The 288358-nt window shown below is 35.8% G+C and overlaps 21 protein-coding genes across 29 annotated transcripts; 14 read left to right on the top strand and 7 right to left on the bottom strand.

The window, feature by feature from the left end:
* The first annotated feature begins 11719 nt into the window (after nt 1–11719).
* Nucleotides 11720–37942, top strand: LOC110373593 (homeobox protein XHOX-7.1). 2 transcript variants are annotated; one of them, XM_049849162.2, is made up of 3 exons: nt 11720–12715; nt 34612–34796; nt 35563–37942. In XM_049849162.2, exons 1-3 carry the CDS (start codon nt 12322–12324, stop codon nt 35809–35811), a joined length of 828 nt encoding a protein of 275 aa, XP_049705119.1. In that variant the 5' UTR covers nt 11720–12321; the 3' UTR covers nt 35812–37942. The 2 variants fall into 2 exon arrangements, with proteins under 2 accessions (XP_049705119.1, XP_021186579.1); XM_021330904.3 differs by having other exon boundaries at nt 11723–12715; nt 34609–34796.
* A 24486-nt stretch (nt 37943–62428) lies between these two features.
* On the top strand, nt 62429–66884 carry LOC110373611 (general transcription factor IIH subunit 3). The gene is made up of 9 exons (XM_064040125.1): nt 62429–62590; nt 62943–63123; nt 63446–63544; nt 63729–63825; nt 64278–64394; nt 64788–64916; nt 65347–65482; nt 66437–66473; nt 66743–66884. The coding sequence occupies exons 1-9, from the start codon at nt 62575–62577 to the stop codon at nt 66804–66806; spliced, it is 876 nt and encodes a 291-aa protein (XP_063896195.1). The 5' UTR covers nt 62429–62574; the 3' UTR covers nt 66807–66884.
* Nucleotides 66885–68088: 1204 nt separating this feature from the next.
* On the bottom strand, nt 68089–75192 carry LOC110373579 (uncharacterized). The gene is made up of 3 exons (XM_021330884.3): nt 75033–75192; nt 73475–73680; nt 68089–70095 (listed from the first exon to the last, which is right to left on the bottom strand). Exons 2-3 carry the CDS (start codon nt 73667–73669, stop codon nt 69820–69822), a joined length of 471 nt encoding a protein of 156 aa, XP_021186559.3. The 5' UTR covers nt 73670–73680; nt 75033–75192; the 3' UTR covers nt 68089–69819.
* A 1419-nt stretch (nt 75193–76611) lies between these two features.
* Nucleotides 76612–147644, bottom strand: LOC110373578 (E3 ubiquitin-protein ligase MARCHF5). Its single transcript, XM_064040096.1, has 4 exons — nt 147122–147644; nt 142058–142303; nt 81366–81556; nt 76612–80634 (listed from the first exon to the last, which is right to left on the bottom strand). The coding sequence occupies exons 1-4, from the start codon at nt 147293–147295 to the stop codon at nt 80265–80267; spliced, it is 981 nt and encodes a 326-aa protein (XP_063896166.1). The 5' UTR covers nt 147296–147644; the 3' UTR covers nt 76612–80264.
* Nucleotides 147645–148901: 1257 nt separating this feature from the next.
* On the top strand, nt 148902–174729 carry LOC110383050 (ileal sodium/bile acid cotransporter). 3 transcript variants are annotated; one of them, XM_049849158.2, is made up of 10 exons: nt 148902–149081; nt 165271–165459; nt 166221–166370; nt 167307–167437; nt 168332–168451; nt 169322–169496; nt 169872–170134; nt 170622–170808; nt 171248–171323; nt 173364–174729. In XM_049849158.2, exons 2-10 carry the CDS (start codon nt 165297–165299, stop codon nt 173548–173550), a joined length of 1452 nt encoding a protein of 483 aa, XP_049705115.2. In that variant the 5' UTR covers nt 148902–149081; nt 165271–165296; the 3' UTR covers nt 173551–174729. The 3 variants fall into 3 exon arrangements, with proteins under 3 accessions (XP_049705115.2, XP_049705117.2, XP_021199441.3); XM_049849160.2 differs by lacking the exon at nt 148902–149081 and adding an exon at nt 150143–150293; XM_021343766.3 differs by lacking the exon at nt 148902–149081 and adding an exon at nt 164820–164971.
* Nucleotides 174730–176442: 1713 nt separating this feature from the next.
* On the top strand, nt 176443–178519 carry LOC110383053 (uncharacterized). The gene is made up of 4 exons (XM_021343773.3): nt 176443–176840; nt 177104–177359; nt 177729–177848; nt 178251–178519. The coding sequence occupies exons 1-4, from the start codon at nt 176638–176640 to the stop codon at nt 178332–178334; spliced, it is 663 nt and encodes a 220-aa protein (XP_021199448.1). The 5' UTR covers nt 176443–176637; the 3' UTR covers nt 178335–178519.
* A 249-nt stretch (nt 178520–178768) lies between these two features.
* Nucleotides 178769–180603, top strand: LOC110383052 (uncharacterized). Its single transcript, XM_021343772.3, has 4 exons — nt 178769–179155; nt 179379–179634; nt 179916–180035; nt 180278–180603. Exons 1-4 carry the CDS (start codon nt 178956–178958, stop codon nt 180359–180361), a joined length of 660 nt encoding a protein of 219 aa, XP_021199447.1. The 5' UTR covers nt 178769–178955; the 3' UTR covers nt 180362–180603.
* Nucleotides 180604–180696: 93 nt separating this feature from the next.
* LOC110383051 (isocitrate dehydrogenase [NAD] subunit beta, mitochondrial) lies at nt 180697–189205 on the bottom strand. Of its 2 annotated transcripts, none has more exons than XM_064040100.1 (9): nt 189030–189205; nt 188416–188499; nt 185261–185356; nt 184405–184521; nt 183789–183996; nt 182818–182981; nt 182169–182378; nt 181549–181685; nt 180697–181003 (listed from the first exon to the last, which is right to left on the bottom strand). In XM_064040100.1, exons 1-9 carry the CDS (start codon nt 189069–189071, stop codon nt 180907–180909), a joined length of 1155 nt encoding a protein of 384 aa, XP_063896170.1. In that variant the 5' UTR covers nt 189072–189205; the 3' UTR covers nt 180697–180906. The 2 variants fall into 2 exon arrangements, with proteins under 2 accessions (XP_063896170.1, XP_063896171.1); XM_064040101.1 differs by having other exon boundaries at nt 188452–188499.
* An 836-nt stretch (nt 189206–190041) lies between these two features.
* Nucleotides 190042–201846, top strand: LOC110383054 (sideroflexin-1-3). The gene is made up of 10 exons (XM_064040077.1): nt 190042–190303; nt 191999–192051; nt 192571–192726; nt 193717–193871; nt 194601–194718; nt 195053–195128; nt 197329–197414; nt 197997–198124; nt 198711–198895; nt 199296–201846. The coding sequence occupies exons 3-10, from the start codon at nt 192581–192583 to the stop codon at nt 199353–199355; spliced, it is 954 nt and encodes a 317-aa protein (XP_063896147.1). The 5' UTR covers nt 190042–190303; nt 191999–192051; nt 192571–192580; the 3' UTR covers nt 199356–201846.
* Nucleotides 201847–202179: 333 nt separating this feature from the next.
* LOC110383057 (sideroflexin-3) lies at nt 202180–208149 on the top strand. Its single transcript, XM_064040209.1, has 9 exons — nt 202180–202327; nt 202438–202606; nt 203085–203239; nt 203597–203714; nt 203954–204029; nt 204106–204191; nt 204436–204563; nt 205660–205844; nt 205926–208149. The coding sequence occupies exons 2-9, from the start codon at nt 202449–202451 to the stop codon at nt 205983–205985; spliced, it is 966 nt and encodes a 321-aa protein (XP_063896279.1). The 5' UTR covers nt 202180–202327; nt 202438–202448; the 3' UTR covers nt 205986–208149.
* A 739-nt stretch (nt 208150–208888) lies between these two features.
* LOC126056368 (sideroflexin-1-3-like) lies at nt 208889–215786 on the top strand. 3 transcript variants are annotated; one of them, XR_010277523.1, is made up of 12 exons: nt 208889–209103; nt 209454–209575; nt 209651–209810; nt 210405–210559; nt 211623–211740; nt 211833–211908; nt 211980–212065; nt 212368–212495; nt 212649–212833; nt 212975–213064; nt 214155–214282; nt 214374–215785. XR_010277523.1 is itself a non-coding variant. In XM_064040075.1 (10 exons), the coding sequence occupies exons 3-10, from the start codon at nt 209656–209658 to the stop codon at nt 213032–213034; spliced, it is 963 nt and encodes a 320-aa protein (XP_063896145.1). In that variant the 5' UTR covers nt 208889–209103; nt 209454–209575; nt 209651–209655; the 3' UTR covers nt 213035–213885. The 3 variants fall into 3 exon arrangements, 1 of the variants encoding a protein (XP_063896145.1); XR_010277524.1 differs by lacking the exon at nt 212975–213064 and having other exon boundaries at nt 214374–215786; XM_064040075.1 differs by lacking the exons at nt 214155–214282; nt 214374–215785 and having other exon boundaries at nt 212975–213885.
* A 547-nt stretch (nt 215787–216333) lies between these two features.
* LOC126056400 (sideroflexin-1) lies at nt 216334–219932 on the top strand. Of its 2 annotated transcripts, none has more exons than XM_064040073.1 (10): nt 216334–216476; nt 217123–217246; nt 217325–217484; nt 217751–217905; nt 218173–218290; nt 218382–218457; nt 218528–218613; nt 218917–219044; nt 219184–219368; nt 219492–219932. In XM_064040073.1, the coding sequence occupies exons 3-10, from the start codon at nt 217330–217332 to the stop codon at nt 219549–219551; spliced, it is 963 nt and encodes a 320-aa protein (XP_063896143.1). In that variant the 5' UTR covers nt 216334–216476; nt 217123–217246; nt 217325–217329; the 3' UTR covers nt 219552–219932. The 2 variants fall into 2 exon arrangements, with proteins under 2 accessions (XP_063896143.1, XP_063896144.1); XM_064040074.1 differs by lacking the exon at nt 216334–216476 and adding an exon at nt 216511–216755.
* A 317-nt stretch (nt 219933–220249) lies between these two features.
* LOC110383616 (zinc finger protein 569) lies at nt 220250–233779 on the top strand. Of its 2 annotated transcripts, XM_064040120.1 has the most exons (14): nt 220250–220491; nt 220573–220707; nt 220795–221439; nt 221714–221847; nt 222563–222893; nt 223436–223569; nt 223974–224048; nt 224887–225016; nt 226192–226328; nt 227346–227463; nt 228373–228486; nt 229161–229274; nt 230959–231102; nt 232118–233779. In XM_064040120.1, the coding sequence occupies exons 1-14, from the start codon at nt 220384–220386 to the stop codon at nt 232235–232237; spliced, it is 2439 nt and encodes an 812-aa protein (XP_063896190.1). In that variant the 5' UTR covers nt 220250–220383; the 3' UTR covers nt 232238–233779. The 2 variants fall into 2 exon arrangements, with proteins under 2 accessions (XP_063896190.1, XP_063896191.1); XM_064040121.1 differs by lacking the exons at nt 230959–231102; nt 232118–233779 and adding an exon at nt 230365–230425.
* Nucleotides 233780–233986: 207 nt separating this feature from the next.
* On the bottom strand, nt 233987–242269 carry LOC110380300 (DNA mismatch repair protein Mlh1). The gene is made up of 11 exons (XM_064040122.1): nt 242033–242269; nt 241889–241952; nt 241405–241604; nt 239854–240124; nt 239470–239626; nt 236799–236882; nt 236464–236606; nt 235547–236109; nt 235057–235193; nt 234644–234769; nt 233987–234309 (listed from the first exon to the last, which is right to left on the bottom strand). The coding sequence occupies exons 1-11, from the start codon at nt 242143–242145 to the stop codon at nt 234008–234010; spliced, it is 2160 nt and encodes a 719-aa protein (XP_063896192.1). The 5' UTR covers nt 242146–242269; the 3' UTR covers nt 233987–234007.
* Nucleotides 242270–242668: 399 nt separating this feature from the next.
* LOC110380295 (snRNA-activating protein complex subunit 4) lies at nt 242669–245484 on the top strand. The gene has a single exon (XM_021340238.3). It carries the CDS (start codon nt 242844–242846, stop codon nt 245289–245291), a length of 2448 nt encoding a protein of 815 aa, XP_021195913.3. The 5' UTR covers nt 242669–242843; the 3' UTR covers nt 245292–245484.
* Nucleotides 245485–245868: 384 nt separating this feature from the next.
* On the bottom strand, nt 245869–253728 carry LOC110380296 (DNA replication licensing factor Mcm6). Its single transcript, XM_021340239.3, has 14 exons — nt 253269–253728; nt 252739–253162; nt 252411–252602; nt 251787–251959; nt 251298–251421; nt 250890–251028; nt 250438–250595; nt 249786–249938; nt 249057–249362; nt 248371–248558; nt 247557–247672; nt 247076–247201; nt 246512–246657; nt 245869–246042 (listed from the first exon to the last, which is right to left on the bottom strand). The coding sequence occupies exons 1-14, from the start codon at nt 253358–253360 to the stop codon at nt 245923–245925; spliced, it is 2457 nt and encodes an 818-aa protein (XP_021195914.2). The 5' UTR covers nt 253361–253728; the 3' UTR covers nt 245869–245922.
* A 222-nt stretch (nt 253729–253950) lies between these two features.
* Nucleotides 253951–255061, top strand: LOC110380298 (uncharacterized). The gene is made up of 4 exons (XM_021340242.3): nt 253951–254154; nt 254226–254337; nt 254450–254566; nt 254648–255061. Exons 1-4 carry the CDS (start codon nt 254057–254059, stop codon nt 255059–255061), a joined length of 741 nt encoding a protein of 246 aa, XP_021195917.3. The 5' UTR covers nt 253951–254056.
* Nucleotides 255038–256721, bottom strand: LOC110380297 (glycerate kinase). The gene has a single exon (XM_021340241.3). The coding sequence runs from the start codon at nt 256529–256531 to the stop codon at nt 255092–255094; it is 1440 nt and encodes a 479-aa protein (XP_021195916.3). The 5' UTR covers nt 256532–256721; the 3' UTR covers nt 255038–255091.
* A 422-nt stretch (nt 256722–257143) lies between these two features.
* On the top strand, nt 257144–260608 carry LOC110380293 (telomerase reverse transcriptase). The gene has a single exon (XM_021340236.3). The coding sequence runs from the start codon at nt 258233–258235 to the stop codon at nt 260357–260359; it is 2127 nt and encodes a 708-aa protein (XP_021195911.3). The 5' UTR covers nt 257144–258232; the 3' UTR covers nt 260360–260608.
* Nucleotides 260415–269552, bottom strand: LOC110380292 (transferrin 2). The gene is made up of 16 exons (XM_064040124.1): nt 269370–269552; nt 268938–269137; nt 268560–268682; nt 268128–268289; nt 267865–267998; nt 267395–267561; nt 266842–266986; nt 266230–266436; nt 265775–265883; nt 265272–265454; nt 264640–264810; nt 263266–263435; nt 262778–262921; nt 262306–262493; nt 261336–261495; nt 260415–261116 (listed from the first exon to the last, which is right to left on the bottom strand). The coding sequence occupies exons 1-16, from the start codon at nt 269410–269412 to the stop codon at nt 260846–260848; spliced, it is 2577 nt and encodes an 858-aa protein (XP_063896194.1). The 5' UTR covers nt 269413–269552; the 3' UTR covers nt 260415–260845.
* Nucleotides 269553–269612: 60 nt separating this feature from the next.
* Nucleotides 269613–272088, top strand: LOC110380294 (cell growth-regulating nucleolar protein). Its single transcript, XM_021340237.3, has 3 exons — nt 269613–269749; nt 269857–270043; nt 270523–272088. The coding sequence occupies exons 2-3, from the start codon at nt 269916–269918 to the stop codon at nt 271640–271642; spliced, it is 1248 nt and encodes a 415-aa protein (XP_021195912.3). The 5' UTR covers nt 269613–269749; nt 269857–269915; the 3' UTR covers nt 271643–272088.
* Nucleotides 272089–288358: the final 16270 nt, after the last annotated feature.

Below are 288358 nucleotides of genomic sequence, written 5' to 3'. Positions count from 1 at the left end.
CACAATTAAGAAATACTTCGGTCTTATTATTAAAATATGATCAAACATTTATAATTGATTATACGTATGTACCTAAGTGATATCTGCGTAGACAACTTATAGCACAAACGTCTCTGTAATCAAATTAAAAAGTACAAAAGTAAAAAAAAAATACGTACCTACCTAATTATCTACTCACTAATTAACCCTATCAAAAACAAACAACTTAAAACTTAAACTAAATTCCACTTTAAACAACATCATAAACAACAAAACAAGAGAAACATCGATACACCTACTTATCACCCAATTTCCAAACTTGTATAACATAAAGTCGCTTAACGAGAAACCGGCATTAAATTTGAACAGGCCAGTAATCATACGAACACTTTAAAACACCCCAACTCTAATAATTATCCAATTTAAATAGACCTCTAAAACCATCATTATTAACCCCCCCTTTAAATATATTTTAACCAGCAAAGACGCGGCAGAAAGGTCATTTTAAACCGGTCGAAGGGTAAGCTCCCTCGTTCCTGCCTACCCTATCAAGTGATGGGTAATTTAGGAATACATAAAGTACATAATAGGGTCCTTAACTTCAGCTTAATGAGGTGAAAACGGGACCATTCACCCTGTTGGTGAACGTTAATGTTCGTTCAATCGTTCAATGTGCCAAATATAGAGCATTTGGCAATTCTAGTTGTCTCCAAATCGATTATTCCAATCGATAATGTGGTATCGAGAAGTTGAGTTTAAGGTAATCGAGATGCGAGTCGATTAACGAATTGAGAAGGTTAATTAATGCAAACGGCTTAACAATGGTTTCGAGAACAAAGTAAAATTACATTCCATGAATTCTGGCAAGCTGTTTATTGTGTTACTGTTTCATTATATTAACGTCCAGGTGTTAATTTAATTACGAATGTTCGTTAACAGAGAAACACGAAATTAATAACAATTGACAATCGAACCTCAAGAAACCAAAGGACCATGAGACAAATTGGGCTCATTGTCCAACAGAGTTATAGCATATGCCGTTGTGAAGGTTTTTGTTTGTACTAAAATTGTTACTATGGGCACTACCTTCAATTCCATGGCAAAAAAAAGATATGCACCTAAATAGGTTTTGTAGAAAAAGACGATTGTTAGGAGTCGTAGTGCGCTTAATTCGCAGGATTTATATTATTAACCGACTTCTTAAAAAGGAGGAGGTTCTCAATTCGTCAAGATCTTTTTTTTTCTTTTTTTTTGTATGTTCACCGATTACTCGGAGACTCCTAGACCGATTTGGCTATTAAGAGGAAGGATATAGTCAAGACATGTTCGTGCACGTTCATATTACGTATACATTCTAGTTAACAGAAACGAAATGTGTCGAGATGCCATCGCTCAGTATTACTGCTCGTGTCTAATAGGTAGACGCACAGTAGGAAGTTGTGCTCATATCATTTCAATAATATGATATCTAGGGTTAGGCAGGCACACACAATTTAATCCACCGGCAGGATATTTAGATGACATTATTATTGATATTGATTGAAATGTTAACAAAAATATTTTTAACTGATCCTAGCAGCTGTTTTTTTTTTCATGTATACATTAAACCTGGAATTAAAACTAGTTAAAGGCGTTCAATAACAAAACCTACAATGCCATAACAGCACAACTTTTTGCAGAATATTAGTTTATTTATGGTCGGAGAAAAATATTTATAGCAAAATAACCCCATGGATTCTTCTCAAAAATGAGTTTAAATCTTTATATTTAGTGCTTTACAAGTATATTCAAAGTGGTCTCATCTCTGTTGGTGGGTGAGCCCAGGCTTCATACATTTTTGCCCATGGTCCTTTAGAAACAGCAAAACAGAACAGAGTATATCCTTATGGCGCTCACACGAAGTCAGCATTAAAATATAAGTATTCATACAACATAAGTACCCGTATTACACAAATAACTAAACCATTATGATATTAAACCGTCACTTTATAAAAACACCAACCCTTTATGTGATTTTTTCAAACAAATCTCTAACAAAAGAGTCCAAACATCGTCGTGCAGATGTTCACAACATTTTATTACGATTTAATGCCATAAATAATTTGATTAGTCGCGTATTTATCAACTAAGGATCATCTTCATGGAAAAACGTCAACCATTCAAACTCTGGACCTCTAAAGACTTTTATATGGGACCCCATTGAAATGAACAACCGTTTATAAGCCACTAATGTTATCTAGCCATCTTCACGGCAAAGAAGATGTCATATAAATATATTACAAAGATATTTTTGCGCTTATAAAACTATTGTTAGCACTATTTTCACACTTACTGCTTTAAGAATAAGAGTGATGTTAGAAAATTGTACATCGAAATAAATTGGTGGATCAATGACATTTTTTTTTGTGTAACAAAAGAGTCCGTTTATCAAAAGGTGTAAAGACGTCTTTGATAAAAAAAAAAAAAACAGTTTTTGCGCGCATCTCCGAGCACGCGTTGAAAATTGACTCGATCAATGCGATTTTAAAAACTGTCTGGATTATCTTGTTTTCTATTGTACAAATAAATATGAATCGCTGTTAAAGGAATAGCTTTGTCGGTGTTTTTATTTTATTAAGGCTGTATAAAAAGTGGTATCATAGTCACATTATTTTTTGTACCGCATATATTTATAGTTTTTATTGCTGTACGTGTACTTTACGACGTATACAGAAAGGCATATAAAAACCTACATCAATAAAACATTTTAATTCATAAAACCAACACACAAAAATTACTCAATTGACAGAGCGGTGATTCCGAACGCACTTTACTCAACAATCATAAGACCGGGACCACACACGTCGAAAACCGAAGCTCACAGTAAAAGGTGCTAATGCGAAAACAAAACACGTTCCATTTTCGTAAAAATAAACATGGCGCTTAAAACGCTATAATCTCCTCCACCCGGCGCCCCGCTTTATTTGAAAATCGAACTAGTTACACTTCCCTATTCAAAAATTGTTACACGTTCTTTGTTCGGACAATATTTGTTGGACGTATAATGCGACCAAATTCTAAAGAGCCGCCCTCGTTTTAAAGAGAGGTATTAAATTAAGTAAATGTAAGTGTCTTCTTAAAATGGTTTGTTTAAGTGATGTGGTTAAGTGGAGACTTGATATTTGGTTGTTTTAGGGCCCTGTTTGTTTTCGGGCTTTAAACACGACTCGTCTTAACAAGGTGAGGTTTATTTTTATCTGTTCCACAACAAAGCGACTGTGGTAGCTGACTTTTTTTTAAAATCTTTTTGTTGGGTGCTGTCTACATCCTTTAATGCTAAAGGTACACGTATTACCTTATTCTTAGTGTTGCCATTATTCAGGCTTTGGGATAATCTCTTAGGTTTACTTTGCAGATTTACTAAAGCGAGAGAAACAAGTTTTGTCATAATTTGCAAGCACTGTTTTCTGTAAGATCATAAAGGTACGTTATTCCCTTAAACAGATTCGCACGTTACCCAAAAGCTACCATTGCCAGAGCAAAAAAATCTGAAAATTACAAAAAAAGGACGTTAATAAAATCTGAATGGTACGCAAAGAAACGTAATAAATTAGAAGAGAAACGAATATTGCCGTTATAAAAATGGCACAATAATTCAGTGAGCTGCGACCCTACGAAATTATTGTACACATTCATCTTAATAAAGTTCGCTGTAACAATAATGATTATTTTTAATAGAATCACTCTGTTATTGCGTCACTACTATTTTTAGCTGAGATTGGTTGCTGATATTTGTGCAAGTTTTAAATTCGAAATTGAATTCGTAATTCGAACAGATTTTCATTTTGGGTAATTATTTTAGACTCTTCAATGGTTTTCAGTGAATAACTCATTACCTGTTGATTGAGTGCTGAAAACATATCAATCGATATACTTACTTACCGTACATAGATACAATTTGATTATGCTGAAAGATAATACTTAGTCTTAATACCGGGTGAGGTACCTAAGTAAATAAGCAGTATATTTTTTTAATTTCCACTAGGCAATTATTGCCGGTAACATACAGGTTAGAAAAAATGTTACTTGCGAGATGACGGCGGATAGAAGAGTATCGTACCTATGGAAAAAGAAAACATACTACGCTGACCCTAAATAAAATTGGGATAAGGTCAGAAAGATGATGATGATGATACAGGCAAAACAGGGTTCCACAGCTAGCAAATAAAACAACAATTTCCTACCAATACCATCATCATTATTCACATCAGCATATCTACCGTAGTTTTTGCCACTACTAACACAATACAAAACAAGCAAACAAACAGACAGACAAACGGATATTACCGTCAAAGCTACAGTATTAAGCTTTCGTTAAATGGAGAAACAATGTGTATGTCAGATTCTTCATATTAACGATGGTGAGATAAGATTGTGTGCGATGAAAAACTTGGAGTGGATATGGCCTGTGAAAAGTTGGGGGTAAATATGGGTTGGTTGAAGACATTTTTAGTTTATTTTTGTTTAATTACTTAAATGTTTGTTTTTGTAAATTCTACATTACGATGGCTGCACCATTTAACTATGTAGGTATATGTATACAATAAAGAAAGCATCTTCATCTATCGATTGACTAATGCGATTTAAACTTATTATGGCTGGTAATAGATTGGTTATCGTTATTATGTAGTTAAATGGTGCAAATGGGCCTTAGTAACTTTTCCGTTAAGAAACGTATTTATTAACAACATCTAAACAGACAAAATTATAATTGAGAATTCTACAATCGGACCAAAACCAACATCTACGTATTCCATAACCAAAACTCTTAACAACAGCAGCCAAAATAAAATCCTAATTAAACCTTCTAATTATTCCATCTATTATTTCTAAACCCTTAAGATCTTTTCACATCTAAATAGCACAGTTATTTTCCTATTAAGAGAAACGCCGCAGCATCCGTGAATGTAAGGAGAAGTGGCAATTGCGGAATATTAACGCGAAGGAATGTTTTTACGATGACACTGCACTGTGGGGGTTTTACGGCATTCGTGGACAAAATTATTAGGTTTTCTTTTGAGGTTTGTGATTAGATTAAGATACTGATTTTTTTATCCAGTGAAATCTATTGGATACTGAAATTGGTAATTATTTATGTATTTTATGAATATTTACTTGTATTTACAATTGCACTTTACACTGATCATTACTTTACAGCATTGGTATTGCACTAATCAATTTGCAAGTTTAATCATTAAAACATGATCAAACCAATTAAGTTATAATTTGCTAATGTTCCACATAGTTTTTGTTACCGCGAATGAGATGTGTATTCATTTTAACTGAAAGAAAATCAATCATAATTACCTCTATCCGTTTTAGCTAGGTATAATAAATGGTGTTAAATAGCCACCAATTTTAACATAATATCAGTTAACGATTTTTGGTCAAAATTCTACAAGCCTAGAAACAAAATTTTGTCCACGTAACGCTATAAGAGGAGCACAGTGAGCGGTGCGAGGCGACGCACGTTTTATTACGTTACCGCTTTTCTATGAGTCTGTAGATACAGGCTGTTGTTATTCCCAATTTTTATTCGGAAATTAATGATCTGTTGAAATTATTTTTGGACACTGCCCCAATTAAATAATTTCTAATGGATCGCGTTTACATTTCGCGGTTTGACAGACCTTACAAGGAACTTACTTACTTCGTCGCCAAAAAAGCCTTTATACGACAGATGATAATGGTTTCAAAAAACAATCTTACTTAAATCCTTGAGAAAAATCATGAGCTATTATAATTCGGTACATACTTTTTAATATACCTTAATATTTTTAATATAATTACATGTTTTTCCCATGTATTTATTATATGTCACGTTTTACTTTGAGTATATGTATTATGTAGGTTGAGGTACATTTTGTTAACAATATCCTCATTTGCATTTACACGCTTTATTTTTGAAAATAATTATACCTACTTGCTCTACGTATGAACCACTTTTATGGAAGTTCCGACTTCATAATAAATTACGTGTAATTCCCAAAAAAATATACAATATTTCCTTTTGATTACGCTAATAACTTATTTTTCACTCAGAATTACCTTAAACTAGTTTTTTTACTACATATACAGTAATAGGTTTATAAGTGATTAATTTTTTTTTCACTTATTAATAAAAAAGCGAGGTAAAACTTCTGCACAAACAATAATTATTTTTTCCGATAAGTTCAGGCAAAAAAGTTTTTGACGTCCACTTTCATATACCTCTATTTCATATATCTAAGATTGCAACGGCATGAAGTATATATGTTACCGGCCGAACCCGATTTTAGGACAAACCAGTTTTGCCTAGGCTCAACTAGTTCTTCCTATACACGTTAGGGTTAACTAGTATAGCCTAGTCCAAACTAATTTGTCCTAAGCCCGATAGGACGAACCAGTTTAGGCTAGGCAAAACTAGTTGATCCTAATATCAATACGCACACTCTAGGATAAACTGATATGGGAATATATCTAGAACTGATATATATCTAGAAACAAATGTAGCGAGGTCGGAAAGTAACTGAACAAACATGTCAGGACATGTTCATGCGGGAATGCTGATGAGAATGAGATGCAGCTGCAACAAGAACTGTTCCACAAACAGATGCCAGTGCAAGAAGGCAATGATACTCTGCAATTCTAAGTGCCACCAAAGCAAACCGTGTAAAAATAAATAACAATTTTAATAATTAACATAATACTCGTATGATTATTGCTTCTTAAAAAAAAAACAGTATTATTTGTTACAGTGTGATTGTTTGTATTACCAATTATTATCCATAACTTTTAACGACAACAATTTTAATTTGAGATTTGTTTATTGCTTCTATAAAAAAAAAAATACTTACCTATTATTTGTTAGTTTGCTACATATAATATGTAGTATGATTGTTCGTATTATCAATTTATCCATAACGACGAATCATTATAGTTTAATAAAGATGATTATTTTTCTAAACACGGAGTAGTTTAGTTAGTTCATCTATTTATTTAGACTTTTAGATATGTATATGTTTTGACTAGGCTGTAAAAGTTTATCCTAGAGTGTGCGTACTTATATCAGGATCAACTAGTTTTGCCTAGCCTAAACTGGTCCGTCCTATCGGGCTTAGGACAAATTAGTTTGGACTAGGCTATACTAGTTAATCTTAACGCGTATAGGAAGAACTAGTTGAGCCTAGGCAAAACTGGTTTTTCCTAAAATCGGGTTCGGCCGGTAACATATACATAAGCCTTAATAATTGGAAAACACAGATGATTAATAAGCTATAATAGTCGAGTGTTGTTTTAAGGAAACACTTAGGTATTAGCTAGTTATAGTAAATATAGTATTTAAAATTAAATAAATATTCAGAACACCATTGGGTTATTTTGGGAAACTGGGAATTCAAAATAATTACGCATTATTTTATGATAATAAACATATAATGTAGGAGTAGGAGTATTTAGTATACAGTTTCCGATTTTTTTAAGGAATTGGAAAAAAATAATAATTGACCACAGTGCAATCGAAAAATTACATTCATTTGTAAAGTTTACGCTTCACATACATGGCAACATTAACAGTTGCTAATTATTGAACAATCAAAGATTTTTTCGTTCAATTCGCGAAGCCCACGGGTACAGTCAACAGACGTTAGGTTATATTTAGTACCGTCAATAACGAATTGCGAAAAACAAATATTTTACTGACAGTTATTTTTAAACCCTGTTTAAATTATCTTTGGTATGTTTTTCCTGTTCTTGTTGAAACTTAAGTAGGTATAAATGAAGTAGTAAAATAGTCTTTTGACTTGCAAAATTCGGTGCCCGAAAACGAAGAAACTTTGTTTTCAGATAGGTCATCATCAGCCTTTTATTGGCCACTGCTGGGCATAGGCCTCCTCTCACGCAGAAAGATTGTGCGTCTTCGCATAGGTATTTTGCAAAAGTTGTGCAAGCCAAAGTTGGCAGACGCTATAGGTAAATAAGTACGACTAATACGGAAAATTATCAGTTAAATATTCATTTAAGAATCAATCATGGAATATGAATAGATTATTCGAATCAACTACGAATGTAGGCTTTACATTATTCAAATGATTTATATGCCTTTTAAAATATGTAATAGCACAACTGGATATGAATGAAAACAAAACCAATATTGAATTTCATGGCTACAATTATCTGCAGTCTTAACAACGTTAACTATTTTATTGAATTTCAGAGCTTAGTTTTCGGAAACTGAGCCTTGTGTACGTCAAAAAGAAACCAAAATAGAAATATTTTATGTTAAAAAAATCGTACATCTAAGAAAAATCATCCTGTACGAACGTAGAAAAAAGCAGCAAACTGAAAACTCATTTCGCGGAGTAACGGCCGGTCCCCCACTTACTATCGTTGTCATCGTCGAGTTTTTAATAAAAAAAAAACGCCAAAATCCCTCATCTCTAAATTGTCGCCACTCGGGGGAATATGAAAGTCATTATTTAAAAAGATTGCTACTTTTCTCGTATTATTTTTGCGTAAATTTAACTTAAGCTGCCTTCTTCAGTACGGGAAACTGAATATCTGAAATTTTATTACGCACCCCGATGGTTACTTTTTCAGTATTTATGGTAATAGGGACGTTAATTAAAAACTTCTTGAATTATCGAGTGTTCCTTTTTGTGGTTGCTTGGTAAATGAGAACCAGCTTTTTCGGGGGAGGTAACATTTTATTTTTACAGAATAAAACTGTATGTGTAAGTCGTCATTTGTTTATTTTATGTACTGATACAAAAGCAGTTGATTACATTAGTTAGAGTACCTATATTAGAATTAAGTTGCAAATATAACGGTGAGTTACACCATTTTACTATAACGATAACCAAACCATGACCATCCGTGTACTTCCCGCCCATTGGTCAAATCGGTGATTTGAGTACTGAAAACGGTTTGGTTGTCGTTATTTTAATTACACAAATGGTGCGATCCACCGTAAGATTATTTACACAGATTTAAGGCTAGATACAAAAGAATCTAAACCTAAAATCAACAAAGCTTCTCAAATCAATTCACTGTATAAGTTCAACAAGCACTTTATAATTAAATTTCAGTGATATAAAGAATCTGAGCTATCACCCCAAAATTGTCTGATAAACGGAGATAGGGGACTCTATCCCATTGACTTGTAATGATGGTCAACTAGGGGGATTAACGACTGTGTTTATTTATACAAGAAGATTTATAAAATAATTTAGTTTGTTGTTAGTGAAAATGTGATTACAGTTTTATAAATTTACTGTTTACTGTAACTGTGTCTGTCTGTTGGGCTTTCAGGTCAAAACTACTGACAGCGACAGTGAAGAGCGTGAGAAAAGAAACGTAGTTTAATTTTTTCCTGGTTGCGGAAAGTGGTTCTCCCAGAAGATGGGTAAAACCGCGAGGAACAGCTGGCTCATAAGATGTCTTAAAATGAAAACTCGTAAATACTTACTCGTATTCGTTAGGTACCTAGATAAGTACATAAGAAAATTAATAATTTGAGTTTGAATTAGAGCTTGTTAAATTTTTCAGACACTACGATTTCACAACAAAGAAAATATAAAACAAATCGTCGGTCCCCGGGAAAACTTCGGCCAACTCCCTAAAAAATAAAAGGTATAAGCTTTCACCTATTAAGCATAACTTTTCCATAACAATCGTTACATCTTTATCCTCCATACAAGATATTTATCTTATTATCCCTACTAATATTATAAATGCGAAAGTAACTCTGTCTGTCTGTTACACTTTCACGTCTAAACCACTGAACTGATTTTAATAAAATTTGGTACAGACATAGAGTTGACCTTGAGAAAGAACATAGGATAGTTTTTATCCCGAACTTTTGAAGAATTCTCTTGGAAATGTGGTATAACCGAATTCTACGCGAGCGAAGCTGCGGGCGGAAGCTAGTCTTACTATAAGTTGTTTTTCTAAGATTAAAAACCCTGTATCAGACAAGACAATACTTTGATGTTTACTAAAAAGGTTTTACATTCATTCTTATGGTAAGTAAATAGCTCAAAAATAATCATGTTTTGGACAGTAATGGCGCTAAGCTGCGGATTTGCAGTCCGTCATTATGTCAGAACATACTTATGTTACGCTGTGTCATGTTAGACGTTGTGGTTTTCGTTCATTGTGGAAGTTTTTGGTAGATTTTATGAGAAGGTGATGTTTATAGTTAGTTTACTTAACGTATTTTAGGAAAAAAAAAAATATGTAGGTACCTATCTATTTTTTAAGATACAGAAATGTAGAAAAAATTGCTTCCTTTTTAGGACGAACATTAAAAATAGGTACTTACCTACGTTTTAAATATTAAATACGGTTTTTCCTTTCTTTGAGTTAAGTACTTATCTACAATAGCTAGGTAGGTATGTATTAAATACCTAAGTAAAGGTATATTAATTTGCGTTTACCTCAACATTTGCAAATAATTACTAATTAAAATTAGTTAAGTATCCAGAACTTTTTTTTCACAAAGACGGACAGTCCATTGTAACGTGGCATATGCTAAAAATGTACTGAATGTCTTTCAATTAAGGCGAACCTTAATCTCTCTGTGCTATTAAATTACATTAATTGGATAAGGGGACCGAACTAATTCGTTCAACCACAAATCAACCTTATTTGAACTACATAGAGGCTATTTTTCTTCAGCAAAATTGGCGAATACATCGTCTTTTGTTAATATTTGCGAATTGACAACGTCAATTTGGGATGATAAGCATTTTTCAATCTTATCTCCTTGTGTTAGAGTTGAGATTAGTACTGAAGGGTGAGGGGAAATCTTTTCGGGCGATGCACAATAAGATTGTAGATATCTGTGTAATAGTATTAACTGTTAAGTGACATGGCGCTAATGATTTGATTCGGAATTTCTTTTTTGTTGTGTTTATCGATTTTTTAAGGATGTCATTTGTTAGCCGTCTCTTTTATTTCGGCATTATTAAGGGACTTGAAGAAAATTATGTATTTTATACTTACAACCTGATTATACAGGTGTATTGCAAAAAGTTTTAAATAAAGGTGTGATATCAAACAAATGACCTAAAGTCTAAACTACGTAATACAAATATCAATTCTTGAACAATCCCAAATACAGCCTCCCATATAAAAACATCGTAAACTCGAGCTTCATCGAATAAACCTCACGTATTAAACAAGACATGTTACTAACTAAATTAGCAGAGCCAAGCGACGGCGACTGAATCTCCGCTTCGGAACTCCAACTGTCTCGAACAAAACATTGAGCTCAACGTCTACACACCTTCTACGTCATAAACAAATCAAACATGGTCGGCCCGCCCGAGATATTAATGAGACAATGAGACATTAGCTCGCTACAAAATGCCTCCGCATTTGCGAATAATTAAATCGTAAAGTCCCCTCTACGCCGCCAACAGCACCCGTCTATTTACTCCTTTTTCATTCAACACAATAGCCGCTGCAATCCAACACGCTCGGCTCCGTTACGTCACTTTATTGTTGTAGCTCACACGCTAAACTCAACTTTATATTCACCAGCAATAGAGGTGAGATTTGTGTGCCCAAGCGTTATTCTATAAGGCGTATTCCGTAGAGACTATTAATTTGAGCGCGACGGACCCCGCCTACTCAATATCGCGTTTACACACATGTCGGATTGTATCGTCGTCTCGTTCGCTCCGCGCCGCTTATTAAAATTCCTCGGTGGGTAGCTGCATCTCTGTCGGCCGGAGGAGAGGCGGTCCGCGGCCGCGGCTTGCGCCCCAATGCTGGCGCGATTTTCACCGCGCTTCCACGCGAATCATTACACGGAGATATCGCTCGTTTCCGAACACATTCGCAAGTTTCCGCGCCGCGCTCGCGACCGCTCGTTCTCATTTCAAATCCACGTTCCATATTCAGATTTCATTTTTTTTTTATTAGTGCTGCCAATTGTGCTAATTCGACTGTTGCCACAATAGTGATGTACTGACTCGACTATTGTATCGGAATTCATTAACGTGGATAGTGTAATTGATAAGGCCAGGTGTATTTAAACGAAGATTGAATTACTCAAATTGCAAAACAATAAGCTAACGCTAAATAAATTAACGAACTTTTGGTCCATAACAATGGGCCGGATTACCAGAAATCGAATTACCGGCATGAATAGTAATTTATTATAATCAGACGCATGATGACAAGGGCAGTGCACATTTGAATATTTAAACGGATTCCTAAAACAAACAAAAGTGATTGGATGATAAGCAAGAGAAAATGGCGAGATAAGCCGTCGGGGTTAGCGCGCGAATTTAATTGAAATGTCATCGAGCAGATGAAATGAAGACTTCGCTCGAATGCGAGCGCGCCGAGACCGCCGAAAGCGGCGGGAAAGGCCGTATATCCTTTAGCGTGGACTCCTTGCTGCGGGGGAAGGAAGACGCGCCCGTGAAGGACCCTGTTGGGGATACTAACAGTAATGACGCAGAGAGCACGGACGCCGCTCCAGAGAGCGATGAAAGCGACGTGGACATTGAGGACGTGGAGTCGACGGCGGACGAGCGCGAGGAGAGAGAGCACCATGATGGAGAGGAGATGGAGTCGCGAGGAGGAGTGGTGGTGCCGCAGCCGCTGCTGCCGCGTCTGTACCAGGGCCCGCCGCACCACTCCTGGCCGTTTGGAGCCTTTCCGTGGATGGCGCCCAACCCTATGTTTAGAGGGGGATCTCCTAACAGTAAGTTTTTTAAACTAACGATACCTACCTACAGGTAACTTACCTACTTATCTACAAAGGATTATCCAAGTATCTCATTTATGAAAAATTCAGCTAGCAAGTATTCCTTATCGAACTTAAAATTTGAAATACATTTTGGTTAGCGAGCAATCATTTTTGGGGAAACCTACTATTTACCGTTTTCCTTCCTAGAAGGAAACTGCTCAATGTAATAAAATGTCCTTATATTTTCTTTGATACAGACTACAGTTATCAAAAAACAGCTACCGATTGTGTACCTACACAACACACTAATATTGTCGCACTGGAAATCAAAATCCCATCCTTGCAATTTTGCAAAAAATGATTTCGGATCCTCTAGCTTCTAACGATATCAACGAAGTCAGTTGTTATTTTACACATCGTTATTGTGTTGATTTTTTTTATTGACACAATTTTCCTGTAAATTCAGCCTGATCCTTTTGAATTTGCGAAATAATTATTAGGTACATATTAAAAATCAATCTAAGAGGTTAATTCCAAAGTCGCACAGTGTAGGAGGTTCATCTCAGCCTAATAAACGATTATTAAATAATGCTAGGATATAATGAAAAGGATTCCTAGATTTTTTCTTTATCATATAGTTAAATTATGTTATTATTTGGCACTTGTTGTCATTACAAACTTATCTTGTGTTATTTCAGACGGTAAGCACGAACAATTTCGAATATTTTTAGTTACTCTCATTCGCGACCATGCAAACGATTGGTTTTGGCTTAACATAATTATTCGTGAATCTCTACATAGTCTATCATATTCTTTTTCACATTATTTTGGAAAGATGATAATAATTTATTTTCCAATAAGAATCCTATTTCAAAATCCTAACTAATTTTATCTTTTACTTTTTCGTAATGTATTATTATTTATATTTTGTGTTCTATCTTAGAGCTTTAAAGTTAACAATAGAATACAATAAGACGATCTCTGGTGTGTATCGATTACACAAAAATACATTGTTTGTTCAACTTTTTGACTGTCATCAAAAACTCCAACCGACCGCTGCAAAATGGCTTCTATCAAAAAGCCTGTAGTAATACCAACAACACGTTCTTAATAAAGGTAAGTAAGTATTACCCAAGAGAATGTTACAAAACATTATTTATTTAAACTCGTTTGTACACACATTCATACACAAAGCGAACTTAATGTCGTTTGGCAATCTGTATACCTTACCTTCGACCTTTTGGAGAAATAATTTGAGGACATAAAATTGTATATAGATGTTCAATAAGCTTACTTTAACTGGTCATTATTATAAGATAACAAATTTTCGTGATTTCACCTTCGTTCCACGGGAACTTCTCCGCGCACCCGGATAAAAATACTACCTATGTACCTCTTGTTTGTATTATGTTTGATTAAAAAGCCATATATTTTCCTGAAAATTTGCTTTTTCGAAGCAGGAGAAAATTCTGTCACATTTTAAAGGAGTAGATAAAATCTACAGCCAACATGGTTTATGAGATGAATTTAATACTTAATTGACAAAATTATATCAATAAATAAAGAGAAACAAACAAACATACAATTTCAACATTTGTTTTTACATCGAGGATCATTGGATATTTTTTATTTTCTTGAAAAAAATAGCAACACTGTGCATGGTTATCCCTTACAGTTCAATAACTACAATTTTATTGAATTATTATGAAGCAATTTTTATGAAGTATTTTAAGAAGGTACTTTAGGAAGCACCATGCTTCTTAAAAATGTTTAACGCCTACATTGATTAAAATATTTTTACACATCTATGTAAAAAGTAAGATTTATCATTTACCTAGCCTTTCCCAACTATCCAGTCGGTATGATTAGCTTCCAGTTTTCACCAGATGCAACTGAGCCTATCTGGCCTCCTGAAATCGGTATCACCTGAATGAAAACTCTTTGATCAGCAAAATGTTTCTCTGAAACTATCTACAATCCCCGCATTTGAAAACACTAATTTAATCTTCCCCTATAAAACTAGACATATTGCAGTCTAGCCGTTTTCCCGCGGTTTCATCCGCTTCCCGTGGGAGCTACTGCCCGCACCGGGATAAAATATAGCCTATGTTACTCGCAGATAATATAGCTTTCTAATGGAGAAAGAATATTTAAAATCGGTCCAGTAGTTTTTGAGTTTATCCATTGCACCCAAACAAACAAAGTTTTCCTCTTTATAATATTAGTATAGATACGCGGACGAAATACATCATTGTCGTTCACAGTTTTCAATCTAGGTATATGAAACGTTACTTATTTCAGTGGTTTTACGGTTACCCACAGTTTTACAAATAAACAGCTTGAAATTACTTTCACATTGAAAGGTAATAAGTAATCATTACCTAAGTACAAAGTAACAAAATGTGGTAATAGATGGAATTACCCAATTTCTAAACGTCAGTTAAATTACTAATATGGAACAAAGAAATTCCAAAATTTACTTACCTAAGGTAACCTCGGTAAGCAATTAATAATTTTGTTTATTAAGTCATATGCGGTGAGGAAAACCACCATATTTATATTTTACACGAATATTTTAATATGATCTCATATCCACCTAGAAAAATTTAGGTTTTTGCTGTTATAGGTGTTATAAAATATACTACTTATTAATTAAACCTACTTTATTTTAACCGTACCTACCTAATATTAAATATTAACATGTGCAAAACCAAAAAGTCTAACAGCTCAGCTAGTCTTACCAAGGAGTATCGGGCTACCCGGGTAGGTAACTGTATTGAGGAGGTCAGATAGGCAGTCGCTCCTAGTAAAGCACTGGTACTTCTGCATCCGGTTAAACTGGAAGGCGACCATTACAGAGTTGGCAAAGGCCTAGGGCAGACTAAATAAACTAGATATATCGTTACGAAATTAATTATTTCTGGCTGTCGTTTAACTTTAAAGATAAAACGATCCGATATTTTTGCATGGAGAACGATCGAAATCTGGAAAAAACAAGATTTTTTTTTCTGCAATAGGTAAATGAAGTAGATAAATACTCTCAGAACGCCAGTATGACCATCGCAAGTACCTATATCATCATCCTTCTGCCCTTATCCCAATTTGATTTAGACTCAGTGCTGCATTTTTAGGTAGTTACGTTACACGGGAAAAACCAGTGTTTTTCTCTAAAATCGAATCCCGAAAATGGCCACGTAACACGAAATAGAATAAATAATTGTCTGTTAAACGTTAAATAATGTATTTATTCAACCTTGGAATGGTAATTAGCAATGAATCACAAATAATAGATCAAAGCAATTATATAGAACGATCACTTACATATAAAAAACTAGGTTTAGCCCACGACTCCATCTGCGTTGTCTTCAAACTGAAGAAAACTGCACAATTTGAATTTAATGACAAAAATAGGGTTTCCTTAGAAGAATTCCTTAAATGTAAAAGTTTTGTTTTGGGTCGTGGTATGGAATTTAAAATGCAGCCATTTTTTTAATTGGGATTTTATTCGATATATTATTAAAATTATTAAGTCGTTATAACTTTTTAAAGAAGAGAGATATTCTTAGATCAAGTTCTGGTGAAAACAAGATTTATGAAACCATGCAAGGCAGAGCTGAGGAAGGCTACCTTCAGAATCTTACAATCAGAATAGGTACTTGATTTTATTAAAAACATGAACCATGTAACATTTTATAACACAAACCTACAAAAAACATGTCATCTTCTGCCTGGCATTGAACATCTTTGGCAATTGTTACGTGCGGGTAGTCAGAAGCCAGTAAGTCTCACCAGCAATCTTACCAAGGAGATTTAGGTTGCCCGGGTAACTGGGTTGAGGCGTTTAGATAGTCAGTTGCACCTTGTATTCTGATACTCAGTTTCCAGTCTAACCAGATGCGACTGATCTGAAAAACGTGTTAAGATTTTAAAAATAATTATGTGTAAGAAAACAAAAGAGCCTAATTTACATCTAAATTATATATTTGAACTAATACATTATTTATTTCTTATTATTTCATCGAAATTAATGCATAGAATTCGATGTTCTACACTGTTTTATTCCAATATAAATTCATAACCACCACACCAATTTGTTACACAAATGAAATACAATAAATTATTATAAATAAATAAAATAAGTAAATAAAGAACTCTAAAACCGCAATCGAATGATTGCTAATAGATGCAAAGTGACATAAAATATAACATAAATAATGTATTTGTTATATAAACAATTAACTTAACAGTTCCTTGTTTGAATATAAACTATACCTATCTAGTTATTATTGCAAATTGTTTGCTAATTTTATTGACTTGCGTCAGTAGTACGTATGTAATAAATAAAAAGTAGGTAGGTATTTGAATTTTCTGCCTAATTCTAGACAAATTCAATTAATTGTAATGAAAGATTAAATACAGAAGGTTGTAAAATCTAAATCCATTAATCAATTGAAATGAAAAAATTAGGTTGCGTCACTTACGGTCTGAATAGGGTATTTTAGTTTAGATGAGAAAAAAATTAAAAGTGTATTACAATGATTGTTTAGAGGAAAAGCAATCGGGAAATGTTAGTTTCACTTCGTAAGGTACATAAATATATTTTTTATTGCAGTTTAAAGTTTTTAGGTTTTTTTATCTGTCTTTGAACACTACGAAATGTCGCCGCCATGCTAATGACGTCATTACGGTAGTAAACAACTTTTAACCAAGTGTTTCTCATATTTATATCCACTGGTACTTGAATCCATAATTTGTCTGGTGTTTTTACACTAGTGTTCTTACATTCAGAAACAACACACCAACGATACGGAGCATAATTACTCATTATTAAAATTTTCAATACATATCAAAATATGTATTACTGACAGCTGTAGTTTGATTACTAACGTAATGACGTCATGACCAAAAAACAATCATGGCGTCCGTTGTGTGCCGCGTTTTCGCGAAATACGCGCGAAATTTGAAATTATGATAAAACAATTAATTTATATTCGTACATAACGTGAGAAAAAAAAATATTTTTAATTTTTTAGAGATATATTAAGACTAAAGAATTTATTTAAGATATATTTCAAAAATGCATGTAATACCCTATTCTGAAATCAACTCAAATATGTACTTACCGTGTATCACTATGTTTTATAATAACAAGCAAGTAGAACTTTTGTAAGTCAGCGTGCACAGTCTATGTGCCTTTTTGTCTTTTCAGCGGGGCGCAGGAACTGTCTCAATAGTAAGAAACAAATTTTCGAATAGACTGTCATTCATCTGTGTATACTTACCAACCGCGCAGTGCTCAACCTTTCAAATGACCATATAGGAGCAAATTGTTTAAATATCATCAGTGCTTCTGCCACCGGCTTCACCTACGTCCTGTAGCAACTACTTCGCTCACCCGAAGTCTTTAGCCTTCTTTGATAAATGGACTATCTAACACTGACTATAAACTCTTCAGATTAATAATATTAGTGGCTAATATTAATAGAGTGTTCCATTGAGCAAGCATGGTGATTAATGCTCAATCCTTCTCCGTGTGAGAGGAGACCGCAGCCCAGCAGTGGGACGATAAAAAGGCTGTAACAGTAACAGTATTAATAGAATGTACATGAAATGCGTGCAGAACAGTCCCTCTTCATCATTAATATTTTTGCTGTACCATTAACAAGGAAGCTACCTCTACATAAGTAGCTACGATCCGCTTAGCGTCAGGCTCCTTAGATACATCGCTGGTTATGTCATTCTTTAACTGCTACTATTAGCTTGAAAAGTAACCTGGCGAAAATTGGTTTACATTTCGAAACTAGCTTTTGCCCGCGACCGCAGATTACTATAATAGTTTACACGACTTCGTACGCGGATCCTGTTGCTTATGCCAGCGATAACGGGGTCACCAAAATCAAAGATGGCAGAAGAAGCCTGATGTCGAATTCTAAGAGCCCATTTTCCAAAATAAATTATAGCTTGTATGTTGCCCAGGCTTAATACAATAATATTTCGAAATAAAGGCCTACGAAATTGAAATTAATTTGCCGAGTTACCTTTGTAAGAAAATTTGCACACAATAAATAATTCTAATTTCTATGACGTCCGCCAAATATCAAGGTTTTCGAAAAAGTTTAGTTTTTCAAAAACAAGTTCACGGTCAATTGGTTAAATTAGAACTTGAATTTATAATTAAAATGTTTTGTTTGTTAATCAGTTTTTTTATCGTCTGGCAGACAAAATGACTACCTTGTCTAACCTACATAGATAAAAAATTGGTTCTTTGTATGTAGAATTTCACCAGGATTTTATGCCATCAGGGGTATTCTAGAAGACTGACCCGAGGGAAGGTTAACTAACCATCATTCATGTTGAGAAGAGGACACTAAAAAAATAAAATATTTTACTAAACTAGGCTGAAAATTAGGAACGCTTGAACGTTAAAAAAATACAAAGACAAAAACGACATAAGTATGTCTATTAAGTTTATTTTTTTTTATTCTCTTTATTTTTTTACAAGCCTTTAAATCTAAAGATTATGCCAGGCTTATCATAGCCTAAGAGGAGAGAAATGCTACTACTGCGTTCTTTTTAAACTGCCAACAAATTCATAAATCTCAATAGCATCCACGCTATGCGGTTCCGAAAGAACTGTAAGAAAAGCACCTAATTCTAAATGATTTATATTTAGTTTCGATAGTAGTATGTCTCTTTCTCGTTTATACCGGATGCATTCCACCAACAAGTGGTGCACATCTTCAACAATACCACATACTTCACAGTTAGGGCTTTCTGTTTTTTTCATTAAGAAGCCAAACTTGTTGAGTGGAATGTGTCCAGACCTTAATCTATGCGCAATAACAATGTTTTTCCTACTTATTTTACTATTAGCAAACCAGGGAACGCGAGGAGGTTCACACTGCATTGTTTTATACCAGATACCCTTTTCTAATGAGTTCAGATCAAAATACTCTTTCCACATTTTAAAACACATAATTTTCAATTTTGGTAACATTTCAAAAAAACAAGGTTTTATATTACGAACTGATCCACTAGTACCTGCTGTTTTTGCTAACGTGTCAACCTCCTCGTTTCCCCGTAGGCCAATGTGCGACGGAACCCACTGCAACTTCAGAGTCATGCCATTGCATTGACAATCATGCATAACATTTAATATCTCAAGTCTATTAAAAACCTTTATACCCCTACAATGTCTAACATACAGTTTACACAATACCACATGTATTGTGTATGTAAATTAATTAATATCATTCATTAATTGGAAATGATTCGGACAATCTTTTTTTCATACGAATCAGAGTTCTAGGCTGATATTGAATTATACAAACTGACATCCTTTTTTGGTGGGTGGAAATGGAAATAAAATACCTGTCTCGATTAGATGCAAAAATCTACTGATCGGAGCTCAAACCTTATCTAATTTTTAGGTACTTACATCGTACCATTATAAACAAATTTTTAAAGTAATGAAAATATTATTAAAAAATCAACTTCTGTGAAACAATTTAATTACGGATCCATAAAAAATACTCGGAAAACGTTACAAACGAGTCATGTCGTAGGTTAATCACTATCCAATGACTCTTTGTATTCAAATGTTAACGACTATGTAAACTAACGAAGTGGCAAGTCATTAACTAGGATATGTTTAGTTATTCTAGCTAGACAGGTACTAGGTTTCCTAATAACAGGTCTAAAATAAATCCTTAGATATTAATAAATACCTTCTTAAGTAAGACTAGAAGGACTGGTCAGACCTTTTCACTATTTTTCAGTATACAAATGCACCAGTTTTCAGAATCTGGTTATAAGTGATATGAAAAGTAGGTGATGAATTATGAGTAACGTGATGACTACGTACATACGCTTAGTTTCACGCGCTCCTCAAAGAGAGTCAGCAAACCCCATTGGGCCTCCTGGACCAAAGAGTACATAAAGGGCTTCAGAAGAAAAATGGTGTGTTTTACGTCAGTAAGAGTCCGAGAGTAAGAGCACTCCCCCACGCTGCACCTACCTACAGCACAAAGAGGTGTGTTCTTAACAACATACTGTGTGTGCTGCTCGCGCGCTGAAACCAAAATCAGTCAGCCAGTGTGGTACACAGATATTCTTGAGCATGGGAAAGGACGAAAGAAAATAGGCAACAATTCCCGGGTTCGCGAAGCAGTTTCGTCAGACGCAAATGCAACTGCTAGTTATCAAATAACGAAGAAAATAAGCCAGATTGAGCAGCTAAGCTTATACCAGACTATTTTAGAACGCCGAATACCATAATAGATCTTAAGAAGTCCAAACTCTAAAACGCCACAAAGACTCGAAAAACAAAATACTTTGATGAATGACTCCAACAATGATATTTCGCTTATATTTTTTGCCAAACACCAGGCCCCGACAAGTTTTTCGTACTTCATAACTTTTCATTATATTTTTTTTCAATTGAACATGTCAAAAGCCATCGTTAGCGCACGCATGCGCGAGCGCATCCGATACGTTTGTCAAAATGTAGGGTGACTAACATTGAAGAATAATAAGAGAATAAGAAATAAGACTTTTCTGGTATATTTTCAGTTTACAGAGCCGTAGATAATTACTGTAATCTTTTATCAACTGTTTTTTACTTTTCAAAAATATATAGAAGAAGTTTTTGAAAAATCTAATTGAAATCATTTCGCTACTTATTACAAGAAAATTAAAAATGTACCTATGCCAATTTATTATTTTTATTTAGTAGTTAGCATAAATGTAATAATTATTTTTATCGATTTATATTTTGCCTCAGAAAACTTTTCTTCTGAAGACTGAACTTTTCTTATGTAGTTTTGCCAATATGATTTCTTTTTCGTATTGCTACGACCAACTAGGTCACCCTACTGAAACGTCCTCAATCATTAATACAAACGCCCGCTAGATGGCGTTGACAAGCTCTCGTTTATCAAAACAATAATTAACAAATAGCAACACCTTATTTAGCCACGTTAACAGTTATAATTAATGAACTTGTAGGAATTCTAGATATTTTTCGAAATAGACTATAAAGAAACGTTAGTAAACCATTTTTTTGGACTGTCTACAACGTTTTGATGAATGCACCCAAAATAAACTTAAGAGGTAAACATTTGATACACGTGCATTTTGAAAAAGATACGTTTAAACCACTGTAAGAATGTACCACATGCACAGATTATGAAGTACCTAGTTACCCATAAGAACTTTCAGATTTATTTAATTAGATATTAAGGAACCTTGTTCATGAGTAACTTGTGAAAACCGCATGAAAATTCCTGTTGTGACTTTTTGGGTTTTTGGTAAACAGAGAGAAGAGACACAGGCTTATTTTATATAGGTACTACATAGTGGCCCACATATAAAGTCCCCTATTTTGTTCCAAAACAATGTGATAGGTAAATGAAGACCAGCTCGAGTGATTTTGTCCAAACTTCACATAAACCATCTTAGTACTACCTAAATAGTCCAACCAAAGCCTAAACATTTGGTTAGGATATGTGAGGTTTTTGAGTTACAAAATTATAAAGAAAAGTGTTGTTATTTTTTATAATATACTAGGTATATTGACATGTAGTGTTATATGTATAATTCTCGTTTACCTAAAACCAGCAAAATCAAAAATTACAATAACTTTTAATAATGTGGTATGACGCGTGACGGATTTACGTGGGTTATTTACTTTTAAATTAAACTGAATCTTTTACAGATTTGATAATAAGAATTATATTAAAAGTTTTCTGATGGCCGTAGCATTGTGATTTCGTTTACCTGAATATTACAACGTAATTTTAATATTTTCATAAAACGTAGGTATATTGTTGTTGCATTTTATCGGCTAACTCAAAAAAGTATAAATCGAAAAAAGAACACAGATATATGCCTGCAGCCAAGAATCATGTGGTTTTGGTACGACTGTTGCCCAACCTGAGATTTTTCCTTCATTGTTGTTTTCAAAATGTGTACCACGTAAACACGGTGAGTTGTGTCAAATGCGGGTCTTATTTGTACCAATAAAAAATACATCACAGACTGTCAACCATTTTTCACAAACAGCCAGGTATGGCCAATGTTGGTTTCCATAACCAACTTGTAGGTTGCAAGCTCCTGGCGTAAAGCTATTCATGCATGACGATTCGCCAATTAAATTATTTGAACCAATCAACGTCTCTCATTGCCGTTCGCCATTTGAAATTATAACGTTTATACGCGATAAGAAATTAAGAATAATAGTTTGACCGTTACAAATCGTTCCGTAGAATCATTAAATCTTTGTTATTTAAGAAAAATCGATTGGGTAAGTTTTAATTATTGATTTTGTATTTTTGCACACACATCTACCTATGAATATTTTCATATAGGTACTTACAATATCGCATGCTCTCAAAAATAAATGTGTAAAACATCAACACAATATTCCCAAAAATGGTTCCTTTAATGACCAATTAGAATCTCAACCAGAAAAATTAAAAAAAAAACGCTTTATAAATCATCACACTGTTGTAGTAGCTACCTATCGACTAGCATAATCTTACGTGTAGACAGAAACAATAGGTTTATATACAGAAACAATATAACATGTAGCGTATACAGATGTGACGTAGCATAAAATTAAAAAGCTGCACATTCAAGTCCAGAAAATGTTGCAAATCTTCTGCTGACCAACGGCGGATTTGCCTATATACTTATGGTTTTACAATTAATAGGAATTTTACATTATCTGTAAAAATTCTATCTCTATTAAGCAACAACAGATAGAAAGGTCCGCAGTCTGCAGTAAATCACGGTACAACCATTTCTATCGACCAAAAAAAAAATGCAATTGCGTTACATATTCGCCAAAAGGCACAAAATACATGCATATCGGTGCATGCATCAAATGCACCGTGGCTGTATCGAATGCGATGCGTACGATAGCACTCGAGTGTTTCATTGGGCGCCCACCAATCAAATAATTGTCGCTAATCTGCCCGACACGGTTCAATCGATTTATTTACCGATTATTATTATATCGATTGATTAAGGACACACGTTCCGATTTTTTGTGCGGAGTTTGAGGGTGAAATATTGTTTTTTTTTTTAGAAATGTAGGTATGTAGATTACGTTTTTCAATATACGTAGTGTTATATGCACATGTTTTATAGTTACCCGATTTTTTATGTATTTTTATTTTTATGATTTTTGAGAAACGATGTATGGATTGTGTGAAAGAATGTTACTTGTGGGATGACGACTGATAGAAGAGTCTGAAAGGAGAAAAACTGTTGCGCCGATACCAAATAAAATGGAAAGGGGAATGGAAGGCGATGTTGATGAGTTTTCATAATTTTTACACACCTACATCTATGGGTCTGTGTAGGTACATGCAAAGATAAAGGATTTTCAAAATTATACTATTTTATTGTCCCTGAGTTTTATTTAAAAAAAACGGATCAATTTCTATATGCAGTCATAAACAACCCCACAACACCTAAGGTTTTACAGCAAGTAGGTCCTATATCTTCACCATTTGTTCGTCAGTAAATCATATCAAACGTCAATTTAACAAGCTGGACTGAGAATTTTTATGTTATCGACAAGTTTGGTCAGGCTGTATGTTATGCGTTTTAAATTAGCCATTGATGCGAGTATCGATTATAATTGGAGCTAGTATCGAGTTGTGACAGTCTTAACTATTTATTTATTGATTTAAAATCTATGTTTAAAATACTGTTTATGGTGTCATGTGTCAAAAGAGTATTCAATCAAAGAGGTGAGATATGATGTAGAGCTGACAAGTTTGAAGACATTTTTAATTTCGGAATATTTCATTAAAAAGGAAAATTGTCTTTCGATGCCACAAAACGACATTCTTTTCTGATACATATCGAAATCTACGTAGTAGATACATTTTTTCAGTCAAATATAATGTGTCTAGAATGTACCTAAGTGTGAACTTGTTTTGAATTGTAGTAACTTAAGTATGTAGGCAATTAACCGCCTTCCCGAAAAGGAGGAGGTTCTCAAATCATCGAAATCTTATATTTTTTACAATTTACGGTTAAGGGAAAATGGTACTGCTATAATTCAGCGTTAGCTAACATCCAAACGAATTTAATCAACTCACTTTCACCCCGGCAACGCTAATTGAAATTCCAATACAATTAAAAATATCAACGGCGAAAATTAGCCGCCATTACAAGACATAAAAAATAATACTACCGGTGTTTTTCAAATAACCACAGCACACGTAACTACTGAGAAAAATATAATTATTTTAATAGACAAATTATAACCCCGCTCCGATTTCTAACGTACCATGGAAACTGCAATATTGAGCCTATGCACACACTTCAGAACTAAACAGTCGGTCGACTGTTGGCCCGTGGTTAAAAAAAATATATTTTTTGAAGTGCCGAAATTCAATCAAAGTTTTTATATGATCTGATACCGGACAAAAGCCGGCTTTTGATTATGGGATATAATGTAATATATATCACATCTTGAGATATGTATAATACTTATCGCTCGTCATAAATTTTGAAGCAATATTTATAGTTTGGGATGTAATATACATATATGTTTGGGATGCACATGTATGACGATCAATAAAGGATTACATCTCAGCCTATAGCGAAAAGCCGGCTAAATACCTGATCGCTATTACGAGTGACTGTATTCCCCTTCATCTCCAAACTTATTTATAAGGCCATAGTATCCATCGGTCGACTAAAAGTTGGTAGTGTGTACATACTCTTAAACTTCCCGTATCATATGCACATTGCTAAATAAGTGCAGAAATTAAATAAATTATATCAATTTCTTGTTTGAATCAATTTTTGCTAAATACGGGAGTATTAGGGCCAATTTCTGTAGTGTAAGTGGCTGTCAAGCTGCCTATTAGGTGCATTGGATAGAAATCGGTATGCTGTGGTCGCAATGCAATTATAGATGCCGGCCGGTCGCAGGAATCTGCGGGTTATGTTGAAAAATACGCTAGTTATCCGTGTGAACTGGGCCTAGTTTAGTGTTGTCGCGTGGGAAATCTGTTTAGGACTTATCATGTTTTAGGGTGGCAGGATCAATTTCTGACCTTGAAATTATATAAATATATTTTCAGAAGGCACATAACCATTTCTATTACAATAAACTACAACATCCCTACAATAATAATCCTGAAATTTTCATGCGCTTTAAAGTCGTTTAAATACGTCTATTTCCAACACAACGGCTCACAAGCCATGAAGTAAGTGCATAATTTGAACTTAAACACCGCAAGTGAAAATACCATGAAGAAATGTGAGCCGTCTGCTCTGAAAATGGCAAAAGGTCAGTTAGTATGAACTCCCGTTACGTAGATACGTCTGCAATAATGACTGACACCCAATTAAATGTGGCTGATAACCTCGAGAACTCGAAAACTGAGACCAGTGGCCTTTATCAGTATTTAAATGTTAGAATAAAACCTTTTTGCTAATGCTGTTGCTGGCTGGACCGTTGTGAAAATCGTAAAAGCTCTGTGCCACTTTTCAAATTCCGAACAAAGTCTTTCGTACTTTGAATTGAGAATTCTATATTTTTGTTCTCAAATCTTTGCATCATTGTGATTCTGCTAAGACTCACGTGAGGAAAAGAGGTTAGTCATCAAATAAACAACTTTTCTTTTAAATAAAGAATCAGTTAGTACTTTTTACGATTTAACTGTTAATTTAAAACTCCAACTATAGTAAGGATATAAAATAAGCTTTATTTACACCACAATTATCACAATAATTTTCAAACGCAGCTGCGTAAATCCGTCCGCTTTGCATAAAGAAATTGGCCTTACGATCCGCATACCTAGGCAAACCAAGGTGCCGCGGTATGATGTTATCAGTGTCCAGATGAATGCTACTGTCCACCAGATTTAACACCTTATAGTACCTCTTTTAAAGGGCTGAGAAAAATCGATATTCTTAAGGACCAATCGATTACAGGACACCCCTATTATCCGCATCTCACCTGCACCCGGTCACACAACTTTTATAATAGACCTCCGCGCTTTCATATAATAAATAAAAAATACCAACCGCCCCCCATAGCGAGATATTGAAATTCACCAATTAAATTGAACAGTAAAGCTTAATAAATTTCAACAAAAAGCGTCCGCCATGTTTCCGGATAGGGAGCATCATTACCGTATTTATTAGTTGCAGCATTAAACCGTCCTCAACACTCAACTGTAATGGCAACCGAAAAACGTTTAATGTGGTATGTGAATTGTGCCCAAATGCGTCCACACGCCGACAATATTAAATAAATAATTACACATTTGTCAGATAGTCCTAAAAAGCGAAATGTCCGCGTCGGGCTGGTCGCCATATTTGGTGCGCTGTGGCGGCCAGTGAGCATGTGCAGGTGAGCGCCAATTACCGGGGAGCGCAAAAAGCGCGCGCGGACAAATTGTGAAATTGTAAACGTGTGCGCTTTTGAGCTTAGCCAACCAGCCACCAACCTCTTCGCTCTGACCTATTAACGCAAGATGGACGACGCTTTGTTCACACCAATTTATGTTTGCATTCTGCATTTTGACTAACTGAAATAACTTTGCATACTTTTTGCTGTGACTGCTGGTTATTTTGTTGAAGAACGTTTTATGCTCGGTCTACGGTTTCATTGGTGAGGTTCATTTGTTTTAAGCTGAGCACGCGATTATAAACTTCAAAAAAGTTGTTATGACGTTTTTAGTGTGATTTTTTGTCATCATTTCAGGCTGAAAATGGCTTTATTTTTTGATTAATTTTATATTTCTCGACATATTAGCTTATTTACAAGCTTTGAAGTTGCACTTCTGTTAATAACTTCTGAAATCTTGCATTAATTTTATTTAACAGTTTGATAACGAATACCGGATTAATTCCAAGGTATGTCGACTCACACTTTGTAATCAACAAAATAACTGAAACAAGGTTAAAAGCAAAAAAGGTAAAAAACCCGACATTTTCCATTACAAATAATTAAGTATCTTTATGTTCGGTATTTAATTGTAGTTAATGTCCCGACATACTGATGACAGAATTTAAAAATATACACAATTAACTTTAATCGTGGTAATTAGCCGTTGGAACAATCAGAAGGATGTTAAATGTTGGGTTTGCGTCATTTTCTGTGTTCTGACAACGGTTAGTGAGAACACACCTTTTATTTATTACGAATAACAACCTTCATGGAACTAACAACACGTTTGTTCTGCGTAACGGTGTTAGGTGAAAGGTATATAAAGGTGCATTTCAAATAGAAAGTTCATTCTGTACATCAATTTTCAGCGTTCAGCCGCTTCGAAAGTGATAAAAGTCACATACTTAATAGCTCTATGTCTATTCTAAACGTTTATAGCTCTAGTTCCATCTACAATTGATGATATTTATATTTTATTCTTCCCTTTGTCAAAACATTCAACTCAATTCCTCCAGTGCAGACAATAACACGAGTTTTAATTACAAAAAACACGTTATTTTATTATAACCAATAATCTAGTCAGCAGTAAAATGACAAGAGTAATGAAATTGTTCAATTTCCTCCCACAACGCCACTCAAACCGAAAATTATTGCCAGTAGTTCTGCGAATTCTTTTTATGTCTTAATTATCTTGAACATGGAGGGCTCGTAAAGCAGCGCCACCCCCTTCTGTAGCATCAGCCTGTGATTAACAAACAATAACCTCATAATAAATTATAATTAATATTTTCTGAATAAACAATTTCATACTCCGTCATCTTATAACGACTGCCGCGGGTTTTATGGCCCGACAGGCATGTATTTGGAAGAGATAATAAAATAAATTGAATGGACATATTGAGTGTGGTTTCTGTGTTATGGCTGCGTGGTGTAATCTTCAATCTTTATAATAACGCTAGAAGATGGAATGTATCAGAAAATTAAAAGGCGTTCTTTACTTGTGTTATGGTAAACCATTCCTCCGTATTTCTGCGCTAAATTGAAATAGAAAATTAGCATAGTGACTTCGCTATAGGTACAGGAATTATAGGAAATATGTAAATAATTACTATACTTAAAAAATTTGGAACTCCTTAAATATTAATACAATTTAAGCCACTACAATCATTCCACATCTTCTCCCCATTATTCAAAGTAGAACGAATACAAAACATAATGATCGTATCCTAATTTAGCTTAGAGCAACTGGTTCGTTCATATAAATAGCATCGACATTGTTACCGAGCCTTATAAGACCGAAGTGCTGAGCTATTAATTGTCCACAGACTATAAGAAGCGATCTAATTGTCCACCATTCATTCATTCACTCCCAATCCGGCCCTGCACACGTCTTCACAACGGTAATTAGTGCGCGACGCTTCTTAACTCGAGCCGAACTCATTCAATTCAAAATTATGCAACTTACAACCATTATCTTTTTATTACAAACCTTTTTAATGACGATCGGAGAGTATGACAGCTCGTAACCGCCATTTAATTTTCGTTACCTACTCTTAATTGGTTTATATCAAGAACAATATAATAGATACGTCGGACCAGTATTTTGTTTTACGGACCCAATGGAGAGTGAAATTTTTTGCACCAAATCCCGTTTTGAGTGCATCTAATCATTACTGACATTTTATAGTGAGGAGAATGCGATAATACGTGTTATTAAGTGCGCCATAATAATCGATTAATTATTTTTAATTTGTAACAATGAGTGACTTGAATGCTAGTGTTAGCGGTATTAGAAATAATTGTTGCCATGTACGGATGAAATAGACATTAGACCCCAATTTTAAGGTTAAGAAATGGCGACTTTTATTATATTTATTTATCTTTTAATAGCCACTGTTGGCTTGCTGGAGGGCATCAACAATTAAATTAACTTTTAAAAGAATACCATTCCAGTTCATAATCGATACAATCGAATGGTTTATTAATGCGAATAAGAAACTTTTTCCTCATCAAACAGCCTATTTGAGTGAATACATCGTTAAAAATGCCCTTAGCCTTTATAAAATATGCTCTATTTGGAAAACACTCCATAAAATGCCGTGTATAACCCCATAATTGTTCGATTTTCCAAGAATTGCTAGAAAAACATTCTTGTTGAACGGGCTAGTGGTGCATCAATAATGCTTATTTACCGGAAAATGGCTAGAGATCGCATTTTCTTGCTAATTAGTCCAGCGTGTCGGTAATTTTAAAGCGATTACTGATGGATAGCTAACACGCTGGCGTGCCATGAATTCTGCGTGTCATATCACCAGCAAATGTTACCTACCATCCTCCCTCATCCTCCGAGCCTTTTCCCAATCATGTTGGGGTCGGCTTCCAGTCTAACCGGATTCAGCTGAGTACCAGAGCTTTACAAGAAGCGACTGCCTATCTGACCTCCTCAACCCAGTTACCCGGGCAACCCAATACCCCTTGGTTAGACTGGTGTCAGACTTACTGGCTTCTGACTACCCGTAACGACTGCCAAGGATATTCAATGACAGCCGGGACCTACAGTTTAACGTGCCATCCGAAACACAGCCAATGGTGTCTAAGATATACTTAGAAAGTACATACAAACTTAGAAAAGTTGCATTGGTACTTGCCTGACCTGGGATCGAACCCGCGCCCTCGTACTTGAGGTTGGTCCTTTACCCACTAGGCCACTACGTCACTGTACCTACATTGTACGTATTTATATTGACACTCAACGCTGTTAGGAAATATAATTGTTCCGTCCATTTAAACTGTCCCATTGTTCTGCTTGAAGAAAACGCAAGCTTAAACACCTCCTTCTTACCTTGTTTGTATTTGAAATTAATAGAAACATTGCTATTATGACTTTGACTGCATTTTAATTATCTGTAAAGCGTAGCACGTTTTATAAATGGTTAATTAATTTACTCCAGGTGGAGCATAGATAAGCAACAAAGTCGACTCACATTTTTTACGACTAGGTACAAAATAGTAAAGCAAATGACAACAAAACAGTTACGTAGCTTAAAGAAATGCGCTTAACGGCTTCCAAAGTATTTATTCAGCAGAAAAACGAGCGAACACAAAGTAATTTATTCAATAACAAACAGAGATTACAACAATCCAATTAAATCGCGACATTGACAACTAAATCCTATTAAGTAGCCCAAACGGCGCGCTTAATTGGCGGCCATTACACAAAATGCTCTATGGTCTGTCATCGCTGCACAAAATGGCGCGCGCGGGAAAATAAATACGTTTAGAGATGGATATTATATCTTCATTAACGTTCGGTAGCGAGCATTGATATGTCCGCAGGTGGGGGCTATTGAAATTGTTGTATTTTATCACCGGAGCGCCGCGGATAGGCATTCTCGGGGATAGTCTTCGCCTTATTGCCTTCTGTATAGTTCGGATGTATTGAGTCGTTGAAGGTCGACTCGGGAAAGTGTTATTTTTATTTTATAGGCGTTTTGTTTATGATGGTTATTAGCAGCCAGTATTACTGGCAGTCCAGACTACTAATATTATTCTGGTGTTCGTTAGCCAACATTCCTCTAGGGTACATTCTCAACAATTAACTCATGCTGCTCATTGACTTTCTAAGTACATAACTTGAAGTTTCAACTTTAATTAATTGATGTATCCGTTCTTACGGATTATTACGGAGTTAATCCGTAATGCTTTAGAAAAAATGTGGGTACAGGCAGCAACAAAAGTTCGGTGAAAATCCAGTTTGTAAAGAAGCTTTAGTTAACTTTAACTTTTCAAGATTAACTAGAAATTATGAACTATCATCCATGATAACAACTAAACAATGTTTTGTATGTAAATACAGGTGACTGTTAACATAATAGGGTCACCCGAAATTCATTCATGATATTCATTCAAATGCTCTTGAAAGGAAATTGAAATATTTACATGCGAATTGATTTTATTACGTAAAACGCATTTTAATATGCAATCAAGTGTACACAGGTTAATTATTATTCATTATATAATTTATATTTTAATTAATTTAGGTAATTAAATTAGGACTTTTGTTTAGTCAACTTGATGTGTAGGACAATTTTGGAGTGCGCCTGATCTCTCTCCGGTCGTGTCGGATTGCCGTCCCATCGGTCTATGAGAGAGAAGGAATAGAGAGTGCACCTGTATCTATGCGCATATTTGTGCACTACATTTGCGCGAATACTGTATGGAGTAGGTACATTATTGTCACAATTTTCGCCTTAGGCTTGCTGCTTATAGTGTATCTTACTGAATGCTATATTTCCCAATGTTTTACTAGCCGAAGTCTCTTAGACTTATAATTTATTTTTTTGTTAGCTTTCATCCTTAAACGGCTACACCTGCCAACTATAATAAAGGAAGTATGTGCTTCCCTCAGAACAATTACTAATATCTAATTAATAACGTACCTATCATCATTATCCTTCTTCTAACTAAAACATACAGACAAAAATATATCAATGTCATGATTTTTTGCAGTCAATGTCGATCTTCTTACCCTTCCGTATTCTCACTAATAAATCTCCTACATGGTTTATTAAACACCATATTGTTATTGCTATATTCTGCATTAATTACCTTTTATGTGTAATCTTAGCTATGCGCTTCACTGCATATCTTTACACTACTTAAGTAAAGTACATTATTCTACTACAAATACATACGTGCCTCGACATATGATATGTACCTATAATTTTGTTTTAAAAATTCAAACATTTTAAAATTATTTATTTAACAAAATTTCATCATCAGACAGTTACAATGGTAGTAGACACAAAAAGCAGTAATAATTGAATCACTTCAACAAAATAATAAAAGACACCACATTATTACGAGAACTAATTAAAATTTGAATTAATCGATTGATTTGGCAGTTAATAGGCTCTTTAGTAGCCGGAAGTGAGACAATAGGCCGGACTATAGTGCGATTATACAGTCCAATGAATCGATGTTTTAATATTCAAATCGATTGAAACGATTCAGCATTCGATGTTATCCGGCTAATGACACCGCACTGGCTTTAATTAATGCTGATAACAAAGGCCTGTAATTTATGTTAATTTATACTAATCGTGTTTTGTTATTGTTTGTTTATCGTAAGTGGATTCAGTTTTGTATGGTTTGTTGGTACAATATTTGGCTTGGATGAAGAGACGTCGCATAATTTTGTAGATATATTAGGTTCTTTTCTAATTACTTGATGCCTAGGACTTTCGTGCTTTTTAACTAAACGGCACTACTTAACGATCACAGTTTCCACCATAGTTATTTCATTTTGAATCATACATATACAACATGCATTTGAAAAATAAATCGTGAATCATAGAAATGCCTTACCATTGATTTCAAGATAAAGATTGAAATTTTTGTCGAAATTGATATGGAGTTAATATGTTTTAACATATCAAACTGTCCTGAATGCTTCATGAAATGCCCACTTACGGACACAAGAAATGCGCAGTAATGCTCAGTAAATGCAGTAGAAAAAATTGAAAAATTCAATCTCCAATTGCAAATCAACGGATAGGTTATACCAATCCATCGTTACCGAGCTCTATCCTAGTTCTACCACCAACCATAATACCAGGCCATACCACAATTTCAAAACCCACCCAGGTGGTCCGCCACAGATACCCACAAACCTAGGTTTAACACCGAAACACGACATTACAGCATAACGGCCATTTTCTCTAACAACCGAGACATAACCTCTAAAATTTTCAAAAGCTCTTCCTGTCTAAACATGGCGGCTGTAATTTTAAACGTCAATAACTGTGCCAGTCATAGATGGTGCCAGTTCAAAATGGCGTTTGCCACGGTCGATGTGGGCCGTTAAACTAATGTATGAATTTCACACTGAATGATGACTAGGAAACGGATGTGGAGTATTGTTCGCGTTGTTTTGTGATTTCAAGTAATAGGTTTTGGTTTAGTGTTGGTTAATATCTGTGGCGCATAAGTATATGATAAATAAACTTTTAGCTTCATTTTTACACGGTTTGATCGGTTACCTTAATAATTATCCTCCATTAAGGCATGTTGGATATCTTATAATACTTGAATGTACCTAGAATTGATCTAATTGATCCCAAAAAACCAAGAACTGGAAGGTTTTCGTGAGTCAAAGAAATTACTATACCTAAGTATTTGATTCTTTCTTTACAAATAGTTCTGAAGTTTCCATAAATGTATAACGATTTCTAACACACCTAAAACGGAAAACTATTTACCTGTTAATAGGTAACAGTAGTTTCAATACCAATATTTATTTTATTCTGACGAAAATACTTAGTAATTCGGCAAACATCCTACTTAATAATGCATAACGATGTTAATATGTGAATGCCTATTTCGTTTCTTTGGTATGCCTTTATTGCACCTAATTAGACACCACATTTTATTTCGCACTTCTATCTTAGTCTTACCAAAATTTACCTCTTCTAAATAATTGAGCAAACATCCATCTTAAAAATGCATAACGATCCCAATATTTTTATGTTTTATTACCTTGACATTTCTTTAATGGGCCACAATAAATAAGACAATATGATATTTAAAAATACATAACGATTCATATTTATACTTTCCGCTTAGTGATATAAGGCTTTCTATATATTAGAATGTAGTATTTTTTCTCGTTTCATAATCAGCCTAGCTTTTTCTATACACATTAGGGTCGCCTTCCAATCTAACCCGATGGCGCTATGTATCAGTGTTTTACACAGACCAACTGACTATCTGACCTCTTTAATCCAGTTAGCTGGGCAACACATTATTCCTTTTTGTGGAAAACCATCATATGACCCCTCCAGCTATGGATGCAGTGGTATTGAGTTTTAGACTTTAACTGACTAAAACCCACCTTTGTTTATTCCGAAGCCCTTTGTATCTTTTGACGTTTCTTCCTTCATAGGTACACTATCAAAAAAATATCTAAAATTGTTATCTTCTTCAGCAGGTGCGCCAAGCGGTCCTCCGGTGGTCCGCTGCCAGCTCCGCAAACACAAGCCGAACCGCAAGCCTCGGACGCCGTTCACCACGCAACAACTCCTGGCTTTGGAGAAGAAGTTCAGAGATAAACAGTATCTGAGCATCGCGGAGAGAGCCGAGTTCTCTTCTTCGCTTAGACTTACTGAGACACAGGTTAGTTGAAGAAATCCGTATATTGTGTAGAGATGGTACATTTTACAATTTGGAAATAATATGGACCCTATATTATAAGAATCAATTTTGACATTTTCCATGATCCCTATAATAAATTTAAGCGCAATGTAAATGCCTCATATAAATTAATTTTTGCACATGATTGACCAATTTGAATAGTACCTTGTCTTTGCCTCGTATCGATTCTTCTTCTTTTTTTTATTATTATTTTTGTTATGCATAGTTTGGTTTAGTTTAATTTAAGTTATTTTTAATTTGAACGTTGTGCGCACCTGTAATTAACATATTTACGCAGGACTTATTGCAATTGTAAACTTATATAATGTGAAAGCATTTGTAAATAAGTTGTTGGTGTGCCTAAATAAATAAGAGACATAAGACTTAACTATGAAGGATTTTTGACGCACGTACACATGACTTATTTTGGCAAAATTCTGTCGGAAATGTTTCCCTCGGAAAAACGTCGGTGTAAATGCTCTGTAACTGTCGGTTTAAAATTCTTGGTAAAATAGCTGGAGCAAGTTGGATGATAATAATATGATTTGATGTAAAGATAGCTTTATCATGATCGCTACATATGATTAGCAGTTTTCTGAAAACTGGTTAAACTGCCAGATCTTATACAATAATCAAAACCGAGTAAGTCAGTTGCTAACCATGCAGAGCTGTTAAAAGTGGTTCTACGTACCTGCATATATTTTAACGAATAAAAAGCAGCTTTTACAACAAAATAATTTTATTCCAGGTAAAAATATGGTTCCAAAATCGTCGAGCAAAAGCGAAAAGATTGCAAGAGGCCGAGATAGAAAAACTAAGACTATCCGCGCGGCCTCTCCTGCCTCCCTCCTTCGCGCTATTTGGAGGTGGAGGGGCGCCTCCACTCTTCGCAGCCATGGCAGCCGCCTCCAGACCTCAGCTGAGCTTCCTCGGAGGTCCTCCGAGCCACCAGCACGCGATAAACATGAATATACTGAATTCTCTTCAGCCACATTGACGAATGGATCCCGCGGCATCGCGCGAAGCGAACGATCAGCCGCCATCTTGAAACTGTGTTCGAAATTTAAATTGAAAGGGCCTATTCTCGCAGTGTTTTGTTTATTGTTGGATATTTTCAATCGGCCATTGTAGTGGAGTCGCTTTCTTTCCCACTCTTGCAAATTGTTTGCCTGTTTTTTACCGCGAGATGTAATTTGTATCGTTATTAACCCGGTGAAGAATTTCGCGATGTAAATTACTACTCTTAGTATAAAATACATAACCAAGCTATTTCCTACACAGTTTCTGATAATGTTATTTCTGATAGCTACGGTAGTGAGAATAAGGTCGGCCGCAGTCGGATACCAGTGTTCAAGGATCGAAATATTTAAAAAGTGAATCAAGGACAAAGACAATTTTTAAAAATAAAATAAATGTGTTCCAATTTCAAAATAAACTGTTCATTGTGTGTTATACCAGATATAAGGGCTCGGACACACCAATATTACTGAAGTTTTAGATAATAAGTCACAGCGTATTGTAAAAAGTTTTTATTCAACTGTTAAAACGAATTTGAGTGTATAACTTCTTGTAGAAAATGTTTTGATCACTCATACATATAGGTAACTACCTACACAATATGCAAAACTCTCTATAAGTGCAATTTCTCAAAATACTAATAATTATATTACTGGATAGTAAATTGTAAATAAGTTTAAGTGTCAATTTATTTAAATGTTAAATAAGTAAGTTACTGAATGTTTCTGAATCAGTTCTCAGGAAATATTTTACTTTTAAGACTTTCCAATTAGCTTCTACACATTAAAACCAATTATTCCTATTCTAAGATAAGTGTTTTGTTACTACGTTTATAAAAACCAACTTAAAATAAATCCTTTTTTATCTATAGCAGCATACCTAATAGACTTTTTTCAATTTTTTATTATTGTCACCGATTTTGACATATAGCTGTCAAAGCAAGGATTGGATTGCCAGTAGTGAAAAGCATTTATTTTCATTATTACATATTGCAACCCACACTTTCTCATACCCACACGGATGTCAACTAAAAGGTTTCTGTACTTAATAATTATGTTTAAGTAAGTTTTACTGATGTGCAAATAGTAATGTAAATAATATTTAAATAAATTATTGTATACGTAAGATCGACTACATATTATTATGTATTACTTAAGTGTATTTCTAAAGCATTAGATTTTTTAAATGAATCACTGATCATAGATATTGTGGACATAACTTTTTTTAGAGAATTTGTACTGGATACGGCAAAATAACATAACTAGGTACTTAACAATTCTGTTGAATACATGTGATAGTTTCAATTCAATTCCGAACCTAAAGAGTTATACATAGAGACGACAGCACATCAACCTACCTCAATCTGTCAAATTTCTTCAATTGATTTTCAACCTTATCACAATAGTGGAAGGTTCATTTCGATTGGTAAAATTTGACAGATCCTGGTAGGTTGACCTGCTAAAGTCTGAAAATAAACTATCTTCGTGAAATTATAGACAATTTTAAATTACAACATCATGGCGTCTTTAATGGCGCGAAAAAAATACTTCAGATGTCGTATCCGATATAAATCTTCTATTTTACTACTGCTAAGCCATAGTTTTATCACCATAAGAAGTACTTGAAAGAGTTATTTTTAATCGCTTTTGTGTCATATTAATTAAAAACGTGCTTATTTATTACTTTTTTTATTTGTTCGTTGAATTGTTATGAGCAACGGTGATAACAATAGACAATTTAAATAGAACATGGTGGTGTTAAAATTTATAGAAAGGTTAATACACATAAATAACTTAAAAAATAAATATTGAAATATGTACGATAATAAAGAGTGGACAGCTATTTAATTTTCTATAATTTTAATTGGTGCAGTTTTTAACCTTGTTGATGACGCTGTAAGTACCTATTCAAGTTATTAAGAAATAAATCGTTGCTCATAACAAACAATATTGTCACTATCTTGTATAAAAATAGTAAAAGTAATAATGTTTCTGGAATAATTTCGTTCTATGTTATAATCGCCTTTAATAGATACCTACCTAAAATAGGAGTGGACTATCAAACATTTGTAAATTATTGATTAAATTATAAATTCGTTATTAGTACAATAATGCGGTTTCATTCAAAAAAGTACTCCATAAAATATAATTACCAACATAATAAATATATTTCATAATGCTATGCATTCATAGAAGACTATTTTATTATGATCGATGTTTACAAATAGAGTCAATGTTTAATGAACCCTTAGTTTAAAATAAATAATGAAATATAGGTACCATTATTCAAAGATCATTATTAAAGGTACCATAAACAAAACCATTTTTTAAATCATAAACAACAACACTGATAAAATACTCGTCAAATCTATCACAATTTACCATAAACAACTCGAGTCTATCCGCTCGATTGAAAGTCTATGAAGACATCGGCCATAAAGTTTATCATGGCGTCCATATATGTTCTGTTATGGGGTAGGGACGCCATAACTTCCTGCTTGGGCCGCTAATTGGTGGTTTGGCTAAAAACTTGCAGCGCCATAATGAATGTTAATACTTTTAAATGTAGAGATTTGTATGCCGCATCGAAGTCTGAACGCGCAGAGGAACATTAATTACTCATTTGAGAACTAGTTGGTGCTCGCGGGTTGGGGCGTGGTTCTAGGGACAATATCTGAGAAGAATCACACACCTTTTTAAGTTCCTTCTTCGCTTAAGACATCACGACGTAATAAAAAAAAATCCGTTGAAATATCGTTTCTTCTACTTAATTTTTGATAATACAAACCCCGCTACAGCCATGAAAAACAGTGTACTAACTGTACCTTTTTCGAAATCAAAGATATTCTATCTCTTATTACTTATCTTAATATGAGTATTAAGTAATGTAGAATTAAAATATCAATAGCAATGCAAACCATTAATAATTAATGCAAGCTAAACTCATCACGTAGGTATACATTTTGGAAGAAAATCTCCAGGAGACACAACAATAGAACATTGTATTGATATTTTGACAACTAACCAAGTAAACAAACATACAACATCGCCTTTATACTACAAAAATACCATGTAACCATCTATTTAAACGCTAGCTGGTCCCCAGCAAAAAACTCAACTCCGCGCTACGTACAAACAATTTTATTACAAGCATAATTAAATATTTTCCAAAATGGCCGTTACTGGCCGGTAATTTATTGTAATTGGCCAGTTTATTCGTAATGATGCCTCTTTACTAAGTTATGGGTGTTACACGACCAATATAAGTTGAGTCCCCGTGGCTACTAATTTCTTTATGGTGTAAAGCATAGACTATATAATATACTGTAAACGAAAGCGTCGATCGTCGTGTCGGTATCTTATAAGTATCATTGGGTTGTTTCATTATATTGGGTAAATATGTAGTTTCTGTAAAGCTCGTCTAAGCTGAAAAAAAAATATTTTCTAATTGTCACACTGACGTAAATTGCTTCGACAGTGTCTTAGGTAACGTTTGAGTATTTCAAGTTGACATTATTTTAATTTGAATCTAAAATGATATTAAATCAACATCTAAATGTAAAATCAAAGCTCAAAATGTGAATTATAAAACTGAGCAGAAGAGTAATTCATATTCATACCACTTCAGTTTGAGTAATTATACGTTTATTAAACTCATTTGTTGCATATGCACTTACACTATCTAAGTAATTGAGCAGTACTCGTACATAACTGCATTTAGATGAGGAGTTTTATCATAAATGTATGTCTCTTCCAGACCTCGGGACTACAGAGTCCCGGATTTTTGGAAGGCGAACGTGGGGCCGAAGCCAACACGCTGAAGCCCTTTTGAGACAACTTTAATGAAATGGTGACACAAAACCGACGATTATCCCTGTATACACTATAGAAATGTACCCAAGGACAATCCCCGGTTCTGTGCTAAGCTATTGCTAACTATGGATGAAAACTACTTGGGCTATTGTGATGGGATGCTAATGGACTAGGAATGGGGAAACTACGGGAACTATGGCACCTGCCGATAACAATGTAATAAATACACGTAAAAATGGCAGGTGGAGACTCGCCAACTCACTTACTGGGCCCCCGGGAATCAGTCACTGAAAAGCAACAAGAGGGCAACAGGTACATGAGCGGCTGAGAAGGGTGAGGATACCTCGGCGGACTTTAAACGCAGATCACGCGCTCCCTGTGGGTCCAGCATCACCGGCCCACTCGCCACTTACCACGAGGCACCTACCCTCCGAGCATTGCTCTAGCGACTCCACTCTGACCGGCCGGTGAAGGCAAGCCAAGAGGCGGGAGACCTATCCCCCGTCATGCTTCACTCCGGCAAGCCGGAGATGGGGGACAGTATACTCTCCCTGGAGCACTCGGATATATAGCCCCGCGGGGTCGCTACTCCCCGTCATCCGCCTCAGATGCCCTTTATTATGGGGTTATTTTTTTTATGTGATATTGAAAAAAAAAGAAGTCATCAGAAAATACTTGCCTGAATAATTTGAGTCCAAAATTCTATTCTAGTCTGAATACCTAATCTGAGTCCAAATAATAGGTGCCCATATTATTGTTGGAGATGGTAATAGATGGTAGTAGGTAGATACTCGAAGTTAAACAAACTTTTATAGGTAAACGGAGATTTCATATCATAATAGTTACATCTTCCATACTTATAAAGTTTTATTCATATATTATATAAAAGTTAGGAGTAAATACGAACTTTTCTAATTCCCGCCGAGGTCCGTATAAACTGGGTAAGTTTTCTTTTATGAATTGCTAAGCACGTCACCACAAGTCTTTTTAATCGTCACTAAATTGGCATTTCTTTTGTTTTACGAGAACTTAGTAACTTGAATAACGGTCTATGACTTTTGACAAAGCATATCTATTGTTTTTACAAGAAGGTTTAAGCGAGAATTTATTGGTCTATGGCCAGTTATGCTGCGCAATTACATAGACAATTATTAAGATAGTAAAGAGGCCTGTAATTAAAGGAAACTTGTTTATGATTGTCATTAACTAAGTTGGAAGTTAATAAGGGGTAAATGACGTAATTATTCCATTACTAGCTGGTGCCCGCGACTTCGTCTGCGCAGGTTTAGTATTTCGAACAATATGTTTACAAATTGTAGCCTATGTGTTATTCTGATGTATAAGCTATATTATTGTAAAGTTTCATTAAAATCCATTCAGTAGTTTTTTGCGTGAAAGAGTAACAAACATCCATACATCCATACATACAAACTTTCGCGTTTATAATATTAGTAGGATTATCCCACTTTATTTATTCCAGGCTTAAAAAGAGGTATTACTAGTGACCCTTTCACATTAGGTACTTAGGTACAAGAACTATTCCAATTTGACTATTCTAACTATTTTTACGTAAAATGACAGAAATAATAATTATTGCTAAAAAATCTTAAAATCGTAAGAAAATACATGGATTTATTCCATGAAACTTTCAATTTAGAAAGTACCTAACTAAATATAATGTGTCTTTGATATCCGAAGAATGAAGATATCTATGGAAATGGTCTATAAAAGAAACATAGATGAACTACAATGTAATTAGTAGGTACTAAAGTGACATTAGGTACAACAATATTCATCTACGCTGTAGCGTCTACTACGCCGTAGACAGAGAAAGTAGTAACATTAAGATTAATATCTAAAGAGCTTAGTAATGTGTGTATACTACAAAATACATGCTTTCTAAATAAGTACCAGTAATTAGTAAATGCATTTGCGTTGTATTTAATAGCTGAGTATAAATATTACAAAGCCTCATTATTGTTTGGACATTCTATCAACAAGCCATTAAAATTGCATCACTATTTGATGTTTTCTATTTAATTATTGAATTAACCCTGTAATAAAATCCACTATTATTGATTTTAAAAACAGGCACGTTATCAAAAAACTCCTAATTAGACACATTTTGGTCAATTTAATCACTACTGAAAAGCGCGCCAATTTGTCATAATTAATACGCAAAGGAAACAACAAACATACAGCCAAGTACACAACTACACAAGTAATTGGGCGAAAACATGAATAAAACATAATTTACTTTTAATTATCAGATCGATGGCATACCGGGGTAACCCTTTTGGGCCAATTTAGATTCTTTGAATATTTCAGGCCCGTTTGGCCGTTTGGCCACCAAAGCTGCTTGATTTTATCTAGCTGGGCAGGGTTAAAAATTGTTACTATTGTATTTTTGTTTGTTGCTTGTTATTATTTTCATTTGTATGGCTGTTAAAGAACATTGCTATTAAATAAGGCTTTTGACTAGATATATAGACCAAGTTTCATTCTCATTCATCCACGTTTAAATAATATTTTCAACTCATTCTCAAAAATATATTCTGGTAGTTATACTTAAAATCAGATTGAAACAATGCGCTGTGTGTAAAGATTAAGCAATATAATATCTGAAGTCTTAATATAAAAATCTTGCAGTACAAAATCAACTCCGATTAATATTCGCACAGTTAAGAATATAATTTTTCTCTCCCCAATCATAAACACGACGCACCAATTATTTATTTTTATAAACCAATAACAAATCTGACGCACAATCATAAGATTAAAACGTGAATCATTCTTATTCTTTGCAATAGTCGATTAATTTCATAAATCGTTACCCCTACTATTTCTCATGTGAGTTTCATTGCAATTTGAATTACCTACTCGTATAATTAGTAAAAAAACTACTCATCAAAAGGGAACAAAAATAGAGAGGTTTGTTCTACGTCTGATTTTCTGACCATTATTTAAAGATCAAATAAGTGAGTAACCAATAAATCCTACTAGGGCTTACGTTCACCGTCATTATAAACGTCCGTTTTTCTTAAAACAACTGCGTACTTCTAAAATAGCACCTACGTAAAAATAGATATTAAACAATTGTTTTACGAAAACTGATGTCTATGTTGTTGGTAAACTTGGGCCTAAAAGACGGTCAGAAAATCTTAGTTGCAACGTCCTACAAAAATTGGCTTGACTATCTCTCCTGCAAAAAGCCTGACGTACTGACAGCCTCAGTAAGGGATTCGATTAAGTGAAACAGTATCTAGAACAGCAGGTAAGAGCTGAAGTTAATTTAAATTCAGTTGTGAGTGGGCGCGGCTGCGTAATATCCAAGTGCCACCTATAACTAATCAGCGCACGCCCTCGACGCCATATCGATTCATTTGTCATTTCGAAAGGTAACACTATAACTAGCACCCGATCCCTATAAGCTATCGATCTGTTCTCTTACCTACTAGAGATAGAAGCTTGACTTATGCCCCACGCAAGTAGGTATAGGGGTACCGAATATTTTGTAACATTGACAGTTGCTGTCAAAAGTGACAGATGTCAACTTCACCAAAAACGGTCTAGGTATAATGTAAAATTCCTATCTTTAGTAAGCAAAATAGCAGATAGATAGAGTATTGGTGAACGTAGTGCAGTGATCGAGATATCAAATGCTAGTATCTAGGCTGGATGCGATATTACCTTTGCGAGTGAAGTTTCCGTTCGAAAAAGGAAAATGGAGAGGCTGAATGGGATATTGCCTTGCTTGGTGTGAGAGTCATTCGAGAAAGGTATTCTAGATTTTAAACTAACTTCAAACTGTATTTACCAATGAGGTATAGAAGATATGAAGACTTCATTTTATTTGGCATATAAAATTCGATTTATTGAAATTGTAACAAAAATTGCTTTGAAGGTGTCTCTTATTGGGTAAATCTTGGCGTTAATATGGGTAAGTAAAAAAAACATCAACTTACCTAACAAATATTATGTCCATGAAGATATTAACTCCTAAGAAAGCCAATTACAATCAGCAAAAAGGGCAATATTTCGCGGCCATTAGTTTGATTGCAGACAAATCTCAAGGGCTGATGCTCCAGGCTAAAATTAAGCTGAAACGACAGACCGCAAGCCTAAAGCACTGTTTGACAGCTAAGACAAAATATGAAAGATTATCTGACAGAAGCAACATGGCCGCTGCCTGATGTTTTAATTAGCCCACAGGCAACGGCACTTAGCCAGACAGCCAATTGCAGCCTCCTTTAGGGTTGCCACAGATGTTTTGCAAGTTCTAATGCTGGGAGAAAAAAAAATATTGTGTGGCCGGCATCAGAAGCCAATATGTAATTGTGATTCTTATCATCTCATTACGTACTTAATAAGTAAATACGATTTATGTATGTACTTAGAAAACGACACTTGCAAAAAGCATTATTCGGTCTAAAATGTGTATAGCACTCAAAGCAATGGAAGTAGGTATTGGTTTTGTCCACGTTTCCAGGTAACTTTTTCCGATATCTGGATATTGTAGCTAAAACTACTTGTATTATTCTTATGTATAGCTTTTACTATTGCCGTAACCTTCATTAGAATCCGATAAGTAGTTTTTGCTTAAAAGAGTAACAAACATTCACACATCCAAACTTTTATAACATTACTATATTGTGATACTACGATGATATTAAGATGATCCAGAAACTTTCCTATAATTCCTACAAAAGTCAGTAGGTAGCCCTATCTGTAGCCCGGTTAGTTACTGCTAAGGGCCCATGAAAATTGTTTTACGCCTTTCCAGTGTCGGCGGATCTCTTCATTTCGCAGCTAAATTGAAAGCCAAGTGTGCTGCCTCAATTGTACAACATCTAACGTTTTATAAGCGAAAATACTTTTCTTGTAAGCTTTTCAAGCTTTCATTTGGTACTTTTTAGATAACTGTTATTTTTGGCGATGTATTTCTTATATTTATTTATGTAAGTTGAGGACTATTGGGATTCTAATATTGAATCATCGTATTCATCACCACTGTAAAAAAAATTAAAGCTTCTTCTTTAAAGTATTGCTCAATTTGGAAAAGTCATTTTTGTGTGCTGGAAACTCCAAGGCAAATTACGATACATAAATTATCACTGCTGAAATATTTATGAAATAGTAGAATCACTTTGAAATCGATCTATTGTAAATCGAAACGAATAACCATATTTCAGTTAAACTATCTGATCTCCTCTACAATTATATTCATACAGTCTAGTCAAGACATTTGAGCCACCTACTGACTACACGTTAACCAGCTTTCTTAGATATTAGAACTACCGGTAGAACTTACTGTCGAGGAATGAAACGGAAAAATACCTATTAGTTATAGTTTTGCATCAATAAAATACCTTATTACTCATGCCCTAAGATTTAATTTGCAATACAACATTTTAGACGCCACAAATTAGTCTCATCTCTACGACTCGTATGAATCATTAATCGAAATCTAATTAAAGGATGTCTATCTCAAGAAACACGCACAGCCGCATAGAATCACGGATAGAGCACCAATTTACCGAATGACGATTACCACATCCGATTAATCGTTCTAAATCGATTCATACATTCTGAGTATGGAGTAAGTTATCAGGGGCAATGTTTTACGTCCGCGCAAAGCAATTAACCGTCGGCCGCTCACTTTATTATTTCTCTCCGATTAATCGATTCCACTCGCCATTTTAATAATCGATACCGATCAGTGTCCGATGAGTTATGCTTATTTGTTTTTCGTATTCGCGCTTCGTAATCGATTTTTTGGATGATCGATACGTTTCCTTATGCGTTGCGATTTTGGTACACGATTCGATTTATTGTGAGGCGTGGACTATTCTCCTTATAAATTGTTGTTATTAATACTCTTGTATTGACAATGTGTACATGAGAATTTAATTCGTGAGAATTCATTTAGAGAACATCTTCACTGGAATTTTATTTTCGTTTTATCAGCCCCGGATCTAGGGGGGGGCAAGCCGGGGCCTGTGCCCCGGGCGGCAAATTCAGGGGGCGGCAAAATCAGGCGTCTGCCAAATTCACAGACCAATGGATAATTCATCATTTATTCAATTTTGACCACGGTATACGTAAATAAAAATAGCACAAGTACCTACAGCAATTTCATGGCCATATCAACTTGACCGATACCCTGAGCGCGGAGTAACACAAGCTGCATGACTGCACGAACATTTATTATTCACGAGGTGAAGTTTTAGCAAACTAAAATTGATTAAAAATTATTTGCGATTATCTATGAGCCAGGAATATCGCATATTTATTTTTATTTTAAATCCTAAATTACAGATTACTGTAATAGTTACCTATAGCGCCTCCTTAACCTATGGTGCAAGGTGTGCGAATAACCCAGGCGCCTCGGTCTCAGGGGCGCCGCGGGACGGCCCACCACCACCAATTTCGATGAAATTACACCCGTTTGATACGGAAGTTCCACATTGTATCACGATACTGATAGGCAAAGTTCCTAAAAAATGCGCCTTCGCTTTGTTTGATTGATCATTTTCATTATTTTTTACTTTTAACATCCTCCAACTAAGTGAAAAAATTCTCGCTCGCTACGCTCGCGGCTAAATGACAATGTTTCTGCTATTTTTCTGATTGTTTATAATTTTTATTGACTTGGTCGTCGGTCATTGATTCGGTCACAGATCACGTTTTTTGTACATAATTCCCAGTTTAATTTGTGAGTCTTCATACAAATAATTTAAAAAAGTTCGCTTTACAATGTAGGTACTTGATCAGATAATTTTGTGTCGTAAGCTCAATAAATTTCGCGCTCGCTTCGCTCGCGTAATTATTATACATCATCATCATCATCACTGCTGAATATAGGCCTCCCCCTTAGATCTCCACAGATACTTGTTGGAGGTGACCTGCATCCAGCGTCTTCCGGAGACCTTTATATTATACATGCATTGTCTTAATAACTTCATAAGTCCACGCTGTCTTACCTTTTATAAGTGAAATGAAGGAAACATTTTTTATGGAACCCTCAAAAACAAAAAAGTTTGCGCTTCCGACGGCTTGTTACTTTACAGCGCTTTTTAAAACATATTAACTTTTGTGTCCCAAAGTTGAAAATTTTGCGCGCTCGCTTCGCTCGCGCTACTTTTGTACCTTGGTCTGTCTCGACTTTCATAACTTAAACCTGGCCAACAGTTTGAGCCTACAATGAATTGGACACATTTTTTTAAGTCCTTTTACCTACCAAAAAAGTGCACTTCATTTGAACGTTCTTATTTATATTCCTTGTAACTACTGTAAGTACTTCAATACATAGTTGGCGCTTGGGTGATGATTACACCCAGGCGCTACATGAGCTAGAGACGGCCCTGCCTGACTACATATTCATAGCTAATATTATATGGATGATAAAGGTGAAAATAAACATAAGTAGGTAGGCGGGCGGCATTTTTCAGATTTTGCCCCGCCTAATAAAAATTGAAGATCCGGGGCTGCGTTTTATTAAACATTGTATGTATGAAATACGTTCAACGGTACTGCATATTTATGTAGACATGTTCTGAACTTTAGACCTGCATGTATGGTTCGCTACATTCAGTTTCGTACTACTGTAAATCTTATGGAAATATGTTTTCTACTTCAATTTGAATATGAAAGTCAAAACGTACATCATCAACCTTTCTGCAGGGCTATCGAAGAAACTGATTTTAATATAAAACAGTAATGTAATGTTCTGATAATCCTGAAGATGTTCAAACTAAAAACCAGTCAGCCATCGCTCGTTAGTGAAACTCCAACTTTGACTAAGGTTCAACCTTTTTGCTCACGCGATGCGAATCTTATCAAAGCCAATACCAGCCAGTCACATTACACAGATAATATCGATTCCAAATTCAAATTCAAATCGAGCACTTACATGCAATTAAACAAATTAAAATCGTTTAAAAATAAAATGTGAGTCGAAACTCGTCTCACGGTTGTCCGATAGCCATTTACAGCTTAAAAGCCATATTAAACTTTCGAAATGAGTAATGCCGCCAATATGGCGAGGTGATGACAAAAAGACAGTTCTTGTGTCGACTTTTACTATAGTTATAGTTGTTAAATGGGCACATGGCGACTTTCCACGTAGCATCCCGCTGGGCGAATGTCGCACACCTATTACGAGTGCCAACGTACTGGCTGCAAACAAATGAGGTTTTAGTTCGGACTTTCCTGGCCGGAATATGTGGTGTTCCATTTTCAAATTGATTTGTTGCAATTTGGCAGTTTGTTGCCTTTCAAACTTGGATTTAGGGACTTTTTTGTATGCTTAAAAGAAATCAAGTTTATCTCATTGGATGGTGCTGTTTATACATCAAACCCAAAAGAAAAGTCTGTATTTTAATTTCCCAAATGTAAGCCTAGGCTCAAATTACCTAAATACGGGGTCTGATTAATAAATATGCAATAGGTAGATAATTAGTTGTAACACGAATGATGACGTGTTACCAAAAAAATCCTACGTGTCACAGAATATCAAGCTTCAATTTAAATATTTTAAGCTTGCTCACATTAATTCAAATCGTAAAGTAATATGAACCAACTGACCACACTACTATGCCGACCCTCCTATTACACATACAAGTGTCGTGAAGTAACTGTGCACCCGTCCATTGGCTAATTAGTCGAGTTCGATTCCCGGTAGCAGCCACACCGGCCACTTTTTACACTACATAATTTTTAACCAATAGAGATCGTTATCCAGAGACAATTAAAGACTTTACAATTACGCATACCTTTTTTATGTAACCTCCTTGTCTATGGTCGAATAATAGAGTAGGATAGAGGATTTAATGTAGGACAATAAGGTTGTATGATTGAATGCAATGATACGTTTTATTAATAAGAAATATTATGAAGTTATGATGACATTATTTTAGAACTAGTTTTGTTCAACACCTCGTATAAAGTTTTTTTAACGATTCGCGTTTCAATTAAAAAGAAGCTGGGCCCCGATTCTCCTAAGTTAATAATGTCAAAATCGAATAGAAATCGAATCGCAATATGATCGTAATAACAGTTTTAACCATATCGGGCATTCTGCTAATAATAAAAGACCAATCGTATTCGATTGACATTTGATTGGTGTGCGATTGGTCTGCTATTTTGATGATTTTGGTCTATACGGTAGTTTGCTGTACAATCATTTTGCAATCGTAAATCATTTGCAGACAAAATGATTCATTATTGAATGACAGAAAAGGATAAAAATGTTTATTTCAAAGAAAAAATAGCGGAATGCCACATACTCTTCAATCGTAATCGAGTCGGGATTGGGTCTCAGTCGAATCGAGTCGAACGTCAATCGAATGGCGCTTAAGTAAAATTAGGAGAATCGGGCCCCTGTTATAAGGAATACAAATCGTGTGCCGTTTCATACTACATAGGTATAATATATTTTTCTTTAGGTGGCAAAAGATATATTTTTCGCGATAATGTCGATTTAATTGGCATTTGACGTTTTTTAATGGGCAAGGCATAAGTTTACGCTTGGCGACACAATATTAAAAAAAAACTTACTTAGCTAGACTTAGGTACACTACACTTATACTAAGTATTATGCTGTGCTCCAAAATGTGTCTTCTTCTTCCTTAATTTGTCACAATTAAATGGAAGTAACTTACCTATATCACAAACACTTAATGTCGTCCGTACTCCTTAACTCCTTAGTTTGATAACCAATTCAATGAAAAGGCTTCCTCAACAAAAACGTGATAAAACCTCTAATGAATGCTAATTCTATCGTCTCTTTTCTCTTTAATCAAAAACAGGTTGCATACTCAAACTCTTTCTTATTATGCCATCCCGTCCCTTCCTTATCTCTGAACCCTTGGCCATACCTACACCTTTTAAACAAACATTTTCGAAAAAACAACACAAATCGAGCGTCCAGTTTGTCTGAAATCGCCAGACCAGGCGACATACACTCTTTAATTGACTCCAATTCTAAGAAAGTAATTTCACAAATTACTTTTAGCTACCGGATTTTGAGATCGACACTCGACAACAGTTGCAACCTTGTCTAAATAAAGCTACAGAGCTCCTCGCTTCGATGGCTTCGGGCATCGGAGTTATCTTCGAGGAGCTTTTATTGTGACAAAGTTCTTACAATACCGGTCGGGCCGAAAAAAACGACATAGGTAGGTCCGTTCTCATGTTGTGGGCGGATGAAATTTTATACTATTTAAGACATGTTTAGTTTATTAAAGTTGTCGTTAGTTTGTTAAGTACTCTATAAATTATAATGAGAACAGTTAATTAATTTTGATGGGGATACCTGTGAGACTATTAAAATATATCTCGTTAAAATGTTTGACGCTCTAGTTCTACTTATCGTATCTGACAATGTTGTTTTTTATATAACGCTTAACGCTTTTCTTAAATTATGTTTTGTAACAAATGACTACTATTTTGTAACAACAGACTATCTAGGTAACTACTAAAATTAAACCCAGTTTATGTCAAGTGGACAATATGTCGAAAAATTATTGAGGAACGCTATTTAAAGTGGAAATTATATTCTAAACATACACCAACGTTTTAATAATTTAGTATTATGCAGATAGTCTTGTATCCAGATATTTAAAATGGTTGGCTGACCAAAACCACTACTATAAAATAAAACATTTCGCTTTGGATTGGCCAAAAACACAATGCCACGCCTACGCTGAGCATAATAAAATATTATCTTTAACTATATAATTTTAATAAATTGCTAAGATTTCTATGAATTGCTTAAATGCTTCCGCTATCTAATGGCGATATAAAATTTGTTTCAAGATTTAGCTAGATAAAACCTCCATTAACGAAGATAACTTTAAAACCATCTTTTATAAGTGATAAAGTATTTATATTAAAATTATTACACCTATAACTCTAGTAAATCATGACATTATCTAAGAATAATTAAGATTTAACATCAATATTATCTATGCTAAGTGGGAAACAAGATGTTTATCAATTTATCAGAAAAATAACAAGTATTTAAAACCAGATTGATAAGACTCGACGCGAAATATTTCGCAAATTCGTTTTCTTCTACTATGAAGGGTACTGAAATAAATAAAAAAATATCTTAAAAGTTATAATATACAATCCCTTGACGAAGGTTTCTTTGTTTGTTACTTTAAGTGTGATCTTATACATATATATCTTGCATTTATGTCAATGGTATGCTCAAGGAATGTCTCTATAATTTAGACTCACCAAGAAAAACTTATTTAAATATAAATCTCCAGAACATTTCTAAAAAGTCCAAACAGTCATTCGCACTGCAACCCAAGTGGTATCACCAAAAAGTATCGTATAAACACTGTGTGCCCAAATTAAAATTCGTGAATTCTGTCGTGTCGGCCGAACACTGCGGATTCTGACTCGAATAAATATCTTCGTAATTAAATATAATTTGTATTAACTATGGTATCGCGGGGAAATTTATTTTTGGACTGGCAACACGCTTTGGCAACTATTAAGCTTGTTTTATGAGCTGGAAATGACCTTTGGGTAACTTAAACGATATTTTGTGGTTTTTATTCTTTTGTAATTAGGGACCTAAGTATACTTTGAAGTAGTTAATGTATTGTGAATTTTATGTTTATGGAAAGTATTGTAAATTGTAGAAACGTATAATTAAAATTTATTGTCTTAGGATACACTGTAATTAAAATGAAAATGTCCAATAACTTTACGAATGTTAGTTTAGTATTGATTGAGACGCAAAATAGAATGAATAGCATGAAAATCCGAAAACACTAGAACCGGAAATTATAAGGATTTGTTTCATACACCTACTAAAGCCCATAAGAATAAAAATAAAGAACTCGCCCTTTGTAAAGCAGGTCCTATTTAAAAAGATACATTTTAACATTAACATTCAAACCGCATTTCCTTATTTATTATTATATTAATTATGGGGCGGCCATAAAAAATATTCGCGGGTCTATTGTTTAATTAAAATGCTTTGCGAATCGCTTTTAATTAGGCGTGCCAGAGGACAGACATTTTTATTAATCGACCGTTGGCGGCCATGTTGGTTTTCTGTCATTATGAAATTAATTTCGTAATTATACTGAATTATTTTTCATTAACTAGACCTGTTATCTTTTAATTGAGAAGGCAGTGATTTTTAAAGGGCTTATTTTCGCAAAGGTATGTTGGTATGCTAGTGTGATTTATTTGATGGCTTCAATGAGGTTATGATTGCAGAAGTGTAAACCTCGACCTTTTTACATGAAGTCGTTGTTTTTAATTGATGAAAGGATGATTTCAGGTCGAAACCATTTTGAAGGTGCAATATAAGTGACAGGTGCACCAATAGAACCTTAGGCAACATTATAATGTAGAGCAAGCTATGGTGTAACTCACACCACCATTATACCAAGCCATGGCACCTACTTATCGCTCAACTCACGTCCGATAAATCTCGATAATAAGTAAAACCAACTGACGTATCACATAGACAGGAACACAGCGACTTTTTCCCATAAAGAATGTTAATATAAATACTGCAGAGACAATCTGCTAATGATTCTCGTTATATCTTTGAACAAATACTTTTTGCGTGGTCTCTGCTCGCAGACGCCACGCAGGAACTTTAAGACTCCATAGACAATTAAAAACAATCTAGAGGAAGTTGTTAATGGTCTATTGTGGGATGCATTGATATAGGTAGGTTCGTAAATTAATTGTGTGAATCATATTTCTTGTTTTCATGTTCATATTTGAGTGGTTCGATTGATTTTTGCCGACAAAGTCTTTCGAGATATTTAAACGGAATAAGAAGTGGTATGCTTTTCTCTTGTTATGGTTAATTAGACGGGTATTACGATTTTCCTCATTACGAAGGTAATTGGAGGTAGCGCCTACGAAAAAGGCTTATGTTGACATTGCTTGTACGTTTTTATGGCCACCACGAAGAGAAAAGATAATACCCGCTCGTGAGTCGCGATAAAAACTGTACGAGAAATTACTGCTAAAATTGGACAGTTGTGAAATCTGACAACACCTTACTTATCTGCTTTCAATTGTTTTTATAATATTATATTGATAATACAATACGGACATTACCAGTTATTGTATTTGGTTTTCGGCTATATTCGGCAATGTAACTCTCACACTCTTTAGCTAACTCTATCAAATCAAACAATATGAAAAACAATCTTGCTAAACAGCATTTTATTAAGAACTTATCCTACATCTCCTTCTATTCATCATCTAACCGTATTGCCAAAATTCGCCAGACATCATGGCGGGCCCATACGCATGTATTGACAAAAATTAATAGTGTAGTTCTGTGAACGCCTCCACGAAGCGCAACCCGCCGAGTCATTGTCGTTCGTTCATTCATTCGCGATCGAAACTAAACTCATTCACGTGTACTACGACCGATCGGTTTTGATACTGATACTTTACTTGTTGCTTAAAGTACTTTTACCTGCTTTAGGATATTTTGTTAGGAATTTAGGGCTTTGTCGAATATTTTAGAAGCATATTACTTGAGTGAAAGTATATCAATAGAACATGTAGAATCTAATAAAAATAGGGCTGCTAAAGCAGAAGGAATTTATATTAATAAAGGATATGATACACTAAGTCCTAAGCCATCTAAAAGTTCAGTACCTGCTTTATGTATGTACCTACTTATTATAATAAAGGCAGAATAGTATTGCCAAAGTATCAAGACCGCTTGAACCAATTTGCAAATTCATAGTTCACTCTATTATTTGCAAAATATGGACTGCCATTTTTTTCTAAGAATATAAGTGCAATAAAACCTATGTTTTGACGACGACTGCCCACAGAGTTACTTATAAAGCGATTTCGATATTGAATTATTGCTTATAATGACGGATTTGGTCTTTTAAACGGTGACATTTTAAATAATTGTGCTACATTTCGTATTATTACGAGGTGTCGTAAGAAAAGGAACTTTAAATGCGCCAATCAGAATGGAATCGTTCAAAAAAAGAATGTCACAGTTTTCAGTAAGTAGTATTGGAATTTCTTGACATTTCTCCACATTGTCTGGTGGCGACGGCAGCGAGTGACGCGCCATCTCATCGATTTTATTGGATACAATTGACGGGCCTTTGTTTGCAAATATGCACTTTAGTGTTACTTTTCTTTGGCTTTTATAAACAATTATCGATAAATAATGGCGCAGCTTTATCTCTTTTAACGATATGTTCCCATTTCCACTACACCAGAGCTAAAAAGAAAACGTAAAAATTATAAAGCTGTCGTACTTTTTGTTTCAATAAATATTACCATAAAGCGACTCTTATTAAGGAACAACAATATACCTTGAATTATTTTGAAAGTAAAATTCCTTCTCATGGTCATTTGCATAACATTAATGATGTTTTCATCCGAGTTCATTCTGAATATCGATGGGGACTTTTTTCTGCGAGCGTATGCAAAGGAGCACATTTGCATCCTCCGAAACCACATTCGGCCTAATTTGGATGCGTCCGCTATCTCCATCGAAATCGTTAAAATGCACGCACGGTAGCGAGAACGGTTCAAAACACAAAACAATAAATAAATAACGAGAACAATAAATATAATTAAAAACGACAAAAAGCGACCGTTCGCATGACGCGGGTACAAACGGGTGCGCGCTCTCGACGACTCTATATTAACGATACGAATTCGACCCAAATTCCATGAACGAAATTCTGCTTTATTGAATACTATTACGATTCGATTTACAATGCTGAAAATCGATATCCCTTCAACATTTTGTCACCGGCACGTCACGTTTCCGAACGCTCCTCATTAGAGATTTTTATTTTTAAATAGTCGCCATAGAGTCGAGTATCCTGTGTATCCTGCTGGGAGTTTTTTAAACTTGAAAATGGAATTTAAACGAGATGACATTTCTTTATTGCGTTCGATTCCCTCGAAGCGATTCTAGACGCGTTTGTTCTTTAATTGGCGTCTATAAAGATGAGATTCGTATGCTAGATGTGATCGATTTTGACAGATATCCGCGGTGTATCCGTAAGTTTGGTCTATGACAGGTCGGAAGCCATAGGTCCTAATAAGATCCGAGATGCAGGAGTAATGGGTTTCCAAAGTTGTCGCGTTGTCCCAAATTTATTGCCCCAATTAGTAGAGTCCACGTGAAGGGGTTTATCAGGGGTTTCGATCGCGCTCTATTTGGGAGGTAACGGTCGATAATGGTCGAATTTCGGAGAACGGTCCTTTGATTTTTTCCCTCAACTATGGTAGTCATTTTCGGAAGCGAGAATGTAACAAGTTAATTGGGTAAAAATATTCCGAGGCCGACACATGGTGGGTGCTTATAAAGATCATTACGAGCACAGATTAATTAGGAAGCTACCGGAGTTTAGATGTTAAACCGGAATACGAGATAACTGAGTAATACTCTGTAGGCAATTACTTCGTATCTTATTATTACGATTACGATACTGTTGCTAGAATTGTTGTAACTCCAAAAGACTTTTAGATAGCTATCGAGCCGAGTAATAATGTTTCATATAAATGTGTAATTAAATAATCATTCGTATTTAGATGTTCCTACTTATTTAAATCAGTAAACAGTGAATCTTTTAAGTATAGCTTGATCATGGATAAAGTAAAACTTATTATAGAGCATACATTTATGAAGTTTTAAACTTTAAATTCACATTAACATTGTCTCTTCTCTAATTTTCTTATTCAAATATGCTCGTATTTGAGCCATTAATTACATAGAATTAAGACACTAAAATAAGCTTTATTACTTACTAACTTACTTTTAACATTAAGTTTTGTACAAATATACTTATTCTATACCGATGTACAAGGTAAGTTTCTAATTGAAGTTTAACGATTGTAATCGGTTGCTCACTCTCACTAATAAATTGGGTTTCCGAAAACTGTTACTTAATTCTCGATTCCGACTAAATACTAGATGGAGAGATTAGCTGAAACTGTCCGGTCAGATTTGTGATTGCTCGTGAAATTCCAAATTGTACTAACTGTAATACCAATTTCGATTATTTGATTAACAAGTAATTTTGGTTACAAATCTAAGTCGCAATATACTTTTGTGCTTTATGATGGATTTTATACGTGTCATATTTTAGTAAAATTAATCGACTTTACCTTTTTAATTATTGAATGAAAAGTTGTATTAAATACGCATTGAAAACTACTTTGATAAAAAAAAATAGTAAACAACTCTATTTGTTGTAAATATCTCAATTGATACATTTTCTGTATCTTTTCCACCCATTAATACCTGTGCGGTTGGCACCACCTACGACAGAGTGAATGACAACAAAAAAACAACAAAAAAGGTTTTAACACGACAAAATTCATCATCACATTCAGAAATCCCACGGGATAATAAAAATGAAGACGTTATAGATTAACAACTTATAATACTGAATGTAGGCTGTCCACTTATTAAAACTTATTTTTTGCATTTCATGAATGAATGAATGAATGAACCTTTTATGAATGAGTCTATTCGTGACGTTTTTTCCACCTGTGCAATAGAGTTCTCGGACCATAAAAAATTGTATTGTCATAGAGAAATTATTTATGATCTTGTGACTTTTTGTGACCAACGTGATATTCGAAGAATTTTTACGATTATTAACGGTGAAAAATGATGAATGGAATGCGTGCACTTGAATTTGTTTTGATTAGGTACTGTTTAGGATATAAAAGATGCTATTAAATGTCTGATTTTTATAGTTATGATCACAGGCTTTTTAGTTTGTTGTATTTGATGTAATTTATATTCTATTCAATGCTTTATTGTGGCATAAGTCAGACATTTAAAAAATAACTTAATTATCTCTAGATACTTACAACCAACCAAGACCAAAACCAAGTCCCAAAGAGCAAATTAGCAGCAAACCTTTATCGATACTAATAACTTCATGACGCAGACCTATAACTCAACCAAAAACACCTTATTAAAGGGCTTATGACTAAGTCATAAGCTTTAACTGACAGTATCGCGAAACTGTCTCAAGTATCTTATTCCCACGAACTACAATAATACTGTTAATAACGAACGATCAAGTTGACCGCAGTCATTTAACGACACAACCTCCATTTTGAAGTAAATGACGTGGAAGAAATCGCTTACACTCGCCGATTTGGTGATGAAAACGGACCTTCTTCCCACGCGAGAAAAAAAAACTATGATTATACCTGGCCGGTGATATCTATGGTATGGATACGGTTGATCTGTTATGATTTTTAATTCTCTTTGTGCATTTTTTTTTTTATTTTAAATCTGGAATGCTTCTTTTTGATGACCGTGTATATTTGTATAATGATAAATTTTGCTCCTTTGAGCTTTTGTAAGTATTTTTTTAAGCTAACTAAGCAATCATGTGAAGTGCCTTTTGCTGAAATAGGAATTGCGAACCACAAAGTCAATTTCAAATTAACTTAGTGTACCTACCTAAGTCTTAGTCCCAAAAATATAGGTACTCAAATATGTACATGTATTTTCAGGTCACAGCTAAAAGCTAGACACAAGTAATATGGGTAAGCTTAAATGTTCAACAAACAAAGGCAATCCCAAAACTAAACATGGAAAAATTAAGTAAGTGGAACACAACAAATATCATATTCGTACTAAATTTCGGTCGCTATAATCTCGCCAAACGGAGGCACCCTCATGAATAAAACTAGCTGGTGTATAAATTCAAATTTCCTCTTCTCCACACGCTCATTTCCATATCTCGGCCTCTCTCCCCCTATGCTTTATTATTAAAACTCCAGTGCAAAAACCGACACCCAAGTTATTCGCTATCTACGTTCGGAAATGGCATTATCGGCCGCGCGGCCCGAGGCGCACACGTCTCAGCCAATAGGGCATTCTTATCAGAAAATGACTCATTTCAAATGACAGAGTGTTCTAAAGCACTTTCAAATATAGAAAGCCGCAACCGTTACCGTTGCCACGTTCCAAACTTAAACCCTGTATCGAAGCGGCTGCGGCACAATTTACCGTGCCGTTGTGTCACACAGTTAAGGCTCATAAAATGGGGACTCTCGTAGCGAGAGGAAATTGGAATAAGAAAATTTGGGGTGTAAAATGAAAGATAGACGAGTGCTAATTTCCGGCTATTACTACGTCTCTTTCTTTCCCGCACATTTATTGCGGGGAACGTGTTTGGGGATCGCATATACTGTCTTTTTCTAGCGTGTAGGGACTTTACTATTTAATAGAGCGTATGGTGTAATGTAATGGAGCTCTGGAAAATTGTGTATCGTCTCCTTTTTCGCGTTGTTTGCCATTGATATTGGTTGGGATAACATTGAATTTATTTAAATTGAAGACTTTTGTTGAGAGTACAAATGAAGGATGCAGAAAAACATTCATTTGTGTCCTGTAATGAAAAAACTGATTACTTGGAAAACATTGATAGAGCTAAGTAAATAACATTTAATACAAAGTTACACGAAACACGGTGTCATAATATTCCGTTTTCAACGATAACTCTATTCCGCATTGCAATAATAATATGATTGAGCGTCAATATCTCGAGCGGTCTGCTCCGGTCGAGTCCTCAATAGCAAATGACGCCTCCGACCGCGTTGCGTCAAACGCTACCGGAATTTATCGACTACCCGCAAACAATTCGCCTCTCCGCCGGCTATATTCTATTGAGGCAACTTTGGAAGCGAAATTATTGTACAGAGGATTTATTACTAAGCGGAAAGCGGATCAGGTACAGATGCTAAAATAGTTATCCTAAGAAGCGTAGATTAGTTAGCGCCAGTAAAATTTCTCAGACTCAGTTTCCCGAAAGCCGTAAATAAGATTGAAATGAACATTAATGGGCTATTGGTTTAGGTTTTAGGTGTCTGCACAGACAATGTCGTAAACGTTAGGGTTAAGTTTACAATAATTGTTCAGCGTGTGGGTTTATACGGTGGCTAACGGAGCATCTACGAGCGTAGACAGAGCCCCATTGTTCCCAGTTTAAAGTATAAAGCAAAACTGACGGATATGAGCACTGCATTTAGTCTGGCTATTTAACTTCGCCTTGTTTTAACACCCATTAGCGTATTTACACCTAGCTTAAAATAAAATCATTATTTGAAAAGCCGCTTAATATATTAAGCAGACATTTCTAACGCACTCTGCTTGTATCTTAATCGCTTCCTCGTGTAATGCGATACGGCGCTATCGAGGAGCTATTAACACATTGTATTCGCTCGATAAATGAAATCCCGACACCCCTTGTTTGATTTCTACTATTAAACTAATAATGTAATGTGATTAAAGTGTGTGCCCATTTAACAGCCATCGTTTATTTTCCTCGTGGCAATTTACTGATAAAAATAATTGGCACGATATCAAATAATTAAATTCTGTAAATTATATATTTGACTTTGAATGACGAAAAATAATTTCTTTCAAATTAAAGTTCCTGATCAATAAAAAGCCGAGCCTACAATTAATTCAAATCGATTTCCACTTAAGCAAACGTTCGCCGCGAACGATCAGAATTTCAAATTCGACTTTCAGAAAACGCGGCCAGCATGGTGTAAAGGTTCTTTTTTGATTCCAATATGCCATTTAAACTGAACGCGCCAAAAGAAATAGTAGTTGCAACCGAGTTAGGTTGGCCAGCCTGATGCTATCTTGGCAGTTGGCACACCTGACCGACGCTAATTGGACAATAAATCAATTCTTTCCCGCTTCTTATTGGCGAATCGTGGCATTCCAATATTGAAAATTTGGCCACGCGATATTGACAACATGATAAAAAACAATAGGCGGTTATCTTTTTCTTTTGTGTTCATCTCTGGACTCCGGTTCTTATTAAGGCTGAATCGTTTTATATTTTGTTTGTGTCAAACCCAATGTCTTATCGGTTAGACAATTTGTTTTTGGAAGCTCGTTATTGAATTATTAATACTGATATTTTGTATAGTCTCAAATTGATGTTAGATTTGAAATAAATCTCATGTCATTGTTGTTGGTTGGCGTGCTAGGAACGTGTATGATGTATCGGTTTAATAAAATTGCGGGAGCGCTATAATCGGAATAAATAACATTAATGCAGCAAAGAGCGCGGGCGTCATCCATTATTAGAGTTATTAACAAAACGGAACGCGCGCCCGGCTAATCTGGGCGCGCTCTGAGCGTAATTAAATTCTCAGAACAAGCGAGCTATTAAAGCGAAACGGTAGCGCGACGCCCATTACGAAACGGAACGTGCATAATTATTTCGTTCCCGCCTTTTTTTCTTATTCTCATTTCGATTTTCGAAAGCTCGCGCTAATGTAGCGTCGCTGCCCTCTGGCACGAAGTCTTGTAAACAATGTTCTCGTAAAATCTCATTCAATTACCGTCCGCCTTCTTAATATACTGATTAGTTTTCGAACTGTTAATTATATTCGGGCGCGAAAGCCCATGGAAATTAATAAATACTTGGTTATGTCGTCTCAAGTTGCAGTGAAAGACGAGGTTCTATATAAAGTCTGGAGCGATAGTGGTAACAAAAAGCGGGTAGTTTTTTCTATGCAGACCACCAAGGCATTCAAATGAGGCATATCATTAGCCGTATATAAACAATGTCGTAAAATGACAGGTAGCAGAGCTTGTCACATCGTTGGTATAATATTATTCATGTGGTGTTATCGTCTCGACTCATCTACCGTTCTTCGTACTGTTAACATGTATTTTGACAGATGACATAAGTTTGGCGCCGTATCGCCGGTTTGTCATCTCGCTACGATGAAATACAATTCGGATGTAATAATAAGCTCCCGTCTTACGTTCGTTGATAAACAGACTCGTGTAAATCAATGTAATGGTGTTGTTGTGACGTCAGTTTCGGTTCGTATTCACTGGGAACCTTTTGTTTTGCTATCATTTCGTGTGCCTTTGTATTGTAATAGACGAGTAATAAAATGTGCACATTTAGCTTCAGTTTGCGTGTATGTAACGGGGCAAATTATTTTGAGCAAAGAATCACCCTTAATTAGGTATATCGTTACATCACTCAATTATATTTGGACAGGGTCCACAAAAGTATATGCAAACTATTTCTCAAATGCCAATAGAGAAAAAAGTAATCTCTTTTATTATTCAGAATTCAAAATCTTAGTTTGACAAATAACGATTTAATTTGTTGCTGAAAGTTGGCAGTTCCGTAGTTGCGAACACGTTGCGAACCTCTGCGACGGTAGCAAAATAAATTCTACTACCTACTTAACTGATTAAAATAGAACTAATTATTTAAACTACTTCAACGAATGCAAATTAAATACTTCAGGGTAGAATGCTATAATTTTCTACGACAACTTTCCGTATCGAACGTCTACCTGCTTGGTAGACAAAAAATAGAATGTGATAGGTGCTCTACTAAGGAAAGATATGCTAATTTCCGAAGGCAGTGAGCTAGCAAACTGCCTGTAATTGTTAATCTTATTTAGCGAAAGCAATTTTATAATAGGTGCCTCTGAGTTTTCTTAGGTGACTGAGGAGGATTTGTCTTCTTTATTGTTATTGAAATGATTCTTAACAAACTTTCAGCCAGGACATAAGAAAGTAACTGCATACCTACCTACCTATACTCTCATAAATGCGATCTTTTTAGCATGTGCATATAGGTACATAGATTTACGTACCAGCCTGATGCTAAAATTTTAGCACACATAAAATTTATAGAATGGGAACTCAAAACAATTTAAAAGTTAGGACAACTTTGATTGATAGGTGACTTCCATCCTTTTGCACAAAATCCGTAGCGGGATACCACGAAAATATGAATATATTGATATTGATTAAAAATAAGATATATTGAAATAATGATCTACATAGCAACAAAAATTAGAATAAATAATACCTTCAACACCAACGAAAAATCCATCCAATTCTTTAGTCCCCGATATTATCAGACCAATGCATTAGACGCGCACGAGTCAAACTGATTGGTACAAACCTTACATGATGTATCTCTGGTCACAAACTATGCGAGCAATGCGCCTTTGACAAATATGTATCGTAGCACCACTGACATCTGTCCTCAGGTGCTTTCTAAACAATTATTTAAATTAATAACAGACATGTGGGCTTGTTAATGGTTGTAAGCAACTAATTATATTTAGGGCTCCTTATTTTTACTTGTATTTTGTGTCCTTTTATTTTTTTTAGATTTCCGTGACATAAAATATAAGCTATTAAGGGAAAGCGCTAGCAAAGATTCCAGTACTTGATATATGCATCAGAGTGCTGAGTATTGAAAATGTGGGGTGAGAAAAGAGTGCATAGTATGAAGAGATGAGTTTGTTAAGTATGAATGTAACTGGCTGGAGTGAGAGAAACGGTACTTAACAAATTACGTGCGATAATTCTAAAATGTTTGTGAAATTGCATGGTTGCAATTATATGCGCCAACACATATTAGCAATACACTCGCGCCGGACGCGTACAATTTTGGTGAAATCTTGCCATTAGTGTGATAGCTAATGCTGACACGGAGGAAATCATAATTGTTGTGTATATCAAGGAGATCGGGATCATAGCCGGAAGGAGATGGAAAAGATTTTAATACATAGGTACATAATGAAAATCGGAGAACATAAAGTTAAGACTTCTGAATGGGCCACACAACAATTAGATAATTTTTAAATATCTGTTTTAAAAGAACAATGTTTGTTTTATTTTTGTTTTTCTTCTTAGTTATTAAAATTTTTGTCTTGCTTGGCAACACTCAATATGTCATGAATTATGTCAATGTCACTGTTAGTAAACTGTCAAACTTGCATATCCTTCATTGTTTGTTGTTAAACGCATAGAAATAGTTTTTAAACATAATTATATTTGCAAGAAACGACTAATAAAAGAAACCGTGATTAAATAAACAAAATTTTTAATAAATTCTGAAGTACAAACTTACAAAATGGCTGACGATGATGGTAAGTTTCTGTTACTGGTTTCTAACCTACAAACCTTTATTTCTGATAGTTTTGTTACCAATCTTACACCAAGAATATACTTAAGATGCCTTATTTGAACCTAATTATCAATAAAAGGCTCTAATTCCATCTTAAACCAAGTAAAGAAGTTAAATGCAACAACAAAATAACTGTAAAAACATAAGAACATATCATCAAAATAAGTGATAAATATACCTCTATATTTTGACTCCAGTACACATTTCCTCGTGCAAGACTTAATAAAAAAAGCAAAACCAATTCCAAAGACAAACTTCACCTTCATCTTACTTTTTTGAATGACATTTCTAAATTCTTTATTTAAAATTTCCAGGTCCCTCAGATAGTAGCCTTTTAGTTATAATAGTGGACACAAATCCAAACCAGAGGTATATTACGGAGGACCCAAAAGTGCTGACTAACTGCCTAGATGCTGTCATAGCGTTTGCCAACTCTCATCTCATGCAGAAGTCGAGGAATGAACTGGCCGTTATCGGATGCCATTTTCATAAGAGGTAAGGTTTTAGTAGATAATGTTTACTGATACAATTTGGTAGACTTTGGATTACTTGCATAAATAATTGATTATTTATTTAATACATATGGTTTATGCAATACATAAACTCATGGTAAAGTAGGCAGGATATGTCTTTTATTTATTTGATTATATTTCATTCAATTTTAAAGTTATGAATACCTGATTGCTTAAAATCTTATTAAATAAAACCTATTTATGGTTCACTAGCAACTTAAGCATGAGTCTATTAGACTCACCAAACCACACCAAGGATTAATTGTGTATTACAGAGTAAATTAATTATTTGTTTAATTTTCCAGTGAATACCTGTATCCATCTCCTGGCAAACCTTTGGATGTTAGACAAATAGATGGCCAGTATGAGCTGTTTACATTAGTTGAGAAAACTATTAAAATGAGGTAAATATACCAAAAATTTAGAAAATAATTTTAATATAAACTTTGGAAGTTCTGAATATAGCTTAAATATTACCGTCTGTGCTTTCACCCACATTAGTTGAACCTAGATGGGAATAAAAAGTATCCTATATCCATCTCCTAGTTCTAAGCTCAGTCTTTCTCATGTTTTATAATGTATTTCCAGATTGGTAAATCTAATAAAGAGTCAGCCACAGGATGATAAGCCGGGAGAATCACTGCTGGCCGGTGCAGTCGCTATGGCTCTCTGCTTTATAGCTAAGGTTAGTTAAAAAAACCAATCAGTTTATAAAAACTGCCATTCATATGCTCATCGAAACTACACCACTTATCTGTGAAGAGTAAAATACTTTCTTTCATATCCCCATTTATATTACTGGATATTGTAATATTATTGAACACCTTTTTTTTTAGTTTTTTTCTATTTTCAGTAAAAACTTGCAATGAATAAAGAGTTAAGATTACTATGCACTGCTCAGCTCACTAGAAACAGTCCACTTTTCAGTACAACATACATAAAATAATACTTGTGTAATATATTTGTTATGTTTTAAAATAATATAACGTTTCTTTACTACGTGCAATCTACACCTCTTTAATTTTTTTATATTGCAAGTTACCTTCGTTCAATAATTTAATCTAAATCTTTCTTCACTTTTCTCCTTTCTCATTTGCATATAAATTGATAAATAATCAAATACATTCTACATTTCAGATTCGTCGTGAAGCGCCGCCCGGCCTGCGTCTGACAAGTCGTATATTAATAGTGACGGGTAGCAGTGACACGGCCGCTCAGTACATCAACTATATGAATGTTTTCTTCACTGCACAGGTATTACTTTCTGTCTATTATCTTATGAACCGGACTTTGCTACCAACATAGAAAGAAGAGGATTAAAATTATAATATTGGGTAGTAACAAAAGTAAAAATAATGAAAAAGTTATCTATCTCTTACTTTAGCTTAAAACCCAGGTATGTTCGTTCTTAAGCCCTTTATTTACCAGGGCCTCGGTAACTCTTTTGAACAATCCCGCAGCACCAGAAATCTCTTGCTTTAGCCTGGACCTATATAACCTTTTATGGAATTCATACAACTACCTACAATCAGTTTCAGTTTCGATTATCAAATATGTGACACTTGTGTCTTCTTCTTGGTCTTACTAAAAATACGAAACATCAAATTGTATTCTCAATCTAAAAATGACTTAATCCTATATCCACAGAAACAGCAAGTACTAATAGATGTGTGCTCGCTAGACAAGCACTTAAGTTTGTTACAACAAGGCTGTGACATCACCGGAGGCCTGTATCTCAAAGTACCCTCACTTGAAGGACTGCTCCAGTATTTATTGGTGAGATATATGTTTTAAATATTTGTCATTTTGGCAGTTGGCGAACTTGTAATTATTTTTATACCGTTGAATGGTCACTATAAAATTCTGTAGTGGTAAGGGGTATGTTTGAAAATTATACTGAATATTTCTGTCTTCCTTAATATTTCCCTATATGATTTCATGAGGGATATCATGGGTACAATATGTTTTCGCAATTATGTCTAAATCAACTATTTACTCGATCTTTGTTGCGGTACTGACCTTATCGTTAAATAAAACAAAGACTGAGCCTTTTTGCTTTAAAACCATACCATTTCTTCAAAATAAAATACCAAAAAACTGAAATAAATCTTAAAAAGTAAGCTGTTCACTTACAAACCACTTTATTCCATCAACCTCACCTCAGTCATCTCTTAAAATAATTCTAACTAAAAACTTTTATTTCCAGTGGGTGTTTCTCCCGGAGTCTTCAGAGCGTACAAAGCTGGTGCTACCCGGTCGTGGCCGCGTGGACTACCGCGCCGCATGCTTCTGTCACAGAGAACTGCTCACTATAGGATATGTGTGCTCTGTGTGTCTCAGTGGTGAGTGTAAACGAGGAGTCTGTTTGATTACTGTTTTTTTTTTGTATCAAGATGAAAAAATGAGACGATATTACTAAGGGTCCGCTCACACAGACCGGCTCGGAGAGGAGAGCAAATTCTTAACACGTTGTAAATCGAGTACCTACTTATTATTTTTGTAGTAAGGTTTGTTTTTGCATGTGCACTGCTTTTGACATTAAGTATGGTTGAAGGCGCTTGGTGTGAAATAATAAGAGGAGCCGACGGGCTCCGATCGCGTACTTTTTCTTGGTCACGCAGACGTTTGGGTCCGATTGCATCTCACGCAGCCGATCGGAGCCCACTCCGGTCTATCTGAACGGACCCTAAGACTGCTACGATATCCGTCTGTTACCAGGCTGTAACTCAAGATGGACAGTTTAAATTTTTCAAATGTTGAATGTAATCTTTATTGTATTGAATGTGTTGGTTACAGGTGTTAGGTATATAATTACAGTACAACAATCAGCCCGTTTGGGCATACAATAATATGTATATAATAACAAAGGCAAAATAGGTACGTAATGTAATAAAAAATACCTACTGAAAACTGGTATAATAAAAATAAATATTTTAAGGCCTCCCATACCTACAACAAATGTGATTTGATAGCTGTTTTCTACACAATGGTACGAAACCATTCGTGCGCGAGTCGGTCTCGTACAGCGCACTTGGACGGTCTTTAACCTTTTGAACGCCAATGTCGGCTATAGCCGACATGAGCAAGCGTGCCCTGTGCGCCAACGACGGCTATACTCGACAAAAAACAGGTCGCAGAAAAATACAAAATAAACCTATTAAATCATTACTTTTATGTATTTTTTAGTAGATATTTAATTTAAGATTTTCGGGCTTGGCGTACAGGGCATAGGAATACCGATATGGTGTGGCGGTGAAAAGGTTAATGAATTTATCTGATTTCATGTTTTGTTTCAGTGTTCTGCAAGTTCAGTCCTATTTGTACAACTTGTCAGTGAGTATTTGAATGACTTATTTCCTAATTCATACATATTTATAAAGTCTTAATGTAAATGCCTACCTACCTATTTAGATGAAATATTAAATTGGCTTTCAGGGGCCTGAAAAGTGGTTTCATATGGCCAATGTCATCCCACCTTTTTTGGCCCTGTTTTAATTTTATTCACAGCCATTTTTAACAACTGACTTTCTAAAAAAGAGGAGATTCTCAATATGAATGTTTGTATGTATTTTTTTTATTTAAATAATTGTTTTCTGTTCCAGTACGGTGTTCAAGATTGGCGGTCCATTACCCATTAAACCGAAGAAGAAGAAAATGAAGGTTTAGTGTGATCAGTGATAATCCGTTTGTATGCCCTTACTGTAAATATAAATATAGGTATATAAGATTTTTTTAATATAAAATCTTTCATTTTAACTGTCTATAGCTTTTCAAAAAGTAAAATATATATTTTTTGTTGCAATGAGATATTTGACTGAGAAAGTTGTTATCCAGTTTGCAAATATGATATGTTTTATCCTTGTTCTATCTTGAGAACATTGGCGTAACGTACTCAAAGTCGTGTTCTTCATAAAGTACACAGTTAATCAAAAGGCGAAGTCCTATAAATAGATCAATTATTATCACGTGAAAGTAATATTCCAATAATACTTATAATACAGATAAGCGATTCCAGTAATTTGCATACAATTTGCAACAAATACAAAGAAATGATGTTCTATCGTTATCGCGGTTTCGAACGGTATCAGTTAATTACCGATAACGGCTCGTTATCGGTTTATCTTGCGTCGATGATCGGTAAACTGCCGCCGAACTTACTGTTCTTATTGATACTTATCTATTGATAAAGGTTCTGTTACCACTTTGTTACAAAGGAGGGTAAAGTTTTTGAATCTTACAGATGATTGTTTATTGACATAAGTCTCGTAGAATAAATGTTTAAAGTAAGCAAAACAAATCGTTTCTGGTTTATAGGATCTGGGCATTCAAAAAATCCAACGATGACTAATTTCTGAAATTGTAGACAGTCGTGCTGACGAATTTACCTGTGAACATCGCAAAAACTTTTTATCAAGTACATTGTAGAGGTACATATAATTCCTTTGTACTTGCGTGTTTGTCTCTACTATGGGGCCATAGTCCTTCTTCTAAATAGCCTGGTCTGATTCAGATAAAATTTTCAATACATACCTATATATTTTTAATGGATGGAAGTTGGTTCGGACCTTGTAGATAGAGCTACTATCCGTATATTATGTTAGGTAGACGATATGACGTTGGGTTGTTTAAAATTTGGATTTTGATTTCCTGTAGTCAATGAGTAGCATATATTGCAGCATCCAGCTGGTAAAAAAAAAACTAATTATCACAAAGGCAAAAAGCATGTCATCATGAGTATTAAAGGATTGATTGTTATCTCTATTAACGACTTTAATCATTATTTGTTTTCATTGTGCTACTATTTACCGAATTATATCCGCTTCGCAATCTACATAAAGAATTGCAATGTGAAGGACGGTCAATATTATTTTAAAGTTCCGATAAAACTGGCAATACTTTTTCAAATATTGCCAGTAACAGCTATCAATAACAAAAATGAAAGAAGGTGTAGTTGTTTGAACAATCAGTCTTTAATTCCATGCAAAACGCGTCAATTACAAAAACAATACAATCTTATAAGTAGCCACTTTCACAATATCTTTACAATTACATGTTTATTACGTACAACAGTTGTATTACAAATGGAATATTATTTTCTAACTACATTTACTAGCAGAAAAAGAAATCCATAAAAAAGCCTTCTATTTGAATAAAATGTTGAAAAGGCAACTATAAAGAAATAAAGACAACTCTAGCTCCACCATTTAATATATTAAATTTGTCGTGCAGTTTTGTTTAATATATTAGAATTGACGTTTCTTTCAGTGGATTTCCCAAAATAGAAACTTATCTATCAATCAAATCATTTGATAATTAATATCACACCTTATATCATAGCTACATTTAGTTGCGTTTACATTTTAAAGATATTAAGAGTTGTGGCCGGGATTCGCTGTTTCACAGTATATGTATAATACAATTTTATATTATTGCATGTATAAGAGTTACATAAGCCAAAGATAACTTTTAAGCAACACTTCAGATAAATGCTAGATAAATCATTCACTGGGTGAAAATTAATATCTAAATGTATAAAGTAAAACTATATACAATATTTCAATTCATATCATCGATTTTTTTTATGATAAAACTCACAAGATATCAAGTATTTTATAAATTGCCTTTTGTCAAGGACAAGTACAGTTTTTTGAGCAGCAAATAATAAATGCAATAGATTATTTAGTAGGTATTTTATGTATAATCCAATTAGATATATCTGGATTTAAATAATAATAATGATAAGAAATACAATTTCCAGACATGTTGTCACCAAAATACCCTGTTCCGTTTTCCAAATCTTTCCTTTATAATATGAAGATTACCCAAAATATCCTTTCCAACACCTCTTCCAAGTTACGCAGTCAGTAACAAGACCCTTACGAGTGAACAATCAATTCTTCATCTTCAGTCAATTTCTAAATGTTTCACTGTCTCAGAAACATAATAATCAACATTTTTTCGCCGATTTCCAACATGGCTATTGCTACATGGCTGTCATAGAACTATAGATATTAGTGTCAACAATTAAAAAGCAAAATGTAGGAACAAAGCATACACAGACTTTTTATACACCGTTATCCGTATAATGGAAACCCCAAACAATATAATAATACTGCTATCAAAAATCTATCATGGATCGATAGCATCTCATAATTCCTTATCAACGCACACACCTATATTTTGGTAAGAAACACTTTCCTGTTCCAACTTCAAGGTAGAAACGGTGAAATATCTTTCTTAAATTTCATCAAAGGAGCTAGGCAGAAATCACCTTTCAACCAGCTAAACCGCTCAGACGAATTAAACCAAATTTTAATCATCATCAGAGAAGATTACTTAGTTAAAGCACACTCATCTTCCAGATTGCAGATTTTTCCAACTAGGCTGGGTTGGGCTTCCAGTCTAACCGGATGCACCTGAGTGCCAGTGTTTTACATGGAGCGACTGCCTATCTGACCTCCTCAACCCAGTTACCCGGGAAACCCAGTACCCCTTGGTAAGTCTGGTCGTCAGACTCACTGGCTTCTGTCTACCCGTATCGACTGTCAAATTTAACAGTCAAAGCAGACAAATCTTTCATTTAAATCTCGCCCTAGCTATTTTAACTATATTACTTATCACTCAATTAACAATACTATTTAATACTTAACAATTATCACTACATTCCCGTTTCTCTTCGCTATGACTTGTCTAAGATCTCAAATGCATGGTCTATTTCTTCTTCAGGAGACTTTTCAATTGCTACTGTGCTTAATTTAGCTTCCAGAGTTACTTCTATAGTTTTAGCTAGATCTGTAGATTGGTCTGGAAGGTCTATGAGGTCATTCATGTCAGCTGTGTCAAACCTGCCTGGGTTGGTACTGTTAGGTTCTAAATCTGCGGGAGCGGTGTGGCTTGGTGAGTGAATTTGGTAATCCATAGGTACTGGATTTTCTACTGCGTCTATTTGGATGGTCTGAAATTAGAAAATGGAAATATATTAATTTCGGAAAGGCATAATTTAACAAGATTTTAGATAAATGGTATTTTAATAATAAAAGAAAGATAATGAGAATATTAAGACATATTTGAATTTAACTCCTTAAATAAATAGTTATTGTGCTATAAATTTAATTTTAAAAGATATTAAACTGTAAGTAGGTACCAGTATGATTGGCGCTTTTCATAGGTAATGAATATGACTGTTAAAGCAACGGAAATTGATAAAGATTAGTTTTTAAAAGATTTTATAACAATATCGCATTGTTATCACTTTCTAAGAACTAGGTCACCTTCAATTTGTCCGATACCCACACCTTATGAAAAAAGATTTAGATCAGATTTTTTATTTGTATACGTCATTTTTATTTGTATACGTCATAATTATTAGTCCAAAATCTTTACAAATCCGAAAGTAGCTCAATGTCTGTCTGTCACACACACTTTCACGACAAAAATAGTGAACCGAGTCAAATATTTGGTACACAAATAGTTTAAAGCCTGAGAAAGGACATAGGCTACTTGTTACCCGATTGCGGAAAGTGGATCTCACGGGGCGTAAGTGAAACCGCGGGGAGTAGCTAAAACTACATGATCCTTACGTCACTTAGGTAGTAAACTGTTATGAAGCTTATTCCCGCGTAACACATTATTTTGAAAATAAATCATGTTCATGGATTTTTGATAGCCATTTGACATTATACACGAACAGAAATCTATGTTTACAAGCTAATATACCTTAAGTTTATGGACATATTAACAAAAGAACATATCAAAATGAAGTGCTAATGCAAAATTAAAGCATTGTGACATTAAAAAGTTGATAATAAGGCTAAATCAGGTGAGCTAGTTTTGTAAGAGTCCCACAAGGATGCATTTAAGGCCCTTTTATATTTAACGATAAATAATTATAATTGGCTTTGTCACACAAATAATGAAATGATGCAACCCAGATAAATGTAACAAATAATATCGTTTCGCTTGACTTCAAAAGCTAGATTATTGTTTAATTTATGCATGTGTTTTGCTTTCTTCCAAGTGATTATCTTTGTTATCGATAATAACTTGCAATCTATAGGTATAAGGTTTTTTATGTTAATGTGTCAGAGGGCTTAGTTCATGTAGATTAATATTATTGTTATGTTAAGCTTGTTAATAAGCTTGGCTCACAGATGTAGTTGCTAGCCGAGTCATATTGGTTTCATCGTTTTAGGAATTACCATAAAGCTTTATTTTTACTGTACTACTAAGATATATAGGTAACATGAAAGTTACATTCGTTTAGCTAAACTTATCATAAAGTGTGATGGTAACTGCATAACCATCGATATATCGAGAGCGCAATAACCCTAAATGTGTAATACCTTTTTTATAACGCTTTATCACGAAAATTAGCTTTTGTGTTATTATTTTATTGAGTAAAAAACAAGGTCCTAAAACATGATAGCAAAATATGATGTAGGTAATGCAGTTGTTAATACATTTGTACATAGATACTGAAGCAACTGGGCTGAGTTATTTTGTCACTCTTCAGTAAGATTTGTACAGTCAGAGCTTTCCACGGACTTATAAAAAAACTGTTCCAATAACTATTAAAATGAAAGAAATGTTCCAATAACTATTTAAAGGATAACTTACCTCCTTTCATTTTTATAGGTCTTGTTCAAGGCTTGTTCTAGACAGTTGGACAATTATGGACCCTATTAACATAGACAACAATGAAAAAAAGACCTTGAAGATTCGTCCTTGAAATTGTTCAATATCAATTAACTTTAAACAGCAGAAGTTATTAATTAGATAAAACTCAACCATTGTAACTATCAACAGCCAAGTGCCTAGATAAGCTAAAACTACACGAGTAGTTTGCCTACATCACTCGAGATTAAGCACCTCTTAAACTAGGCGCTATGATAAGACTTAACAATTAGAGGGAGGTATCAAATGGCTAACTTCGAGTTGAAAAATTATTTGACGCGAACTGCGTATAAAGATTCGTCGCAGCCGTTAAACGTCCACTGCTGAACATAGTCCTCCCCCAAGCTGAGGGGAAATTGCCTACTAACCACGCTGGGCAAGCGGTTTGGTGAGCGCTGTGTAGGATACTTATTTTTAGTTTCGAACATGCTGTTGCCCATCTCTACGCAAGGCATTTAATATCCCACTTGGTACCATATGGATGTTGTATACCAGTCGGTCGCCAGAGCGGGGCGGTCGTTTTTTTAGCAGGGTGGGTGTGGTTGGCAATTGAGGCAAGTCGACTTCGGTTTGCACCTCGTATTAAGATTATATCAAAAGGATGTGTGAGTGCTATCATAGCTGATCGTTATTAATTTAATCTGAAACGCGAGAATACATGTTGGAACCTGTTAATTACTTATTAATTTTACGTTTTCGGTAATTAGTAATACTTGAATAGTGCCGACAGTCACCGCTCTTTTTCCCAGTCATAACACTAGGAAGCGGATTTTGGGGTGCTGTCCAATGTAATTTGACGTGAAAAAGTCCTAATTTACTTAGTCCAATTTTAATACTTAAATGGATTTTGGTGAAACAAAACAATGTATAGATAGTAAAGGATTTTAAATGCCTAGTTAAAATTCATGAATATAATTAGTCCAGAGGATGGTAGGGAAATCTAGCGTGAGTTCCAATCGAACCAGCCTTGTTCAAAGGAACTGTCTGTCGATTGGAACTCACTAGGTAATACGTATTATCTACATATGTCCTACGTTAAATTCCAATGGAAAGTTCCCATTTGCTAAGTAGGTACTTGATTAGGATCTCTGAATAATTAAGTAGGTAATGCGGAGGTGCACTGATAAAGCCACTTTGGAAATAGAGTAGTAAATAACGTCTCGTGTCTGTCTGTGCTACCGTAGCTTTTAAATGGATAAACCGATTTGGATGCATTTTTTTTACTTTTACCTAGACTTGTATTTCATGCCGACACAGAAGAAAGCAGATAAAAATCTCACGAGTTCGATAATTACAGATAAAATGCATAGTGTTAGATAACAATTAAATGCTTGGTCATAAAGGTTGTTTTTGTTTGTTTCAATGAGAGCTACGTAGGTATCAAGGTATATCAAAATTCAAAATTACTTTACAACAGATCTTTCCAAACCGAAGCGAAGGTACCTAACTCACCAGTCACCAACGGAACTTCATCTCACACCCTTATAAAAAGAATTTTATTTCCGCCGTATCTCCTTCATTTAAATCAGTCAGCTCAGTATCTATGTATCTATAGTTTTGGCGTCAAAGACAGACAGACAAAGTTACTTTCGCATTTTACCTGCCTAGTTCCTATCCTGTAATCTCTAATCTGTTGTGGTGCGAATTAAAAAATGACTCACTTCTCCATAAAGCTCCAGCGTCAAGGAATGCCTCTTCTTATTAGCCTGCTTCATTCTCCCAGAGCGCGATATGGACAGCTGTCTCCTGCGCTCTGGTGGCGGAGACTCGCTTCTCTCATCTTCGACCTCGTGCTCATAGTGCGACGGCTTCCGTCTGTCTGTCGTGTGGAATATTGATTTCAGGAACTTCGCCATTTTTGGAGTGTCTGAAAATTTGATTTTTTGCGTTCAATATTCAAAGTTAACAAAAAGAACAGGTCCGTGCCGACCGGCGCACGTTGTTCCATGCGCCTTTCAGTGAGAGTCAGCAAACCTCAGTGGGGCCCATCAGGGCCAAAGCATCAGGGTAGCGAGATTGCGGGATGGTTCGCGCGAGTTATCGCGGCCCTGGTACATAAAGGGCTTAAGAAGGAACACGATGGCTTTTAGACAGTCAGAGTCCCTCACGCTGCTAACCCACAGCGGAATCATTTGATGATTTCCCATTATGTCACTTACTTTTGTTTACTAGCTACATTTCATGTCTTTTCCATGAGGGAGCTCAATCTACAGGACTCTTATCTAACGCGTTATGGAAGAAATGTCTGCTATGGACTCATATGGGTCGATGACGATAATTATTATTTTATTGCCAATGTTTTGCCTTCGATGAGTTCGAGATGAGTTGGGTTTTTTGTTTGCCAAAATGAGCAATAAGCCGATCCAGCTGTTACAAGTTATTGTCTACGAAACGAACGAATCTATCATTGTTAATAGGATTAGAGAAGTTGAATGCATTTCACTCGGAACATAGCTGATTAAGGTACCAACTGATAAAGGTGCTTTATCAACTGTTTTTAAAAACAATTACATACGCAGGACCCAGAATGGAGGTCAATTGAGCATTTATTTAATCGCAAATAACGTGTCCATAATTTGGACTGTCACGGTGAGTTGTACCACTTAACTATAATGAAAACCGAACCATATTCAGTTGTCAATTCGCCAATTTGACTAATGGGCGGCAAGTTGTCTGGTTATGGTTATAGTTAAATGAAAGATCTTAAAAATTAGATCTAAGGTTGCAATTGAAAGATGTTTATGTAAAACAATGACACTTGAATTCAAAATAGAAAGATACAGACCTATCTATGAAGATAGGTACCTACTAACATTAGAGTGAAGTACTCACGGTCACACTGGCTGGCTTTGCACGTCATGATTAATATCAGTCCTGCATTATATCGCGCACAAAGGTATCACCGAACTAGGTAATTAAGGTAGGTAACACGATACCTATCAGACGAAATAAATTTATCATTTCGATTAAGAAAGCGTTATTACTGGCTTATCTTGGCCATTTTATTTGGCAAAAATTGGCACATTTCGACAAAAGTAATTTTGAATTTTTACACAGATTAAAAGTAGGTTACCGGCTTAGAATTTTGACTTTAATAAGGATGTAATAGTCTGATCCGATAATCAATCTAATTTGATGCGTAACAGTATATTTGATTGTAAATAAATACAGATATGGGTACCTAATTCTAGCGTATAAATACGTCTATCAAACACTTACCGTGCTCATAAACCACCGTTTCCTCGAATAGTTTGTTTGAAAAGCACTGTTTTTGCGGATTGATAACGCGCGCGAAATAAAACGCGGACTATTAAACACTGCAGCTCGTTGTAACAACGCTTACTATTTACCATAATTTCATCTTTGATAAGATACGAATGATATCAATACAGCTTTTTATATATCTACGACTAGTTGCTTTTGCGTGGTTTCACCCGCATCTTGGGGGAAATAGCTACTACCCGTTCCCGAATAAAATACAGCCTATGTAATTCGGGAACAGTGTAGCTTTCCAAAAGTGTAAGAATTTTTCATACCGGTATGGGCTTGGTAGTCTCGAAGCCTTCAGGATACCTACAAACAAACAAATAAATCTTATTATAGTAGGACAGCTAGATTACTCGGGGATAGTCTGAATTTCCAACAGTGAAAGAATTTTTCAAATCAGTTCTGTAATTTCGGAACATTTCTTTACCACATAAACAAACAGAAAAATGACTCCCTTTTATTATATTAGTATAGAAATATAGATAATGTTTTGTTATCATTATCGTACTAATGGATATTGTTAACTTGATTTCATATTGATTATGTTGTTGCAATTTTTTGCAAATTGTTATTAGCATCGTGAGTTTTAATTTAGTTCTTTTCTTAAGCGGTTTTTCTTCAAAAGATTCTTAATCAGTTTAAATCTGTAAATTCATGGACTTTTCGGTGCACATCAAGAAAGTATAAATTACTGCACAGAAGTTAGTGAGTTTTATCGATCAATGAATCTTAACCGATATGAGCCGTTTGCGTAAGTGTATGCTTCCGAATTTCATACGAATTTATTTATAATACCTAAATACCTAATCTTGCATCTTTAGAGGTAAGATAAGGCACAATAGATATTACTAGAGATAGCCTAAGGATCGTTTATTTTTTATATAAATTGGGCTACCAAAATATATCATGTGGAAGAGAGATACTTTGGCGTGTTGTCTAGTCAAATAACACTAATGCCTTCATGATTGTCACTTCAGACTTCAGACGGCTAACTTAAGAGAGGCAAAGTTATTTGATGAGAACTATAAACTGTTTCATCAAATGCTTCCATGAACATAATGTGTAAGTATGACTCCGACACATTTGTTGTAATTGGTATTTCCCACGGAAATATATGGTTTGGTAATCTGAATGATATATGTTCAATCTAAACATCATACGGTAAAACTAATACTGATAACTCAATAAATTGATCAGCAATTGTTTGGTTTTATGCGGAACATACTTTGTTTATTCGGCTCTATGACAGAAGTTGACGTACCTATTCAATATTAAAACCTATTCTATTATTTTTTATGAACCTTAGACACTCCTCTCATGAACTCTTATGTACTCTCTCCCGTATTCTCTTATGTATGTACTTTTATGAACTCATGTACCTACTCCTCTTATTATTTTTTATGAACCTTACGAACTTCTCTTTAGAAATCCATTATGTACCTACTTCCCTTATGTACTCTCTTATGCACTTCTCTTATGAACTCTACTTATGTACTCCTCTTATGAAGGAAAGGAAAATTAAAACAACATCTTGAGACTCAATAAAAAATAATATTTATATCAGTTTAAAATGTACAGTAGACAAAACAATAGCTATAAGTTAAAACAAGCATCGTTTATACAAACATTGCGTGTAGGCTAGGTTTACAAAAGACTAGCAAAACTATCGCGTGTGGCTACTTGAGCGATAACTTGTTTCATAACAAACTGAGAAGCTAAAACAGACTTGAGTAAAAAATAATTATTTCCTGCGGTAGAACGGTACTTCGGCCATAGATCTAAAGTAGTTTTTTTTCTATAAGTCATTTGCAATAAGAGCCATATTGTATTTGCAGTATAATATAGCTGAGGTCAAGCAGGGCCAACAATTTAATGCAATTTTCTAAACACGGATATCTATGTTAAAAAGACGGTGACCCATCAGTATCTTGACTGTGGCCATGCAGCTTAACTTGCTCATACATTGACCAGCGCGGCTGTTATGTAAGTTTTCTGTTATATAAACGTTGACAAGTTTACAAAACTTTATATAGCAAGCTGGGGTATGTTAAGCCAACAGTTGGTTGCACTTTCAATTGTTACTGCGCGTTTCTGCGTGATAGATGGCTCATATTTAAAGTACATAACACTTTGGAAGAACATTTTAAATAATTCCAGTTCTTTTGGAAATTAAAGCTACAGAAAAAATCCTCTTTATATTATCAGTACAAAAAGAAAATTGTCATATATAAAATTTGTATCATCTACGACCAACATAAACCATTGCATACAAGGGGGTTATAACAAAGATATTAGGTGTTCATGAACTAGGAAGACACTTTAAGGTTTACTGCGGAAGCATAAATACAAAAACTTCGATATAAAATAACTAGTTTTCAAGTGATTGTATGAATAAATGCTCTTGTACGCAACAGTCAACGTTAGCCGCGAGTATGATCTAATAAGTATCGATTTTAAGATATTTTAGGGTTATTAAAATAATATTATTATTTCAAATATAATTACGTTCAAGTAGCCACAAGTTCGACATCGTTATTAAAACATATAAACCAAAACATTTACAAAACAAATTATACATTTTTAAAACAACACAGAACCAAACATTAATATTGGAAGTTGTACCATCATTGAATATTGATATGCAATTTGTTGGCAAGACGAAGAAATTATTCTTAGGCGAATCGAAACATTTTAATATTCGATTGTTACATCAGAATCATATTGACGTAATCGATAGAAGATTTCGGCTAAGCAATAATCGACTAAACGATATTAGTCGAGTCGCTTAGCAATCATTCAATCATTCGCCGTTCTCAAATGAATGAACTTAAATCTGGTTAAATACTAATGTTTGAAAGCACCGAACATATTAAATGAATATCATATTTACAAGCCATCCGTTTTTTCCGTAAAGGCACTCCTTATAAAATCCTTTCTCTAGTGATCATTGGAAAATACTACAAAATCCTTTACAATAAAATTTTAATTTAAATCTTTAATCTTTAAATTCCACATCCTATCACATCGAGTCGTGTATAAATTAACATATTATATCTATATATTTACATTTAAATACTGAAATTTTAGCTAAAATGTTTAGCAAAAATGCCATTACAAAGACATCCTTATACAAATGGTTATAAGGTAGAATTTGGCACGCTTTAGGAAAGCTGACGGACATTGCCAAATGTTTTAAGATCAATTTTCACCTAGCTACAATTACAGCTTGATAATAATATTAATTACACATATTTTCTTTGAGCATTGTTTAAAGATGCGATTAAGAAACAACAAAATACCAAAATAATAAAATTCAGAATTGAAATTCAGTGTTTTCTTTAAACAATACTCAAGCGTAGTATATTACAAAAGTCGTTATAAAAATAAACTAAAAAATATGAAATAAAAACTAAGTTCCATTAAATAAACCGTCTTGTCACGTTCTTGTTACATATGTAATGTTTTACTAACATTGATCCGACTCCTGCGCAGCTGTACATTAGAGACTAATGTCAAACCATATTTATTTGTATAAATATGGCTATTAAAAGCAGTCGTTGTCAAAAGAGAATTTATGAAATTATGCTCAAAAATTCTTCCCATGATGAATGGATAAGATGTCTCTTTCCTTTTACGTAATAAATCATAATAAACTTTGAATAAATGGTCTTTTTAGTCACTCAAAAGCATAAATCGGCTATAGTACATCTGTGTATGTACTTGATTGCAAATTGGGTAAAATAACACTACATATCATCGTTTTATACGCCCTATTAAAGAACCATTTTTATGAACACTATTTTTGTATTTATTTTAAGAAATAAATACATATACGTCCTACAGTTCTAGAAAATATTTCATAAAACAAATATAGTTTTATATAGTCATTAGATTATTGTAATATTCAAGTTTATTATGATTTTTACGTAAATATAATAATACATTTGCGTGCAAATAATATGGGACAGCAAATTATAGTCGTGGAGCTAGTTATAAAACTTAAGAAAAGCGAGCGATTTCTTGTATCATAAAAATCCTTTTACGATAAAATGAAAACAATTATTGATTATGTCATGGACGCCTGAGCATAAAGATATAAACATTATTATTATAATGAAAACGGATATGTTCCGTATACACAATAGTTTATTTTAACATTCCTTTGCAAAATGTTACGTTATTTGCGTGGGGTGAAGAGGCCGATAACACATACGTATATATTTTTTTAACATTTACAGACACCCGTACTTACATATATTTTATATGTACATTTAAATATTTTATGTATACTACATATACATATTATTATTTAAATATGTTAATACAGGCAGATAAATCTTTGAATAAATCCAACGATTAAGGATAATAAGCGGGAAAATGTTTGACATTTGGTTTTAATTTTGGGAAATCTGTGCTTCATTCACAATACATAAATAAACTATTTTTAGTGATAGTTCAGAAACCTTGACATTCATTGTCATATGACAAAATAAACTTTTGAGTATTATTAGAAAACCGGATTTTGTATTAATATACAACAATAAAGACAGAAAAAAAAAATTTGAAGATTTAAATATTGAAGATCAGATACCACTTGACCAAGTAATATTCCAAAATCGACCTAATTTACAAGACGTTAAGAGTTATTTTACAAGTCAATTTTCTTGTTCCAACCTCTCCCAAAATTTTACGACGCTCGCTAATTACTTACATGCGCTTAAAAACCTCTATGACTAGCTCCTAAACTCCATTTTTTACAAATCGTAGTATTTACAGCCTCTTAAAATACGGCTGAAAATTGATATATACACGAACTCTAATCTTGTGCCCACTGTTACAACTTACCCAGTTGACAAACTGACCCCAAACTCCCTACAACTTTTTACAAATAGAGCCATTATGAAATGGTTTGTCAAATTATCAATTCCGTTGAGCAAAGATGGTCGATACTTCTTTTATAATTGCGTCACTTTCATGCCTTGTCAGTGATGCCAAAATCATGTTGCAGGCTCTTAGACTACGTACAATCATCGACATTGGTGTCAACTATTTGTCTAGGCCTTTCGTCATCTGCCGAATGAACAAAAAAAGTACAATCGGGTACAATATCAAAACGGTCTCTTCACCCCGAACGTATGGACTTAGCCGACTATATACCACATTTATGTACATTTACAGACTACCTTACACAACTTGTTCGTCATCTCGTGTGCTAGAAATGGCATCAGTCGTGGTCGAAGTAGCGGCACTTCTATACAACTTTAGATTAGACTCTGTGTAATCTAGAATTTTCCTACTGGAATGTCTAATGTAAAGCATCTGTCTGTGGTAGATTTTTAAAGCGCCTTTTATCGTAATATAAGTAATACCGCCTAAGATGGTTCTGTGTAAGTTATTTTGTATGGATCGGAAGAATATTTTGCCGATTATAGTAGAAATGGTGGGTAGAAGTAATGCTGAGCAGAAAATCCTTGTGGGTGATAAATGTGAGTTAGGGTTTTGGGTCTGATTTGTGTTCTGACCAGTTACTATAGCACCTCTGTCGCCTTCCACGCTGAAAATAATAAAACGAATTTCATTAGCATTATAAAGTAAAAACAAGAAGAATACGTTTGCGTAATAGGTGATAATTTATGGAAATAGTTTTAAAGTTCAAATATCTTAGCTTGTTTATTACTGGCCAACAATATAAGCGTTTATTGATGCGACATGATTTATGTTTACGGTTTTTTAATGTCATCGTGTCCGGTCAATCAAAAAAAAAAACAATAACCAACATTTAGATTGCAATTCATCTCCCGAGTTTTTCCCAACTATGTTGAGTTCGGCTTCCAGTCTAACCTAATGCGGCTGAGTACCGGCCAAGTATTTAAGTAGTGCAATTCATGATGAATTTATTTACTTAAGACTATTATAGAAAGCCTTGGATTGCACAATAAATCATTACATATTATTCTATACCATATTTTATGAGCCTCATGCTCACGTTCAAAAGATACATCAATTTCTAAGCCAGATGGGTTTTTACAGGATACGGTTTGATAAAAAATCATGCTTTTATTGCACAATTTACCGAAGATATAATCGATCCATTCTTTGTTTTTTTTGTCTCCTTTTATACTGCGATCTGTCTAATCCAAAAACAAAAGATGGATCAGTTATTATAATCCACAGGCATCAGCCTCCAAGCCTTTTCCCCAACTATGTTGGGGTCGGCTTCCAGTCTAACAGGATGTAGCTATAATCTACAGGCAATCCCCAAAAAATAATTACAAATTAACTTACTTGCCAAACGGCAGTATATAGGACAAGGCGGGAATCTTGGCGCAGTATTTCCTCAGGAACAGGAGCACTGAGTCCTCCCAGTTGTACATCTTGGCGCTGATGAGAGTCACCGGGATGGTCGGTAGGAGTACTAATAGCACCAGTGGGTCGGCCGACTCCATCATCTCTAGGCCTTCTCTGTGGCCTACTACCTGGAATTGAGAAGATGGTAATGAGGATTTATTTTTATACTATCTATATAAAAATAATAAAGAAAAAGGAAACATTTTTTGTTTGCTTCTTTGATTGTAGGTACCCCTCTGAAGACCCAAAGCTACTGGACCGATTTGAACAAATATTTCTTATTGGGAAGCTTACTACTTCTATGAAGCTACTACATAAGACGCGGGAAAACAGTATTTGATATTCGTCCTATACGGCGTTTTTTGAGCGATCTTCAAGTCGATTTGGCATATATCGATAACAACATTGGAATATTATTGGTACAACACTAAACTATGGTCAAGTTCTACATATCATACAATCTTTTCGGAAAGAGGTTCACTGAAATTGGTCTTCAAATTGTATATAGAATGCTTACCATAAATCTAGCAAAACACATGAATGTGTAGTTAAATTTTGCTTCATTTTAGAGTGTAACAATAGAATTTCGTGGTTAATCAGACGTTACGGTGCGCGTCAGTTAGTCACACATCGCAAACCCTGATTAACATGCTTTACCATACAGTATTGTGCAAGTCCTATTGTAGCATTCGAAGGCTAAGTATAAAAATATATCGTCCAATTACCAATACAAAGTATATAACAATATTTATAACAGATCGTAAATCGTAAAAACTAGTTTTAAGATATAACTTACGTACCTATATCTTCACTTTTTAGACTATAATTTTAAAATTAAATGGTCTGGAAAAACCCCTACGAAATAGAAACTTCACCTTTTTTCAAAATTAGTGAAAATCCCAGAAAAAAAGATTACCTATTTACGTCATCTTCGCACAAGGAAAAAACGCTCATTGATAGTATAATTAATTTAAGACGAAATGACTCATTGGGTCAAGAAGCTTTTTCTAAAAGTGGACTCTGATGTGCTAAGTTGATTAATTACCTAGTAGTCTATTGACAGTAACCGTCACTTCGTTGTAAAGTTCGAAGTCCGGTACTTCTCACTTTCATGTTACTTTTGTAACAGTCGTTTCTACAACACATTTATAGAGAACTTTGGACCTAAGACAGTTGTAATAAGTTGCGATCACTGTATTCAATTTATTTTCACTTTTAAATATGTATTTATTTACCTTTCACAAAATTCAATATGAAGTTAAAGTAAACATATACATCGTGTTTTATTTTAAGACCATGGAACCGCTACATAATGCTTCGTATTACACAAACACTTATACCCTGAATTGAATACTGATGATATCACTTAATAACTAAGTAAAGAAATAGAGATAAATATTTTAAGGAGCAGTTTTTGGGTAAAATTCACTTGAATTGGAACTGTTGGCAATCATGGCTATGAAGCGGTAGATTACTAAAAATCTAATAATTATGAGTAAAATATTAAATAAATACTAAGCACCAAATATGCTGTAAATATAAAAAAAAAACTATTTGCACTAGCATGTGTACAGCAGAAAAAAACAAGGTTAGAACGCAAACCTACGAAGACTATTTAAATTCGCAGTCATCCTTAAAATACTTCCTGTTTAGCAAGATTTTTTATACGCAATTCGTAACTTTAGGAAAGCTTCAAATCTATTTTTGTATGTATGAACAAATTAATCAGGACGTAAGTAAGGGCATATCGAATAAAACCTATAGCCCAGAGAAAGTGCTGACGCAATCCAATGGGTTGGTCACAAAGCACCAATCGTTACGCAAACATATGCTGATTTTAGCGCCAAATGTTGCGATGAACCGCAAAACAATGTTTGCATAACATGCATGCAGGTTTTCATACAAAGGATTGTGGTTTGGCATTATGTGATGAGCCTTTACACAACTTTGTTAGGGTCGCCAAAGGATGCATTTGATTATGAACTTTACACGACGTAGGTATATGGCCTATCTGACCTCAGTCCGGTACCAAGAGATATCGTATTTTCTGGATTTGGAACGACTGTCAAAGATATAAAAATTACAGCCTGGTCCCATGGTATAACGATCTTTCTGAAGCACGCGTTTAATACACATTGAAACTTGTATGTGGAAAGATCTAAGTATCCCATGAATTTGATAAAGGTGGGTTCTAGATCTAAGCAGACAGGAAACCAGAAATCTACACGAAGATATAAAACAAAACTACTGAGAAAAATGAAACAAAAAGCAATAACAATAATTATAATTGCACGTCTTATCTACAATGTACGCAATAATTGCAATGTACTGGTTGTTAGTGACGTGGGTGTACGGAAACCAACTGGCAACGAGAATGGTATACATCTACAAAATCATAGACAACATACTCGATATAAGACCTATCGTGTATTCCCTTCACTAGGACTATCGAAGGGGGATTTTATAAAGGCAAGGTAACGCAAAATAAAATTTAAAAGTCTTGAATTATTAATTAATTATACTATTATGTTGTTTGTCTGTGTTTTAAAATAGATAAACGAATGCTTAATTTAATGTTATGTTAATCTTTAATGAGCAGCGCAAAATTTGGTTATGTAAATCGAAACGTGAAATGAAAACGTGAGTTTGCAAGTTAAGCGCTGGTTATCAGAAGTTGAGTGCATTTCTAGTATATCGATAGATATGCGAATTTCTCTACCTCTTATCAATGTTTGTGTGTGACGTATATAAGTTACCTCTGACACGACAAAGTTCAAACATTAAAAATAAATATTGACAACAAACCTTTTTTTTTACATATTATTTGCATTGATACGGAATTTAAACATGTTCTACTATCTGGCAATAAGTTGTTATGTATTACGATCACGTGTTTATTCACGAAGGTCAATGCAGATAGAATAATATATTTATTTTTTATAGTTATACACGCCCACATTCCTAAAGTCACGTAATAGAGGAAATCTAATTGCTATCAAACAGGCACAAATTCAGAATTACAGTCCACATGAATGAAGCAAATATTGTAAAATTAAATGCCAATATATTTTTCTAATTTAGATAATATCTGATTTGGAGTTACATTGAACTTTGACTGTTTTAATTATTACTATATCTGAGTTTATCAATAACTTTTCCTCAACAAATGATGTAGGTACCATATAAACGAATGCAGAGCCATTTTTGCAAAAACGGCAACTATTTTTGGCAGACCTGATACTTTTTAAGATTATTATTTTAACCTCTATCAATAACAAGTCTAAAATAACTTAGGCGCATCAAAACTTGTTTTTTTCGCTATATTAGCACTCATGACGTAGATGAAAAGAGAAAACAGTTTTATTGCCATGGTAGCCAATAGTTTTCGAATGTAGTCAGAAAACCAGTTCTTGTCACAAAAATGTTAACAACTCCATATAGTCCTGATCAAAATTTAGAAAATGGTATCCATGTATATTCTGAGAAAGCATTGAAAGAAGATTTTAATTCAATTGATCGTAGAATCAATGCATAACAGTACATAGGTGTTCTGTTAGAATACGTAATGACAGACCCAACTGATAAACTACTATTATATCAAGTAGGTCACTGTCAACAACTCTTGAATGGATCTTGAACAAACGAGTTGATAGCATACCTCTAGGAAGTACGTTAGTTCGATGCAATTGTTTACATATCGTTAGTCACATTGACTTCATCCTTGGCAGTAGTTACGGGTAGTAAGAAGCCAGTAAGTCTGACACCAGTCTAAACAAGGGGTATTGGGTTGCCCGGGTAACTGGGTTGAGGGGGTCAGATAGGGCAGTCGCTCCTTGTAAAGCACTGGTACTCAGCTACATCCGGTTGGACTGGAAGCCGATACCAACATAGTTGGGAAAAAGGCTCGGAGGATGATGAGTCACATTGATTTCAGTCGTCCGGCAACCGGCTTCGCGAAATGCGCGCGCAACGGTAGTTGCATCACTTTTAACTGTGAAATAGCAATTCAGCGTTGAAGGGCTTTAGCGCCTGGGAATCAATTTTCATACTGAATGTACGATGTCCTGACATGACCTAGATATAGTGCATTCAACTGGGATACGTGTAAAAGCTTTCAGGGCGTTCGCCACATCTGTTGGGGCGTCATTTGAAACATAACTAGAAGCATGAAAGTTTGACAATTAATCTTTCCACAGTGAATCATTCAAGTTTCGGAAGTCCTTAAAGGATTTTCCCAGCATAAGAAGTAAAATAATGACTTCATAGTTTTATTACCCAGAAACACCATAGACATGTGTGATTTCACAATATTCTGCGGTTTTCCATAAGCGGCTTGGAACGGAAGCTTTTCTAATAACTTCTCTGTCCCATGAGTCATATATGTGATACACACCGATTGTTTAACTATTGTCTGCATCATGGGCAGAAAAGTGGTTAAACAGCCTAAAATCGCTAAAATGTCTTTGCAATTAAACCTTCAAGAGTAGGAAGAAAAACAAAAAAACAGCACAAAGGAAGTTATTTTATAAAACAATTTCACGACGTTGACAAAAAAAGTACCGTGTGTGCCCAAAAAGGTGTTAAAAAGGACCGCACATCAATACCCTTAATAAACATCGTAAATGAAAATGTATGTCATGAATGATCATACAATTAGCTTCAAACAGTAAATTCGCTGAAGTGTGTCATCTTCGACAATGGCTCGCGATCTATAACTGTTGGACACACGCTAATAGATGGCGTCGGAACGAGACACAATTGAAAATGTAGGTTTAGTAAACTTTGTTCCTAGTCGTTCATTGATTCTCGACTTTTATTTCTCAACTGGTCTACAAAAAGGGTAACGTGTTTTATGGTTTATACCTTTGTGGCACTAATTAGACTAAACATGTGAGCAGATTTTGGTAAATGACACGTTGTTTGAAATTGATAGTGTAGTCGATACCGCTCCCTACAAATACTGCTGCCAAAAACCACAAAAATAAAATTAAAAAAAATTGTTCCCAACTGCGATTGTTCAGCCAGTGTTATTAGATAAAACATTTAAATCTGAGAATTATTCTAAAATTGTAGACAAAAACATGCAGGTTTTACTAGATCACAAACAGAGATGTAGGAAACAAATGTGTATTTAATTTGTTATTCGAAACCTGAACAATTATTTACCTAGAAGACGCGTTGTTTGAGAAAGCGATTAGAACTCAAGCCTACCAAATCAACAAAATCATATATTGTGTGCTTGGGTAATACAAAATTAGTGTCCTTTTATTAGTCATTTTGTTTAATTCTCCCATTACCTTGTCATATGTGCCTATTCTTTGAAAGCCACTATTTAGAAATCCAAAAAATTACAAGACATTATTTTTATTTTTGACATTTAGGTATTTAGCATCTGTCGCTTTATCGGTCAAGTTCGGTGCTGATGTATCATTTACGTCAATGGTATAATTTTGTATAACAAAAAGTTCAAAGTGGTTTTGATATAAATTGTTGCTTTGCAAAACATTGGATTTTTATGTCCACGTGAGATTAATTTTATTATTTTATTTTATAGTTTATAGTCCGAGTAAAATAAGAATTTGTTCTTATTTATAATAGAGAGTAAAGAAAAACAAACAACAAACTTAGGACATCAGTACGACATTGAAAAGGTGTCATAATCGATCTTGAAAAGCAGCTTCTTTAAATCTTTAACCCCTAAGGACAAACGATATAGATAAGATCTCAATTGTACTGAGAAAACGATAGCAAGATAACCTTTTTCCCGATATGTCTATAGGTGATCAGAAAATAATATAGGATGAGCTATGGATAGCAACGCATGACACCGTGACAATTAATCTTATCGTAAACTCCACATTTTAGACAAGCATGATCATAGAAAAGATAAAACATGAAGGACAACATATGGCAAAAACTGACATATTTATCTATAACAAGGTACGCATAAAGGACAATGCTATTCTTTGTATGGAAGTTGGGCTCAAGTGTTGCCCACAGTAACTGCATAGTGTATTAGGTTCCATAGGCTTATATTAGGTCCCAGACCAAAGCATTTCGAAATCTATCCCGGGAGTCCTGAGAAAAACTGGTTTGACTCTTATTCAATATTACATAAAATAAGCTTACGAACTCTTAACTATTCCACTTTTATTACCTTAATTGAAATGAATTATATTCATTGACAAATACGAGGTATTGTACACGACAACTTTTTTTTTAACCGACTTCCAAAAATGGAGGAGGTTCTTAATTCATTTGCATTTTTTTTATGTTTGTACGTGCATAACTCCGTCGTTTACCAACCGATTTCAACAATTATTTAATTGTTTGAAAGGGCTTACTTCCTCAATGGTTCCTTTGTCATCCGGCCCAGGGTCTGGTGATGGAATTTCTAAAAAAATCGGAAGCGACTCTCGAAAATTGTAGACACATATCGAGTAAAACCTTGTTATTCGGGTATATGTCTCAGACACCACAAAACTGTAAAGGTTTTAAAATCTGACCTGACAATGGAGCCGACAGAGAGCCGTGGGAACTCCTCAACGATATCTACTAACTACCTCGTGTTCGAGCTTATTTTATTCGTCTTGATAAGATTTTTCTAGAAGATAGCTCATAGCGCAGGCGCCTTGTAGATTTAAACCGTAAATTCAAAAATATTGCGGTAATTGCCTTTTTTTCATAAAATCATTCCCAGTTCTTATTAGAATCCAACGCTTTTAGAATTTATTTGAAAATCACAGTAAAAAAAATAACCCATTCCAACATTTTCCAGTACTGAATCCCGACAGCGAGATCCTGAGCATTGAGATTGACTATATACGTACATATGAGTAAGACTTATTTGGCAGAAAAGTCTTATCAGATTAATTTCTCAGGACCCCTAGGACCGATTTCAAAAATATTTTGATTTCTTGTTAAGAGTGAATTAAAGAACCTATTCCAACCACTCCCACTACTGGGCAAATGGCATAGGCTTTGTAAACAGACTGTTCATGTGGAACATTTAAACCGGTTTTCCTCGGGACCCCTGGGACCGATTTCAAAAATATTTTAATTTCATGTGTGAAGTAAAGAACCTATTTCAATCACTCCCACTACTAGGCAAATGGCTCAGGCCTTGTAAAGTGACTCTTCATGGAGAATATTTGAACCGGTTTTTCACCCGGACCCCAGGGACCGATTTCAAAAACATTTTAATTTCATGTTAAGAGTGAAGCAAAAGAACCTACTTTGACCACTCCCACTACTGGGCAAATGCCAAAGACTTTGTTAAGTGACTATCTAAGGAGAACATTTGAAACGGTTTTTCTCGGGACCCCTGGGACAGATTTCAAAAATATTTTAATTTCATGTGTGAAGTAAAGAACCTATTCCAATCACTCCCACTACTGGGTAAATAAGACAGGCTTTGTAAAGCGACTGTTCATGTGGAATATTAGAACCGGGTTTTCTCCGGACCCCAAGGACTGATTTCAAAAATATTTTGATTTCATGTTAAGAGTGAAGTAAAGAACCTACTTTGACCACTCCCAGTACTGGGCAAATGCCAAAGACTTTGTTAAGTGACTATCTGAGGAGAACATTTGAATCAGTTTTTTTCTCGGGTCTCCTTTGACCGATTTCAAAAATATTTTAATTTCATGTTAAAAGTGAATTAAGGAACCTATTTCAATCACTCCCACTACTGGGTAAATAAGACAGGCTTTGTAAAGCGACTGTTCATGTGGAATATTAGAACCGGTTTTTCTCCGGACCCCAGGGGCCGATTTCAAAAATATTTGGATTTCATGTTAAGAGTGAAGTAAAGAACCTATTTTGACCACTCCCACTACTGGGCAAATGCCAAAGACTTTGTTAAGTGACTATCTGAGGAGAACATTTGAATCAGTTTTTTTCTCGGGTCTCCTTTGACCGATTTCAAAAATATTTTAATTTCATGTTAAAAGTGAATTAAGGAACCTATTTCAATCACTCCCACTACTGGGTAAATAAGACAGGCTTTGTAAAGCGACTGTTCATGTGGAATATTAGAACCGGGTTTTCTCCGGACCCCAAGGACTGATTTCAAAAATATTTTGATTTCAAGTTAAGAGTGAAGTAAAGAACCTACTTTGACCACTCCCAGTACTGGGCAAATGCCAAAGACTTTGTTAAGTGACTATCTGAGGAGAACATTTGAATCAGTTTTTTTCTCGGGTCTCCTTTGACCGATTTCAAAAATATTTTAATTTCATGTTAAAAGTGAATTAAGGAACCTATTTCAATCACTCCCACTACTGGGTAAATAAGACAGGCTTTGTAAAGCGACTGTTCATGTGGAATATTAGAACCGGTTTTCTCCGGACCCCAGGGCCGATTTCAAAAATATTTGGATTTCATGTTAAGAGTGAAGTAAAGAACCTATTTTGACCACTCCCACTACTGGGCAAATGCCAAAGACTTTGTTAAGTGACTATCTAAGGACAACATTTGAATCGGTTTTTCTCGGGACCCCTGGGACTGATTTCAAAAATATTTTAATTTCATGTTAAAAGTGAAGTAAGGAACCTATTTAAATCATTCCCACTACTGGGTAAATAAGACAGGCTTTGTAAAGCGACTGTTCATGTGGAATATTACAACCGGGTTTTCTCCGGACCCCAAGGACTGATTTCAAAAATATTTTGATTTCATGTTAAGAGTGAAGTAAAGAACCTACTTTGACCACTCCCAGTACTGGGCAAATGCCAAAGACTTTGTTAAGTGACTATCTGAGGAGAACATTTGAATCAGTTTTTTCTCGGTCTCCTTTGACCGATTTCAAAAATATTTTAATTTCATGTTAAAAGTGAATTAAGGAACCTATTTCAATCACTCCCACTACTGGGTAAATAAGACAGGCTTTGTAAAGCGACTGTTCATGTGGAATATTAGAACCGGGTTTTCTCCGGACCCCAAGGACTGATTTCAAAAATATTTTGATTTCATGTTAAGAGTGAAGTAAAGAACCTACTTTGACCACTCCCAGTACTGGGCAAATGCCAAAGACTTTGTTAAGTGACTATCTGAGGAGAACATTTGAATCAGTTTTTTCTCGGTCTCCTTTGACCGATTTCAAAAATATTTTAATTTCATGTTAAAAGTGAATTAAGGAACCTATTTCAATCACTCCCACTACTGGGTAAATAAGACAGGCTTTGTAAAGCGACTGTTCATGTGGAATATTAGAACCGGGTTTTCTCCGGACCCCAAGGACTGATTTCAAAAATATTTTGATTTCATGTTAAGAGTGAAGTAAAGAACCTACTTTGACCACTCCCAGTACTGGGCAAATGCCAAAGACTTTGTTAAGTGACTATCTGAGGAGAACATTTGAATCAGTTTTTTTCTCGGGTCTCCTTTGACCGATTTCAAAAATATTTTAATTTCATGTTAAAAGTGAATTAAGGAACCTATTTCAATCACTCCCACTACTGGGTAAATAAGACAGGCTTTGTAAAGCGACTGTTCATGTGGAATATTAGAACCGGGTTTTCTCCGGACTAGACATGGGCGCCGCGCCGGCGTCGCCACGCCGCGAAACCCCCGCGCGCCGCCGCCGCCGCCGACATTAGCTGCGCGGCGTGAGTTAGGTTAAGACGTGCCATTTTGTTCGCGATTGTTTAGGCAATATTCTTCTTCCTCCGAGCCTTTTTCCCAACCATGTTGGGGTCGGCTTCCAGTCTAACCGGATGTAACTGAGTACCAGTGCTTTACAAGAAGCGACTGCCTATCTGAATGAAACGGACACTTCAGTTTCTTTAAATATTAATAGTTCTTCATCAATTTTGAGTAAACTATCCAAAAAACATAGTGCTGTTGGTCATGGAATCGAAGATCATCCATTAGATCAAGAATGTTGGCAATATCTTGCTTCTGCTATTGGGGATCGACCCATTTCCAAAATGCGGACCTTCCATCATTTTGGAATGAGAAGAAGACAAAATTTCCATGGCTGTCTACATTTGCAAGGGCTCTGCTGCCCGCTACAAGTACTCGAGCCATCATCATCTTCCTGCCCTATTCCCAAGTCATTTGGAGTCGGCGCAACATGTCTTTTCTTCCATTCCTCTCTGTCAGACATACTTACATCCACTCCCTTCTGTTTCATGTCCTCTCTCAGGCAATCAATCCATCTTTTCCTCGGTCTACTCAACACTCTTTGTGGCATGCGTTTCACACCGTCTCATCACATGCCCATACCACGACAAACGTTGACCTCTCATTTTTTCTGCCACTGACGCTACTTTCAGGCTTCCTCTGATATACTAATTCCTGACTTTGTCCATTCTGTTAACCCCACACATCCATCTCAACATTCTCATCTTTGCTACATGCACTCTATTCTCATCCTTCTTTTTCAATGCCCAACACTCTGATCCATACAGGACGACAGGTCTTATTACGGATTTGTAAATTTTGCCCTTCAGTTTGAGGGGCATCCGTGGGTCATAAATAGTGCTAGTTACCTGTCGCCACTGCATCCATCCAGAATTGATCCGATGCATCACGTCCCTGTCTACCTCACCGTCACTTTGGACAAGTGAACCAAGGTACCGGAAGTGGGGGCAGACTGATAGGGGCATGCCGGCTAGGGTTATGGTCATGGGTCTTGATATACTCGCAACACAGACCCCTTGTTATGGAAGTGGCGTTTACAATAAAGTCAATAAAGGGCAAAGAAAAGTTACCTCCAAACATAAAATGGCACAGGTTGGAAAGGGCCGATTTGGCGGAAGAATTTAGAAATGCGGTGGTAGATAAGATGATTGAAATGGCAAATATGAATAAAAAGGAGTGTAAATGAGCGTTGGAGGGAAATGGCAATGACTATAAGGATGACAGCAAGAATAATTTTAGGAGAATCGAAAGGAATTGCAAATCTGTTAATTTTTGAAGTTTTTTTTTATCATACATATATCTCATCCACGCCGCCGGCGTCACGCCGCCGCTGTGTCAAATTCATCAGCGCGCCGCCGCCGCAAAATTCTGGGGCGGCGCCCATGTCTACTCCGGACCCCAAGGACTGATTTCAAAAATATTTTGATTTCATGTTAAGAGTGAAGTAAAGAACCTACTTTGACCACTCCCAGTACTGGGCAAATGCCAAAGACTTTGTTAAGTGACTATCTGAGGAGAACATTTGAATCAGTTTTTTTCTCGGGTCTCCTTTGACCGATTTCAAAAATATTTTAATTTCATGTTAAAAGTGAATTAAGGAACCTATTTCAATCACTCCCACTACTGGGTAAATAAGACAGGCTTTGTAAAGCGACTGTTCATGTGGAATATTAGAACCGGGTTTTCTCCGGACCCCAAGGACTGATTTCAAAAATATTTTGATTTCATGTTAAGAGTGAAGTAAAGAACCTACTTTGACCACTCCCAGTACTGGGCAAATGCCAAAGACTTTGTTAAGTGACTATCTGAGGAGAACATTTGAATCAGTTTTTCTCGGGTCTCCTTTGACCGATTTCAAAAATATTTTAATTTCATGTTAAAAGTGAATTAAGGAACCTATTTCAATCACTCCCACTACTGGGTAAATAAGACAGGCTTTGTAAAGCGACTGTTCATGTGGAATATTAGAACCGGTTTTTCTCCGGACCCCAAGGGCCGATTTCAAAAATATTTGGATTTCATGTTAAGAGTGAAGTAAAGAACCTATTTTGACCACTCCCACTACTGGGCAAATGCCAAAGACTTTGTTAAGTGACTATCTGAGGAGAACATTTGAATCAGTTTTTCTCGGTCTCCTTTGACCGATTTCAAAAATATTTTAATTTCATGTTAAAAGTGAATTAAGGAACCTATTTCAATCACTCCCACTACTGGGTAAATAAGACAGGCTTTGTAAAGCGACTGTTCATGTGGAATATTAGAACCGGGTTTTCTCCGGACCCCAAGGACTGATTTCAAAAATATTTTGATTTCATGTTAAGAGTGAAGTAAAGAACCTACTTTGACCACTGCCACTACTGGGCAAATGCCAAAGGCTTTGTTAAGTGACTATCTGAGGAGAACATTTGAATCAGTTTTTTTCTCGGGTCTCCTTTGACTGATTTCAAAAATATTTTAATTTCATGTTAAAAGTGAATTAAGGAACCTATTTCAATCACTCCCACTACTGGGTAAATAAGACAGGCTTTGTAAAGCGACTGTTCATGTGGAATATTAGAACCGGTTTTCTCCGGACCCCAAGGACTGATTTCAAAAATATTTTGATTTCATGTTAAGAGTGAAGTAAAGAACCTACTTTGACCACTCCCAGTACTGGGCAAATGCCAAAGACTTTGTTAAGTGACTATCTGAGGAGAACATTTGAATCAGTTTTTTTCTCGGGTCTCCTTTGACCGATTTCAAAAATATTTTAATTTCATGTTAAAAGTGAATTAAGGAACCTATTTCAATCACTCCCACTACTGGGTAAATAAGACAGGCTTTGTAAAGCGACTGTTCATGTGGAATATTAGAACCGGTTTTCTCCGGACCCCAAGGACTGATTTCAAAAATATTTGGATTTCATGTTAAGAGTGAAGTAAAGAACCTATTTTGACCACTGCCACTACTGGGCAAATGCCAAAGGCTTTGTTAAGTGACTATCTGAGGAGAACATTTGAATCGGTTTTTTTTCTCGGGTCACCTTTGACCGATTTCAAAAATATTTTAATTTCATGTTAAAAGTGAATTAAGGAACCTATTTCAATCACTCCCACTACTGGGTAAATAAGACAGGCTTTGTAAAGCGACTGTTCATGTGGAATATTAGAACCGGGTTTTCTCCGGACCCCAAGGACTGATTTCAAAAATATTTTGATTTCATGTTAAGAGTGAAGTAAAGAACCTACTTTGACCACTCCCAGTACTGGGCAAATGCCAAAGACTTTGTTAAGTGACTATCTGAGGAGAACATTTGAATCGGTTTTTTTTCTCGGGTCACCTTTGACCGATTTCAAAAATATTTTAATTTCATGTTAAAAGTGAATTAAGGAACCTATTTCAATCACTCCCACTACTGGGTAAATAAGACAGGCTTTGTAAAGCGACTGTTCATGTGGAATATTAGAACCGGGTTTTCTCCGGACCCCAAGGACTGATTTCAAAAATATTTTGATTTCATGTTAAGAGTGAAGTAAAGAACCTACTTTGACCACTGCCACTACTGGGCAAATGCCAAAGGCTTTGTTAAGTGACTATCTGAGGAGAACATTTGAATCAGTTTTTCTCGGTCTCCTTTGACTGATTTCAAAAATATTTTAATTTCATGTTAAAAGTGAATTAAGGAACCTATTTCAATCACTCCCACTACTGGGTAAATAAGACAGGCTTTGTAAAGCGACTGTTCATGTGGAATATTAGAACCGGGTTTTCTCCGGACCCCAAGGACTGATTTCAAAAATATTTTGATTTCATGTTAAGAGTGAAGTAAAGAACCTACTTTGACCACTCCCAGTACTGGGCAAATGCCAAAGACTTTGTTAAGTGACTATCTGAGGAGAACATTTGAATCGGTTTTTTTTCTCGGGTCACCTTTGACCGATTTCAAAAATATTTTAATTTCATGTTAAAAGTGAATTAAGGAACCTATTTCAATCACTCCCACTACTGGGTAAATAAGACAGGCTTTGTAAAGCGACTGTTCATGTGGAATATTAGAACCGGGTTTTCTCCGACCCCAAGGACTGATTTCAAAAATATTTTGATTTCATGTTAAGAGTGAAGTAAAGAACCTACTTTGACCACTCCCAGTACTGGGCAAATGCCAAAGACTTTGTTAAGTGACTATCTGAGGAGAACATTTGAATCAGTTTTTCTCGGTCTCCTTTGACCGATTTCAAAAATATTTTAATTTCATGTTAAAAGTGAATTAAGGAACCTATTTCAATCACTCCCACTACTGGGTAAATAAGACAGGCTTTGTAAAGCGACTGTTCATGTGGAATATTAGAACCGGGTTTTCTCCGGACCCCAAGGACTGATTTCAAAAATATTTTGATTTCATGTTAAGAGTGAAGTAAAGAACCTACTCTGACCACTCCCAGTACTGGGCAAATGCCAAAGACTTTGTTAAGTGACTATCTGAGGAGAACATTTGAATCGGTTTTTTTTCTCGGGTCACCTTTGACCGATTTCAAAAATATTTTAATTTCATGTTAAAAGTGAATTAAGGAACCTATTTCAATCACTCCCACTACTGGGTAAATAAGACAGGCTTTGTAAAGCGACTGTTCATGTGGAATATTAGAACCGGGTTTTCTCCGACCCCAAGGACTGATTTCAAAAATATTTGGATTTCATGTTAAGAGTGAAGTAAAGAACCTACTTTGACCACTCCCAGTACTGGGCAAATGCCAAAGACTTTGTTAAGTGACTATCTGAGGAGAACATTTGAATCAGTTTTTTCTCGGTCTCCTTTGACCGATTTCAAAAATATTTTAATTTCATGTTAAAAGTGAATTAAGGAACCTATTTCAATCACTCCCACTACTGGGTAAATAAGACAGGCTTTGTAAAGCGACTGTTCATGTGGAATATTAGAACCGGGTTTTCTCCGGACCCCAAGGACTGATTTCAAAAATATTTTGATTTCATGTTAAGAGTGAAGTAAAGAACCTACTTTGACCACTCCCAGTACTGGGCAAATGCCAAAGACTTTGTTAAGTGACTATCTGAGGAGAACATTTGAATCGGTTTTTTTTCTCGGGTCACCTTTGACCGATTTCAAAAATATTTTAATTTCATGTTAAAAGTGAATTAAGGAACCTATTTCAATCACTCCCACTACTGGGTAAATAAGACAGGCTTTGTAAAGCGACTGTTCATGTGGAATATTAGAACCGGTTTTCTCCGGACCCCAAGGACTGATTTCAAAAATATTTTGATTTCATGTTAAGAGTGAAGTAAAGAACCTACTTTGACCACTGCCACTACTGGGCAAATGCCAAAGGCTTTGTTAAGTGACTATCTGAGGAGAACATTTGAATCAGTTTTTTTCTCGGGTCTCCTTTGACTGATTTCAAAAATATTTTAATTTCATGTTAAAAGTGAATTAAGGAACCTATTTCAATCACTCCCACTACTGGGTAAATAAGACAGGCTTTGTAAAGCGACTGTTCATGTGGAATATTAGAACCGGGTTTTCTCCGGACCCCAAGGACTGATTTCAAAAATATTTTGATTTCATGTTAAGAGTGAAGTAAAGAACCTACTTTGACCACTGCCACTACTGGGCAAATGCCAAAGGCTTTGTTAAGTGACTATCTGAGGAGAACATTTGAATCAGTTTTTTCTCGGTCTCCTTTGACCGATTTCAAAAATATTTTAATTTCATGTTAAAAGTGAATTAAGGAACCTATTTCAATCACTCCCACTACTGGGTAAATAAGACAGGCTTTGTAAAGCGACTGTTCATGTGGAATATTAGAACCGGGTTTTCTCCGGACCCCAAGGACTGATTTCAAAAATATTTTGATTTCATGTTAAGAGTGAAGTAAAGAACCTACTTTGACCACTCCCAGTACTGGGCAAATGCCAAAGACTTTGTTAAGTGACTATCTGAGGAGAACATTTGAATCAGTTTTTCTCGGGTCTCCTTTGACCGATTTCAAAAATATTTTAATTTCATGTTAAAAGTGAATTAAGGAACCTATTTCAATCACTCCCACTACTGGGTAAATAAGACAGGCTTTGTAAAGCGACTGTTCATGTGGAATATTAGAACCGGGTTTTCTCCGGACCCCAAGGACTGATTTCAAAAATATTTTGATTTCATGTTAAGAGTGAAGTAAAGAACCTACTTTGACCACTCCCAGTACTGGGCAAATGCCAAAGACTTTGTTAAGTGACTATCTGAGGAGAACATTTGAATCAGTTTTTTCTCGGTCTCCTTTGACCGATTTCAAAAATATTTTAATTTCATGTTAAAAGTGAATTAAGGAACCTATTTCAATCACTCCCACTACTGGGTAAATAAGACAGGCTTTGTAAAGCGACTGTTCATGTGGAATATTAGAACCGGGTTTTCTCCGACCCCAAGGACTGATTTCAAAAATATTTTGATTTCATGTTAAGAGTGAAGTAAAGAACCTACTTTGACCACTCCCAGTACTGGGCAAATGCCAAAGACTTTGTTAAGTGACTATCTGAGGAGAACATTTGAATCGGTTTTTCTCGGGTCACCTTTGACCGATTTCAAAAATATTTTAATTTCATGTTAAAAGTGAATTAAGGAACCTATTTCAATCACTCCCACTACTGGGTAAATAAGACAGGCTTTGTAAAGCGACTGTTCATGTGGAATATTAGAACCGGGTTTTCTCCGGACCCCAAGGACTGATTTCAAAAATATTTTGATTTCATGTTAAGAGTGAAGTAAAGAACCTACTTTGACCACTCCCAGTACTGGGCAAATGCCAAAGACTTTGTTAAGTGACTATCTGAGGAGAACATTTGAATCAGTTTTTTCTCGGTCTCCTTTGACCGATTTCAAAAATATTTTAATTTCATGTTAAAAGTGAATTAAGGAACCTATTTCAATCACTCCCACTACTGGGTAAATAAGACAGGCTTTGTAAAGCGACTGTTCATGTGGAATATTAGAACCGGGTTTTCTCCGGACCCCAAGGACTGATTTCAAAAATATTTTGATTTCATGTTAAGAGTGAAGTAAAGAACCTACTTTGACCACTCCCAGTACTGGGCAAATGCCAAAGACTTTGTTAAGTGACTATCTGAGGAGAACATTTGAATCGGTTTTTTTTCTCGGGTCACCTTTGACCGATTTCAAAAATATTTTAATTTCATGTTAAAAGTGAATTAAGGAACCTATTTCAATCACTCCCACTACTGGGTAAATAAGACAGGCTTTGTAAAGCGACTGTTCATGTGAAATATTAGAACCGGGTTTTCTCCGGACCCCAAGGACTGATTTCAAAAATATTTTGATTTCATGTTAAGAGTGAAGTAAAGAACCTACTTTGACCACTCCCAGTACTGGGCAAATGCCAAAGGCTTTGTTAAGTGACTATCTGAGGAGAACATTTGAATCAGTTTTTCTCGGTCTCCTTTGACCGATTTCAAAAATATTTTAATTTCATGTTAAAAGTGAATTAAGGAACCTATTTCAATCACTCCCACTACTGGGTAAATAAGACAGGCTTTGTAAAGCGACTGTTCATGTGGAATATTAGAACCGGTTTTCTCCGGACCCCAAGGACTGATTTCAAAAATATTTTGATTTCATGTTAAGAGTGAAGTAAAAACCTACTTTGACCACTCCCAGTACTGGGCAAATGCCAAAGACTTTGTTAAGTGACTATCTGAGGAGAACATTTGAATCAGTTTTTTCTCGGTCTCCTTTGACCGATTTCAAAAATATTTTAATTTCATGTTAAAAGTGAATTAAGGAACCTATTTCAATCACTCCCACTACTGGGTAAATAAGACAGGCTTTGTAAAGCGACTGTTCATGTGGAATATTAGAACCGGGTTTTCTCCGGACCCCAAGGACTGATTTCAAAAATATTTTGATTTCATGTTAAGAGTGAAGTAAAGAACCTACTTTGACCACTCCCAGTACTGGGCAAATGCCAAAGACTTTGTTAAGTGACTATCTGAGGAGAACATTTGAATCAGTTTTTTTCTCGGGTCTCCTTTGACCGATTTCAAAAATATTTTAATTTCATGTTAAAAGTGAATTAAGGAACCTATTTCAATCACTCCCACTACTGGGTAAATAAGACAGGCTTTGTAAAGCGACTGTTCATGTGGAATATTAGAACCGGGTTTTCTCCGGACCCCAAGGACTGATTTCAAAAATATTTTGATTTCATGTTAAGAGTGAAGTAAAGAACCTACTTTGACCACTGCCACTACTGGGCAAATGCCAAAGGCTTTGTTAAGTGACTATCTGAGGAGAACATTTGAATCAGTTTTTTTCTCGGGTCTCCTTTGACTGATTTCAAAAATATTTTAATTTCATGTTAAAAGTGAATTAAGGAACCTATTTCAATCACTCCCACTACTGGGTAAATAAGACAGGCTTTGTAAAGCGACTGTTCATGTGGAATATTAGAACCGGGTTTCTCCGGACCCCAAGGACTGATTTCAAAAATATTTTGATTTCATGTTAAGAGTGAAGTAAAGAACCTACTTTGACCACTCCCAGTACTGGGCAAATGCCAAAGACTTTGTTAAGTGACTATCTGAGGAGAACATTTGAATCAGTTTTTTCTCGGTCTCCTTTGACCGATTTCAAAAATATTTTAATTTCATGTTAAAAGTGAATTAAGGAACCTATTTCAATCACTCCCACTACTGGGTAAATAAGACAGGCTTTGTAAAGCGACTGTTCATGTGGAATATTAGAACCGGGTTTTCTCCGACCCCAAGGACTGATTTCAAAAATATTTTGATTTCATGTTAAGAGTGAAGTAAAGAACCTACTTTGACCACTGCCACTACTGGGCAAATGCCAAAGGCTTTGTTAAGTGACTATCTGAGGAGAACATTTGAATCGGTTTTTTTTCTCGGGTCTCCTTTGACCGATTTCAAAAATATTTTAATTTCATGTTAAAAGTGAATTAAGGAACCTATTTCAATCACTCCCACTACTGGGTAAATAAGACAGGCTTTGTAAAGCGACTGTTCATGTGGAATATTAGAACCGGGTTTTCTCCGGACCCCAAGGACTGATTTCAAAAATATTTTGATTTCATGTTAAGAGTGAAGTAAAGAACCTACTTTGACCACTCCCAGTACTGGGCAAATGCCAAAGACTTTGTTAAGTGACTATCTGAGGAGAACATTTGAATCGGTTTTTTTTCTCGGGTCACCTTTGACCGATTTCAAAAATATTTTAATTTCATGTTAAAAGTGAATTAAGGAACCTATTTCAATCACTCCCACTACTGGGTAAATAAGACAGGCTTTGTAAAGCGACTGTTCATGTGGAATATTAGAACCGGGTTTTCTCCGACCCCAAGGACTGATTTCAAAAATATTTTGATTTCATGTTAAGAGTGAAGTAAAGAACCTACTTTGACCACTGCCACTACTGGGCAAATGCCAAAGGCTTTGTTAAGTGACTATCTGAGGAGAACATTTGAATCAGTTTTTTCTCGGTCTCCTTTGACTGATTTCAAAAATATTTTAATTTCATGTTAAAAGTGAATTAAGGAACCTATTTCAATCACTCCCACTACTGGGTAAATAAGACAGGCTTTGTAAAGCGACTGTTCATGTGGAATATTAGAACCGGGTTTTCTCCGACCCCAAGGACTGATTTCAAAAATATTTTGATTTCATGTTAAGAGTGAAGTAAAGAACCTACTTTGACCACTCCCAGTACTGGGCAAATGCCAAAGACTTTGTTAAGTGACTATCTGAGGAGAACATTTGAATCGGTTTTTTTTCTCGGGTCACCTTTGACCGATTTCAAAAATATTTTAATTTCATGTTAAAAGTGAATTAAGGAACCTATTTCAATCACTCCCACTACTGGGTAAATAAGACAGGCTTTGTAAAGCGACTGTTCATGTGGAATATTAGAACCGGGTTTTCTCCGACCCCAAGGACTGATTTCAAAAATATTTTGATTTCATGTTAAGAGTGAAGTAAAGAACCTACTTTGACCACTCCCAGTACTGGGCAAATGCCAAAGACTTTGTTAAGTGACTATCTGAGGAGAACATTTGAATCAGTTTTTTCTCGGTCTCCTTTGACCGATTTCAAAAATATTTTAATTTCATGTTAAAAGTGAATTAAGGAACCTATTTCAATCACTCCCACTACTGGGTAAATAAGACAGGCTTTGTAAAGCGACTGTTCATGTGGAATATTAGAACCGGTTTTCTCCGACCCCAAGGACTGATTTCAAAAATATTTTGATTTCATGTTAAGAGTGAAGTAAAGAACCTACTTTGACCACTCCCAGTACTGGGCAAATGCCAAAGACTTTGTTAAGTGACTATCTGAGGAGAACATTTGAATCGGTTTTTTCTCGGTCACCTTTGACCGATTTCAAAAATATTTTAATTTCATGTTAAAAGTGAATTAAGGAACCTATTTCAATCACTCCCACTACTGGGTAAATAAGACAGGCTTTGTAAAGCGACTGTTCATGTGGAATATTAGAACCGGGTTTTCTCCGGACCCCAAGGACTGATTTCAAAAATATTTTGATTTCATGTTAAGAGTGAAGTAAAGAACCTACTTTGACCACTCCCAGTACTGGGCAAATGCCAAAGACTTTGTTAAGTGACTATCTGAGGAGAACATTTGAATCGGTTTTTTTTCTCGGGTCTCCTTTGACCGATTTCAAAAATATTTTAATTTCATGTTAAAAGTGAATTAAGGAACCTATTTCAATCACTCCCACTACTGGGTAAATAAGACAGGCTTTGTAAAGCGACTGTTCATGTGGAATATTAGAACCGGGTTTTCTCCGGACCCCAAGGACTGATTTCAAAAATATTTTGATTTCATGTTAAGAGTGAAGTAAAGAACCTACTTTGACCACTCCCAGTACTGGGCAAATGCCAAAGACTTTGTTAAGTGACTATCTGAGGAGAACATTTGAATCAGTTTTTCTCGGTCTCCTTTGACCGATTTCAAAAATATTTTAATTTCATGTTAAAAGTGAATTAAGGAACCTATTTCAATCACTCCCACTACTGGGTAAATAAGACAGGCTTTGTAAAGCGACTGTTCATGTGGAATATTAGAACCGGGTTTTCTCCGGACCCCAAGGACTGATTTCAAAAATATTTTGATTTCATGTTAAGAGTGAAGTAAAGAACCTACTTTGACCACTCCCAGTACTGGGCAAATGCCAAAGACTTTGTTAAGTGACTATCTGAGGAGAACATTTGAATCAGTTTTTTCTCGGTCTCCTTTGACCGATTTCAAAAATATTTTAATTTCATGTTAAAAGTGAATTAAGGAACCTATTTCAATCACTCCCACTACTGGGTAAATAAGACAGGCTTTGTAAAGCGACTGTTCATGTGGAATATTAGAACCGGGTTTTCTCCGACCCCAAGGACTGATTTCAAAAATATTTTGATTTCATGTTAAGAGTGAAGTAAAGAACCTACTTTGACCACTCCCAGTACTGGGCAAATGCCAAAGACTTTGTTAAGTGACTATCTGAGGAGAACATTTGAATCGGTTTTTCTCGGGTCACCTTTGACCGATTTCAAAAATATTTTAATTTCATGTTAAAAGTGAATTAAGGAACCTATTTCAATCACTCCCACTACTGGGTAAATAAGACAGGCTTTGTAAAGCGACTGTTCATGTGGAATATTAGAACCGGGTTTTCTCCGACCCCAAGGACTGATTTCAAAAATATTTTGATTTCATGTTAAGAGTGAAGTAAAGAACCTACTTTGACCACTCCCAGTACTGGGCAAATGCCAAAGGCTTTGTTAAGTGACTATCTGAGGAGAACATTTGAATCAGTTTTTTCTCGGTCTCCTTTGACCGATTTCAAAAATATTTTAATTTCATGTTAAAAGTGAATTAAGGAACCTATTTCAATCACTCCCACTACTGGGTAAATAAGACAGGCTTTGTAAAGCGACTGTTCATGTGGAATATTAGAACCGGTTTTCTCCGGACCCCAAGGACTGATTTCAAAAATATTTTGATTTCATGTTAAGAGTGAAGTAAAAACCTACTTTGACCACTCCCAGTACTGGGCAAATGCCAAAGACTTTGTTAAGTGACTATCTGAGGAGAACATTTGAATCAGTTTTTTCTCGGGTCTCCTTTGACCGATTTCAAAAATATTTTAATTTCATGTTAAAAGTGAATTAAGGAACCTATTTCAATCACTCCCACTACTGGGTAAATAAGACAGGCTTTGTAAAGCGACTGTTCATGTGGAATATTAGAACCGGGTTTTCTCCGGACCCCAAGGACTGATTTCAAAAATATTTTGATTTCATGTTAAGAGTGAAGTAAAGAACCTACTTTGACCACTCCCAGTACTGGGCAAATGCCAAAGACTTTGTTAAGTGACTATCTGAGGAGAACATTTGAATCAGTTTTTTCTCGGTCTCCTTTGACCGATTTCAAAAATATTTTAATTTCATGTTAAAAGTGAATTAAGGAACCTATTTCAATCACTCCCACTACTGGGTAAATAAGACAGGCTTTGTAAAGCGACTGTTCATGTGGAATATTAGAACCGGTTTTCTCCGGACCCCAAGGACTGATTTCAAAAATATTTTGATTTCATGTTAAGAGTGAAGTAAAGAACCTACTTTGACCACTGCCACTACTGGGCAAATGCCAAAGGCTTTGTTAAGTGACTATCTGAGGAGAACATTTGAATCAGTTTTTTCTCGGTCTCCTTTGACTGATTTCAAAAATATTTTAATTTCATGTTAAAAGTGAATTAAGGAACCTATTTCAATCACTCCCACTACTGGGTAAATAAGACAGGCTTTGTAAAGCGACTGTTCATGTGGAATATTAGAACCGGGTTTTCTCCGGACCCCAAGGACTGATTTCAAAAATATTTTGATTTCATGTTAAGAGTGAAGTAAAGAACCTACTTTGACCACTCCCAGTACTGGGCAAATGCCAAAGACTTTGTTAAGTGACTATCTGAGGAGAACATTTGAATCAGTTTTTCTCGGTCTCCTTTGACCGATTTCAAAAATATTTTAATTTCATGTTAAAAGTGAATTAAGGAACCTATTTCAATCACTCCCACTACTGGGTAAATAAGACAGGCTTTGTAAAGCGACTGTTCATGTGGAATATTAGAACCGGTTTTCTCCGACCCCAAGGACTGATTTCAAAAATATTTTGATTTCATGTTAAGAGTGAAGTAAAGAACCTACTTTGACCACTGCCACTACTGGGCAAATGCCAAAGGCTTTGTTAAGTGACTATCTGAGGAGAACATTTGAATCGGTTTTTCTCGGTCTCCTTTGACCGATTTCAAAAATATTTTAATTTCATGTTAAAAGTGAATTAAGGAACCTATTTCAATCACTCCCACTACTGGGTAAATAAGACAGGCTTTGTAAAGCGACTGTTCATGTGGAATATTAGAACCGGTTTTCTCCGGACCCCAAGGACTGATTTCAAAAATATTTTGATTTCATGTTAAGAGTGAAGTAAAGAACCTACTTTGACCACTCCCAGTACTGGGCAAATGCCAAAGACTTTGTTAAGTGACTATCTGAGGAGAACATTTGAATCGGTTTTTTTTCTCGGGTCTCCTTTGACCGATTTCAAAAATATTTTAATTTCATGTTAAAAGTGAATTAAGGAACCTATTTCAATCACTCCCACTACTGGGTAAATAAGACAGGCTTTGTAAAGCGACTGTTCATGTGGAATATTAGAACCGGGTTTTCTCCGGACCCCAAGGACTGATTTCAAAAATATTTTGATTTCATGTTAAGAGTGAAGTAAAGAACCTACTTTGACCACTGCCACTACTGGGCAAATGCCAAAGGCTTTGTTAAGTGACTATCTGAGGAGAACATTTGAATCAGTTTTTTCTCGGTCTCCTTTGACTGATTTCAAAAATATTTTAATTTCATGTTAAAAGTGAATTAAGGAACCTATTTCAATCACTCCCACTACTGGGTAAATAAGACAGGCTTTGTAAAGCGACTGTTCATGTGGAATATTAGAACCGGGTTTTCTCCGACCCCAAGGACTGATTTCAAAAATATTTTGATTTCATGTTAAGAGTGAAGTAAAGAACCTACTTTGACCACTCCCAGTACTGGGCAAATGCCAAAGACTTTGTTAAGTGACTATCTGAGGAGAACATTTGAATCGGTTTTTTTTCTCGGGTCTCCTTTGACCGATTTCAAAAATATTTTAATTTCATGTTAAAAGTGAATTAAGGAACCTATTTCAATCACTCCCACTACTGGGTAAATAAGACAGGCTTTGTAAAGCGACTGTTCATGTGGAATATTAGAACCGGTTTTCTCCGACCCCAAGGACTGATTTCAAAAATATTTTGATTTCATGTTAAGAGTGAAGTAAAGAACCTACTTTGACCACTCCCAGTACTGGGCAAATGCCAAAGACTTTGTTAAGTGACTATCTGAGGAGAACATTTGAATCAGTTTTTTCTCGGTCTCCTTTGACCGATTTCAAAAATATTTTAATTTCATGTTAAAAGTGAATTAAGGAACCTATTTCAATCACTCCCACTACTGGGTAAATAAGACAGGCTTTGTAAAGCGACTGTTCATGTGGAATATTAGAACCGGTTTTCTCCGACCCCAAGGACTGATTTCAAAAATATTTTGATTTCATGTTAAGAGTGAAGTAAAGAACCTACTTTGACCACTCCCAGTACTGGGCAAATGCCAAAGACTTTGTTAAGTGACTATCTGAGGAGAACATTTGAATCGGTTTTTTTTCTCGGGTCTCCTTTGACCGATTTCAAAAATATTTTAATTTCATGTTAAAAGTGAATTAAGGAACCTATTTCAATCACTCCCACTACTGGGTAAATAAGACAGGCTTTGTAAAGCGACTGTTCATGTGGAATATTAGAACCGGTTTTCTCCGACCCCAAGGACTGATTTCAAAAATATTTTGATTTCATGTTAAGAGTGAAGTAAAGAACCTACTTTGACCACTCCCAGTACTGGGCAAATGCCAAAGACTTTGTTAAGTGACTATCTGAGGAGAACATTTGAATCGGTTTTTTCTCGGTCTCCTTTGACCGATTTCAAAAATATTTTAATTTCATGTTAAAAGTGAATTAAGGAACCTATTTCAATCACTCCCACTACTGGGTAAATAAGACAGGCTTTGTAAAGCGACTGTTCATGTGGAATATTAGAACCGGTTTTCTCCGACCCCAAGGACTGATTTCAAAAATATTTTGATTTCATGTTAAGAGTGAAGTAAAGAACCTACTTTGACCACTCCCAGTACTGGGCAAATGCCAAAGACTTTGTTAAGTGACTATCTGAGGAGAACATTTGAATCAGTTTTTTCTCGGTCTCCTTTGACCGATTTCAAAAATATTTTAATTTCATGTTAAAAGTGAATTAAGGAACCTATTTCAATCACTCCCACTACTGGGTAAATAAGACAGGCTTTGTAAAGCGACTGTTCATGTGGAATATTAGAACCGGTTTTCTCCGGACCCCAGGACTGATTTCAAAAATATTTTGATTTCATGTTAAGAGTGAAGTAAAGAACCTATTTTGACCACTCCCACTACTGGGCAAATGCCAAAGACTTTGTTAAGTGACTATCTGAGGAGAACATTTGAATCGGTTTTCTCGGGACCCTTTGACTGATTTCAAAAATATTTTAATTTCATGTTAAAAGTGAAGTAAGGAACCTATTTCAATCACTCCCACTACTGGGTAAATAAGACAGGCTTTGTAAAGCGACTGTTCATGTGGAATATTAGAACCGGGTTTTCTCCGACCCCAAGGACTGATTTCAAAAATATTTTGATTTCATGTTAAGAGTGAAGTAAAGAACCTACTTTGACCACTCCCAGTACTGGGCAAATGCCAAAGACTTTGTTAAGTGACTATCTGAGGAGAACATTTGAATCAGTTTTTTCTCGGGTCTCCTTTGACCGATTTCAAAAATATTTTAATTTCATGTTAAAAGTGAATTAAGGAACCTATTTCAATCACTCCCACTACTGGGTAAATAAGACAGGCTTTGTAAAGCGACTGTTCATGTGGAATATTAGAACCGGTTTTCTCCGGACCCCAAGGACTGATTTCAAAAATATTTTGATTTCATGTTAAGAGTGAAGTAAAGAACCTATTTTGACCACTCCCACTACTGGGCAAATGCCAAAGACTTTGTTAAGTGACTATCTGAGGAGAACATTTGAATCAGTTTTTTCTCGGTCTCCTTTGACCGATTTCAAAAATATTTTAATTTCATGTTAAAAGTGAATTAAGGAACCTATTTCAATCACTCCCACTACTGGGTAAATAAGACAGGCTTTGTAAAGCGACTGTTCATGTGGAATATTAGAACCGGTTTTCTCCGGACCCCAAGGACTGATTTCAAAAATATTTTGATTTCATGTTAAGAGTGAAGTAAAGAACCTACTTTGACCACTGCCACTACTGGGCAAATGCCAAAGGCTTTGTTAAGTGACTATCTGAGGAGAACATTTGAATCAGTTTTTTCTCGGTCTCCTTTGACTGATTTCAAAAATATTTTAATTTCATGTTAAAAGTGAATTAAGGAACCTATTTCAATCACTCCCACTACTGGGTAAATAAGACAGGCTTTGTAAAGCGACTGTTCATGTGGAATATTAGAACCGGGTTTTCTCCGACCCCAAGGACTGATTTCAAAAATATTTTGATTTCATGTTAAGAGTGAAGTAAAGAACCTACTTTGACCACTCCCAGTACTGGGCAAATGCCAAAGACTTTGTTAAGTGACTATCTGAGGAGAACATTTGAATCAGTTTTTCTCGGTCTCCTTTGACCGATTTCAAAAATATTTTAATTTCATGTTAAAAGTGAATTAAGGAACCTATTTCAATCACTCCCACTACTGGGTAAATAAGACAGGCTTTGTAAAGCGACTGTTCATGTGGAATATTAGAACCGGGTTTTCTCCGGACCCCAAGGACTGATTTCAAAAATATTTTGATTTCATGTTAAGAGTGAAGTAAAGAACCTACTTTGACCACTGCCACTACTGGGCAAATGCCAAAGGCTTTGTTAAGTGACTATCTGAGGAGAACATTTGAATCAGTTTTTTTCTCGGGTCTCCTTTGACTGATTTCAAAAATATTTTAATTTCATGTTAAAAGTGAATTAAGGAACCTATTTCAATCACTCCCACTACTGGGTAAATAAGACAGGCTTTGTAAAGCGACTGTTCATGTGGAATATTAGAACCGGGTTTTCTCCGACCCCAAGGACTGATTTCAAAAATATTTTGATTTCATGTTAAGAGTGAAGTAAAGAACCTACTTTGACCACTCCCAGTACTGGGCAAATGCCAAAGACTTTGTTAAGTGACTATCTGAGGAGAACATTTGAATCGGTTTTTTTTCTCGGGTCACCTTTGACCGATTTCAAAAATATTTTAATTTCATGTTAAAAGTGAATTAAGGAACCTATTTCAATCACTCCCACTACTGGGTAAATAAGACAGGCTTTGTAAAGCGACTGTTCATGTGGAATATTAGAACCGGGTTTTCTCCGACCCCAAGGACTGATTTCAAAAATATTTTGATTTCATGTTAAGAGTGAAGTAAAGAACCTACTTTGACCACTGCCACTACTGGGCAAATGCCAAAGGCTTTGTTAAGTGACTATCTGAGGAGAACATTTGAATCAGTTTTTCTCGGTCTCCTTTGACTGATTTCAAAAATATTTTAATTTCATGTTAAAAGTGAATTAAGGAACCTATTTCAATCACTCCCACTACTGGGTAAATAAGACAGGCTTTGTAAAGCGACTGTTCATGTGGAATATTAGAACCGGGTTTTCTCCGACCCCAAGGACTGATTTCAAAAATATTTTGATTTCATGTTAAGAGTGAAGTAAAGAACCTACTTTGACCACTCCCAGTACTGGGCAAATGCCAAAGACTTTGTTAAGTGACTATCTGAGGAGAACATTTGAATCGGTTTTTTTTCTCGGGTCTCCTTTGACCGATTTCAAAAATATTTTAATTTCATGTTAAAAGTGAATTAAGGAACCTATTTCAATCACTCCCACTACTGGGTAAATAAGACAGGCTTTGTAAAGCGACTGTTCATGTGGAATATTAGAACCGGTTTTCTCCGACCCCAAGGACTGATTTCAAAAATATTTTGATTTCATGTTAAGAGTGAAGTAAAGAACCTACTTTGACCACTCCCAGTACTGGGCAAATGCCAAAGACTTTGTTAAGTGACTATCTGAGGAGAACATTTGAATCAGTTTTTCTCGGTCTCCTTTGACCGATTTCAAAAATATTTTAATTTCATGTTAAAAGTGAATTAAGGAACCTATTTCAATCACTCCCACTACTGGGTAAATAAGACAGGCTTTGTAAAGCGACTGTTCATGTGGAATATTAGAACCGGGTTTTCTCCGACCCCAAGGACTGATTTCAAAAATATTTTGATTTCATGTTAAGAGTGAAGTAAAGAACCTACTTTGACCACTCCCAGTACTGGGCAAATGCCAAAGACTTTGTTAAGTGACTATCTGAGGAGAACATTTGAATCAGTTTTTTCTCGGTCTCCTTTGACCGATTTCAAAAATATTTTAATTTCATGTTAAAAGTGAATTAAGGAACCTATTTCAATCACTCCCACTACTGGGTAAATAAGACAGGCTTTGTAAAGCGACTGTTCATGTGGAATATTAGAACCGGGTTTTCTCCGACCCCAAGGACTGATTTCAAAAATATTTTGATTTCATGTTAAGAGTGAAGTAAAAACCTACTTTGACCACTCCCAGTACTGGGCAAATGCCAAAGACTTTGTTAAGTGACTATCTGAGGAGAACATTTGAATCAGTTTTTCTCGGTCTCCTTTGACCGATTTCAAAAATATTTTAATTTCATGTTAAAAGTGAATTAAGGAACCTATTTCAATCACTCCCACTACTGGGTAAATAAGACAGGCTTTGTAAAGCGACTGTTCATGTGGAATATTAGAACCGGGTTTTCTCGGACCCCAAGGACTGATTTCAAAAATATTTTGATTTCATGTTAAGAGTGAAGTAAAGAACCTACTTTGACCACTCCCAGTACTGGGCAAATGCCAAAGACTTTGTTAAGTGACTATCTGAGGAGAACATTTGAATCAGTTTTTTTCTCGGGTCTCCTTTGACCGATTTCAAAAATATTTTAATTTCATGTTAAAAGTGAATTAAGGAACCTATTTCAATCACTCCCACTACTGGGTAAATAAGACAGGCTTTGTAAAGCGACTGTTCATGTGGAATATTAGAACCGGGTTTTCCGGACCCCAAGGACTGATTTCAAAAATATTTTGATTTCATGTTAAGAGTGAAGTAAAGAACCTACTTTGACCACTGCCACTACTGGGCAAATGCCAAAGGCTTTGTTAAGTGACTATCTGAGGAGAACATTTGAATCAGTTTTTTTCTCGGGTCTCCTTTGACTGATTTCAAAAATATTTTAATTTCATGTTAAAAGTGAATTAAGGAACCTATTTCAATCACTCCCACTACTGGGTAAATAAGACAGGCTTTGTAAAGCGACTGTTCATGTGGAATATTAGAACCGGGTTTTCTCCGACCCCAAGGACTGATTTCAAAAATATTTTGATTTCATGTTAAGAGTGAAGTAAAGAACCTACTTTGACCACTGCCACTACTGGGCAAATGCCAAAGGCTTTGTTAAGTGACTATCTGAGGAGAACATTTGAATCGGTTTTTTTCTCGGGTCTCCTTTGACCGATTTCAAAAATATTTTAATTTCATGTTAAAAGTGAATTAAGGAACCTATTTCAATCACTCCCACTACTGGGTAAATAAGACAGGCTTTGTAAAGCGACTGTTCATGTGGAATATTAGAACCGGTTTTCTCCGACCCCAAGGACTGATTTCAAAAATATTTTGATTTCATGTTAAGAGTGAAGTAAAGAACCTACTTTGACCACTCCCAGTACTGGGCAAATGCCAAAGACTTTGTTAAGTGACTATCTGAGGAGAACATTTGAATCGGTTTTTTCTCGGTCTCCTTTGACCGATTTCAAAAATATTTTAATTTCATGTTAAAAGTGAATTAAGGAACCTATTTCAATCACTCCCACTACTGGGTAAATAAGACAGGCTTTGTAAAGCGACTGTTCATGTGGAATATTAGAACCGGGTTTTCTCCGACCCCAAGGACTGATTTCAAAAATATTTTGATTTCATGTTAAGAGTGAAGTAAAGAACCTACTTTGACCACTGCCACTACTGGGCAAATGCCAAAGGCTTTGTTAAGTGACTATCTGAGGAGAACATTTGAATCAGTTTTTTTCTCGGGTCTCCTTTGACTGATTTCAAAAATATTTTAATTTCATGTTAAAAGTGAATTAAGGAACCTATTTCAATCACTCCCACTACTGGGTAAATAAGACAGGCTTTGTAAAGCGACTGTTCATGTGGAATATTAGAACCGGGTTTTCTCCGGACCCCAAGGACTGATTTCAAAAATATTTTGATTTCATGTTAAGAGTGAAGTAAAGAACCTACTTTGACCACTCCCAGTACTGGGCAAATGCCAAAGACTTTGTTAAGTGACTATCTGAGGAGAACATTTGAATCGGTTTTTCTCGGGTCTCCTTTGACCGATTTCAAAAATATTTTAATTTCATGTTAAAAGTGAATTAAGGAACCTATTTCAATCACTCCCACTACTGGGTAAATAAGACAGGCTTTGTAAAGCGACTGTTCATGTGGAATATTAGAACCGGTTTTCTCCGGACCCCAAGGACTGATTTCAAAAATATTTTGATTTCATGTTAAGAGTGAAGTAAAGAACCTACTTTGACCACTCCCAGTACTGGGCAAATGCCAAAGACTTTGTTAAGTGACTATCTGAGGAGAACATTTGAATCAGTTTTTTCTCGGTCTCCTTTGACCGATTTCAAAAATATTTTAATTTCATGTTAAAAGTGAATTAAGGAACCTATTTCAATCACTCCCACTACTGGGTAAATAAGACAGGCTTTGTAAAGCGACTGTTCATGTGGAATATTAGAACCGGGTTTTCTCCGACCCCAAGGACTGATTTCAAAAATATTTTGATTTCATGTTAAGAGTGAAGTAAAGAACCTACTTTGACCACTCCCAGTACTGGGCAAATGCCAAAGACTTTGTTAAGTGACTATCTGAGGAGAACATTTGAATCGGTTTTTTTTCTCGGGTCTCCTTTGACCGATTTCAAAAATATTTTAATTTCATGTTAAAAGTGAATTAAGGAACCTATTTCAATCACTCCCACTACTGGGTAAATAAGACAGGCTTTGTAAAGCGACTGTTCATGTGGAATATTAGAACCGGGTTTTCTCCGACCCCAAGGACTGATTTCAAAAATATTTTGATTTCATGTTAAGAGTGAAGTAAAGAACCTACTTTGACCACTCCCAGTACTGGGCAAATGCCAAAGACTTTGTTAAGTGACTATCTGAGGAGAACATTTGAATCAGTTTTTTCTCGGTCTCCTTTGACCGATTTCAAAAATATTTTAATTTCATGTTAAAAGTGAATTAAGGAACCTATTTCAATCACTCCCACTACTGGGTAAATAAGACAGGCTTTGTAAAGCGACTGTTCATGTGGAATATTAGAACCGGTTTTCTCCGGACCCCAGGACTGATTTCAAAAATATTTTGATTTCATGTTAAGAGTGAAGTAAAGAACCTATTTTGACCACTCCCACTACTGGGCAAATGCCAAAGACTTTGTTAAGTGACTATCTGAGGAGAACATTTGAATCGGTTTTTCTCAGGACCCTTTGACTGATTTCAAAAATATTTTAATTTCATGTTAAAAGTGAAGTAAGGAACCTATTTCAATCACTCCCACTACTGGGTAAATAAGACAGGCTTTGTAAAGCGACTGTTCATGTGGAATATTAGAACCGGGTTTTCTCCGACCCCAAGGACTGATTTCAAAAATATTTTGATTTCATGTTAAGAGTGAAGTAAAGAACCTACTTTGACCACTCCCAGTACTGGGCAAATGCCAAAGACTTTGTTAAGTGACTATCTGAGGAGAACATTTGAATCAGTTTTTTCTCGGGTCTCCTTTGACCGATTTCAAAAATATTTTAATTTCATGTTAAAAGTGAATTAAGGAACCTATTTCAATCACTCCCACTACTGGGTAAATAAGACAGGCTTTGTAAAGCGACTGTTCATGTGGAATATTAGAACCGGTTTTCTCCGACCCCAAGGACTGATTTCAAAAATATTTTGATTTCATGTTAAGAGTGAAGTAAAGAACCTATTTTGACCACTCCCACTACTGGGCAAATGCCAAAGACTTTGTTAAGTGACTATCTGAGGAGAACATTTGAATCAGTTTTTCTCGGTCTCCTTTGACCGATTTCAAAAATATTTTAATTTCATGTTAAAAGTGAATTAAGGAACCTATTTCAATCACTCCCACTACTGGGTAAATAAGACAGGCTTTGTAAAGCGACTGTTCATGTGGAATATTAGAACCGGTTTTCTCCGGACCCCAAGGACTGATTTCAAAAATATTTTGATTTCATGTTAAGAGTGAAGTAAAGAACCTACTTTGACCACTGCCACTACTGGGCAAATGCCAAAGGCTTTGTTAAGTGACTATCTGAGGAGAACATTTGAATCAGTTTTTCTCGGTCTCCTTTGACTGATTTCAAAAATATTTTAATTTCATGTTAAAAGTGAATTAAGGAACCTATTTCAATCACTCCCACTACTGGGTAAATAAGACAGGCTTTGTAAAGCGACTGTTCATGTGGAATATTAGAACCGGGTTTTCTCCGACCCCAAGGACTGATTTCAAAAATATTTTGATTTCATGTTAAGAGTGAAGTAAAGAACCTACTTTGACCACTCCCAGTACTGGGCAAATGCCAAAGACTTTGTTAAGTGACTATCTGAGGAGAACATTTGAATCAGTTTTTTCGGGTCTCCTTTGACCGATTTCAAAAATATTTTAATTTCATGTTAAAAGTGAATTAAGGAACCTATTTCAATCACTCCCACTACTGGGTAAATAAGACAGGCTTTGTAAAGCGACTGTTCATGTGGAATATTAGAACCGGGTTTTCTCCGGACCCCAAGGACTGATTTCAAAAATATTTTGATTTCATGTTAAGAGTGAAGTAAAGAACCTACTTTGACCACTGCCACTACTGGGCAAATGCCAAAGGCTTTGTTAAGTGACTATCTGAGGAGAACATTTGAATCAGTTTTTTCTCGGTCTCCTTTGACTGATTTCAAAAATATTTTAATTTCATGTTAAAAGTGAATTAAGGAACCTATTTCAATCACTCCCACTACTGGGTAAATAAGACAGGCTTTGTAAAGCGACTGTTCATGTGGAATATTAGAACCGGGTTTTCTCCGACCCCAAGGACTGATTTCAAAAATATTTTGATTTCATGTTAAGAGTGAAGTAAAGAACCTACTTTGACCACTCCCAGTACTGGGCAAATGCCAAAGACTTTGTTAAGTGACTATCTGAGGAGAACATTTGAATCGGTTTTTTTTCTCGGGTCACCTTTGACCGATTTCAAAAATATTTTAATTTCATGTTAAAAGTGAATTAAGGAACCTATTTCAATCACTCCCACTACTGGGTAAATAAGACAGGCTTTGTAAAGCGACTGTTCATGTGGAATATTAGAACCGGGTTTTCTCCGACCCCAAGGACTGATTTCAAAAATATTTTGATTTCATGTTAAGAGTGAAGTAAAGAACCTACTTTGACCACTCCCAGTACTGGGCAAATGCCAAAGACTTTGTTAAGTGACTATCTGAGGAGAACATTTGAATCAGTTTTTTCTCGGTCTCCTTTGACCGATTTCAAAAATATTTTAATTTCATGTTAAAAGTGAATTAAGGAACCTATTTCAATCACTCCCACTACTGGGTAAATAAGACAGGCTTTGTAAAGCGACTGTTCATGTGGAATATTAGAACCGGGTTTTCTCCGACCCCAAGGACTGATTTCAAAAATATTTTGATTTCATGTTAAGAGTGAAGTAAAGAACCTACTTTGACCACTCCCAGTACTGGGCAAATGCCAAAGACTTTGTTAAGTGACTATCTGAGGAGAACATTTGAATCGGTTTTTTTTCTCGGGTCTCCTTTGACCGATTTCAAAAATATTTTAATTTCATGTTAAAAGTGAATTAAGGAACCTATTTCAATCACTCCCACTACTGGGTAAATAAGACAGGCTTTGTAAAGCGACTGTTCATGTGGAATATTAGAACCGGTTTTCTCCGACCCCAAGGACTGATTTCAAAAATATTTTGATTTCATGTTAAGAGTGAAGTAAAGAACCTACTTTGACCACTCCCAGTACTGGGCAAATGCCAAAGACTTTGTTAAGTGACTATCTGAGGAGAACATTTGAATCGGTTTTTTTTCTCGGGTCTCCTTTGACCGATTTCAAAAATATTTTAATTTCATGTTAAAAGTGAATTAAGGAACCTATTTCAATCACTCCCACTACTGGGTAAATAAGACAGGCTTTGTAAAGCGACTGTTCATGTGGAATATTAGAACCGGGTTTTCTCCGACCCCAAGGACTGATTTCAAAAATATTTTGATTTCATGTTAAGAGTGAAGTAAAGAACCTACTTTGACCACTGCCACTACTGGGCAAATGCCAAAGGCTTTGTTAAGTGACTATCTGAGGAGAACATTTGAATCAGTTTTTTCTCGGTCTCCTTTGACTGATTTCAAAAATATTTTAATTTCATGTTAAAAGTGAATTAAGGAACCTATTTCAATCACTCCCACTACTGGGTAAATAAGACAGGCTTTGTAAAGCGACTGTTCATGTGGAATATTAGAACCGGGTTTTCTCCGGACCCCAAGGACTGATTTCAAAAATATTTTGATTTCATGTTAAGAGTGAAGTAAAGAACCTACTTTGACCACTGCCACTACTGGGCAAATGCCAAAGGCTTTGTTAAGTGACTATCTGAGGAGAACATTTGAATCAGTTTTTCTCGGGTCTCCTTTGACTGATTTCAAAAATATTTTAATTTCATGTTAAAAGTGAATTAAGGAACCTATTTCAATCACTCCCACTACTGGGTAAATAAGACAGGCTTTGTAAAGCGACTGTTCATGTGGAATATTAGAACCGGTTTTCTCCGGACCCCAAGGACTGATTTCAAAAATATTTTGATTTCATGTTAAGAGTGAAGTAAAGAACCTACTTTGACCACTCCCAGTACTGGGCAAATGCCAAAGACTTTGTTAAGTGACTATCTGAGGAGAACATTTGAATCAGTTTTTCTCGGGTCTCCTTTGACCGATTTCAAAAATATTTTAATTTCATGTTAAAAGTGAATTAAGGAACCTATTTCAATCACTCCCACTACTGGGTAAATAAGACAGGCTTTGTAAAGCGACTGTTCATGTGGAATATTAGAACCGGGTTTTCTCCGACCCCAAGGACTGATTTCAAAAATATTTTGATTTCATGTTAAGAGTGAAGTAAAGAACCTACTTTGACCACTCCCAGTACTGGGCAAATGCCAAAGACTTTGTTAAGTGACTATCTGAGGAGAACATTTGAATCGGTTTTTTTTCTCGGGTCACCTTTGACCGATTTCAAAAATATTTTAATTTCATGTTAAAAGTGAATTAAGGAACCTATTTCAATCACTCCCACTACTGGGTAAATAAGACAGGCTTTGTAAAGCGACTGTTCATGTGGAATATTAGAACCGGGTTTTCTCCGACCCCAAGGACTGATTTCAAAAATATTTTGATTTCATGTTAAGAGTGAAGTAAAGAACCTACTTTGACCACTCCCAGTACTGGGCAAATGCCAAAGACTTTGTTAAGTGACTATCTGAGGAGAACATTTGAATCAGTTTTTTTCTCGGGTCTCCTTTGACCGATTTCAAAAATATTTTAATTTCATGTTAAAAGTGAATTAAGGAACCTATTTCAATCACTCCCACTACTGGGTAAATAAGACAGGCTTTGTAAAGCGACTGTTCATGTGGAATATTAGAACCGGGTTTTCTCCGGACCCCAAGGACTGATTTCAAAAATATTTTGATTTCATGTTAAGAGTGAAGTAAAGAACCTACTTTGACCACTCCCAGTACTGGGCAAATGCCAAAGACTTTGTTAAGTGACTATCTGAGGAGAACATTTGAATCGGTTTTTTTTCTCGGGTCACCTTTGACCGATTTCAAAAATATTTTAATTTCATGTTAAAAGTGAATTAAGGAACCTATTTCAATCACTCCCACTACTGGGTAAATAAGACAGGCTTTGTAAAGCGACTGTTCATGTGGAATATTAGAACCGGGTTTTCTCCGACCCCAAGGACTGATTTCAAAAATATTTTGATTTCATGTTAAGAGTGAAGTAAAGAACCTACTTTGACCACTCCCAGTACTGGGCAAATGCCAAAGACTTTGTTAAGTGACTATCTGAGGAGAACATTTGAATCAGTTTTTCTCGGTCTCCTTTGACCGATTTCAAAAATATTTTAATTTCATGTTAAAAGTGAATTAAGGAACCTATTTCAATCACTCCCACTACTGGGTAAATAAGACAGGCTTTGTAAAGCGACTGTTCATGTGGAATATTAGAACCGGTTTTCTCCGACCCCAAGGACTGATTTCAAAAATATTTTGATTTCATGTTAAGAGTGAAGTAAAGAACCTACTTTGACCACTCCCAGTACTGGGCAAATGCCAAAGACTTTGTTAAGTGACTATCTGAGGAGAACATTTGAATCGGTTTTTTTTCTCGGGTCACCTTTGACCGATTTCAAAAATATTTTAATTTCATGTTAAAAGTGAATTAAGGAACCTATTTCAATCACTCCCACTACTGGGTAAATAAGACAGGCTTTGTAAAGCGACTGTTCATGTGGAATATTAGAACCGGGTTTTCTCCGACCCCAAGGACTGATTTCAAAAATATTTTGATTTCATGTTAAGAGTGAAGTAAAGAACCTACTTTGACCACTGCCACTACTGGGCAAATGCCAAAGGCTTTGTTAAGTGACTATCTGAGGAGAACATTTGAATCAGTTTTTTTCTCGGGTCTCCTTTGACTGATTTCAAAAATATTTTAATTTCATGTTAAAAGTGAATTAAGGAACCTATTTCAATCACTCCCACTACTGGGTAAATAAGACAGGCTTTGTAAAGCGACTGTTCATGTGGAATATTAGAACCGGTTTTCTCCGACCCCAAGGACTGATTTCAAAAATATTTTGATTTCATGTTAAGAGTGAAGTAAAGAACCTACTTTGACCACTCCCAGTACTGGGCAAATGCCAAAGACTTTGTTAAGTGACTATCTGAGGAGAACATTTGAATCGGTTTTTTTTCTCGGGTCACCTTTGACCGATTTCAAAAATATTTTAATTTCATGTTAAAAGTGAATTAAGGAACCTATTTCAATCACTCCCACTACTGGGTAAATAAGACAGGCTTTGTAAAGCGACTGTTCATGTGGAATATTAGAACCGGTTTTCTCCGACCCCAAGGACTGATTTCAAAAATATTTTGATTTCATGTTAAGAGTGAAGTAAAGAACCTACTTTGACCACTGCCACTACTGGGCAAATGCCAAAGGCTTTGTTAAGTGACTATCTGAGGAGAACATTTGAATCAGTTTTTCTCGGTCTCCTTTGACTGATTTCAAAAATATTTTAATTTCATGTTAAAAGTGAATTAAGGAACGTATTTCAATCACTCCCACTACTGGGTAAATAAGACAGGCTTTGTAAAGCGACTGTTCATGTGGAATATTAGAACCGGTTTTCTCCGGACCCCAAGGACTGATTTCAAAAATATTTTGATTTCATGTTAAGAGTGAAGTAAAGAACCTACTTTGACCACTGCCACTACTGGGCAAATGCCAAAGGCTTTGTTAAGTGACTATCTGAGGAGAACATTTGAATTTTTTCTCGGGTCTCCTTTGACTGATTTCAAAAATATTTTAATTTCATGTTAAAAGTGAATTAAGGAACCTATTTCAATCACTCCCACTACTGGGTAAATAAGACAGGCTTTGTAAAGCGACTGTTCATGTGGAATATTAGAACCGGGTTTTCTCCGACCCCAAGGACTGATTTCAAAAATATTTTGATTTCATGTTAAGAGTGAAGTAAAGAACCTACTTTGACCACTCCCAGTACTGGGCAAATGCCAAAGACTTTGTTAAGTGACTATCTGAGGAGAACATTTGAATCAGTTTTTTCTCGGGTCTCCTTTGACCGATTTCAAAAATATTTTAATTTCATGTTAAAAGTGAATTAAGGAACCTATTTCAATCACTCCCACTACTGGGTAAATAAGACAGGCTTTGTAAAGCGACTGTTCATGTGGAATATTAGAACCGGTTTTCTCCGACCCCAAGGACTGATTTCAAAAATATTTTGATTTCATGTTAAGAGTGAAGTAAAGAACCTACTTTGACCACTCCCAGTACTGGGCAAATGCCAAAGACTTTGTTAAGTGACTATCTGAGGAGAACATTTGAATCAGTTTTTCTCGGGTCTCCTTTGACCGATTTCAAAAATATTTTAATTTCATGTTAAAAGTGAATTAAGGAACCTATTTCAATCACTCCCACTACTGGGTAAATAAGACAGGCTTTGTAAAGCGACTGTTCATGTGGAATATTAGAACCGGGTTTTCTCCGGACCCCAAGGACTGATTTCAAAAATATTTTGATTTCATGTTAAGAGTGAAGTAAAGAACCTACTTTGACCACTCCCAGTACTGGGCAAATGCCAAAGACTTTGTTAAGTGACTATCTGAGGAGAACATTTGAATCAGTTTTTTCTCGGTCTCCTTTGACCGATTTCAAAAATATTTTAATTTCATGTTAAAAGTGAATTAAGGAACCTATTTCAATCACTCCCACTACTGGGTAAATAAGACAGGCTTTGTAAAGCGACTGTTCATGTGGAATATTAGAACCGGGTTTTCTCCGACCCCAAGGACTGATTTCAAAAATATTTTGATTTCATGTTAAGAGTGAAGTAAAGAACCTACTCTGACCACTCCCAGTACTGGGCAAATGCCAAAGACTTTGTTAAGTGACTATCTGAGGAGAACATTTGAATCGGTTTTTTTTCTCGGGTCACCTTTGACCGATTTCAAAAATATTTTAATTTCATGTTAAAAGTGAATTAAGGAACCTATTTCAATCACTCCCACTACTGGGTAAATAAGACAGGCTTTGTAAAGCGACTGTTCATGTGGAATATTAGAACCGGTTTTCTCCGACCCCAAGGACTGATTTCAAAAATATTTTGATTTCATGTTAAGAGTGAAGTAAAGAACCTACTTTGACCACTCCCAGTACTGGGCAAATGCCAAAGACTTTGTTAAGTGACTATCTGAGGAGAACATTTGAATCAGTTTTTCTCGGTCTCCTTTGACCGATTTCAAAAATATTTTAATTTCATGTTAAAAGTGAATTAAGGAACCTATTTCAATCACTCCCACTACTGGGTAAATAAGACAGGCTTTGTAAAGCGACTGTTCATGTGGAATATTAGAACCGGGTTTTCTCCGACCCCAAGGACTGATTTCAAAAATATTTTGATTTCATGTTAAGAGTGAAGTAAAGAACCTACTCTGACCACTCCCAGTACTGGGCAAATGCCAAAGACTTTGTTAAGTGACTATCTGAGGAGAACATTTGAATCGGTTTTTTTTCTCGGGTCACCTTTGACCGATTTCAAAAATATTTTAATTTCATGTTAAAAGTGAATTAAGGAACCTATTTCAATCACTCCCACTACTGGGTAAATAAGACAGGCTTTGTATAAGCGACTGTTCATGTGGAATATTAGAACCGGTTTTCTCCGACCCCAAGGACTGATTTCAAAAATATTTTGATTTCATGTTAAGAGTGAAGTAAAGAACCTACTTTGACCACTCCCAGTACTGGGCAAATGCCAAAGACTTTGTTAAGTGACTATCTGAGGAGAACATTTGAATCAGTTTTTCTCGGTCTCCTTTGACCGATTTCAAAAATATTTTAATTTCATGTTAAAAGTGAATTAAGGAACCTATTTCAATCACTCCCACTACTGGGTAAATAAGACAGGCTTTGTAAAGCGACTGTTCATGTGGAATATTAGAACCGGTTTTCTCCGACCCCAAGGACTGATTTCAAAAATATTTTGATTTCATGTTAAGAGTGAAGTAAAGAACCTACTTTGACCACTCCCAGTACTGGGCAAATGCCAAAGACTTTGTTAAGTGACTATCTGAGGAGAACATTTGAATCGGTTTTTTTTCTCGGGTCACCTTTGACCGATTTCAAAAATATTTTAATTTCATGTTAAAAGTGAATTAAGGAACGTATTTCAATCACTCCCACTACTGGGTAAATAAGACAGGCTTTGTAAAGCGACTGTTCATGTGGAATATTAGAACCGGGTTTTCTCCGGACCCCAAGGACTGATTTCAAAAATATTTTGATTTCATGTTAAGAGTGAAGTAAAGAACCTACTTTGACCACTGCCACTACTGGGCAAATGCCAAAGGCTTTGTTAAGTGACTATCTGAGGAGTGTTGGATTATATAAAGCAAAAACTAATACCCCTAACTTTCGATAACATTGTTCTTTGTTCTATCTGAACAATCTACTGTTTATTTAACTCTACACACACTGCGTCACGGGATCTTGTTAGACGGACGTATTGCTTCCAAGTACCATTTAAAGTATAGAATAAATATTTCAATATCAAATTAGTATATTATTTCTTTTAATCCCATACCTCCTATAGGTTATGGGCCCAGTGCGAAAAAGGACATTTAGTAGTGAGAACATTCAGTAGTGCGTAGTGACAGTAAAGTGCATAGTTGTAAATAAAAATAAAGTTGTGACAATGGAAAAAGTGAAAAGAAACATTAAGCCTTTTAATGGAGAAAAGTACAGTGTATGGAAATTTAGAATTCGTACACTGCTTTCAGAGTTAAACTTGCTCAGTGTTATTGACGAAGAAATTCCTGGAACGCGATCCGCTGAGTGGGAAAAGAATAATAAGGCAGCCAAAAGTATTATAGTCGAATATTTGGCGGACTCATATCTTAATTATATTAATGAAAATGGGACTGCTCAAGCAGTTTTTAAACATTTTGACGCGATCTATGAAAGGAAAAGTGTAGCAACTCAATTAGCGCTGAGAAAACAATTATTGGGATTAAAATTAAAAGCCGATATACCCTTGATCAAACACTTCTCAACATTTGACGATCTGCTGACAGAATTATCAGCTGCTGGAGCTAAATTAGAGGAAACGGACAAAGTAGCTCATTTATTACTTACTCTCCGAATACATATGATGGCGTTATCACTGCAATTGAGACACTATCTGAAGAAAATATCACTCTCGGTTTTGTAAAAACTAGACTATTAGATCACGAAGTAAAATTAAAAAACGAGAGTCGTGATACCAGTTTAAAGATACTCCATGTTGAAGAAAAATATAATAAAACAGATACAATCGCACAAAACAAAACTATTTGAAGAATACAACATTCAAGAAAACAAACAAACAAAAATTTGTGAAATGTCATTACTGTGGACGCAAAGGACACAAGAAACAGGATTGTTTCTATTTCAAAAGACAGACAAATATACAAAACAATGCCCCAGAAAGGACAAGACAAGTCCAAACTATTGCCCTGCAAGAGGGAACGACCTCGAATTCTTCTTTTCAGGATTTGCGTTCATGACAAGCGCATACCATTATGAAAAGACCACTCGACAATTAAATTCCTATTAGATTCAGGAGCGTCTGATCACATCACAAATAGAGATGATCTCTTCACATCGTTTGAATGTTTAAATCCTCCTTTAAAAATTTCAGTAGCTAAAAACAATACATTTATTTCAGCAACTAAAAGGGGAAACATAAATCTTATCAGTCAAACAGGAGTGCAAGGAATACTTACAAATGTATTGTTCTGTGCCGAAGTACCATATAATTTAATATCGGTATCAAAGATGCAGCAAGCAGGATTCACCATAATATTTGATGACAAAGGCACACAAATTACAAAGGAAGGTAAAATCATCATGAAAGGTAAGACATTGAATAATCTTATAGTTCTAGAGTTTAAAATACCAGTAATAAAAGGGGAATCCGCTTCCCAAGCATGTTATGTTAATGAAAATAAATATGAATTATGGCATCAACGCCTAGGACATATAAGTAAAACTAAATTCCTGCAGTTAAAATGTCATAATATGATTGATGACTTAGATGAAATAAATACCGTAACTCCAAATGATAAGTTGTGTGAAGCATGCATAAATGGGAAGCAGACTCGCCTGCCTTTTAATAAAGTTAAAGACAAAAGTTACATTAAACGCCCTCTGTTTATTGTGCATTCAGATGTTTGTGGTCCTATAACACCTCCAACAATAGATAACAGAAATTATTTTGTTTTATTTGTTGATGAATACACACATTATTGTGTGGTGTATATGTTAACTTACAAATCAGAAGTGTTTACAGCTTTTAAAGACTATGTCGCTAAAAGTGAGGCTAAATTCAATTTCAAAGTAGTAAATCTTTATAGTGATAACGGTGGTGAATACTTATCCACCGAAATGAAAAACTACTGTAGAGAAAGAGGCATAAGCTATCATTTAACAGTTCCTAGGACCCCACAGTTAAATGGTGTTGCAGAACGTATGGTTCGCACAATAACAGAAAAAGCTCGTGCTATGTTAAATGGCACTAAAGCATCAAAACGTTTTGGGGAAATGCAGTTTTAACTGCAGTTTATTTAATAAATATTACGCCTACGAAAGCTTTAAGTCAATCAAAGACACCATACGAGATGTGGCATGATAGGAAACCAAGCGTTAAAAATCTCAGAGTTTTCGGTTCAACTGTATATGTTCATAATAAAACCAGTAAAACAAATTTGACAATAGGTCGTGGAAAGGAATACTGGTAGGTTATGAACCCAATGGTTATAAAGTTTGGAATACAGAATTCGAAAAATATGAAACTGTAAGGGACGTTGTAATTGATGAGACTAATTTTATCGAATCTAGGCCTTCATTACGACCTGAACGGAGTAATAATACATATTCCCAAGACGAAACTGATAATGACTCCGTAACAAAATCAGTGTCTTATAAGTCTCATAGTTCTGGCCCTAAATCAGATAGCTCTCAATCTGATGAATGCAGTACAAGTAAAATTCGAAAAATCGGTAGTCATGAAATACCGAATGAACCTGAAAATGAATCTGAGAGTAGTTTGAAACACAAAAATCAGGATAAACCTGATGAATTTTTAAATTTACGAAGAAGTGAAAGACTGAAAACATGTTCGCGTAAATCATATAATGAAAATGACTATGATGTCTATAGTGCGTTATCCATCACAAGTAATATACCAAAATCATTAAATGAAATTAAATCTCTGAACGATAGGAATCAGTGGGAAAAAGCAGTCAGAGAAGAACTCAATTCTCTTAAGAAAAATAATACATGGACATTAGTACCAAAACCATTAAATAAAAATATTGTAGACTGTAAATGGATATTCACTATTAAAATGACGTTTCAGGTCAACCTTCAAGATATAAGGCACGTCTTGTCGCTAGAGGTTTCAGTCAAGAATATCTTAGTGATTATAATGAAACATTTGCACCAGTTGCTAGAATAGCAAGCTTTAGATTCTTAATTAGCTACGCAAATCAATATAATTTACTGATTCATCATATGGATGTAAAAACAGCATTTCTAAATGGTACACTAAAGGAAGAAATCTACAGGAAAGTTCCTGAAGGTGTAAAATGTAAAGATAATTACGTATGCAAATTAAACAAAGCTCTTTATGGCTTAAAACAATCAGCTAGATGTTGGTACGAAACATTTGAACAATGTCTCAAAGAAATAGGTTTTCAGAACTCCCCAGTAGATAGGTGTATATATATGAAAGGTAAAGGAGACATTTCTAAAAATATTTACGTAATCTTGTACGTCGATGATTTAGTTATAGCATGTGCAGATTTGCAAACAATGAATAATTTCAAAGCATATTTAATGACTAAATTCGAAATGACCGACTTACACGATATCAAATTATTTTGGGCATTAAAATAGAGAGACACCATGATAAAATTACTTTAGACCAAAGTGCTTACATTAAAACCGTTTTGAATAAATTTAATATGAGTGATTGCAATCCTATAAACACACCGATGGAGCTTAAATTAAACTATGAAGCTCTTAACGCTGATAAGAAGTGTGACGCACCATGCCGTCACCTGATCGGTTGTTTAATGTACATTATGCTTTGTACGCGTCCGGACTTAAGTACATGCGTAAATATTTTAAGTCGGTACACAAATAAGAACAATAAAGAATTGTGGTTATGCTTAAAGCGAGTTTTAAGATATATCAAAGGCACAATTGATTTGAAGTTAACATATACAAGAAATAATTACAATAACATCCTAAGTGGATATGTCGACTCAGATTGGGGTGGCCACGATTGTAATGATAGGAAAAGCACTACTGGATATGTGTTTAAATTATTTGATCAAAATACAATTACATGGTGTACAAAGAGACAAACATCAGTAGCGGTCTCGTCTACTGAATCCGAATATATGGCTTTATATGAAGCTGTTAAAGAAGCATTATGGCTTAAGTCTCTGGCAGAAAGCATAAACTTAAAAATTAATAAGCCCATTATTTTATATGAAGATAATAACGGATGTATTAGCATAGCTAATAATCCAACAAGTCATAAAAGGTCCAAACACATAGATATAAAATATCATTTCTCTAGAGAACAAGTTGAGAAAAATGTAATAAAATTAAATTATATTTCCACAGGTAACCAGTTGGCAGACTTGTTGACAAAACCTTTACCAGTCGTGTCTTTTATAAGACTGAGAAAAGGATTGGGTATAGAATAAGTTTTAATTTAAGTACAATTTCATTATGAAATGGTCTGATCAGGTTTTTCTGGGTTTTCCCTGATCCTGTGCAGCAAATGTTGGACCATTATTGTACAGTTGTCCCAGACCTTACTTGGAAGTATAATATGTTACGTCGTATTTATAAGTTGGTATTCACTTTGTAATGTTGAATTGTAGACTAGATACTGTATAGTAAACTAACGAATGACTAAAAGTTAGGGATTAATTTTTGAGGGGGCGTGTTGGATTATATAAAGCAAAAACTAATACCCCTAACTTTCGATAACATTGTTCTTTGTTCTATCTGAACAATCTACTGTTTATTTAACTCTACACACACTGCGTCACGGGATCTTGTTAGACGGACGTATTGCTTCCAAGTACCATTTAAAGTATAGAATAAATATTTCAATATCAAATTAGTATATTATTTCTTTTAATCCCATACCTCCTATAAGGAGAACATTTGAATCAGTTTTTTTCTCGGGTCTCCTTTGACTGATTTCAAAAATATTTTAATTTCATGTTAAAAGTGAATTAAGGAACCTATTTCAATCACTCCCACTACTGGGTAAATAAGACAGGCTTTGTAAAGCGACTGTTCATGTGGAATATTAGAACCGGGTTTTCTCCGGACCCCAAGGACTGATTTCAAAAATATTTTGATTTCATGTTAAGAGTGAAGTAAAGAACCTACTTTGACCACTCCCAGTACTGGGCAAATGCCAAAGACTTTGTTAAGTGACTATCTGAGGAGAACATTTGAATCAGTTTTTTTCTCGGGTCTCCTTTGACCGATTTCAAAAATATTTTAATTTCATGTTAAAAGTGAATTAAGGAACCTATTTCAATCACTCCCACTACTGGGTAAATAAGACAGGCTTTGTAAAGCGACTGTTCATGTGGAATATTAGAACCGGGTTTTCTCCGACCCCAAGGACTGATTTCAAAAATATTTTGATTTCATGTTAAGAGTGAAGTAAAGAACCTACTTTGACCACTCCCAGTACTGGGCAAATGCCAAAGACTTTGTTAAGTGACTATCTGAGGAGAACATTTGAATCAGTTTTTCTCGGTCTCCTTTGACCGATTTCAAAAATATTTTAATTTCATGTTAAAAGTGAATTAAGGAACCTATTTCAATCACTCCCACTACTGGGTAAATAAGACAGGCTTTGTAAAGCGACTGTTCATGTGGAATATTAGAACCGGTTTTCTCCGGACCCCAGGGCCGATTTCAAAAATATTTGGATTTCATGTTAAGAGTGAAGTAAAGAACCTATTTTGACCACTCCCACTACTGGGCAAATGCCAAAGACTTTGTTAAGTGACTATCTAAGGACAACATTTGAATCGGTTTTTCTCGGGACCCCTGGGACTGATTTCAAAAATATTTTAATTTCATGTTAAAAGTGAAGTAAGGAACCTATTTCAATCACTCCCACTACTGGGTAAATAAGACAGGCTTTGTAAAGCGACTGTTCATGTGGAATATTAGAACCGGTTTTCTCCGGACCCCAAGGACTGATTTCAAAAATATTTTGATTTCATGTTAAGAGTGAAGTAAAGAACCTACTTTGACCACTCCCAGTACTGGGCAAATGCCAAAGACTTTGTTAAGTGACTATCTGAGGAGAACATTTGAATCAGTTTTTTTCTCGGGTCTCCTTTGACCGATTTCAAAAATATTTTAATTTCATGTTAAAAGTGAATTAATGAACCTATTTCAATCACTCCCACTACTGGGTAAATAAGACAGGCTTTGTAAAGCGACTGTTCATGTGGAATATTAGAACCGGGATTTCTCCGGACCCCAAGGACTGATTTCAAAAATATTTTGATTTCATGTTAAGAGTGAAGTAAAGAACCTACTTTGACCACTCCCAGTACTGGGCAAATGCCAAAGACTTTGTTAAGTGACTATCTGAGGAGAACATTTGAATCAGTTTTTCTCGGTCTCCTTTGACCGATTTCAAAAATATTTTAATTTCATGTTAAAAGTGAATTAAGGAACCTATTTCAATCACTCCCACTACTGGGTAAATAAGACAGGCTTTGTAAAGCGACTGTTCATGTGGAATATTAGAACCGGTTTTCTCCGACCCCAAGGACTGATTTCAAAAATATTTTGATTTCATGTTAAGAGTGAAGTAAAGAACCTACTTTGACCACTCCCAGTACTGGGCAAATGCCAAAGACTTTGTTAAGTGACTATCTGAGGAGAACATTTGAATCGGTTTTTTCTCGGTCACCTTTGACCGATTTCAAAAATATTTTAATTTCATGTTAAAAGTGAATTAAGGAACCTATTTCAATCACTCCCACTACTGGGTAAATAAGACAGGCTTTGTAAAGCGACTGTTCATGTGGAATATTAGAACCGGGTTTTCTCCGACCCCAAGGACTGATTTCAAAAATATTTTGATTTCATGTTAAGAGTGAAGTAAAGAACCTACTTTGACCACTGCCACTACTGGGCAAATGCCAAAGGCTTTGTTAAGTGACTATCTGAGGAGAACATTAGAATCAGTTTTTTTCTCGGGGTCTCCTTTGACCGATTTCAAAAATATTTTAATTTCATGTTAAAAGTGAATTAAGGAACCTATTTCAATCACTCCCACTACTGGGTAAATAAGACAGGCTTTGTAAAGCGACTGTTCATGTGGAATATTAGAACCGGGTTTTCTCCGGACCCCAAGGACTGATTTCAAAAATATTTTGATTTCATGTTAAGAGTGAAGTAAAGAACCTACTTTGACCACTCCCAGTACTGGGCAAATGCCAAAGACTTTGTTAAGTGACTATCTGAGGAGAACATTTGAATCAGTTTTTCTCGGTCTCCTTTGACCGATTTCAAAAATATTTTAATTTCATGTTAAAAGTGAATTAAGGAACCTATTTCAATCACTCCCACTACTGGGTAAATAAGACAGGCTTTGTAAAGCGACTGTTCATGTGGAATATTAGAACCGGGTTTTCTCCGGACCCCAAGGACTGATTTCAAAAATATTTTGATTTCATGTTAAGAGTGAAGTAAAGAACCTACTTTGACCACTCCCAGTACTGGGCAAATGCCAAAGACTTTGTTAAGTGACTATCTGAGGAGAACATTTGAATCGGTTTTTTTTCTCGGGTCACCTTTGACCGATTTCAAAAATATTTTAATTTCATGTTAAAAGTGAATTAAGGAACCTATTTCAATCACTCCCACTACTGGGTAAATAAGACAGGCTTTGTAAAGCGACTGTTCATGTGGAATATTAGAACCGGGTTTTCTCCGACCCCAAGGACTGATTTCAAAAATATTTTGATTTCATGTTAAGAGTGAAGTAAAGAACCTACTTTGACCACTCCCAGTACTGGGCAAATGCCAAAGACTTTGTTAAGTGACTATCTGAGGAGAACATTTGAATCGGTTTTTTTTCTCGGGTCACCTTTGACCGATTTCAAAAATATTTTAATTTCATGTTAAAAGTGAATTAAGGAACCTATTTCAATCACTCCCACTACTGGGTAAATAAGACAGGCTTTGTAAAGCGACTGTTCATGTGGAATATTAGAACCGGGTTTCTCCGGACCCCAAGGACTGATTTCAAAAATATTTTGATTTCATGTTAAGAGTGAAGTAAAGAACCTACTTTGACCACTGCCACTACTGGGCAAATGCCAAAGGCTTTGTTAAGTGACTATCTGAGGAGAACATTTGAATCAGTTTTTTTCTCGGGTCTCCTTTGACTGATTTCAAAAATATTTTAATTTCATGTTAAAAGTGAATTAAGGAACCTATTTCAATCACTCCCACTACTGGGTAAATAAGACAGGCTTTGTAAAGCGACTGTTCATGTGGAATATTAGAACCGGGTTTTCTCCGGACCCCAAGGACTGATTTCAAAAATATTTTGATTTCATGTTAAGAGTGAAGTAAAGAACCTACTTTGACCACTCCCAGTACTGGGCAAATGCCAAAGACTTTGTTAAGTGACTATCTGAGGAGAACATTTGAATCAGTTTTTTTCTCGGGTCTCCTTTGACCGATTTCAAAAATATTTTAATTTCATGTTAAAAGTGAATTAAGGAACCTATTTCAATCACTCCCACTACTGGGTAAATAAGACAGGCTTTGTAAAGCGACTGTTCATGTGGAATATTAGAACCGGGTTTTCTCCGGACCCCAGGGGCCGATTTCAAAAATATTTGGATTTCATGTTAAGAGTGAAGTAAAGAACCTATTTTGACCACTCCCACTACTGGGCAAATGCCAAAGACTTTGTTAAGTGACTATCTAAGGACAACATTTGAATCGGTTTTCTCGGGACCCTGGGACTGATTTCAAAAATATTTTAATTTCATGTTAAAAGTGAAGTAAGGAACCTATTTCAATCACTCCCACTACTGGGTAAATAAGACAGGCTTTGTAAAGCGACTGTTCATGTGGAATATTAGAACCGGGTTTTCTCGGACCCCAAGGACTGATTTCAAAAATATTTTGATTTCATGTTAAGAGTGAAGTAAAGAACCTACTTTGACCACTCCCAGTACTGGGCAAATGCCAAAGACTTTGTTAAGTGACTATCTGAGGAGAACATTTGAATCAGTTTTTTTCTCGGGTCTCCTTTGACCGATTTCAAAGATATTTTAATTTCATGTTAAAAGTGAATTAAGGAACCTATTTCAATCACTCCCACTACTGGGTAAATAAGACAGGCTTTGTAAAGCGACTGTTCATGTGGAATATTAGAACCGGTTTTCTCCGACCCCAAGGACTGATTTCAAAAATATTTTGATTTCATGTTAAGAGTGAAGTAAAGAACCTACTTTGACCACTCCCAGTACTGGGCAAATGCCAAAGACTTTGTTAAGTGACTATCTGAGGAGAACATTTGAATCAGTTTTTTCTCGGTCTCCTTTGACCGATTTCAAAGATATTTTAATTTCATGTTAAAAGTGAATTAAGGAACCTATTTCAATCACTCCCACTACTGGGTAAATAAGACAGGCTTTGTAAAGCGACTGTTCATGTGGAATATTAGAACCGGGTTTTCTCCGGACCCCAAGGACTGATTTCAAAAATATTTTGATTTCATGTTAAGAGTGAAGTAAAGAACCTACTTTGACCACTGCCACTACTGGGCAAATGCCAAAGACTTTGTTAAGTGACTATCTGAGGAGAACATTTAAATCGGTTTTTTTTCTCGGGTCACCTTTGACCGATTTCAAAAATATTTTAATTTCATGTTAAAAGTGAATTAAGGAACCTATTTCAATCACTCCCACTACTGGGTAAATAAGACAGGCTTTGTAAAGCGACTGTTCATGTGGAATATTAGAACCGGTTTTCTCCGGACCCCAAGGACTGATTTCAAAAATATTTTGATTTCATGTTAAGAGTGAAGTAAAGAACCTACTTTGACCACTGCCACTACTGGGCAAATGCCAAAGGCTTTGTTAAGTGACTATCTGAGGAGAACATTTGAATCAGTTTTTTTCTCGGGTCTCCTTTGACTGATTTCAAAAATATTTTAATTTCATGTTAAAAGTGAATTAAGGAACCTATTTCAATCACTCCCACTACTGGGTAAATAAGACAGGCTTTGTAAAGCGACTGTTCATGTGGAATATTAGAACCGGGTTTTCTCCGACCCCAAGGACTGATTTCAAAAATATTTTGATTTCATGTTAAGAGTGAAGTAAAGAACCTACTTTGACCACTCCCAGTACTGGGCAAATGCCAAAGACTTTGTTAAGTGACTATCTGAGGAGAACATTTGAATCGGTTTTTTTTCTCGGGTCACCTTTGACCGATTTCAAAAATATTTTAATTTCATGTTAAAAGTGAATTAAGGAACCTATTTCAATCACTCCCACTACTGGGTAAATAAGACAGGCTTTGTAAAGCGACTGTTCATGTGGAATATTAGAACCGGGTTTTCTCCGACCCCAAGGACTGATTTCAAAAATATTTTGATTTCATGTTAAGAGTGAAGTAAAGAACCTACTTTGACCACTGCCACTACTGGGCAAATGCCAAAGGCTTTGTTAAGTGACTATCTGAGGAGAACATTTGAATCAGTTTTTTCTCGGTCTCCTTTGACTGATTTCAAAAATATTTTAATTTCATGTTAAAAGTGAATTAAGGAACCTATTTCAATCACTCCCACTACTGGGTAAATAAGACAGGCTTTGTAAAGCGACTGTTCATGTGGAATATTAGAACCGGTTTTCTCCGACCCCAAGGACTGATTTCAAAAATATTTTGATTTCATGTTAAGAGTGAAGTAAAGAACCTACTTTGACCACTCCCAGTACTGGGCAAATGCCAAAGACTTTGTTAAGTGACTATCTGAGGAGAACATTTGAATCAGTTTTTCTCGGTCTCCTTTGACCGATTTCAAAAATATTTTAATTTCATGTTAAAAGTGAATTAAGGAACCTATTTCAATCACTCCCACTACTGGGTAAATAAGACAGGCTTTGTAAAGCGACTGTTCATGTGGAATATTAGAACCGGTTTTCTCCGACCCCAAGGACTGATTTCAAAAATATTTTGATTTCATGTTAAGAGTGAAGTAAAGAACCTACTTTGACCACTCCCAGTACTGGGCAAATGCCAAAGACTTTGTTAAGTGACTATCTGAGGAGAACATTTGAATCAGTTTTTTCTCGGTCTCCTTTGACTGATTTCAAAAATATTTTAATTTCATGTTAAAAGTGAATTAAGGAACCTAGTTCAATCACTCCCACTACTGGGTAAATAAGACAGGCTTTGTAAAGCGACTGTTCATGTGGAATATTAGAACCGGTTTTCTCCGACCCCAAGGACTGATTTCAAAAATATTTTGATTTCATGTTAAGAGTGAAGTAAAGAACCTACTTTGACCACTCCCAGTACTGGGCAAATGCCAAAGACTTTGTTAAGTGACTATCTGAGGAGAACATTTGAATCAGTTTTTCTCGGTCTCCTTTGACCGATTTCAAAAATATTTTAATTTCATGTTAAAAGTGAATTAAGGAACCTATTTAAATCATTCCCACTACTGGGTAAATAAGACAGGCTTTGTAAAGCGACTGTTCATGTGGAATATTAGAACCGGGTTTTCTCCGGACCCCAAGGACTGATTTCAAAAATATTTTGATTTCATGTTAAGAGTGAAGTAAAGAACCTACTTTGACCACTCCCAGTACTGGGCAAATGCCAAAGACTTTGTTAAGTGACTATCTGAGGAGAACATTTGAATCAGTTTTTCTCGGTCTCCTTTGACCGATTTCAAAAATATTTTAATTTCATGTTAAAAGTGAATTAAGGAACCTATTTCAATCACTCCCACTACTGGGTAAATAAGACAGGCTTTGTAAAGCGACTGTTCATGTGGAATATTAGAACCGGGTTTTCTCCGGACCCCAAGGACTGATTTCAAAAATATTTTGATTTCATGTTAAGAGTGAAGTAAAGAACCTACTTTGACCACTCCCAGTACTGGGCAAATGCCAAAGACTTTGTTAAGTGACTATCTGAGGAGAACATTTGAATCAGTTTTTCTCGGTCTCCTTTGACCGATTTCAAAAATATTTTAATTTCATGTTAAAAGTGAATTAAGGAACCTATTTCAATCACTCCCACTACTGGGTAAATAAGACAGGCTTTGTAAAGCGACTGTTCATGTGGAATATTAGAACCGGTTTTCTCCGGACCCCAAGGACTGATTTCAAAAATATTTTGATTTCATGTTAAGAGTGAAGTAAAGAACCTACTTTGACCACTCCCAGTACTGGGCAAATGCCAAAGACTTTGTTAAGTGACTATCTGAGGAGAACATTTGAATCAGTTTTTTCTCGGTCTCCTTTGACCGATTTCAAAAATATTTTAATTTCATGTTAAAAGTGAATTAAGGAACCTATTTCAATCACTCCCACTACTGGGTAAATAAGACAGGCTTTGTAAAGCGACTGTTCATGTGGAATATTAGAACCGGGTTTTCTCCGGACCCCAAGGACTGATTTCAAAAATATTTTGATTTCATGTTAAGAGTGAAGTAAAGAACCTACTTTGACCACTCCCACTACTGGGCAAATGCCAAAGACTTTGTTAAGTGACTATCTGAGGAGAACATTTGAATCGGTTTTTTTTCTCGGGTCACCTTTGACCGATTTCAAAAATATTTTAATTTCATGTTAAAAGTGAATTAAGGAACCTATTTCAATCACTCCCACTACTGGGTAAATAAGACAGGCTTTGTAAAGCGACTGTTCATGTGGAATATTAGAACCGGTTTTCTCCGACCCCAAGGACTGATTTCAAAAATATTTTGATTTCATGTTAAGAGTGAAGTAAAGAACCTACTTTGACCACTGCCACTACTGGGCAAATGCCAAAGGCTTTGTTAAGTGACTATCTGAGGAGAACATTTGAATCAGTTTTTTCTCGGTCTCCTTTGACTGATTTCAAAAATATTTTAATTTCATGTTAAAAGTGAATTAAGGAACCTATTTCAATCACTCCCACTACTGGGTAAATAAGACAGGCTTTGTAAAGCGACTGTTCATGTGGAATATTAGAACCGGGTTTTCTCCGACCCCAAGGACTGATTTCAAAAATATTTTGATTTCATGTTAAGAGTGAAGTAAAGAACCTACTTTGACCACTCCCAGTACTGGGCAAATGCCAAAGACTTTGTTAAGTGACTATCTGAGGAGAACATTTGAATCGGTTTTTTTTCTCGGGTCACCTTTGACCGATTTCAAAAATATTTTAATTTCATGTTAAAAGTGAATTAAGGAACCTATTTCAATCACTCCCACTACTGGGTAAATAAGACAGGCTTTGTAAAGCGACTGTTCATGTGGAATATTAGAACCGGGTTTTCTCCGACCCCAAGGACTGATTTCAAAAATATTTTGATTTCATGTTAAGAGTGAAGTAAAGAACCTACTTTGACCACTCCCAGTACTGGGCAAATGCCAAAGACTTTGTTAAGTGACTATCTGAGGAGAACATTTGAATCAGTTTTTTCTCGGTCTCCTTTGACCGATTTCAAAAATATTTTAATTTCATGTTAAAAGTGAATTAAGGAACCTATTTCAATCACTCCCACTACTGGGTAAATAAGACAGGCTTTGTAAAGCGACTGTTCATGTGGAATATTAGAACCGGGTTTTCTCCGACCCCAAGGACTGATTTCAAAAATATTTTGATTTCATGTTAAGAGTGAAGTAAAGAACCTACTTTGACCACTCCCAGTACTGGGCAAATGCCAAAGACTTTGTTAAGTGACTATCTGAGGAGAACATTTGAATCGGTTTTTTCTCGGTCTCCTTTGACCGATTTCAAAAATATTTTAATTTCATGTTAAAAGTGAATTAAGGAACCTATTTCAATCACTCCCACTACTGGGTAAATAAGACAGGCTTTGTAAAGCGACTGTTCATGTGGAATATTAGAACCGGGTTTTCTCCGACCCCAAGGACTGATTTCAAAAATATTTTGATTTCATGTTAAGAGTGAAGTAAAGAACCTACTTTGACCACTCCCAGTACTGGGCAAATGCCAAAGACTTTGTTAAGTGACTATCTGAGGAGAACATTTGAATCAGTTTTTCTCGGTCTCCTTTGACCGATTTCAAAAATATTTTAATTTCATGTTAAAAGTGAATTAAGGAACCTATTTCAATCACTCCCACTACTGGGTAAATAAGACAGGCTTTGTAAAGCGACTGTTCATGTGGAATATTAGAACCGGGTTTTCTCCGACCCCAAGGACTGATTTCAAAAATATTTTGATTTCATGTTAAGAGTGAAGTAAAGAACCTACTTTGACCACTCCCAGTACTGGGCAAATGCCAAAGACTTTGTTAAGTGACTATCTGAGGAGAACATTTGAATCAGTTTTTCTCGGTCTCCTTTGACCGATTTCAAAAATATTTTAATTTCATGTTAAAAGTGAATTAAGGAACCTATTTAAATCATTCCCACTACTGGGTAAATAAGACAGGCTTTGTAAAGCGACTGTTCATGTGGAATATTAGAACCGGTTTTCTCCGACCCCAAGGACTGATTTCAAAAATATTTTGATTTCATGTTAAGAGTGAAGTAAAGAACCTACTTTGACCACTCCCAGTACTGGGCAAATGCCAAAGACTTTGTTAAGTGACTATCTGAGGAGAACATTTGAATCGGTTTTTTCTCGGTCTCCTTTGACCGATTTCAAAAATATTTTAATTTCATGTTAAAAGTGAATTAAGGAACCTATTTCAATCACTCCCACTACTGGGTAAATAAGACAGGCTTTGTAAAGCGACTGTTCATGTGGAATATTAGAACCGGTTTTCTCCGACCCCAAGGACTGATTTCAAAAATATTTTGATTTCATGTTAAGAGTGAAGTAAAGAACCTACTTTGACCACTGCCACTACTGGGCAAATGCCAAAGGCTTTGTTAAGTGACTATCTGAGGAGAACATTTGAATCAGTTTTTCTCGGTCTCCTTTGACTGATTTCAAAAATATTTTAATTTCATGTTAAAAGTGAAGTAAGGAACCTATTTCAATCACTCCCACTACTGGGTAAATAAGACAGGCTTTGTAAAGCGACTGTTCATGTGGAATATTAGAACCGGTTTTCTCCGACCCCAAGGACTGATTTCAAAAATATTTTGATTTCATGTTAAGAGTGAAGTAAAGAACCTACTTTGACCACTGCCACTACTGGGCAAATGCCAAAGGCTTTGTTAAGTGACTATCTGAGGAGAACATTTGAATCAGTTTTTTCTCGGTCTCCTTTGACCGATTTCAAAAATATTTTAATTTCATGTTAAAAGTGAATTAAGGAACCTATTTCAATCACTCCCACTACTGGGTAAATAAGACAGGCTTTGTAAAGCGACTGTTCATGTGGAATATTAGAACCGGTTTTCTCCGACCCCAAGGACTGATTTCAAAAATATTTTGATTTCATGTTAAGAGTGAAGTAAAGAACCTACTTTGACCACTCCCAGTACTGGGCAAATGCCAAAGACTTTGTTAAGTGACTATCTGAGGAGAACATTTGAATCAGTTTTTTCTCGGTCTCCTTTGACCGATTTCAAAAATATTTTAATTTCATGTTAAAAGTGAATTAAGGAACCTATTTCAATCACTCCCACTACTGGGTAAATAAGACAGGCTTTGTAAAGCGACTGTTCATGTGGAATATTAGAACCGGTTTTCTCCGGACCCCAGGGCCGATTTCAAAAATATTTGGATTTCATGTTAAGAGTGAAGTAAAGAACCTATTTTGACCACTCCCACTACTGGGCAAATGCCAAAGACTTTGTTAAGTGACTATCTAAGGACAACATTTGAATCGGTTTTCTCGGGACCCTGGGACTGATTTCAAAAATATTTTAATTTCATGTTAAAAGTGAAGTAAGGAACCTATTTCAATCACTCCCACTACTGGGTAAATAAGACAGGCTTTGTAAAGCGACTGTTCATGTGGAATATTAGAACCGGGTTTTCTCCGGACCCCAAGGACTGATTTCAAAAATATTTTGATTTCATGTTAAGAGTGAAGTAAAGAACCTACTTTGACCACTGCCACTACTGGGCAAATGCCAAAGGCTTTGTTAAGTGACTATCTGAGGAGAACATTTGAATCAGTTTTTTCTCGGTCTCCTTTGACTGATTTCAAAAATATTTTAATTTCATGTTAAAAGTGAATTAAGGAACCTATTTCAATCACTCCCACTACTGGGTAAATAAGACAGGCTTTGTAAAGCGACTGTTCATGTGGAATATTAGAACCGGTTTTCTCCGACCCCAAGGACTGATTTCAAAAATATTTTGATTTCATGTTAAGAGTGAAGTAAAGAACCTACTTTGACCACTCCCAGTACTGGGCAAATGCCAAAGACTTTGTTAAGTGACTATCTGAGGAGAACATTTGAATCAGTTTTTTCGGGTCTCCTTTGACCGATTTCAAAAATATTTTAATTTCATGTTAAAAGTGAATTAAGGAACCTATTTCAATCACTCCCACTACTGGGTAAATAAGACAGGCTTTGTAAAGCGACTGTTCATGTGGAATATTAGAACCGGGTTTTCTCCGACCCCAAGGACTGATTTCAAAAATATTTTGATTTCATGTTAAGAGTGAAGTAAAGAACCTACTTTGACCACTCCCAGTACTGGGCAAATGCCAAAGACTTTGTTAAGTGACTATCTGAGGAGAACATTTGAATCAGTTTTTTTCTCGGGTCTCCTTTGACCGATTTCAAAAATATTTTAATTTCATGTTAAAAGTGAATTAAGGAACCTATTTCAATCACTCCCACTACTGGGTAAATAAGACAGGCTTTGTAAAGCGACTGTTCATGTGGAATATTAGAACCGGTTTTCTCCGGACCCCAGGGCCGATTTCAAAATATTTGGATTTCATGTTAAGAGTGAAGTAAAGAACCTATTTTGACCACTCCCACTACTGGGCAAATGCCAAAGACTTTGTTAAGTGACTATCTAAGGACAACATTTGAATCGGTTTTTCTCGGGACCCCTGGGACTGATTTCAAAAATATTTTAATTTCATGTTAAAAGTGAAGTAAGGAACCTATTTCAATCACTCCCACTACTGGGTAAATAAGACAGGCTTTGTAAAGCGACTGTTCATGTGGAATATTAGAACCGGTTTTCTCCGACCCCAAGGACTGATTTCAAAAATATTTTGATTTCATGTTAAGAGTGAAGTAAAGAACCTACTTTGACCACTGCCACTACTGGGCAAATGCCAAAGGCTTTGTTAAGTGACTATCTGAGGAGAACATTTGAATCAGTTTTTTTCTCGGGTCTCCTTTGACTGATTTCAAAAATATTTTAATTTCATGTCAAAAGTGAATTAAGGAACCTATTTCAATCACTCCCACTACTGGGTAAATAAGACAGGCTTTGTAAAGCGACTGTTCATGTGGAATATTAGAACCGGTTTTCTCCGACCCCAAGGACTGATTTCAAAAATATTTTGATTTCATGTTAAGAGTGAAGTAAAGAACCTACTTTGACCACTGCCACTACTGGGCAAATGCCAAAGGCTTTGTTAAGTGACTATCTGAGGAGAACATTTGAATCAGTTTTTTTCTCGGGTCTCCTTTGACTGATTTCAAAAATATTTTAATTTCATGTTAAAAGTGAATTAAGGAACCTATTTCAATCACTCCCACTACTGGGTAAATAAGACAGGCTTTGTAAAGCGACTGTTCATGTGGAATATTAGAACCGGTTTTCTCCGACCCCAAGGACTGATTTCAAAAATATTTTGATTTCATGTTAAGAGTGAAGTAAAGAACCTACTTTGACCACTCCCAGTACTGGGCAAATGCCAAAGACTTTGTTAAGTGACTATCTGAGGAGAACATTTGAATCAGTTTTTTCTCGGTCTCCTTTGACCGATTTCAAAAATATTTTAATTTCATGTTAAAAGTGAATTAAGGAACCTATTTCAATCACTCCCACTACTGGGTAAATAAGACAGGCTTTGTAAAGCGACTGTTCATGTGGAATATTAGAACCGGGTTTTCTCCGGACCCCAAGGACTGATTTCAAAAATATTTTGATTTCATGTTAAGAGTGAAGTAAAGAACCTACTTTGACCACTCCCAGTACTGGACAAATGCCAAAGACTTTGTTAAGTGACTATCTGAGGAGAACATTTGAATCAGTTTTTTTCTCGGGTCTCCTTTGACCGATTTCAAAAATATTTTAATTTCATGTTGAAAAGGGAATTAAGGAACCTATTTCAATCACTCCCACTACTGGGCAAATAAGACAGGCTTTGTAAAGCGACTGTTCATGTGGAATATTAGAACCGGGTTTTCTCCGGACCCCAAGGACTGATTTCAAAAATATTTTGATTTCATGTTAAGAGTGAAGTAAAGAACCTATTTTGACCACTCCCACTACTGGGCAAATGCCAAAGACTTTGTTAAGTGACTATCTAAGGACAACATTTGAATCGGTTTTTCTCGGGACCCCTGGGACTGATTTCAAAAATATTTTAATTTCATGTTAAAAGTGAAGTAAGGAACCTATTTCAATCACTCCCACTACTGGGTAAATAAGACAGGCTTTGTAAAGCAACTGTTCATGTGGAATATTAGAACCGGGTTTTCTCCGGACCCCAAGGACTGATTTCAAAAATATTTTGATTTCATGTTAAGAGTGAAGTAAAGAACCTACTTTGACCACTCCCAGTACTGGGCAAATGCCAAAGACTTTGTTAAGTGACTATCTGAGGAGAACATTTGAATCAGTTTTTTTCTCGGGTCTCCTTTGACTGATTTCAAAAATATTTTAATTTCATGTTAAAAGTGAATTTAGGAACCTATTTCAATCACTCCCACTACTGGGTAAATAAGACAGGCTTTGTAAAGCGACTGTTCATGTGGAATATTAGAACCGGGTTTTCTCCGACCCCAAGGACTGATTTCAAAAATATTTTGATTTCATGTTAAGAGTGAAGTAAAGAACCTACTTTGACCACTCCCAGTACTGGGCAAATGCCAAAGACTTTGTTAAGTGACTATCTGAGGAGAACATTTGAATCAGTTTTTTCTCGGTCTCCTTTGACCGATTTCAAAAATATTTTAATTTCATGTTAAAAGTGAATTAAGGAACCTATTTCAATCACTCCCACTACTGGGTAAATAAGACAGGCTTTGTAAAGCGACTGTTCATGTGGAATATTAGAACCGGGTTTTCTCCGGACCCCAGGGGCCGATTTCAAAAATATTTGGATTTCATGTTAAGAGTGAAGTAAAGAACCTATTTTGACCACTCCCACTACTGGGCAAATGCCAAAGACTTTGTTAAGTGACTATCTAAGGACAACATTTGAATCGGTTTTTCTCGGGACCCCTGGGACTGATTTCAAAAATATTTTAATTTCATGTTAAAAGTGAAGTAAGGAACCTATTTCAATCACTCCCACTACTGGGCAAATAAGACAGGCTTTGTAAAGCGACTGTTCATGTGGAATATTAGAACCAGTTTTTCTCTGGACCCCAAGGACCGATTTCAAAAATATTTTGATTTCATGTTAAGAGTGAAGTAAAGAACCTATTTTGACCACTCCCACTACTGGGTAAATGCCAAAGACTTTGTTAAGTGACTATCTAAGGAGAACATTTGAATCGGTTTTCTCGGGACCCTGGGACTGATTTCAAAAATATTTTAATTTCATGTTAAAAGTGAAGTAAGGAACCTATTTCAATCACTCCCACTACTGGGTAAATAAGACAGGCTTTGTTAAGCAACTGTTCATGTGGAATATTAGAACCGGTTTTTCTCCGGACCCCAGGGACCGATTTCAAAAATATTTGGATTTCATGTTAAGAGTGAAGTAAAGAACCTATTTTGACCACTCCCACTACTGGGAAAATGCCAAAGACTTTGTTAAGTGACTATCTAAGGAGAACATTTGAATCGGTTTTTCGCGGGACCCCTGGGACCGATTTCAAAAATATTTTAATTTCGTGTTAAGATTGAAGTAAAGAACCTACTTTGACCACTCTTACTACTGGGCAAATGGCTCAGGCCTTGTAAAGTGACTCTTCGTGGAGAATATTTGAACCGGTTTTCCTCAGGACCCCAGGGAGCGATTTCAAAAATATTTGCATTACGTGTTCAGAGTGCACTAAGGAACCCCCTGGAACTACTCCCATTGCTGGGCAAACTATGAGCCCAGACCCTGGCATTGTCCTTTGCCCTATTTCATCACCCTACTGAAATCATCATATGAAATAGTGAATTAAATGGCGCCAGGTATTCGTGACAAATCAAATGAGCTGATCAGTATTCATCGGATTTTATGCAAGAAGATATTTTATGGGGTAATAAGTTACCCAAACTATTTAATGTATGTAGTGCAGAGCATCTACATAAATATATGTTTATGTAGATATTGGTACCTATAAGTATGGGTGTCTAAAAATCTGAACGAAATTACACTTAAGACTAATCTTACCTGCATTACGGTAACAGCTCCGTACGTAATGGCGATCCAGTATATGGATCCCAACAGGACTCCTCCAGCAATGAAGGGGCAAATCTTGTGGGTAATGTCCTCCATAGCATCCAAGAGTGCAACAAAAGCCCCCATAGAGGGGAACACTACAATATACTCCGCTTTACACTGAGGACACAGCACTTTACGAGTTATATTGCCTCTTTGCTTTTCGTCCACCCACCGTTGGAGGCAACTTTGATGTACCTGCAACAAGGACAGACAATTCTTTAATCGTTTGGCTCAACTGATTAGAGACACACCTGGGTACCTATTCGATAACGATGATATAATTGTAGAAAAGAGAAGAGACATATCGATAAAACTGTATAGTGATGGCGATGCATATTAGGGAAAGGGAACATCGAGTTCTTAAAAATCAACTTTCAAGCACACTAAAAAGCGGGAACAAGCATTTTTGCGAATCATACGAGCTCGGGAAAATGTTGTCATGCAGGCTGCCAGTCAGAGCTTGTTTTTATAACCTTTGCAAATCTACTTTCATTTCTCAGTGTCTCCAACAATATCGTCTAAAAATAAGATCAGCTAATGTCATGATAGTAGATATAGAAGTCTGTTGTATTAATGCCTATCAGCGTAGTGTCAATAGAATGAATACAGAGTTCATGGCTGCTGTTAACAATGACATTCTGTAACCGCTGGGACGATTGTCATTGAAGCACTGTGTCGCAATTAATCAACTGCATAAAAACACAAATACACAGAATAAAGGTGATTGACTGATGTTATCAAGGATGTTTTAAAAGAGAATTTATTGGTATGGGCATTGTCCATACAGGCTTGACCAATGGAGATTTAACAATCGTGTTTCTTTTTAGGTTGAATTCCTCGGAATTGTCAGGTATTTACCGTTTGATAAACTTCGAATTCAAAAGTAGCACTCTTATTTAAATATGTACCTATATTATTTTTTCAGCGACAAAGAAGTTATTTAGGTCGATCCCCTGTAGTTGCGAATAATAACAGAGTCATTGACATGTTTCTGATTTTATCTACGATCAAAGATTTGACCAAGGCCTTCGAATGAGTTCATCATAAATATCTTAATGTTTCTTGTGGATGTTTCCTCGAAAAATGTATGAGATTTTTAACCTTGCTTAATCCTACAGATAACAAGAGGGCAAAAAGGGCAAATTATTTGAGCATCATCCTTTCAACTTCCGTTCAACTTGGAATACCTCAAGGTGATATTCAAAGTACTGACAATTTAGAAATAAATGATTTTTTATAAGGTTCATGATCAAAACCAGAATCGGTTCATAATTACTGGTGTCATGCAATATGGAGATAAGGGCACAGGTAGAAAAACAAATATGACAAAACCTTTTGGAAAAGGTACTTGTAACTCGAAGATTAGTGTAAATGATAATGGCCTGTAAAGTTCATTCGTCGTCCTTTTGAAGGACACATTAAGTTACAAATGTCGTTGATTTGATTGATTATACAGCTCAAATACTCTTCTGAACAAAAAATCATGTTTCGAACAGAAGTTCAATGAACCACCAATCTTGCAGTATATAATAGGGTGGTGAGCAAATCCTGTCTCAGGTACATTCTCAGTTGATTCAATCCTCTTTGCAAAGTTTTAGGAAATTGTATAAAATAAAATGCTGCGCACTGCATTGCATAATAAGAGCGTTACTTTAATGTACTAATTAAAACGCAATATTATAGTATAATGTGCTTGGAACACGCGAATAAAATGCTGCACCATTAAAATTTCTTGGTATTATCAAGGCAAGTAGGAACAATTTGTTTAAATATTATTTGCACACAGATTCCCATGTACTTGATTCAAGGTGAATTCCTACTTCTAGTACCAATTCAATACACAATGATATGAACACTGATCAATTAGATCAAAACATTAATCAATGGTGCACTTCCGTTGAAACTATTGAAAACAACCCATGACTAATAATAGGAAGTTGTTTTGATATCTAAGGTAATATTGAATCCGTAACAATCAAGATAATCCAAAAACATTATGACAAAGCAGGCATATTATTATGTATATGTAACGGTGCCTCCGTGATCCTAATTCCTCATAAATTAATGATAAAAAATGTCCTACATTTACTTTCCACATACAATAACAAATGAGCTGTCAGCATACTGATAACGCTTCAAAACAATGATTTAACTAATTATCTTGATAATAATATAAATTCGGCGTAGATAATAACGGCGTACCTTTGCAGAATGGTGTTAATAAGACAGGAACCAGGTTTATCAAATCTGGTATAAAATAATACATTTTCTATGTGACTCATTCCGTAATAGTTATCTACAAAATCATTGACATCCTGAACTACTTTATGCAATCAGGTAAAATACCAAAGTTCACTGAAATATATTTCACTTGACTATTTCACGTTCAAAACACAACAAACATAATTGGTTCCGAAGGTATTTTTGGCAAGAAACTAATAAAATTAGTCTACACACGCCAAATTAAGTTGTATTCGATTAGTCAGATTCTTATGCGATTTGTTTGAATTGCTGACTGAACAAAAACAAAGTTTGTTTCAGTGTCAAAAATTAAAGTTACTTGAAATGACTTCTGGTGTTACGGTCTACATTGACTGTTTGAAACATTTTAATTAATATTTATGGATACATTTTGCTGCGGGCAAATTATTTGACCTTTCATGTTGGTTATTTTCAAATTGAATGTTTTTTTTATTTATACCTCAAATACAAAATTGAGCTTTAATACTAGTTTTGTTTCTTCTATTGCTGTTTATGGCTACTAAATAATTTTGAATGCTGTTTGACGACAAGTATATATTTTTGACATTCAACACAATTTAGTTTGTAAATGTGAATACCATGTAGCATTTTAATTGTCATTTTATCCTCATTTGTCTTTGCGATTTTACATGATCTTCGCATGCTTTTATTGTATGTATCAATACATTCAAACTGTAATACCATAATATTTTTAAAAAGAGTAACCATGGAGTTTCTTGCCCGTTCTACTCCATAGGAAGCTACTTTAGGAATTGGCAACTAGAATAAAACTTAGTTATATTTTTGACATTCATAAGTGCTTGTAAAGGCCTAAATGAAATAAATGATTTGATTAGTTTTAGTACTTATTACATTTATTTAAATCATAGAAAACAAAATATTAAAATCTAGCACACCCCATCATTGTCATTGTCCACTTTAGATTGTTCCTTTGTCAGCATTTATTTTTATCTTAATTCTGCATGATATTGACAAGATAAATCTTGGACAAAGAATTCTATTTATTTATTTGCATCTTATGAACTGATAACCTTGATAGTGACATAGAAAACAAGAAGAAAGTGTCTTTGTGATCCTTCAGGGTAAACATTATTTATCTTTTTATTGTGTCTTTATGCTATGCCTTATTATTTTTTGGACCAAGGATACTTCATCAAAAGTAAGTTTGTATTAGGATACCCCAGAGTTCCTGATTTGCTTCCCGCAACCAAAGTCAAAGTCAAATCATTTATTTCATTTAGGCCTTTACAAGAACTTATGAATGTCAAAAATATAACTAAGTTTGATTCTAGTTGCCCAGATATAGACTATGTTAGTCTGACTTATCTACACTAATATAATAAAGAATTTGTTTGTTTGTACTGTCTGTCTACTGAACAGATTTGAAAAAATCTTACACTGTTGGAAGACCACTCTCGTCCCTAGTAAATAGGCTATATTTTATCCTGATACAGGCTGATAGTTCCCACGGGATGCATGTGAAACCGTGGGAAAACGGAAAGTAAGCTATATTACTGCACAGCTTCATAACAATCTGTTCAGATGTTTTGACATACAGTGCTGGCCAACTTACATTTACTGTTACAGCCTTTTCATCGTCCCACTGCTGGGCACAGGCCTAATCTCACATGGAGAAGGAACTTACATTTAGATTTATAATATTGATGATAAAGATGTCTATAACATACAGATACATTAAAAATAAAATCAAGTGAAACTTCACTCACAAAAGACTGTTCTGAATTAACATATTGTTTTTAAATACTAACTTTCTTGTTTCACTCTGCTTCTAACATAGCCCACTGACCCAGATTCATATTATTAAGAAAAAATAGTGAATTTGACTAACACTTGAATCCGCTTATTTGTATTTCTTCAGTTATTTTGCAATATATAGTATTACTTTTAACTAAATCTACTATACAAGCTGTTATTTTAAAATATAATGTACAGGTTTTAAGGTAATTTTCTGCACCCTAACAAGATGATATATGTCATGATACAATAAATAAAAAAAAATACAGAGGATTTGGAATTTGAGGTCAGCAATTGGATGTTTACATGACAATTCAGTTTTAAATGATCTGAATACATATAAATATTGCTGTTTATTTATTTCTAAAAGTGTATCACGCTTGTGTAATTCCCATTTATGTTGTTTGTAATAAACAATGACTCAACAGTATTTTAGTAGATTAGTAAAGACTGAGTTATTTTAATTTCATTTATTACTACCTCAGTTGGGCACTTGATAGTATGGTTCTTGTCAAAATATAGTTTCAATAAAATGCAAAACCTATGATATGCCTTTCACATAATTAATAGGAAAGGTGTGTCCCCTGTGTTTAGTAAAGAATAACAGTGGCAAAATTATAACATTTAATAAATATTTATGTAGGTACACCTACTAAACAGGTCAATACAGTTCAAGGCACCCACATAATCTCAATGATACCTCTAATATTATTTTTTTTCATTTAAAATACCCTATGACATGAAACATTGTATGTAATTGAGTATAAAGCACACTACCTAACTATTTACATATATAATACAGCTGCTACTGTTCAATACGTAATGTACTTAATCAATCTCATTTCACAATTATAAATGAAATTACAATACAATCTCATGTTTACATAAAACAATTGGAGCAAACAGCAACTTTCACTTCCTTACATGTTTATATCACAAATCGGAAGCACGGATTATGACCGCGACGATGTGGAACTAAGGCGTAGAACTACTTACCCATTTCGTGGTCCCGATGCACTTGCAAGGCTGGACCCACGCCGCAAGTCTGTCATCAGCCTCAGTTGCAAAACACACCCAACACGACTTCGTATTCTCATCTTCGGCTGGCTGCAACGTTAAACTAGAGGCCTGGGCCTGAGCCGTAGACGTAGGCTTCTCGTTAGCCATCATAAACTGCGTACACAATAACGAAATCAAAAACTCGCACTAAAAAACAGACGAGCGTATCACAACTGATCACAACAGTTCGTAACACCAACTGACGATGTTCTGCAAATCCTTGTGACGTTACTATAACAAAACCATATTTTTCTCCGCAAACGATAAAAATACTTTTGTAATCTTAATCAACAGCTGTTTGATTCGCAGGGTTTTTAGAAATTTCGTTCGTTTTGACAAGACGTTTGTGGGAAGTTGTATTTTTGATGTCTTCAAAATGAATGATGATTGAGATGAGGACTTGTGGGCAAAAACCGCAAAAACGTGAACGCGTGAACTGCGAACGTGAACGAATCTCTCTGCAGAAGGAACGAACTTCTGAACCTCTGGTTTTCTGGCATCAAATGACAGTTGGAGTTTGACAGCACTAGTGAAGCGCAATTGAATTCGGATTTAGTCGGGCACTCTAGTTTTAGTCGATTCTGGTAAAGCATTTTTTAATAATGCAATTTTACATTATATTTACGTTCTTATAGGTTAGATCTACCTTTCTGATTGATCAGATATTGAAAAATGTATAGTCTGTTTTTTAATCTCGTAGACTAAATTGACATTTGCAAAATGTCAAACTTCCAAATAATTTTGCTAGCTCTGTGGTGCAGTGTTGTACTTACGATACCGGTTCGTTGAATCGTAACTTTTTACAATAAGTCATCCTGAAATAATGGGCTTATCCTTGATGATTACGCATGGCTTTGCGTGGTCAGATATCCCTGGCAGTTTGTAGCACGTCGTACAGCCATGTGTACGTACGTGAATTTTAAATATAAAACTTTGAATGAATATTAAATTCGTCTATTATAGATAAAAAGTTACGATTCAACGAACCGGTATCGTAAGTACAACACTGCACCACAGAGCTAGCAAAATTATGTGGAAGTTTGTCATTTTGCAAGTGTCAATTTAGTCTACGAGATTAAAAAACAGACTATAGGAAAACGATATTTAGGCATTACATAAGTAAGTATATAGGGAATTATATAGGGGCAGTACCTACATAAGCGAGTATATATGTAAGGGATTGACGAATTATTACGGAGTTTGTAGGGAGGTCAATAAGGAAAGTTCATATGGGAAGTACATAGAGACAGAAAATAGTATGACTTGACAAGTACATCGGGGGTGTGGACATGCCCACTTGGCCCATTACGATACGATATCTTTGTGATCAGTGGGATACACCTATGGAAATTAAATCATATGACATAAGTAAAATCATAAGTTTGTCTATGAATATTATTTGGTGAATGGATTAGCCAGCCTTTTGGTCTCGTGACTTGTGATGGGCTCCACTATAGCTTAATACACTAATTTTGAGTATGATGTCTGCAATCGATTAATCGATACCTATTACAAATTAGTAACTATTACTTTGCCCATCCCTATTTTATCACGTTCCAGATCCACAAAAATAAACTTCAACTTTTTAAAGCATAATATTTTGCGTGGTCTCTTTTCCACTCATATTTTTGTAGTGCCAGAATTTTTTTTAAAGCTTTTTTCATGCTTGAAATACCGTTAAATCAAAAACGAAAGGTGGGATTATTGGATCGCTGAGGTTAAAAGGTGGTCAATTCAGCTGGTTGAATTGAGTGTTCCACTTCAATGATTTTATTTTTAGTGAGGTTTCGTGGTTTCTGATCATAACACGAGGTGTTCAACAGTTGTAGTAAATAAGTGAAATGAAAATAAGTGTATAAGGAAAATTATATTGGACTGCACACTATTATTGGAGTCTGTAAGTTGCATTCTTTACTTTCACAAGTTTTTGTAAGTTTTGTCATTAATTAACTGTTTATTTAGTTAATTACCCGTTAAAATTATGTTTTCTTTTCTTCTCATTTTATAGGTTTTATTTTGGTTTTTCATATTATTGAAATACCTAAATTAAGCAAACTTTGCATGGTTACATCATAGGTAACCATTGCCTAATAAATAAAACATAAAATAAAATAAGGCTGAATTTTGGTCACTGGGTTTTAGGGTTCTTCACATAAAACAGAAAAAAACTCAAAATAACTTTATTTCAAAACACTTTCAAAACATACTTACAATCCCTGCAAAAACTATGAAATCTGATCTACATTAATTATCTTTCCACAAATGTGATAGATTTTTGGGACCTATCTTAGGCTCAATAGCCCTTATTTTCTCTCAAATTGATTTCCGTACACTTGCCTAATTTGTCTTAAGAATTCAGAATAACCTTATTTCAAAAAATTCTGGATCTTATTTCAATGTTTGTATGCGCTGTATACCAATATAAAAAGTGTAAAAAGCTCTCCAGCATCCTGTGAGTTAGAAACGGAGGAGAATTAAGTAATGTTCTAAACAGCAACAACAATAACTTTCAGATGTGCAACTTTTGAAGATTACCTTGAAAGTACATACTTTTTGACAGGCTAGCAAACTTCCATTAGCTCAGATGATAAACTTTTGTAAAAGTAGGTACTAATCTGAATTAGACTAACTAAAATGTTGAATTACAAATTCCTATTAAAGTTGGAATATGCCTTTTTTTGTCTGCGACTTTAATTAAGTATCCCGATTGCAGATGCGAACTTGATCATCAGTATGTACCAAAAGTATAAGCTTTAAGGTGACCCCTATTTAGGTACCTTTATTTCATCTTGAGTACCTCAGCGGTGCAAAGCAATGTGGACTTTGCTTTTTTACTGTGGTCTACTGTATATTGCATAGTGACTAGTACGGCAATATAAGATTTTTAGATTGTAAGATGTCTTCTATAACATGAATGCCGGTAACCAGTTACCCTTGAACAAACTTACAAACGAGAGGGGAATGAATGACGGTCGGCGCGCACGTAGGTACCGCGAATTTGCGATTGCAAACGGCTACGTCATTAAAACCAGCCAGTCCTCGCGAGCTGCGCGTCAAATGCGCACGTGTCTACCATCGCTTCCCGCGCCTTTTTCAAATATCGAACAAGGTACATTTTATTGTCACTTTCACTAAAATTTTGGTGTTGCATCATTATGCCAACCTGCTTTGTCACATGTACACCGTCGTGAAGAGTTCGTATATACAGATATTTCGTAATGTGTAATCTTGTACGGTATATCTCGTGGATTACGAAATTATCTCAACGTGTTTTGTCAGTGTCTGTATGAAAGGTTTTAAAGAAGTTTGTTATACAAGTTCATTTTACTTGTTCTACGTTGTATGAACTTTGTTCGCCTATTATTATTGCGGCTCATCTACATATTACGTGAAGACTAAATTACCCTTGTTGTGCCCGGTATACATAATAAGTGTGCTGCTTCAAGAAGCGTAATTAATGAATAAACAATAACAAGAAACAATCTCCATTCAATCCATGCATTGACGGATGATGTTTTCAAACAAATAATTTTCCCATTAATCATATTGAACAACATTGCCTTGTTCCAAATAGACCAAATTGCACAGACTAAGACGAACTCCATCTTTAATTTTAACCAGGAAGGTTCCAATTTCCCTCATGTTAAGAGGATAAAGAATAAAAAGGATAAAATTCTTGAAAAACCTTGTTACATTAAAATACTCCCAAATTCACATGATCATGTGACTTAAATTTTGTAAGCGGCCAGTCATGTCGGCAATACATTTTACAAGAATCGTGCGTAGAACTCGATCGGCTCCGTGATGCTAAGGTCACATAATATAATAATCATTACCAGTCGCTAGTGCCCATTGTGAAGGCAACTAATGACTACGTGCCTTCAGGTGTTATTGTTGAGCTCCAATGCGATCGGAATTGCAAACGATTGACGTGTGTTGCACGTGCTGTTTGCATTTAGGGAGTGGTTAGTGATTACTGCGTAATGTCGTCCGGGTGAACTTCTTAGGAGGCTGCTGTTATCTTGGATGGCTTTTCCAAGAAGGTGATATGGGCTTGGACAGTATTCTGGAGCTTGAGTCTTGCTGCCCAAACCAATGGTTTGCCTGTGGTTCCTTTTAACATAAGTTCCTACCTCTATATCATGGTAAAACTGCCTCGTTGATCTAGTATTCGCAATGTGTGACTGCTGTGCAGGGGGTCTCAGGTCCCGACTCGGGCCGAAATGGATTTTTGGGTTTTAAAAACTTTCACAAAGCAGCCCGGAGTCTTGAAGTTGATGATGAAACATCCGTACCTCCGTAAGCATGTAAATGTCGATCTCTCTCTAATCCTGTTGGATTGCCGACTCATTGGACTATGAGAATGCATCAGGTTGGCGCATTCGCTTGGGCACCATAATATGTCCTGCGATTCTGACTATCTCCAAGAACAGCCACCGTGTGTAAAACTTAACTATCAGAACTATTTTGTACATTACGACAGCCTAGCAAATAATGACCCCAGACAATGACGCTAATGGATTTCCCCATTATATTAATGACCAAAAGCATCAGCGTATGTAAAAAAACGGTGTCCTTTAGCTATCCTCGTTGGTTTTTTGAGATGCATTTAGGTACCTTAGAGACCGGTTTATCACAATATTTTGAGAGGAAAACCTTAACCTGATTTTGCAATGACCACATGTTTAATGGAGCCGTAAGTAAGTTATCATAATTCAAAAGGCTAATTTATGAATTTTATGCGGTAAATAAGATTGGTAAATTATAATGGCGGTTGAGCAAAATGGCAGTAGAATTATACAAATAATGTATCTTGAGGCTAAAGCGTTTTGTTAATTTCTGAGTACAAAAACGTGGTTTACCTCCTACACAAGTATGCTCGCGTGTGGCTTCCCTGTTAGTTCCAAATTAATCAAGCAAAAACATTTTTCTTAATCATTTTCCTGCCTTTCAGACCCACCATGCTTACTTTGACAAAAAAGTATGTAGAAGCTTTTTGCTCATTACAAAATTGATCCTACTTGATAATAAAACTATTAATACTTTAACAGGTATACGTTTTATTGGTTACATTGTCATTGTCACTGACTTGGATATTTCCGGCAGCTTTTAACCGTTAAAAAGTCGATAGAAATAGACCATAAACTGGCGTCAACAATGCCAAGGAAAATATTGCGGTTTCATAAAACTTCCTCAACGCGCAATTCATAATTGATATTACTTATTAAAAGTAAAAAATCTACTACGACTTTTATTAAACTTAAGTTCGTTTGGGGATTCTGTTGAAGATCAAAGTACACTTTTCAAGGCATCAATGACAGTGCAGATTTGCTAGAAACGTAAAATACAAATCATCATCTTACGTATGTATTGCACGTTATCATTATGTTTTTCTTAGAATTCCTGTATAAAGCTGTATGTTATGATGTCAACGAACAATATACTATGTATATTGTGTTTATGACAGGAAAAAATAGACAGGATATCCTGGCCTTAAGCTTGGGTGCAAGAAATCTATTGATATATGTAAATTATCTTTCATCCGATGCTGTAACATCTCTATCTAACAGGTTATTGACCTTTCCAAGCAGTTGTGGTTTTGGATGTTATTATCTAAAAGTTATAACAACGATACCGTTGCAAACATGTTTTATATAAAAAAAAAAAAAAACGAATGTCTCTAAAGTAAACATTATTCTAGCTTACATTTAAAGGTTTTTTTTTGCCTCTGACCATTTTTCTTCTCTAAAAAAGTTCTGTTTTACCACAAAAATTGTACCTATGCATTGATTTTACGATTTCAACTGGATACATAATTATTGACTGCGACTCTTTTATGTAACAAAAATTATCATGATCTCATCATTTCATCATCTTTTTTATAATACACACAAACTTATATTATATGTATATTCTTTTCTTCGATTCCATGAATTTAAGCTTTCATTTTGGTAAACCTATGAATATATCTTTGTGGCTTTGGGCTGGCTTATGTATATTATTTTGTATACCTACATAAATACATAGTCATATAGGGTGGCTAGTAATTACTCATGATTACAAACATCTAATGCTCAAGGAAACTCTTTTTGTTATGTTCATTAGTTTAAACAGTATCGGTCACTAATTACCAATCAGTCACGTGGCAAAATGATAACCATGCTTAGTTTACTAATTGCCTAGAAAAAATACCTATACACATGTTTTTGCAAAGGATTTTCCTACCCATTAATTGAGTACATGTACATAGTTGAATATTTTTAAATGCTTACAATCTTATATAAATATATTTAAATTATACTCGTGTCATTATTATGTTTTTTTTAAATATACTGTATTTTGTAGAACATTCTGTATTCTCAATTGCTGTTATGTAACTTTTAAATTGATGCTGTTATGATAAGATTGCTTGTGACACCATTTGAACCTCGTTTTATTGTATTTACGAGTATTTTACTCAACTATACATAATATAGAAAACTGTATAGAATTATGTTGCATAGTAAATTACAAATAATTTTTGTCATTAAATTCGCCCCTTTACAAAGTAGAATAGAATTTAAATCGTTACCTAGTTACCATTATTATACAGCGGATAATCGGTTTTGATACTTTCAAGTTTCCTTTGAAATGTAAACTGCGGATACCTTTAATAGTAGACGGATGTTAGGATCTAAAGAATGCAGTAGTAATGATTACGTTTAATAGATATGTAAATACATGGTTATGTACGTTCTATAGTAAACAATCAAAGAATACTCTGTTAGGTTTAATACCTAGTTCATACAATTCGTTTATAATATCATTAAGCTTGTTTTTTTTTCCGGCATTTACTATTGTTGTGTAATTTTTTCCAGTAAATACAATTTGTTTTTATTTAAAGGCCATACTTTCCTTTAAAACTTATTTTTAAATTAATTAAAAACACTCGTACGTAAGCCTGCGTAAAAATAAATATACCTTCCGTGTAAAAAGTCACGTATACGAAACAATATTTCATCACAATTATGTCAACTAAACAACATATGGGCACCAAGTGAAACCCAATTAGATCATAATCAATCTTTACCCGACATATCAAGAGCAAAAAGATAAGCCATAAATATGAGTAAATTTTTCCTCCAAGCTGCTTTTTAAAAGGTGTTTGGACACATACTAAGTCAGTCTCTGGCTAAGCACCGTTGTAACGGTACAAACTTGATCAATATACGGGTTGCTCAAAATTTTACATAAATGGGTACAAATATAATGAGCCTAGAGCATTTCTGTTATGTAATGTCTAGGAATATTAATGCTTAAAATACAGTGGAAGCGAATAAACAGGTAAACTTTGTTTTCCTTTACTACCAATCTGAAGCAACTGGGAAATACGTCTGTGTTAGTCATTTTCTAAAACAGAACCTGTTCGTATATTTAAAAATATTTTCCCTATCCTGGACCATTAGACCAGTATGAGGAGAGGTTTTGAAGTCTCAAATGGTTTTCTTATTCTGAAAGTATTTAGTCATTTATCTCTGCAAGAAGTTTTAAGTCAACAGAGGTTATCAGTAATTGTTTGACAGGCCAACAACCTTAATGCCGGCTCTATTGTTAGACCTAGTTCTCTTTATCTAGAATCTAGATAGTCTTGCAAGAGTACGCATTCATAACTTCATTAGGTGCCTTTAATAAACTTAAAACACATGTAGTTTGCACTGGAGATACTTGAACAGGTATTGACCAAAAGTTACAACAAAAAAATTACACAATAATGTATTTTTGAACACTTTATTTATGTATTCAAGCGTCTATACATAGTTTTGGTGGAACCTTGAAAAGATGTGAATTTTAAATAATTTAAGAATAAATCAGTACACCCCGATCAATGCGTAAGTTTTAATATTGCGTAAATAGTGCAAAAAAATATATTATTGAAATATACGTCACATAACTATCGTTTTGTAGTCTTCAAGATATTATGGAAATTGTGTAGTATTTGTAATGTTATTATCTAATCAGAAAATAAGATATTTTTGCTATTCTTTCACTTAACCTAGATGACAGATCGGAATATCATAATTTCGACCATTTTATGTTAACCATTAAACAATTTTATAGGCTTAATTATGGCTGTATTAATTACTTTCATAATCTGCGTATTTTTTTTAATCTCAAGTCTCAATCTCCGAGAGTAAAAGCAAAACGTAGGTAATCGAATTCAGTTCAATGTAATAACCACTTATACATGTCGCAATGTGCGCAGGCACACACTTACTATAAACACTAGTGGTTAGCCTTGATTAAGTTCTAACTTAACGACGTAGACATGTGTTGGATGATATATAGGACTACAATTATTGCACACAGCCGTCGTATCAGATGATCCGCTATTGTACATTGCCTACAAATCCTCAGATGCGAATGACTTCTCAAGTGGTGCGCAATGCGGTCTTTAGCATCAGACTCTTAGATCTTCTGTCTTCGTATGTAGATATACTGCATGTCATGCGCAATTGTGAACTTTATATTCAATTAAGGATGGCTTGGGTAAACTTAGACTGTTTCCATTTTAGCGTGCTTCCAGCACAAAAGCGACGCTTTTATGGCTTTTGTACTTTGCTATCCTAAATTGACGTGACCTTAGTCATTTGGCTTTCCTGACGAAAGCCCATCACTCTCTCTTTTTTAGCCCTTATTGTCCAAAATATTCCCCTTGCTCACACTATGCTTCCTAAGAATTGTACTACGCCCATGAGTACTTGATACTTGAGTAGTTGCGTGTCATGGCCAAATTGGCTAATGTAGAAAATACGAATCAATATCGAAATTTCGAGACCAAAATTCGAATAGATCTATAAATATTTAAAACATGGAATTATAATATGGTTATTGCGAATTCGTTTTGATATAAGCGCCTGTGTAATAAGTATTTTTATCCAATCAAACTATGTAATTATTATTATTTCATTTGAATGTTGTCTATGAGCTATCAGTGAACATCCTTGGCAGTCGTTACGGGTAGTCAGAAGCCAGAAAGTCTGACACCAGTCTAACCAAGGGGTATCGGGTTGCCCGGGTTACTGGGTTGAGGAGGTCAGATAGGCAGTCGCTTCTTGTAAAGCACTGGTACTCAGCTGAATCCGGTTAGACTGGAAGCCGACCCCAACGTGATTGGGAAAAGGCTCGGAGGAGGTTGTCTATGAGCTATAATTGTAAACACACAACTGATTTGTTTACAAACAAATACCTACCTAATATAAAAAATATCTCTTATATTGATATAGGTACTACACCTACCGCTATCTCAGTAGATTAAGGTCACGTATTCAGGGTCATCGCAATGTTACTTTATGACAGCAACAAAGTACCTAGTGAGAGGTCTTTTTGTCAATTTGTTTACACATTTCCGTGAAACGACTGGTTGACAGAAAATAGTTATTTTAAATAGGCTTAGAACTATTATAAGTAAAGGGAGCAGTGTTGATATAAGAAACAAAAGTTGTTTGTAGACTGAGGCTGAATTTTAAAATGCACCTACTTGTAATATTGGGCTGTTGCAAAACATTATAAAACGTGAAATCATATTTAATTATTATTTATTACATATAGTTTTTATTAAGGTCGTAATTGAACGCTAGACTACAACAAGAAATAAAAAACAGATTATTTCCAAGGTTTAAGCAATCGTTACATAACCGTATTTACTGTACAAATGATGATCCATCCGTAGTTTTACTTAATTTATTAGTCACGCGAGCTTGCTAACTTGCTATGCTCCAATGAAATCAGATCTTTTCAAACATCAAATTTATTCTGGACCAAATTACGCAATTATTTAGTTTTTATGATTTTTAAAGGCCCTTATAAATATAGTTTCTAATTTTATACTTGTGGCTGCATTTTCGCGTCGTATAGGGGAAATACCAAGACAGCATGGTGACGCAAGGGATTGTCGTCACCACAGACGGAATTAAAGACCAATTGAACCTTCACGACCTCTGATTGGTTAAGAAACTGCCGTCGCTTTCAAAATACATGGATATATTATTTGTGAAAGGACATCCTTCTAGGCTGTTTATTTAAAAACAACTTTTTAATCGCATTTTAAAGGATACTGTCGTATTTGTTCATGTACATAATTTGTTCTATACTTTCGCCAATTTTGAACGCCTCATTTCCTACAATACAACTTTTATATTAAAAAAAAGACTTCTATTCAGATGGTCGTATGACTCACGTGTAAAAATACAAATAAACTGCAAAAAGCTAACATACGCTGCAATTACTATTTCCAATATTTGGAATTCCAAACGTCGTCATACAAAAATGCCAAGTATTGCTCGTGAGTAAATAGCTACTACGTGCAGAAATAGCGAGTGCTATTTAAAGATCGCACGGTGTTGCATAAGCGGTGAATGATTGCTAGTGTGTCGGTCTGTCACCCACACCTCGGTACATAATATCCTGGCGCTCCCCTCTGACCACAAAATGTGTGGTCTTTCAACTGTTGGGTGATCAAATTACTTATTTGTTACAATGCGGGTTATACAACGAAAGACTCTTTGACTTTGATAGTTTCAGCTAGATTTATTTTATGAAAAAAAAGCAATTTGTGTATCGCGTAGTATTTGTATTGGTTAAAGTCTACCATTGGCGGTTGAAACGATATTTCTTTGTAGGTTCCCTTCACTTATTGGCTAGACAATAATACGGTTTTATAATTGGCGTTTCTTGCTTCTCACGACTAAGACACTTGATTTAATTGAGGTACAAAGTCTCGTGTAAAAATATGTACTTATAAGTAAATTGGTCCTTTCTGTAGATATTGTTGTGAACAATCAACTGTGATTACCTATATTTCCAACAAGCGCAATCTTTATTTGTTTTAAATCAAGTACGTAATGGCTCATATCCTGGTCCTTCCACCCACTTTCTCTTACAAGTGCTTCAGCAAATATTATGTCCAATTGACACCAATACAATGTTACTACAGCTTATTTATACTTCCTTATCAGCGATTATACTGATTAGTATATTACGTGAATTGATAAAGTCTGAATATTTACACGTTTTTGATGAAAGTCCATCCTGTCACCAACTGCTAAGAATGCTTATATTTGGTAAGCACGTGTCGATAGAGGACTGATTAAAATCATCAAAAACTATCAAGATTATGCGGTCGTTGTATTTAGTTCTTCCATCGATGTAGCAACTAGATGCAACACTCACTACTTCTCTTATATCTTCATCAGCCATATTACCTACTAAAGCCTTTTCCATGTCATGTCTATTCAGCTCTCGTATTGTGACCTTACTTTACTGAAGACCTTATAGATTCGATATATTGAACTTTTTGACACCTACTTAACCAATTTAAGGTGCTCGGACGACGCATAAATTGATCTTGACAGATTTTGATTGACTACAAAGCGAAGACGGCCTTGTTGTCATGTCATATTTATGGTCATCATTCTGTTGAAGATATCTTCAGAATTATATTTTCTGCGACCTGCATGATAAAAGCTTTATCTTTGAAGTTTAAAAAATATGTGGTTAAAAATTTCAAAAATGTTTGAACTTATTTAAGTCAAAAGTTCACAAGTTTATCACCGATAGGTATTTTGTTTGTTTACTTATCTTAATAACTTCTTATCATATAGAAGCATGTTTATGACATTTTCCTGATTGATCTCATTAGTAGTGAAAATTAAGGGTCAGTATAAGGAAATAACATGAATATTGGTTTTGGTATTTCCCTGCAACTGCCCTCAGCTATTTAAATGTCAAAGATAAACCGTTTTCTTCGTGTTGCACTTTAATCAATATTAATGAGCGTGGTTAAGTACCCATTCATTGTTTTCTAAATACGTAATTTACGCTATTAATTGCTTATTTATTTCTGTAATTATAATAATCAGGATGCGTATACAGTTTTGTACGAAATGAAAGTGAAATGTCATCCTGACACGACATCGTCAACGTATACCTATATAATTATTTTTACTTTTTATGTAGTAAGGATAAGGATTAAGTAAAGCCATACAAATGAAAGTATTGTTTCCACTTACTACCAAATCCACAGGCCAATCCATTTAGGGAAATTAGAGAAGTAGTGTTCGTATAGGATTACCCAAATTCAGAAAGATGATCAGACTTTTGTATCATATAAACATTTTGGTCAATTGGTAGTTAGACCACGAGTATTTTGCTTTTGTAAATCCTGTAAAAGATTTTCTCTGTCCGCTTAAATTCTTGCCGTCATTTGTTTTGACGTTCGAAAAGTACTGATATTTCAGCCTAATTTGAATAATCGTTTTGAGTTGTGAGTTCGAATCGTCGAATTCTCTTCGTGATTATGAAATTGCTCCAAATTACCAAATCGGAACTAGGTATAATGTAATCTTTGGTGTCTTTTTGCAATTTTTTTTTGTTATACCGTGTCTGGTTTCTTAATATTCCTGTCACAAACGTTGAATAATAGCAAATTATACGGCAGTGGACGTCACAATTCGCGACCAGTCATTAGGTCAATGTCGACACGTAATTATAATTTCGATACCGAATGACAAAATTAAGTAATCAATAAGAATTGAGATGTTACGGCCTTTTTTATGGATGTCCTAATTATGTAGTTGTGATAAGAAATTGTAGTTACCTACTTAAGTAGTGGCAAATAAAATATGTTTCTTTTAGTGTTCATTTAACGTGTCACTTTTTGATTTAGGTATGTTGAAATTCTACATTTACTGAACAAATAGTCTCTCAATTCTATGTGACAACTGCTGACAGCCTTGTAATGTAAATATGTAGTTTTTGTACTTGACTTAGACTTAAAAAAAATTGTGAGCATTTTCAAACTTATTTTTAGAATATTTGATAGTTTTAAATAATGCAGGTGATATTTCAGCATTACCTTTTACAAGAATAGGTATATTCACTTAAGGTTAACAGGTACCTTTTGCAAGAATATATTTACATGAGGTTAATCCAAACTTAATAGAGTCTATAATGTATTTAGAAACGCTATGTAATGCATACTAAATTACGCGTTATACTAATAACGACTCTAAAGTAGAACAAATGAAGAATAGGGGAAACATTATATGCTTACAAACTACAACAATAAGACAGTCAAAGCAATTGTACATAAAGTCAACAAAATTACAGGTCCTACAGAAGAACAAGGCTGTAATAACGACAGTTTCTACAATAATAATGGAAATAGCCATCAAAACTAATGGTAGTTTCCTTCGCAAACTTCGCGAATAAAAGGTCACATCAATTCGGAATGAAGGTATGCAAACAGACAGACGGATATGAAACGAATATCGTTTATTTCAGGTGTTTATACACGAAGAGCCAATTATTTTGCGCATTAACTCGCCTTGAAAAACGGGAACGTTGAACTAAAGTTGATAAATTATTGGGTTTTGACGATATAATAAACTTTAAACATATTCAAATCAAATTAGATAATTTTCAGGCTGCATTGGCCCATAGATATTATATTGAAGATTAATTTGTATGTATTGTGCAACTGATTTGGTCTTTTCAGTCGCGTCCTAGTGGCGAAATACTGTCATTAATGTGATAGAGCACATTCTTTGAAATGTCTATGCTATGCCCTATAAAATGTATGGTATAGGTAAATCTAATCCATCATAAAATACAATCAAGCATTCGTGCCCTATCCTACGTGCCATTATTAAATAGGTTGGAAATGTTTTACTTATGAGAACATTATTATGTTACGAAAACACAATACCAGTCACCGATTTAGCATAAACAGTGTTGGTCCTTTTATACTTACACACTGTGAAGCTTAAACATTTGGTACAATAATTTTACATTTAATGAAGTTGTTATCATCCCCATCTTCTACATTCTGTCGATATCCTATCTTTCTACCTACATATTATCTTTCATATTTTGAAAGGTAAGGTAACGCAAGACAACAGTTGTAAGGCAAAGATTTGATACATTCTTTATATTCTAGTTTTTGCCCACAGACTGAAAGTCGCCAGCCACATTTATTTTATGTAAAGTATGACATTGAGATTTAGGCTAAGAATAGCTAGACTCAGTTTACTTTCATACTAGCAATAATGCGCGAACAATCGTCTTTGAAAATAGTATCGTTCATGTGGTTTTTCATAAGTACGTGTTTCTTATATAATAAACTAGCTGTTTTCCCACAGTTTAATGCCCGCGTCCTGGAGACAACTTCTTTCCGTAGGTACAGGGATAAACTTAAGCTTATTTTTTACTCGGGCATAGTGTAGCCTTCCAACAGTGAAAGAAGTTTTCAAATCAGTTTAGTAATTTCGGAGCCTTTAGGGACCAAATACCAAAAATATAATGTTTTTCTCTTTATTTTATTAGTATGGATTGCTGCACAGATCTAAATATTTAAACAAAACATATTCTATTGTTTACGTCTAAAACGTCTTCTATTCTTGAATGTAAAAAATATACAGTTTTTTGTTTAGCTTGAGATTAATTCATGAATGTCCGTATTGTTTGCATGGCTTGTTGTATTGAGGCGCAAAAACTTTAATGAATTCAAATTAATACTTAAACAGTTCTTCGAAGTTCGTACCTACTTAAATGTTTAATGTATGGATGTTTTCAAAAATCTTTTTTTGATCAAATCAGACCATAGGTGTTAATCTTAAAAATTAAGGCTTATGACGGTTTCCAACCGGATTTTCCGGTTTAGACAAGGAACTGGGCAGTCATCATGATAGCATTAATTACCTTCGTTAAATCTGTTTTGTTATAAAAATTTTAAGGCATACTTTATTATAACGAAAACACTCCGTTTGTGTTGTTGGCTATAACGATGTATGTCAGGTTACTATATAAAATGTGATTTATGAAGAAACTCGTGATATTTGTTTATTTAACAAAATACGCAATGTACTAGAGTCTCGTGATTTCTGATAGCAAATATTTTTGTCGAGAGAATTTTCTTCTGAAAGTTACTTACATTGTATGTAGACATCCACGTTCACAAACTCATGTTAAATTATTTCTGAAATTCATTTTAAACAGGAAAACCATAGAGTGGCTGTTTGTTATCCATATTCTATTAACTATGAATTCATGCCTAAGTTACTATTTTTTGCTTTACAAGGAAGGAATATGACGTATTATTTTCCAAATTTTGTGGTTTCTTATCAGTTGGTATTTTGTCGAGATAAAAATAACGCAATCTCGCATAATTCGCTGAATTTTCATTCCCATTACACAAGATGGTGTAGAAATATGAAAAAGAATTTGTAGCAAATCATTATAGTACTTATGTATTGTGTTGCTTTTAAAACATAAATAAGATTTTGTAGCAAATCGTTATAGTAGGTATTGTTCCTTTTAAAAGCAGTGTCCATTTATGAAAGAGGTCACGTTCTATTTCAAGGACAATTTCAACCTTATTTTGATACGCATGGACGACTTTGATTTTGATCGAGAGCAGAATCCTAATTATATCGATTAAAAATATATCATGTAGCACATGTAGCAAAGTTTTTTACAGTATTTTCTAGATACTAAAAGTCGATTACCGTAGTTAATAGTATACTATTCGGACTACTCTTTCCTCTTAAATTAAACCGCAATATAGCTTGGTATAACGTCTGGTTTATACTAGTTAGTTCGGATAAGGGAAATATATTTTTATGCCATAAGGCTAATGTTATTCGTACCAGCCAAATTTCGAAACTACATCGTCTAACTAAGAGCTTCTTAACATTTAAGCCTTCGATTTGACAACCTTATAAATGGCTTTATGTCTGTTGATAATTGTTGAAATCAGAAACCAGGCATGCATTATTGACAGTAATTAATAACGCAAATATAGATCACCTTGTCACAAACAATCCTTTATAATGTCAATGCCTTGTGACGAAGCAGATAATGTATAAAACTTGTTTATAAAGAGGTCCAAAAGACCAAAACAAAAGGACCAAGAAATATTTAATCCGAACCATGACAAATGACGTCACTACTTCTGTTCTTCTTTTTTTATGGGGAATCATCAAATGGCCATTCTCGTTGTGGGTGCAGCGTGAGAGAGTGTCAGACTCTTACTGACTAAAACCCACCATGTTCCTTCTTAACCCCTTTGTGTACAGTCAACTTCAGGTCAGTGGTAACAGTTTTATAGGAAAATCGTACTTATTGCTATTGAGTTAAGGTGCATGACAGTTACCACTGATGTGCAGTCTACCGTACCAGGGCCGCGGTAACTTTTTCGAACAATCCCGCAGCCGACGTCATTTCTATTCACATGTTTTCAAACCTAATCTAATCCTCTTCACGTTTTTCCTTAGTCCTTTGCAGTAATTAATTACATATTATGTTAAATACGATCTTATCAGTTTTATCTGTACGTGACTAAGCCCACGAGATTCTTCAGTACCCTGACCGCTATTGCATGATACTTATCTATTGATAAAAAAATCATTGAATAATTGGTTGATGAATAGGGTCGCCACAAATTAATCAAAAAAATTGTATATCTCGTCTCGTCAAGTCTCAATAATTTACATATTATCAGTAGAATAAAATAGTGATATAAGTTTGACAAATTCGCAACATGTGGTTACCCTATCGATAAGTCATAATGGACTGTAAACAGATAAGCATAGAGTAGCGATTTCGTTTCGCTGTTTACACTTCAGTCACAAAATACATAGGTACAGAAGTCAATCTCATGTATGTACTTCACTTTTCATGCCTAAACTCGGCGGTCGCGCTAGGGTCGTCAACTTTTTTATGCGCATAAAACTAACGTGGTAGTGGTACTCGTAATTATTTGATTTATTGTTGAGAATAAAACAGGAAAAATGAAATATAAACCAATAGTAATAAAATATTTAATGTGGCATACATGAGGTTAATAAACACTTTCAACGGAAATTCGTTTGAACGAGATACCGAACTTTTTCAGAAACCGCAATTTATAATTTTGTTATTCATACATATATAGGTACTTACTTATTACTCTTTACTTGCGAAAAAAATATTTTTGTATGTAATGGGTTGGTACAGTCCCTGATCTAAGCTTGCTTCTACCTACAGAAACCTTGATGTGCGAGTTTTATTTCGTCTACCTTACAACATACTCTCGCCATGATCACAAAAATTATCAACTCCTACTAGTAATAATCTTTGAGGGTAGGTTGGGAGGTTCGCCTGGGTCGACACTAGCAAAACTTATTACGGCATTGGGCCAGAGGCCGCCGGGCGCTTACCTACCCACCTAACTGTACCTACCTACTGCGTTTATTAAAAGAACCATCGAAATATGAGAAAATAAGTAGGTCCATACTATATGTAATACGGCAGGCTAAAAAACGACAGTTCACTGTTTATTGTTGTATTAAAACAACCGTCCACTGAACAATTATAATACGACTTTTTTTGTTGCTCCATTATTACTTTTTCTTTTGTTATTAAAATTAAAAATATTACAGTCAAATTACAGTTAGGTAGGTATCAAAACGCGTGCACATTTATCTACCTTGTGTGTGACGCGCGTATCTCAAGAAAACGGCAGCCCCGCTCGCACTGTTTTGAGTTGTTTTGAGACAGCGCGTCTGTGAACACGCACACATAGACACCTATGTCTGCGTGACTCGAACGCGCTTTATATGTAGATTGACTTCTGTACCTATGTATTTTGTGCTTCAGTCGTGTCCGAGAGTTCGTAGACGGTGGTCGTGTAATATGTATGGTGTTCAGTGATTAGTTATTAATTTATTTGTTGTTTTAAGTCGACGACTTTGTTAGGTGTGTTTGGGAAATGTGAGAAATTTTTTAATATGATGTTGTTTATGACGGATTAAAAAAAAAGTGTAATTAAATCCCTTCATAATTATATTTTTCCTTCATAATATTTGGAAAGTCTCTTGTGCAATTATAACTTCAGGACTTAGCTACATGTTTTCGTGTTAATCCTTGAAACTTAACAATCATCCGATTTCTGATCAGTGATTAGTGTGATTACCCATCCGGCTTCAAAATTATCTCTCATACGTAATTTAGATTTAATATCCATTGTTATCCTTGAACATTCAATAAAAAATGTTTTCTATTCTTTTCAGATATAAGTACAACAAAATAGGCCAAAATGTGTCCCATTTGGCCTCTGCACTTGATAATCCTGTACCTTCTGGCACTATGTCCCCTGTGGGTCATTTGCCAGGCAGTGCCAGATCTGACTGCCACATTCATGCCAGCTAATCTGACTGTTAACATGAACGAGTATGAATATATCGATTTTACTGTTACTGGTTTGTATTTATTTAATTTGTATTTTATTTTTTCCATTCTTTGTCAGTCCACTGGAAATTATTTTTTATGTCGCTGAAATTGTCAGGATCCCTTAGGTCTAAAGCCTTTGGGTTATCAGCCATGAAACATAAGAGTCCAATCATCTATTCTAAAGGAACTGAGTAGATTCTAATCGGTAAAGCCTGGGACTTTCTGCCGCCCACCTACTAAAGGGGTTAGCAATGCTAAACAGCAGTACGCGGCAGAAAGTCCCAGGCTTTACCGATTAGAATCTACTCAGTTCCTTTAGAATATATGATTGGACCCCTCTGTTTCATAGCTGCATATTTACATAGGTTTCCAAAGTGCACACTGCGGAACAAAAATCTTCTAAAGTGACTGACAAACAAAAATTGAAGACCAACAGCTTAACCCACTCCCTTATTGTTATTTATAAAGCTAAGAAACCACATAAAATCCTAATCCTAACTTAATATTATAAATGTGAAAGTAACTCTGTCTGTCTGTCTGTCTTTTCTTCACGCCTAAACTACTGAACCGATTTGTGTGAAATTTGGTACAGACATAGTTTGGAACTTGAGAAAGGACATAGGATAGTTTTTATTTAAAAAAATATATATAAAAATAAAAAATAAAATGGATTCCGGACATATAGCGCCATCTATTGGTCAAACCAAAAATATGCCGGAAGTCACTATATCATGCGAACGAAGTCGCGGGCAAAAGCTAGTGTTTTCATATCCTTAATTTTGTATCACAGGAACGGGCATGCAGGCAGGAGATCAATTCACGTTGTCGACGTTAAATTCACACTTAGCGGCAGCCGATTGGAATGCAACGCAGTTAACGGATGAGCATGTTCAAAGCAGTACTTTTAGAGGCAGAATGAAGGTCACTGGGAAGTTCTTAGGTAAGACATGTATATCTTACTTATCTATATATTTAAAAATGAAACAAGCTTTCCGTTGTCACGATATAACATGAAAACGGCTAGACCGATTTGGCTGAAAATTAGAGGGGAGGTAACTTAGACCTAGGAGAAGGTTTTAGTTGCGGGTGAAACCGCGGGCGAAAGCTAGTTTTTTTATAAATTATCAACTTAAGCCTTTGTATTGTCCCACCGCAGGGCATTTTTGACCACGCTTGCTCAAGTCGATTGTAGACTTTGAAGTCTGGATCTTCAAGTCTAAAACCTTATTTAAGATGTTTTCCTTTACCTTTGCTCAGTCGTTAGTGTCCATTCACCATCTGTACCACACATATTAATTGTTTGCGGAATTGTAGTATGATAGTCACAATGACTTGCATGTTTGCTTCTCTACTCGTATCAGAAAGAGTAGGTATAATTAAATGGATCTACAATTGTACACAAATAAATAACACTTTAATTTATAGAGTCACCGTGAATACCCAGATTCAATAGATTAAGGATTTTGATTATTTAAGATATTTTTAAGTCCTTTTATAAAATTCCTTTTTTAATTACTAAAATTTTATTTTTGTAACACCTACAAGTGTCGTGTGTTTTGTCACGCAACTGGTTTAATTTAAAATATGTATGTAATAAAAATTACATTAACATACCTAAATTCACAAGGACTAAAAAAATATTCTTAATTGTGTACTTAAAATTCAACTATTTAATACTAAACCTTTCAAGGTTTTTCTATAACTGACTTAGATAATCAGACGAATAAATTACGTATTTACTCTCTGTTTTTTTTAAATCATTTTTGTCTTAACTAAGGACATTATCAATTCGACCAGAATTATACATCTTATTAAGTCAAAATTCCCCATATTTTAAAACGTTTTTTTTCTCATGTTTCTTGTATTTTGTCCCCAGGCAGAACAAATGTAACTTTACAAGCACGCCGCGGTACCGACAGCTACCCAGTGAAGAATGGCTTCCCAGTCATTGTAGTCAGGCCTGAAAGGGTCATAGACACGATATTCGTTTCCTCTGTCGCCACATTTGTAAGTAATCTCATTAAACTCAGGCTAAGGCTTTACCGATTAGAATCTACTCAGTTCCTTTAGAATAGATGATTGGTCTTATGTTTCATGGCTGCAGCAACTCTGAATAACCCAAAGGCTTTGTCCAATATCAGCAACATAAAATATAATTTCCAGTGGACTGACAAAGAATTAGCCGATTTATAGGCTACGGCGGCTGTTCTCATGTAAGGAGATTAGCCAACTGCGCAGGACATATTATAGTGCACAAGCATTTGCGCAGACACTAGTGCACTCTCTATTCCTTCACTTTCACAGCCAGATGTGACGGTACACCGATACGACTGGAGAGAGAACAGGCGCACGACCGACATTAACTTGCTATATTTATATATATTGAAAATCTATAGATATAGTAGCCCTGCAATAATTTTTCTTAGCCAATAGATATTTAGAAGACCTTGAACTCTTTAAAAGAAAAATAAAATCGTTATTGAGTTATTATTGAAAGGAGTTATTGACGCCAATTCAAAAAACCTGTTTGTCGTGGCTTAAAATTACTTTAAAATTGTAGCCACTTGAAATGACAAACTGCTAAGTACGTACCTATTTAATAATTGATTACTATAAATGTACATTTTCTTCAAATCAATCATCTTTATCATTATTATTGATGTATACCTAATCGATAAAACACAAGTATTCGATTATAACACTCTTATGTACCTGATGTACTTGAAGCTAGGTGTCTTTAACAAAACTTCCTGTTTTAAAGTTGTGTTTTAAGTATTGACTAGTAATTTAAAAAGGGAGTTTCCCTTAAAAAAACATCAGACCACAAATATGGTCCTTCCAAAAATATCACATAAATTCTACATAACCATTTGAAGCTTTAACTATACTGTTAAATTCCAGGTATCGCTGATCTTCATAAACTTTGGTTGTGCTATGCATTGGCCTACGGTGAAAAATGTACTCAAAAGACCAATAGGACCGCTTATAGGAATGTGTGGACAGTTCTTATTTATGCCACTGGTGAGTACCAATATTTTTAAGAATCTAGCATCAAAAACCCTTGACATAATATTATTTTCGGTGGTTGTGATTCTTTCACTGCCCAGTGATAGTAAAAGGTTCCCCGGGGCGCGGGTAAAACCACGTGAAACAATTGGTTAATCATACTCCGATTTTTAATAAACTTTCGAAAAATTATAAACCAATTACTTCCCAAAACTATGTATCATACCTACATGAACATTATAAGTACTGTTGATTTTTAATTTTTCACTTATTTACATAAAAATACAGACATTTATGTATTTTACATTTATCAACACCAGAAACATCTGTATAAAGCATATATATAAACAAACATGTACATATTTATCTTGCATTTATTATCAAGGACCAATTGTGAAGACAAAACATTTTTTTAATATTCATTCATTCTGTCACTTGTTCAAATAATTGAACACTGAAATACCATGTAATAATATAATTAAAGAACATTTCCTTGGAAGCATACAAAATTAGGTAGAGGTACCTACTTTCTTGACACGTGTCAGGAAAATAGGTTTTATGCTGAAACTAAGAGCAATAAAAAAAATCTGTAGCCCTTGTGTTTTCCTCACTGCCTGGGTCAATTTTTCAAAGTCAAATAATTTTATTTTACTCAGGGCTGATTTTTCAATAATCAATTAACTTCTATCTGTGGTATAAATATAACAGTTTGCCATATTTTCTATACAAAAAATGACAAAACATCAAACATATTCTTCAGATAAAAGATATCTGGCGATTGAAAAATTCGCCCTTGGGGCTTTACAAGTACTTATGAACATCAAAAACATAAATTAGTTTGATTCTAGTTGCTCTCGTTTCTACAGATCATATCCTTTTTTTCAGATGTCATTCGGTCTAGGTTTCCTAATATTCCCGAACAACCCGGCAATGCGTTTGGGTATGTTCTTCACGGGAGTCGCGCCCGGCGGTGGAGCTTCAAATATTTGGACTTTCATATTGGGAGGAAATCTTAATTTGTCACTTGCTATGACTTCTATTTCTACTTTAGCGTCTTTTGGTAAGTTTTATCTTGTATTTTTTATTATAATTAATATAATATTCGATATATCGATACATTTACCACCAGACCAACTGGTCGTCGATATACCTATCAGTAAACACTTAAAATATTTTTCTTATCTTCATCAATATTATTTTGTATAATAATTTATATGACTTTCCTAATAAATTGGCTGAACCGCTTTACATAAAATTTTGAAACGAATACACAGCAATGAAACTGCAAGAAACAGCTAGTTACAAATTGACAAATTGCATGTATTTGCCTTAATGCATGTAAAGTCTGACAACCAGTGTATTTTGTTAAGATCTTAATTATTTTTAAATATAAGTCAAAGCAAACCTACTAAACTATACCCTTCTTACCTTCCAGGTTTTATGCCAATGTGGCTATTCTCCCTCGGCCAAGTGGTATTCCGTAACGCGCAAATCGTAGTTCCTTACATGCGCATAGCTACCTTCGTAATCGGCCTACTAGTACCTTTGGGCATAGGGCTGGCCATGCAACGCTTCACCCCTAAGATTGCGGCCTTCATGGTGCGAATTCTTAAAGGGTTCTCGACAACCCTATTGCTGTTCATCATTGTCTTTGCTATAGTGACGAATTTGTATATCTTCGAGTTGTTCACTTGGGAGGTGAGTCTGCATTTTATTTATTTTTTTAAATATTTGGTAAATAATTGTAAAAATCTTTGGCTCTATTTTTGAATTTTTAAAGCATTTTATAGTCAAACTTATTAAAAAAAAATTATGTTACTTAATTTAATATTGCACCTATTTGAACCTAAGACACACTAGTTTTTATCAAAAGTCGAGATACTCAGTCTAGCCAAGGGGTATCGAGTTGCCCATTTAACTGGGTTGAGGAGATCAGGTCTCAGTGGCGTGCACTTGGAGAGGCCTATGTCCAGCAGTGGACTGCGATAGGCTGATGATGATGATGATGATGGAGGAGATCAGATAGGCAGTCGCCCCTTGTGGCACACTAGTACTCAGCTGCATCCGGTTAGCCTAGAAGCTGACCCCAACATAGTTGGAAAACGGCTCGGAGGATGATGATTACTTCATATCACTAACTAAAATTGAACCTTACGACCTTACAAATAAGCTTCATTTTCCTTAGATCATAGTAGCCGGCATGGGTATCCCCTGGCTGGGCTACTGCTTTGGCTACGCGGCGGCTCGAGTGTGCCGGCAGCCGCATGAAGACGCACTAGCCATCTCTATAGAGACCGGTATTCAGAACACTGGTATCGCCATCTTTTTGCTCCGATATGCTCTGGGACAGCCTGAAGCTGATCTTACTACTGGTAAATAGATATTTTTGTTTTATCTTAATCATACTTTATGACAATCAAGAATCAATAAGCATTGAGTAAGCGTGGTGATTAACGCTCAGTCCTTCTCTGTGTGAGAGGCCTGTGCTCAGCAGTGGGACGATCAAAAGGCTGATGAATCACACTAATATTATGAAGGCGACATTTTATATGCGTGTGTTTGTTACTTCTGCACGCACAAACGGCTGAAGGGAGTTTGATGAAACTTGGCAGCTATATAGATTTTACATCAGATTTTATCCAGGTTCTGACAGTATTTTATTCAGGAACAGGGTGAAATCGCATGGCGGAAGCTAGTGTAAAATATGCATGTCTACCATTAGTCTTGACAACTATTTATTTATGGCTCTCTTCCCCTAATATATTTATTTATTATGGTCGTTATTTCACCCAACAAATTGTAAAATTCCAGTGGTACCCGTGTCATGTGCCATCATGACTCCAATTCCTATGACTTGCATCTACATATACCAGAAGATAAAAGCTTGGTGAGTTTTCTATATTTATTCATCTGTTTTGTACCCCATTCTATACAATAAAGGACTTACCACGACCTTATTGTCAAACAATATCATAACTTATGCCGTTAATCTTAAGGTGTATTTTTCTATAAGGTCTTTGTAAGTTCTTAAGTCATTAGAAGTCATGATTATTTTGCCGTATTTTTGAATTTTATTTCGCTTCGTATCTAAGAGGTTAAGATGTAGCAATGTCAAAGATAAAAAAGTCATTTTGAGTATCGAAGATCATCGACCTTTGTATGAAATTAGAGGTCAATGTTGTGATTCCAAAATAAAGTAATTTGATAATATATTTGAGCTCAATTTTGCCTAGAGACAAAAATAGAAAAAATGTTCTCGTTCAAAGAACCGATAAAGGAGCTTTCTTTTTTTATTTGTTCTTATTCAATCACATAAGAAATAGTCTAAATAGACGGCATTGCTATGTTCTTAATTTCTTGTTTTAATATAACTACACAATGTAGTTATTGTGAGAGGTACAAAGCCAGTTACGAAAATAGGTTATCATCTGGGTCATTTTGAAATAAAAAACATAAGATTTCATTAATTTGGGAATACGTTGCGAGTAACGTTTTTGCTATGCTATCTTGTTGGGAGCCAAGATTGTTAATATTGAATTGCATTTAAATTTTATCATCAAGACCAAAGGGAGGGTTAAAATGTCAAATGTGACATTTCATGATTTGTGACGTCATAATACACGTCGAAGGAGGTTGAATTAGAATTTGATCAAAGTATTGAAAAATATAGGTAAGATGCAGGATTAGCTAAAAAAATAATCAAAAATTAAACGAAATACTTTTTTTTGTTTTTCATATAAAAAAATAAACATCAACATCATTGACGGTTTGTCGTGACAGTATGGGAGGTATGTCAAATGTCAAAATGTATTGTACCGGGTTGAGGTGTTGGGTTCCAAGTTCGCTGTGGACTGTTTTGCTTCGCTTGGTAGATTTAGAAGGCTGTAGATGATGTCGCTTTTTCAAATACACCATCCATTTTTTGTTTGAAGAGTTTGGGGAAAATTTTGTTCATGGTTTTTAATAAAATATCATATTCATCTTTACCTACATAAGTGGGCAGGATTATTAAGTGTAAAACAGGGAATAATTTAACAAATGCTACGTTGAGCAGAGCATGAGCATCAAACTAAAACAAAATCATTTAGTTCACACATTTTGTGAGAATCCGATATTTCCTGATTTAACAGCTGCATCAGTTTTAAGTGAATTACCAGATTGCATTTTAACTAAAAACTAAAACCACAATTGCACAAACTTGAGAAAAAGTATTAAACTTGACAATAGTCGATCAAAGTTTGTTCATATTGTTCTAAAAATTGTGTTGGTTGATAATTTCTAACTGAGACTGAGAAACGCATTTTGCTTAATATACTTAAAGACGTTTGTAAATACCTCACGTCAAAATCTTATCCATAAAAGTTGTTATTTAAAGTTATATAATAATCAGTGATAATATGTATATTACAATGGTGCATATCTTATGTGATATCGCTTTAGTTTTCCTCAAGTAGGAGTTTGTTATCAAACAACTTTTATAGATAAGATGTTATACTGTACTTGTTTCCTAACTATTGTCTAATACTTCTCACTTCTGATCTTAACTGCATGTTTGTCTGCGTATTCTGAATTATGAGTTATTGAAGTTTTGAATGTTAAAATAAGTATTTTTCCAATAATATAGTTTATGTTCTTCAGTTGTTTAAACAATACAAAGAAATTAGTAGACAGCTTAAAACTTATGAAATATGGCAATTAAATTACGATAAATATTGTAAATTGTTTCTTATGAGTCTTGCGATAAAATACGCAATTAAATTAATTGCAACATTCTGAGCCATTTTTGATATCGAATAAAATACCTCTTAAAATACTACAATTCTCTTATCCTATGAAAAATTATCGCTAGCAAAATCGACATAATTCAGAATACAAAATCCCAACCCTTAAATTACCTACAGGGTCTAATTTACCAATAATTCCCCAGCTTTATCAACCGAAGAAAACACAAGAAAATGCTGGAAGAAGACATCACCCCCCGAGGAGATTCGCCACAGCCCGCAATCATCTCAACCGCTGATCTTTACGGGAAATCCGGAAAAGGTCTAGATCCGGACGTCAAAACGGATCTGGGTCATGACAACCCGGAGGCCGGGGTGTCAGTAGCCAACTAATATGTATAACAAGATTACTTTTGAGAGTGAGAATTTTAGAAGTTATTCGTTCTTTAAAAGATATTATGAATGTTTTATTTTTATTTAAAGTTTTAATTAATTTATGCTGTTATAATGTCCTGCCATAGACAATAAAAGTGTGGGTAATTTCATTGGAAGAAAATAATACGTAACTTGCTGAGGTATTAAAGTTTTGTTGATCGTGAAATGGAATGCAGATAAAGCAATTTTGTGTGTGTTACCAATAAATTAGAACATATCTTGCCATATACAAAAAAGGCATCAAGTAAGAAATAGTAATCTTGATATACGTATTTTTTACGCTACAAATAGAATATTTTTTAATCTTTAATATCTTGAATGTCAATTTATTTTTTATGGGTGCTCTATTACACATCCTCTTGGAACTTTTCTAAGCGCATTATTATGCATTTTTGGAGAACTTAATAATTTTATTTAAATTATTTATTATTGTACGGGCCTTCATATGTTTTGGCGCCGTACATTTATTTTTTTAAAGATTATCGCACATTGTTGGCTACGAGAATGGAAGAAATAAAACTTTTTTATTTTTCGAAACTTTTTTCCGTAATCCGATAATGTGTGCGAATCTTAACTGACCTTTGTCAATATATGGAAGGATTTCACCTATAAAATTGTATGTCACTCGAACAAAGTTTTTTTTTTTTCATTAATTATTTTCTTCTTCATTATTATTTTTGCAATAATGCACCTACACGGTTAGGGGTACAATGTGCTTAATTTCGCATGCGTTTGTGGTGCTGCCAGATGGAAAAAATGTAACTAGTATGGTAGAATTTGTCTTGCCTTAAATAGAAACGGTAATTATGTACGTTAAAACTGTTAATTTTATCACTGTCATCATGCATTTTTATTTTTGTTGTTAATTATTGAAATAAATCTCAACCATCTGGCAACCCTGTGTGGTAGAAATAGTATTTGTCGCTTATTTTGTCAATTCATTTTATTTTTGCTTTTTGTATTAATACGATCTCCGTTCGTATGTACTGTCGGTGACTTTCGCAACTCGTTTATAGGTGAAACAGATGTGAAACAAGGCTGTCGTTGGATTAAAATGTTTGTTATGAGATCAGTATTGCGTTAAGTTATGTGAGATCATTATGTTAAGAATCTAATACAAACGTTTTTCATGAACAATTTTGTTGTTTTATTTTTTTGTCTGAAATGAAGTAGAATTGAACGACTGGGTTCACTAAAGTAGATGTAGTCGAGAGTTAGAAAATAATATGGAAAGATATGAAGAAGAGATAAATATGGTACCTATATTGCGATAAGCTGCTTTCATGTTTTGGTTGGAAATCATCGAACGACGGTAGGTAGGCCCTCTGCGTGTCAGCATCAGACTTACTGACTAAAACGCACCATGTTCCTTCTGGAGCCCTTTATGTAACCAGGACCGCGGTAACTCGAACAATCCCGCACATGGGCGTAGCCAGCCTTGGGCTCAGGGTGGGGCAGCAGTCAACCTATTCCCCGGGGGAGGGCGGGGGCCCTCCGATTTTTTGTATCTTGAGCCGTTAATTTCAAAATTGTTGATCTCTTAATTTGAGAGGTTTATATTTTCAGGTACAGAAAATAAACAATTACACACAGGACAAAAACCAACAGTATGGGCATATGGTTTCTGAATACGCGAGCGAAGCGAGCGCGAAATTTTTATCGGACTTACACCAAATATTACGAAAAATTAAGTCCAAACGTACTTAACTTTTTGTTTGTTGACAAATGCAATAATAAGGGCATATAGTTTCTGAATACGCGAGCGAAGCAAGCGTGAAATTTTTAACGGACTTAAACCAAATATTACGTAAAATTTAGCCCAAACGTACTTAACTTTTTCTTTGTTGACAAATGCAAAAATAACGGCATGTAGTTTCTGAATACGCGAGCGAAGCGAGCGCGAAATTTTTATCGGACTCAAACCAAATATTACGTAAAATTTAGCCCAAACGTACTTAACTTTTTGTTTGTTGACAAAGGCAAAAAGAAGGGCATATAGTTTTTGAATACGCGAGCGAAGCGAGCGCGAAATTTTAATTATTTTTTAAGACTCAAAACAAAAAAACTACGTTAAATGTCGCCCAAATATACATTTTCATGAATGGGGGGACTAGGTATGACACACCCGATTTACGTCTATACGAAAACCCCCTCGCTCGCATAGATAAAAATAAAGTAGATAACGTATAGCAACGTCGCGCAGCTAAGCTCCGCGGACCACTCGAAATGCCTCCAGGGACCACCAGTGGTCCACGGACTACCGGTTATAACCACTGTGCTAAACGATCGTTCTATTGTACAGGTCGTACATGGCTGGGCAAGCAAAATAGCGAGCGCGGTTTTTACACTAGGATAAAATTGCATTTCCGAAATTTTGATCACATCTACCAGCAGTTCCATCTCCTTCAATGCATTATTTTTTGGATTAGATGGACGGCTCGACTCGCTATGCCACATAGCAACTATTCTTTTAGGGAATACGGCTCGCTTTCAAATGACGCGCGAACCGCGCACGTTCGGGAACTCGAGCGTGCATTTTGTTTAAATCGCGCACTTTTCAAAGTCGAAATTTTTTTTGTGCAATATCTTACGGATATTACATAAGTTGTTGATGTTGTTAGTTAGAGTTAGTAAAAAAAAACATTGTTTAATCAGACACCTTACAGGTCAGAGCCAGGGCCCAGGGTGGGGCAAGTGCCCCAGCTTGCCCCAGTGTGGCTACGCCCATGACCCGCAGCTTCCTTTGGCTTCAGACTTAACGGGCCCCGCTGGGTCTTGCCGCACCCCTTTGCGATAAATTCATAAACAATCATCATACCTACCAAGAAGATTGCAATTCAATAAAGTTTCTAATTCTGAAATCTGTCAATTAAAACAAGCAGTCATCCGTCAGTGTCACAATTCCTCATCACCACCACCCGTGACCATCAGACCACCACCAAAACAAACACTCCTCAGATATTCCAACAAAAAACAGTTAAAAAATAAAATAAACCATGTAATCGCATTATAGTAACGTATAACTCCGGACGGCTAGCTAGCAAAATGGTGTTCATGCGATACGAGTACCCCACCAACTCGTTCCCATACAAAATTAGCAAGCGTCTGAATGCTCTTAGCGTGCCTAGGAAAGACTTTGTTGACACTCAAGATGAGATGCCAGCTTACACCGCTACTGGCACCAGGAAATCTGCCTTGAACGGACAAACTACTGACAGAGTGAACGACATCGCGTGGCCTTGGACAAGGTAAGTCTCCTACACTAAATTTTATGTTGCTACGGTTCTTTGAAATCATTTTTAAGTATTTAAAAAATTTGGTCATCTAATATCACCAGTATCTTATCAGAATTTGTGGTGTTCCTGAGAAATTCTCCACGTTAACATGCCCATTGATGAAGGTCACATATTTCCTAGCTAGACAAATTAGGAGCTACATGCTAGGTGTAAAGCTACTCAAAATATGAATACAAATTAATAAACGCCAACGTCCAATTAATTTCATCTTCCAGGAGATTAATGGTCATCAAAAGGATGTACAAGAGGCAGTTTAGTCAGGAACGCTTAGAACGCATTGATCGCATGATAGAAGCCGCCAATGGTACCCTGTACTCCAAGCTAGCTAACTGTGTCATCGACCTCAAGAAGATGGACTTTAGGGACGTTAAGAAGAAGAAGGGATGGACTGAGAGTGAGTGGAAGAAACACATGGACTATATCTCTGCGGTCGCTGCTCCTAAGAGGGAGTTTAAACCACCACCTGTTCAGGTTAGACCAGCATCAATTCGCAATTGTTAGTCTTACCAAGGGGTAACTAGGTTGAGGAGGTCAGATGGGCCGTCGCTCCATGTAAAATACTGGTACATAGTTGCATCAAGTTAGACTGGAAACCGACCCCAACATAGTTAGGAAAAGGCTAGGCAGATGATGATTCCCTTTTGTTAGCCCCGTTGTGGTGAACAACATCGGTTGTTTTTAGAATTACCTACTATTAACTGTTTCTACCCATTATTGTACCTAGTGCAAAAAAATGCTAAAAACTATAGATAATTGTGTAAAGTTACTGGCACATACAATTTACAAACTATAACCTTAACATAATATATGCCGACTTTGCAAAATATGTCGTTATTGCAGCGAGGCAAATCCATGCCTCTAGAAGCTCTATTGCCGCGGATCGAGGCGATGATGGTCCGTCCCGACTACAAGTGCTACAAGAGAATGTCGCAAGAGGCCTGGTACAGGGATCCAGTAAAGGTGCATATTCAAACTGTTACTTTTATAACTATTACCAGTAAGTTTCTAGTTGGCTAGGGGATCTCGATTTGGCCCCACTCAATCAAATTACTTAAAAGATCTAAGTTGATAGGTACCTAGATAATTCAATATTCAAAAGTTTTATTGCCATTCATATTTTCCGTTATTTTAAGATAAAACGTCATTTATTCAAAGTTGACAGTCCAGCAGTGGACTGCGATAGGCTGATGATGATGATGATTCAAAGTTGGCTGAAAGTCAGCACTTTTTGAAGTTATAGTTTACAAAAGCCCCTAATACGCCCACCCTTCACCACAGTTCATTAAAACGAACGAATGGCAATACAGAATGAAACTGCAATGCACATTTACTTGGATATTTACTACTACTACTGTTCACCAGGTACCGCCAAACGCCCTCAAGTACGTTATAACAGAGAGGACGAAGAAGCTAGCCGCTCCGAGAGCTATGCCCCGTGCGGAATAAACAGCTATTCCTATATACAAGCATTTATATAATCTGTCTGTTGAAACTGAACTCATGCCCGTCCAGTCCAGTGGAACTATGAAGTATTGCCAGTTATAGGAAGATAATGTAGGTACAACTGTCAAACGCAATCTGAAATATTTATAAGTGATTAATTACCAGAAATAAACAAGCTGTAAACTTTTGATGAGGGTTTCATTTCACCTAGTTATACAGAAGGAAGTAGAACTATAATATAAAATGAACGTAGGTACAAAATAGGGATCGAGTAAAATTTCCGGTTTGGAAGTTTTCGGTATCGATCCAAAACGACCTAATCCGAAGTGCTACACGAATCGAGAAGAGAAGGGGTGATGTGGTGCTTAGAATCATCGCGACTTATCTCGCCAAACCTTCATGAAGTCAAAACCCCATAAAAAAAACTCAAATTCAAAATGTCAACAAAAACACGCAGTCACGCCTGTCAAAATCATCGGGCCACAACAAACAGCCAAAATGTGTAACAGGACTACATATATTTAAACAATACTAACTAAACATGCAATAGCCGGGACCTACCACTTACCTTCATAACCACCTTCACCACCATTGTATACCATACCTCTCTAAGCAGCTAGCAAAATGGTTGCGAGGAATTACGTAGTCCCTGAACATCACACCTACAGGTTACCGAAGCGACTACAAATGCTCAGTCAGCCCAGAAAGTACTTTGTGTGTGACGATGAAGACCTGCCCAAGTACACCAAGAGAGGGACCAGGCTATCTGCTATACGAGGACACCTCATTGATAAAAATAGCGATATTGCGTGGCCGTACCTGAGGTAAGTTCTTAGGTAGGTAACGCTGTATTACGTACCTAAGGGTGTTGTGTGGCTGGCAACCATTTGTAATATATTATGTTGCGGCTTTACATAGTCTTCGTTTAAACTAAGTGCCCACTGCCCACATAATTGCAGTATGCCTTAATCCTCAACCTCCTAGCTATCATAACAACTCAATAGGTACCCAAATATACCAATAACCAATTAAAACTTATATTTATAGACGTTTAATGATCTTGAAAAAGATGTATAAATACAAATTCAGTCCGGAACGGTTGGAACGCATTGATCGCATGATTGAGGCTTCTAATGGCACATTGTATGCGAAACTGGCTAACTGCGCAATAGATCTAAAAAAATATGACGTGCGAGACTTGAAGAAAAAGAAAGGCTGGACCGACACGGAGTGGAAGAGGCACATGGAATATATTTCTCAAATCGCGGGACCTAAAAAAGTTTTTCAACCTCCGCCAATTAAGGTAAGATTGCAAAAACACGTAATAAATGTAGTTGGTCGATACATTAATAACTGACACTAAAACCTAAAATGGACCTTCACCATGGCCGATCCAAAAAGCTTTTGACTCCAGTATGACTGTTTGAGTCTGAGTTTCTTTTTTGTATCTAAGCCCAAAGTCAGGGAATGCGTGCTTGTGCATGATATATATGATGATATTTGTGATGCCTATCTATGAAGGACCTTCGACGTCAAAAATCATAACGATTTCACCACTAAATAATATCGATATTATTTTCGCAGCGAGGGAAATCGAAGCCTCTAGATGCTCTGATGCCGAGACTCAACATAATAAGCTCACGGCCTGACTTCAAGTGCTATAGGCGAATGTCGCAGGAAACCTGGTACAGGAATCCAGAAAAGGTGGGTTTTGTACCTAACTTATGGTCATAGGAACATAGCTTAGTCTCGTGAATTTGTGTACATTCTAAGAGAACTAAGTACCTAGTTCATGAAGTAAATAAAGACGAATTAATAACTGTCTCAAATCTAACAATTTTTAATCTAAATTGGTTAAAAGTTTTAATAAACGACCGAATGATGTTGGAACGAACGAACAGTCCAATACGCAAACAAACTTTTTTAATATAATTTTATTTAACCAGGTGGCGCCAAATGCCCTAAAATACGTGATCTCCGATAGAATCAAAAAGCTAGCGACCCCGAGAGCAATACCTCACGACGACTGAACCATGTTCAACTGAAGACTGATCACAGCGCCCGGCGTCCTTGCGTACAATACCGAAGAAATCGCAAACAGAACAAAAAAAAACAAATTCATAAACATGTACAATACGTCCGAAATAACTTGGTACTCTGAAGTTAGCGTTTTCACTGTAATTATAAGTAACAAAGTTGTCTACGAAGCCAGTTGACTAACTTCAGACGCGCACAGTTATACCGGCAACCGATTTATGACAAAAAAAAACAAGTCGATATCTTTAAAAGTACGCAAAATAGTGTAGTCCTGTAACATAAGAGTAAACGGCGCAAAAGAATAAATAAAAAAGTCAAACAACAAATATATCACTTAATGGTTTTATTTACATGTCCAACAGATTGTCTCTAATAAATACGATTTTAAAAACGAATTGAATACTGTAAAGTTGGTATAATTTCCCTATGATTCACAGATCGATGTTTCTACAAATAAATAAGTAAAAATAATTTAAGGCTATATTAATGTAGCTGTGAGACCTGTCTCACGTATGTTGGATGTTTGATTTTTGTATGTTTATTCGCATAAGGAGTGGATGACGGCGTTGGTGAAATCTTTGGTGGTCGACTGGCCTCCGAGATCCTTTGTCCTCACTTTTCCGTCTGTCAATACCCTGGGGAGAGAAAGATAGTCATGTAGATAATGTATGGAGTTTATGAAACGGGTAGATATTTTTTCTGTATTGGTAGAGAAATATGTATCACTACATAGTGTAAATCGTATCCCGATGTCTACCTGTCTTTATGAATGCTAAAATCTTTAAAACTATGCAAGAGATTTTGATGCGGTTCGATGCGGAAACACACGAAGAAAGAAAAAATGAAAATACAAGTAGGTTAGCCTTCTTGTAGGTCAAGTACATACGGTAGGTGTTACCTAGTACTAGTACCTAGTGAATTAACGAGGCAGTCGGGTTTCTTGTCAAATCAAGACGGATCTGTCAAAGATTGGTCTTGATTGATTCTAAAGAACGCATATGAGGACGGATCTAGTAACTCTCCTCGTCGCTCACATTTTGGCGACCCTACTTTGGATATTTTCCATTATGACATCTCCACTAGTAATTTTGTTCATCGTACGGAAACACTATTGCGCAGTGTTTTGTTTATATCCTTTGACTTGTAACCAACTTCAGAACGGCAAACTAATTATACGTACTTGTTGATAGCATTCTTGATCATCCGCGAGTATGGATGCAGGTTGACGTGTGCGAGCAGGTTGGCGGAGCAGAGCAGCATGGCGGTCGGGTTGGCGATGTTCTTGCCCACCGCGCCCGAGAAGATGTGACGGGCACCCTGGAATTATTGTGTTAGGTGTTGTTAATTTTTATGCAGTTTTAGAATTTTTTAAGGGGCTCAGATAATAAGTATTCCATGTCCCTTTAATGTTTATCCTAACAGAACTTTATATTCACTTTTTGGGGTGTTTATGACCCAATATTTTGGTATTGCAAATTGAACGCTGTGTAACTATAAGTAGGGTTCACTTTTTGTTTCTAATAAACTAACTTCCACGAACTACATTTGTGCCCGTGCCGGTACCCTACTTCGGACATCCGGATAAAACGTAGCTCATAATCTTTCCCAATAAATATGCTTTCTCAAACTGAAATTTTGTTTTGGATCAGTAATCTTAAGCGCGTTCAATTTTAAACAAACATACAAAGTAAATCTTCCACTTAATAACATTAGTACAGACACACAACAAACCACGTACATAGTTCCATACATAGTTTGTCGTCTATCTACAGTATATAATAAATTATATAGCAACATTACCTGTTCAAACACAGCGCACTCGGCACTATAAGAAGCCCCGGCGACAACTCCCGCGCCGCCCACCAGCCCACTCGCCAGGTTATCCACAATGTTACCGTACAAGTTCGGTGTTACCATCACATCGAACTGGTTGGGGTTGGACACCATCTGCATGGAGCAGTTGTCCACGATCATCTTCTCGAATTGGAGACGGGGGTATAGTTTTGCCATCTGGAATTGAAATTTGTGTGTTAGTAACGACACGTTTTATGTATTAGTTTTCCTTTTTGAAATTCTTGGCTTGAACAAACCCTGATACTTTGGACCCTGAGATAAATAGAAATTGCTACGACTATTTTAAATCTTTGGTATAAACAGGGTATTTTAGTTTTTAGTTATGGATAAATAGTGTCACAACTGATAAAGCAAATGAGCGCTTTTATCGTCGCGCTTCTTCCTAGCAAAAACACATAGGAAGTGGTGAACGGTGGGCGTTTTGGGGCTGACTTTTGTATTTTTTTTGTCGTTCAAAAAGTGCGGGTTGCAGCCAAGTTAGAATAATGATTTTTGATTCATCATTTCTCCTCAATTGGTAGAATCTTTCTCTTTTTCCAGTATACGTTTTTACCAATTTAAAAGCCAAAGGCTTCTTAAAAAAACTATTACTAACCTCTTCACAGCTGCGCAAGAACAGACCGTCTCCTAACTTCATGATGTTAGCCTTGTGTACTGCAGTGACCTTCTTGCGGCCCATCTTCACGGCATAGTCGAACGCGAACTTGGCAATACGCTCCGACTTGGCTGCGGTAATGATTTTAAGGCACTCCACTACGCCTGGAATTGAATTAATTATTTTTATTAATACATATCATGAATTCGAATGTTCGCTTGTTACGTTTTCAAGCAAAAATGGATGTTGAAATTGAAAGGTACCCTGAACATAGGCTACTTTTTAGTAAGGTGCGGGACGGTTGGATAGGCCCCTTAAAATCTGTGTGGAGACTTTTCCTTTCATAAAAATTAAAGAAAATGTTGTACATGGTGGTTTTAATAATTCGAAACCCGGAGTTCATTTTGAAGTTACGTCATCAGTTTCAAATGCCTCGGGCTGGCGTACATATTTTTTTAACCGACATTCAGCATTATTACGATTCAATAGCTAACGCTATGGTACACGTGTTTAAACAACTTAAACGCAAACATTGAAAATTATCATATCTCCCATGTTTGGGAAGTGTAACCAGTTTTCATGTTGATGTTGTAAAAATGTCTAAGAAACGCATGTTATACCTACGCTTTATCATGTCAACAATAATTCAAGATATTTATGTAGAAAATTATCAACCTACATATGCATGTATCTTTGCAAAAAAGATTAAACAAAAGTAATAATTTTGAAAAACTATTTTTAAAATCTTCATTACATCGTTTTCACATTAACGGATTTTAGTCCCGCGCGTGTTTCAAAATCGAGCTTATATGGGAGACACATACCGAGCCCAAAAATTTGTTGCTCAGTTTCAGATGGTATGTTTTGTACCGGTGGATATCAATTGTTTGCTGTCACTCGTATACTTACGAGCCCAGATTTGCGCTTGGCAAAAACTGAGCGGAAAATCCGCTGACGTGAACATATCTTACCAGGCACACTCTCGTGTTCCAGCGCAGAGTATTCTCCCTCAGTCTGCTCTCTGATGATGATGCAGTCCACATCGCGGTGACGACTCTTCACGTTCGGCAGAGACTTCACGTGAACCACGTTGGCGTACAAGTCAAGAGCGTTACGCAGCTTCATGTTGAGAGTTTGCAGTTCGCCAGTGTGAGAGAAGTCTGGGGTGGCGAGGATACCCTGAAATTGGTGATTTTAAAATGTTACACTTCTGTTTCTTTTAATGTAAGTTAATCACTACAAGGGGAAATAATAATGACTTAAGTTTTAAGTCAGAGTAATTTTCAGAAAAATATATAATCAGTGCAATGTATATTAAGTAATCTGTGGCAATATGTTAAAATAGTGGCTTTTGATGAACAATAGGTATATTGTATAAACTTTAACAGAACCGTGCATACGTTATAGAAAAGCAAACTACTTTTTAACCGACTTCCCACAAAGGATGAGGTTCTCAACTCAGATATTTGTATATTTTTTGGACAATATACAATTCTGTTTTTATTTACATTTCAATGAACTTGCAATATTAAAGTACAAATATAACAAAAATATACATATTTTTGAATATTAATAATGATATTATACCTTGATACAGCACTTGTTCCTCGCGATGGAGTTGACGACATCCTCAAGGGGCGCGCTCAGCGTCGGGTTCACCTCCGAGAAGAAGAACGTCTCAAAGTCCACCGGGATGTCCGCCGCCTGCACACATACAACGCAAATTAAATATGAGCAGCAAAGCATGTAGCATGCAGTCGGTTAAGGGATCATCATATTTATCTATGGGAACCAGTATTTTACAAGGAGCGACTGTCTATCTGACCTCCTCAACCCATTTACCCGAGCAACCCAATACCCCTAGGTAAGACCGGTTGTCAGCTTGTGCCTACTTGTGGCTTCTGACTACCCCGTAATGACTGCCAAAGATCTTTTGGGAGAAAAAAGGTGCATGTAATGTTATTTCTAAGTAACAAAACATAATTATAGATAAACGCTTCATTGAAATAATACAGAGAATTATTAGAATTCTATAGATTATAAGTCTTATCAGTACAGTCTAGACATTTCAAGATAATCAGTTGAGGGGAAATGTTTAATAGTAGGTAGAAGTAATAACTGCATTGCAATGCAAGCGTGGTGATTAACTTTCAATACTTCTCTGTGAGAAAGGAGGCCTGTGCCCAGCAGTGGGATGATAAAAATGCGGATGATGATGAGAGAGAAACGAAGGATGGACTGGGTAAAAGTCGATATCCTAATAGGATGATGATGATGAGATTGGGCATCCCAATTTTATTTGGGATCGCGGCACAACACGTATTAACCTTCCATACTCTTCTATCAGCCGTCATCTCACAAGTAACATTCTTTCTAACTTTATCGACTTTTACACAGTCCATCATCGTCTTCGTATGAGAGGGAATAATATAGAATTTCTTACCTTAAAGACTTCCTGAACGGAATAGACGAGTTCAGGACCAACACCATCTCCGGGAATCAGTGTGCACTTGATGCGGCCTTCAGGAGAACTCGATTGCTATACATACAAATAAACGTATTATAACAACCATTTTTACTTTGTGTTCAATACATACATTATAATACATTTTTATTTATAGTACCAGTTTGTTTTTTTCATTAACTAAGCCCTAACACAAGATACACTTGATTGAGTACTTAAGTAATTGATAGGTTTTGACGAAATCAGGTATACTTTGTATTGAATATTGGAACATAGTATTACATACCTAAATTGTTACTTTGTGTTGCAGAATATATTAAAAATACGTTGTAGGTACTACGTAAATATAACTGCGTATTAAGATACCTACGTTCAAACTAAAATTTGATTATAATAGGTCATACTTAATCGGTTCTCTAAGTTAATTAAAACTTTGATTTTAACTTAATTTCAACTTAATGTTACAGTTCCTAATTTTTTAGGGAAAGACACATTTGTATTATATAGGTAAATTATACATCCAGTGCAGTGCAGTCTTAACCGATTTCATGTATAGAAAAAAAAACAGAACGTAAACATGTTTTCATTTAAATTCGTACACAAAATTTGACCAAACAACTATTGGAACTCAAAAGGGCGTATCTCCATTTACTTACAGTAAATGATACTTACGCCCTTTTTACTTTAACAATGACGACAATCTCATTCACGTGTCACATGTCTAGCGACGCAATTAGTTTATGTAAATAGCAATTAACGAGACTATGAAACAAACGCCTGGATTTACAAATGAATGGCTTATAGAGCTATAGAGTTATCGCTCTGGGGTCAAATGACCATAGACTTATTGATAAATGTTTCAAAGACACAATAGTTGTCGCCCTTTGATAAACAAACAGGTCTTAGTCAGTGAAATGGGTTATTTCACTTATTATGTTCAAAGATGTATTTTAACTTAATTAAATGTTTATTTATTTTGATTCCCTTCAGAATCTTAAAGCATCCTTAATATATAACTTAACTTAAATTTGTTACTTATAAATAAAATAAGTTTTACGTACGAGTAACTTACCAGCTGACACCTATTAAATAAAGACCTACAAAGGTCGATTTCTACCTTCAATCAGTTATTATCTACCCTTTTCCTCTTTGCTATGTCTAGAAATCTATACATATAAGCTTGATATAGCATGTGCATTTAACACAGCAGCAATATTTAATGCTAATAGTTATGTTACATATTTAACTGTTATGGTTATCAATGCTTGGGTGGGACAACACAGACGTATATGCAATTAAGTTGCATGCTACATATAAACTCTGGTACCCTTTTAACTGCCAGTGTTTTACTAAAAAGTCATTTTTAAAAAAGGCATTTTATCGTTGCCAATAGGTAATGTATATCCAAATAAAATTAGAAAAATGCCTAAGTAGCGAACCAAATAACAGAAATTGGTCTAAAGAAAATTTTTGTAATACATATTTTTCAATAATTTTGATTGCAGTTACAGGGTGTGTAAATTAAATGGAACATATACAACATAAATAGTTAAACGCAAAATCATGCTACATTATAAGACCATCCTATTCTCTAAACATGTGTGTAAATATTGTGTTACTGTGTGTTTGTTACCAATGTGTGAATTTGTGTTTAATTTGTGTAAATAATAAAGTTTGTAATTTTTCTAAAACATCACATGTAATTTTTGCCAATCATACCTCAAAGAAAGAATAAAAAGAACATCAAAATAAATTTAGAATTTTTAATCACCCTATCATATCAACAAAAGGAAACAAACTTACTTTAAACAAAAAAAAAAGTTTTTTTTTTTCAATTTAGAATCTTGTCAGTATAACAAGATTTAGTACTCAAAAAAAAGAATAGAATGGTGTCTATGAAAAAACAACAAAAAAAAACATGGTTTGGGTGCATGCATGTAATATTGTAACAAATTATAGCTTACGGATCATCTGATGTGCAAGGACACCTTCATACTTCAAATAAAATTTTCTTTAGTGTTTTTTTTTTTAAATATTGATATACTTTTCGAATAATTTTGATATTTTATAGCCAATATATTGTAATCCTTTGCGGATTATGTACTAAGGAAGTAATGAAGCAAGTATGTTTAAAACGTGTTACTAAATAAATATTCCTTATTTCGAGGGACAATTCAAACACGTTTTCGATAACACAATGAGAGTCCTCTATGGTAGATTAAAAATAAGGTTTAGAGCAGTGGTTCTTAACCTTTTTGACATGAGGGACCACTTTGACTAAAGTTTGTCTTGCCGGGGACCACCTCATCGGTTTACCTAAATTAGTACTCATTTCTTTATTAATTATCAAAAAAAAAAACTGAATTTTTGGGTCAGTTCTACTCAAAGCTAAACGCATGTCGGCAGTTGTGTAGGTAAGCAAATACAAATAAAGAAAAACTTGCCCATGTAGTTTCCAAATGCGCGAGCGAAGCGAGCGCAAAATTTTTATCGGATTTAAACCAAATATTACGTAAAATGTAGCCCAAACGTACTTAACTTTTTGTTTGTTGACAAATGCAAAAATAAGGGCATGTAGTTTCTGAATACGCGAGCGAAGCGAGTGCGAAATTTTTATAGGACTTCAACCAAATATTACGTAAAATTTTGCCCAAACGTACTTAACTTTTTGTTTGTCGACAAATGCATACAGTTTCTAAATACGCCAGCGAAGCGAGCGCGAAATTTTAATTATTTTTTAAGACTCAAAACCAAAATTACGTAAAATGTAGCCCAAACACACATTTTCATGAATGGGGGGGACTAGGTACGACACACCCGATATACGTCCATGCGAAAACCCCCGCTCGCAATTATAAGTCGATAAAAATTAAGTAAGATAACGTATAGCAACGTCGCGAAGCTAAGCTTCGCGGACCACTTGGAATGCCTCCAGGGACCACCAGTGGTCCGCGGACCACCGGTTAAGAACCACTGGTTTAGAGCATTTTTTTTTATTCATAATTACAATAGATGACAAATATTAATACTTTTTTATTTGATCAAAGGATACCAGAAAATGTTCTAAAATATTTTCGTACTTGCTTCGTTACCAATAGATAAGTGGGATATTAGTAGACAGTTAGTATGCTCACCAAGGTGCTGATACCAATTTCTGCGGGGCCATTTACCGTGCTCGCTGTCTGAACTCCCCTGCTCCCATGGGTCATGTAGGATCCCTGTGAATAATGTTACTATTTATATTTTATCTATGGTGAGTACTGACCAAGGAGGCTATAATTCATCTACCTACAATTATAAGTAGGTTTATTTGTTTCCTGACTTGTAAAAAAAATGTAGTAAAATATAAGCAGACAAACAGAGTCAAAAATATGTATTTATGTAGTGTAAATGAAAAACATAGGTACATATTACGTGTAGCAGCATAACCATTTGAATGTGCAAGTTGCATTATGCAGTTCTCATATTTCATTTGATGAGGAAAATTAGACGCATATAATGTACTGTTTCAAGAGCCCAGATATTATTAGCGGAGATCACGTGAGCAGTCTCAGGAAAAATTCAATATTATTGCTGAATATTATCGTATCAATAATATCGTAATAACATGATAATGATACGATGTTTAGGTAAAACACGACAATTATAAACAATATCAGTAAAACGGCAAATTCATAACAGACAAGTTACGAAACACTTGGAACACGATATTGCCATTATTCAAGAAACAATTAAAATCGTACTGTACCTGCAGCAAAGTACGGCATACATTTCTAGCAAGACGAGACATTTTCGTTTTGTGTTGTACCTTTAAGCAAAGGTTTAATTTTTATAATTAATTTATTTTTGGATTAAATTATCAAAGACGTAACCTAACCTATAACCCGTTCCGTTAAACGGTAAATGACAGCTCGGCTGTTTGATTGAAGCGTTTCAAGATGACATCAATCAATTTAAAACAGAAACGTGTGGCTGTAAAAAGGATATTTGCTAAATCTATGCTTGCTTAGTAAGCATGTCTGGAGTGCCTTAATCCAAACTAATATTATAAATGCAAAAGTAACTCTGTCTGTCTGTCTGTCTGTCTGTCTGTCCGTCTGTCTGTCTTTTCTTCACGCCTAAACTACTGAACCGATTTGTGTGAAATTTGGTACAGACATAGTTTGAAACTTGAGAAAGGACATAGGATAGTTTTTATTACAAAAAAAAAAAAATATTTTTATAATTAAAATTATTCCGGACATATAGCGCCATCTATTGGTCAAATCAAAAATCTGCTGGTAGTCACTATTCCACGCGAACGAAGTTGCGGGCAAAAGCTAGTAAGTAATAATTTGCAACATTGAATTAAACATATTTTATTGCTAAGTAGTTTTTAACGATTCAAGAGTGAAATTAAACGCAATCTTTACTTGTGTTACCACATATAAATCCATTTTCAATAGTAGTACAAATATAAAAGTTTAGGAATATGAAATAAAATGTAAAGTCAAACACTTAATACCCATATACAAGCATACTATTGAGCTATTAATATAAAGAAAGGCCTGTATTTTATGGTTCTTTTTATTTTATTATCCTATTCAAGAAAAAAAGACTTGTACCTATACCTTGTTTGTATATAGGTACTTCTATTTTCAAAAAAAAAACATATTAAGTTGAACCAAATTTTAGTAGGCTCAAGATGTATGATTGTGTAATTATTATGGATTTTAAAATTAATGGGTACGTTTCGTAAAGGAAAACTAGCAACCCAGCGTTAAAGTATTGAACCAATGCGGGGTTCGAATGAATTGATTTTTACGTCACCATTCAAGTGTTTGCCAGGGCGCAACATTTAAACAGGCACCTTAAAGAATTTGCCGAAAAAGTGATACATCATAATGCATGTGACGACTTCATCGTAGATATAAAATATTTTGTAACGCTTTGGATATTGTGATTTTTTATTGAGCTTATAATACATAATAAACAGTGAACGTGTGTGGAGGTTTAATAAGTGTTAAATAATCGATGAAAACGGTAAGACCTATAAACCTTTTTTCATGTATTAATTACAGCTTATATTAAAAAAAAAGTTACGCAACTGTCATCCTGAAAAGTTACGTTGGACATGAGATAAAATTATTTGTTAAGTTATTATTAATCAGCATCTTACAATGATAATGGTCGGCGCGTTATTTTCAGAGAAGTAACTCGTTACAAAGCTGATAAGGAGTCGTAGGTCATTTTTATTAATTGTATCGTATAATAGTTGCGTTAATTTCAATATATTATGTTTGCCCATCTATATTTGCATACAAAAGAGTAAAATACATTCACCCTGAATTTGTACTCAACTTAGAATTTATTAAATTGCAATTAACATTTGCAAATTTTTCGGAACACTGACGCACTTAAGTTTGCGATAGTTGTAAATTTGATATACCTAAACGCCAAATTAACATTAACTAAACACGTAGTAAATAGATAATAGGAAATATATAAAGTAAAAGTGTGATTGTTTGCATTGAGTAGCCTCCGAAACTACAGAACCAATATTTTTTTTACGCTACACTTTCGCCGGGTGGCATAGGCTATATTTTATCCGGGCAAAGGAACAAGTTCCCACGGGACATGGGTTCTGCGGAAAACAGCCAGTAACATGACAACTTTTTAATGCGTACAATGTTACGTAAAGTTTGAAATTTTCACGTTTGCAATTTTAAACACAGCTTGCAGTAAATCCATACTAACGCATATCAAGATAATGAATGTTTATCTGCACTGATTTGTATGATATCGTCATGTTACGATGTAGATATAATATCCAAGATTTTTACGACTCTGATTACGAAGAATCAACTTTTACTGCCATTTCAGTCTTTAATTAGAATGAATTAGGTCTGATCTCACATAATCTGCTTACTTGGTTTAGGTTCATATTTCCTATATTTCGTGATGGAGTCTATCGAAGCCTTAGAACTGCTCGCTTGCTAAACACCTGAAAAGGCCATCAGAAGTTTACCAAGCTGAAAATAAAATATGATATCTTAATCTCTTTGAAAAAATGCAATGACCATTAAGAACCCAAAGAAAATTCATACAAAATTATGTAAGTATTGTGTCACGTTATGGTACTGAATATTTTGAGCTCATCCAAGGATTTCATTACTCCATGGTAGGTAATTATTACTTTTGCACTTAACCATCTCCTGTGTAAAGTATAGTGCTGATGTTTTCATTCCCAGCGATACTTGTTATTCTGTGCGTAAGAATTTTAAGTCACCAAGAATTTAAATTGGGACTTATAAGGCGACACTTTGACCCTTTATTTTCGCGTTATTACAATTTTAAAGTTCTACCTATCGTCCTCCGACTGCTACAAAAATGTGTAAGTAGATAGGAACCTTTGAAAATATACCCAGCAGGGCCCTTAAGGGCCAAAGCCTGCAGGGTCTGCGAGATTGTTCGCGCGAGTTATCACGGCCCTGGGTTCATAAAGGTCTTCAGAAAGAACGACATGGTGGGTTTTAGTCAGTACTATGAGTCTTACTCTCCCTCACGCTGCACTCACAGTGGAATCGGTCATAAGATGATTATCCACAAAAAAGGAAAAGCCTACTGGATTATACATAGATAGACGCATTGCACCCATATTGTGTAAGGCCGTGGTTGGTCAACATTTAAAAGTATCTAATTTTTTTCGAAAAGTAACTCATTTTACTTTTTTTTCAGAATGTACTAGTGAAAACCCAACGTAACTACCTCTAAATTAAAAAAAAAAATAGGTAAGTTGAAATTTGTCATAAGTATAGGTACGATAAAATTACACCGACGTGCATACAATTCAATCTCCGACCAACCAAATCTCTCTCTCAATCTATCATGAAATTTAGTTTATTTTGATGTCCCACGGAAATCCTTGAAAGTCTATCAACGATAACAATAATAAATCCTTGCCTTCTGTGTACAAGTATTAAAATTATCTAATTGCTTGCCTTATCAGAAGTCAAACACAAACATTTTTAATTACTGTTGAGAAACCGTATGATTGAGATAAAAACGCTCAGAAACTGTTATTAATTATATTTATGTTATTGCTTTACGAACATTGCTATCTAAGGAATGATTGAAACATTTATTGTATTTCGTGTGTTTTGATTTTTCTCATGTATCACAATTTTCTGTGGCCTTTAAAAACTCCTATGTCCTGATACGCTTAATTCTGAAAAATAAAGCAACAAAGCCACATATCTTGACGATTCTACTTCCCAGCCATATTCAGTATTTTTTCATTTGATTTTCAGCAAAATTACAATGTCGATAAACTTGGACAAGCCGAGGTTTGACCAGAAGACGTATTGGGGTCGCGCCAAGCATTTCGTTCTGCTCACCAATCCAATAAATGCATTCGCTTCTGACAAACAGCTCAATGAAGCTAAGAAGATCGTCGACGAGTTCAGGTAAGTTCAAATTTAAAGAAAGTATCGGATTAAGCAGGGGCCCATAGTAGGAAGACTTTAGTACCAGGCTTCCATACGCGTTTAAAAATTAGGTAAGGCTGGGCCCCTCTGCCTTCTAGGTCTCAAAGCAAAGCAAGAGACGGAGCTCTCGGAAACGGCTCCTCTAAGTAGCTACCTACATACTTAGGTATTAATCCAGCACTACCCTAACACAGTAAAATCTTAAAAATTGGTTAATGAGAATGTTTTTCACTTTATCATCTCTTGAAAATAAATTCATCGGTGCCCTCAATTTCTCTAAGCTGTAACTCCTAGAAAACAATACCAAATACTTTTCTTCATTAAAGATTCTTCGCGAAAACAAATGAGGATAATAATATGCAAACAGAATATTCCATTAGAATAGATTAGAGCACATTGATAAGGGTACAAAACGATATTTGTTTAGCAAAACAATTGAGCGCCGGCGCGCGTCTTTTGCGAACATTGTTTGTAAAATATCTGTGGGCCGACTGTTTTGCTCACAATGACATTATGATATTGCGAACAAGATATCTGTTTTGTCGACTTCTGAAGTGCTGAAGTTATTTTATGAATGTTTATTAGGTACTTTTAGAACGTATTGTCTACTGAAAAATATTAGAAATAACTCAATTACTGGAAAAGTTATTGTATAACCAACCTATCTCTACTAAAAATCTGGCCAGGGGTGCTTATGTTACCCCCACTTTTAGTCAGCTTATACTTATCTAAGGGCGCGGTTCTCTCATCTTCTTGAACATTCTCTTATAATTTGTATTAACCAGACACTATACCCAAAAATGAGAAACTAATGATGTGAATGTTACTTGAAAAAATATACCCGGTGAGAGAGCACACTGCAGTGCCCTATTATGATGACAAGTTTTCCATAAAATCTTCAGTGTATAACAATAAAACATAATTATTTAAGTACCTAATTGAACATTGTTTATACCCATTGTCCAACAGGAAAACAAGAGTTATGCCCTCCGGTTACGACGAAGATAAACTATGGGCCACCAAATATCTATACGACAGCGCGTTCCACCCCGACACTGGGGAGAAGATGATCAGGATCGGTCGCATGTCTGCGCAGGCGCCGATGAACACACTCATTACTGGCTGTAAGTAGCTCGCACCTACTTTCTTCTTCTCCTTCTTGTATATTCCCAAGTTATTTTGGAGTCGGCGTAATTTGTTTTTTTCTTCCATTTCTCTGCCAGACTTCATAATTACATCTGCGCCCTTCGTATTAATGTCTTCTTTGAGACAGACAATCTTTTCTTCGGTCTACCTCTGCTTCTCCATCCTTCTACATTCATACTTAACACACTCTTTGTGACATGCGCTTTATTTTACACCTCAAGACAATTCCGAATATCATCATCAGTCAATTCTTTCTATCTAGTTTTTAAGTCAATTTGCTGCGCTCTAACAGCGTAATGTATACCTACGATCTTCTCCCTCCTGCCCTGTTCCGAATTTTATTTGGGGTAGACGCAATATGTCATTCTCTTCCATTTTACCCTAACACTCGTCATACTGACACTCACTCCCTTCTTATTCATGTTATCTTTCAGGCAATCCATCCATCTTTTCTTAGGTCTTCCTCTTCCTCTCCATCCATCTACATTCATGCTTAGCAGACACTTTGTTGCATGCGTATCATCCCTCCTCATTACATGCCCATACCATGACAACCTACTTCTCATCTTTTCTGTAACTGGCGCTAATGTATACCTTAGATAAAGATGCATTTCTGTAACAAGCAAGATTCATTTTGCAATAAATATGTATATATGTATGAGGATGAGGATGAGATATGTATGTAGGTATATGTATATATTTTTCAGGCATGATAACATTCTACAAGACGACTCCGTCCATCATTTTCTGGCAGTGGACCAATCAGACGTTTAACGCTCTGGTAAATTACACAAACCGTTCGGGAGATGCACCTCTTAGTTCTAAGTAAGTTTTCGTTCCTTAGGTATACTTACTTTGTTTTATATGAATCTTCATCTGTTCAAACCTTTTTTAACATCAACAAGTTCTAAGGATTTTGGAGTGACTATCCTTCTGAACCCTTCGACCCAATTACCCGGGCAACCCGATGAGACCCTTGGTAAGACTCAACCAGACCGATCGTCCTTTCTGGCTTTTACAGTTAAATTTTACGTACTTCAAGATATCAAACTTTCAAAATACTGTGCCTTATGATACATGATGATTACCCAAGCATAATCATTTTACTTTTAAAAATCTGCCTTCATCATTGTCGTGATCACGTACTTTTCTTTTGCAGACAATTATTAGCGTCCTATTGCGCTGCGTGTGGTGGTGCCCTAACTACTGCTCTATACCTCAACAGCAAAGTTAAGGTAAGAAGATACTTCTTCAATAATTACCTTCTCATACAGTAAGAGTCTGGTTAAATACAAATGCATCAACCGGCCATAAAGCATAGATGACCGTACAATAGAGAAAACTGATGATGCCATTTGGATCCTTTTACATTCTCTATATTCTATCGTGATTGCTTTCTGAATTGTGTAAAGAAGCATAAAAATTACAGATCATTATAAATACTTTAAATCCAATAAAATCACAGCGTCCTATTATTTCATGTAATCTTTCCCCCAATAAATCTTTACACCGGTGTATTACCTTATCAACAGAACTGTTTATCTTATATTTTTCAACGTTATCTACTATTTCGGTATCGCGAACACTTCCATTATTTGTGGCTACGTCACGGAGGTGTGTCTTATCGTTTAGGAAAAACGTGATGTGACTATGTTTGCTTACAAACACGCCTTGTAGAAAATTTGTTTTGATGGAAACGTCATGCGTAGTTGTTTGAGTAGAATGGTGAGTTATTTTTAGAAGATACGCAGTTGTCTATGGAGAATGATGGGTGGGCATAGGTGATATTCTTGATACGGTATTTTCCCACACCATCAGAATTAGCTGGTCTTTTGCAGATTTCCCTTGATTCTGTAAATATATTGGTCTAGCCATGATGGCTTCGCTCTGTCTAGATGGGGAACTTGCAGGATTTTCAGCAAATTATTCCTGAAAGGCATTTCCTTTTTATTCTAAGGCAAAACAAGGCATAGATATAGGTAGGTAAGGCACCTGATAAAGATAGTCTTCTCTTTTATAATGTGTACTGGGATAATGCTGTCAGATATTTACGTCATTTGAAAAGCCGAAGGCTGCCCCAAGTTTGCTTGATAACTATGTAAGTACATGAATGACTATTGCGTCTGTTCATCCATATTTTCTTTATTTTCATGTCGGTGATAAAGATTTTTTTTTATCTAAATCGGTAATTATCATAATTGTTACGATGTTTTGTAATCACAATGATATATATAATAAAAAATACAAACACCTAAATTGAGAACCTCCTCCTTTCGTAGTTTATTCTTACTCTTCTATATTTGTTACAGACTTCCTCTTTATAAGGTTCTTCATTTATCCTTTTAAAATGGTAATAACTGAGGAAGAGAATCAATCAAACAGACATACCTACCTACACTCGGATATATAAAAAAAATTTACTATGAAGTAGATCTGGGGCCCGATTCTCCTAATTTTACTTTGGCGACATACGATTCACATTCGACTGCGATCCAATCACGACTCAATTACGATTGAAGCGTATGTGGCATTCCGTATTTTTTTTCTTTGAAATAAACGTTTTTATTCTTTTCTGTCATTCAATAATGAATTATTTTGTCTGCAAATGATTTACGATTGCAATATGATTGTAGTAGAGTAGAACTACCAAAATCACCAAAATAGCAGACCAATCGCAAACCAATCGAATGTCGTTGGAATACAATTGGTCTTATATTAGTAGCAGAATGGCCGATATGGTTAAAACTGCTATTGCGATCATATTGCGATTCGATTTCTAATCAATTTTGTCATGATAACTTAGGAGAATCGGGCTCCAGTTCAATTCAATCCATACAAAACAATATAGTCAGTTTCGGTCCGTGACCTATCACACGAGGCGTGCACTACAGATTTGCAACAGATACCTAATGTGTCATGAAAGTTCACTTAACGATTACATTATAATGTGAGGGTAAACAGTCAATTTACTGTTTATTTGTATTGTGGTAATGGCATGGGATGGAAAACAGCTTGACTGGTGGTAGTCATTGTTAGCAATTACGTTGCTAAGGCTAAAATTAGATATGATTTTTCAATAAATTGCCATGCTAGGCTTTATCAGAGTGAAAAAAGGCCCTAGAATGTGGTAGAAACTGCGAGGAAATGGCTAAAAATAACTACTTCATTGTATGATCTCTAAGCTAGATCTATGTAACTCCTGTCGGGGCTGCGGGATTGTTCGAAAGAGCTATCTACCTAACTCTGGTACATCAAGGACTAAAGAAGGAACATGGTAGGGTTTTAGTTTTATTCAATAAGAGTCTGACACTCCCTCATGCCACACCCACTACGGGAGGTGTCATTTGACGATTTCCCATAAAAAAATATCTAGGTATCCGTATCCGCCAAACACTGATCCAGTTGCTACATTCAACCCTTTCAACTTATTTCTAGGGCATGAACCCACTGTACGCGCGACTGGTACCGTTCGCGGCTGTCTGCGGCGCTAACTTCATCAATATACCCATGATGAGGAGCAAGTGAGTATTTTTCGACATTCCAATGTTATTCAGTCTATACATACAGTACATTCAGTACATACATATTCCAATTATTAATTAGCCTGAACTGTCCCATTGCTGAGCAAAGGCCTCCCCACTTCGTCTCCACACCTGTCGATCCTTCGATCTCCCACAAATCATGGTTGTAGGCTTCCAGGTCGTCGTGCCATCTTTTGCGGGGTCTACCTCGTCTATGGTGGCCGCCTTGTGGTATCCACTGAAAAGATATTCCAATGTTGTTCTAAATTAATTCCTCCATTCCAATGCCATCCAGTTAACATGAATTGCATGACGTATTATGTAGGGAAGGTAGGTAATTTACATGGTGAGTATCTTTTAACAGAATTTTGATAACTTCTATACAAGTAAACTCTTCCTTCAGGTCCAGGTATTTTATAGGAATGCGGGGATATAAATTAGGGGATGGTTACAAGCAGACATTGTGATCTTTTTAATGATGTCCCCAGATGCTCTTCAATTCTATCGCTCAGGTCTCCTTAACTCTTCAAACAAAATTAATTAAATTAAATAGCTTAGTAACCGATATTTTCTCTGTTCCAGTGAGATCCTAAACGGCACCCCGGTGTACACACCGGACGGGCAGCGCGTGGGCGACTCCCGGGTGGCGGCCTGCACCGGCATACTGCTCGTCTGCATCTCACGAGTCGGCATGGCACTGCCTGGCATGAGTGAGTGTTTGTTCTATTGTTGCTGAACGGCACCCCGGTGTACACACCGGACGGGCAGCGCGTGGGCGACTCCCGGGTGGCGGCCTGCACCGGCATACTGCTCGTCTGCATCTCACGAGTCGGCATGGCACTGCCTGGCATGAGTGAGTATTGTTTCAGAAGCTATAGGTTTATCTTCAGTCTGATGCCGTGATAAGGTCTACGATTAAGGTTAATAATATCTCCCGGAGCCTTTTCCCAACTATGTTGGGGTCGGATTCCAGTCTAACCGGATAGGATGCAGTTGAGTATCAGTGTTATAAATTAAGGTTAAAATAGTGGTACCTAGTTGTAAAAGTAACTTGCTCACGAATTTGATCGATAGAAATGTCCAATATTTTTTTATTCCATCTAAGAAATTGGTTTAATGTTGATTGCACTGATGTAAGGCACAGTTAGCCCAAATGTGATCAATTCTTAGTTACATCTTGGCGGGAAGACATTTCTTCCCGCACCAAATAAGAAGTGATTATAAAAATATGCCTTCCATTTTGAAAAATGTGTTTTCTTTAAAAGCTCCTTCTCACTATCCCCTTTACCTCCACAGCTCTAGTGCCAATGATAACAAACGCAGCGATCCAAAGGCGTCTATTCGCGCCGACATCATTAGCCATCGTCCCTCTGCAACTGTCTCTCGTCTGTCTGTGCGTCACGTTCGCCACTCCACTGTGCTGCGCCTTCTTCGAGCAGCAAGCTAACATTAGTATCAATACTGTTGAAAGTCATATAAAGGTTAGTGAAAATTTTTTGGGACTCATTCTATGGCTGTAATATTTGGGTCCAAATTTTAATGTAACAAAGTTTTCTTCCGAGGCCATCATCATCTGCCTAATAAAACTATGTTGTGGTCGGCTTCTACTCTAACCGGGTGCAACTGAGTACCAGCTTTTTACATAGAGCGATTACCTATCTGACCTCCTCAACCCAGTTACCTGGGCAACCGGGGCAACGCAACCCGTTTTCTTAAGTCCAAATAAAAAAAAATGTAATAAGATGCAGAATCCATTAGTTTGCCTAATTTGAAAGTGATCTGTATAGTTTTCTAGTTTTCTATTTGAATTCTCAGCCAAACCTGACATCAAGTCATCTACATAAAACAAACATATTCTTCAATATTTTTCTGTTTCAACAGGAAACCGCCCTAAAGATATCTCCTACGACAACTTCATTGTACTACAACAAGGGTTTGTAAGCAGCTAACGAGAAATGTTAATTTGTAACAATAAGTATATATTAAATAGTGTGTAGCTGTGAGCCGTATCAAACACTGCCTAACGTACAAAAAATCCGCATCAGCATTTAACTAAAATAAACATATATTGGGTGTCCCTTGAAGTAGTTATTTATGTACCATTTATGTTCTAAAGTTAGTAAATGACCCTTATTTAAAAATAATAGGGGTTAACACGGGATACTATAGACAAAGTGGTCATATATTTTTAAGCCAATCGCGAAAGTTGAAAAATTTTAATGGTAAATGACCCTGTCCATTTGATCCATACTTCGAGGGAGCCCATTTATAGGTAGAATCAACATCATAAAGATGGGAACACTCAGGGTAATCGATGATGAATTATGTCGGTACAAACCACGGAGTGAGAAAAGATGAGCGAAGGTGCCATAATGCACATGGGCAGGCGCCTTTACCTGTAGAGGGGGCATGACCAAAACGAGTTAGGTACTAGCGAACCAACGAGGCGTTCGGGTTCTTTGAGACATCTGACAACGATTTTGAATATTAGAAAATGTTCGGGTCCAAAGAAGGCGTATAAGAGCGCGGACAGGAAGGTTCCTCGTCCCCAGAACACCCGCATTTTGGAGCCCTTCACAGATTTTCCGTTATAGCACCTCCGCTAGTTATTTTTTTCTCCGTGGTTGAAGCGAATGTCAACGATTTACCCTCAGTATTATCATCTTTAATGACCCTGAGTTTACAAATAGAGACCTTTCCAAAAGGACCATATAAAGTTCTTCATCCCTGCCATTATTATAGATTCTAGAATGAGCTTATTGGTGATCAATCCTAGAGATTTATGAAAAGCATTTGAAGGCACAGAAAAAATCAAAATTGCAAGTATGTAAAGTCAATTATTTAGATCAGGAATAAATATAACTTCGGAATAAAAAATAAGGCCAGGAAACAATGTTTGGAATGGCGACGTTTGTGACTCTAAACGCCTATATTAAAAAGGGGGTGTCACGACGACTATATTTTCTTTTTCTTCTCCTGATAACCTGTCTATATACATTTTTGTTTATTTCGTAACTTAGTAACATCAGTTTTATCATGTTCAAGTTTTTCTTTTATATAAATATTGTATTGTATAGTTATAAATTAGTTCAACTTGTGGCCTCTTTTCCATAAGACACACTCTTTGGAATTGAACCGTGCACCTATCTATTGACGTTTCGTAAGAACTTGTAATAGGACTAGTGAAATAAAAACCTTTGTCTCGACTTTTTCTTTGATACAACTTGTATTTACTATTTTGAGTTAATTTGAATTTTTGACTATACCTATATCTTTGGTGATCTAAAAGATCGAAAAGATATAATGTATCTTATGTATTAGGGACAATAACAATAATTTTGATGGAGGTATAGACAACAGAAGTAGGTAAGTAGACCTTTTCTTGTCTATTGTTGATGTGATTTAAATAATTCCGAATGACGCTAACTTGTTATAATTATCTAGTTTTTAAGACAATGTTTGTTTTTTGTATAAAATAAAGACGTTTATATTACTTGTTGAAGAGGCTTATGATATATTTCATTACTGCCAAATGGTTATGCTTGAGCTTTTACATTGCCCAGCAGTTAAATGGCACAGCAAATTATATAAATATATATTATGCTTAAATGAAACTTTCCAACAATTGTTAATATTATTTTTTTAATGTTATTTTTTTCATTTTTAAGTTCTACACTGTTTACAACAATGTATATTATGAACTATAATTTCCAAAGTGTTTTGCTTTTGATAGAATTTTATTTACTTTTTTATGGTTATTGAAGAATTGACGAGGGCGATAGGTTGATAGATTGTAAGATGCTGTTCATGAAAAGAAATTTCAATATACCGCAGTATTTTTGTTACGACAATATGTGTATGATGTAAAGTTACCGAAAAGCTATATCTTTTTCTTCTTTGCGTTAGACCCAAACCGAGCAAAATATTGTACCTATGACATAAATCAAATTATATAACCATTTCTTTTTGTGACCAGCTTTATAAAGCTCAATGTTTAGATCAAGTTATTTAGTCGCCTCTCCGATCTGAATTCTATGGAGGGAGGAATTATCATTAAATAATTATTAATTATTTTAGCAATATCGTGCAATAACACTCCAAATATATTTTTATTTAATTTTTATTCCATTATATTGTGATGTTAATAGTAAGGAGTATATGCTGACAATAATATATTATGTAACTACATTATAGTTAAGACTATCGTAGTCATTTATTTGTAGTACTTATTATCGTTATTATGTGTAGGTAATCAGTATGGCTGCATTTTAATCATGTTATATTATTTTTTATATTTATTTATTCTGATACTGATTAAGAATTGTGTTAATACCTACAGATTATATTTTGATTAATGTTAGGATTCTTTAAGATTTAATTATTGCAATTAGCCCTTTCCTTTATTTTACAAACAATAAACGATTGCGTTACATTTTGTGATTTTATTCCCTCCTACCTTTACTAAAATTCTTAAAAAAGTGACGACGGAGATTTTCAAGTCCACATTCAGGATTCATGATCAATAAAAGGACACACTTCCTCATATTGTTGTTGATTGGAAGTATTACTTATTATGTTTCAGGAATGAACGATTTTATAGTATTCCGATAGATTCAAAAATTCACTACCGTTTGGTGTTCCACAAGGATCTACACTGGGGTGCTCGCTGTTCCAACTAAAGCTAAAAATGATTGAATCCTCTTTTGATGTTCACATATAAACCTCTACAGATGACAGAGTAGACAAAAAATCGTAAAAAGTCACTTTCAAAAATCGAACACTCAAATATCAGAGTATTTACAAATTATACATGCTCTAGAATATTTTTATTAGTTTTTGTAATATTGTATTTATTAATAATTTATTATATTAGATTAGCGTAATATAGCTAATCACATTTAATAAGCCCTCTGGTAAGTGCCTCTTTGCATCTCCAAAAACTTTTGTTAGAACGAACTGAGTAAGAAAAATAATGAATTTTATTTCTAAAAGGTTTAAAAAGTCTTGTATATTTTGTTTGTAGCGTAAAATACGATGGCTGCTGAAAAGGTGATAAATCTAAACGAGCCGAGATGGGACCAAAGCACGTTTGGTGGTCGAGCGAAGCATTTCATTACTCTCACAAATCCTTTGAACTGCCTGGCTACAGACTCTCAACTAGATCACGCCAAAAGTATCCTCGATGAGTATAAGTCAGTTCCATATAACAATAAGATGCTTTTTTCAATTTACTTAAAGAATACATAAAGTAGTAGCAAGGGATAGGACACACTGGAAGGAATTGGAGGAGGCCTATGCCAAAAGGCACACCGAACTTAGGGACCTCTTGTAACCCTATGTTTAGGAATAAAAGGCTATTAAATTAAATTAAATTAAAAAGTAGAGTACGATGTAGGTACCTTGTCAAAATTCATGTTAGTTTGAGAAAACTTAATGTAGGTGCCTAGTACATAAGATTTAACGCATTGAATAACCTCCTCATTTGCAGTCGAAGATCATCAACTTTGAACTTATTACCGCGAACGACAAGATGACGCCTCATATCGAATTTTAACTTATATCAAACACCAAAAAAATACATTTTATAAGTAGTTGAATTTCCCCCCTATCACTTGAAGCATTCAGCTTAAGCGGTACTTAAACTTTAAATAAAATTATTTTCATGCTAAGAAAAACTAAGAAGCTGCCTGCCGGTGTAGACGAAGATAAACTATGGGCTGCCAAATATCTCTACGACAGCGCGTTCCACCCCGACACTGGGGAGAAGATGACCAGGATAGGTCGCATGTCTGCACAGGTGCCGATGAACACAATCGTCACTGGATGTAAGTAACTGACGAAACTGGACGGCTGGCTACTTTTAGTTTTTAATTTCAAATCGCCTTAAATGACTGGGCGACTAGAAACTGGAGTTTGCGGGATGCTCTCTTAAGACTACAAAAACTTTTGCCAAACAATGATCATTATAAATTGAAGACGTTGAATGAATAACGTACCTATCCAAATTGCTGCTGCTTTGCGTAGTTAACCATTATATTTTTGCGCTCTACAAAACCTTTGGCAAACTAATTTGAACCATTAAGAACTGTGGTACGGAGAAGTGGGTGTTAAAAATCTGATAACAGTTTAGTCTGAGTATACATTGACCCGGTCTTTTACGATTTATTTTCTTCATTTACCAGGCATGATAACATTCTACAAGACGACTGCAGCTACAGTATTCTGGCAGTGGACCAATCAAACATTTAACGCTATTGTTAATTATACTAATCGTTCTGGAGACGCGGTCATCACCCCGAAGTAAGTTCAAGCTTTAATTCAGTATTTGTTCCTGATGTCACTCCGTAGGCTCCTTCTACTTGTAATTAGTGTTGCTTTACTTCGACTTCTTCTTCTTCTTAGCGTTTATCCCGTCTTGTGACGTGGTCCGCTTTCCGTATCTTCTTCTTCCACTTCGCTCTATCTTTGTTGCTTCACTTCGACTAAGTATGCTTATGTTATTCGTTGTTCAAAATTAACGATTCTATGTATTTTGCCAGGCAATTATTAGCATCTTATGTTGCGGCGTGCGGTGGTGCCTTAAGTACAGCCTTGTACCTCAAAAGTAAAGTAAAGGTACGATAAATCAAAAATCAGGAATCTAAAGCAGTTATTGTGGACTTAGTGAGTAATAATTTACGTTTGTTGCCAGTACATGAACCCGATGTACGCGCGGTTGGTGCCCTTCGCGGCTGTCTGCAGCGCTAACTTTATCAATATTCCCATGATGAGGAGCAAGTGAGTTCCAGTTTTTGTGTTGACTCTTGCTAGCTTGTAGCACTGGCGTAGCCAGTCTTACCAAAGGGTATTACGTTGCCCGGGTAACTTTGTTGAGGTGGTCAGATAGAGGTATTTACTCCGCTACAGAACCAAACTCTGAGCGTGGCCCGACACGCTCTTGGCCGATTTTTTTTTTAGAAACGTAAATGTATTCAGGTATTTAAGTATTGTGGCTACAATATTTCATTATTTTTCATGACAGTGAATTATTGCACGGAACGCCCGTATTTGCTCCGGAGGGGCAAAGAGTGGGGGATTCCAAGAAAGCAGCTCGCAAGGGAATCTTTCTTGTGTGCATATCCAGGGTGGCCATGGCTCTTCCCGGCTTTAGTACGTATCTTAACATCATGTACATCAGAAATTATTTATGTAGCTTGTCACTGCGCTCCAATGACGTTCCCTAAAACTTCATACATTTGCATAGAACATTATCATCATATCAGCAGTCAAAAAAGCCCAACTCAGTTCTGAAACTGAACCTTAAGCCATTTGAGTACACCCAATAATATCCATTTGTTAGTAGGAAGTAGGTTTAGGTTTAAGAACAACTTTATTTCTCATAAAGAATTACATAATTCACTTACTGAGAAACAATATTTTAAACTAACATAAATGATTCGAGCGCACAAAGGTAGGTACTTCTATAAAGAAATAACACAAACAAAAAGAAATAAATACACAAATGTGGGTAGATTGACAGTAAACTCAACACACAACTTTTTGAACCAAATCACAACATAGATGCATGAAGCAGGTTTGCAGACACTGGATGTGGCATTGATGGCATATTAGTATTAAGTTATTTTTCTCTTATGTTTGTATAGTATGGTTTTATTAAGTCTTTTTAGTTTACTTAGTATTTTATGTATATATATATACATTTATGTTTCCCTTTTTTTTTTTTTTTTTTTTTTGAGTTATTAGTTTCTTGATTGGTTTAATTAAGTAATTACAAATAATATTTAGTGATATAATATATTATCTATATATGTAGTAATAAGTAATCTATGTATCTTTACATGTGTTTTTCATTTTTTATCTAGTTTATGTAAATTATTTGTATGAATTAACTATGTGACTTTTTAGTAGTTTTTTAAATCGGACATATTTTTTTTCTTTTTTTATTTCTGATGGTAATTTATTATAAATTGTAACACCCTCAAACTCCAAGTTTCTTTTCCCATAGTTAGTTCTAGGTGGACGGGTAACTAAGTAACTAGCACGTCTTAGGTTGATCTTTCGGGTTTGTTGTTTAGTAACGAATTTTATGTTAGAGTGGATTTCCTTATTTAATATTTTACGTATTAGAATACACGTGTAGTATATGTACGTTTGTTTAATATTCATTATTTTTGTTTCTTCGTACACCTTTTTAGTAGATGTCCGAAGTACCTACAGTAAACTACAAAAATTCTTGCATTTGCAGCTTTCGTGCCATTGATCACGAATATTGCGGAAAATAGAAACCTGTTTTGCCGGTACCCAATGGCCGATTTGCCATTCCAAATGGCGCTAGTGTGTCTCTGTTTCACGTTCGCTACACCCCTGTGCTGCGCCTTGTTTGATCAGAAGGCCACCATGCACATCAATGATATTGAAAAGAACTTAAAGGTAACTTTTTGTCATTATATACTTTACTTAAACACTGTTCGATCGATGCCTCTAATAATTTTGTACACATTTGGTATACAGGAGGAGGCGCTTAAGATCTCTCCCAAGACGGACACAGTTTACTTCAACAAGGGTCTGTAAGGTGCAGGTGCAATGTTGAACCTTCCCAATTGGGATGGATTCCCAGTGTACCTGTACTGCTCGTCAGTCGTGTTGGTACCCATTTTTCTACGAACCCTAGCGGGAGTCGAGAGGAAAACGTGGAATGCTTTTATGCTAAGCGACTCAACCTTCATAAAAATACTCCTTATAATGCAAGTTCTCCAGTGTTTACAGATTGCTTCTTTTTAATAGTTTGCCTTTTAGAGGAAATATGATAACTGAGCCGTGCATAAAAAATCAGGCAATCACCTAATGTCAACGTTTTGATGACATTCAAATTGTGCAATAGTTATTGTTTCATCGAATTCTGAATCGAATTATCGTTATTTCGACACAAGAAACGTAGACGAGGAATGAACTGTTTTTCTATATTAGCTAAAGAAGCTAAGACCGTGGAAGTGTTTTCCTGTGCGGTCAAAAATACGCATTGTTTTGTTCTTAGTCTGCATATACCGTCTTAAACAGTAATCTTGAACGGTACTCAGGCTTTGATCATTTAAATTGGTTGCACGTTTGGATAGTCCCAATTATCCTTATCTTTTACTTTTTACCTCGCGTTTTGTGGAAATCTCTCTTTGTTATCCAGGCCCGCTCGTCTTTACCTAGCCGGCCCTAGGTAGCGACAAAAAATAGGAACATACCGTTCCATGGAAAGGAGCTCTGGTCTTAGCACGCATTAAGAAAATTGTGGGCCTCCATCTGTCGTAAGACCCTAGGGTCATGCTTATATTACCCGAGGATAAGCGGGCTATCCAAACGAAATGAAAATCTATTTTCATTCTTCAAAGAATGGCTTTGCCATTAATGGTAGTGGATTACAATCGTCGGAAGTGGTTTTAAAGTCTTTGTAGTATAAACATCCAAGTGAAACAAGGGCTAAATCTCGACCCTAATGTCAAATGAAAATCTTCTTTGCCATTTATGGAAGTGGATTACAATCGTTCTGGTTTATAGTTTCTAGGTCCATGATTCAGCTAAGAACCTATCCTGATAGGCTGATACACTTTTGCATATTGTTACATTAAGCCCTCTTTTTAACAACGCGATGTTCCGTTGCAATTGCAACGTATATCTGCCCGTTGTGTTAACAAACATGGCTACACTTTATTATTGAATACTGTGCGTTGGTCCCTCGCCTATCATAAAAATCGGGCCGTTGTCCGTTCTCGTTAACTTCCCTTAAAACTAGAATTTAAACTACAGAGGTAGAGGAAACATACAGCCAAATCAAAATGAGAGATCAGAAACTTTATTTGACCATAATGACAAATGATAATCCATCTACTCTTTTTTGCCATCAATGGAAGTGGACAAAAATGGAAGTGCTCTGGAATACAGTTCTTACGTACCTATAGTTCGGTTCAGAGTTCATAATTTTGTAAGTTTTAATGATTTTAATTTTTAAACCCCGAAGCAAAAAGAAGGGTGGCGTAAGTTTGACGTGACTGCCTGTGGCGTCGTAGCTCCCGAACGGATAAAGCGATTTCAATATAGCTTTAAAAGTAATTTATGTCCGAGTGCTCTGAAACATGTTTGATGAAAACAGGTTGAACCGTTGAAAATTATTGAGGTAGGGATGAAAGTGGGGAATCCGAATGTCGGAATAAATACTCGAATGGGGTATCAAAAGAAAGGTCATCGGTCACAGTTCCCCTGTTTCACTCCCTACAACTCTCAAACGGCTATATCAATTTTCATCAAACATGTCTTAGAAGTCAAATCTTCTTTGATACAAAAAAACTGAATTGAAATAATACTTGCTTAGCCCGTTCGGGAGCTGCTACGCCACAAACGGACACGTAAAGCCTATACCGCCCCTCTTTTTGCTCCGGTGGTTAAAAATAGTAAAATATGTCGCGTTGGGGGACCGTGAAAACAAAACATGATTAGGTGCGGTCTCCCAACGTGACGTATATTTTTTAATTTTTTAAGGTAAGTTTAAGGTTTTTGTGTCGGGGGTTTTAAATTTTTTAATTTATATACAGTGTTATTTACTTCAATGTTTTCAAAAAAAATGCTAAGAATGGATTTCACCATTAGTCAAATGAGGGATTTAAGTTATAAATAGAATGGTGCAATCCACCCTTAGTAGGTACACCAGATTGTTTTAATTTATGAATAAATTATCACGATTGAGTCGAAAGTCATTGTTTTATTGATCGCTGCTTTTTACCCTGAAAGAATGACGTATAATTTCACTATTTCCCGTCCACAGTTTCACCCGCGTCCCGAGGGAGCTTCCTGTCCTCAAATTCGTTATTTTCAGGCTGCCCACTCACTCCCGATAATCGGTTACCGATTTTTTATAGAAGAGAAAAATAGAGCACACTGATAGCGATAGGGCAAAGCACACGGCCTACAAAAAGTCAGTCAGAAAATCCTAGAAACGGCCCGATTATCTGTCCTCCAAAAGTCTGACGTACCTTCTCCAGCGATTGAAACGCAACGTTCTAATCGTTGCCTAGATACGGGAAGAAAACAACTGAAAACTTCCTGGGCCTACATTCAAGGCGTATAGGCGATAAGCCAGTCTCATGGGATATCGATAACCAGGTACACGTAGCGATGTCACGCTGGCGTAATTATCGTTTATCTTATCGCACATCCCAATTATCGTATCGTCGTGATTGCTCGATGATAGTGGGACCCACAGTGAGCCTCGAGCGCTGGGGTTGGGGTGAGCGACTTTATCATAGTGCCAACGCTGCTTTTATTGTGCCTAAACCATAGTACTTAATCAAACGGTAGTGGGCTCTGAAATCTATGAGCCTATAGGAAAACCTTCTTTGTTTATTAGCCTAATCAGTTATACCATAACTAAGGGATACTCCATAAACAATTTCTAAAAAAAAAGTACTGTCAATTCTAGAGTTTGTTTTGGTGATTTTATTTTAGACTAGCTGATCCCGCGAACTTCGTATCGTTTAAACCTTCCCTGGACCTCTACAAACATTTTAAAACCAAGAAAAGCCAAATCGGTCCAGCCATTCTGCAGTTTTAGTAGGACTAACGAACAGCAATTAATTTTTATATATAAGATTTTTTAAACAAAATTTTTCAAATATGTAAGTCTGGAACTATTGGAAATATTAACAACGTGAGTATGTTTTGATGCTTTAATGATTGTTATGGAAATAGCATTGTCATCATGCATTTATTCTTTGTTAAGCGTTGCAGATGTGGCTTCCATCCACCTTATTTTAAAACGTGTTTTTAAGAAGACCCGCTTTAGTAATAGATTAAGTCCCCTAACTTTGTTCGGGACAGTGGTTTAAACCAGGTACAAAAGCTAGTACTTTTTTGAAACCACGTTTTATAATCAGCTGGCAGAACTCTCTATGAAAATGTTCCCATTATTATTAACCGTATCGTTTATCAGCGTTTTACGATCTTCCTATCGTCTGTCATCATCATTCATTAACAGCTTTTTTTGTCGCCATCCTGCAGGACACAGGCCTCTTCTCATGCAGAGAAGGGTCAGTGGGTCGTTTTAGGGGGAATGAGCGTTCGTTAGCGGAATCACCACGCTTGCTCCAGGTGGAATAGCGACTTCGGACATTAAAGCCCAGGTTTCTTCAGTTTTCCTTCAACTTGATTCAGTTATTGCTGTTTTATAAGGACTTAAATAATACATATCCTTCCAGTGGCTATGACGACGCCGCCGATAGACCTGGACAAGCCCCGGTGGGATCAGAACACCTACTGGGGGCGGGTCAAACACTTCATATTGCTCACTAATCCGTTAAACGTGTTCACTAGTGAAGCTAAACTTGATGAGGCCAAGAGAGTCGTATCTGAGTACAGGTATAATATAAACGTGACATAATTTATAAATAAACTATCTCGTGCCAGCGGTTTCACCCGCATCCCGTGGGAACCTCGGCATGAACACTTATAAAAAGTAGCCTTCCTCGATAAATGGGCTATCTAATACTGAAAGAATTTTTCAAATCGGACCAGTAGTTCCTAAGATTAGCGCGTTCAAACAAACAAACAAACTTCTCTCAACTTTCTTCAGCTTTATAATATTAGTATAGATATGAATATCTTTTTTTAACGATGGCAAAAATCATCAAATGACCCCTCCCACGGTGGGTTAGCAGCGGCGGGGGAGTGTCAGACTTTTACTGACTAAAAAGCCATCCTGTTCCTTCGAAGCACTTTTATTTACCAGGGCCGCGGTAACTCTTTCGAACAATCCCGCAGCCCGCGCGAAATATAAATAAATACATATTATCTTAAGGTGCTCTAGAATTACGGGTACCTACCTGATATAAGCACAGTTAAAGAGTAAGCGGACACAAGTGGATTTTCAGAAAACTCCCGCACCGAACTTTCCTTTAACACGTAGAGGACTCCTCAATAAAGATAAGATACACTTGCTTTTTCTCTAACCAGGGAAACAAAAAAGATGCCCTTCGGTTACACCGAAGACAAACTATGGGCGATGAAGTATTTATACGACAGCGCGTACCACCCCGACACTGGGGAGAAGATGGTCAGGATCGGCCGCATGTCCGCGCAGGCGCCTATGAGCACACTCATCGGTGGATGTAAGTATAATTTTACATATATATTTGTGCCTTTCTTAAACGATATGATATTTCAAATCGATTAATCATTTCGTTTTCATAGTATTTCGTTTCTTCTAGCGTTTACGATAGTATTTATTTATTTATTTAATTAAAGGGACTCCAATAGCTTCTGTGTACAAATTAACAAAGGGAGGTTTTAAGGAGTAAAAGGCTTACACAGTCGCCAATTACAGGTGAACCAACATTCACGTACTTAAGTGGTAACTTAAACTAGATAATCAAAACAAGAAACAAACTATAAATTTAACAGAATCAAAATTAAATTATACAAAAAATCAATTAAAAAATGGAAAAAAAAACTAATAAACATGGTAAGGAAAAAAATGAGATCAAATTTTTGACTTAATCTTAAACACTAGCAAAATTACAGAGAAAGTGGTTGCATGGTACATATATATGTATATATAACACAGTTGATAGAGTTAATCTTTTGGGATTTTATGATTTAAAATGTGGGCTTTAAAGATTGTCATAGAGTTCTGGTATATGTCAACATCTGGGTTTGATTTTGCATGACTATTCATCACTTTACTAAGCCTATTAATTTTCTCCTAAATTTGTGTTGGAAGTTTTAGTGTGGAATAAATTGGTAATGGGATATCTGGGTATTCTATAGGGGACTTTTAATCCTATTTGTTCAATCAACTTTACGCAATCTAATTTACTGTTGACTAATTTGTAGAAAAACATAAGATCCTGTACCAATCGACGGTCGCGCAGTGTGATATTTTGTAGTGACGTATTCGTTGTTCGTATGGACACCGAGGAGATACTCCACCGAAGGTATACGCCAGGTGTTTTGTGAAGGCCCTTTGAATACTCTCTGGTCTTTGCGAGTGTACTGCGTAGTGCGGATTCTACACTACGCTGGCAAATTCAAGGTGGCTGCGGACTAAGGCGTAGTACATACAAAGACAGCCAACCTCGCGAAAGGCAGCCTACGCGCGTAGTAGCTTTTCGCAATCTCGTAGTCAGCGTAGTCTCTTGTTCTAATACTTTCTTTCAATATTGTCTTTTTCAGGTATGTTATCTTTTTACAAAACGAGGACTGCAATACTTTTCTGGCAATGGGTGAATCAGTCGTTTAACGCTATTGTCAATTACACGAATCGTTCTGGCGACGCAAAACTTACTACTAAGTAAGTCTCATAACGTCACTCGTTTTTCTTTTTTATATATTTTATGAAAGGTAAAAATATGTTTTTATAATAGCAGTTTGTCATATCGATAGACAGATAATTACGTCATACGTCGCGGCCTGCGGGGGTGCTCTGACCACTGCTCTATACCTCAACAGTAAAGTTAAGGTAATGAGTCTTTTTTTTCATATGGCAACCTTAAAAGCTGTATAGAAAGAATAAGTGCTTATAATTTCTAGGGCATGAACCCACTGTACGCGCGGCTGGTACCGTTCGCGGCTGTCTGCGGCGCTAACTTCATCAATATACCCTTGATGAGGAGCAAGTGAGTATTATGGTTTCGATTACAATTTTCGGTTTTCGAAAGATTTGTGATATGTCCTGCTCGCTAACCTTCAAACATCGAAATCCGGCTAAAAGTGCGGTTCCATTGAGGCGGAGCGCAGCCGCTCCGCTCTATCCAGCTCCTTCCCGTTCCAGTGAAAACACCTACCTCTTTTCACAGCTCAGCCCCTCTTCGCTCTGCTCCTCTCTGAACTGCAGCCTAACACGATAGGCACCCCTCGATAAATTAAAATTACAAAGATCACTTATACCTACATATTAAACAAAATATTCATAACACAGTGAAATCCTGCACGGCACGCCAGTATACACGGCGGATGGACAGCGCGTTGGTGACTCCAAGATCGCGGCCATGACAGGCATTCTGCTCGTCTGTGTCTCAAGAGTCAGCATGGTGGTACCTAGCATGAGTAAGCATTACCATTTTCTGAAGATAGGTTGCACCATTTAAAATTTTATAACGATAACCAGTAGTCAAAGTAGTCCCCTTAAATATTCAAGCAATTTTTTGACTCCTAGTTTAGTTTAGCTCAAAGGAGTTTGATCATTCTGTTTAATTCCAGCGCTCGTGCCTCTAATAACGAACACGGCAGTTCAAAGAGGTTGGTTCAGTAGCACGTCTCTAGCTGTGTTGCCATTCCAAATGTTACTGGTTTGTCTCACCATAACATTCGCAACGCCTATGTGCTGTGCCTTCTTTGATCAGAAAGCCTCCATCAACATCAATAAGATAGAGAACGATATAAGGGTAAGTTAACACCTATTTTTGGCTCTAATTACTTATCCGTTGTTGCCAGGACTGTCAAGAGTAGTTTTGCTTCGGCAACAAATTCCTCGGTCTGTCAAGTGAATAGTCAGACAGGAGCTTATGTTTATCCGTATTTTTCAGGAAACGGCGCTAAAGAAATTTCCTAAGACGAATGTATTGTATTACAACAAGGGCCTGTGATCAGAGACAGCGCAGCTACTTCCATTGAACGTATTAGGCTTATTTATTATGAGTAGATAACTGACAACTTTATTGTTTCAATTCCAGTACAAGAAAGAATCTATGCTCATTGTATTTTTAACGCTCTCCTCGAACATTAAAATTACAAGCTGTGTCCGACTCGCGATAGTTTGTATATATACGTGTAATGTTATCTTCTTGTGAATATTGTAAAGGGTGATTTTTTAGCTGGTATCTTTTTGGCAACACTGTTTTTGGTAGATCACGCGTGAATCGTGTCTTGTGTCATTGTGAAACTTGTTCAGTATGGTCTATAATTTAACCATGAATCAACTTACGAACGAACAACGCTTGCAAATTATTGAATTTTACTATCAAAGACGACAATGGCCGAAACGTTACTGTGAATGGCGGGCGTTACCGTGTGATGATTGGCAATGTTTTTTGCCCAAAATGGAAGAATTGGACATGCCTGACATGTGGTACCAACAAGACGGTGCCACATGCCACACGGCACGCGAAACAATGGCCTAATTGAGAGCAGGCTTCGGTGAACAGTTTAACTCACGTTTTGGGCTCGTCAATTGGCCGCCTAGATCATGTGATCTAACGCCTTTGGACTATTTCTTGTGGAGCCAGCAACGATTGACGCACTGGGAGCCAATATTGAAGAATATGAATATTCGTAATATACCGGCTGATATGTTGGAGAGAGTGCCGAAATTGGGCCTTGCGAATGGGCCATCTAAACCGGAGCCGCGGCCAGCATTTGCATGAAATCATCTTCAAACATTAAATTATATTGATCGTTCCATCGATTCCAATAAAGATTTCATCAAATTTTTCAAGTTTTTTGTGCTTTTTTTTGAAAATCAAATCCTATACCTCTTAAAAAATCACCCGTTATTTTTATAAATAATATTTAAGTGTGACAATATCGTGTGTAAACCTCGTCACGTTTCCAAACTGTCTCTATGATAAAAATACTTTTTGAAAATGTAAAATTAAAAAACGCCACATTAGCAAACATGATAATGATATTTAGAAATATTTAACCGAACCAATAAAATAATATTTAAATACTTACCTACTACTAACTTTTCATTATTTTTCATGACAGTGAATTATTGCACGGAACGCCCGTATTTGCTCCGGAGGGGCAAAGAGTTGGGGATTCCAAGAAAGCAGCTCGCAAGGGAATCTTTCTAGTGTGCATATCCAGGGTGGCCATGGCTCTTCCCGGCTTTAGTACGTATCTTAACGTTAGAACAACAGAAATTGTTAATTTGTAGTCGTGTAGTCGATGCCTTTAATAACTTTGTACACATTTGGTATACAGGAGGAGGCGCTTAAGATCTCTCCCAAGACGGACACAGTTTACTTCAACAAGGGTCTGTAAGGTGCAGGTGCAATGTTGAACCTTCCCAATTGGGGTGGATTCCCAGTGTACCTGTGCTGCTCGTCAGTCGTGTTGGTACCCATTTTTCTACGAACCCTAGCGGGAGTCGAGAGGAAAACGTGGAATGCTTTTATGCTAAGCGACTCAACCTTCATAAAAATACTCCTTATAATGCAAGTTCTCCAGTGTTTACAGATTGCTTCTTTTTAATAGTTTGCCTTTTAGAGGAAATATGATAACTATTTTTAACAACGCGATGTTCCGTTGCTATTGCAACGTATGCCCGTTGTGTTAACAAACACGGCTACACTTTATTATTGAATACTGTGCGTTAGGCCCTCGCCTATCATAAAAATCGGGCCGTTGTCCGTTCTCGTTAACTTCCCTTAAAACTAGAATTTAAACTACAGAGGTAGAGGAAACATACAGCCGAGTCAAATGAGAGCTCAGAAACTTTATTTGACCGTATTGACAAATGATAATCCATCTACTCTTTTTTGCCATCAATGGAAGTGGACAAAAATTGCAATACAGTTCTTACGTACCTATAGTTCGGGTCAGAGTTCGTAATTTTGTAAGTTTTAATGTTTTTAATTTTTAAACCCCGAAGCAAAAAGAGGAGTGGTAAGAGCTTAACCTGTTTATCTGTTGGGTCATAGCTCCCGAACGGATGAAGCGATTTCAATATAGCTTTAAAAGTAATTTATGTCCGAGTGCTCTGAAACATGTTTGATGAAAATAGGTTGAACCGTTGAAAAATTAGGGCTGTAGGGATGAAAGTGGGAAATATGTCCGAATGTCTGAATAAATACTCGAATGGGGTATCAAAAGAAAGGTCATCGGTCACCGTTCCCCTGTTTCACTCCCTACAACTCTCGAACGGCTATATCAATTTTCATCAAACATGTCTTATAAGTCAAATCTTCTTTGATACAAAAAAACTGAATTGAAATAATACTTGCTTAGCCCGTTCGGGAGCTGCTACGCCACAAACGGACACGTAAAGCCTATACCGCCCCTCTTTTTGCTCCGGTGGTTAAAAATAATAAAATATGTCTCGTTGGGGGACCGTGAAAACAAAACATGATTAGGTGCGGTCTCCCAACGTGACGTATATTTTTTAATTTTTTAAGGTAAGTTTAAGGTTTTTGTGTCGGGGGTTTTAAATTTTTTAATTTATGTACAGTGTTATTTACTTCAATGTTTTCAAAAAAAAATGCTAAGAATGGATTTCACCATTAGTCAAATGAGGGATTTGAGTTATAACTAGAATGGTGCAATCCACCCTTAGTACACCAGATTGTTTTAATTTATGAATAAATTATCACGATTGAGTCGAAAGTCTTTGTTGTTTTATTGATCGCTGCTTTTTCCCTGAAACAATGACATATATTTTCAGTAGTTCCCGTCCACAGTTTCACCCACGTCCCGAGGGAGCTTCCCGTCCTCAAATGTTTAAGGCTGCGCACTCACGCCCGATAATCGGTTACCGATTTTTTATAGAAGAGAAAAATTGAGCACACTGATAGCGATAGGGCAAAGCACACGGCCTACAAAAAGTCAGTCAGAAAATCGTAGACACGGCCCGATTATCTGTCCTCCAGAAAGGGCTTATTACACTTTACTAAATTCAGTAGCCTAATTAGGTTTGTCTAATTAGGTTTCTAAATGATTGAGTGAGTTAATAATTCCTAAATGCGATTACATTTGACTGAATGTAGTAACTGCATCATTTAGACGACTGAATTTAGTCAAGTGTAATAAGCCCTAAAGTCTGAAGTACCTTCTCCAGCGATTGGAACGCAACGCAACGTTCTCATCGTTGCCTAGATACGGGAAGAAAACAACTGAAAACTTCCTGGGCCTACATTCAAGGCGTATTTAGTCACGGCGATAAGCCAGTCTCATGGGATATCGATAAGCAGGTACACGTAGCGATGTCTCGCTGGCGTAATTATCGTTTATCTTATCGCATATCCCAATTATCGTATCGTCATGATTGCTCGATGATAGTGGGACCCACATTGAGACTCGAGCGTTGAGGTGAGTGACTTTATCATAGTGCCAACGCTTCTTTTATTGTGCCTAAACATAGATATACATAGAATAGTATAAACAAAGATATATCCATGTGCCTATAGATCCTTCTTAGTTTATTAGCCGCATCAGTCATACCATAACTTAGGGAAACTTCATAAACAATCTAAAAAAAAAAAATACTGTCAATTCTAGAGTTTGTTTTGGTGATTTATTTTTTTTTAGATTTTTGTTTATTGAAATTTTCAAATATGTAAGTCTGGAACTATTGGAAATATTTACAACGTGAGTATGTTTTGAAGTGGTTGTTATGGACATATCATTGTCATCATGCATTTATTCTTTGTTAAGTGTTTAGTAACTTCGCAGATGTGGCTTCCGTCCATATTATAAAACGTGTTTTGAATAAGACCCGCTTTAGTAATACATTTAGTCCACTAACTTTGTTCGGGACGGTGCTTTAAACCAGGTACAAAAGCTGGTTAAACTTTTTTAAAACCACGTTTTATTATACTTAAGGAGAACCACGTTTTATTATAAGTCTCTATGAAAATGTGTTCCATTATTATTAACCTATCGTATATCGTTTTCGTTTTCGACCTTCCTATTATCTTCATCATTCATTAACAGCTTTTTTATCGTTATGCTGCAGGACACAGGCCTCTTCTCATGCAGAGAAGGGTCAGTGGGTCGTTTTAGGAGGAATGAGCGTGTTCGTTAGCGGAATCACCACGCTTGCTCCAGGTGGAATACCGACTTCGGACATCAAAGCCCAGGTTTCTTCAGTTTTTCTTCAACTTGACTCAGTTATTGTTGTTTTCGAAGGCCTTAAAAAACATAACAATTCCTTCCAGTGGCTATGAAGACGCCGCCGGTAGACCTGGACAAGCCCCGGTGGGATCAGAGCACCTACTGGGGGCGGGCCAAGCACTTCATATTACTCACCAACCCATTAAACGTGTTCACTAGTGAAGCCAAACTTTATGAGGCCAAGAGAGTCGTAAATGAGTACAGGTATTTATTAAAATAAAACGTGAATATCTTTGGGTGCTCTAGAATAACAGGTACCTTTTTTTAACGATGGTAAAAATCATCAAACGACCCTTCCCACTGTGGGTTAGCAGCAGTGAGGGAGTGTCAGACTTTTACTTACCTACTAAAAATTCATCGTGTTCCGGGGCCGCGATAACTTTCGAACAGTCGAGGCCTTGTCACAGAAGAACTTTCAGATGACTCCCTCCTCAATAAAGATAGGATAAACTTACCTTTTCTATAACCAGGGAAACAAAAAAGATGCCCTTCGGTTACACTGAAGACAAACTATGGGCGATTAAGTATTTATACGACAGCGCGTATCACCCCGACACTGGGGAGAAGATGGTCAGGATCGGCCGCATGTCTGCGCAGGCGCCGATGAACACGCTCATCGGTGCATGTAAGTAGAATTTCTTAAACGATACGATATTTCAAATCGATTAATCATTTCGTTTCCATAATTATTTCGCTCCTTCTACCGTTTACGATAGTACAAAGACAGCAAACCTCGCGAAAGGCAGCCTACGTGCACGGTTTGCAACTATGCTACGACTAATACAACACAGTGCTACGGCGTAGCTTGCGCTAGCTACAACGCGCAGTAGCTTTTCGCAATCTCGTAGTCTCTTGTTCTATTAGTATTTTCTTTCAATATTGTCTTTTTCAGGTATGATATCATTTTACAAAACAAGGCCTGCAATACTTTTCTGGCAATGGGTGAATCAGTCGTTTAACGCTATTGTCAATTACACGAATCGTTCTGGCGACGCAAAACTTACTACTAAGTAAGTATCACAATGTTACACGTTTTTCTTTTTTTATATATTTTATGAAAAATAAATATGTTTTTATAATAGCAGTTTATTATATCGTTAGACAGATAATTACGTCATACGTCGCGGCCTGCGGGGGTGCTCTGACCACTGCTCTATACCTCAACAGTAAAGTTAAGGTAATGAGTCTTTTTTTTATATGGCAACCTTAAAAACTGTATAGAAAGATTAAGTGCTTATAATTTCTAGGGCATGAACCCACTGTACGCGCGGCTGGTACCGTTCGCGGCTGTCTGCGGCGCTAACTTCATCAATATACCCATGATGAGGAGCAAGTGAGTATTATGGTTTCGATTACAATTTGTCGGTTTTCGAAAGATTAGTGATATGTCCTGCTCGCTTACCTTCAAACATCGAAATCCGGCTAAAAGTGCGGTTCCATTGAGGCGGAGCGGAGCCGCTCCGCTCTATCCAGCTCCTTCCCGTTCCAGTGAAAACACCTACCTCTTTTCACAGCTCAGCCCCTCTTCGCTCTGCTCCTCTCTGAACTGCAGCCTAACGCGATAGGCACCCTTCGATAAATTAAAATTACAAAGATCACTTATACCTACATATTAAACAAAATAATCATAACACAGTGAGATCCTGCACGGCACGCCAGTATACACGGCGGATGGACAGCGCGTTGGCGACTCCAAGATCGCGGCCATGACAGGCATTCTGCTCGTCTGTGTCTCAAGAATCAGCATGGTGGTACCTAGCATGAGTAAGCATTACCATTTTCTGAAGATAATTTAAAATTGTATAACGATAACCAGTAGTCAAAGTAGTCCCCTTAAATATTCAAGCAATTTTTTGACTCCTAGTTTAGCTCAAAGGAGTTTGATCATTTTGTTTAATTTCAGCGCTCGTCCCTCTAATAACGAACACGGCAGTTCAAAAAGGTTGGGTCAGTAGCACGTCCCTGGCTGTGTTGCCATTCCAAATGCTCCTGGTTTGTCTCACCATGACATTCGCAACGCCAATGTGCTGCGCCTTCTTTGATCAGAAAGCCTCCATCAACATCAATAAGATAGAGAACGATTTAAGGGTAAGTTAACACCTATTTTAGGCTCTAATTACCTATCCAACAAATTCCTCAAACTTGACAGACCAAGAGAATAGTCCGTAATTATGAATAAAGACAGGACTTATGTTTATCCCTATTTTTCAGGAAACGGCGCTTAAGAAATTTCCTAAGACGAATGTATTGTATTACAACAAGGGCCTGTGAGCAGAAACAACGCAGCTGCTTCCATGAACTTATTAGGCTTATTTATTATGAGTAGATAACTGACAACTTTATTGTTTCACTTCTAGTACAGGAATCTATGCTCATTGTATATTTAACGCTCTCCTGGAACAAAAAAATTACAAGCTGTGACCGACTCGCGATAGTTTGTAGACGTGTAATACGTGTGTTATCTTCTTGTGAATATTGTATTTTATAAATAATATTTAAGTGTTTCAATATCGTGTAAAACTCGTCACGTTTCAAACTATCTCTTTAATAAGAATACTAACGAAGTTATAAAATTAATAACGCCACATGAGCAAACATAATTTATGTTTAGAAATATTTAACCGAACCAATAAATGAATATTTAAGTACTTACCTACAGTGTTTTGTGTTTTTTTATCTTATGCATCTTTCACGCTGCTCGTATTGCAACAAAACTATTAGTCTAATTCCATTTAACGATGTTTCGAACGAAATAAGTTTGATATACCTTGCTATTGCTATTATCCATCTGTACTTATCTACTTACATTCACTACAATGCACATGATCCTAGGCATAAAATGTAGAACTCTACTTCTATTCCTACTTACTCATTCCACAATATAGACTCCTACTATTCCGAGTGCAGCACTTTCTACCACTACCACGGGCCACTCTAGTATGATGGTTGATAACAATAAATGAACATGGCAACTCACAAAACTGCACTTAAAAACGTCAATGTCAAATCGTTCAATTGTCATGTCAACCAAAATGCTTGGCACCGTGACTATTTTTGTAAATTTTGTGTAATTAATCGAGAATATGAAATAAAAACAACCACAATGTACAACCTTACAGCTTGTGTGGTGTGTTTCAACACTGATACTAAATTAATAAGCATAAATAGTGGACAGTTACGGAGAGAATTCCATTTGATTTCTGGTATCCAAGTATGTATTGTTTATTTCCGTTATTTATTATAATTTTATGTTCCGCTGAGTGTAATATACAAGTTATTTCGTTATTTCCAGATAAGGCAAGGCGATGGAATGCCGGATTATTTATGTTTTCAGTGCACAGCGATGGTGAGGAACTTCAAAAGATTTCGTGATAGATGCCACCGATCTCATTATGCTTTGAAAGAAATATTAAGCAGAAACAACGAGGTAACACCTTCCCCATTAATTTTGTAAGAAAAAATACAAATTAAATACCAGCTTAAGTAAATAATTACATTTATTTACACTTTACAGATAAATGTAAGAAACTTGAAAGATCTGAACCGAAACCTCCTTGGTATAATGCCGCAACTATCGTACATGAGTCTAGACAAAACCCACTATGAGCAAGTGAAGTTCCAATGGAAGAAACACAACCGCATAGACTGGTGTAACTCGTCCAAACACAATATACCAGTTCTTCACTGCAGTACGTTGACCCCTGACAACACTTTTAACGAAACAACCAATACCGCAGAATTGGAATTTAACCCACAAAATATTAAAATGGATATTGATGCAATAGACAATTATGAAATACAGATAGAGAAGGACTTAACCAAAGATGAGCCAGCGTACGGCGATACCACTAAAGACACCGAAATACAGGAGTCATTTATGGATAATGATATGTACGATAGTGGGAATGATCAGGATCACTATCAGGATGCGGAAACCTTTCCAAACTTAGCTCTTAAGGTTGAGAACACAGAGGGGGATGTTGATGGGGCTGAAATGGATGAAGAGTACGCATCCTTGGTCCCGATATCGGTGAAAGAGGCTAAGGCTGCGGTAGAAGTGTACAAGATGTTCACTCAGGGTAAATACCACTGTGATATATGCAATAAAGCTTATAATAATGAGGAGCGGATGAAGGTACATTTGCGGATGCATGATAAGGTATGTGATAAAATAAATATATTATTTAAAATATAAATAAAGTGGCATCAGAGTGACTTAATCTTTGGTATACAATGAGACTCAATCTCTTTACACTGCCAAAATGCCTATCCATCTGACTATTAGTGATGTCCTCTAATATCACCCATTCATTTTATTGGAAACTATATTCAGCTTGCAATTTCTCCTGGAACAACTTGTGTAGCTAAAAACTTCCAAATACCTTACCGCAAATACCGCAAACGTCTGATATAAATTATGTTTTTGTTTTCAGCATATAAGTGGCAAGTTTCACTGTAAACTTTGTCAATACTATTATAAAACTGATTTCTTACTGAAGACACACATGACTGAAAAACATATGTTTAAGTATTTGTGTAGAAAATGTCCTGAAGTTAGTTTTGATAGGTAAGTACTGTTAAGCTAAGATTATTCATTACACAGAAAAATGGAGAAAACATAATGCATTCTTTTTAGGGACTCCTATTATGTACTAAGAATTTTGCTGGCTCTTTTTCACCAGCCTATATAAAACTAAATTAATATTTGCGGGCTTATTCTCTGACCTTTTTATAGATAATGGTACAGAACTCTTTGAGTGAGGCTCACTTTTGTCTTTTGATTTTATTTAAATCTTGTTATTGACGGCGAGATTTCGTCTAAAGGCTTAAAAAGTTAATCATCCTCCGAGCCTTTTTCCCAACCATGTTGGGGTCGGCTTCCAGTCTAACCGGATTCAGCCGAGTACCAGTGCTTTACAAGAGGCGACTGCCTATCTGACCTCCTCAACCCAGTTACCCGAGCAACCTGATACCCCTTGGTTAGACTGGTGTCAGACTTACTGGCTTCTGACTACCCGTGATGACTGCCAAGGATGTTCAATGACAGCCGGGACCTACAGTTTAACGTGTACATCCGAAACACAGTCAATGGTGTCCAAGATTTACTTAGAAAGTACATACAAACTTAGAAAAGTTGCATTGGTACTTGCCTGACCTGGGATTGAACCTGCGCCCTCCTACTTGAGAGGTTGGTCCTTTACCCACTAGGCCACCACGACTTTTCTTAGGCTTAAAAAGTTAATCTCCTGCAATTATTTCAATATGAACAATTACTCTTTCAGAATATCAGCAAAACAACATTACATCTGGGTACACTTACAGAAGGGTAACAAAAAGAACTCAAACTGGTACGAATCTAGACCCAAATGGTTGAACCCTCGAGGCGGCAAGAGGGTTAAAGGCGTAGTTACCTTGAAACCTATTAAAAAGAATACCAAGTTGCCTGAAGATTTCCTTGTGTACTCTCCGATAGGTCATGAAGAACAGTATAAGTTGATACAGGATAGACAGAATTCAAGGAACTATCAGGAGGCTAATTATCAGTGTCATTTGTGCTATCGAGGGTTTAGGGTTTTGTTAACTTATGAGAAGCATATGAAGAAACATGATCCTGTAAGTATGTGTATGTGTATTGTAGCATTTCATTTGATGTTCAGTATGTATTTAACGTCAGATTGTTGATTGGTGTTTATAAATGACTAGCTCGTGCCAGCGGTTACACCCGCATCCCGTGGGAACCTCGGCACGAACCCGGATAAAAAGTAGCCTATAGCCTTCCTCGATAAAATGGGCTATCTAATACTGAAAGAATTTTTCAAATTGGACTAGTAGTTCCTGAGATTAGCGCGTTCAAACAAACAAACTCTTCAGCTTTATAATATTAGTATAGATATATACAGAAAAATATCCTAAGATTTCAATAAATGCCTGCAAAAGATTGTAATTTCAGAAGAAAACAAATATTTTTTTTTATGAAAAGAATCTTAGAATATTTTTCTGTATATCATTTACAAACGTCAATCAACACTCTGATGTAATATCCAAATACGATTAGTACTCAATAATTAGAGTGCACTTTCAAATGGCTAACTTTGAAGATGCAAAGTTTATTTGACAAAAAACAACTTCTATTATTATTGTTCTCAATTTTGCAGGAATACTCAGGCCCCTTACAATGTGATATTTGCAAGATTTTCTTCAAGGACCAGCGGAAACTGTACAAACATATGAACATCACGCATCTGTACAAATACTCCTGCCAGCTGTGTAGTTTTGTGTGCTGTAATAGGTATGAAAATACTGTTTTTATTATAAGTTAAAGGAATAGCAACCTTATGTCTGGTGAGATAGGATTGAAATTCCTTTGACACATAAATGTGTATTGTGGAATGACATGGAAGTGGAATTTAAAATTGGAATACATTATGTGATGTCATTAAGCTTTTTGTGACCAGTAACGAATCTACTGTTATGGACCCACAACCCTATTTTAAAAATGTTACCCTTATTTCTTCTTTTCAGGTACTCCCTTATATACTAACTCGTAACTATCCCTCTGTTCTTTCTTATATACTCCCCTATTTACCACACCCTTATGTGCTCTCCCCATGTGCTGGATGCGCCCCATTTTCTGCCTTTCTTATAGTGAAAATATCGAATGATATTACATAAGAGAATATTTGTTTATTTCAGAGGACAAGCCCACATGCATTACAGATGGCATAAGAACGTTACTTATGAGTGTCCACACTGCAAGAGGGAGTTCTTGTAAGTTGTATTAAACTCTAATTGTGCAAATAAGATTCCAGATAAAAAATAGCCTATATATATTAAGCTATTTCACTGTTAAGTTTCATCAAAATTCGTTCAGCCTTGTAAAGGGAGTAACAAACGTACGCATACATAAACTTTCACGTTTATTATAGTAGTGTGATTAGTTGTAAAAAACATACCTTTTTTTTTGCTATTTTCACCAACCTCTTTATTACTGGTACCTAGGGCTGCCATCTCGAATTTCGCCAAACCCGGACAAATATTAAAAAAACCCGGACATTTGGCGTAAATCGCATTTTTTCCCCGAACGAGTACGATTTTTTTTAAACAAAATAATACCTAATTTGTAATCCATTTACTATTAACATATACTTAAATTCAATGAGGTGCTTCCTAACATGAAAAGTGTCCGGGTTTTCCCCGGACACTTCTCGAAACCCCGCCAGGACGGTCCCCGGACGGCCTCCAAACGAGGACAAATCCGGGGAAACCCGGACGGATGGCAGCCCTACTGGTACCTAATTCGGTATTTTATGGAGTTTCCTGCAGTTTTCTTGACATCATCTTTCTAACACATCTGAGGTCTTCCTACACTCTAAAAAATACTCTTTACTCACTTTGACTACCTTAGCCACCCCCTCTCTCCCTCAGAAGCCCCAAAAAACACATAGTATAGTTACCGGCAAGAATATTGAGCTCTCGGCGGAAGAGTGGGGATCGCTTTGCGCACTGTACACATAAGGCAATAAACCAATAAATCGCTTCTGCGCAGGTGAATGAAGGTCAGAGCTCAATATCCGTGCCGATAACTATAATCGTTGTTTTTTTGCAGGAAAGCATCAACGCGTCTCACACACATAAGAATAAAGCACCCGTCCATGTGTTTGTGCATCATATGCGGTCACAGCTTCGTGTCCGACTCCGGATTATACTGCCACAAGCAAATCGCGCATACTGAAGCGGTAAGGATTATATTTAAATGTTCCTTAAATATAATATGCGCAATGGCAACGAAAACTTGCCATCTTTACAACATCGTCTTTGCATGTACAACACGTTTTATAAATGACGCGTTATAGTTGGGCTTCGTTCCGAGTTTTATTGAAAAAAAAATTGGTGGTAAAATAAACGTATAATCCGTACACAAAACACAATATATACTATTTAATACTAGGGAGCTTAAGCACCGGCACGCGAGCGACGCGGGCGTCCGTCAACAACGGAGCGCATGCGTCGTGCTTCGCGGTTAGTCGTGCTCTGTCGGCTCTCCGCGCGCGCCGCGAAAGCTGCGCGGCTGTTCCACTTTTAATTATCTCGGTAGCGAGCCGGCGCGCGTCTTAACCTAGAGGGGCGCGGAGGGGCAATAGACAAGGTCCGCGCTACAGCGTGAAGGATAAAATTCTTATAGTATTATATAGTCTGTTTTTTAATCTCGTAGACTAAATTGACACTTGCAAAATGTCAAACTTACAAATAACGTTGCTAGCTTTTTTGTGCAGTGTTGTACTTACGATACCGAACTTTTTATCTATAATAGACGAATTTAATATTCATTCAAAATTTTATATTTACAAACGTACACACGGCTTCACGACGTGCTACAAACTGCTAGGGATATCTGACCACGCAACGCCATGCGTAATCATCAAGAATAAGCCCATTATTTCAGGATGACTTATTGTAAAAAAAACGATACCTGATTTTATTAACGCTAAGTTTCAGTCGTGCCACATCACTATTCAAGAAATTGCAATAAACTGACCACACTCGTAATGTCAGTTTAGTCTACGAGATTAAAAAACAGACTATAGGTTGTACCCCGTCAACGGCGCGTTTAAAAAACGTGGTTGAAAGGTCTTTAGATCAGCGACAAATTGAACACATATTTTATCGTTACCTACCCTCACAAAATTATAAGTTTTCGAAGCTACATCGTAACATGACCAGTCGAGCAATACACTTTCGACTAGTATTGCGATATCCATGGGCGGCGACAAAAGAACGCGTTTAGATTTGGTGTGATGTCACTTCTTCATACTTGTCAAAACCTCTTTTTATATCAAAAGATTGGTCCAAAATATTTTTTTATAATCTCAAAGATCTACCAATACTTAGTTTTTAATATTATATTTTCCAGGAAATAGAGCGCAGCAACAACATGATCGTGGACTCGTCCGACCCGCACTACTGCGCGGACTGCCAGCTGCAGTTCATGTCGTACGACGCCTTCACCACGCATCTCGGCAGCTCCTACAAACATGCCACTACCAACCTGTGAGTGTTGCTGTGCTAGCGATTGTGTGCCTTCAGTGTTGCCTGTTAGGGTTCATTATAGTCTGTGGACTCGTCAGACCCGCACTACAGCTGCAGTTCATGTCGTACGACGCCTTCACCACGCATCTCGGCAGCTCCTACAAATATGCCACTACCAACCTGTGAGTGTTGCTGTACTAGCGATTGTGTGCCTTCAGTGTTGCCTGTTAGGGTTCATTATAGTCTGTGGACTCGTCAGACCCGCACTACAGCTGCAGTTCATGTCGTACGACGCCTTCACCACGCATCTCGGCAGCTCCTACAAACATGCCACTACCAACCTGTGAGTGTTGCTGTACTAGCGATTGTGTGCCTTCAGTGTTGCCTGTTAGGGTTCATTATAGTCTGTGGACTCGTCAGACCCGCACTACAGCTGCAGTTCATGTCGTACGACGCCTTCACCACGCATCTCGGCAGCTCCTACAAACACGCCACTACCAACCTGTGAGTGTTGCTGTACTAGCGATTGTGTGCCTTCAGTGTTGCCTGTTAGGGTTCATTATAGTCTGTGGACTCGTCAGACCCGCACTGCCAGCTGCAGTAGGGTTTATATTAGGCTGTGTTCTGTAACAAAGTAATGTCGGTCCTGCGCCTGATCTCTTTCCGGTAGTGTCGGATTGCCATCCCATCGGGCGCAGAGAGTGAAGGAATAGTGAGTGCACCTGTGTCTGCGCAAATGCTCGTGCACTATATTGTGTCGCAGACAGAAATATTGTTGTAAGGTTATTCTAACCTACGTACAGACTTGTTGCTCGGGAGTTTATTGCGTCATTTCTTCTTCCCAGTACACGTAAGAAGTGGTGAAGCATGGGTGTTTTATTGACATTTAAAAAGTGCTGATTTTCAGTTTTCAGTCTAATTTTGAAAATAAACACATATTAATTCGTAGTATATCGGCCCTAAATATGTATACAATCACTACAGACAGACAATATGCTAGTTTACACTATATAATGATTATACTCTTATTACACCCAGTTCTATAAAGCCGAGTCGCCGCAAGAAGGAGGCGGGGCGCAGCCGCGGCCGCCCGCGCCGCGGCGTGTGCTCAGAGATCGTCAACAACGGAGTCTCCACATCCAGCACTTGTGAAGTGGTAACTATAATATACTATACTTAATTTCAGTAGGTACCTATCTAAAGGTCAATAAGGCTTTTTAGGGTTCCGTACCCAAAGGGTAAAACGGGACCCTATTGTTTTCGCTCCTCTGTCTGTCCGTCCATCCGTCTGTCACCAGGCTGTATCTCATGAACCGTGATAGAGAGTTGAAATGTTCACAGATGATGTATTTTTGTTGCCGCTATAACAACAAATGCTGAAAACTAAAATAAAACAAATATTTGGGGTGGGCTCCCACATAACAAACGAGCGTTTTGCTCATTTTAAATAATGGTACGGAACCCTTCGTGCGCGTGTCCGACTCGCACTTGGCTGGTTTTTACTTCAAAGCTGATTAAAAATAAAATATGGTTCAAAATCGAAGTAAATGCCATAATAACAACTACTTAATCAACCCACATAGAAACCTAAGTGGAGGTGTTTCTTTACCATTGCCACGATATGACCTCAACAACAAGTCCTATTGTACGGTAGACTGCACATCAGCGGTAACTGTCATGCACCTTAATTCAATGGTAATAAGTACGATTTTCCTATAAAACTGTTACAACCGACCTGAAGTTGACTGTACTATACAACACGGAGAACTTTTATATGAAACACCTGTAAAATTTCTCTGGCACTTGTGTGTTGTCTATGTTTTCAAATAAATAAATATATACATATGTAAATAAATAATATGTAATGTAATCGTTTAGGAGCAAACTTTTGAAGAGCGCTGGTACCCATAACACAAGTTAAATCTTAACATGGGTACTAGAGTTCACGTCAACACTGCATTTACCTTAGCGATGAAACATGTTGAAAAAGTTTTTATGTTATAGTGTATGTTCAATTCTTGTGCAATAAACAATTTATTTATTATTATATGTATGTGTTTTCCAGTGTGGCACGTTCTTACCGAACGACGTGCAAGCTCGCAAGCACTACGAGTCGGAACACCCCGACACTGAGTACCTCAAGCGGTACATGTGTGACGTCTGCGGACATACCACTAGGGTGAGGATATACACTCATACTTTATAACAATACTAGCTGTCCCGGCGAACTTCGTACCGCCTAATTATTGGTATTACACAATACTTTTTTTTCTTATTTGCTCACCGTTTAAACCTTCCCTGGACCTCTACAAACATTTTAAAACCAAAATAAGCCAAATCGGTCCAGCCATTCCGGAGTTTTAGTGAGACTAACGAACAGCAATTAATTTTTATATATAAGAAGACTAGCTTCTGCCAGCAGTTTCACCCGAATCCCGTGGGAACTACTTCCCGTACCGGGATAAAAAGTAGCCTATAGCCTTTCTCGATAAATGGGCTATCTAACACTGAAATGAAACAAACAAACTCTTCAGCTTTATAATATTAGTATAGATAACATACATTAAATATTGCGGAAATACTATTATTTTCCCGCGGTTTCTACCGCGGTCTGAGGGAACTACTACCCGTACCCGGTTGGGGATAACAAACCCGGTATCCGTCTCCTAGTTATAAGCTACCTCCCCGCCAATTTTTGGTCTTTCAGTCTCACTGAATGCAGCTGAGTACCGTTGTTTTACATGGATCTCACCTCCTTAACCTGGCAGGCTTGTTGTCAGATTTTCTGGCTTCTGTCTACTCGTATATTAAAGTAAATATACTTATGTAATGTTAACGTATAAATTGTTACAGCAATACGCGAACTTACTAGTCCACATGCGGACACACACAGACGAGAAGCCGTACGAGTGTCCTCACTGCGATCGACGGTTCAACATGCCCAGCAATAGGGACAGGCATCTCGTTGTAAGTATGCTAAATAAATAATAAATAATGTCTGGACACATTTTCACACACGGTCGGTTAGCCCCATGGTAAGTTATTATTTAACTTGTGTTATGGGTGCTAACACAACTGATAAACTACATATATACAATACATATTGTAACACCCAGACCACGGCCAACAAACATGCTCATCACATACATGTCGACCGAACTGGGAATCGAACCCGGGACCTCAGGTTCGGCAGTCCGGCATAGTGACCATTGCGCCATCGAGGTCGTCTGATACTTCAAGTATGCTAATACTTCAAGCTGATCTCATCGTGCTCTCCGATGCACGGGTGTATCAATCAACAACTTCCAGGCTCCGGGCTGCTTTGTCAACGTCTTCTAAAACCCACAAAGCGATTTCGGCCCAACTCGGAAATCGAACCCGAGACCTCGTGCTCAGCAGCCGCACTTGCGACAGCTAGACCAATGAGGCAGTTCACTTCAAGTTATGCAACTGTTAACACCAAACAATTGTCAACCTTACACCCTTATTTCTAAGATTTAAATTTAATTGCAACATTGTCTTCAACCAATATTAAACCTCACTCTCTCAGCAATAAAGTATACTTTACCTGGTGCACACAGGTGATAAACGCTACCAGAATCAGTATCAGCTTACGTCGCTTTATGGAATACCTAGCAATTACGTTTATTCAACCAAACAACTGTCGACCTTATACTCTTGGTTCTAAAATTAAAATTCCATTACAACATCACAACTTCCTGTTCAAATAATATTGAACTTTAACACTTCAGTAACAAGGTTGATTCTTAAACGTGTGAACACGGTGGCAGTTTCAACTAAACTTTTTGTTCACGCAATATTGAACCTTTTCCCCTCAGTAATAAGGCCCACTTTCCCAGGTACACACAGGTGAGAAGCGCTACCAATGCCAGCACTGTAATCGTCGCTTCACACAGAGCAATACCTGGCGATTACGTTTAGTCAACCAAACAATTTTCAACCTTACACTCTTGGTTCTAAGATTAAAATTCCATTGCAACTTTGTCTTCAACCAATATTGAACCTTTCCCCTCAGTAATAAGGCACACTTTCCCAGGTGCACACAGGTGAGAAGCGCTACTAATGTCAGCACTGCAACCGTCGCTTCACACAAAGCAATACCTGGCGATAACGTTTATTCAACCAAACAACTGTCGACCTTATACTCTTGGTTCTAAGATTAAAATTCCATTGCAACTTTGTCTTCAAGCAATATTGAAGCTTTTCCCTCAGTAATAAGGCATACTTTCCCAGGTGCACACAGGCGAGAAGCGCTACCAATGTCAGCATTGTAATCATCGCTTCACACAAAGCAATACCTGGCTATAACGTTTATTCAACCAAACAATTATCAACCTTATAATCTTGGTCCTAAGATTAAAATTCCATTGCAACTTTGTCTTCAAGCAATGTTGAACCTTAATCTTATCAGTAATAAGGCCCACTTTCCCAGGTGCACACAGGCGAGAAGCCCAACCAATGTCAGCACTGTAACCGCCGCTTCACACAAAGCAATACCTGGCAACAATGTTTATTTAACCAAACCATTATCAACCTTATAATCTTGATCCTAAGATTAAAATTCCATTGCAACTTTGTCTTCACGCAATATTGAAGCTTTTCCCCTCAGTAATAAGGCATACTTTCCCAGGTGCACACAGGTGAGAAGCGCTACCAATGTCAGCACTGTAACCGTCGCTTCACACAGAGCAGTGCCGTCAAACTGCACATACAGACTGTACATCTCAAGATACCGTATGCACCGTGGAATAAGAAGAATCGGAAGCGGCGCAAGGTAAAAATATACGAGTGATGGAGTATTATTGTGAATTTGAATGTATTTTGTTTGCATATTATGCTTTCGCTGAATCATCATCCTCCGAGCTTTTTCCCAACTATGTTGGGGTCGGCTTCCAGTCTAGCCGGATTCGGCTGAGTACCAGTGCTTTACAAGAAGCGACTGCCTATCTGACCTCCTCAACCCAATTACCCGGGCAACCCGTTACCCCTTGGTTAGACTGGTGTCAGACTTACTGGCTTCTGCTTACCCGTAACAACTGCCAAAGATGTTCAATGACAGCTAACTACAAATACTACAATGTAGTTTTATGCTTTCGCTGAAAAATAAACTAAATCCGCGACAAAAAGCTCGGACTTTTTCGTACTATCACATTAATGGCCACACAAAATTTAAAAATAGTGCTAGGATAGATGATACTCTAAAAATCGGTTTATCCGTGTTTAGAAAACGAGATTGCCATGTTTCGCTGGAAAACTAAGTACGGCGATGTATCTTGTGTCTGGAGCTATTTGATCCATTAGACCATTTTGTTCCTATACTGCTTTTTGAGGACCGTTTTATAGAAAGTCATATAGTCCGATTTCTTATTTTCTAGTCTTTACAAAAAATCACAATAGTACAGTTATCGGCACGGATAATGAGCTCTCGGCGGAAGAGTGGGGATCGCTTAGCGCACTGTACACTTAAGCAATAAACCAATAAATCACTTCTGCGCAGGTGAAGGTCAGGGCTCAATATCCTTGCCGATGATTATATCTTGTGTCTGGAGCTAACCATTTGATCCAGTAGACCATTTGTCCCTGTGCTTTCTAAGGACCTTTTATAGAAAGTCATAAAGTCCGATTTCTTATTTTCTAGTTTTTACACGGAAAAAGTCGCAATAGTACGGTAGACTGCACATCAGTGGTAACTGTCATGCACTTTAACTCAATAGAAATAAGTACGACTTTCCTATAAAACTGTTACCACTGACCTGAAGTTGACTGTACGTTGAATAATTATTCCCCAGGAGTTAGAAACAGCGGGCATGTCGACCCCACTACCACTCGCGCCGGCGCCACACAAGCTCGCTGCCTTCGACGCTCCCGCCGACTATCTCAACGCGTACATCACTTATAACGACGACTAGTGTATGTGAACGCCTTTATTTGTGTCGACTAGTGTATGTGACTGCCTTTATTTATATGTTTATGAGTTTAAGGGCTTCAGAGTCAGAGGGAGTCAGAGGGTTTACCCGTCGGTAACGACTATAAATCATGTGGTGTGTACCTAACCTAAGGGTGATTTTATACTTATCATTGGAGTACTGAATACGCCGAGATATAGATATGTAGATGATATAAATATATATCACATTAAAATCAAAATGTCTGCCACTATCATGGTCAATCATCATCATCCTCCGAGCCTTTTTCCCAACTATGTTGGGCTCGGCTTCCAGTCTAACCGGATGTAGCTTAGTACCAGTGCTTTACAAGGAGCGACTGCCCAATCTGACCCCCTCAACCCAGTTACCCGGTTACCCGGGCAACCCAATACCCCTCATCATCATGGACAATGTCAATATATATTTTTTTTGTAAAATAAAAGCAAGATTAGATAAGTGTTATACAACCCTAGAAGAATAAATAATACAGGCAGAAAAGCTCTGAATCGACCGAAAGCCCCCTCAGCCCCGTTCCACATCATTTACTTATATCTTCTTAAAACTACAATTTATCGTCAATAATTTATTATTTCATCATTCAGTATTGGTTAGTAGGCTGTTTATGCAGTATTAATGTTATGGATAAAATTGTAGTTATTTTTATTTAAAACCTTATTGGAGGCTTAGCAAAAAAAGTTAAATTCATTCATGTAAAAGTCATACTCATTACTTTAAGCGTTAGAATTTCGGGAGAAACATTGGTTTTTCAATCAGTATGTTAATTTTGATTATTTTTCTAGAAATAGACTTGTAAAAACAATAAGACTCCAGTTTGTGACAGTAAAAAGCCTTAGAATTCACAAATAACTCAGTAATCGCTAGAGATTAGTATTAAGAATTTTCCTCAAATATGAAACTTCCAGATATTATTGAAGTGATCAGAATAAAGTAAATGTATGTAGTTGTTACTAAATGCATTTAAGAGCATTTTGTTTCAATCGAATACTGCCATGATAAAATTCTCCTTAGGAATTCTTGACAGACAAATATGCGTCTTATTGCATTTGTCATAAGAATTAAAATTACTTGAAATCAAACACAATTTTTCCGTACCGTCCTTCATTGATTCTGAATAATGAAATGGCTATTTATTTAATTCTATATATATATCTAAGAAAAACAAGAATCTGAATTTAAAATCAATAATCATACGAAAGGTTTAAGTTTCCCAATTGGTCTCTTAGTAAATAGTTCGAGATTAAAAGATGTTAGAGATTATACATAATGCATTATGTAATAGACATTTGTATTCTAGAAATATTATAAACTAATAGTTTTCATAAGACTTGATATTATTGTTCACGAATAATTATGATGTTTAGTTTAAGAACGTATGTAGTGTGTTTATAAATAGGAAGAAAATATTTAACGTATGTATATGTATTAAATATAATGCGCAGTGTATGATTTGCCTTGAAATTTAAACTAATACTGAATATTTTTAATACATAACATTAATTCGTACTATGTGTCTTCATTTCCATAAAATTTTTCAACATGAAACTTCAGATGTTCAGGTACCTATATATTTTAAAAGTCTTATCATAGCAAGATAAGTTTTAAAAATTCTTGAGCGGCGAAATACCTACTGTCTAAATCTGTTTAAATTGACATACCCTACATAGTTAAGCTACTATTTGTGAGACTAAATGAAATTAAAGTCAATTAAAAAAAAAACATCCATATATTCTCTTAGCATCTCTCAAACACTTTATACAAATCATTCAAGCTAGCAATCTGCAAAATAGCACCGTTATGAACAAAACTGGTCGGCGGTAGAAAGTTCCTTCTCAAAGCTGGGAAAAGCACATGTTCCTGTCGCCATTGTTCTGACTTCTGACTTTCTGGCGAAGGGTCTGAATTTGGTTGGGAGTAGAAGATGGCGGTCTGACGGCTGAAAGTCTCGAAGCAATCCTTTTCTGAATCCCAGTTGACTTCTGTGACAAGACGGACGAGATAAGTCGGTAGGGCGCCCATGAAAGGCGTGTGGCCATCTGTAATGAAAATAAATGTGTTTTGATGTAAAATCAATTATATAGTACTTATGACAATACAATAGTAGTTCTTATAACTATAAAGTCCTTCGAACTGGAGAGGAGTTGGTAGATTGAGGAAAATTGGAACATAAAAACACAAGTCCAACGGATCTTTCTCTGTGTAAAGAGCAAAAAAACAGCGTTGTTCATGAAAATTGGACAAGTCCATAATGGAAGTTATTTGATAAATTAGAAATTGCAGTGAGTAGTACAGTCGACTGACAGACAATAGTGGGACATTGGGTGACAATAATCGAGAAAACATTCAATAATGAGGCTACAGTTATTTTACCTAAAATTAACGGCAACGCAAGCAGCTCTCCGTTGCCGTTCATTTCAAGCGAGAAGTACTCGTAGAGCATATTCCGTTTGCTGACCAGTAGCTCGGCCATCTGTTGAGCCATGTCCCGCATGTCACCTGAAAACGATTGCTGATGGTCAAATCCCTCAAATATATCCAAAAGTTAAATAGAAAAAGGTCCGATCATTAAATTGATTCATTAAAAGATTCGTTATTCCCGAAATGACGAAAGCTTTCGCCAACAAGTTTTTTTTTTTCTGGTAACCGAATAGAAGCATTCCCACTATTCAAGTACCGAAGGGTATAATTTGGCATATTTTAATAAACGCTGCAAAATATTTTTTTTACCGATTTCCAAAAAAAGAAGATTCGTATTTTATTTTAGATACTGTATTTTTACTTACCTAAATCTGGGTCCCATTCGTTTTCCTGTGAACTAAGTCCCAGTACAAGTAGTTCTTCCAAAGGCAGCGGACTGGACAACTTTATTAAGCCTAAGTTCTGGAAGTCGTACAGCAATGTTTCGTAAAATAGCTCTTCCCTGAAATAAGATACAATATTTTTGAATAAAATGATATATAAGTATAGGTAGTAAAATAAATAAAATTTGTTTAAGAAATAAAATTAATAAGCTGTTTCTACGATCCTTGTAGTACCTACGTACTTCTTTTGACCACATGCATTGGGCTCTTTAGTCAGTAAGACTTAAGAAGTTACCGAATCAGTCTGTATAAATGCTTATCACGATAAGAAATGTCCAAATTTATGTCTAGAATTTAGGAAGGTATCTAACAAAATTTTGGGACATTTTTAGTAAACTCAGTAAATAGACTAGCATTTATGATATGCCTAGCTCATTGACATAAAGTAATAATCTATCGTTAAAATACTTACGCAAAGCGTGTAGTATCACACAAGTACAATTTAGTAGAATGCTGTATCAAAGACTTATGACAATCAATGCAGGCTATAAATATCAAATTCGCCAATATCTCTCTAAGATTCATATTACACTTATTCTCAACATCTAATCTCAATTGTTTTACACTAGTCAACTTCGTTTCTATCCGTTCGTACTTAAAAGTTCTCGTTTTAAACGATTCCTTTGGATCTATGTACGATAAATTCGCTTGATCCAAAGCTGTGTGAGTTTTGTACTTTTCCGTTCCTTTATTTTCATTTCTAGGTTCTTCAACTATTGAATTTTGGAGTATTTCATCATCTTGAACGGTATCAATTACAATTTCAGGATTTTCATGTAATTTTGTACTGTTTTCAGTTTTATTTGGTTCATTGTCATTGACAGTCGTTTCGTTTGGTTTAGTTACTGTAGGAAAGAACTTGTCTATTTTCTGTACATCGGAGTTAACTCTGACCATATAACTAGGGTTTGGTTTAGCAGAGTCTGTTGTATTTTTAACTATATCCTCCACCATTGTAGCGCCTGGTAAACGTGCCTAAAATAATAATAAAGTTAATACACATGATTTTTTGTGTGATTGTGTGCAATGGAAGAGTAACATGCATCTAGAAATACTAATATTAATAAGTGGAAAGATTTGACAGTTCATTTGCATAAAATAGGCTCCGAAACTACTCAATCGCTTTGAAAAATTATTTTACTCAAAATGCGAATATGCCACCCGGGGATGGTGTAGCTTCCTAAATAAGGCATTATGAGTAAAATTTTTGTGTGTAGCTTCCCAACAGTGAAATAATAAAAAAATGGGTGGGTAGTCTTCAACCCTTCGAGGTACAAAGAAACAAAAAAAAAATCCTTTCATTAGTATAAAATTGCTTGTCTAACCTACCTGCGTATACATGACCCTGGTAGAATTACAGCTCAACAGTTTGCTTTCGATGCAAGATTTTATCTTCTCTATGATTTGCTCTTCATACAGAAACTGAACTTCATGCTTAGTTGGATGCACGTTTACATCCACATTTCTTGGATCTATAAGAAGAAATAATAATAAAATCTATAGTGGATACCTATAGTTCTCCCCAAACTTTTCGTTGCCACTGACCAACGCGTGAGAACTTATAGAATTAATAAAACTATACAGAAATATTTTCAGCCACAGAAAACTACATAAGCCTTATTGCATATTTTATTTAAATGAACTGGTGCCCGAGTTAAACTTACCCAATTCAAGACTGAGGTAAACAAAAGCATGAGCATTCTTCGGTAGATATGTCGCGTATACTGAATCAACTGCTTTTCTTATTGCTGAAAAGAAAACATATACAGTCATGGACACATAATTAAAGACACCCCCCGAGTCGAAGTGAAATAAATAGTTATGGTACTGACATGAGCTTAAGCACGGTATAAACTGTAGTGTAATCATTATTAAAACAAACATTACATTGTGTTCTTTAAATTAAGGACAAAAAAATATTTTCTTTCTTTAATACTTTAGATATAAAGCTCTATGGGAAATGAACACTAACTTTTGTAGCTGATACTTGGCTGGTCAGCTAATTAAAGACAGTTAAAGCTCAGTTAAGAAAAAAAAAACGAAAGATACAAATAGTTGCCATACTTTTTTTAGAAGTGAGTAAAATAGTTATGAAAACTCGAATTAGGTAATAATTTAGGTTTATTTCATTAAAAATTTTCATTTTAGTCCTATCAATAAGACTAGAACAAAAATTCTGGTAAGTAAAATGTTTTAGGCTTTTTAATATTATATTTTGACATACGGATTTATTCATACCACTTGATCTGTAGTAAGGACATGGTAATAAATTTATTATTAAAGATTTCTTATCAATGGCACTAAAAAAGGCATGGTTTGAGAACAACTCAAAACCGACCCCAAGGAAAACTTGTCCGCAAACAGACTTTAAGGCGGAGCTATAGGCAAATAGTGAACCATTTACATGATTCGGTACTGGTTTTTTTGGGAGTCATCTGATGCTAAAAGGACGACAATTGTGTCTGCAGAACTTTTAGACTACAACCGGGTCGGGAAAAGCTGTAAGGCATGGGTATCGGAAGATGTTACTTTTGGAAAAGCACCGCGTGTCCATACTGTAGTTGGCTATGTCTATCAAATGTGAAAGGTGCAGTTAACAAGTGTTCAAAAATGTATTTTTTTTTTCTCATTAAACAAAGGGATACGAATAATTCTAAAATAATGTATCGAAATTAGTCGCCTCCAAAACATGAGATGGAACCAAAATACACTAAGAGAGTTCTCAAACATAGGAGGCGAAAAAGTAATAGTGTGGGGCTTCTCTCCACTACTTGGTGTGGTGATCTTTTAGAAAGATATTATTAAAAACAGGCGAATTCAAGTACTATAATATTTTAGAAATAGCATTTTGTTATATGCTAAGCATAATTTACCGGTCCGTAGCGCTTTAAAAATTAGAAAAGTTCTGACAAACACTGTAAGGGTAGTAAAAAGGACTCTTTGATCGAGCAACTTATGACGGTTTTGGCTTGGCCCATCGCAAATTTAATAGAAAAAAAACTGGTGATCGGCCAGAAAACACAATGGCGATAAGTCATACATGAAACATTGATCAATTTTACACAGATTTTTATGAAGCATGGAAGAAAATTCCCGTAGCGACTTAAAACAAAACTGACCGCTTGCACGCTCAGGGATGTCGTGCTGTCATTGAGGTAAAAGGAAATAAACCAAATATTAGTACTCATTAGTATGCTTAGTTACAGTGTAGGGAATGTTGTTATAGAAAAGTACCATCAATAATATTAATAATTTGCGTTTCTTCCTCTGAGCAAATGGAGCGTCTTTAATTATATGGCCAGGCCACGTTATGGTTCATACCGCTCGAGATTCGGATAAAGCGAAAAAAAACTTGTCGCGAAGGATCACTGAAGATAGTCTTTAGTTTTAATATTTCACAATGCCCTCTTAAATATTTTAAAATAGAAAATAAAGTTCCAGTAGCAATCAGAAAAAAGAAATACAGATGAAATGCGGCAGCAATTTAAGATTCCAACAGTGTCTTTAATTATGTGTCCATGACTGTAAGTATAGAATATTTCATTATTAATTTTTATATTTATCAAGATAGAAGAGGTCATTGCCTATGTAGCGCGGCTCCTTAAGCCCTGGGATTTCCGGGGCTGTAGGATTGTTCGAATCTTACCGAGGGCCTGTTACATAAAGGGCTCCAAAAGGAAAAAAAGGTAGGTTTTAGTGAAATTTTAAATCTGATGATTTTATGACATTTGATGACTTCCCACAAAAAAGAGGTCTATTATTATTAAGGCGAGGAATTGGTCAACAATAATTCCATAACCGGCACGCGCATCTAAGGCGCCAAAAGGGGTCGGAGCGTCTGAGCGGGGCGAGGATAACAATACGCGCGCTAGCTTATAACTAAAAGTCGTAAGCGACAAAATGGTTTTGTAATTTTATTATTTAGAAATGATAATTTGATAAAAATTCCTTCTACAATTTTAAAGAGTATGTATATACTCAACTACTAAAAAAGTTAAGAGGCTTAAATCGGTCCCGTATGCCCATAATATGTGAATCTCTTTTTAAAAAGAGGTATGTTTGATATATTTTTCTCTGTTATAAAAGTTACCTAATCATGTTTCTACGTCTAACAAAATAAGGTTTATATCATGAACTTTCAGGTAACCAAGTTGTATTTTGATCCGTTTTGTATTTACTGAGAAAAATTGAAATCCTTGGCGCCAAAAATTCCAATTCGTCCTCTTAAATGATAAACGAGTTTTTATCACTTTTTATCTTTATCTTAGAATTGCCATCATCAAACCATACTCTGTATAAACATTTTCCGAATAAATATTATCAAAAAGGTCTTACACAGTGAGTCCACTAGTCTATGGTTGATGAACAATAACATAGTGCCCTTCTTGTGTGAATAGTTCACGTTAGTGATACATCCCTTTAGAGATAGTTTTAATGTAGGCTCTTCTAGTTCGATTTCCATTAGCTCTCGAGCTATGGCATTGCCGTGGATCTGGGAATAAGAGAGAGATTATAGAATAAAAGAACTGACAATTTATTGCTATTAATTAAACTGTGTTATTGAACAAATGCCCATTGTTAATGTTTCAGACAAAGTTTACTGTTAGTTTAAAAATATACTGGTTTTTTTTTTACTCAGTTGTACATCCATTCTTCGGTCTATCTATTTTTACGGCTAGTGCCAATAAAAGTTTTAAATAAGGATGCAAAAGTACTTACAATGCGAACATTCTCAATAACAGAAGAATTCATAGGTGTTTTTATATCAGTGTTCTCTCCAAACTTCTTGAGCGTGAAGCCCACATGACTGTTGTGTATTGAATAACCTCCGACCACCTCCATGATATGTGTGTACTCCTCGTTAGGGCTCCTGAGAGACTTCTTACGAGCTATCACATTGTAGAACAGATCTTCAACTGTTATTTGAGTCCCATTGTTTCCGGCACAGGGTTTTATTGGGGCTTTCAGCTTCCCATTTTCATAGGATGCTCTGAAAGTATTTAAGTCAAATTATATATTTTTATATTTAGACTAGCCGTTTCCCTATGGTTTCGGACACTTTCAGTCAGTATAGTTACCGGCATGGATATTGAGCCCTGACCTTCACCTGCGCAGAAGCAATTTATTGGTTTATTGCCTTATGTGTACAGTGCGCAAAGCGAACCCCACTCTTCCGCCGAGAGCTCAATATCCGTGCCGGTAACTATACCAGGATGAAATACATAGCCTATGTTACTCTGGAAGGATGTAGCTTTCCAACAAAAAGAAATTTTAAAATCAGTCCAATAGTTTCGTCATCAGTCCAGAAACAAAAATACATTTTTTTCTCTATAATATTAGTATAGATCAGTGGTTCTTAACCGGTGGTCCGCGGACCACCGGTGGTCCCTGGACGCATTCTAAGTGGTCCGCGAAGCTTTGCTTCGCGACGTTGCTATCCATCTTACTTTACCAAGAGAAAAAAATTAAGGTTTGAAATGTAGCCCTCTTACGTAATTTTGGTTCTGAGTCTTAAAAAATAATTAAAATTTGCAGCTCGCTTCGCTCGCGTATTCAGAAACGATGTGCGCTCGTTTTTACATTTGTCAACAAACAAAAAGTTAAAGTACGTTTGGGCTACGTTGTACGTAATTTTGGTTCTGAGGCTTAAAAAATAAATAAAATTTCCCGCTCGCTTCGCTCGCGTATTTAGAAACTATATGCCCTCGGTGTTGCATTTGTCAACAAACAAAAAGTTAAGTACGTTTGGGATACATTTTACGTCCGTACGAGTCCGAAAAAAATTTCGCGCTCGCTTCGCTCGCGCATTTGTGACAAGTACTGGCCCAAAACTTCAGAAAAGTAAAGAGAATGCAGTCACAAAAATGTCATTAAATTAAAATCTGTAGCTTTTAGTTTTTTGCTAAATAATAAAGAAATGAGTGCTAATTATAAAGTGTGCTTGTATTCTTTATCAAAGAACCCTCAATTTAGACAAACCAATGGGGTGGTCCCCGGCAAGACAAATTTTGGTAAAGTGGTCCCTCATGACAAAAAGGTTAAGAACCACTGGTATAGATAAAGCAATTTAAAGAACACATAGGAAGTGGTGAATAGTGGGCGTTTTGTTATGACGGTTGATAAGTGCTAATTTATCAGCCAACTTTACAAAATATGTTTTGATTTTTAGCTAGAATGTTAAAAATCTAGCCAATCTCCAATTGGAACATGTAAATTTGAAAATTTTTCAATCAACCTGTAAGTTCAAAAGGTAAAATGTGTCAAACATACTTGTAAGCACATTTAGCAGTTCCCGTCTTAGTAAGTATAGTAAGATGTGCGATATGGCTAATACTAGCCAGGGCTTCACCACGGAAGCCATATGTGCATATCTCCTTCAGATCATCGTACTCACGCAGTTTAGATGTTGTGAACCTTTCACAGACTATCTCTAGATCTTCACTTCTGATACCTGAGCCATTATCCTGTATCTGAAAACGTAAAATATTGAGGTAAAAGGTAAGGTATATGAAGGCCAAATGAATTTATCGAAGATTTAAATGCCTATATAAATTATTGAGTCTAATTGGTTTATACAAAAAATTTGATTTATATAAGTACTATGATATTGAATGTTAAATCATAATAAGACGACCCACTGACCCATAACTGTTCTTAAAAAGTTCAGTAACTGAGTAACAAATTGTTGGATTAAGTGTAATTTTTGGGTCAGTAAAATTATACATTTTAATTTTAATATTGTGAGGTTAAATACCTGTAAATACTTCAAACCACCGGCTTTCACGGTAATCACAATATTAGTCGCTTTAGCATCCAAACTGAAATAAAAATCATTGAATAAAGCTAGGAATTGTGAAGCCATTGATAGCTTATCACAGTCGGCATCGATGTTACTTACCTGTTTTCAATCAGTTCTTTTAAAGCATTAGAAGGCCTTTGAACTATTTCACCAGCGGCTATTCGGTTAACTACTTCTTCACTCAACTTTTTTATAATACCCGGTTCACCCATATTTCCATTATTTTGTTCCTTGTGCAAAAACAGCCGGCAAAATGGAAATCAAAACAAACGGCTCGGCACCGGCGCGCACAGCACAGCTGACAACCTAACAACGTTCCGAGTTCAGTTAGTGTAACATAGCACCATAATCATTTAAATACCTAAGTATTATTTTATATAGATAATTTCGTGACGGAGGCGAAGTTAAATAAGCCTGTAGATTGCGTACTGGAAGAAATAATCCTTGGTTTTGCTTCACCAAGTAGGTAGGTATTAATATCTTTTATAAAAGCAGTCTTGGAACGCGTTCCAATACTTATGTACATTTGCAGTAAATGTAACTACGAAAAACTAGAAGGTATGGTCGAAAGACTTTAGCCTGCCCTAAGGGCAAATCATCATCTGCCTAGCTTTTTCCAACCATGCATGTTGGGGACGTTGGAGGCTTCCAAAGTTCCAATCTAAACGGATGAAGATAATGAAAATGAAGCGCAAATTAAACAATGTCAACACAAAAAAAATAATGTCAATGTCAAATACTTCAACCAATACTTGTCAACATTTTATCAGATCGATTTGTTGAACCATTGTTTTGTCGGATAAAGGACAATAAAAGATAATTTCTATGTAATATTCGTGTTCATTTCATACGCAGAATAGTGTGTTCAGTGACTTACTGATATCAAAGTGATTTGAACTTTGTGAACACCATGGAATTCAACGATATTGAAATGGATGTAGACACCGACTCGGAATTCGACAGCGATGAAGACGTATTACTGGAAGCTGAAAACATGAAGCGGCTTAATGCTCTGCTTGAAGAAGAAGATGATGCTCTAAGTCAATCGATGTCGCAACGATTACCAGCTTTGCCTTCGATCCACCCCGCGCTTACCATCAGACCATGCTCCTCAAAGCATAGTCTGAACGACACAAAATCCAAAGCACTAGCTCAAATAGATGTAGCTTTATCCGCAAACAAAATATTAGACGAAAAAATGCGGCGACTCGAGAGAGATCTTGGCTTACGTCTGCGTGAATGTCGAGAGAGACTCCAAGTGATACAGAGCAGTAGTGGGGGACAGGGCGAGAAAAACGAATCATTCCGCTACATCAACTGTGGCAGGCCTTACTTTAAGGATAAACTTAACTTCCCAGCTCCAGACAATGATGATGCTAAAATGGCTAAATCTCAGATGTATGACTTTTCCCTTGTTGTCTCAGTCCCCGGCTGGACAGTCAGAGACAAGTCGCAGTTCATTAACATGATACAAAAAATGTCTGTAGATATCAGAAAGAATGCACTACATAAAAAAATTACAAACTTGAAAAGATGTAAATCAATTAGTAAATCAAAGCTTGAAAACGATATTCAGGCTATTAGAAATGAAATTGATCAGACAAAGTCCTTGCCTTTGAGTCAAATTGCTCTCCCAATAGATCAAGAGTATGACTGGGATATGTTAGCTAATAAACTAAACAGAAGGCACACAGCACAAGAGTATCAGTCTCTTTGGAAATTATTCTTTCACCCATCAATCAACAAAAATAGTTGGAGCAAAAGTGAACATGCAGCATTACAAAAAATAGCTTGCCAAAACCGACAACAAGATTGGGACACTATTGCTCGCAAATTAAACACGGGCAGAACAGGATACCAATGTTTTGTATATTATCGTACAAACATGATGAACTCATTTACAGGTAAAAAGTGGACCAATGAGGAGATAACTTATCTTAAAAGATTAATAGATTACTTCAAAGAAGACATGTACATACCCTGGGGTAAGATTGCAGCAGCTATGGAAAACAGAACAAAAATTCAAATCTACAATAAGTATTTGAGAATTATTGAACAGAGAAAGGGCAGGTTCCTACCTGAAGAAGATGCTGTTATTCTAAACTGTGTGGAAAGATTTGGAACGGATTTCAAGAGGATGGCAGATTATTTACCTGGTAGGTCTATGGTCCAAATACGTACCAGATATCAAGTCTTGAGCAAAATGCGAGTGTCAACTGTATGGACTGTAGAAGATGATAAGAAACTCATTCAAATAATGACCAATCAAGCTGCTAACATGATGAACTTTTCTACAGCAACACAATATTTCCCAGGCAGAAATAGAACAAACCTAAGAACTAGGTATATTACATTAATGAAATGGATGAAGAAACATCCCACCTTGGATTTAGAGCATGCACCAAGACGAGGCGCGCGCCGTTTAAATCACGGCTTTGCTAGTGATAATCTAAATGAAGCTATAGAAAATTTAAAGAATACTTTGAACACAGAAGTTGAAATCAAATCAAAGAAAAAGAGAATTACTGTGGACTCACCAGGCCTTGAACTAAACAATGCGATCACTGTAGTAATTATTAACGAACTTGTAAAGGAAAAAGAAGATGAAATGAAAATTAAATATGCCCCAGAAAATTACATATACTTAGGTCCAGACCATGTGATAACTGTAGCTGATTTAAACATTACCAACCTGCGCAAAAATCTAATCTTCCTGAATGCAAGTCTTGACCAGGCTGCTTACAACAAGAGCCAGTATAAGACTATGTATCCAGATATAGGAAACAGTGAGCAGGATGTGTCTCTAGTTAAAGTGAAATCCTATTCTAGGAAAAACAGTGTGAAAACTATAAAAGTTGATGAGACTCCTAATGTTTGGGGACGTCCTAGACTAAATACATTTAGGCAACGAAATTATGTGCTGCCCCCGCACCTATGCACTATTACTGGCTGCAGTGCTTTAATACAACATGTTACAAACATGGGTACATATTGTGATTCTTTTAATCTGCAGGTACTAGTCAGAAGAAATTCTGATCTGAAAGAATTACTAGATCTAGTGCTGGAGCGCTTCTACACATTGTTTACATGGCCTATGATCTTATCTAATGAATGGCCTCATGACAATTATAAACCAAGATTTAAAAGAACAGATTCAGTTTTCGTTAGACCTCCTAAATTGCCATGTGCACCAGCAGTGACAATAAATATGAAATGTATGAAGAAATACAAAAATGTAGACAGTGCAGAAGTAATTGATCTAAATGAAGAACAGAGTAACAACATTAAAGTTACAGTCCCAGAGAAACTAGTACGTTCTGACGAGAAGATTGAAAAGCTGTTGTCTAGCGATGAGTAAATTGTAAATCTTGATGGGAGTAGACATTCATTAATTTAATTCTTTATATATGTATTTTTATTCGATAAAAATCTCAATATCTAATCTATACATAATTAATACAATGTATAATTACTTCATATAAATTGTTGATTTTGTGATATCAGCAACCTTCATATAACCTCTTACTGTGAAATAAAATGTAGTAAGTACATACTGGTTTTTTAATGCACCATAACATGTAGTATAATCCCAAAAATAATATTTAGCTTATTAAGAATGATATCTTTCAATAATGTCTGCCCTTGTGGATCATCATCATCCTCCGAGCTTTTTCCCAACTATGTTAACTATGTTGGGGTCGGCTTCCAGTCTAACCGGATTCAGCTGAGTACCAGTGTTATACAAGAAGCGACTACTGCCCATCTGACCTCAACCCAGATACCCAGACAACCCAATACCCCTTGGTTAGACTGGTGTCAGACATACTGGCTTCTAACGACCCGTAACGACTGTCAAGGATGTTCAATGACAGCCAAGACCTACAGTTTAATGATTGTAGGCTTACCACCTTTTTCGGAACATAATAAAAACAACATTAATTGATTGAAAAACTTTAATATAAAAAAGATGGGCTTAAATGACGGAATGCCTACGTATCAACAACATAGTTTGGATGCACTACTAGCAGTGGGTCGTCTTCTACTTCTTGATCTGATGATTTCTGCGATGCCTTGAGACCAGTGGTTGACAGTGGGATTATGACTTGGTCCTGAAATTAAATACAAGATTATTAGTCAAACATTTATCGAATTTTAATTCATGTTAAGTGTCTATTCTCTTGCAAAATAGTGTTTACTGTTAGCGAAATGCATAAATGAATGAATGAATAGATGTGATTTTAATTACATTTTTAATGTCAGAAGTATGTGTGTTAGAAAATTTAAACACCTGCGATGGACCTTATTGAATAGGATCCAATAAAAAATAACGTGTTCAGAAAATATACAAGTGAATCAAGAAAACCTTTTGTTATTAGTTAGTAATTTATTTTTTAACATTGAGTAAATCAGCAAATTATTATTAAACCATTGTCTATAATATACAGCCTTACTTATAAACACCCCTTAAGTAAGGCTGTAAGTGTACATAATATGTATTATAATAATGTTAAGTAGATGTTTTCTAAATTGTAAATATTGAAAATAAAACTTCTATTAAATATCGAAGTATATACTTACATGATACATGAGCCTGTCAATGACCTTCTCGACCAAGGTTTTCCTCTCCAGCAATTCGTCTTCATTCTCGATCTGACCTTGGCCGACCAGCTGTTCCAAGTACCAGCTCACTACGGCACTCTTGCGCATACCCGCACTTTCTTCACCTGACAAATAAATTTTAAATTCAGTGTACCTTGTAAACTACTTTTTCCATGATATTTTGCTAAGCAAGAGTTATTAGTAACAATTTACTGATAGGTACGAACATTTATCTCTGCTAAGCTTATGTTTTGAAGCTGCCGCCATATGACCATAATGCATTCAAACTTATAGATGAGAAATTATTATATTATTATAGTTATCGGCACGGATATTGAGCTCTCGGCAGAAGAGTACGGATCGCTTTGCGCACTGTACACATAAGGCAATAAACCAATAAATCGCTTCTGCGCAGGTGAAGGTCAGGGCTCAATATCCGTGCCGATAACTATAGTTAGATAATGACTACTCAAATGGAGTACAGCAAATTCTTAGATATAGCGAAAAAGATGAAAAAACTTTCTAATAGTACATATGCCATACCTCTAGTTTCCGCTTCAATTTCTTCCTTCCTCATAAACACGACAAGCATGTCACTGAGCGATTTGTATTCTTCAAACGACAGCGTGAGTTTCTTCTTAGGAGCTGAGTCGCCGTTGACTGCAGAATCTGAAATAATACGATTTTGTTTATAAACAAAAGCTTTTATGTGTTGTTACTTTCTTGTGATCGAAATTACCATGACGTGAACTTATTTTTTTACTGACCAACTTCTTACCGCCACATGGTCATGAGAAATTGTCAATTTATTAATTGTGCAAAGAATAAATTGTAGTCAGTAAATAGTGTTGGCTAATCACACTTCAATTAAAATACAGCCTTTTCTTGTCCATGTTTTGTATGTTCTTATCTTTTACAATGCTAGTAAAAAATTGTGAGTACTTGCCCAAATGCAAATGGGGTGTGTTACATAAGCAATACTAACTTGCAAAAACTTTGGTATATTGCTATAAAATAATCTTACCAGTGCCACCATTAGGTATTTCCTGATCAACATCCATGCTCGGCTCGTACTGTGGGTCATCTTCATCCAAATGGATGTCTGGCTGCTCAACCCGGATGATAGACTTGTTCAGTAATCTGTAACACATTATTATATTTATTTTAAATACATATTGTTATTTTCTCACGTTTCTCTTTTAAACACGCTTATATTAGCTTCACTTGTAACTAACCATGTACGTAAGAAAACCTTGGAATCTTAATTTGACCCACTTCCCGGTCTCCGATTAGGGTGAAATTTTGCACACGCTCAGAGTTTTGATGACAATACATAAAAAGCTTCACACAAAAGCTACAAATCCAATATGGCGGCCTCCCCAAAATGGCGGACTGGCTATTTGAGATCCATTACCATGATATGGGTATCAAATGAAAGGGTTTGCTCATTTGCTGTCAGGAATAGGAAATACAGCTTTTAAAAAATTCCAAAATAATTCCGACATTTAGTTTGATGAAAGAAAGCGTGGAGCCTTTTGTCCAAAAAGAATAAAGATTACATAAAAGCTCCACGCTTTCTTTCATCAAACTAAATTTTTCTATAAATTTTCATTTGCCCTACCCCATCAAATCACTCTTTCACTCTAGGGTTGGCTGTTATAAGAGAACCCAACACTGGGTTAAGCTCGTCGTTGTACATAATCTCTCTGTTTTCAGTGCGTCAAATGTATTTATGTGTGCAATAAAGAATAATAATTAAATATTCGAGTTATTTCTGGTAGTCTCTTTGGAACCATTCCGCAGCCCCGGATGCTAAGAAAGACTCGAGTATTAAGTACCTGTATGCCTCATGCACGTGCTGCGGCGTAACATGTCCGCTGCAGTGCATCTTGGCCATGGCCTCGGCGAGGCGCACCATGGACTCGAGCTGGCGCACCGTGATGCGCCACGCGCCGCCGCCGCCCGCGCCGCCGCCGTCACGCTGACGCAGCACTGTGTAGTATTCTACGAGGAGCTTGCCGGCTTCCTGTAAATGGGCAAAGGGTAAATGAGACGAATTTAGTTTAGTTGGTAAACTTGTATATGATACACACAAGTGGTGGAGGATTTTGACAAAAGAAATAATCACTGCATAGTATTAAACAAAGTCACTTTTTCTGGCGCTGTCCCTTTGTACGAAGACTAAAATCTTCAAAACTACGCAACCGATTTTTCAGGCGGTTTTTTCAATAGATAGAGTGATTAAAGAGGAAGGAGAGGAATATGTATGTATAACATAGAAACACAGGGAAATATTGTTATCCCGTGTGAAGCTGGAGCGAGTCAGTAGTTTTAAATATAAAACGATGATGAATGAATGTCATGAAAGAACCGTAACGTCTGTCATGAAAGGACATAGAATTTATCTAGTCTCCATGTTAAAGATTAATTTTCAATAACAGAACAAAAACAAGCAAGAGAAACTTCCCCTCGTATTTCCCCACACTAAAGGCTGAAAAATAATAAATACAAAAATAACACTCACCTCAGTAATAATAGGCTTAAAAGACCTTGCAAAGGCAATATACCGCAGCAAATCCTCTCTCGTATAAACACAATCATATGTTTCTTCCTTATTACAATGCAAGTCTACAATCTTCCTGGCTATAGCATAGTCCACCATTTCACTGCTTTCGTCTATTAGTATGAAGAATAGATCGAAACGAGACATGATAGGAGCACTTAGGGCTACGTTTTGCTGAAGGGATTTTGCTCGTTCGTAACGACCTCCTATTGGGTTTGCGGCTGCAAGGATTGAGGTTCGAGCGTTTAATGTTGCTCTGACTCCGGCCTGTAATTAGAGGTACAGTATAAGTTTCTATGTTCTGCTGCAGGGTTCTTAAATAAAATATGGGCGTAGTAGTATTGCTAACTCAATCGATCTCACTTTAGTTTCAAAATTCTTTATAGGTCATTGAAATTTCAATTTTATTAGCATACCATTAAGGTATATTTTTTCCCTACATCTAAAAATACCGTGCCTTTTCATTTTCAGGTAATAGTCAAAGTTCAATAAGAATTTTAGGTTCACTAAAATTCTTATTCACTAAATAAGAATTTTTTGAATAAGAACTTTGACTATGAATATATTAGAAAATACATATTTTTTTACATTTTCTCTTGTAATATTTAATTCTAGCGAGCTGCAGATTATATCACCTAGAGTCAGTTTTGACATCCTCTGACCTGTATGGTATAAAATATTCCCCCTTACCTTAGCAATAGATATGGTCTGCTGTTCCATGGCCTCGTGGATGGCCACCTGGTCGACGAGGTCCATCTTGTCGAACTCATCGATGCAGCAGACTCCGTTGTCCGCCAACATCAACGCGCCCGCCTCGATCACGAAGTCAAATGATTCTTCGTCCTGATGGCAAATTGTTATGATAATTCATATTTTACTAAAAATTAAGAGGTACAGGTGTCTGGAAGCCGACCCCAACATAGTTGCGAAAAGGATGAGGATGCCTGGAGGATATTGATGAGGTACAGTTGTTCTTAGGCCGGCAATACACGGACCGCTTGAAGCAGTCAGGGTCGACGGCTTTAAGCTCTCGACCGCCCGAATCAGTTGGAACTGTTCGAACGGTTCGTGCAAGTGCGTCCACAGAACACTGCAGCCTTTACACACTAACTGCTCACTGTGCAGTCAAGTGGTCCGTGTATTCCCGGCGTTAGTGGGTAAATGCTGTAGTGTTTCGTTCGTGCAGTTTGACTAGCGTGAAGTCAAAGTAGCTGACATTGGACAAGACAAGTTTTAGCAAGCTGTCTCTCTGGATCTAACAAACTGTTAAAAACCCTTATGGTATCTCGCTCACTTGCTTCAACAGCTGCGACTTGGCAGTGCTCGGGTACTATGTAGTTACCTTAACGACGGCAGCAGTGAGGCCGGCGGCAGACGAGGCCTTGCCGCTGGTGTACACCGCGCGCGGGGTGATCTCGCTCACTTGCTTCAGCAGCTGCGACTTGGCAGTGCTCGGGTCGCCTACTATGCAAACGTTGATGTCACCTCGGAGAGTTGTACCTGATAAAAAACAGTTTATTCAGATATGTACATAATATAAACATATGTGTGTTCATATAAACCGGTTACACAATTTTCTTTAAACAAAATTAATCTATACAAATATTATAAAGCTGAAGAGTTTGTTTGAACGCGCTAATCTCAGGAACTACTGGTCCGATTTGAAAAATTCTTTCGGTGTTAGATAGCCCATTTATCGAGGAAGGCTATAGGCTACTTTTCATCTGGGTTCGTGCAGAGGTTTCCACGGGATGCGGGTGAAACCGCTGGCAGAAGCTAGTTAGCAAATATTACCTTCAATGGTAGTTTTAGCGACTCCACCAAACAACATGAGTAGTATTCCTCTCTTAACTTCATTGTTACCATGGATGCTGGGAAACAGGCTGGTAATCAGATTGTTGTACAGATTGCGGTCACGGGACATCTCGTACACCTGGTGAAAATACAAAATGTATTTAATGTAACAGTTTCATATTAAATGTCATTCCACTGACTTTTTATCTACTGTAACTGAAGTAAAGAAAATTAAAACTTATATAACATAAGATTTAAGATATCATAATAACATTGTAACTAGTGTAAGATTTGTGGGTTGTCCTATTAAATAAAAAAATATATATTTGCAGCATAAAAACAGCTATAGTTACGTGTTTTAAATATTTTGCTTAGATGTGTGAAAAATTATAAATATCTACAAGTTACCTTGTCCCATTCCTTGTCAGTCATCTGCTTCCTCATATCCTCGGTGGTTAGATCATCGGTGGCCATCTCAGCTGTACCAAACCTTCGCGATATCGCCTGCACACTGCATGCTAGGAAAGCTGTTCTGTTAACAAGAGAATAAGATTAATGGTGGATTTCTGAAATCTGACATTAGCTGCATATTTATAAATTATTTTCAATCTCTTATAGGTCATTGAAATACATAGTTAGCCAACATAAACATTAAAATTAAGAAGATCAGTTTGTATAACTGTTTAATTATAATCAAAATAGTTACAGTTACATGGCTTTTGATAAGCTTTTTGAATGTAATTCTATATGACACAGTCATAATACATGAAAATAATGTTTTCATTTTCTGAAAAATTCAATGGAGATAAGATAAACCTTGCTTTTGCTATCAAAGCAAATTCAACCTTATCTCAGTACATTTAGGATACAAAATTATACATAGATTTTTAAACTTACTTGTAATGCAGTTCCCTGACTCCCAAAGCTTTCAGACCCTTGATGCCCTCCATTTGCCCCTCATTTCCCTGTCTCGTCCTAGTGGTTAGTTCAGCTTTAGCTCCCGGTAATGATAGAGAGCCTACATCAGGGACTACTATAAGAGTTCCGGTGAAGTCATATCGGTCACCAGCCTGGGGAGAAAGAAAAAAGAGAATATTTAACTGCCTTATTTAATTTTTATTGTGGTAATTATTGGCTCTATTTTTGAGTTATGTGAAGAATTTCAAGAGGTTTTGAAATATAATATTCAAAAGATATACAATGTTCTATATGAGTATTCGCTCCAACTTTGATTGAGTTTTTTTTTTCATCCTATATAAGTTAGTCTCTCAACATTTATAAAACTTAAATTACTTTATTTACTAGCTGGTGCCCGCGACTTCGTCTGCGCAGGTTTAGTATTTCGAACAATATGTTTACAAATTGTAGCCTATGTGTTATTCAGATGTATAAGCTATATTATTGTAAAGTTTCATTAAAATCCATTCAGTAGTTTTTGCATGAAAGAGTAACAAACATCCATACATCCATACATACAAACTTTCGCGTTTATAATATTATTAAGTAGGATAGTTTTTTTACCTGCACAGATTCTACAGCTTCAGCTCTCAATATAACTTCCAAAGAGCGAGGTATGCAACCTCTTGGTAACTCAGCTTGCGTCTCCTGAATGCGGACTTTTTGGAAGTCCACAAACACAGACTTATCTGCATCCAACATAAAACGTCGCCTATTGGCACAGACTGGGTTTCGGCAGATCGCTGGGATTGTGTACTGAAATAAAAAAAGGTCATATTTGTTTTTTTTAATATTATAATTGTGTATAGTTATCGGCACGGATAATGAGCTCTCGGCGGAAGAGTGGGGATGCCGATGATTATACTATTTGTGTGGACTGTGAAAAACTCACCTTAAATTGCTGTTCAACATTTTTAATGACCGTCTGACAATCCAAACATACAAATGTGCCCAAGACCAGCTCGGGATGCACAGGGTGGGTTCTTACAATCTGTCCTGAGATTCTTATCAACGTGCCAATCTTTGCCGTAGTCAACTCTCTCACTTTATGCCTCGTAGGGACATCCACAAACGAAACGTAGCACTCCTTATCCTGCAGATCCTTCTTCTCATTGCTATCAGCAAGACTCAACACATAATTCAATATAGCTTGATTCAAAAAGGGGTATATTCGGTAATATTCCTCAATAATAGTGGTTGCTAAGTTCTGATTGTACTTCTCAACATCATCAAAACTGACTTCTAATGTACTCAGTTCAGGTTTTAAGAGTTCTTTTGCGTTTTTCTCGTATTTCAGTTCATTGTCTTCTTTGAACCTGTGAGATAAATGAGTAGCTGTAGATAACCTCTAACTTATAAAAAACAATGGAAATGTAAGTTATTCTAATACATAAGCATTGGTATGTACAAATTTATACTCACTCTTCTAAGAAATCCTGAAAAAGCTTTTGGCAACGAACTCCGACCTCGTCTTTGACTTGGCTTTGTGTGGCGTAGGTGTCGGCTACATCCATTTTTAACGTAAAAGGTACTCACTTATCACAAATAACTTATAATACTATCTCCGCAAAGAGAACAGTTAATAATCCTTAACACAAAACAAAGAAATATGGTAATTCCACCAATCTCACTGCATATTTGGTTGTTGCAAATAACGCGCGCGCGCGTTGGTGCGTCTGACATGCATAGCCTACCGATAAAGAAATCAAAGTTTGCTTGGGTTTATTGAGAAGTATTGCGTAACTTATCTAAAACTTGGTTAATGTAATGTAATATTATGATAATATAACAACAGACGAAATATAACTTCAAGAGAAATTGCGCGAATCGTGAGAACAAACAACGGTATCCGAGAGGCCTTTTCAATTTTAATTTTGACGTACGTCAAATTGCGCGTTTTGGCGGGAGTTTTTTTGTATCGTTCAGAAAAAAGCATAACAATCACGCTGTTTATTTTATTCTTACTTATTGTGAAAAATATAAAAAACGCACAATTTACCAATTTTGAATTACTTCTTTTGGTTCTTTTTTTTTCATACAATACTCGCAGCATGTTTAATTTCAACTCAACTTTTCCGTATTCTATGAAACGAAAATATTAATGTCAATCCTTGTTGTGTTTTCAATCTGCACAACATGACGGGATAACCTAAAATAATGTAAAGAATTTGCATATTTTAGCATCAAAGAGAATTTAAATACTAGCCAAAATGACGGAAGCTCAAGTAGGATTCTTGTATAAAATAGCAGCGGCTGTGTCTCGATCGGACAACGACAAAACGAATACAGTACTAAAAAGTTATTACTTGTAAGTAAACATATCAATGTTTAATATTGTTTGGATAATTTTTACTATGTGCTATTATTTTGCCGTTCCAGAATGCGTTGTAATGAATTAACTAGAGGTTTCGGCCTTCCTGACAAACACTTTTCTTCAGCTGTAAGATGTCCAAAGTGTTGTATTGAGTGGAAAAACAACACAGAAGTAAAAGTAAGTATATTTACCTTGTTACAAATAGGTACAAACAACTTACTACGGATTATTATCGATGTGTATTTTTTCTGTGTACGTATAAAAACTCATAATAAACATTTTCTTGCAGGTAAAGTCTATCGAATTAAGTAAAAGACAAAAACAAAGATTAAACTGTCGTAAAGTAAAAGAAAATAAGAAAGCATATATAAGACGAAAGAAGGATTTATTACACAGTAACCAAGTAGTAAGTATCCTAATTATGAACTGTAGAACTCCTGTAATTCATTTTCATTTTGTATATTTATGTACCTACATTATTTTTCAGGAGCAAATCTGCACATTCTGTAATAAAAGTACTGTTACTAACTCAATCAAGCCACAAAAGATAACAACAATACCTCAACCCACTGAACCAAATACTGAAGAAAATGCCAACATTAAAAAAGTAGAAGAAACTCCAAAAAAACAAAAGCTTTCTTCTAAGGCTTATCATGAAAAAAATAAAGAGGATAACCAAAAGGGATTTAATGTTTATGCTAACGCTTTAGATGTATTTTCATTGCAAAACAAAAATAACTCTTTAGTAACAAAGGAAAAGCCTAAAGTAATCAACAACAATAAAAAGAAAAAAGATAAGTTTGCTGGTCTATGCCAAAAAGCAGTTTTAGCTTCAGCAAAACTAAAAGGGAAAGAAGACAAGAAAAACAAACTCAACTTGTTTTTAAAACCATCTTTGTAATAAAATTATCAACAACTATAAAAAATATTTTCATTTCTTTCTTCTTATAACTATTAAATGTATATCCATAACATTGGTATTTGTGTGGCCAGTAATGACATGATAAGTTCCATTTTTAAATTGTTTATAGAAATTGTAGCTATCATTGTGTAATAAATACTTGTATGGGTCTATATTTTCTTGCTTGGCATCAGCTATTAAATCTAGGTAGCCAATGGCCCCAGCAGCATCTGTTGGACCATCAATGCCATCAGTTCCAGCACTCAGAAAGAAAATATCAAAATTTTCAAAATCATTCTTAGCATTGTGTAGTAAATCAGAAAATTCTAAGGCTAATTGCTGATTTCTGCCTCCTTTTCCTAAGCCCTTCACATTGACTGTTATTTCTCCACCAAGTATTAAACACACATCTTTGTCCGTTTGAATAATATTTTCTAGGCCATCTCTGGAAATCCCTGGTATATTACAAGATAAAACTTCAGCTTTCAAGGCATCTAAACTCAATTTTCCACTTAAATATTTACAAAAAACTTGTGTCAATTTGGTATACTCAGAAGCAACTTCTTTTACATCTCCAATAACTGCATTAGACAGTGGAATAGGTTCGTAATTCATTTGTTTAGCTTCTTCCAATGCTGCAGCTATGCTTATTTTATTTGATCCTATTACATAGTTCTTTACATTATCTCTTGGAAATTGTTCTCTATTGTTATTATCACTGAGTACTGTTTTGATTGATTCTGGTATTTGATCTATCAGTTTGTATTTCTTAATTATATTTAAAGCTGCAGATGGGTCATCTTCATTTTCTGTTGTAGGGCCACTGGCTATCAGGTCTACTGGATCTCCAACAACATCTGAGAGTATTAAAGACACTACTTGAGCAGGTTGAGCCTTTATACTCAACTGACCTCCTTTCAGGTCTGATATCTTCTTTCTTACAGTATTGAGTTCCTTTATATCTGCACCAGCATTTGCTAATTTCTTTATTAGTGCAGTTTTTTCTGCCAATGTAATAGGAGGTTTAGGCAATGGTAAGAGGGCAGAACCACCACCTGATAATAAAAGCAAAAGTAAATCGTTACTTCCAAGGTTGGTAACATGTTCACGGATTTTTTCAGCAGTTTCTAAAGCATTTCCATCAGGGAGATTATTTAGTGCTCCTTCTCGATAAAATACATTCGTATTTACTGGTTTATGATTTAAACTGCCCACAGGAATGCTGATAATTCCATGTTTTATTTTCGAATCCAAAATATGTTCCACTTCTTTTGCCATGTTCTGCACGGCTTTCCCACTCCCGATTAAGTGCACATTTTTATTACGTAAGTTGATATTTTCTCCGTTTACAGTTAACACTTGATTCGAAGGATTGTATTTTACAAATTTCCTTATGAGATTCTCTGGAAGTACCGCTGTTATACTAGCTGAGAATATTTTTAACATATCCGACACCACTTGCTTGGACATTTTGTGAAACAGCGTAACTTTGTGTAAGTTCACTCGTATTAAATTCTAACTGATAAGTAAAGTATAATAGACGTAACCACGTAAATATACTCTGATATGATAATATGCTTATCTTATTTTGTAAGGCACCTTTACACCTAAACAAGTAAATGATTTTCTGTTTGTTTGTTTATATTTTGCAAAAGCTGTAAGCCAGGGGGGAGACACTCCGTACATTTTGACAGCTAAGTGAATGAAGAGTCGCCACCTTTTATTTGGCCCGGAAACTATTTACTATCTAAAAGATACCCTAAATTACCAACAGATGGCACTACACTATAATCGTTTTTGTTTGTTAATATAAAATTATTTATGCAATATTAATTAGAGAAAAGTATGAGGAAAATATTAGACACTTTAAAAAAAGATAAAATAGGCGAATAAATTAAATACGGTTTGAAAAAGCACAAATATCAATTTTAATCTAAAAAGACCTGGTGTCAGTATTCCAAGTAACTTAACAAAACCGATCATAACAAATATCAATATGGCGGTTTTTTGCATTCTGCGTACACGCGTATAAAATAATTAATTGTTTTCCTTCGACCTTTTACTATATTAACGATGACATTTTCTATTAGGGTAAGTAGCACCATGTAACTATAACATTGGTTATCGTTATAGTTACATTGTGCTACTCACCCTAATAGAAAATGTTATGAATATGATGCATATAAAATATATTTTTATAGCTATAGCTATGTAGGTAGTTCGGGGCCAATTTAGAGAGAGATGGCGCATTGTCAAATTGGTTTGCAAGATTATCACGTAAGAGGGCTCTCTTTTCCCTATATATTACTTTACTCTTTGCTGTAAGCTAAGCAGAAGCTGTCACTTTGACAAAAGCTATAAATGGACAAAAGTCAAAAGTGAATTTTAGGATGACTGTACACTTTTTCCTGCACTTTCACAAGAAACTATTAACACTACACGCTAAAGAAATGGAATAAAGTCATGTAATTTTTTTATTTCCTCCTGTTTACAGTGTATTGTTATATACAACTGATATAGTTTCGTAAAATAAGGTTAACTTCATTGTCATCTAGAATAGTGTATAGTCTTCTTTATTATAAGACATATGATAATTAAAAATAAGTTTAGGTTACCTAATTAAAAATTAGTTTAAGTTTCACTCTGATTGTGTTTCAATAGTCTAATTAGATTAGAGGAATTAACACTAAACAGTAAAAATGGAAACAAAAGACTTCGTTGGAAGCAGTTGAAAGCTCAGGTCAAAATACTTTTCCGTGCTTGAAAGTTACATTTTTGACCGACAACTTTCAACTTTACGTTGGCGCGTAAACTCAAACAACGTTCCATTTTATAGCAGTGTTGTTTTCTACAACAGTGATTGTAATATCTTAAAGCTGATTATATCTTTGTTATCATGTTCTCTACATTTACTTGATTGGTATTTAGAACATATCTTGTGGATAAGATGAATGCGGATCTGTTATGATGTATTTATTTCGGGTTTTTACAGCCATTCTCATAGATAATGTAGCTCATACAGTGCAGAACAGAACGTAATTCGTTCAAACAAGTCGTAACAAGTTGCCGGAAATTTTAAATTTCAAAACCGATTTATTTATTGCATTGCATTGCTATGGTGCTTCTTCAAGTAACGATATTTCATTTTGTATTAATTGAATTAAGAATACTATGGATAAACCTGTCTGTATATCGCAATACTTTACGAATAAACAAAATGTGAGATCATTTGGTAATATTATAAAATTGAACATCTTGAATAACGAACACGAAGAAAGTTTTAATAAATTCCTCCTTCAAGATGAGAACTTGGTGAGTGATATGACTCCTGATTTGTTAAATATGTTATCAAGTCTCAGAATAAACCTGAAGAATAAATCTAAACTAGATTTTAAGAACTATTTCCCTTTAGATGAGGTTCCAGACCTGCATCCAATAAACAAGGAATGTATTTTAAGTTATTGTTGGAAGGCATTGTGTGAAATAGTTCCAAAACAAGTTTTTGGAAATAATCAAAATAATAAAATATTTAAAAATTTAGTCCGGACCGCTATCTACAGTATGAAACGCCAACATTTTGTCCTTGGAAAATTAATAGCAAGTTGGAACATGGAGATATCTCCCTGGAAAGGCCTTGAGACTACTAATGCTCAGAGAATATTGTTTACTATTATTTTATGGATACTGAAATATGTCCTATCATCAATGATTTGTTTAAATTTTTATGTTACCACTTGCAAATTGGACGTAAATGAAAACAAACTTTATTATTTTTGGAAGTACCAATGGCAGAGCTTTTATGACAAGCAAGTTTCTAAAATGGTTTTCACTAGAGTCATACAGAAATGTGAACCCTATTCACTTGGCAAAAGGTCAAAGAAAAATCACAGCCTGGCTGACAGGAGAAAATTGAAATTGTTAAGAAAAGATATTCCAAAGTTATATCTTAATTTAAAAACAAATAATGATTGCAGACCTATTGTTTGTTACAAGAACGATTCGCTGAGTCTTTCAGAAAAATATAAAATAAGAGACAGATTGAAATTCTTGAGATTATTGACTGGAAAACCAACAATAAAACTTGAAAACCAGTACAAAACACTACATGCCAATTGGCTAGCAGCTAACAAGCCAAGACTTTATTTCATTAAAACCGATCTAAGCAATGCTTTTGGCTGCATAAACAGAGAAAAGCTATTAAAAATATTACCAGAGAAGCACATGAGTTTGCAAAAGAATGAAAAGTGTTTATCAATGAAGAAAAAATTTGCTCAGCAGTACAGAGATATAATAACAGAGTTGCGTAAACCGATCTTAATCCGGGTAGGATCTACAGTTTATGAATGGAAAGAAGGCTTGGTGCAAGGGTATAAATATTCACCTGCCCTTTCAGAACTGTATTATACATATTTGGATGAATTATACTTTGCTGAGCACCTGAAAAATTCTGAAAATCAAGTAAAACTATTTATTAGAGTTGTTGATGATTATTTGTACATAACAGATTCTTTAGAAGATGCAACATCTTTTTTAGATGCATTATCAAATTACAGAAATGTAAACTTTGATAAAACTGAGGTGAATTTTCAACATGAAAGTATCAAGTATAGTGAAAATATATTCTTCCTTGGATATTGTTATAACACTTCTACGATGCAAGTCAGCAGAGCCAGCAATATTTATGCTGGACAAATGTGCTATAAAATTGCATTTACAAGTGGATTTTCTGACTTGCCCAAGTTTATTGAAAGCAGAATAGGCCAATCAGGCATTCCAATCAACAGCCATATATTTAACTTGAACTATAACAACGAAGAACTAATATGGAGGCATATATTTACCACTTTCTGTCTGTCTTCAAACAAATTCTGCACTATCATGGCTGTTCTTTGCAACGAGTTGGAAATGAAGAACTACCTGCCACTTTACAAAAAGAGGGTAACAGTGAAATTGAGTAACTCAATAATCGAAATGTTGATGAAGAATAAGCCTAAGGATTTTATATTTGTGTATTGTATTAATCATTTTAGATATTTAGCATGGAAGGCTTTGTACTTGTGTGCTAAGCTTACGCCAAAATGTTCTGGGCTGGTCCCACACATTAATAATGAATTGGCAAAATGCAATTGTATATTTGGCAAATGGCGGGAACACGCGAGAAGAATCGATACAAATGGCGAATGTGAGCGAAAAGCGATCAAAGAAGTTTGTAGAAGAACAGACTTGAGGTTGATTTTTAAAGATTTCGATGTTTTACCTGATGGATTTCAATGTTATCATCATAAACGCTTATTGTAAGAATAAATAAAAATATATTTTTGTATAATGTAAAAATATTTTTATTATAAAATAAAGATTCACTTGGACGGTAAATAATTACAGTAAAGGCACATACATATTTGGACGGATGTAAGTTTCATTAAAAGCTGCAATATAATTAAAACACGTATAAATCTTACACACTAAGTTATTCTAATTTGTCAGATAAAATAATATCATAGCTCAGATCTTAAAAAAAGTCACACAGAAATTCATTTAGCTACAAAATTGTATTGCTTACATACTAGCAAGGAGCAGTCATTTTGTATTAAAACTAACATTGTACAGTATACTTAAGTTCACAAATACATAGATATGATTAAGAAAAACCTTGAACTTTTGTGAAGTTATCTATGGATGACCCTTAATATGCGAAATAAACAAAGTTGCTCAGAGAAGGTGTATATCAAATTATCACTGAAATACATATAACTCTTATCAACTGCCCCATCCTAAAACTCAAAATTATCTCAACAAAGCTACCAAAAAGACGGCTACAGCCAACAAATGGCCGACTATTCCATTCCTATACGCGTGCGACAAAAAGTCGGGGTCCGACGCGACATAGTAAGAAGCTTGAGGTGCATCACACGATACTATGCGAGCAGCCCTTATAAGTGCCGGTCCTGCGACTATTTCTGCCGATCTCTTGCTGTGTGGTAACGGCTTTAGACGTACTGCTACGTCACTGAATATTAGGTCCGAGTATGGTGGCAAAGAGTAAAACATGCTGAAACTGTGGACAAAATATTTTTGAATTAGTTTTTGTGTTCTTTGAGTAGTTCGGAATGTAAAGATATTTAATTTGTAATTAGCATCATCAATTAGAACGAGTTTTGGGAAATTAATAAGTCTTCATGGTGTTATTTCAAACTTTTTCCTTTGCAACTAATTAATTTGACAAAATTATTTTGGTACAAATGTGGATAAAGAAACAGTTTTATAAAATAATTACCTGAATTCATCAGTAGTGACGGCGCCATAGAACTGCTGAGCGTAAACCATGAGATTGGAGTATGTGTCCAACTCGGTATGGTTTGGTCTGCCCATCAGAACTGACCCTGGTACCTTCCCCAAGTTGCAGTGCTTGTATTCGTGCATTTTCGCGCGTGTACCTGTTTATAAAGAAAACGTTTGAAAATACATGTATGTATATGGCATGTATGTATTTGTAGGAAAAAAACAAATGTAACTGTCACAGAACAATAGTCTTGAGAGTTATACACAATCGATATCAGTGAGTTTTTTTTAGTGGACACTGCCTGTTTCGGGGTTTAAATTTTTTTTATGACTACTCAAAAGGCTCCCCGCCGAGTGCCGGACGAAGGCGACGTCCCCTCCCCCCTCCAGCATGCACAACATTACCATCAGGACACAACAACTGCAGGTCATCAGGCAGCAGGTCCCTCGCCCACCACTCGCGTCGCCTGCCGGCCGACACCTCAGCCGGCGCCGAGTGCCGGACGAAGGCGACGTCCCCTCCCCCCTCCAGCATGCACAACATTACCATCAGGACACAACAACTGCAGGTCATCAGGCAGCAGGTCCCTCGCCCACCACTCGCGTCGCCTGCCGGCCGACACCTCAGCCGGCGCCGAGTGCCGGACGAAGGCGACGTCCCTCCCTCCAGCATGCACAACATTACCATCAGGACACAACAACTGCAGGTCATCAGGCAGCAGGTCCTCGCCCACCACTCGCGTCGCCTGCCGGCCGACACCTCAGCCGGCGCCGAGTGCCGGACGAAGGCGACGTCCCTCCCCTCCAGCATGCACAACATTACCATCAGGACACAACAACTGCAGGTCATCAGGCAGCAGGTCCCTCGCCCACCACTCGCGTCGCCTGCCGGCCGACACCTCAGCCGGCGCCGAGTGCCGGACGAAGGCGACGTCCCCTCCCCCCTCCAGCATGCACAACATTACCATCAGGACACAACAACTGCAGGTCATCAGGCAGCAGGTCCCTCGCCCACCACTCGCGTCGCCTGCCGGCCGACACCTCAGCCGGCGCCGAGTGCCGGACGAAGGCGACGTCGCCTCCTCCCTCCACCATGCATCGCACTGCACCCACGTGACCAAAGTAGTCCTCGCTGGCGTCGCGGCGGCAACGTCTGGTGGGGAAACGAAATGACATTCCATAAAAAAATGACTTAAACTTATCTATATCTTTACGGTGTCCAGACTCAAGACATGTCAAACTCTAACAGCCATTCCTAATATTCCATGTATAGAATATATGTAGAGGTACATATAATATTCTATGTATAGTGCTCTAGAATCTAGTTTAGAGCAATACGTGGAACAAGGGCCGAGGTAATTCGAACAATCCCGTAGCTGCAGCCCCGGATACACCTAGAATGACGGACCCGAAGCGTCATGACATAGATTTACATACCTGAAAGAAGCGCCATGACACAAATGACACAGATTGTCATGTGGTACAGTGCCGGAATCCACATATTCTGAACTGAGAGCTCCGGGGGCGCAAGACTTCGTGAAGTACTCGGCGGCTGCGTGAGCTCCGTCACAGCCGTATGACCTGCAAAACAAATTAGGATCATATGAAGTGTATGAACCGATGCCCATTAGAGCTCAAGTTCACCGACAATGTAAACGTCCGTTTTTTTCTAGAAACAACTGTATACTTTGAAATTTTTAATGAAGTCCATTTTTAGCGTTTAGATGAAGGTGAAACCAGCCGTGTGCAAGCCTCAAGAGTTCCAATATCGATAAAAAGTCACGTTGGTTTATGAGATCTTAAACATTAATTATTTTAAGCCTGACTTCAACAAAAAAAAAACCATTTCTTTACAAAATCAACTTTTACAGCAAAAAACATTCTTACGAACAGGCTAAAAAAACAAACAAGAAAGCCACAATTACCTAATCCATCCATTAGAAATAAGATAAGCGAGTGGGAACACCCATCCTGCCGCAGTGCCGAGCCCAGTATGACAGGTATTCTTGCCGCGCAAATACGTCAGATCTGTGTCCGGATCCTGTTCCTTAGCGACCGCCACAGCATAGTACCAATTGTCACCGCTTGAGTAGATCTGGGAATAGAATTTTTACCATCGATGTATTGCGAAAATCAAACACAAATAACACTATTTCGACAGAACACTTCGATATGCAGTTGATAGAAAGATCTCTACTTCGATGGAATATATCTTCAAAATAATAATAATGACTTCCGGACTGATTGGCAGCCATGGCGGCTGTTTCCTCTTAGTTGATCAGTCAGCTACATAAGGCATAATTATTACAGAGGACAATGGGGTTTTCAACTTCAAAAAATAAGGTTCTGAAATGTGTTAATGACATTGTGATAATCCTCAACAATAAGCTTCAATTAGTCACTCACATTGTCCGTGACTTTATCTGCGTGAACAGAATGATTCAGATTTTAGAATTATTTAAAACTAGCTTCTACCCGCGACTTCGTCCGCGTGAAATAGCAGCGCACGCAGCGGAAGCTCTCTCAATAGGAAAATATCAGATTTTGAAACATTCTTCATTGGTGCTCTGCTCCTTTTGGTCTTAGCATGATAATATATGCAGCCTATGGCCTTCCTCGATAAATGGGCTATCTAACACTGGTAGAATTTTTTAAATCGGACTAGTAGTTCCTGAGATTAGCGCGTTCAAGCAAACAAACAAACTCTTCTTAGTATAGATTTCAATTTAAGTCTGCATTACATTGTTCCACAGTCCACAGCAAAGTGTTACAGCTTGAAACACATTATTGATACCAGTGGCGGTTTTGATCTAATCCCCCCTCAAAACATCACGTAATAGATTTGATACGAGATGGGTCTATAAGGGATATACATAAAACAAATGAAGGAAATAGGTAGACCACCTTATTAAATGGTCTACAAAGTTTTGAAAAATCATTAAATATTCCAAAAGAGTATTGACTGTAACATTATCGAAAATAAATTCACAAAATGTAGAGAAATCTTTTTTTGAAATGTTTTACAAATACTGCTCAATTCTGTAAATTGCAAATAGCCTGCTCATGTATTTTATATAAATTATATTTAGATATAATATTAACCAAGATCATTTCTACTGAAAACAATACATAATATACACAAACATTCGAATTGGGAACCTCTTCTTTTCTGGGATGTCAGCAAAAAAATTGCAAAATCTTACAATTAAATTAGTTTTAGGGTCATTGCCAAACATTTATTGTAATTTTTGATGAATATATATTTTTTTATATTACAAACACTACTCAATACCACTGACCTCCTGCATGAAAGGCACGAGCCGGTGCTGATTGGCGGCATGCAGCATATCGGCCGCGTCGAACAGCGCGAAGTCCGCCGCGCCCTCCGCCACCGCGCGCTCGCAGTGCCGCGTGCTGTGTCCGCGCCAACACACCAGAGTCGGGGAGAGAAATGCTGCTTTTAACGCCACCTAGGGGGAAAAAGAATAGAATGGAAAAACTTTATTTTAAGCTATTTGCTTATAAAAAGGGTAGTTAAGTACTTATTTTGTAATTAAACTATTATTTAAAGAATATATTCAAACTGAAATAAATGTCAATAATGTTGAATTAAAATTAAATGGCAGTAAATGTAGAGTAGAAATAAGGCAAAATGGAGCCTAAAGGAATTGAATTTATGTCAAAAGTAATTGCTCCCTGATGTCTCATGATGGCAACTGTAGGTTAAAAATCAAAATTCATAATATATCCCTTTACAGGTTCAGCTCGCAAATATCTATGCCTGAAGAACATACGTTAGTACATTTACCATCATAGTCCCATACAAGTTATCAAATCAAGAGGTCAAATGTGGATTCACTTCTTTATCTACCTAAGTTCTTTTAGTCACAGATAACAGGCCCAAAATAAATTTAAAAAATATAATCCTCACCCTCATTTTCAAACACTTGTCCATCTCCTGATCGCTGGTCACACATAGCGTGGCACGTTTAATAGGACAGTCTCTGATAGCCAACACTGCTTTCTCAGCCTGTCCGCCTACAAACTTGTTGTTTAATATATGTTTAGCTGCTTGTTCTTCCTCTTTCAGTATCCTGAAGTTTACTGTGGCGTCCTGTTGAAGAAAATTATGAATATAAAAAACACGTTTTTGGTTGAAGCTGGGTAGTTTTTGTACTGGGAGGTCTATGGCCTGTAGAGATTATACAGTCTGATTCTATATTAATATTATAAAGCTGAATAATCTCAGGAAAGAGAAGTCGGATTTTTAAACACTGTCAGTGTTTAAAAACGGAGTATCAACGTTTATCAAGGAAGGCTCAAGGCTACTATTTATTCAGGTACGTGGAGAACATAAGGCTGGTATATAGTAAATAACGGAGTACTTAAGGCAATGTTGTTAAATGTACATAGGGTTAGTAAATGTTATGTTACCTGTAGCAATAAGTCCGTAGTCTCATTAGATCTGAAGAGCTGGAATACCGACTCAATAGGTTGTCCTGAGGCATCCACGCGATTCTTAAAAGGCGGCATCGTGCTTGCTCTGTTAAGAGAATAATACTAATAGTACGCGAAAGTTTGTGAGTTTGTGTTACTTCTTCACGCACCAATGGCTAAAAAGATTTTGATAAGGAAATAGTGTGGCTCATAAATCTGAATAACATATACGAACCTACTTTTTATTTAGGTGCGGGACATAGTAATAAATAATGTGAAGTGGCGACAAAACTATATTTATCGCTTTATTTATGTCTTCTTTCATAGATGAAATGAAAAAGACGGAGCTACATAAATGTAGACAAAATATTATTTACCTACATAAAAGAGTAGTACTATTCTAATTCTAATTCAAGAAATTCATATAAACTTATTTACTTATTCATACTCACTTATTATTCATATCATCTTCATATTCATTCTGTCGGCTATTAAAGCTATCCCTGTTGAAGTTGTTATAGGGATAGCGCGAGTTTTCAGTAGTTGAGTATGGGTTATACGGAGCTCCTTGTTGGAACCCATTCGTGAGGTTATAGTTCCTGTTCAAAGGATTCGGCTCACCGTATAGTTGGAATATCGTTTGGAGAAGATTTTGGTATCTGGAAAAGAGTACTTGGGTTAGTATTGGTATCTAAATGTGTGAGGGTAGTCGATGTGAATTTAATTCACTATCTATTTTAAATTAATCCATCGATTTATTGTTAGGATATTTTCAGGATTAAAAAAATATAATAAAAAATGGAGTAATCGAAAGTTGGGTTTACGTCAGTGTGTGGCTTTTATGATATCATCTCGCTTATCGAATGCTTGCATATTTATAGCAATAATTTAAATCGAATCTTAAATGTATTAAATTATACTGCTATCTCAGTCTTCTAGTATAAAATAAAGCTTAGTATGAACATGGCTATGACCAATAATTTCACACTAATACTATCAACTTCATCAGTTTTCAATTTATATGCAATGTACAGTTACAAAAAAACTCTAAGTATTATACTTACTTTTTCCTCTGGTCCAAAGTAGCAGCGCTGCTCGTAACAATAGCGTCAGCCGGTACCTTCCCCCAGTTGCAGTTCTCCGAGTCTGTGACCGGACGCCGAGAGCCGTCGCGGCAGATCAGCTCAAACTGGTCTTCCGTTACTCCTCCTATTAATTATATTGGTGATTTTAGAGTGGAACTTTAAGAGGAATATTTGTTTGGGGTTTATAGCACAGAACCGGGGTGATGCGCATGTTACACAATAGCTCACTGTCTCTAAAACACTGTATTTTTGCTTGCAAGCATCACATTTTTTGGCAATACATCTTAGGCGCCAATAACTGCAACTGTAGGTCTCGGCTGTCATTGAATATCTTTGGCAGTCGCTACAGGTAGGTAGTCAGTAAGTCTGACAACCAGTCTTACCAAAGGCTTGATAGTAAGATGATGATTACAATTTTTGCAATTTTTCTATCACTATAGGTGGTCGAATTCTTGGCCCCATTCTGTTCAGAGCAGTGTAAAGGTCTGCTAGAGTGCAGTGGATGTCAGTATGTCACTCAAGTGTCACTTACCGAGTATCTGATGCGACAGTAGCGCGTGCTGTATGGTGGTGTCGCGCACGAAGGCGATGTCTCCCGAGTTGTTGGCGATGAGGCAGCGCAGAGCACCCTCGTACCCGGCGTACGGGTCTGCAAGGGTGCAGCGGATACCTGCACCTCCCGTACAGAGCTTGCAAAGCCTGGGGAACAAAGCAAAATGATGCAAAATATATTTCTTAAGTGAGTTAGGAACATTAGATAGATCCATGTTGAGTTTATAGAACCAACTCAACACAATACTTGTTTGCTCAATGATTATTTCTTCATTAAAAAGCTCTTTCGGCAATTTCGATTACCGGTGCCAATTTGCGCGGTTTATTACGCAAATTGTAAGGGCAAAGAAAGTACTTGACTTTAGTAACACAAGAAATGTAACACTTAAATATACACCCATAATGTTATAATGTCAGAGAGTATGTATGGAACTTGATAAATAGACTTACTTGTCAGAATTATCACCAATAGGATTATACATGTCCTTCAGAGAATTTGGTGCACATGATTCTCCAAAGAACGCGATAGCTGACTTAACATGGTTATTGCAATCTGTTATTTTGAGTCCGCCTTCTTGCATTAACTGTAAATAAAGAGATATTAAATGGATATAGAGTAACTTTAGTTTATTGGTATTTACTGCCAATTCAAACTAATTAAATGGTGTCAGGAATATACATAATGTAAAAATTCATGACTCTAAATTACTCACAACATGTATAGGCATGACCCATCCAGCAAGTGCTCCCACCCCAGGGAAGCAGGCCTTTGCCCCTCGTAATGCATGGAGGCCATATCCAGGCTGTATTCCAGGTAAACCTCCTTTGCGGACAACTGCCACAGAGTATTGATAGGGCTCTCCACGCCCATATAACTGTAGATAAAAAGAATATACCATTTTTTATTCCAAATTCAAACTTGTTTATGTACTTATTGAACTATGAGGTGTATTTTGTATTTTTGAGAATTAGCTCAACATAAAGTAACTGATAAGTATACAATGTGTAATGTTAAATAGTTATCTTTGCAAAACAAGTTTTTAGAGAGTTATAAAAACATAGACACCCACAAAAAATTACTAAGTTCATAAGTCAACTCTAGATTGAAACTTATAGAAAGATGTGATATAATAAAATAGATATACCTCCTGTAGAATAGGCACTAGGGAGTGATATCTTCCAGCGACATACACCTCACCAGCATCAAGACCAAGCAAGGAGGCTTCTCCTCTGTCCACCCATGTCATACACTCCTCTGTGTCAAATGCCTGTAACAATTTATAATATTTTATTTATATTCTAGGAAACTATTTAATCCTTGGTAAAATGCTACTCAAAGTACTGTATTTAGAAAGCTACAGTAAATTCTTCAGAAGTTCTTTTGGACATATGATAGTTTATTTCTTTTGGGTCAATGGTTCTTAGGGGCAGATTCATTGGTACATATGAGGCACAATGTTTGAAGGTATTAAAACCTTTTGCGAGAATTATGCCAAAGTTCTGTTAAGAAATATAAAACTCACCCTTTTACACTGGAGCTCAATAAAATCTTTACCAAAGAGTCCTTTGTCCTGCAATACAGACTTGGCAAGTTTTTCACACTTCTGTGTCTCCAGCAGAGAAACAGTACACCAGGTTATAATGTCCTGCCCTTCCACTTTGGGCACCTTGCTTATACCATTGATTACATTCTCACTGCCGTAGATATTGGCTGTTGTGGAGCCTGAAATATAAATCACACAAATAATGTAGGTAAAAAGTTTTGCTGTATTAATTATTGTTGCACATTGTTTTATTGGTGGAACCACTTTATACTGTAAGATAAGTCGAGGACATAATGTTTATCAAGCTTTTCTATTCCTGTGTTGTTTAAATCCGGTAAAAATGTTTTGCGACTAATGGTAAATAAATACTTGTCGAAACTTTTTACGAAGTGTTTTATGGGTATAACTTACCAATAAGAATAGCTGTCAGTGCTAAACTAAAATAAATATCCATGTTTACAAATAACTTTGGAACTTTCAGTCAGGAATTGCTTAGTTCATGTTGAATTAGCTTAGTTTTTTGTATTTTTTGGACACACCCCAGCCGCAAACAGTCAACGAATTTGACAAGTCAATTCGGTTAATGTTACCATAGACAGCATTCAATCATCGTCAAATGAACTCTTTATAGGGATGTAGACTTTAGTAACATTTTTTCGTGGAACGTAGGCGAATGTTTATTGACAAAAAAATAAGAATTTGTTTGACATTTGGTAGTTTGACAATTTTGAGGAAAATTCACGAAATCGTAGCAAATTCTCAATTTTCTTAAAATTACACTAGAGAATAAAGTACGTCGGTATATTAAAAATCTTTTAATTTATAAGTTTGATACAAACATAAGTATAGTCTACTTTCTGCTGTTTTTTTTTAAATAATACGCCTATTTTCATTTCAGGTTATAATTATTTGTATTCATAACAATTGGATATAAAAGCACGTGTGTTAATTATTGAAATGGTTGTATTCACGTGTGGACATTGCGGGGAGTCTGTTCAGAAACCAAAGGTTGAGAAACATTATTTGACAATATGCAGAAATAGGAATCCTAATTTGTCTTGCATGGATTGTTTTAAAGATTTTCTGTAAGTATGAAATATTTACCGCGTGATTATTTGTTTATGTGACCTCATTTCGCATGTAAATAAATAGTTTTCCGGCAAAAAGTTTTGTGTATAAATAGATCATTTTCAATGAAATCGTATTATGTTGCCAATCAGGAAACAAAGTAATTTATTTGTAAATACATATTGATTGACACATCAATAACTTTTACCATCTCAAAAGTACCTATGTTTTACATAACCTACGTTTCGTAACCTATGTTTTCCATGTCCCTTGGAAAGTTCAAATGTTCCTTAAAAAGTTGCAGTAATTTTGTCTGTAAATAAAATGTGTAATGTTTTTTAAATGAGGCCTTGGCAAAGTGACAGAAACATCTAATAGCAGCAATACGAAAACATACTGATGTTTATATGTCACACTAAATAAACTGAATAAATGTCATTGCCTGTTTGTCCTAAATTTTGGCTACTTGATAAAATATTTTTTTTTACTTTTCCAGTGGTCAAGATTATGAATCGCATATAAAATGTATTACAGAAGAAGAACGCTACTCCGGAAAGGGATTCGTTTCCAAAGAGAAAAAGGGTGAGAAGAAACAGAACGCGTGGGTGGAAATGTTACAATCTGTCTTAGATGAACAGAAAAGTGCTCCAAGAAATGTGCTCAGGATCATCGAGACTATCAGCAAACACAACAACACACCTCGCAAGAAACCCAAGTTTGTCAACTTTGTGAAGAATGTTTGCGGGCAAAAGACAAATCCAAAGGACATTGACCAAGCTTGGGACTTAATATCTGTAAAACTTGTAGCCTTATCTAATGCCAACAATAGGAATCAAAACCAAAAGAAAGATGACTCAGTTGCTGAAGATAAGAAACCACAGAATGGTACTATTGAGGAGACTGATGAGAAATCTGAGGAGAATGGCATTGAACACAATGGAGACGTTAAAGAAAATGGTGAGGAACAGCAGAATGGTGAAGAAGAGGCAGTTGACAAAAAGAAACTAACTAAAAAACAAAAGAAAGAAGAGAAGAAACACAAAAAATATGAAGCTGAGCTACGAAGTGCTGTAGCACCACTACCTGAGGAGGAAGAAGAAGAAGTTGAAAGCAAGAAAGGCAAAAAGAAGAAGAATAGAACTGAGTCTATGAATGGAGATGAAAACAATCAAACTGAGGGTAAGAATGGCAAAAACAAGAAACGTAAGAGACAAGATACTGTTAACAGTGTTAATGGAAATCAAGAACCAATGGAAAATGGTGCTGAGCCAGTTGAGGCAGCAGTAGCTGCTACGGGAAAGACACAAAAGAAGAAGAGTAAGACAGAGGATGAAGATGCAGAAGAAAGTATTTGCCTTCATGACCAAAATGTCGCCAAAATAGGAGAATTAGCAGTCAGCAGTGACAAGTTCAACTGGCATGCAGTTATCATATCACTTTTGGAGAAGAAAGGCAATGAGTTGCCATTTAAACGCTTGCAGAAGAAGGTTCTAGGAGAATACAGTGAGGCAACTGGTAGAGAAGTTGATGATCGCATAGCTGATAAGTTTATCAAGAAATTGAAGAGTGCACCGAATGTGAGGGTCGACAAGAACAGGGTCCTTCTTATTGATTGAGGAGGTTTATTGTATAATACTCTTAAGTACTGCCACACTTTGGGGAAATGTATGTTTTGGATGAATGAGTCTCTAATTAGGACTTTTGAAGATGAAGTATAATACTGTTAATTCCTAGATATGATTGTATGCCATAATAGCATCATTGACATAGACAATGTTGCGTAATGTTAAAAAAAAATGGATGTTGTCAATAGAATTTATTTCTTGTTGAAGATGCATATTTCTAAGTTTTTCACTGAGTAGTTACAGCTTCATAATATTATGTTTTTGAGCTTGACAGTGTGTGAGGCTAGTTTTTAATATTAGCCAAAGTGTGGAGCCAAATTAATATGGATTAAACATTTCAAGGCGAATTACAGCCTGAGAAAAACAACTGATTTCCTATACTATTTAGTTTCCATATTCTTCTGTATAAGGCAATAATAATGTTCTTATTATCAAAATATCGTTTTATTTCACTTTTGTCAAATTATCCAATCTTCCATCATTTCACTGTAGCCTAGCAGAGCTAGTAGAAAGACTAAGAAGAACACATTATTTCGTTCTGGGTTCGATTCAGTTGTTTTGTGGCGTTGTCTGGCGAGTAACGGCGGTATGCTCGCTAATCCCGTCTTGTACTTACGCTCTCCTAGCCTCTGATAAACAAAGCCAAATTTATCGACTTTAATCTAGTTATTGGTATTTTTTGTTATATCGGCAAAAATCATCATCTATTAATATTTTAACCGTACCTACAACTATAACGTATATAATATATGTGGTCGTGGTGGCCTAGTGGGTAAAGAACCAACCTCTCGAGTATGTGGGTGTGGGTTCGATTCCAGGTCAGGCAAGTACCAATGCAACTTTTCTAAGTTTATATGTACTTTCTAAGTATATCTTGGACACCAATGGCTGATAAAAAGGTGAAGGAAAACATCTTGAGGAAACCTGGACTATATAGTCTGAACCCGCATTGAGCAAGCGTGGTGATTAATGCTCAATCCTTCTCCTTGTGAGAGGAGGCCTGAGCCCAGCAGTGGGACGATAAAAAAAAAGGCTGTAACAGTAACAACTATAACTGTGCTATCAAAGTTTATGAAACGTACCTGCCATCCCTGTACAAAATTCATCCTGAAAAGCAACAAAAATCAAATTAACTCCCACGAAAAGGTGTCTCACGAACCCAATTTAAATAAGAAAGAAGGGAATGAACGTCGATAAACAAAATCCATAATGAAAGACGGCATTGAAATTGTGTATTGGTCTCAAAGAAAGCGCTTAGGGAGCACCAAAGTTCCATTAACACCATTAATGATTGTTCATCAGCGCCCTAACATTATTTTCGTGTTCTACATTCTTATAAAGAGTTTTTGTTGAGGCGCACGGTAAATTTGACGGCGCTTTATTGGAATTCTTTGTCAAGGAAGGCGATGAAAGGTGGAAAGTATAGGATGAAATTGATGCTCTTTCAAATATTTTCGCAACATGCGCCGTGTTTTCATCTTGTTATGTAAAACATGCTAACAACCTATAAAGGAACCTACCTACTTTAATTCTTGGTAAAGTTTAACATACTACCTACTTATATGGCAGGCCTTATTTATTACCTACTCGTTTCGGGAGCGGCAGATCGATCCAGATATAGGTAGATACCGCCTACATGTTTTGTCTGCGCCCAAACTATTTGTGTAAGGAACAATGGCTATTGAGGTGCGAGGATACCCACTTCATAATGTGTTGGGGGATCATATTTTATGTGCTATTGCTCTTGATAGAGCTGTGGATATCTTCATTGAATTGCGATGGGACTCTAAATATAATAAGGCTTTTGTTATTAGTGTAAAATATAGATATTTTTGTAGGTCTGAAAAACAGTTGCCGAGTAAAGAATAGCCATAATGAAGATGGTCAGCTTGGTCGCCTTTTTCTCTCATGTTTTATTGAATTGTTCATTTCATTTTATTATTCCCAGGTTCCTTTGTTTTGAAAAATCCTCTTTAAAATCTCCTTTCAGTAGAATCTACGTGCAGAATTTCTTTTAACATTTTAAATTAAATATTCCTGATACACAATGTGGTCGTCGAGTTCTTTCAAATGCTCTTTCGATCCGATATTCTGTTGCATTTTGAAATAAAAAAGCCACATGCGATGTCCATTACATTCTGTTCTACGTTGCAAATAAGAATAAAAGTCTTAATGCCTTCCTAGGTTTTCTTTTTGTCGTCTCTTATTTCGCCATTCATTTGCAATTTCAGTTTCGGGACATTAAGCTTTTTGTGCCTCAGATTTTATTTTATCGAATGAAGAAATGCAAGCATTAAATATTTATTTACAAAGTACGTAAAATAAAATCAGATAAATGTGTAGGTACAAAACTGGCAAGACAAGAAAATTCAGAAAGGTGGTAGGTATAGGTACTGGCATAGACTATATTAGTCTATGGTACTGGGGAGTTAAGAGGCTTAATTGTAGGGACCTTTAATATCGCAGTTTTGCCAAGCGCTGCCTTTTCAAACCCACATTATATCAACTTAAACATACCTAATAGAATAACTATAAATAGAGTGGGTACCAAATAACGTGGTTAACGGTTCATAAGGACGTGTCAATGAAGGACGCGTTGCCATTCTTTCGACGCCATCTTTGTTCATCCTTGAGCATTATGTATACCCCCTGCAGCACAAATATTATACAAGGAACACTCATAAAACGACATGTCGTGCGTTTAATGGCTCGTTGTGCGACTCACGACGTAATACCCGCTAATACAAGCCTGTATTTGTTATTATGCAGCGTTAAAACAACGATTAAGACTAAAGTATGGCGGGAAAATGAGATAAAATGTTTGCACTTTATGTTCACTTGCTGTGAGGTTGGTATTATGTTCCTCCCGTTAATTATGCTGAAGGATCGAGTTGAGTCTGCAGATAAGTTTTAGTTTATTTTTATTTTGCAAGCCATTAAAAATTGTGGCTTCTCAAATTACCTATCCACTCCGTTGTCGATGGTTGCTGAGACATCAAGAGGAGACTTATTAGAAATAGCGAACTCCCAACATTTTGAATGGATTACCTCATAAATCACTAGTAAAATATAATGCCAATTTAGCTGACTCTCTAAAAAGGGAAGTAAAAAATAAAAGCTTGTAGCGTAAGCGTAGCCACCGCGTACCCCATTAAATCAATTACTCGGTTGATCTGGCCCATCGCATCGGAGCTCAAACGACAACCTTGCATGTTTACGCTGCAATTTCAAGACGAGATTTTTCCCACCTCATGCAATGTTTTTATAGCATGTAGTGTGATATTGATAAACTGTCTACATACATATTTTAAGTTATTTAAGGTTCACGTACCTAAATCGCAATGTAAATATATTTTTTTTTTCTATCAAAGTTTACATAACCCGCTCTTTAAAAATAAAAAAGAAATTGGAATTCGTAGTTTGATGAGCATTACATACAAATCTCATAGTGATAGGCACGTAAAAGTTGTAGACAAATAATGAAAAGCAACAGCACTCTAAATCCCAAAATAAAATCTACTTGATATCGACTTTGGCAAGATATTACGGAGCTTCTAATAAAACAAACATGGCGAACTTATTTATAAACCCGCAAAGTTCGCACGCACACAGCCAGAACTCATCTCACTATTTCTGTTTATACTTATGAGAAAGTATAAAAGTACACATACCACCCCTGAATAGGGCCTGGGCGTCTACTCTGATACTGCGAAAGCAGAAATATTGAGTCTGTGTTTACGATCCGATGTTAGATATCCCGTAACTTCCTTGCCATAATTAAATTCGATTGTGATGGAATATGATCGAATTTAAAATGCCACTAAATTCTCTGAATTTCTGAGCTCCTGATAATTACCCAGAGAAAGCTCACTATGGAGACTTCATTTAATTTTTGGTCCTTCCCGATTTTTCGTTTCGTTGACTTACAGTAGACCCCCTATTTGGCACATGTGGCCCGAGAAGCTTTATTAGCTGTTTACTTATGTATGATCTTCACAGCAGGTCGTCTGTTTCATGAAACCCGAGGCTGAAGGTTTCGGATCCCCTCGCTCGGTTATTGAGATAAATTGCCGCTGAAATTAACCTACGTACCCTTATCGGAGTGGGCTAGTTTTTGAGTTAGGTAAGTTTCGCGTCAAAATATAGCATATGACAGCGTTCATTCAGTTAAGTCATGTTTCGTAAAAAAGCGAATTTAACAAAGCCCAGCAACATTTTTAACTCCTTATCAGCTGTGTTTCACTTTGTTTTCGAGGGAAAAGGTTTTTGTTGGCGCCCAACGTGGGACTATGTTATGTGCGTGCTACATCTTTGTTATGTTCTTGTTTTACCTCATTTATCACTTCCTGTACTCTCATTACTTTACAGTGTTTTTACTCGTTGTTAAAAAAAAAAGAACATCGTAATTTTTATATTGGCACCCACCGTGGGTCTCATCTTTCGAACTTACCGCATGTATTGCATTTTTTTTATACAAGGCTAGTAGTCCTAAACAAGTTGAAAACTTGGAAAAATATTACTAGAAAGAAGATGAGTTTTGCCTGTTATCGTAGCATAGCCCCAAAAACAACTTCCATCTATTTCGCACTTCCACGTTTTTATCTACTATTTCCACGAAACATTCTTTTGAACACGGAATTGAAAGTTTTCGGTTACTGGCACATCGTTTCCAATCCATCGTCGTTGTTTGCGTGAATACGACACGAGACAACGGTTCATCTTGAAAAAAAAAAGATATGGCGGGAACAAAATGTTTTGTCGAATAAATCCTAGAGGCACAGGTGCCGATAACTACTAAGTTACGTCAATAAATTCGCTTTCATGGCAGTAGATATTTGATAACTTTATTACTTTTGTAGCTAGTGTATTCAATTGTAACAAGCGTCTAGGTATTGTGTTGTATAGGTATGTAGATTTATTGTTGCAATCACTTTTATATTTCGAGGATTACGTTAGTGGAACGTTTTTGATAGACGAATATTTTTTAGACATCTGTGTTTGCGTTTTAAATACATTTGTTTAAAAATAAGAAGGAACGAAATACCAAATGGAAGCTAAACAAACAGATGTAACAGATGTTATTTGGTTTCCCAATATATGTAAAGGATTCTTCAAACTTCAAACTTCAAATATTTATTGCAATCATGAGTGTTACAAGGTGTTATAAAATGTAGAGGTACATACATGATACCCTGTTAGGGCGCAGCAATTTTAATATACATCGATAATCGCAGCAATTTAATATACATCGATTCGAGTATCCTTTGTATCTATTGGTAGAGAAAGAAGTTAATATGCATAAGGAAGTTTGAAATAGACACTGCAAAACGAGAAGCTATGCGGAAACCGTTGTAATATTATTTTAAAATATAATTTATATTCTTTTGTCTATGTATAATTGTGCGGATAATAGGTATGTTGTTGATTCAGAAAGGTTCTTATTTTCCTTCTTATCAGGACTTAGTCACCGTATAAAATTCAGCGATAAAACCCGCTATTTTCCGCACGACCCAATATAAAATTTGACTTTTATGGGTCAGCTAGTTTCTTAAACAGCCAGTTTATAACAATGGCCCCGTCACCATTGTCGAGGGGAGGAAACGTCACTCAAGTGTTAGATTTATCGAAATTTATGTTGAAGTCGCATATCTTTTGTTTTTTTTACAATGTTTTTGATGAGGAACGGCAAAACTTGTAGCCATTAATTGTGACGTTTCTTTGAACACACAATTCTTTATAATCGTTTCGGTTGTGATAATTGAAAAAATAATATTGAAATATTATCATCGAAAACTCCAAAACAATTACTATATAGAATTACATTATTAGCTATCTACACACACACGTATCAACGCTGTAGAATACCAAAAGCAACGTTTCAATTTTATTCGAACAGCCAATCTCCTGGCTTTTGTACGAATCACAGATAATCTCGTTAACTGATGACTCGTTCGACACTCGATTCAACAGCACCCGATTATTCATGTTAAACACAAGTATCGATTGTGTCGAATGCGAAAGTGTGAGCACAACACTGACGCTCCGATTGATTAATTAAGCGATACGTCAAGCCGGCGCGTAATAAAGTTGCTGCAAATAAATCGCTAGGAAATATATTTTTTAACGTCAAGCTAAGAAAATCTGGTTAAAACGCAGGCATTCGGTAATCCGATTTATGTTGTAGCATAACTCGTGTTGGTAATCCGATTACGTCAGCCAGTACCATATAGGTAGCGGGATTGACAAATTTGACACATCTTTTGTAAATAGCTTTTCCCCTGATCCGGGAATCACATTAGTTTTGCTCTGGAAGATCTGTGCAACATTTTTCACTACACTACGACTTATTTCAGTAAAAATCTGAGCTGCGGTATAAAGGCCAAAGTAGAACCAGTTTATTAGATTTGGATTGAATATTTTTTTCTCTACACCAGACAAAAGAAAATGTTTTCTAAAGCTTATTTCATGGCTACCTACAAAGAATTATTCATGAATTTGAAACGGAACAAATATTATTTTTGAGGAACAACGAATTCATTACAAAGGCTTTATTACTTGAACTGTATTTTTTTCTTATTTAGCCACCAAAGATGTTTATACTATTAATGAAATAATCTTGTTATCTATTTAGATACGTACAAATTCTATTAATCAACTAAGTACCTATTAAATACAATTTGTGTTGAGAACTTTCTTTTTCTTGGATTTTTTGGCCGAAAGAGGTAGAATTCTGAGAAGTTCCTTTCTAATTCAGACCAAATTAAGTTATTCATAGATTTTACAATTATATTGACTATGTATTCAGGGCACATTATCACTACAGTCTGCTGAAGTAATAAACCCTTACCCCTGGTTGAAATTATGCGAGTAATAGCTAATATTCCTTGGAATATTTTGTAGGCAAGCTTCACGTAAATCGAGTTTATGAGTCGGCGGCGAAGGCTTGATCACATTTGAGCGTTTACACTGTTCACAAATCAGAGGTTTATAACAAATATGAAGAAGTAAATCATGTTAAATTACCTACGAGTTTTTTGGAAATCATTTTGAGGTTTTATATTTAGTATTCATTCAACTGCTGATTGTATTTGAAGCAAGAAATTATTTAGAATGTAATTTTATGTATGACTAGTTTCCTTCCGCGGCTTCGCCCGGGTAGAGTTCGGTTATATCGCGTTTCCAAGAGAATTCTTCAAAAGTCCGGGATAAAAACTATCCTATGTTCATTCTCAAGGTCAACTCCTTCTCTGTACCCAATTTTATTAAAATCAGTGCAGTGGTTTAGACGTGAAAGCGTAACCGACAAACAGACAGAGTTACTTTCACATTTATAATATTAGTAGGGTTAAAACTCTATACCTCTATGATTTGGTACACTTAGGTATGCCTCTTTCTCGTAATGAATAATGACCTCTCTCTAGTAATAGGAGCGTTGCGTGTCCCTAAATGTGGGTTAATCAAGATAACACAATCGTAGAAATATATTGATCTATAGGGAAACTTCTTGTGTTAAGGCATGTTTAATTGGCACAGTAGATAAACGAGGTTTTTTTCAAAAAGGATTGTGTATTATTTTATACTATTTCTGTAAATTCTCAAATATCTTTATTTAAAATTGTTTATTATTGGTATTTGACTGTTCAACTTTAAAACAAGTAAGTCTCGTGTAAAACTTTATTCACCAGAATCCCAGCATTCGTTTAATATTCATAAATAGGTGCAATAAAAACAGGCCAATAAGCATAAGAATATTCGAGTGCCAATATGAGTGCAGCTTTAGATTTTCGGTTGGCCAAGCAGTTGGGCAGTAAACCCCGGAGATCGCTTCACTCAGATATTCCGTTTTACTTTGTTAGTTTTTAATGCTTCCGACCGCGACGCCAGATTGTAACGCTGTTTCCAAACGCAACGTGGCGGCCATGCTTAATTTACTGTCAAATTCGTATTCGCTGTTACATTCGAAATTCAAATTCCAAAAAGTTCTTTAATATTAGATTTTTACTCTTTGGTCCGCATCGCATTTATTGCAAATGGAATTTAGTTATCTTGGCAATGGAAATGGAATTTTTAGTCTATAGCAGTCGTTTAGAGAATATGCAATGCTTAGATAAGAAAAATTGTATTTGGATGAATAATTTTTAACATTTCGCACTGCAATTTTAGGCAGTTATTTTTTTATGGCAGCTTGTTTTTAAGCACAGGCCCGATTCATTTTCGGTGTGAATAAACTGAATTGATAGATGGACATACATAAAAGGCTTCAGTTATTACATTGCCGGATTGTACCGGACAGCACTAAAGTCCGATTTATATTCACCGTTGGTTTTAAATGGATAATATTATTTTTGTAGCCCGTTCGTACGGATTGATGTAACGGTTTTTAACTATAACTGACAGGATTCCGAATTCAAAAGAACGGGCGTATTTTTAATTTCCGAACCAAAGAGTATAAATTACGAATGGTATATTTTGTTCCTTTTTTTGTTCATAAAGATTTTAAAAAGGTATCACATTTCTTTCTGGTGTTCTTTTATTCAGAAGTAGGTAACATATCTACCTACTAACTTTTTGGCAACCTACTTGATATTTTACACGTGTAAGGGAAAAACCTAAACACAAAAGAATGCACGTGTAGTTCCCTCGTTTTTGGTGTTTTAACCTTCGTGTCATTTTGGTAAAATAGTTATACTTATTAACCAAATCATATTAGCAATTACAAATAACTGGAGTGAAAGAATATAGAAAATATGTTGTTCCTTAAGTGATCAGTCTTTTAAAGGGTAGGTAATTTTTATACGCAAACGGTATACGCAAAAGAAACCTGATGACTTGTAGAGATATCATCTTTGTCTTAAAAATCCGTATCAAGCTAACATAAAGACATAACTAATATAACCAGACATTACCATCGTCTATTCAGTATACATTACTGCTCATTACAGGCGAACAAAACCAAAGGTTCACTACCAATCGATTCACAATAAACAATAATCAACAAACCATTAAAACCCTCACAAAACAGAGCTACGAAAACACTGAACAACATCGTGCAATCATATCGTTTACAATGCGAGTTCAAACCGAGTCCCTTTTGTCCCAAAACATAATGTGAAGATCAGTATTGTCCCATATCCGTTCCGTTCTTATCAACGGCTTGCAGTTAAATTCGCTCGTGAATAAAGCGTGGCTAAATATTTACCCAGCACATGGAGGAAGGAATGAGCGGAGGCCCGGGGCTGCGGGTTGTTCGAAAGAGATACCGCGGCCCTGGTACATAAAAGGCCTATGACGGAACACGACGGTTTTAGTCAGTAAGAGTCTGACACTCCCTCACCGCTGCTAACCCACAGCGGGAGGGGTCATTTGATGATTTTTGACGTCGGAAAAAAAAAGGAATGAGCGGAGATGCTATAAGGCAGGTAGGTCTGGCGCCTTCTTGGAGGTCAAGTATGTACGGTGGGTGTGAGCAAAATAATCAGTTACTGTGTGAACCAACGAAGGGTTCGGGTTTTTTCTTGAGGTTGATTGATTGGTGTTTTGGTTTAAAAAAAATATCGGGTGACAAAGAAGACGTACGAGGGTGTAGCTAGTAACTTGCCTCGTCCCCAGAGTAATTATTTATTTATTAATTTTATTTAGTAAGTACAGTAACAGACTACAGGTTAAGGCATTCAACACAGTTAAGAAACAGTATATAAATCTGAAAAATCATAAACAAAGCATAAACAGTACATGCATCCGGATTTTTTTGACGCTTCTTTCTTACAAGTTTTTACATTATGATATCTCCGATCTTCATTTTATTCTCCATGACTGACCCATTGTATCGGCATCATCCGCAACGTCGCGTAAATCGGAACGGAAGTAATTTAGAATCGGCTACTGTTTTTAGATGCGATAGCCGTTTGATTCATATGTATTTTGTTTTCTACTGAATGGGATTTGTTTGTTGTTTTGTATGTGAATGCGGGATATTTGAGATTGTGTTTATGTAATGATTATTTCAATGCAAATATGGTTTTGGAATTCATTAAGCTCTCTCTTCGCGAGAACCTAAAAATTGTCTGTAGCTAGTCGTATTGTTCATTGTTTGGTAATACTGAAATTCAAGCGGAAAAACTCCTTAAAAATGCAAACAAGACTGTTAAGCTATGTATTTTCTTCTGTTTATAGTTAATTATAAAATCAAAGACAACCAAACAATTTAAATTGTGTTTCAATCAGCACTTCAATTGATCAAAAGCACCAATCGTTAGAAAGGGGATGATCCGTAATTATTTAGCAGCCATCCACTCATACCCCGGGGTGAGTTCTGCCCCCTGAAGAACAAAATAACTAGCGGAGGTGCCATAACGGAAAATCTCCTAAGAAAGTAGCGCCAAAATGCGGGTGTGCGGGGGACGAGGAACGTTACTGTCTTCGCCCCTATACGCCTTCTTTGGACCCGACCATCATCATCAGCTTTTTCCGAACTATGTTGGGGTCGGCTTTCTAGTCTTTCCGGATGTAGCTGAGTACCAGTGTTTTACAAGGAGCGATTGCCTTATCTGATTTCCTTACCCGGGCAACCCAATACCCCTTGGTAAAACTGTAAGGTTCTTTGGACCCGACCATTTTTTTAATTACCAAAAATTGTTGACAGATTTCCCAAAGATTCCAAACGCCTCTCTAGTTCACTCGTAACTGATCGTTTTGGTCATATCCACAGTACGTATTTGATCTAGAAGAAGGCCGGACCTACCTACATTATGGCATCTCCGATCATCTTTCCCTCCGTGGTCCCCTGAGATTGTTGTAACACTCGGATGCGGGATTATGATCTCAATGGGGCTGACTGGGGGTTAGTGACGGCTGAAATGTCTCGAAACATGACAGTTATGTGAAATGTTTTGATTTTAGAAGGTAATACGATAGAGTTTAGTCTTTGTGTCAATATTGTGACGTTTAGAAGTTTATCTCAACCTGCGTGTCTACTTTAGTGCACTTGCAAAAGCTTGTCAGGTGAAAATAATAGTGAATTGTTACCGATTGCTAAGTCAGTAAGAAGCTAGAAGTTTATGTGAGTAAATGCAATGATTTTGTATTAACATTTATTTAAAAGTGAGGAAAGCAAAACTCCTTTATTAAACCTCACGACACATTTCAAAAACATTTATACTTATATCAAAACCCGTTATACAGCGTAGCAAAAAGGGTCCAACCTTTTACCCAGCCTGACCTTACATAATTAATCAAGCAATTAAAAACCTCCTTAAAATATAAACATGTCTGGCCATTATGGTAATGGGTACTGTAACCATGTAACCACTTGAGCGATAGCCTCCACACGATACAACGAGGCACTGATAAATTTCTAACAATCTGTTTTTCGACATTTCTCTGTGTTACACATTAACTTCCATACTTCTGTATACCGTCTCAAGCAATTCTCCACCTTATTCTCCAAGATTTAAGGTTGTATTTTGCGGTGAAGAGTAGTTAAGTGCCTTTTCGGTACTTTCTCGGTAGCTGACAGGTGCGTGTAGTCGTTGATAGTGATAAAATATGAGCACGACCGTGTCAGTTATGTATAGGAGATGGTATGAAAGTGGATTAATTTGGGTATAGGTATGATTAGCATGCTTCTGTGGAGTGGAATGGTAGTTTTGTTCCTTCATGGCAAAGGGAAGTAAGTAGTGGATGCGGGTTGCTGAAGATCGAGCAAAGTGGCAAACCTTGAGGGCGTTTGTCCAGTAGTGGACGTCTTTCGGCTCAAACGACGATTACAATCACAGCTTTAAGAAATATTTGTAGCTAAAACTTGAAGTTTTAACTTCATTATCTAGTAGAGAAGATTAAATATCTAGTATTCAGTGTTAAAAAATAAAACACATATTTCATAGCAACCCAATAATATGTCTCCGATCATAAATTGACTGAATCGGAAAATTACAACATACTACAAACAAATTCTTTTCATTTTCATAAATAAATATTCACACATCGAAAAACAAGACTACGGTTCGTGTTTAGTTTTCGCAAAACAAAGAAGATTGTGTATCAGAATGTAAAATCCTAGTCGCGAGACCAACAAAATCCCTAGGATTTAGAAACACTGTCGGTATTCCCAAATATTTTTTCATATAACCTGCTTTTTTCGCTACGAACATTTTTTGTTCTTATTTCAATTCTAAGAAAGGGTTACTATGCGTTCTAAATTGGAAATAGTTTTTCTTTTTTGGAACAATTTATAAAAAAAAACTGCCTGTAAAACTGTTTCGATTCATTCCGAATTTGAAAAACGAAGGAGATTTTAATCAACCTGTATTTATTTAGATTGTAGGTACATACCTATATTATTTTGGCGTCGTAATCGGTCAAATAGTCTAAGAGCCTGTCAATTAACCCCTCAAAATATTTCAGCTCTTACTTTAATCCATTTTGGATGAACAACAAAACTTGATGCTTTCATAGAGAATGTATTTATTGTTTGTGAGTTCTCAACTTAATCAGATTATCTTGGTTTACATGCTTCCATTGTAAGCAAACAAAGAGAGACTCTTAAACCTTTTAAAGCCTGAATAAAATTACTCTGAATAAACTTTAGAGTTTGCTTGGTAAATTGAACCAGCAGATTTATTATCTAAATCTAGACAAAATGCTGAAAATCCTGAAATCGCATTCATTGTGTGGAGGTGTTTACCAACTGCCAACTAAATGTGAAATGTAATTTAATAAAGTTGTGTGTAAGTTCATTAACACAACGGGACGCGTTTTCTAGTTTGTTAGACGTATTTTTATAAAATTTCGAATGCACCTAGCATTTGTCGATACCGTTTTTATGTAGGTACAGGTATCTTATTTTTATTTATGCCTAAGTAATTCGTCCTTCGAAACATGGAGAGACCCCTTACTAATAACATAGACAGATGGTCACCTATCCACGGTCATACAGCGCCAAGCATTGCTTAACCTGATCACAAGCTCATGAATCATCTCTTTTCATCATCCTCCGAGCCTTTTTCCCAATCATGTTGGGGTCGGCTTCCAGTCTAACCGGATTCAGCTGAGTACCAGTGCTTTACAAGAATCATCCTGAATCCTCTCTCTTTTATAAGCTATATTTTTATAGCTTAAAAGTAAAGTAGCAAAACCATCAAGGTTTTCACACGATCTCGTAACCCCAAGACACCTTTTCAGTGTAACCTACTTCTCGGAATATCGAATGTAGGAGGAAATAGGTCACTTTCAAGTAATTACCGAGTGCGAGGCGACGTGCGTAAATATAAAATGACATGCGTTAGCTTTCGAAGGAGATCGTGCATAAATAATTAAGTAGGTATGATTTTATTTATGGAGCAGTGAAGAAAGATTTGTTTATTTCGGTAACTGGTGCCTTAATTTGTGCTTTTAAGTAGTTTCTTTAAAAAATCCACACCCACCGAAGTAATTGTCGTTTATCTAAAGTAGCTTTTAAGAGTTTCCCTTGTATAGAGATTATTTAATATAACTAGTTTGATAGTGACGTCATCGTTGGGTTCTGCTTATAATTAATCAGGGAGCTTTGTATAACATTGTTATCATTCTGGCACACGTCTCGACTGCAATGAGATGTTTTGCGCAAGTTCCTATAAGATGGGATATAAATACATACAGATCTTAAAATATATTTTTTGCTATCTATGCTTGTGTAGGACTTAAATACCTAGATGTTTAAGCATCGAATAAAAATCTAAAACTTTAGTTAAAAAATATAATGTATAACATATTCGTTAATTAATATAATCAGTCGGTTTTAAAATCTAGTTTGTTTAAGTTAATTTATACAGCGACAAGAATTCGCACACAAAACTAAATTGCAGAGTGAGTAATTTTATATTACACCTTGTAGTAAAGTTAATAATTTTACATGAAATTACGTTTCTGTAAAAACATTTCAATTTAATCTACCTGTGTGTAAACTGAATTAGTTCAGACAACGGTTGAATACTAATTACGAAACGGACTTAATAAATAAATGTCCCACTTTACACAGGTTGGGGATCAATACTAAGGTAATAGTTATTTGTTATACAAGAGTGCAAAGTTGCTTTTTAACCGCGGGCTCAATTTTGATGACCGAGCAAGCGAAGCGAGTGTTTCAATAATTAGAATCCTGAGCGATAGCGAGGGAATCAAAAGAGCACAAGGTGAAAAATCTTTGCACTCAAGTGCAACACGTAACTTTTCATCCCACCTCATCGAGGAAATTACTAACTGCAAAAAAACAAAATGGCGAGCGCACATATGAGTATCAAATTAAAAAGAAGTACCTATTAAAGTTCATTTAATTGAAAACTCAGTTTAAAATTGAAACGAGGTTAAAAATCTATGTAAAAACAATAATAAAAATTACTTAGTTAATTGAATAATTATTTTAAGCTGTATTTTATTTGTTTAATATGTATTTGTTTGAAAAGTCTTATCAAATTCAAATCACTTTGCCACACTAGAGGATGAAAACGGCTTTTGCGCTCAGATATCAAAGGGTAAAACTACTCTTTCCGAGATGGTGGGATGAAAATGAATTTTCAATTGCCTCTAGTAAGATATTAACTGTAACATACTCAATTCAGTTATAAGTATAGTCGAAAAACCAACTTAAAAAATCACTGAAAAGCAAAAAAAATATGATAAGCCATCGGTCTAGAAGTCGGTGTCTAGTGGGTGCAGCTATTTTTATTTCGCCACCGACTTCCAGACCTATGCACCTTAAGGTATTTTTTTGGCTTTTCAACAATTTTTGAAGACAGTTGAATTTTTTGTATTTTTTCGTTTGTGTGAACCTAAACTTTCTCTTAAGTCTGACAAATATTATACTGAAAATGGCATCAAAATCTTTTCAATCAAACGTGAGATAATCGTGAACAAACATAAGTGCACATAGGTCTAACTAAGCACCTCCTTTATTGAAGTCGGTAAATAAAATAAAAGTTCTCTGGATTCAAATATCACTAAAATATACCATACAAATATTGAATAGTACTAAACTAACAAAACGCCCGTGTCATTCATTTAAAATATCTCGATTAGTTCATATTCAAAGCTCGTTAAATAGTAAAACGTGTTACAGAATTACTTTATTGTTAAAAAAATAACAGCTGGATTCCAACTAAATTGTAAAATGAATATGTACAACGAGAACGTAATAAAAATTCTATGAATTTACAAATTAATATCACTCTGCTATAGAAATGGAATTGAAAATTTTGTATTTTGAAATACAGTCATATAATCGCCTATTCACAAGCATACAAATTATGTATTACGAAAATATTTGTGTGACTAAATAAAATAGAAGTTTAACATGTTATTGTCGTCATCATTGACACGACATGTTCTAACTTAGTACCTACACTTTTATCGATGGTCATCATTATCACATTGCCCGGATAGGTAGGCCCAGGCTACCTATACTAGCCAGTTTTAGCCGCGTCCCATAGCAACTAATGTCAATGTCAGAATAAAAAGTTTTAAAAGGCTTTCTCGATAAATGGACTATCTGATACTGAGAAAACTTTCCAAATCTGTCCAGTAGTTACTGAGATTAGCGCATGAATGTGTTAACAAAGTCTACAGTCATTATATTCATAGTTGGGGGGACGAAGAAGAATCTCCCAAATCTGGCCAGTAGTTCCTGAGATCGTATCGCATCACTGTGTTAACAAAATCTACAGTTATAATATTCATAGATGGGGGGACGAAGAAGTTCCCTGTGCTAAGGAAAATAAACCAGCAAGTCGTTAATTTACAATAACTTTAAATATAAACTTGATAATTCTCACACTAAAATAATAAAATGATTAAGTACAAGGCTACGTAATTTTTTTGCCCGTTCTCGAAGCACCTAATTTCTTTGAAGATTAACTTGTACGGGGAATATTTAAATTCAGCGTTCCTTTAGACCGGCTCCATATTAATGGGATTAGAAAAATTAAATATTACATTTCATAAGCTTTTACGAAGTTAGATAGCGTGCTAATTAATTTTATAAGCTTTTATAGAATTAGTTAACACTCCTTTGTAGAATATCGTTGGATTATGTCAAAGATTGGACAGTTTAAGCGCGTAGTTTATCATATAATGTACTAGCTGTTCCCCTGCTCTCCACACCCGGATAAAAAGTAGTCCTTTGTGCTTTCTCAGGCTCTAGACTGCAATATTTCATTTAAATCATTATAAATCATTCGTTACAAACGACTTATCGATAACAATTTATGCCGATTTGACCCTATAATGAGCTCCAACTGCTAATGATAATTTGCTTATAAATAAGAAATACTTCGATAACCTACACATATTGCACATATTTTTGGTCCCATTTTCTATGCATTAAAAACAATAGATTTTAATCATTATAACTCTATGGAATTCGCGGTTCATTCATTCATTCCTACCAACCAATAACTATGTATTGAATCAAATCAAACCATTTATTCGCGTTTATTTGTGACGCATATAGGACACAACAGACATGCACAAGTATTCGGTATTTTAACCAGAATTGGTAAACCTTATTATGTGTTTATTACGCAGTAAAATATGGAATCCGTCCGATTAAAATAATTGACTAAATCAATTAATGATACATATTTATGATACCACATGATTTTTTTGCACTGGCATGAGTCATATAGTTTACTAGCTTCTGCCAGCGGTTTCACAAGCATCCTGTGGGAACTACTTCCC

This window comes from Helicoverpa armigera, chromosome 21 (assembly GCF_030705265.1).
Source record: "Helicoverpa armigera isolate CAAS_96S chromosome 21, ASM3070526v1, whole genome shotgun sequence".
Lineage (NCBI taxonomy): Eukaryota > Metazoa > Arthropoda > Insecta > Lepidoptera > Noctuidae > Helicoverpa > Helicoverpa armigera.
The sequence above is the reverse complement of the archived record's forward strand: the minus strand, read 5'-3'. Positions and strand labels throughout refer to the sequence as shown.

Excerpts from the sequence above, each read along its gene's own strand:
- LOC110383050 (XM_049849158.2), top strand. The coding sequence starts at position 165,297 with ATGTGTCCCATTTGGCCTCTGCACTTGATAATCCTGTACCTTCTGGCA. Across the intron at positions 170,809-171,247 it reads TGAAGCTGATCTTACTACTG|TGGTACCCGTGTCATGTGCC; the intron begins GTAAATAGATAT and ends GTAAAATTCCAG. Across the intron at positions 171,324-173,363 it reads TACCAGAAGATAAAAGCTTG|CTTTATCAACCGAAGAAAAC; the intron begins GTGAGTTTTCTA and ends ATAATTCCCCAG.
- LOC110380292 (XM_064040124.1), bottom strand. The coding sequence starts at position 269,412 with ATGGATATTTATTTTAGTTTAGCACTGACAGCTATTCTTATTG. Across the intron at positions 266,437-266,841 it reads ACTTTGGACCAGAGGAAAAA|ATACCAAAATCTTCTCCAAA; the intron begins GTAAGTATAATA and ends ACTCTTTTCCAG. Across the intron at positions 265,455-265,774 it reads CTACGGACTTATTGCTACAG|GACGCCACAGTAAACTTCAG; the intron begins GTAACATAACAT and ends TTTCTTCAACAG.
- LOC110383053 (XM_021343773.3), top strand. The coding sequence starts at position 176,638 with ATGGTGTTCATGCGATACGAGTACCCCACCAACTCGTTCCCATACAAA. Across the intron at positions 177,360-177,728 it reads TTAAACCACCACCTGTTCAG|CGAGGCAAATCCATGCCTCT; the intron begins GTTAGACCAGCA and ends TCGTTATTGCAG. Across the intron at positions 177,849-178,250 it reads GGTACAGGGATCCAGTAAAG|GTACCGCCAAACGCCCTCAA; the intron begins GTGCATATTCAA and ends ACTGTTCACCAG.
- LOC110383051 (XM_064040100.1), bottom strand. The coding sequence starts at position 189,071 with ATGTCTCGTCTTGCTAGAAATGTATGCCGTACTTTGCTGCAG. Across the intron at positions 184,522-185,260 it reads CCGTTCAGGAAGTCTTTAAG|GCGGCGGACATCCCGGTGGA; the intron begins GTAAGAAATTCT and ends GTATGTGTGCAG. Across the intron at positions 182,379-182,817 it reads TCTTGCGCAGCTGTGAAGAG|ATGGCAAAACTATACCCCCG; the intron begins GTTAGTAATAGT and ends TTTCAATTCCAG.
- LOC110380300 (XM_064040122.1), bottom strand. The coding sequence starts at position 242,145 with ATGGGTGAACCGGGTATTATAAAAAAGTTGAGTGAAGAAGTAGTTAAC. Across the intron at positions 241,953-242,032 it reads AAAGAACTGATTGAAAACAG|TTTGGATGCTAAAGCGACTA; the intron begins GTAAGTAACATC and ends TTTTTATTTCAG. Across the intron at positions 235,194-235,546 it reads TGTGATACTACACGCTTTGC|GGAAGAGCTATTTTACGAAA; the intron begins GTAAGTATTTTA and ends ATCTTATTTCAG.
- LOC110380293 (XM_021340236.3), top strand. The coding sequence starts at position 258,233 with ATGGATAAACCTGTCTGTATATCGCAATACTTTACGAATAAACAAAAT.
- LOC110383054 (XM_064040077.1), top strand. The coding sequence starts at position 192,581 with ATGTCGATAAACTTGGACAAGCCGAGGTTTGACCAGAAGACGTATTGG. Across the intron at positions 194,719-195,052 it reads GATGCACCTCTTAGTTCTAA|ACAATTATTAGCGTCCTATT; the intron begins GTAAGTTTTCGT and ends TTTCTTTTGCAG. Across the intron at positions 198,125-198,710 it reads CATGGCACTGCCTGGCATGA|CTCTAGTGCCAATGATAACA; the intron begins GTGAGTGTTTGT and ends TTACCTCCACAG.
- LOC110380296 (XM_021340239.3), bottom strand. The coding sequence starts at position 253,360 with ATGGATGTAGCCGACACCTACGCCACACAAAGCCAAGTCAAAGACGAG. Across the intron at positions 250,596-250,889 it reads CGCTAAAACTACCATTGAAG|GTACAACTCTCCGAGGTGAC; the intron begins GTAATATTTGCT and ends GTTTTTTATCAG. Across the intron at positions 249,939-250,437 it reads TCACTGCTGCCGTCGTTAAG|GACGAAGAATCATTTGACTT; the intron begins GTAACTACATAG and ends ATTTGCCATCAG.
- LOC110380297 (XM_021340241.3), bottom strand. The coding sequence starts at position 256,531 with ATGTCCAAGCAAGTGGTGTCGGATATGTTAAAAATATTCTCAGCTAGT.
- LOC110383057 (XM_064040209.1), top strand. The coding sequence starts at position 202,449 with ATGGCTGCTGAAAAGGTGATAAATCTAAACGAGCCGAGATGGGACCAA. Across the intron at positions 203,240-203,596 it reads GAACACAATCGTCACTGGAT|GCATGATAACATTCTACAAG; the intron begins GTAAGTAACTGA and ends TTCATTTACCAG. Across the intron at positions 204,564-205,659 it reads CATGGCTCTTCCCGGCTTTA|CTTTCGTGCCATTGATCACG; the intron begins GTACGTATCTTA and ends TTGCATTTGCAG.
- LOC110373593 (XM_021330904.3), top strand. The coding sequence starts at position 12,322 with ATGAAGACTTCGCTCGAATGCGAGCGCGCCGAGACCGCCGAAAGCGGC. Across the intron at positions 12,716-34,608 it reads TAGAGGGGGATCTCCTAACA|CAGGTGCGCCAAGCGGTCCT; the intron begins GTAAGTTTTTTA and ends TATCTTCTTCAG. Across the intron at positions 34,797-35,562 it reads TTAGACTTACTGAGACACAG|GTAAAAATATGGTTCCAAAA; the intron begins GTTAGTTGAAGA and ends ATTTTATTCCAG.
- LOC126056368 (XM_064040075.1), top strand. The coding sequence starts at position 209,656 with ATGACGACGCCGCCGATAGACCTGGACAAGCCCCGGTGGGATCAGAAC. Across the intron at positions 210,560-211,622 it reads GAGCACACTCATCGGTGGAT|GTATGTTATCTTTTTACAAA; the intron begins GTAAGTATAATT and ends TGTCTTTTTCAG. Across the intron at positions 212,496-212,648 it reads CATGGTGGTACCTAGCATGA|CGCTCGTGCCTCTAATAACG; the intron begins GTAAGCATTACC and ends GTTTAATTCCAG.
- LOC110373611 (XM_064040125.1), top strand. Across the intron at positions 63,545-63,728 it reads GAGAAAACTATTAAAATGAG|ATTGGTAAATCTAATAAAGA; the intron begins GTAAATATACCA and ends ATGTATTTCCAG. Across the intron at positions 63,826-64,277 it reads CTCTCTGCTTTATAGCTAAG|ATTCGTCGTGAAGCGCCGCC; the intron begins GTTAGTTAAAAA and ends TCTACATTTCAG.
- LOC110380295 (XM_021340238.3), top strand. The coding sequence starts at position 242,844 with ATGGAATTCAACGATATTGAAATGGATGTAGACACCGACTCGGAATTC.
- LOC110380294 (XM_021340237.3), top strand. The coding sequence starts at position 269,916 with ATGGTTGTATTCACGTGTGGACATTGCGGGGAGTCTGTTCAGAAACCA. Across the intron at positions 270,044-270,522 it reads GATTGTTTTAAAGATTTTCT|TGGTCAAGATTATGAATCGC; the intron begins GTAAGTATGAAA and ends TTACTTTTCCAG.
- LOC110383616 (XM_064040120.1), top strand. The coding sequence starts at position 220,384 with ATGTACAACCTTACAGCTTGTGTGGTGTGTTTCAACACTGATACTAAA. Across the intron at positions 226,329-227,345 it reads AAACATGCCACTACCAACCT|TTCTATAAAGCCGAGTCGCC; the intron begins GTGAGTGTTGCT and ends TATTACACCCAG. Across the intron at positions 227,464-228,372 it reads CATCCAGCACTTGTGAAGTG|TGTGGCACGTTCTTACCGAA; the intron begins GTAACTATAATA and ends TGTGTTTTCCAG.
- LOC126056400 (XM_064040073.1), top strand. The coding sequence starts at position 217,330 with ATGAAGACGCCGCCGGTAGACCTGGACAAGCCCCGGTGGGATCAGAGC. Across the intron at positions 218,614-218,916 it reads ATACCCATGATGAGGAGCAA|TGAGATCCTGCACGGCACGC; the intron begins GTGAGTATTATG and ends ATCATAACACAG. Across the intron at positions 219,045-219,183 it reads CATGGTGGTACCTAGCATGA|CGCTCGTCCCTCTAATAACG; the intron begins GTAAGCATTACC and ends GTTTAATTTCAG.
- LOC110373579 (XM_021330884.3), bottom strand. The coding sequence starts at position 73,669 with ATGGCGAAGTTCCTGAAATCAATATTCCACACGACAGACAGACGGAAG. Across the intron at positions 70,096-73,474 it reads CGCTGGAGCTTTATGGAGAA|ACCATCCAAATAGACGCAGT; the intron begins GTGAGTCATTTT and ends TTCTAATTTCAG.
- LOC110380298 (XM_021340242.3), top strand. The coding sequence starts at position 254,057 with ATGACGGAAGCTCAAGTAGGATTCTTGTATAAAATAGCAGCGGCTGTG. Across the intron at positions 254,155-254,225 it reads GTACTAAAAAGTTATTACTT|AATGCGTTGTAATGAATTAA; the intron begins GTAAGTAAACAT and ends TTGCCGTTCCAG. Across the intron at positions 254,338-254,449 it reads AAAACAACACAGAAGTAAAA|GTAAAGTCTATCGAATTAAG; the intron begins GTAAGTATATTT and ends ATTTTCTTGCAG.
- LOC110373578 (XM_064040096.1), bottom strand. The coding sequence starts at position 147,295 with ATGATGGCTAACGAGAAGCCTACGTCTACGGCTCAGGCCCAGGCCTCT. Across the intron at positions 142,304-147,121 it reads GCATCGGGACCACGAAATGG|GTACATCAAAGTTGCCTCCA; the intron begins GTAAGTAGTTCT and ends TCCTTGTTGCAG. Across the intron at positions 80,635-81,365 it reads TATATACTGCCGTTTGGCAA|CGTGGAAGGCGACAGAGGTG; the intron begins GTAAGTTAATTT and ends TATTATTTTCAG.
- LOC110383052 (XM_021343772.3), top strand. The coding sequence starts at position 178,956 with ATGGTTGCGAGGAATTACGTAGTCCCTGAACATCACACCTACAGGTTA. Across the intron at positions 179,635-179,915 it reads TTCAACCTCCGCCAATTAAG|CGAGGGAAATCGAAGCCTCT; the intron begins GTAAGATTGCAA and ends TTATTTTCGCAG. Across the intron at positions 180,036-180,277 it reads GGTACAGGAATCCAGAAAAG|GTGGCGCCAAATGCCCTAAA; the intron begins GTGGGTTTTGTA and ends TTATTTAACCAG.